At 43.7% G+C, this 288,358-nt stretch overlaps 11 protein-coding genes and 2 pseudogenes across 13 annotated transcripts in view; 11 read left to right on the top strand and 2 right to left on the bottom strand.

The window, feature by feature from the left end:
• The first annotated feature begins 31,529 nt into the window (after positions 1 to 31,529).
• Positions 31,530 to 77,357, top strand: LOC124011602 (copper-transporting ATPase 1-like). Its single transcript, XM_046325053.1, is given in 21 exon segments — positions 31,530 to 31,565; positions 31,802 to 32,328; positions 34,528 to 35,282; positions 35,645 to 35,818; positions 43,147 to 43,310; positions 44,574 to 44,735; positions 44,906 to 44,982; positions 45,495 to 45,717; positions 51,574 to 51,807; positions 52,306 to 52,397; positions 52,608 to 52,735; positions 53,284 to 53,438; positions 53,680 to 53,814; positions 54,492 to 54,686; positions 54,918 to 55,100; positions 56,720 to 56,933; positions 58,135 to 58,281; positions 59,990 to 60,132; positions 61,042 to 61,245; positions 66,473 to 66,693; positions 77,084 to 77,357. Coding segments are annotated over 21 exon segments (4,443 nt in total).
• Positions 77,358 to 92,978: 15,621 nt separating this feature from the next.
• LOC124011520 (sideroflexin-1) lies at positions 92,979 to 117,949 on the bottom strand. The gene is made up of 11 exons (XM_046324963.1): positions 117,821 to 117,949; positions 111,154 to 111,323; positions 110,076 to 110,246; positions 105,564 to 105,662; positions 101,051 to 101,126; positions 100,584 to 100,669; positions 98,911 to 99,038; positions 98,649 to 98,698; positions 97,056 to 97,105; positions 94,211 to 94,258; positions 92,979 to 94,067 (listed from the first exon to the last, which is right to left on the bottom strand). The coding sequence occupies exons 2-11, from the start codon at positions 111,315 to 111,317 to the stop codon at positions 93,971 to 93,973; spliced, it is 969 nt and encodes a 322-aa protein (XP_046180919.1). The 5' UTR covers positions 111,318 to 111,323; positions 117,821 to 117,949; the 3' UTR covers positions 92,979 to 93,970.
• A 3,094-nt stretch (positions 117,950 to 121,043) lies between these two features.
• Positions 121,044 to 129,127, bottom strand: LOC124010911 (serine/threonine-protein phosphatase 2A catalytic subunit alpha isoform-like). Of its 2 annotated transcripts, XM_046323704.1 has the most exons (7): positions 128,662 to 129,114; positions 127,324 to 127,533; positions 125,819 to 125,992; positions 124,512 to 124,601; positions 123,430 to 123,591; positions 122,214 to 122,332; positions 121,044 to 121,958 (listed from the first exon to the last, which is right to left on the bottom strand). In XM_046323704.1, the coding sequence occupies exons 1-7, from the start codon at positions 128,761 to 128,763 to the stop codon at positions 121,886 to 121,888; spliced, it is 930 nt and encodes a 309-aa protein (XP_046179660.1). In that variant the 5' UTR covers positions 128,764 to 129,114; the 3' UTR covers positions 121,044 to 121,885. The 2 variants fall into 2 exon arrangements, with proteins under 2 accessions (XP_046179660.1, XP_046179661.1); XM_046323705.1 differs by lacking the exons at positions 121,044 to 121,958; positions 122,214 to 122,332 and adding an exon at positions 122,836 to 123,032 and having other exon boundaries at positions 128,662 to 129,127.
• Positions 129,128 to 130,126: 999 nt separating this feature from the next.
• On the top strand, positions 130,127 to 134,176 carry LOC124011601 (annotated as a pseudogene).
• A 7,714-nt stretch (positions 134,177 to 141,890) lies between these two features.
• LOC124010812 (UPF0461 protein C5orf24 homolog) lies at positions 141,891 to 144,242 on the top strand. Its single transcript, XM_046323492.1, has 2 exons — positions 141,891 to 142,187; positions 142,598 to 144,242. The coding sequence occupies exon 2, from the start codon at positions 142,601 to 142,603 to the stop codon at positions 143,321 to 143,323; it is 723 nt and encodes a 240-aa protein (XP_046179448.1). The 5' UTR covers positions 141,891 to 142,187; positions 142,598 to 142,600; the 3' UTR covers positions 143,324 to 144,242.
• A 6,075-nt stretch (positions 144,243 to 150,317) lies between these two features.
• Positions 150,318 to 197,607, top strand: LOC124011600 (histone-lysine N-methyltransferase, H3 lysine-36 specific-like). Its single transcript, XM_046325052.1, has 20 exons — positions 150,318 to 150,467; positions 150,719 to 151,311; positions 151,507 to 152,750; positions 152,845 to 153,367; positions 153,409 to 153,809; positions 154,007 to 154,161; positions 156,881 to 157,075; positions 157,234 to 157,356; positions 157,542 to 157,665; positions 158,101 to 158,301; positions 163,747 to 163,926; positions 164,190 to 164,346; positions 177,626 to 177,831; positions 177,992 to 178,104; positions 179,813 to 180,082; positions 180,376 to 180,634; positions 181,224 to 181,330; positions 189,040 to 189,250; positions 190,789 to 191,465; positions 197,473 to 197,607. Exons 1-20 carry the CDS (start codon positions 150,318 to 150,320, stop codon positions 197,605 to 197,607), a joined length of 6,024 nt encoding a protein of 2,007 aa, XP_046181008.1.
• A 3,808-nt stretch (positions 197,608 to 201,415) lies between these two features.
• Positions 201,416 to 203,168, top strand: LOC124011599 (annotated as a pseudogene).
• A 1,577-nt stretch (positions 203,169 to 204,745) lies between these two features.
• On the top strand, positions 204,746 to 207,596 carry LOC124010916 (complement C1q tumor necrosis factor-related protein 2-like). Its single transcript, XM_046323716.1, has 3 exons — positions 204,746 to 204,957; positions 205,637 to 205,912; positions 206,357 to 207,596. The coding sequence occupies exons 1-3, from the start codon at positions 204,924 to 204,926 to the stop codon at positions 207,004 to 207,006; spliced, it is 960 nt and encodes a 319-aa protein (XP_046179672.1). The 5' UTR covers positions 204,746 to 204,923; the 3' UTR covers positions 207,007 to 207,596.
• Positions 207,597 to 207,744: 148 nt separating this feature from the next.
• On the top strand, positions 207,745 to 237,008 carry LOC124010917 (cyclin-J-like). The gene is made up of 7 exons (XM_046323717.1): positions 207,745 to 208,067; positions 209,517 to 209,625; positions 216,290 to 216,500; positions 231,509 to 231,808; positions 232,427 to 232,586; positions 233,065 to 233,369; positions 233,462 to 237,008. Exons 2-7 carry the CDS (start codon positions 209,548 to 209,550, stop codon positions 233,668 to 233,670), a joined length of 1,263 nt encoding a protein of 420 aa, XP_046179673.1. The 5' UTR covers positions 207,745 to 208,067; positions 209,517 to 209,547; the 3' UTR covers positions 233,671 to 237,008.
• Positions 237,009 to 243,512: 6,504 nt separating this feature from the next.
• Positions 243,513 to 261,567, top strand: lman2 (lectin, mannose-binding 2). Of its 2 annotated transcripts, none has more exons than XM_046322980.1 (8): positions 243,513 to 243,720; positions 257,774 to 257,892; positions 258,078 to 258,195; positions 258,511 to 258,590; positions 258,867 to 259,028; positions 259,318 to 259,432; positions 260,087 to 260,206; positions 260,385 to 261,567. In XM_046322980.1, exons 1-8 carry the CDS (start codon positions 243,555 to 243,557, stop codon positions 260,543 to 260,545), a joined length of 1,041 nt encoding a protein of 346 aa, XP_046178936.1. In that variant the 5' UTR covers positions 243,513 to 243,554; the 3' UTR covers positions 260,546 to 261,567. The 2 variants fall into 2 exon arrangements, with proteins under 2 accessions (XP_046178936.1, XP_046178935.1); XM_046322979.1 differs by lacking the exon at positions 258,511 to 258,590 and adding an exon at positions 258,377 to 258,459 and having other exon boundaries at positions 243,514 to 243,720.
• A 293-nt stretch (positions 261,568 to 261,860) lies between these two features.
• On the top strand, positions 261,861 to 265,973 carry LOC124010495 (transmembrane emp24 domain-containing protein 9). The gene is made up of 5 exons (XM_046322982.1): positions 261,861 to 262,045; positions 262,688 to 262,788; positions 262,944 to 263,069; positions 263,252 to 263,398; positions 263,922 to 265,973. Exons 1-5 carry the CDS (start codon positions 261,913 to 261,915, stop codon positions 264,069 to 264,071), a joined length of 657 nt encoding a protein of 218 aa, XP_046178938.1. The 5' UTR covers positions 261,861 to 261,912; the 3' UTR covers positions 264,072 to 265,973.
• Positions 265,974 to 266,119: 146 nt separating this feature from the next.
• Positions 266,120 to 272,881, top strand: LOC124010494 (beta-1,4-galactosyltransferase 7-like). Its single transcript, XM_046322981.1, has 6 exons — positions 266,120 to 266,929; positions 267,745 to 268,077; positions 268,323 to 268,548; positions 271,106 to 271,189; positions 271,428 to 271,532; positions 271,676 to 272,881. Exons 1-6 carry the CDS (start codon positions 266,877 to 266,879, stop codon positions 271,829 to 271,831), a joined length of 957 nt encoding a protein of 318 aa, XP_046178937.1. The 5' UTR covers positions 266,120 to 266,876; the 3' UTR covers positions 271,832 to 272,881.
• A 10,078-nt stretch (positions 272,882 to 282,959) lies between these two features.
• The window catches only part of LOC124011489 (homeobox protein EMX1-like), a 17,529-nt gene continuing 12,130 nt past the window's right edge, over positions 282,960 to 288,358 (top strand). The window contains exon 1 of the mRNA XM_046324919.1: positions 282,960 to 283,677. Coding sequence (XP_046180875.1) covers positions 283,335 to 283,677 — 343 coding nt within the window. The 5' untranslated portion in view covers positions 282,960 to 283,334. The remainder of the gene's footprint in view (positions 283,678 to 288,358) is intronic.

The raw sequence follows: 288,358 nt of genomic DNA, 5'->3' as shown, positions 1-288,358 counted from the left end.
AGCCCTATGGAACCCTATTCCCTATATAGTGCACTACTTTAGACCAGAGCCCTATGGAACCCTCTTCTCTTTATAGTGCACTACTTTAGACCAGAGCCCTATGGAACCCTATTCCCTATATAGTGCACTACTTTAGACCAGAGCCCTATGGAACCCTATTCCCTATATAGTGCACTACTTTAGACCAGAGCCCTATGGAACCCTATTCCCTATATAGTGCACTACTTTAGACCAGAGCCCTATGGAACCCTCTTCTCTTTATAGTGCACTACTTTAGACCAGAGCCCTATGGCACCCTATTCCCTATATAGTGCACTACTTTTGGCACCCTATGGTCCCTGGTCAAAAGTAGTGGACTATATATGGAATAGGGAGCCATTTGGGACACACCCAGACCTAGACACCTGAGAGTAATTTGCTCAATGGACAGACACTCCAAAACCCATCCCATCACCTCTCGCTCTGTGGCCACAGACACACCGTACCATAACTCACGTGTCCCTGTCCAACTCCCAAGCTACCCATCATGACATAGTTGGTACACTGCAGATGGTGCATCATGTAGTGGCGTTTTCAGTTCACAGACATCGGTCCAAATGGCACCCTACTATTTTTGACCAGGGCCCTAGCTGGTCAGAAGTAGTGGACTGTGCATTAGGGTAACATTAGGAACACCGTTCATGTGTCTAGAATTTAGAACATTTAGAACACAGTTCATGTGTCTAGAATTTAGAACATTTAGAACACAGTTCATGTGTCTAGAATTTAGAACATTTAGAACACAGTTCATGTGTCTAGAATTTAGAACATGTGGAACACAGTTCATGTGTCTAGAATTTAGAACATGTGGAACACAGTTCATGTGTCTAGAATTTAGAACATTAGGAACACAGTTCATGTGTCTAGAATTTAGAACATGTGGAACACAGTTCATGTGTCTAGAATTTAGAACATGTGGAACACAGTTCATGTGTCTAGAATTTAGAACATGTGGAACACAGTTCATGTGTCTAGAATTTAGAACATGTGGAACACAGTTCATGTGTCTAGAATTTAGAACATGTGGAACACAGTTCATGTGTCTAGAATTTAGAACATGTGGAACACAGTTCATGTGTCTAGAATTTAGAACATGTGGAACACAGTTCATGTGTCTAGAATTTAGAACATGTGGAACACAGTTCATGTGTCTAGAATTTAGAACATGTGGAACACAGTTCATGTGTCTAGAATTTAGAACATGTGGAACACAGTTCATGTGTCTAGAATTTAGAACATTAGGAACACAGTTCATGTGTCTAGAATTTAGAACATGTGGAACACAGTTCATGTGTCTAGAATTTAGAACATGTGGAACACAGTTCATGTGTCTAGAATTTAGAACATGTGGAACACAGTTCATGTGTCTAGAATTTAGAACATGTGGAACACAGTTCATGTGTCTAGAATTTAGAACATGTGGAACACAGTTCATGTGTCTAGAATTTAGAACATGTGGAACACAGTTCATGTGTCTAGAATTTAGAACATGTGGAACACAGTTCATGTGTCTAGAATTTAGAACATGTGGAACACAGTTCATGTGTCTAGAATTTAGAACATGCGGAACACAGTTCATGTGCCTAGAATTTAGAACATATGGAACAGTACTGTATAAAGGTGTCAGGATGAGAACACCAAATCGTAATAAGTCTGGCCTGTCTGAAATTCAATGTCAATTCATCTATATAGATTATTTGATAATATTACAAAAATAAACCCACATATATACACAGGTCGAATAAATATGACATTTTTACATTTGAGATTTGTACATGGGATGTGATCACCCGTACATGTATAAATCAAAGAAAGAGAAACGTCATGGGAAGGAACATATAAATGATCAAGTTCATGTTCAGCATTTGTGTAATTCAAGTGGCTTCTGGTGAAAAGGTCTAGCTGTTATTCCGTTGGTCAAATTAATTATATTGTCTGTTTATATAACGTCCTGTCCTTCTCTACTGCTTCCTTCTTAGAACGGCTCTGCTCTCTAGTGGCTGATGTGGGAACTGCAATAAGATTATTTGAGAATTGGGACAATGTCACGGATGTTTCATCTCATGTTTGCTGATGGGGGTGTTACAATATGATACATAGCCCACAAACAACACACACCATGATTCAGTCATTAACAGTGTGGTGCATGGAGGCCGTTGCCATGGTAAAACTGACAATCGTGAAATCTCTGATCTGAGTGTAATTTGATGCCATAGGTCTACTACTGTAGCCTTTGTGTGGAATAGCTCAAATGTCTTATAATTACAATTAAACTGTCAACCTTACAGTTCTCACTGCAAGAATTACAGGACCCATAGTAAATGGAAAATATTTAATTTATTTTTCATAAAATCTTGAAAAGGTGATGTCCCCAGGAAATACAATATGAGTGAAACTAGGCCACATACACATATAGTATTGTATGGTTTCGCCAAACCATCACGTTCCTTTATAATCTCACATAAAACACAGCTGCACAGGAGTTCCACATCCTGTTGTTGTTTTACATTTTCACGAAGAATCAACAGCTGCTAGGCCTCTAGGATCCCTTTCTAGTCAACGCGTGGCACACCTTACCATTAGATACATTTGGTAATACAGTCATCATATTATACACCTGGATATTAGACAACTGTTGATGAAGCCTTCCCTTTTAATCAGACAAATATAAAACATATTTTAATATTTGCAAATATTATGATACTATTTGAGCCAGCAATATGTAGACGCACAAAGTAACTCAGTCCACAATGAACGTATAAAAACAGATGTATTTTGCTTGAATCAGAGCAATGAATTCCTAATAAACATGTTATAAAAAAGCATGACTCATTTGTAATCATCCCCTCCTCCAGATCATTAGCAGGTGGTCTGGCCTCATCCCCTCCTCCAGATCATTAGCAGGTGGTCTGGCCTCATCCCCTCCTCCAGATCATTAGCAGGTGGTCTGGCCTCATCCCCTCCTCCAGATCATTAGCAGGTGGTCTGGCCTCATCCCCTCCTCCAGATCATTAGCAGGTGGTCTGGCCTCATCCCCCTCCTCCAGATCATTACCAGGTGGTCTGGCCTCATCCCCTCCTCCAGATCATTAGCAGGTGGTCTGGCCTCATCCCCTCCTCCAGATCATTACCAGGTGGTCTGGCCTCATCCCCTCCTCCAGATCATTACCTGGTGGTCTGGCCTCATCCCCTCCTCCAGATCATTACCAGGTGGTCTGGCCTCATCCCCTCCTCCAGATCATTAGCAGGTGGTGTGGCCTCATCCCCTCCTCCAGATCATTACCAGGTGGTCTGGCCTCATCCCCTCCTCCAGATCATTACCTGGTGGTCTGGCCTCATCCCCTCCTCCAGATCATTACCAGGTGGTCTGGCCTCATCCCCTCCTCCAGATCATTACCAGGTGGTCTGGCCTCATCCCCTCCTCCAGATCATTACCAGGTGGTCTGGCCTCATCCCCTCCTCCAGATCATTACCAGGTGGTCTGGCCACACTAGAGAGGTGATAAAGCAGAGACTGGAGAACACCACTCTGTGTTGTGACACTGACCTACATACAGTAGTATTCCTGAAACCCAGACTGCAGGACATAACTGTCACGATCATCGTAGTGAGGAGACCAAAGCGCAGCGTGATGTGAATACATCTTATTTTAATGAATGAAGAACACACAGAACACTTAAACAAAAACAACGTGACGTTATGACACCGAGTGCAGACACAGGCAACTACACATAGACAATAACCCACGAAAAAGCCAAAGAAGATGACTGCCTAAATATGGTTCCCAATCAGAGACAACGATAAACACCTGCCTCTAATTGAGAACCAATCTAGGCAACCATAGACATATATAAACACCTAGATGATCAATAACCCCATAAACCTACAAAACCCCTAGACAGTACAAAAACACATACATCACCCATGTCACACCCTGACCTAACCAAAACAATAAAGAAAACAAAGAATACTCAGGTCAGGTCATGACAATAACACCTAACAGGAAGAGGTTCGGTTATACACTGTTAGATGAATTTAAAATATCTTAACAACACAGCTGTATTAATGAGAACTGGGGTAATATTGAAGGGGACTTTTCTAGACATTTTCCAGAAACAAACCGGAAGAACACAATAACTGGAAAGTAACACTTAGAAGGAACAACTTATCATTCCTTTTCCCTTTCCTATCATTGCTCCTGGAATGATGACACAAAGTTACAGGTCATTTCCCGACTGAGCCGACATATGCAGTGGTTACAGTGAATACAGTCTACGTTAAAAAACAATTTTTCTTATAGTGCTCAGCAATCCTGAACAGCTCCTCATCCAATAGCTGCAGCCCGTTGGCACAGACCACCAGCTCCTCTAGATGAGTAAAGTGCAGGACGATGTGACCCAACATCGCTGTGAAGTTAAATTTACTGGGGTTTGGGATAAATTATATGAGCTACAATGCCAGAAGATATCACTTGAAACCATTTTATCAGGAAGCACATATTTTTTATTTAATTATTTATCCGTTGTTTTACCAGGTAAATTGACTGAGAACGCGTTCTAATTTACAGCAACGACCTGGGAAGAGGAGGGGGATGAATGAGCCAATTGTAAACTGGGGATTATTAGGTGACCATGATGGTTTGAGAGCCAGATTAGGAATTTAGCCAGGACACCAGTGTTAACACCCCTACTCTTACAATAAGTGCCATGGGATCTTTAATGACCTCAGAGAGCCAGGACACCCGTTTAACGTCCCATCCGAAAGACAGCACCCTACACAGGGCAGTGTCTGCCCTGGGGCAATGGGATTTTTTTTAGACCAGAGGAAAGAGTGCCTCCTACTGGCCTTCCAACACCACTTCAAGCAGCATCTGGTCTCCCATCCAGGAAATGACCAAGACCAACCCTGCTTAGCTTCAGAAGCAAGCCAGCGTGGTATGCTGCTGGATTGTCGACGATGTGCCTTTTAAGGGCAATGTTACCACATTCGCAAAGAACAAATTCATGGTAAACACTGCATATGTTGGCTTATATATAAAAAAAGTTTTCCAAAGTGGTAAAACAAATAACATCTAATGGCAAAAGGTTAATTTTTAATCTCTATCAAATCATTTCTGGGGAACAATTAAGTACTTTAAGGTGATTGTTTTCAGTTAAAATGATTAAAAAAAGAACAGCCTGGTCTCAGAGCAAAACATATTATATTTAACAATAATCTTTGCCACTCCTATTAGTGTGCTATGTTACTTTACATTACGCAACATTAATTTGCCCTACGTAAATCTGTGACACAATTAGTATTATATGTTAAGTTTGGTGTGACAGTAGGATACTTAAGGCATAAACGATAGGAGGGTATTAGGCTGGAGTGGATGGCTGGGTGTAAAATGCAAACATTTAGCAACCCAAAGGTTCCGTGTTCAAATCTCATCACAGACTTTAGCATTTTGGCTAATTAACAACTTTGCAATTACTTCCTACAGTTGAGCTACCTTGTCACTACTTAGCATGCTAACTAACCCTTCCCCTAACCTTAACCTTAACCCGTTAACCCCTATGATCCCTCGGCTATGCATGCCTCTCCCTACTGTCAATATGCCTTGTCATTTGCTGCTTTGGTTAGTAATTATTGCCTTATTTCAATGTAGAGCCTCTAGCCCTGCTCAATACGCCTTAGTTAACCCTTTAGTTCCACCCCCCACACATGCGGTGACCTCACCTGGTTTAAATGATGTTTCTAGAGACAATATCTCTTTCATCGTCACTCAGTGCATAGGTTTACCTCCACTGTATTCACATCCTACCATACCCTTGTCAGTACACTATGCCTTGAATATATTCTACCGTGCCCAGAAACCTGCTCCTTTTACTCTCTGTTCCGAACGTACTAGACGACCAGTTCTTATAGCCTTTAGCCGCACCCTTATCCTACTCCTCCTCTGTTCCTCTGGTGATGTAGAGGTTAATCCAGTCCCTGCAGCGCCTGGCTCCACTCCCATTCCCCAGGCGCTATCATTTGTTGATTTCTGTAACCGTAAAAGCCTTGGTTTCATGCATTTTAACATTAGAAGCCTCCTCCCCAAGTTTGTTTTATTCACTGCCTTAGCACACTCTGCCAACCCGGATGTCCTAGCCGTGTCTGAATCCTGGCTTAGGTAGACCACCAAAAACCCTGAAATTTCCATCCCCAGCTATAACATTTTCCAACAAGTTAGAACTGCCAAAGTTGGCGGAGTTGCAATCTACTGCAGAGATAGCCTGCAGAGTTCTGTCTTACTATCCAGGTCTGTGCCCAAATAATTTGAGCTTCTACTTAAAAAAATCCACCTTTCCAGAAACAAGTCTCTCACCGTTGCCACTTGCTATAGACCAGCTTCTGCCCCCCGCTGTGCCTTGGACACCATATGTGTATTGATTGCCCCCCATCTATCTTCAGAGCTCGTACTGTTAGGTGATCTAAACTGGGACATGCTTCACACCCCGGCCATCTTACAATCTAAGCTTGATGCCCTCAATCTCACACAAATTGTCAATGAACCTACCAGGTACAACCCCAAATCCATAAACACAGGCACCCTCCTAGATATCATCCTAACCAACCTTCCCTCCAAATACACCTCTGCACTCTTCAACCAGGATCTCAGTGATCACTGCCTCGTTGCCTGCCTCAGTAATGGGTCTGCGGTCAAACGACCACCCCTCATCACTGTCAAATGCTCCCTAAAACACTTTAGCGAGCAGGCCTTTCTAATTGACCTGGCCCGGGTATCCTGGAAGGATATTGACCTCATTCCATCAGTCGAGGATGCCTGGTTTCCTCACCATCTTAAATAAGCATGCCCCATTCAAAACATGTAGCACCAGGAACAGATATAGCCTTTGGTTAACTCCAGACCTGACTGCCCTTGACCAGCACAAAAACATCGTACTGCATTAGCATCGAATAGCCCCCGCGATATGCAACTTTTCAGGGAAGTTAGGAACCAATATACACAGACAGTTAGGAAAGCAAAGGCTAGCTTTTTCAAACAGAAATTTGTACCCTGTAGCACAAACTCCAAAAAGTTCTGGGAAACTGTAAAGTCCATGGAGAATAAGAGCACCTCCTTCCAGTTGTCCACTGCACTGAGACTAGGAAACAGATAAATCCGTGTTAATCAAGGATTTCAATAATCATTTTTCTACAGCTGGCCATGCTTTCCACCTGGCTACCCCTGAACCCGGTCAACAGTCCTACACCCCCCACAGCAACTTGCCCAAGCCTCCCCCATTTATCTTTCACCCAAATCAGGATAGCTGATGTTCTGAAAGAGCTGCAAAATCTGGTCCCCTACAAATCAGCCGTGCTAGACAATCTGGACCCTCTCTTTCTAAAATTTTCAGCCGAAGATGTTGCAACCCCTATTATTAGACTGTTCAACCTCTCTTTCGTATCATCTGAGATCCCCAAAGATTGGAACGCTGCCGCGGTCATCCCCCTCTTCAAAGGGGGAGACACTTTAGACCCAAACTGCTACAGACCTATATCTATCCTTCCCAGCCTTTCTAAGATCTTCGAAGGCCAAGTTAACAAACAGATCACCGACCATTTCGAATCCCACCGTACCTTCTCCGCTATGCAATCTGGTTTCCGAGCTGGTCATGGGTGCACCTCAGCCACGCTCAAGGTCCTAAATGATATCATAACCGCCATCAATAAGAGACAATACTGTACAGCTGTATTCATTCACCTGGCCAAGGCGTCCGACTATCAATCACCACATTCTTATCGGCAGACTCAACAGCCTTCTTAGTTCAGTGTGTCCGGACCTCTGGCAGTCTCTATGGGGGTGCCACAGGGTTCAATCCTCAGGCCGACTCTTTTCTCTGTATACATCAATGATGTCGCTCTTGCTGCTAGTGATTCTCTGATCCACCACTATGCAGATGACACCATTCTGTATACTTCTGGCCCTTCTTTGGACACTGTGTTAACTAGCCTCCAGACGAGCTTCAATGCTTCAACCGATCGCTGCCCACACCTGCCCGCCCGTCCAGCATCACTACTCTGGACGGTTCTGACTTAGAATATGTGGACAACTACAAATACATAGGTGTCTGGTTAGACACTAAACTCTCCTTCCAGACTCACATTAAGCATCTCCAATCCAAAATTAAATCTAGAATCGGCTTCCTATTTCGCAACAAAGCATCCTTCACTCACGCTGCCAAACATTCCCTCGTAAATCTAACTATCCTACCGATCCTTGACTTCGGCGATGTCATTTACAAAATAGCCTCCAACACTCTACTCAGCAAATTGGATGCAGTCTATCACAGTGCCATCCGTTTTGTCACCAAAGTTCCATATATTACCCACCACTGTGACCTGTATGCTCTCGTTGGATGGCCCTTGCTTCATATTCGTCGCCAAACCCACAGACACCAGGTCATCTATAAATCTTTGTTTTGTAAAGCCCCGCCTTATCTCAGCTCACTGGTCACCATAGCAGCACGCACTCCAGCAGGTATATTTCACTGGTCACCCCCAAAGCTAATTCCTCCTCTGACAGCCTCTCCTTCCAGTTCTCTGCTGCCAATGACTGGAACAAACTGCAAAAATCACTGAAGCTGGAGACTCATATCTCCCTCACTAGCTTTAAGCACCAGCTGTCAATACAGCTAACAGATCACTGCACCTGTACATAGCCCATCTGTAAATAGCCCATCCAGCTACCTCATCCCTATACTGTTATTTATTTTACTTATTTTGCTCCTTTGCACCCCAGTATCTCTACTTACACACTCATCTTCTGCCCATCTATCACTCCAGTGTTTAATTGCTATATTGTAATTATTTCGCCACTATGGCCTATTTATTGCCTTACCTCCGTTAACCTACCTCATTTGCACACGCTGTATATATACTTTTTCTATTCTATTATTGACTGTATGTTTGTTTTTTCCATGTGTAACTCTGTGTTGTTGTTTTTGTCGCACTGCTTTGCTTTATCTTGGCCAGGTCGCAGTTGTAAATGAGAACTTGTTCTCAACTAGCATACCTGGTTAAATATAGGTGAAATAAAATAAATCAAACCTAACTCCTAACCTTAACCATAACTTTAACCTTGAACTTAACCCCCTAATCTAACATAATACATCATTCTAAAGCAGTTGAATGTAATATTTTATACTTAACGGGTTAAAGCAAACTGGTGCGATCAAGAGGTCGGATACTATACATCCTACAATTCAGATTATACTGTACAACCACGATTATATTGGTAGACCAATGTAATGTAACCTAACGTAAAGTAACATAACGTAACATAGTAAATGGAGTGGCATTATTTTTGTAAAATATCATATTTATTGCTCTGAGACCAGGTTGCAAAGAAAGAAAAAAAATTTTTTTAGCAAAGAGCAATTTCTCAAGCAGAATTTTGCTAGGACTTTCTGGGAGTGGTTTGAGTGGGGAGTGTTACTGGCAGAGAGGTTTGGAATTTTCGTTCTTATTGGTCTATTAACTAATTTACCCCATGGTGATGTCACCATGGAAGGCCAAAACTCCTCCCACCAAAACAGGCAGACATTTTCAAACAGCTCTTACAGATCTTAAAGGGCATTATCATAATTTTCATTTGACACCATTATTCCAACCTTATAGTTTTGAAACATATCTAAAAAATAAAGCACAGGAAATCTAGTGTTTTACTGCACTGGGCCTTTAAAGACAAGATAACGTGCTAAAAGAAATAGCATCTAATGAGTAAAGACAATACAAAGTTACTAGACAAAAACATTATACACATCACCTTTAATCATGGTCCTGCCAAAGTACAGGTGTGTGACTGGAGTCTCTTCTCTGAAGAAGGGCTTGAACTCAACGTCATTAAACAGGAAGAAGCACATAATGATGTTGACCTGAGGGGACCTTTTATTTATCTTTTTCAGAAGTGGGGTTACAGGTACAAAAACCATCAAATAAATAAATGCATAAAAAGATAACCTCTGACCCATCCCCCCCTCAGTCCCCATCAACCCACCCACCTACCCACCCACATCCTCCCTCCCCACCCAGAAACCATGCTATATCAGTAGTTGGGTTTTACAAGGGACTCCATAGCCAGCATAGCTGACCTAAATTGTAAATATAGAAAGAAGAAGTTGCCTGGTAATGTGTATGTATCTATTAAATCTTGGAATGTTCTCAAGCCATTGCTGTCCATGATATCAGGAAGGGGTAACGGTATGGATACCACATTTAGACCATTGGCGGGAGGCAAAGGACCACTCTTCAGACTCCAAGGCGTTATCGTGAAATATTGTAGTGTGTGGGCATGCCATTTTGATTTACCAGTTACATTGTTTTTCAATTTTTGCGCTGAATAGACATTGTGTGAGCAATAATAGGATGAAAGAGTAGTTTACATTGTTTAAGGGATATATCAGTGGAGACCACCTCTTCCAGGGCAATAAGAGACACCATATTACATTGGTTAAGGGATATATCAGTGGAGACCACCTCTTCCTGGGCAGTAGGAGTAGCCCTTTTTGTGTATGTCACCACAACCATACAGAAGAATGTCATCTGTGATCACACTCATTTTAGTCCCTGTAGTGCTTCACACTGTCTGCCCTGGTATTCTTCAGCTGCTGGCTTGATTCCAAACGGCATTCTCAGCCATCTATATCTAAAAACAGGTGTCCAGAAGGTTGTTAGATAGCTGCCCACTTCATCAAGTTTGACTTGCCAATATCCATATTTGGCATTGAGTACTGAGAATACCTCTGCATTTGATTTCTCTGGTAGCCAGGTGGCATCACTCCTGCTCCTGCTCTTCCCCCCTGGTGCTCAAGGGCGCCAAGCTCCCCAGCATTGCGCACTCCTTCCACCATCATTACGCACTCCTTCCACCATCATTACGCACTCCTTCCACCATCATTACGCACTCCTTCTACCATCATTACGCACTCCTGCCTTCTCCCTGTCACGCGCATCAGTGATTATTGGACTCACATGGACTCAATTTCCTCTGTCATTACCTTCCCTATATATGTCTGGATCCTCACTCTGTTCCCTTTCTTCAGCATTAATTGTTGTTTGTCTTTGTGCTGACACTGTTCCTGTCCTGTTACCTGTCTGTTCCTCATTAAATGTTCAACTCCCGTACCAGCTTCTCATCTCTGGCGTCGGTCCTTACAGCATCTGGAAGTGTGATCTCAGTAAGGCTTCGTTGAGTGCACTGGGCTCCATGCATATTGGTAGTTAATCAGGTTTTTCAATGACAACCATGCTGTTAATCCAGGGTGTAGGCTCTGTGACTTTCGTGATAATGTCTGCATTGTAAATATATGGCCTTTGTGATCCTTTCCCTTTAGGTATCCATCTTGGTAGCTGCTGCACCGGCCGGGCTGCATTGTCTACTTCTAGGTGTGGCTCTCCAGGAAGGCAGCTAAGCCCATCCAACATGTCCTTGTACTTGGAGATGATCTCCTCAGTTGTCATGACGACCTCGGTGGATGTGGTGCTTCGGGTGTTGACAGTGATGAAACACATGGTTGTGGTTCACATGACCTGACATTTGATAAGAAACTTTTTTTCATCATGGTCTGTTTTGAGATTGCATTCTCCTGTTTTGTCTTTATCAGTGTGACGTCACATAGCTTGAGTGGAGCTTCGCTGGGTAGGAGAACTGGATTGCCGTCTTACGTGACTTGCTGTAGGTCCCCATAGCTTGTGACATTCACTGTTGATCCTGTGTCTAGTTGACATTTAATTGTATGGCTGGGTCATGTGTAAAAGGCTCATCACTGATTGGAGCTAGCTTAATTAAGGTTAAAAAAAAAATTGTCTTGCTTTCCAAAGAATTAACCTGCGAGACGTATCACATTGCCTCTGTTGTCACGCCTTGGTCTTAGTATTTTGTGTTTTCTTTATATATTTGGTCAGGCCAGGGTGTGACATGGGTTATTGTGGTGTGTTTTTTGTCTTGGGGTTTTGTGGGGTGACTAGTCTATGGCTGCCTGAGGCGGTTCTCAATCAGAGTCAGGTGATTTATCGTTGTCTCTGATTGGGAACCATATTTAGGCAGCCATATTCTGTGAGTTTTTTCGTGGGTGATTGTTCCTGTCTCTGTGTTAGTTATTCACCAGACAGGCTGTATAGGTTTTCACGTTCCGTTTGTTGTTTTGTAATATTTATAGTTATTTCATGTATCGCTATTCTTCATTAAAGAACATGAGGAACCACCACGCTGCATTTTGGTCCGCTTCTCCTTCAACAGACGAACGTCGTTACAGTTGTTTGGTCATTTGACTCATTATCTTCCTCTGCTAGATTGAGTTGAGGTGCTGGTTTACAAACTCTGGCAAAGTGGTTTTGTTTGCCACATGCTTTACAGGTGACACCATATTTTTATGTATTATTTCTTACATTGTTAGCCATTAAAATCTTAAGTGTTGTTACATACTGCCGGGAAGAACTATTGGATACCAGAGCGAAGTTGTCACGGCTGTCTTAGTCCTCCTCATCTGACGAGGAGAAGCGAGAAGGATCGGAGGACCAATACGCAGCGTGGTAAGTGTTCGTCATTTTAATTGAAAAAACAAAACAACAAAATGACAACCGTGAAGCTAATAAACAATAGTGCTGACACAAACACTACACATAGACAATCACCCACAACCCACAATGACAAAACAGGCTACCTAGATATGGTTCCCAATCAGAGACAACGACTAACACCTGCCTCTGATTGAGAAATATATCAGGCCAAACACAGAAACAGACCAACTAGACATCCAACATAGAATGCCCACTCAGATCACACCCTGACCAAACAAAACCTAAAAACATACAAAGCAATACACTGGATCACTGCTACTCTAACTTCCGCGATGCATACAACGCCATCCCCCGCCTGGTCTGACCAAATGGAATCAACGCTTCAAGATTGTTTTGATCAAGTGAACTGGGAAATGTTCTGGGCAGCCTCAGAGAATAATATTGATTTATATGCTGATTCAGTGAGTGAGTTTATAAATCCATTGGAGATGTTGTACCCACTATTACAACCTACCCTAACCAGAAACTGTGGATAGATTGCGGCGTTCGGGCATAACTAAAAGCACAAACCATTGCATTCAACCATGAAAAGATGACTGGGAATATGGCTGAAAATAAACAGTGTAGTTATTCTCTCTGCAAGGCAATCAAACAAGAGAAATGTCGATATAGGGACAAAGTGGAGTCGCAATGTGACCAGCCATGTCACGGACACTGACGTCTTGCTTCCAGACAAACTACACACCTTCTTTGCCCGCTTTGAGGATAATACAGTGCCACCGACGCGGCCCGCTACCATGTACTGCTGGGCCCCCCTCTCCTACTCTGTGGCCGACGTAAATAAGACATTTAAACACATTAACCCTCGCAAGGCTGCCGGCCTAGACAGTATCCCTGGCCGAGTCCTCAGAGCATGCGCAGACCAGCTGGCTGGTGTATTTACGGACATATTCAATTTCTCCCTATCCCAGTCTGCTGTTCCCACATGCTTCAAGATGGCCACCTTGTTCCTGTACCCAAGAAGATACAGATAACTGAACTAAATGACTACCGCCCCGTAGCACTCACTTCTGTCATCATGAAGTCATTTGAGAGGCTAGTTAAGGATAATATCACCTTCACCTTACCTGTCACCTTAGACCCACTTCTATTTGCATACCGCCGCAATAGGTCCACAGACGATGCAATCGCCATCACACTGCACACTGCCCTATCCAATCTGGACAAGAGGAATACCTATGTGAGAATGCTGTTCATTGACTACGGCTCAGCATTCAACACCATAGTACCCTGCGAGCTCATCATTAAGCTTGAGGCCTTCGGTCTCAACCCCGCCTTGTGCAACTGGGTCCTGGACTTTCTGACTGGCCGCCTCCAGGTGGTGAAGGTACGAAGCAACATCTCCACTTCGCTGATCCTCAACACTGGGGCCCCACAAGCCCCCTCCTGTACTTCCTGTTCACCCATGACTGTGTGGCCACGCACGCCTCCAACTCAATCAAGTTTTCAGATGACACAAGAGTAGTGGGCTTGATTACAAACAATGACGAGACAGCATACAGGGAGGAGGTGAGGGCACTCGGAGTGTGTTGCTGGGAAAACAACCTCTCACTCAATGTCCTCAAAACAAAGGAGATGATCATGGACTTCAGGAAACAGCAGAGGGAGCATGGTAAGTCATGCCTAACTTGGAAAATAATAGAATGGAATAGAAATAAAAAAAACATGTCCAAGCCTAATCGACACAATGTCATTTGCTTTTTGTTCAGCTGTGAACAACAGGCTACAAAATATGAACTATGCTAAAGTTATTACCGGTACCGAGTCAATGTGGAGGCTATATACAGGGGTTACCGGTACCGAGTCAATGTGGAGGCTATATACAGGGGTTACCGGTACCGAGTCAATGTGGAGGCTATATACAGGGGTTATCGGTACCGAGTCAATGTGGAGGCTATATACAGGGGTTACCGGTACCGAGTCAATGTGGAGGCTATATACAGGGGTTATCGGTACCAAGTCAATGTGGAGGCTATATACAGGGGTTACCGGTACCAAGTCAATGTGGAGGCTATATACAGGGGTTACCGGTACAGAGTCAATGTGGAGGCTATATACAGGGGGTACCGGTACAGAGTCAATGTGGAGGCTATATACAGGGGTTACCGGTACAGAGTCAATGTGGAGGCTATATACAGGGGCACCGGTACAGAGTCAAGTGGAGGCAAGGGGTTACCGGTACAGAGAGGCTATATACAAGGGGTACCGGTACAGAGTCAATGTGGAGGCTATATACAGGGGTTACCGGTACCAAGTCAATGTGGAAGCTATATACAGGGGTTACCGGTACAGAGTCAATGTGGAGGCTATATACAGGGGTTACCGGTACCAAGTCAATGTGCGGGGTTACAGGTTAGTTGATGTAATTTGTACCTGGGTGATTCTGCAACTTCGGGCACTTTGGCCCGGCAAGCTTTCAGAAATAAAAATGTATTGAAACACCATTTTACCAGTATTATAATGGTGTTTGATTTGTCTAGAAATAATGTCTGATAATGGCTGTGATTGTCCTATTTAGGAATTTATATATTTTCGTCATTTTTCTCAAACAGCAATAGACGAATGTAATTTCCATCACATCATTAAATCAATCAATGAAATTATAAATAATATAATCATTTACCAAAAAATATGGTTGTGGTGGAAATTACATCTATTTCCACTCAAACCACCATGTCTGCTCACCAGCATCAAAGTCAGATGTTTTAGGCTATTTTGTTTGGCAAAGGGAGCACTCTGTGCACATTCACTCTGTCTTCGGGTTCTGACAGTACAGAGACTCACTAACTTACTCAGTGTTGCTGCAGCTGATCACTTTGTGATGCTGTAGTTTGTCCACCGTGAACTGGAGGTTGGCATGGGTTTGCAGAGACGTGTGTCCCTATCCTGGACTGTTGGCTTGACAACCCAAAAAGGACGTGTTTTAAAGAACTCATAGTAGGACGTTTTTTAATCTCTGATTATTCCCTCTTAAAATCCTGATAAAGGTTCTGAATTGTGCCGTTCAAGCTTTGTCTTCTTGTTCCTCGTTACTGTCCTTTTCCCCTGTTATTCTACTGTTGTCGTCACGGTCATAGAATCTAGTGATGTTCTCTTCTGTGGCTGGGCTAATTATGTTACACTGCTTTTTTCCTGGAGTATTGAAGACTAGTTGTCCTGTTTTAATTTGCCCTCAGTGCTTTTGCTGAAAATCCCAATTCTCTGTTTGCACCTTTGACCAGGCCATAAAGTAATTTAAAACATGATTAAATAAGCCTGTATAAAAAGTACAAAGTAATTACATAACTGTGGTGGAAATGACAAAAATCCATTAAGTTTGTGATGGAAATGACTGTGATGGAAATTATGCATATTTTTTTAAATAAAATCCCCAAAATTGAGCCTGAGGACATAGAAGTTCTTGTAGTTGCAGAATTACCCACCTGTAGGTAGGGGTGAAGTGACTAGGCATAGATAATAAACAGAGAGGAGCAGCAGTGTACAAAATAAATTGAGGGGAGGGGGGTGTCAATGTAAATAGTCCAGTGGCCATTTGATTAATTGTTCAGCAGTCTTATTGCTTGGGGGTAGAAGCTGTTAAGGAGCCTTTTGGTCTTAGACTTGGCGCTCTGTTATCTCTTGCAGAGAAAACGCTTGGGAGACTGTATGTACATTTTATGCGCTTTGCTCTAACACGCCTATTATATAGGTCCTAGATGGCAGGAAGCTTGGCCCCAGTGATGTACTGGGCCATATGTACTACCCTCTGTAGCGCCTTACGATCAGATGCCGAGCAGTTGCTATACCAGGTGGTGATGCAACCGGTCAGGATGCTCTCGATGGTGCAGATTTTGAACGTTTTGAGGATCTGAGGACCCATGCCAAATATTTTCAGTCTCCTGAGGGGGAATAGGTTTTGTCGTGCCCTCTTCACAACTGTCTTGGTGATGTGGACTTTAATGTTAGAAATGCCAATCCCAAAAATATAATTAAGCTACGTTATGCAAAGCTAATCAAAGGACTTTCATGCCATGGCTAGCTAACCTAGAGGAGTCCTATGATGTAACTTGTCTGAGGTCGATGTAGCTCGTCCTGAGAGCCCTAGATGTGTCCAAATTGTGTGTACAGTGACCCACCTGTCTCAGAGAAGCACGGGATTGAACTTCTCAGTTGCCCCCTTTAGTGTGGAAATTGTGATCGAATCAACGTATTATTAGCCATTTTCAATGTAACATACCGAAAGAAACCAAACTGTGCAAGACTTAGTATGCAAAACTAACTATGCAAGAGATTTTGTTGTAGCTAGAATGCATCGGAGTAGGATTCTATTGCATTGACAGGCAGGACTCAGGCCTGTACTGTAAACAGACCAGTGCACCATAACCAATCAGAGCTATGGTAGGCCAATATGTAAATAAACCATTGCCATATATGGATCTGTGCCATACACTTTGAACTGGACTGTTTACACAGCATGAGCGGTCGTCAGTAGATGCACTTGTTTTGAGATCAAAGCCAGTGTGTGTACATGTTCATATCTTTTGAGTTATTAACCCAGTTACAGATCATGTGTAGTCAACAATGGGGGGAGTGATTGCTTCCTACAAGATGTGTGCATTTCTGGACATCTTTGAAAAACAAGTCAGTGTAGGAGTTTTTTTTATGTCTTAAAGGGGCAGTGTTGTATTTTGAGACGGGCTTGAATAAGCTAAGTAGTCAATAGGCAGAGGGTAGCATAATTTGTCTGATTCTCTGTAATAATGGTATGGGAATAATGATGCATTTTATTTTGTAAAGTGGTTTCTTCCATCAAACAACACAACATTTCCAGTCGCCTCCTTGTCTGAAGGACAAGTAAATAAACAGGTTAATGTCAAGCCATGTGTGTTTTTTCAGATGTCTGATGGAATGTAGGCCTTCATTGAACACCACACATTGGCTGATACTGTAGACTGAGTGATATAACAGCTAATTCCATGTTAAAATGTTATGGGAGACATTCTCTCCATAGTTTTTTTTATGGCAGGCCACTCTGGTATGCCTACATTATTGTCAAATAGCCATAGTATCAATCAATCAATCACATTTTTTAATAAAAACCCTTCTTACAACAGCTGATGTCACAGTGCTGTACAGAAACCCAGAACCCCAAACGGCAAGCAATGCAGGTGCAGAAGCACGGTGGCTAGGAAAAAACTCACTAGAAAGGCCAGAACCTAGGAAGAAACCTAGAGAGGAACCAGGCTCTGAGGGGTGGCCAGTCCTCTTCTGGCTGTGCCGGGTGGAGATTATAGCAGAACATGGCGAAGATGTTCAAATGTTCATAGATGACCAGCAGGGTCAAATAATAATAATAATCACAGTGGTTGTCGAGGGTGCAATAGGTCAGCACCTCAGGAGTAAATGTAAGTTGGCTTTTCATAGCCGATCATTAAGAGTATCTCTATTGCTCCTGCTGTCTCTAGAGAGTTGAAAACAGCAGGTCTGGGACAGGTAGCACGTCCGATGAACAAGTCAGGGTTCCATAGCCGCAGGCAAAACAGTTGAAACTGTAGCAGCAGCAATGCCAGGTGGACTGGGGACAGCAAGGAGTCATCATGCCAGGTAGTCCTGAGGCCTGGTCCTAGGGCTCAGGTCCTCTGAGAAAGAAAGAGAAAATTAGAGAGAGCATATTTAAATTCACACAGGACACAGGATAAGACAGAAGAACTACTCCAGATATCACAGACTGACCCTAGCCCCCCAACACAAACTAGCAGCATAAATATTGGAGGCTGAGACAGGAGTGGTTGGGAGACACTGTGGCCCCGTCCGACGACAGGGCCAAGATACCTCCGGACAGGGCCAAGAAGGCACGATTTAACCCCACTCACTTTGCCAAAGCACAGCCCTCACACCACTAGAGGGATATCTTCAACCACCAACTTACCATCCTGAGACAAGGCCGAGTATAGCCCACAAAGATCTCCACCACAGCACAACCCAGAAAAGCGTGCCCAGAGTAAACTGCCTGTTACTCAGGCCCAGAAACTAGAATATGCATAGTAGATTAGTAGATTTGGATAGGAAACACTCAAGTTTCCAAAACTGTTAAAATAATGTTTGAGTATAACAGAACTTATATGGCAGGTGAAAACCTGAGAAAAATCCAACCCGGACATGGGAATTCTGAGGTTTGTAGTTTTCAAGTGAATGCCTATCAAATAAATATCCAGTGTCTGTGGGGTCAGATTGCACTTCCCAAGGCTTCCATTAGATGTCAACAGTCTTTAGTTGGTCTACACGGACATGTTCTGACCTGGTTTAGGTCTTATCTGTCGGAAAGATATCAGTTGGTCTCTGTGAATGGTTTGTCCTCTGACAAATCAACTGTACATTTCGGTGTTCCTCAAGGTTCTGTTTTAGGACCACTATTGTTTTCACTATATATTTTACCTCTTGGGGATGTTATTCGAAAACATAATGTAAACTTTCACTGCTATGCGGATGACACACAGCTGTACATTTCAATGAAACATGGTGAAGCCCCAAAATGTTATGCAGGTGAAGGAGGACCCAAACGCGACTTAACAGAAACAGAGTTTATTAATGCTCAAAACCGAATAACTGAAATCCTCTAGATAGTAGAGGGGAAAACAACTGGAGAAGCGGCCACAGACTGCAGGTCGCCGGGTAGGCGCAGGCCGTAGTCAACTGAGACACCTGCTCACACGCAGCGTCTGAAGAAGGCACAAAACACGACAGGACAGGGTGATACACAATCACGGCAAAAACACGACAGGACAGGGCGAAACGCAATTACAGCATGGAATACAAAACAAGGAACCGACGGCACAGGAACGGAACACAAAGGAATAAATAGGGACTCTAATCAGGGGAAAGGATCGGGAACAGGTGTGGGAAGACTAAATGATGATTAGGGGAATAGGAACAGCTGGGAGCAGGAACGGAACGATAGAGAGAAGAGAGAGCGAGAGAGTGAGAGAGGGAGGGGAGAGAGAGGGCTAGAAGGAGGGAAAGAACCAAATAAGACCAGCAGAGGGAAACGAATAGAATGGGAAGCACAGGGACAAGACAAGATAATAAATGACAAACATGACAGTACCCCCCACTCACCGAGCGCCTCCTGGCGCTCTCGAGGAGGAACACTGGCGGCAACGGAGGAAATCATAGATCAAACGGTCCAGCACGTCCCGAGAAAGAACCCAACTCCTCTCCTCAGGACCGTAACGAAAAACGATAAAAAGGGAAACTAGGGTACTACTCTAAAAAAAAAAATGAGAACTAGGGACAGACTGAGACACAGCAAGGGCAGGGACAAGAACAGGAGAGATGCGATGGCAGGGAACAGACTGAGACCCAGCAAGACCAGGAGCAGAAGCAGAAAAAAATTACCAGACTTCTTCTGCGCGCAGTCTGAACACGCAGCCACGAAACGGCGCGTGTCACGCTCCTGAGTCGGCCACCAAAAGCGCTGGCGAATAGACGCAAGAGTGCCTCGAACACCGGGATGACCAGCTAACTTGGCAGAGTGAGCCCACTGAAGAACAGCCAGACGAGTGGAAACAGGAACGAAAAGGAGGTTACTAGGACAAGCGCGCGGCGACGCAGTGTGCGTGAGTGCTTGCTTAACCTGTCTTTCAATTCCCCAGACTGTCAACCCGACAACACGCCCATAAGGAAGAATCCCTCGGGATCAGTAGAAGCCACAGAAGAACTAAACAGACGGGATAAGGCATCAGGCTTGGTGTTCTTGCTACCCGGACGGTAAGAAATCACAAACTCGAAACGAGCGAAAAACAACGCCCAACGAGCTTGACGGGCATTAAGTCGTTTGGCAGAACGGATGTACTCAAGGTTCTTATGGTCTGTCCAAACGACAAAAGGAACGGTCGCCCTCCAACCACTGTCGCCATTCGCCTAGGGCTAAGCGGATGGCGAGCAGTTCACGGTTACCCACATCATAGTTGCGCTCAGATGGCGACAGGCGATGAGAAAAATAAGCGCACGGATGAACCTTATCGTCAGACTGGAAGCGCTGGGATAGAATGGCTCCCACGCCTACCTCTGAAGCGCCAACCTCGACAATGAATTGTCTAGTGACGTCAGGAGTAACGAGGATAGGAGCGGACGTAAAACGTTCTTTTAGAAGATCAAAAGCTCCCTGGGCGGAACCGGACCACTTAAAACACGTCTTGACAGAAGTAAGAGCTGTGAGAGGGGCAGCAACTTGACCGAAATTACGAATGAAACGCCGATAGAAATTAGCGAAACCTAAAAAGCGCTGCAACTCGACACGTGACCTTGGAACGGGCCAATCACTGACAGCTTGGACCTTAGCGGAATCCATCTGAATGCCTTCAGCGGAAATAACGGAACCGAGAAAAGTAACGGAGGAGACATGAAAAGAGCACTTCTCAGCCTTTACGTAGAGACAATTCTCTAAAAGGCGCTGTAGAACACGTCGAACGTGCTGAACATGAATCTCGAGTGACGGAGAAAAAATCAGGATATCGTCAAGATAGACAAAAACAAAAATGTTCAGCATGTCTCTCAGAACATCATTAACTAATGCCTGAAAAACAGCTGGCGCATTGGCGAGACCGAACGGCAGAACCCGGTACTCAAAATGCCCTAACGGAGTGTTAAACGCCGTTTTCCACTCGTCCCCCTCTCTGATGCGCACGAGATGGTAAGCGTTACGAAGGTCCAACTTAGTAAAGCACCTGGCTCCCTGCAGAATCTCGAAGGCTGATGACATAAGGGGAAGCGGATAACGATTCTTAACCGTTATGTCATTCAGCCCTCGATAATCCACGCAGGGGCGCAGAGTACCGTCCTTCTTCTTAACAAAAAGAACCCCGCCCCGGCCGGAGAAGAAGAAGGCACTATGGTACCGGCGTCAAGAGACACAGACAAATAATCCTCGAGAGCCTTACGTTCGGGAGCCGACAGAGAGTATAGTCTACCTCGAGGAGGCGTGGTCCCTGGAAGGAGATCAATACTACAATCATACGACCGGTGAGGAGGAAGGGAGTTGGCTCGGGACCGACTGAAGACCGTGCGCAGATCATGATATTCCTCCGGCACTCCTGTCAAATCGCCAGGTTCCTCCTGAGAAGTAGGGAGAGAAGAAACGGGAGGGATGGCAGACATTAAACACTTCACATGACAAGAAACGTTCCAGGATAGGATAGAATTACTAGACCAATTAATAGAAGGATTATGACATACTAGCCAGGGATGACCCAAAACAACAGGTGTAAACGGTGAACGGAAAATCAAAAAAGAAATAGTCTCACTGTGGTTACCAGATACTGTGAGAGTTAAAGGTAGTGTCTCAAATTTGATACTGGGAAGATGACTACCATCTAAGGCAAACATGGGCGTAGGCTTGTCTAACGGTCTGAAAGGAATGTTATGTTTCCGAACCCATGCTTCGTCCAGGTTGAAACAACCCTCAGCCCCAGAGTCAATCAAGGCACTGCATGTAGCACCCGAACCGGTCCAGCGTAGATGGACCGACATAGTAGTACAAGATCTAGATGAAGGGACCTGAGTAGTAGCGCTCACCAGTAGCCCTCCGCTTACTGATGGGCTCTGGCCTCTTACTGGACATGAATTAACAAAATGTCCAGCAACTCCGCAATAGAGGCACAGGCGGTTGGTGATCCTCCGTTCCCTCTCCTTAGTCGAGATGCGAATCCCTCCCAGCTGCATGGGCTCAGTCTCAAAGCCAGAGGAGGGAGATGGTTGCGATGCGGAGCAGGGAAACACCGTTGATGCGAGCTCTCTTCCACGAGCCCGGTGACGAAGATCTACCCGTCGTTCTATGCGGATGGCGAGAGCAATCAAAGAGTCCACATCTGAAGGAACCTCCCGGGAGAGAATCTCATCCTTAACCACTGCGTGAGTCCCTCCAGAAAACGAGCGAGCAGCGCCGGCTCGTTCCACTCACTAGAGGCAGCAAGAGTGCGAAACTCAATGGAATAATCCGTTATGGACCGTTCACCTTGGCATAAGGAAGCCAGGGCCCTAGAAGCCTCCCCACCAAAAACTGAACGGTCAAAAACCCGAATCATCTCCTCTTTAAAGTTCTGGAAATCGTTAGAGCAAACAGCCCTTGCCTCCCAGATAGCTGTGCCCCATTCTCGAGCCCGGCCAGTGAGGAGTGAGATGACGTAAGCAACCCGAGCTCTCTCTCTAGAGTATGTGTTGGGTTGGAGAGAGAACACAATCTCACACTGCGTGAGAAAGGAGCGGCACTCAGTGGGCTGCCCGGAGTAGCAAGGTGGGTTATTAACCCTAGGTTCTGGAGGCTCGGCAGGCCAGGAAGTAACAGGTGGCACGAGACGTAGACTCTGGAACTGTCCAGAGAGGTCGGAAACCTGAGCAGCCAGGTTTTCCACGGCCTGGCGAGCAGCGGACAATTCCTGCTCGTGTCTGCCGAGCATGGCTCCTTGGATCTCGACGGCAGTGTAACGAGCGTCAGAAGTCGCTGGGTCCATTCTTTGATCGGTTCCTTCTGTTATGCAGGTGAAGGAGGACCCAAACGCGACTTAACAGAAACAGAGTTTATTAATGCTCAAAACCGAATAACTGAAATCCTCTAGATAGTAGAGGGGAAAACAACTGGAGAAGCGGCCATCGGGTAGGCGCAGGCCGTAGTCAACTGAGACACCTGCTCACACGCAGCGTCTGAAGAAGGCACAAAACACGACAGGACAGGGTGATACACAATCACGGCAAAAACACGACAGGACAGGGCGAAACGCAATTACAGCATGGAATACAAAACAAGGAACCGACGGCACAGGAACGGAACACAAAGGAATAAATAGGGACTCTAATCAGGGGAAAGGATCGGGAACAGGTGTGGGAAGACTAAATGATGATTAGGGGAATAGGAACAGCTGGGAGCAGGAACGGAACGATAGAGAGAAGAGAGAGCGAGAGAGTGAGAGAGGGAGGGGGAGAGAGAGGGCTAGAAGGAGGGAAAGAACCAAATAAGACCAGCAGAGGGAAACGAATAGAATGGGAAGCACAGGGACAAGACAAGATAATAAATGACAAACATGACACAAAATTGCCCTCGCTAGAAGCATGTGTTTCAGACATAAGGAAGTGGATGGCTGCAAACTTTCTACTATTAAACTCGGACAAAACAGAAATGCTTGTTCTAGGTCCCAAGAAACAAAGAGATCTTCTGTTGAATCTGACAATTAATCTTAATGGTTGTACAGTCGTCTCAAATAAAACTGTGAAGGACCTCGGCGTTACTCTGGACCCTGATCTCTCTTTTGAAGAACATATCAAGACCATTTCGAGGACAGCTTTTTTCCATCTACGTAACATTGCAAAAATCAGAAACTTTCTGTCCAAAAATGATGCAGAAAAATTAATCCATGCTTTTGTCACTTCTAGGTTAGACTACTGCAATGCTCTATTTTCCGGCTACCCGGATAAAGCACTAAATAAACTTCAGTTAGTGCTAAATACGGCTGCTAGAATCCTGACTAGAACCAAAAAATTTGATCATATTACTCCAGTGCTAGCCTCTCTACACTGGCTTCCTGTCAAAGCAAGGGCTGATTTCAAGGTTTTACTGCTAACCTACAAAGCATTACATGGGCTTGCTCCTACCTACCTCTCTGATTTGGTCCTGCCGTACATACCTACACGTACGCTACGGTCACAAGACGCAGGCCTCCTAATTGTCCCTAGAATTTCTAAGCAAACAGCTGGAGGCAGGGCTTTCTCCTATAGAGCTCCATTTTTATGGAACGGTCTGCCTACCCATGTCAGAGACGCAAACTCGGTCTCAACCTTTAAGTCTTTACTGAAGACTCATCTCTTCAGTGGGTCATATGATTGAGTGTAGTCTGGCCCAGGAGTGGGAAGGTGAACGGAAAGGCTCTGGAGCAACGAACCGCCCTTGCTGTCTCTGCCTGGCCGGTTCCCCTCTTTTCACTGGGATTCTTTGCCTCTAACCCTGTTACGGGGGCTGAGTCACTGGCTTGCTGGGGCTCTCTCGTGCCGTCCCTGGGGGGTGCGTCACCTGGGTGGGTTGATTCACTGTTGTGGTCGGCCTGTCTGGGTCCCCCCTTGGGTTGTACCGTGTCGGAGATCTTTGTGGGCTATACTCGGCCTTGTCTCAGGATGGTAAGTTGGTGGTTGAAGATTTCCCTCTAGTGGTGTGGGGGCTGTGCTTTGGCAAAGTGGGTGGGGTTATATCCTTCCTGTTTGGCCCTGTCCGGGGTGTCCTCGGATGGGGCCACAGTGTCTCCTGACCCCTCCTGTCTCAGCCTCCAGTATTTATGCTGCAGTAGTTTATGTGTCGGGGGCTAGGGTCAGTTTGTTTATCTGGAGTACTTCTCCTGTCCTATTCAGGTGTCCTGTGTGAATCTAAGTGTGCGTTCTCTAATTCTCTCCTTCTCTCTTTCTTTCTCTCTCTCGGAGGACCTGAGCCCTAGGACCATGCCCCAGGACTACCTGACATGATGACTCCTTGCTGTCCCCAGTCCACCTGGCCATGCTGCTGCTCCAGTTTCAACTGGCCTGGGCCCTAGGACCATGTCCCAGGACTACCTGACATGAGGACTCCTTGCTGACCCCAGTCCACCTGGCCATGCTCCTGCTCCAGTTTCAACTGTTCTGCCTTACTATTATTCAACCATGCTGGTCATTTATGAACATTTGAACATCTTGGCCACGTTCTGTTATAATCTCCACCCGGCACAGCCAGAAGAGGACTGGACCCCCCACATATGCTCTCTCTAATTCTCTCTTTCTTTCTCTCTCTCGGAGGACCTGAGCCCTAGGACCGTGCCCCAGGACTACCTGACATGATGGCTCCTTGCTGTCCCCAGTCCACCTGACTGTGCTGCTGCTCCAGTTTCAACTGTTCTGCCTTATTGTTATTTGACCATGCTGGTCATTTATGAACATTTGAACATCTTGGTCATGTTCTGTTATAATCTCTACCCGGCACAGCCAGAAGAGGACTGGCCACCCCACATAGCCCGGTTCCTCTCTAGGTTTCTTCCTAGGTTTTGGCCTTTCTAGGGAGTTTTTCCTAGCCACCGTGCTTTTACACCTGCATTGTTTGCTGTTTGGGGTTTTAGGCTGGGTTTCTGTACAGCACTTTGAGATATCAGCTGATGTACGAAGGGCTATATAAATAAATTTGATTTGATTTGATTTGATTTGATTTAGAAGTTGTTTCAGGCTTCTATTGTGGAAGTGGAGAGAATAAGAGCACTCAAAGAAAGTGGCTCAGCTGAAAGCCATGAGTTGTTTATCGCACGTGGCCGTGCACGCGACGTTCGTTCCCTTTCCTTTCTAATGAAAACGGTATTGTCCGGTTGTTTATTATTGAATATTTATGATAACACCCTAAGGATTGATTAGGAACATTGTTTGACATGTTTCTATGAACTTTAATGGAACTTTTTTGACTTTTCGTCTGCATGTTGTACCCGCGCTTTGTGCATTTGGATTACTGGACTAAACACGTGAACAAAAAGGAGGTATTTGGACATAAAGATTAACTTTATCGAACAAAACTAACATATTTATTGTCAAACATGGAGACCTGGGAGTGCCATCAGATGAAGATCATCAAAGGTAAGTGATTAATTTTAATGCTATTTCTGACTTTTGTGACACCTCTCCTTGGCTGGAAAATGGCTGTATGGTTTTCTGTGCCTAGGCGCTGACCTAACATAATCGCATGGTGTGCTTTCACCATAAAGCCTTTTTGAAATCGGACACAGCGGCTGGATTAACAAGAGGTTTATCTTTAATCCTATGTATAACACTTGTATCTTTCAACAATGTTTATGATGAGTATTTCTGTAATTAGATGTGGCTCTCTACAATTTCACCGGATATTTGTTTGAGACAATGCATTTCTGAACATAACCCACCAATTTCAAATTAGGTTTTTGGACATAAAGATTAACTTTATCGAACAAAACAAACATTTATTGTGTAACACGGAGTCATTACATTTACATTTAAGTCATTTAGCAGATGCTCTTATCCAGAGCGACTTACAAATTGGTAGTCAAAGGTTAGTGATTCATTTTAACGCTATTTCTGACTTTTGTGATACCTCTCCTTGGCTGGAAAATGTCTGTGTGGTTTTAGTGGCTAGGCGCTGTCCTAACATAATCGCATGGTGTGCTTTCGCCGTAAAGCCTTTTTGAAATCGGACACTGGTTGGATTAACAAGACGTTTATCTTTAAAATGGTTTATAATACTTGTATGTTTGAGGAATTTTAATTATGAGATTTCTGTTTGAATTTGGCGCCCTGCAATTTCACTGGCTGTAGGCCAGGTGTTCCGCTAGTGGAACCCCCTTCCCAGAAAGGTTAAAGCAGGTACAGCCTCAGTGTTCATAGTCAACTCGTGCCAGAAGTTGCACATCATTTTCACCTAGTTCATGTTTGTGCTCAGCAGTGCTGAAATTTGCTCAGTGATGAAAAACATTAGCAGGAACATTGCTTGTAGTTGTTTTTTGCAACATTAGTATTTACAGAGCCTTCAGAAAGTATTCATACCCCATGACTTATCCCACATTTTGTTGTTACAGCCTGAATTGAAAATAGATTAAACATTTTTTGGTGAAAGGCACACACCCGTTTTATATAAGGTCCCACAGTTGACAGTACATGTCAAAGCCAAAACCAAGCCATGAGGTCGAAGGAATTGTCCGTAGAGACAGGATTATGTAGAGGCACAGATCTCGAGAAGGGTACCAAAACATTTTTGCAGCATTGAAGGCCCCCAAAAACACAGTGGCCTCCATTTTTAAATGGAAGAAGTTGCCACCGTACACAACCCAAGGACATACCAGACACAGAACAGGCCTGGAGCAGAACAGGGTCAGCCTTGCCCTTGAAGCAGTTAGGTGGAAAAGTGCCTTACTCGCCGAGGCAGTAGGGGATAGAGCCTGACAGGCAGTAGGGGATAGAGCCTGACCGGCAGTAGGGAATAGAGCCTGACCGGCAGTAGGGGATAGAGCCTGACCGGCAGTAGGGGATAGAGCCTGACAGGCAGTAGGGGATAGAGCCTGACAGGCAGTAGGGGATAGAGCCTGACAGGCAGTAGGGGATAGAGCCTGAAACCAAGGCAGTAGGGGATAGAGCCTGAATCCAAGGCAGTAGGGGATGGAGCCTGAATCCAAGGCAGTAGGGGATGGAGCCTGAATCCAAGGCAGTAGGGGATGGAGCCTGAAACCAAGGCAGTAGGGGATGGAGCCTGAAACCAAGGCAGTAGGGGATGGAGCCTGAAACCAAGGCAGTAGGGGATGGAGCCTGAAACCAAGGCATTAGGCGATGGAGCCTGAAACCAAGGCAGTAGGGGATGGAGCCTGAAACCAAGGCAGTAGGGGATGGAGCCTGAAACCAAGGCAGTAGGGGATAGAGCCTGAAACCAAGGCAGTAGGGGATGGAGCCTGACACCAAGGCAGTAGGGGATGGAGCCTGACACCAAGGCAGTAGGGGATGGAGCCTGAGACCAAGGCAGTAGGGGATGGAGCCTGAGACCAAGGCAGTAGGGGATGGAGCCTGAGACCAAGGCAGTAGGGGATGTAGCCTGAGACCAAGGCAGTAGGGGATGGAGCCTGAGACCAAGGCAGTAGGGGATGGAGCCTGAAACCAAGGCAGTAGGGAGAGTGAGCGCCTGACATGCAGTCAGGAGGGTGGGCGCCTGAAAATAAAAGTTGTCTGCTCTTTCGACCAATCGATTGGTCATATTGTTCAAACGCATATTTTTTAATGTGGAGACGCATCCCATGTGTCTAAATCAAATCAACTCTTTGCACTGAGTTGGTCTGGTGCTTTAAGGGCTCTGTGTGATTAAATAATTAATGCACTGAGTTGGTCTGGTGCTTTAAGGGCTCTGTGTGATTAAATAATTAAGACACAAATTACTAGAGGGAGTACGACCGCAATTGATTTGATTGTGCAGAGCCAGGCTCAGAATTGCTGTGTAAAAAAAAATACTTCCATTGACTGTGTGACTGGCGCCCATTGTCTCTGTCCTCCCTGCTGCGGCGACCACCACAGAACATCAGCAGTGTTTATCGCGCTGTCCGTGTTGCTGAAGCCGCAACATAATTAAAGCCAAACTCTGAACATCGTAACACATGTGAAAGCAAAATGAAGGCAGAGGACGTGACAAATATACGCAAAATGGGGGAATGTTTACTGGTTGCTCAGGCGGTAAAGGGGAAGTCCGATGTGTGGAATAAATTTGACTAGTAGTGGAAAATACTGGAGATAAAAAAGGTAAGGATCCACCACCCCATGCGTATTATGTACCAAACAGGTGCTGTTAGATTACAATATATATTACCTGACCATTTGGAGCAATGTAAGCAACACTAAATAAATGATAAGCCTACCCAGAGAGTCTGTCATGTTTTTTTGGTAAATACTTTATTACAGCAAAGACTATAAACAGTCACATTCATTTGTGAATGCAATTTATGAAATTGACATTATTATGATCATCATTATAATAATAAGTAATAATAACAATAATAATAATAATAACAACAACAACAATGAGATCACAAAAAGGAGGGTTATTATTAATATATATTTTTCTGACCATTTGGAACAGTGTAAACGACACTAAATAAATTATAAACGACACTAAATAAATTGTAAACAACACAAAATAAATTATAAACAACTCTAAATAAACTGTAAACAACACTAAATAAATTGTAAACAACACTAAATAAAAATTGGGTGATTCCCACTAATGTAGGCTATTAAACAAACACTCAAACAGGCAACAGAAACAGGATCTGTCTTCTGTAGATATATATATGGATGATTTATAAAGCCAGGCACATTCAACAGTTAGGCTATTGATTATAGACCTAATTAAGTTGTTTTCCTCTCCTCACTTTTCTTAGACAATTTTAAGACAAGGGCTGTTTTCTGGTCCTCTAACTCTGCTGCTGTCTCCGCCACATTGTCCTCAATACCGATAAGGCTTATTAACTTAGTTATTATTCACATAGCAACATGGTCTAGGAAAAGGTGCCAATTCAACAGCCCACTGATGTGTTTCAGAACCGCGGACAGAGACCACTATCCAACGTGGGAGAAAACACATTGGGTATAATATAGGTGATATTAGTGTTGCGTCGTTGTTCTTACCTAATATAACCATATAAATGTTCAGTAGCACATGTCTTAGACGTATGGACTGTGCCACCCCCACGGCCTCCGTAATGGATCAGTCCAATCAGACAGGTGTGGGGGGGGGGTTATTTTTTGCTACTACTCGACTAAAGAAATCTTGGTTGACCAACAGCCCATCGACTAAACAATGGACAAGTCCACTAAATGGGGTCAACCCGAATGTAATATTTACTGCACACACACACACACACACACACACACACACACACACACACACACACACACACACACACACACACACACACACACACACACACACACACACACACACACCTAGGAAAACATAGATCTCTGGCACGTGTACACACACACACACACACACACACACACACACACACACACACACACACACACACACACACACACACACACACACACACACACACACACACACACACACACACACACTCCTAGGAAAACATAGATCTCTGGCACGTGTACACACACACACACACACACACACATACACACACACACACCTAGGAAAACATAGACATACACACATACACACATACACACACACACACACACCTAGGAAAACATAGATCTCTGGCACGTGTACACACACACACACACATACACACATACACACACACACACACACTCCTAGGAAAACATAGATCTCTGGCACGTGTACACACACACACACACACACACACACATACACACATACACACATACACACACACCTAGGAAAACATAGATCTCTGGCACGTGTACACACACACACACACACACACACACACACACACTCCTAGGAAAACATAGATCTCACACGTGTACACACACACACACACACACACACACACACACACACACACACACACACACTCCTAGGAAAACATAGATCTCTGGCACGTGTACACACACACACACACACACACACACACACACACACACACACACACACACACACACACTCCTAGGAAAACATAGATCTCTGGCACGTGTACACACACTTCCCTGCTGTGTTTTTAACTCGTAGTTCAGTCAGGGATGAATGGTCAGGTGATGGAGTCAGTTAATCACACGTTTCCCTGTGAGTGTGTGTCTGTGTGAGCGTGTGTGTGTGTGAGCGTGTGTCTGTGTGAGCGTGTGTCTGTGTGAGTGTGTGTCTGTGTGAGTGTGTGTCTGTGTGAGTGTGTGTCTGTGTGAGTGTGTGTCTGTGTGAGCGTGTGTCTGTGTGAGTGTCTGTGTGTGTGTGTGTCTGTGTGTCTGTGTGATTGTGTGTCTGTGTTTGTGTGAGTGTGACCTGACCATGAAAAACAGCCCCTGGTTGGAGGTTATAACCTGGGGTCTGGAGTTTGGCTTTATCCATTGTGTTTCACGAGGATTATCTTCTGCTAACTTCCAGACAGTTATCGACCCACAATGACCAATGACATGTTATGAATCTCAGAATCATGCTAATTTTAAGGCCTCCCGAGTGGCGCAGTGGTCTAAGACACTGCATCGCAGTGCTAGCTGTGCCACTATAGATTCTGGGTTTGAGTCCAGGCTCTGTCGCAGCCGGCCACGATCAGGAAACCCATGGGGCGGCACACAATTGGCCCAGTGGACCAGGCGCATTGCATGCTGACACGGTCGCAGGGTGCACGGTGTTTCCTCCGACACGTTGGTGCGGGTTAAGTGGGCATTGTGTCAAGAAGCAGTGCGGCTTGGTTGGGTTGTGTTTAGGAGGATGCACGGCTCTCAACCTTCGACCTCTGCCGAGTCCGTACAGGAGTTGCAGCGATGTAACTACCAATTGGATACCACGAAATTGGAGAGGAAAAATAAAGAATAGTGCTGATTTACACAGTAACCGTGACATGACAATTTTATGGCTGCGATATAATTCTGTTTAGTTTCAAGGCCTTGTTTTAGAAACTGATTGTACATTGGAATTACACTGTCACTTCTGTTGACTATTGTTCATTATTCAGTTTGTTTGACGTACATATTTCCTGGTAGGTGTCTATGGAGCTGAAGAATGCCAGCATCATCTTCAACCACAGCCTCCACACCCCAGAGGATCTGGCGGAGGCCATCGAGGACATGGGGTTTGACTCCATCCTCTCAGACACTACCACAGCCTCCGAGGTCCCCACAGACACACAGCTGATCCCCACCCCAGCCCTTCTCACCCCTGAGGCCCAACAGGAGGCTCTGGCCAGGCTAGCTCAGCTCCAGGGGGTCCTGGAGGTCCAGGAGAACAAGGACCAGAGGGGGGTGTTCATTACCTTCATCCCTGCCCTGATCAGTGCACTGCAGCTGGGGGAGGTGGTTAGTAGCTTGGCCTCCTTCCTGGAGGCCCCTACAGAGGAAACCCTAGTCTCAGTCCCAGTCTCTGTCCCAGCCCTGGTTCCAGGTTCAGCCCCTGTCCCAGACCCGGCCACATTCTCACAGGTGAAGATGCGTATCGAGGGCACGGTCTGTCTGTCCTGCACCACCGCCATCGAAGGAAAGATTGGCAAACTGAAAGGAGTTGAGAAAATTAAAGCTGACTTAGTTACCTTGTATTAAGTAGTAGTCATTATCATTGCTGACCTAGTGTAGTGCTGACCTGGTTACAGGTCCAATTCAACAGTCTTTATATCAATATCAAATCATTTCTGGGTAACAATTAAGTACCCTACTGTGATTCATTTTGTTTCTTTTAAATTGAAAAGAAACAAAAATAACTTCTTAGCAAAGAGTAATTTCTCAATCATGAATTTGCTAGGACTGTCTGTGAGTGGTCTGAGTAAGGAGGGGAAAACTGAAAGGTTTTGGAACTCTTTGGTTTAACTAGTTTACCACCTGGGGATGTCACCAGACAGGCCAAAATGTCATCCCATCAAAACGGGCAGAAATTTCAGGTGGTCTTTTCAAACAGCTCTTTTCACAATTTCACAGTATTATTCCAACCTCATACAGTTCAAGTCGAAAGTTTACATACACTTAAAACTAGTTTTTCAACCACTCCATGAATGTCTTGTTAACAAACTATAGTTATGGCAAGTCTGTTAGGACATCTACTTTGTGCATGACACAAGTCATCTTTCCAACAATTGTTTACAGACAGATTATTTCACTTATTCACTGTATCACAATTCCAGTGGGTCAGAAGTTTACATGCACTAAGTTGACTGTTCCTTTAAATAGTGTGGAAAATTCCAGAAAATGATGTCGTGGCTTTAGAAGCTTCTGATAGGCTAATTGGTATCATTTGAGTCAATTGGAGGTGTACCTGTGGATGTATTTCAAGGCTGCTTTCAAACTCAGTGCCTCTTTGCTTGACATCATGGGAAAATCCAAATAAATCAGCCAAGACCTCAGAAAACAAATTGTAGACCTCCACAAGTCTGGTTCATCCTTGGGAGCAATTTCCAAACGCCTGAAGGTACCCACCCCGTTCATCTGTACAAACAATAGTACGCAAGTATAAATACCGTGGGACCACGCAGCCGTCATACCCCTCAGAAAGGAGATGCGTTCCGTCTCCAAGAGATGAACGTACTTTGGTGCGAAAAGTCAATTCAATCCCAGAATAAGAGCAAAGGAGCTGTGAAGATGCTGGAGGAAACAGGTACAAAAGTATCTATATCCACAGTAAAACAAGTCCTATATCGACATAACCTGAAAGGCCACTCAGCAAGGAAGAAGCCTCTGCTCCAAAACTGCCATAAAAAAGCCAGACTACGGTTTGCAACTGCACATGGGGACAAAGATTGTACTTTTTGGAGAAATGTCCTCTGGTCTGATGAAACAAAAATAGAACTGTTTGGACATAATGACCATCGTTATGTTTGGAGGGGAAAGGGGGAGGCGATGAACACCATCCCAACCGTGAAACGCGTCGGTGGCAGCATCATGTTGTGGGGGTGCTTTGCTGCAGGAGGGACTGGTGCACTTCACAAAATACGTGGCATCATGAGGAAGAAAAAGTATGTGGATATATTGAAGCAACATTTCAAGACATCAGTCGGGAAGTTAAAGCTTGGTCGCAAATGGGTCTTCCAAATGCACAATGACCCCAAGTATACTTCCAAATTTGTGGCAAAATGGCTTAAGGACAACAAAGGTATTGGAGTGGCCATCACAAAGCCCTGACCTCAATCCTATAGAAGATTTGTGGGCAGAACTGAAAAGGCGTTTGCGAGCAAGGAGGCCTACAAACCTGACTCAGTTACACCAGCTCTGTTAGGAGAAATGGGCCAAAATTCACCCAACTTATTATGGAAAGCTTGTGGAAGGCTACCCAAAACGTTTGACCCAAGTTAAACAATTTAATAGTAATGCTACCAAAAACGAATTGAAATAAATCTGAAATAAATCATTCTCTACTATTATTCTGACATTTCACATTCTTAAAATAAAGTGGCGATCCTAACCGACCTAAGACAAGGAATTTGTACTTGGAGTAAATGTCAGGAATTGTGAAAAATGTAGTTTAAATGTATTTGGCTAAGGTGTATGTAAACTTCCGACTGTATAAAACACAGGAAAAACATCCACTGGACCTTTTACTGACCTGGCGTTCTATAGCAATAAATTAATATGGGAGGTTGTTGTAGTCTAGTATTCTCACTTAACATTAACTTGTAGTCAGAAATAATCTTGAAACATCTCAGAATCTCCTGTTAGTCTGTACTCCCCACTCTGTGATACTAGGATTGTTGGAGATTAGAAATGTTTCCCCTGTGTGTTCTACACCCAGTGGTTCTAGACTCCCAGGAGGCCACGGTTCTCTACCTGCCATACCTCATCACCATCGACGACATCATCACCCAGATCGCCAAGACCGGCTACAAGGCCACGCCCAAGTCCAAGTCCCGCCCCCTGCAGCTGTCCGTCAGCGAGATGGAGCGGTTGCTAAGCGCTGCCTCATCACCCACAGAGCCGGTGGATACTTCCACCGAGGATTCTGAGGTGTCCACAGACTCAGCCCAGACTACCCTCAGGGTGACAGGCATGCACTGCCGCTCCTGTGTGGTAAACATCCAGGATAACATCTCCAAGCTGGCTGGGGTGACCTCCATAGAGGTATTGTTGGAGAGCGAGAGCGCCTCCATTCTCTATGACCCAGGGAGGGTGACTGTGTCTGGGCTACAGCAAGCCATTGAGGCCCTGCCACCGGGGATGTTTAAAACCCAACCCTGGAGCTCTACCTCTGGAGGTGTTAGCCCTACATCCACCACACCACCACCACCGTCCCAGGCCGGCCTCTCCTCCACCCAGCCCTGCTACAGCCAGCCTCTGATGACCACGGCCCTAATCCATATCGAGGGGATGACCTGTGGGTTCTGTGTTCAGTCCATCGAGGGGAGGCTGTCTCAGAGGAAGGGGGTGCGGTCAGCCAAGGTGTCGCTGGCCAATCACAGAGGGGCGTTTGACTACGACCCTCTCCTCACCCAACCAGAAGAGCTCAGGGAGGCCATAGAGGACATGGGATTTGATGCCTTCCTGCCTGGTGAGTTGATGGGCGGTTTGTATTATTTTATTCTCCTAACTAGGGTTTCAACATTCAGTAAACATTCCATACATTCCCAGGTTTTTCAGAGATCCTGGTTGGAGGATTCCCTCCCTCCTGATTCTAGGAATCCTACAACAGGAATTTCTGTCTTAGGTGAAGTTTCCGGAGTTTAGTAACACGACCCCATATAATATCTCTAGCTGTGAAACAAAACAAATTACTCTGTCTCTGTTTGTAATAATATCTCTGTTTGTAACTCATGGAAACTTCCCAGAACAGTCGTTGGATAACTGCCATAGAAAGCAGAATGAGAAATTGAAATGTTTATGAAACTCATTGTTGCTATGTTGTCCTTTTAGAAAGCAACTCCCTGTTGACCGTCCCAGTTATCCGTCCCCCCTCGTCCTGCTCCCTGTCCCCTTAGGGTGTTAAGGAGCACCCGGACACCCTCGCTAAATGCTTCATCCAGATTGGTGGAATGACCTGTGCGTCCTGTGTGGCCAACATCGAGAGGAACCTGAAGAATGAACACGGTGAGAGGAGATGTGAAAATCAGGGTTATGTTCATTAGGGCATGCCATTTTTTGCAACATTTTACTCCCTGTTTTATTTGGTAATAAACACAACTTAGCTACTGATGGGAACTATGGTGTAGTTGTATTAGGGTCACTCATTCTTTACAGCAGCTATCTGTCTTTCTGGGACAGTATAGTGTCATAAACCGTTGTAAACTGTGTCATATTAAGATTTACGATGGCTGTTTTTAAGTAAAATACTGTAGGAGGAATGTGGAACGTATTTAGGATGTTATGAAGACTGAACTTTTACCTGGTCATAAAACCCATTTTTTAAAGGCATTCCCAACTTGTACAGTTGAAGACGGAAGTGTACACACACTTCATTAAAACTCGTTTTTCAACCACTCCACAAATTTCTTGTAAACAAACTATAGTTTTGGCAAGTCGGTTAGGACATCTACTTTGTGCATGACACAAGTAATCTTTCCAACAATTGTTTACAGACAGATTATTTCACTTATTCACTGTATCACAATTCCAGTGGGTCAGAAGTTTACATGCACTAAGTTGACTGTTCCTTTAAATAGTGTGGAAAATTCCAGAAAATGATGTCATGGCTTTAGAAGATTCTGATAGGCTAATTGACATTATTTGAGTACCTGTTGATGAATTTCAAGGCCTACCTTCAAACTCAATGCCTCTTTGCTTGACATCATGGGACAATAAAAATAAATCATCCAAGACTTCAGAAAATAATTGTAGACCTTCACAAGTCTGGTTCATCCTTGGGAGCAATTTCCAAATTCCTGAAGGTGCCACGTTCATCTGTACAAACAATAGTACGCAAGTATAAACATCATGGGACCTCGCAGCCGTCATACCGCTCAGGAAGGAGACGCGTTGTGTCTCCTAGAGATGAACGTACTTTGGTGCGAAAAGTCAAATCAATCCCAGAATAAGAGCAAAGGACCTTGTGAAGATGCTGGAGAAAACAGGTACCAAAGTATCATTTACACAGTAAAACGAGTCCTATATCGACATAACCTGAAAGTCCGCTCAGCAAGGAAGAAGCCACTGCTCCAAAACCAGCATAAAAAAAGACAGACTACGGTTTGCAACAGCACATGGGGACAAAGATTATACTCCTTGGAGAAATGTCCTCTGGTCTGATGAAACAATAATAAAACTGTTTGGCCATAATGACCATTGTTATGTTTGGAGGAAAAGGGGGAGGCTTGCAACCCGAAGAACACCATCCCAAAAGTGAAGAGTGGTGGTGCTTTGCTGCAGGAGGGACTGGTGCACTTCACACAATAGATGGCATCATGAGGGAGGAAAATTATGTGCATATATTGAAGCAACATCTCAAGACATCAGTTAGTTAAAGGAAGTTAAAGCTTGGTCGCAAATGGGTCTTCCAAATGGACAATGACCCTAAGCATACTTACAAAGTTGTGGCAAAATGGCTTAAGGACAACAAAGTCAAGGTATTGGAGTGGCCATCTCAATGCCCTGACCTCTATCCCAATAGAATATTTGTGGGCAGATCTGAAAAGGCGTGTGCGAGCACACACTTTTTGTGGGAACTTATAGTGGGAAGCTTGTGGAAGGATACCCGAAACATTTGACCTAAGCTAAACAATGTTAAAGCAATGCTACCAAATACTAATTGAGTGTATGTAAACTTCTGACCCACTAGGAATGTGATGAAAGAAATAAAAGCTGAAATAAATAATTCTCTACTATTATTCTGACATTTCACATTCTTAAAATAAAGTGGTGATCCTAACTGACCTAAGACAGGGAATTTTTACTAGGATTAAATGTCAGGAATTGTGAAAAACTGAGTTTAAATGTATTTGGCTAAGGTGTATGTAAACTTCCTGTCATGCAGGTGAATGAGGACCCAAAAGCGACTTGGCGAAAACAGAGTATTTAATCCAGTAATAAACTTTACAAAACAAAAAGCATAATACTACTCGTAAAGACGAGAACAGACTGGAGACTTGATCGAGAACTGCAGGTTGCCTCGGGAAGGCACTTGAACCTAGCAGACTCAGACACCTGCTCACCACGCAGCATCTGAGGGAAACACGACACGACAGGGTAAAACATAGACACAGCACGGTGAATTATAGATGAGGATCCGACAGGGCAGGTACGGAAAACAAGGAGAGAAATAGGGACTCTAATCAGGGAAAAGGATCGGGAACAGGTGTGGGAAGACTAAATGATGATTAGGGGAATAGGAACAGCTGGGAGCAGGAACGGAACAATAGAGAGAAGAGAGAGCGAGAGAGTGAGAGAGGGAGGGGAGAGAGAGGGATAGAAAGAGGGAAAGAACCTAATAAGACCAGCAGAGGGAAACGAATAGAAGGGGAAGCACAGGGACAAGACATGATAATTAATGACAAAACATGACAGTACCCCCCACTCACCGAGCGCCTCCTGGCGCACTCGAGGAGGAATCCTGGCGGCAACGGAGGAAATCATCAATGAGTGAACGGTCCAGCACGTCCCGAGACGGAACCCAACTCCTCTCCTCAGGACCGTAACCCTCCCAATCCACTAAGTATTGGTGACCCCGTCCCGAGAACGCATGTCCATGATCTTATGTACCTTGTAAATAGGTGCGCTCTCGACAAGGACGGGAGGGGGGAGGGAAGACGAACGGGGGTGCGAAGAAAGGGCTTGACACAGGAGACATGGAAGACAGGATGGACGCGACGAAGATGTCGCGGAAGAAGCAGTCGCACAGCGACAGGATTGACGACCTGGGAGACACGGAACGGACCAATGAACCGCGGAGTCAACTTACGAGAAGCTGTCGTAAGAGGAAGGTTGCGAGTGGAAAGCCACACTCTCTGGCCGCAACAATACCTTGGACTCTTAATCCTGCGTTTATTGGCGGCTCTCACAGTCTGTGCCCTGTAGCGGCAAAGTGCAGACCTCACCCTCCTCCAGGTGCGCTCACAACGTTGGACAAACGCTTGAGCGGAGGGAACGCTGGACTCGGCAAGCTGGGATGAGAACAGAGGAGGCTGGTAACCCAGACTACTCTGAAACGGAGATAACCCGGTAGCAGACGAAGGAAGCGAGTTGTGAGCATATTCTGCCCAGGGGAGCTGTTCTGCCCAAGACGCAGGGTTTCTGAAAGAAAGGCTGCGTAGTATGCGACCAATCGTCTGATTGGCCCTCTCTGCTTGACCGTTAGACTGGGGATGAAACCCGGAAGAGAGACTGACGGACGCACCAATCAAACGACAGAACTCCCTCCAAAACTGTGACGTGAATTGCGGGCCTCTGTCTGAAACGGCGTCTAACGGGAGGCCATGAATTCTGAACACATTCTCGATAATGATTTGTGCCGTCTCCTTAGCGGAAGGAAGTTTAGCGAGGGGAATGAAATGTGCCGCCTTAGAGAACCTATCGACAACCGTAAGAATCACAGTCTTCCCCGCAGACAAAGGCAGACCGGTAATGAAGTCTAGGGCGATGTGAGACCATGGTCGAGAAGGAATGGGGAGCGGTCTGAGACGACCGGCAGGAGGAGAGTTACCCGACTTAGTCTGCGCGCAGTCCGAACAAGCAGCCACGAAACGGCGCGTGTCACGCTCCTGAGTCGGCCACCAAAAGCGCTGGCGAATAGACGCAAGAGTGCCTCGAACACCGGGATGACCAGCTAACTTGGCAGAGTGAGCCCACTGAAGAACAGCCAGACGAGTGGAAACAGGAACGAAAAGGAGGTTACTAGGACAAGCGCGCGGCGACGCAGTGTGCGTGAGTGCTTGCTTAACCTGTCTTTCAATTCCCCAGACTGTCAACCCGACAACACGCCCATAAGGAAGAATCCCCTCGGGATCAGTAGAAGCCACAGAAGAACTAAACAGACGGGATAAGGCATCAGGCTTGGTGTTCTTGCTACCCGGACGGTAAGAAATCACAAACTCGAAACGAGCGAAAAACAACGCCCAACGAGCTTGACGGGCATTAAGTCGTTTGGCAGAACGGATGTACTCAAGGTTCTTATGGTCTGTCCAAACGACAAAAGGAACGGTCGCCCCCTCCAACCACTGTCGCCATTCGCCTAGGGCTAAGCGGATGGCGAGCAGTTCACGGTTACCCACATCATAGTTGCGCTCAGATGGCGACAGGCGATGAGAAAAATAAGCGCAAGGATGAACCTTATCGTCAGACTGGAAGCGCTGGGATAGAATGGCTCCCACGCCTACCTCTGAAGCGTCAACCTCGACAATGAATTGTCTAGTGACGTCAGGAGTAACGAGGATAGGAGCGGACGTAAAACGTTCTTTTAGAAGATGAAAAGCTCCCTGGGCGGAACCGGACCACTTAAAACACGTCTTGACAGAAGTAAGAGCTGTGAGAGGGGCAGCAACTTGACCGAAATTACGAATGAAACGCCGATAGAAATTAGCGAAACCTAAAAAGCGCTGCAACTCGACACGTGACCTTGGAACGGGCCAATCACTGACAGCTTGGACCTTAGCGGAATCCATCTGAATGCCTTCAGCGGAAATAACGGAACCGAGAAAAGTAACGGAGGAGACATGAAAAGAACACTTCTCAGCCTTTACGTAGAGACAATTCTCTAAAAGGCGCTGTAGAACACGTCGAACGTGCTGAACATGAATCTCGAGTGACGGTGAAAAAATCAGGATATCGTCAAGATAGACAAAAACAAAGATGTTCAGCATGTCTCTCAGAACATCATTAACTAATGCCTGAAAAACAGCTGGCGCATTGGCGAGACCAAACGGCAGAACCCGGTACTCAAAATGCCCTAACGGAGTGTTAAACGCCGTTTTCCACTCGTCCCCCTCTCTGATGCGCACGAGATGGTAAGCGTTACGAAGGTCCAACTTAGTAAAGCACCTGGCTCCCTGCAGAATCTCGAAGGCTGATGACATAAGGGGAAGCGGATAACGATTCTTAACCGTTATGTCATTCAGCCCTCGATAATCCACGCAGGGGCGCAGAGTACCGTCCTTCTTCTTAACAAAAAGAACCCCGCCCCGGCCGGAGAGGAAGAAGGCACTATGGTACCGGCGTCAAGAGACACAGATAAATAATCCTCGAGAGCCTTACGTTCGGGAGCCGACAGAGAGTATAGTCTACCCCGAGGAGGAGTGGTCCCCGGAAGGAGATCAATACTACAATCATACGACCGGTGAGGAGGAAGGGAGTTGGCTCGGGACCGACTGAAGACCGTGCGCAGATCATGATATTCCTCCGGCACTCCTGTCAAATCGCCAGGTTCCTCCTGAGAAGTGGGGACAGAAGAAATGGGGGGATGGCAGACATTAAGCACTTCACATGACAAGATACGTTCCAGGATAGGATAGAATTACAAGACCAATTAATAGAAGGATTATGACATACTAGCCAGGGATGACCCAAAACAACAGGTGTGAAAGGTGAACGAAAAATCAAAAAAGAAATAGTCTCACTGTGGTTACCAGATACTGTGAGAGTTAAAGGTAGTGTCTCAAATCTGATACTGGGAAGATGACTACCATCTAAGGCAAACATGGGCGTAGGCTTGTCTAACTGTCTGAAAGGAATGTTATGTTTCCGAACCCATGCTTCGTCCATGAAACAACCCTCAGCCCCAGAGTCAATCAAGGCACTGCATGTAGCACCCGAACCGGTCCAGCGTAGATGGACCGACATAGTAGTACAGGATCTAGATGAAGAGACCTGAGTAGTAGCGCTCACCAGTAGCCCTCCGCTTACTGATGGGCTCTGGCCTCTTACTGGACATGAATTAACAAAATGTCCATCAAATCCGCAATAGAGGCACAGGCGGTTGGTGATCCTCCGTTCCCTCTCCTTAGTCGAGATGCGAATCCCTCCCAGCTGCATGGGCTCAGTCTCAGAGCCAGAGGAGGGAGATGGTTGCGATGCGGAGCAGGGAAACACCGTTGATGCGAGCTCTCTTCCACGAGCCTGGTGACGAAGATCTACCCGTCGTTCTATGCGGATGGCGAGAGCAATCAAAGAGTCCACACTGGAAGGAACCTCCCGAGAGAGAATCTCATCTTTGACCACTGTGTGGAGTCCCTCCAGAAAACGAGCGAGCAGCGCCGGCTCGTTCCAGTCACTAGAGGCAGCAAGAGTACGAAACTCTATAGAGTAATCCGTTATGGATCGATCACCTTGGCATAGGGAAGCCAGGGCCCTAGAAGCCTCCCCACCAAAAACTGAACGGTCAAAAACCCGAATCATCTCCTCTTTAAAGTTCTGGTAATTGTTAGAACAATCAGCCCTTGCCTCCCAGATAGCTGTGCCCCACTCTCGGGCCCGGCCAGTAAGGAGTGAAATGACGTAAGCAACCCGAGCTCTCTCTCTAGAGTATGTGTTGGGTTGGAGAGAGAACACAATCTCACACTGGGTGAGAAAGGAGCGGCACTCAGTGGGCTGCCCGGAGTAGCAAGGTGGGTTATTAACCCTAGGTTCTGGAGGCTCGGCAGGCCAGGAAGTAACAGGTGGCACGAGACGAAGACTCTGGAACTGTCCAGAGAGGTCGGAAACCTGAGCGGCCAGGTTCTCCACGGCATGGCGAGCAGCAGACAATTCCTGCTCGTGTCTGCCGAGCATGGCTCCTTGGATCTCGACGGCAGTGTTACGAGCGTCTGTAGTCGCTGGGTCCATTCCTTGGTCGGATCCTTCTGTCATGCAGGTGAATGAGGACCCAAAAGCGACTTGGCGAAAACAGAGTATTTAATCCAGTAATAAACTTTACAAAACAAAAAGCATAATACTACTCGTAAAGACGAGAACAGACTGGAGACTTGATCGAGAACTGCAGGTTGCCTCGGGAAGGCACTTGAACCTAGCAGACTCAGACACCTGCTCACCACGCAGCATCTGAGGGAAACACGACACGACAGGGCAAAACATAGACACAGCACGGTGAATTATAGATGAGGATCCGACAGGGCAGGTACGGAAAACAAGGAGAGAAATAGGGACTCTAATCAGGGAAAAGGATCGGGAACAGGTGTGGGAAGACTAAATGATGATTAGGGGAATAGGAACAGCTGGGAGCAGGAACGGAACGATAGAGAGAAGAGAGAGCGAGAGAGTGAGAGAGGGAGGGGGAGAGAGAGGGATAGAAAGAGGGAAAGAACCTAATAAGACCAGCAGAGGGAAACGAATAGAAGGGGAAGCACAGGGACAAGACATGATAATTAATGACAAAACATGACACTTCCGACTTCAACTACTGTATATTAACTGTTATATCAAACCCATGTATCAGTTTGGTAGGATAGTGAATAAAATGTAACGTGTCTAACGTTGTCCTGCGTTGCTCTGTGCAGGTATCTACTCTGTGCTGGTGGCCCTGATGGCTAGTAAGGCTGAGGTCCGTTATAACCCTGAGGTGATGGACCCTCTGAAGATAGCAGAGTATGTCAGAGAGTTGGGCTTCACTGCTTCTGTCATGGAGGACTATGAGGGTTCTGATGGAAGCCTGGAACTTGTGGTAAGTGTTCTGATTCTAATCAACACACATAATGGTGTCATCTTCTGTTTGGTGTTCTGATTCTAATCAACACACATAATGGTGTCATCTTCTGTTTGGTGTTCTGATTCTAATCAACACACATAATGGTGTCATCTTCTGTTTGGTGTTCTGATTCTAATCAACACACATAATGGTGTCATCTTCTGTTTGATGTTCTGATTCTAATCAACACACATAATGGTGTCATCTTCTGTTTGGTGTTCTGATTCTAATCAACACACATAATGGTGTCATCTTCTGTTTGGTGTTCTGATTCTAATCAACACACATAATGGTGTCATCTTCTGTTTGGTGTTCTGATTCTAATCAACACACATAATGGTGTCATCTTCTGTTTGATGTTCTGATTCTAATCAACACACATAATGGTGTCATCTTCTGTTTGATGTTCTGATTCTAATCAACACACATAATGGTGTCATCTTCTGTTTGGTGTTCTGATTCTAATCAACACACATAATGGTGTCATCTTCTGTTTGGTGTTCTGATTCTAATCAACACACATAATGGTGTCATCTTCTGTTTGGTGTTCTGGATGAATCTCACAATCATGATGTTTATAAGGCTGGTGATATTTCCACTGGCATAAGCACTGCTTCTTTTAACTATTCCATAATCAAAGATCTCTTTATGTCTACACCATCCTAACTGCTCCTCATCAAATCTAATTGTATTGGTCGCATACTTTTATTTATTTAATTTAACGAGGCAAGTCAGTTAAAGAACAAATTCTTATTTGCAATGATGGCCTACCCCGGACGAGGCTGGGCCAATTGTGCGCCACCCTGTGGGACTCCCAATCACGGCCGGTTGTGATACAGCCTGGAATGGAATCAGGGTCTGTAGTGACGCCTGTGGCACTGAGATACAGTGCCATTGACCGCTGTGCCACTCTTTAGCCCTGTTTACACATGTTTAGTGAAATGCTTGTGTTCCAGGCTCTAATAATTCACAACAATACACACAAATCTAAAAGTAAAATAATGGAATTAGGAAATGTATAAATATTAGGACGAACAATGTCAGAGTGGAATTGACTAAAACACAGTAGAATAGAATACGCTATATACATATGAGATGAGTAAAGCAGTATGTAAACATTATTAAAGTGGCCAGTGATTCCATGTCTATGTATATGGGGCAGCAGCCTGTGAGGTGTAGGGTCGTCTTTTCCTCTAAATCGTGTATCAACAGTACACTCTCCTCTCCACCTCTCTCCAGGTCAGGGGAATGACGTGTGCCTCCTGCGTTCACAAAATAGAGTCCAGCCTGATGGAAGAGAATGGTATCGTCCACGCCTCCGTTGCCCTGGCAACCAACAAAGCCCACATCAAGTACGACCCGGAGGTGACGGGACCGAGAGACGTCATCAAACTCATAGAGGTACTTCATTCTGTTTTTAAATCATTCATTTATTTGTTTGTCCGTTCGTTTGTTCATCCCAACTGGGTCATCCAACACCCTCTCCTCTGCCCCAGGTTGTTGCTTTAAATGAAGTATGGGATATCAGTTTGCCTAGTTAAATTTGTTCATTCATTTTGTCTGTTCATCAGAACCTGGGCTTCGAGGCATCTCTGGTGAAGAGGGATCACACAGGCAGTCACTTGGACCACAGCAGAGAGATCACACAGTAATGGAAGGGAATGGGAGGTGTGGGATAATGGGCTGTTTAGCTTTTTACTCACTGGTTATTTAGACATCTCTTCTTCTCCATTTCTTCATCTCTTCTCTTTTTTCTTCATCTCTTCTCTTCATCTCTTCTTTTCCTCTTTATCTCTTCTTCTCTTCACTTAACACATATGGACCCAGAACTTAATGGAGCAGCTGACCAATTACACAATACTTTAGTTCTGGGTTAACCGAGATGACTCTTTATCTCTGTCTGTGTCTGACTAACTGTCTGTCTGTCTCCATCTCCGTACCTCATTCTCCAATTACGCAAAACTTTAGTTCTGGTTTAACCGAGATGACTCTTTATCTCTGTCTGTGTCTGACTGTCTGTCTGTCTCCATCTCCGTACCTCATTCTCCAATTACGCAAAACTTTAGTTCTGGGTTAACCGAGATTACTCTGTCTGTGTCTGTGTGTCTGACTTACTGTCTGTCTGTCTGTCTCCATTTCCCTACCTCTCTCTTCTCCCAGATGGAGGAAGTCGTTCCTGGTCAGCCTGTTCTTCTGCGTCCCAATCGTGGGGATGAGGATCTACATGTTCATAGTAGATCACCAGATCAGCACGTCTCACCAGCACAACGCCACCGCACAGGACCGGGAACACTACCACACCACCATGTTCCTGGAGAGACAGCTGCTCCCAGGCCTCTCCATCATGAACCTGATCTCATTCCTCTTCTGTGTCCCTGTACAGGTAGGAGAGATGGACTGAGGGAGGGAGAGAGATGGACTGAGAGAGGGAGAGAGATGGACTGAGAGAGGGAGAGAGATGGACTGAGAGAGGGAGAGAGATGGACTGAGAGAGGGAGAGAGACGGACTGAGAGAGGGAGAGAGACGGACTGAGAGAGGGAGAGAGACGGACTGAGAGAGGGAGAGATAAATAGACAGAGGGAGAGATACATAGACAGAGGGAAAGATACATAGACAGAGGGAGAGATAAATAGACAGAGGGAGAGATAAATAGACAGAGGGAGAGATAAATAGACAGAGGGAGAGATAAATAGACAGAGGGAGAGATAAATAGACAGAGGGAGAGATAAATAGACAGAGGGAGAGATAAATAGACAGAGGGAGAGATAAATAGACAGAGGGAGAGATAAATAGACAGAGGGAGAGATAAATAGACAGAGGGAGAGATAAATAGACAGAGGGAGAGATAAATAGACAGAGGGAGAGATAAATAGACAGAGGGAGAGATAAATAGACAGAGGGAGAGATAAATAGACAGAGGGAGAGATACATAGACAGAGGGAGAGATAAATAGACAGAGGGAGAGATAAATAGACAGAGGGAGAGATACATAGTCAGAGGGAGAGATACATAGACAGAGGGAGAGATAAATAGACAGAGGGAGAGATAAATAGACAGAGGGAGAGATACATAGTCAGAGGGAGAGATAAATAGACAGAGGGAGAGATACATAGACAGAGGGAGAGATACATAGACAGAGGGAGAGATAAATAGACAGAGGGAGAGATAAATAGACAGAGGGAGAGATACATAGACAGAGGGAGAGATACATAGTCAGAGGGAGAGATACATAGACAGAGGGAGAGATACATAGACAGAGGGAGAGATACATAGACAGAGGGAGAGATACATAGTCAGAGAGGGCAATATAGAGGGAGAGAGACACTGTATTATATAACAAAAGTATGTGGACACCCCTTCAAATGAGTGGATTCTGCTATTTCAGCCACATCCGTTGCTGACAGGTGTATAAAATCGAGCACACAGCCATGCAATCTCCATAGGCAAACATTGGCAGTAGGATGCCACCTTTCCAACAAGTCAGTTTGTCAAATATTTGCCCTGCTAGAGCTGCCCGGGTCAACTGTAAGTGCTGTTATTGTGAAGTGGAAACATCTAGGAGCAACAACGGCTCAGCTGTGAAGTGGTAGGCCACACAAGCTCACAGAACGGGACCACCAAGTGCTGTATCACGTAGCACGTAAAAAATGGTCTGTACTCAGTTGCAACACTCACTACCGAGTTCCAAACTGCCTCTGGAAGCAACATCAGCACAAGAACTGATCGTCGGGAGCTTCATGAAATGGGTTTCCATGGCCAAGCAGCTGCACACAAGCTTAAGATCACCATGTGCAATGCCAAGCGTCGGCTGCAGTGTGTGTGTATATATACAGTGGGGAGAACAAGTATTTGATACACTGCCTACCTTCAAACTCAGTGCCTCTTTGCTTGACGTCATGGGAAAATCAAAATAAATCAGCCAAGACCTCAGAAAACAAATTGTAGACCTACACAAGTCTGGTTCATCCTTGGGAGCAATTCCCAAACGCCTGAAGGTACCAGGTTCATCTGTACAAACAATAAGACGAAAATATAAACATCATTGACCACGCAGTCGTCATACCGCTCAGGGAGGAGACACGTTCTGTCTTCTAGAGATGAACGTACTTTGGTGCGAAAAGTGCAAATCAATCCCAGAACCGCAGCAAAGCACCTTGTGAAGATGCTGGAGGAAACAGGTACAAAAGTATCTATATCCACAGTAAAACGAGTCCTATATCGACATAGCTTGAAAGGCCGCTCAGCTTAAAAGGCCTCTTGCTCAGATTCACTTTCGTCCTCCTCATCTCCATCTCCCATCCTGACCACCTGCCCTTCCTCTCTGGTCAGGGCCTCCGCACCAGGCAAAGGTACCATGGTGCTTTTGACCACAACCCTTTTTCCTTTTCCGCTCTTACACTTCCCCACTATACCCTCCTCATCCACTGGCGTAACCTGACTAGACCCAGCCTCATCTACACCACCATCCATAACCTGGCTAGACCCAGCCTCATCTACACCACCATCCATAACCTGACTAGACCCAGCCTCATCTACACCACCATCCATAACCTGACTAGACCCAGCCTCATCTACACCACCATCCATAACCTGACTAGACCCAGCCTCATCTACACCACCATCTATAACCTGACTAGACCCAGCCTCATCTACACCACCATCCATAACCTGACTAGACCCAGCCTCATCTACACCACCATCTATAACCTGACTAGACCCAGCCTCATCTACACCACCATCCATAACCTGACTAGACCCAGCCTCATCTACACCACCATCCATAACCTGACTAGACCCAGCCTCATCTACACCACCATCCATAACCTGACTAGACCCAGCCTCATCTACACCACCATCCATAACCTGACTAGACCCAGCCTCAGCTACACCACTATCCATAACATGACTAGACCCCGCCTCAGCTACACTACCATCCATAACATGACCAGACCCAGTCTCATCTACACCACCATCTCTTGCATGACTAGACACAGCCTCATCTACACCACCATCCCCGGCATGACTAGGCCCAGCCTCAGTTACACCACCATCCCTGGCATGACTAGGCCAAGCCTCAGCTACACCACCATCCCTGGCATGACTAGGCCCAGCCTCAGCTACACCACCATCCCTGGCATGACTAGGCCCAGCCTCAGCTACACAACCATCCCTGGCATGACTAGGCCCAGCCTCGGCTACACCACCATCCCTGGCATGACTAGGCCCAGCCTCGGCTACACCACCATCCCTGACATGACTAGGCCCAGCCTCAGCTACACCACCATCCCTGACATGACTAGGCCCAGCCTCAGCTACACCACCATCCCTGACATGACTAGGCCCAGCCTCAGCTACACCACCATCCCTGACATGACTAGGCCCAGCCTCAGCTACACCACCATCCCTGGCATGACTAGGCCCAGTCTCTGCTATCTGCATCTCATTGCCCCCTGCACGGTGACCTCGATTTCCCCCACTGGCGCTTGTGCCCTCACCTTGTCTACGGCCCCACACTCAAAACAATGTAGGCTATCTGCCCCTCACCATGCCTCACTTTAAAATGCACATTTAGCTGTTGCTCATTGTTATTCAGAAACATAAACACTTGCCTCAGGAACGAAACAACGTACTTAACGACAGCTGCCTGAAAGCCTGCTGACACGAAAACCACTAGCAAACTTACCAAAACGACTCAGCTCTTTCCTCAGTACAGGAAAACCGCTAGCAAACTTACCAAAACGACTCAGCTCTTTCCTCAGTACACGAAAACCGCTAGCAAACTTACCAAAACGACTCAGCTCTTTCCTCAGTACACGAAAACCGCTAGCAAACTTACCAAAACGACTCAGCTCTTTCCTCAGTACACGAAAACCGCTAGCAAACTTACCAAAACGACTCAGCTCTTTCCTCAGTACACGATAACCGCTAGCAGACTTACCAAAACGACTCAGCTCTTTCCTCAGTACACGAAAACCGCTAGCAAACTTACCAAAACGACTCGGCTCTTTCCTGATTTGATCCTCCGTAATAAACGGAGGCAAATTTGCAACTACCACCCTTGTCAAAGGGGTAGAAAGAGGTGGGAAAAAAACGTTACAAATATTCCACTAGCAATTAGCCCACCAACCAAATTCCCTATTTTCATGAACACAACCAGAGCTTTGTTCATTCTGGATGCAGAATGTCTACATTCAGCTCCTACCTGTTCACTGACCACGAGCAGGACCTCCTCCACTTTAACTCCATTCTCAGGAACACACCTGAATCCATGCCGTATCGACAGCGCTAGGCTGAGAAGCCATCGCGCACACCACACCTTCCAAACCCCAGGAAACTAACTCTGTACTCCTCCACCCTAACTTTGAAAAAGCCTGTGGATACCGCTAAAACAAATAGTGCATTCACCCTCCACCATAGAAAATACAATTGAAAGAAAAGACCAAGGACAGAATAAAGAAAGTTAGGAGAGAGAGAGAATTGATTACACCCCCCCCCCCCTCAATCTGCATACAATACCCCATAATGACAAAGCAAAATCAGGTTTTTAGAAATGTTTGCAAATTTATTTTTAAAAATTAAAACCTTATGCTGCTACAAGCTTGGTACACCTGTATTTGGGGAGTTTCTCCCATTCTTCTCTACAGATCCTTTCAAGCTCTGTCAGGTTGGATGGGGAGCGTCACTGCACAGCTATTTTCAGGTCTCCCCAGAGATGTTGGATCGGGTTCAAGTCTGGGCTCTGGCTGGGCCACTCGAGGACATTCAGAGACTTGTGTTCAATTTGATTTGATTCGAAAACAAAAGAAAATGACATAACAATAACGAGGCTATATACAGAAGGTTACCAATACCGAGTCAATGTGCGGGGTACAGGTTCGTCGAGGTAATTTGTAAAGTGACTATGCATAGTCTTGACTGTGTGTTTAGGGTCATTGTCTTCACCTTCCAGGTGAACCTTTGCCCCAGTCTGAGGTCCTGAGTGCTCTAGAGCAGGTTTTCATCAAGGTTCTCTCGGTACTTTTCTTTGTTAATTTTTGCCTCAATCCTGACTAGTCTCCCAGTCCCTGCCTCTGAAAAACATCCCCACAGCGTGATGATGCCACCACCATGCTTCACCGTAGGGATGGTATTGGCCAGGTGATGAGCGGTGCCTAGTTTCCTCTAGACGTGACACTTGGCATTCAGGACAAAGAGTTCAATCTTGGTTTCATCAGACCAGAGAATCTTGTTTCTCATGGTCTGAGAATCCTTTAGGTGCCTTTTACCAAACTTCATGTGGGCTGTCATGTGCCTTTTACTGAGTAGTTGCTTCCGTCTGGCCACTACCATAAAGGCCTGATTGGTGGAGTGCTGCAGAGTGATCATTGGGTCCTTGGTCACCTCCCTGACAAAGGCCCTTCTCTCCTGATTGCTCAGTTTGGCTGGGCGGCCAGCTCTAGGTGGAGTCTTGGTGGCGCCAAAGTTCTTCCATTTAAGAATGATGGAGGCCACTGTGTTCTTGGGACCTTCAATACTGCAGAAATATTTTGGTACCCTTCTCCAGATCTGTACCTCAACACAATCCTGTCTCGGAGCTCTACGGACAATTCCTTCGACCTCATGGCTTGGTTTTTGCTCTGACATGCACTGTAAACTGTTGGACCTTATATAGACAGGTGTGTGCCTTTCCAAATCATGTCCAATCAATTGAATTTAACACTGGTGGACTCCAAGTTGAAGAAACATCTCAAGGATGTTGTTGCTCTGTCTGTATGCTATGTCTTGCTTGTCCTATGTTGCTCTGTGTGCATGCTATGTCTTGCTTGTCCTATGTTGCTCTGTGTGCATGCTACGTCTTGCTTGTCCTATGTTGCTCTGTGTGCATGCTATGTCTTGCTTGTCCTTGTTGCTCTGTGTGCATGCTATGTCTTGCTTGTCCTATGTTGCTCTGTGTGCATGCTACGTCTTTCTTGTCCTATGTTGCTCTGTGTGCATGCTATGTCTTGCTTGTCCTATGTTGCTCTGCGTGTGCTGACTGGTCAATGATAGTCTGTATTGTAATAGTTTTTAATAACCTGCCCAGGGACCAGGGCTGAAAATTAGCCAGCTGGCTAAAACCGGCACTTCTACTGAAACGTTGATTAATTACTGTCCGTGTAAAAATAGATAATTATCACCATTTGTGAAACAAGTGTGGAAGCCATTTTCAAATCAAACCTGAAACTAATATTTTTCCTACTCTAACGTTCCTCTCTTTAGTTTATTGGTGGGCGTAACTTCTACACCCATGCCTACAAGGCCCTGCAACACAAAACAACCAACATGGACGTGCTCGTCATGCTGGCCACCTCCGTAGCCTTCACCTACTCCGTGGTCATCCTCATGGTTGCCATGACAGAGAGGGCCAAGGTCAACCCCATCACCTTCTTTGACACGCCCCCCTTGCTCTTTGTCTTCATCTCGCTGGGGCGCTGGCTGGAGCAAATCGCCAAGGTACTGGACCGGTATATCTTCTAGAATATATGCTTCTATGTCTTTATAGTGACATAACAGTTGTACTGGACCTCTATCTTCTAGAATATATGCTTCTACGTCTTTATAGTAACATAACAGTTGTACTGGACCTCTATATCTTCTAGAATATATGCTTCTATGTCTTTATAGTAACATAACAGTTGTACTGGACCTCTATATCTTCTAGAATATATGCTTCTACGTCTTTATAGTAACATAACAGTTGTACTGGACCTCTATATCTTCTATAATATATGCTTCTATGTCTTTATAGTAACATAACAGTTGTACTGGACCTCTATATATTCTAGAATATATGCTTCTACGTCTTTATAGTAACGTACAGTTGTAGCTATAAAGCATGGTGTTATTTCTGTGGCTGGAGTACGTCTCTTTAATGCAAAGTTATCCGTCTGTGTCATAGCTAAAGTTTTCTTTAATATAGCTATTGCAACCTGCTCTGTCTCTCTCCTCCAGGGTAAGACGTCAGAGGCTCTGTCCAAGCTGATGTCCCTCCAGGCCAGCGAGGCCACAGTGGTCACTCTCAACACAGACATGTCTGTACTCAGGTACTTCACTCAAGATCTCCTGTTTCTAGACCTGGAATTGGATAAGGCAGATATTTGTTACTGTTTCAAGTGTTTTTAAGTTTAATTTAAATGTTTAATCAGAACGGAGCCCAGGCTGACATTGAACAGCAAACCCTTTGAGACTTGGATATGGCATATAACCAGTGTATTGTAAACCTGCCTACATGCGGGTCTCTCTGTCCGTGTCAGTGAGGAGCAGGTAGATGTAGAGCTGGTCCAGAGAGGAGACGTGGTCAGGGTGGTTCCTGGAGGGAAGTTCCCCGTAGATGGGAGGGTCATCGAGGGATACAGTATGGCTGACGAGTCTCTCATCACAGGTGGGTTACAGTGGAGGATCAACTCTGACCATACTGGAGAAGATGCTTCTGAAGCTTCCTTTCCTCATTTCCTTAACACTACTGTGAAATGACTGTTTCTTCATGCACGCTTACTATTTCTCTGTGAAACTGTATTATTTATGTTGTGTTCCTTGCTAATGTCTCATCTCTGATGTGTTTTGTGTTCCTTGCTAATGTCTCCTCTCTGATGTGTTTTGTGTTCCTTGCTAATGTCTCATCTCTGATGTGTTTTGTGTTCCTTGCTAATGTCTCCTCTCTGATGTGTTTTGTGTTCCTTGCTAATGTCTCCTCTCTGATGTGTTTTGTGTTCCTTGCTAATGTCTCATCTCTGATGTGTTTTGTGTTCCTTGCTAATGTCTCCTCTCTGATGTGTTTTGTGTTCCTGGCTAATGTCTCCTCTCTGATGTGTTTTGTGTTCCTTGCTAATGTCTCCTCTCTGATGTGTTTTGTGTTCCTTGCTAATGTCTCATCTCTGATGTGTTTTGTGTTCCTGGCAAATGTCTCCTCTCTGACGTGTTTTGTCTCAGGTGAGGCCATGCCAGTGACTAAGAAGCCAGGCAGCTCAGTGATAGCTGGCTCTATCAACCAGAACGGCTCTCTGCTCACCAGTGCTTCACACGTAGGCCTGGACACAACCCTGTCTCAGATAGTTAAACTACTGGAGGAGGCACAGACATCTAAGGTGAGGGTGGTGGTAATATGTTAGTTTTGTGTAAATGGTTTCCTGGAGTTTTAGTTTGATAAGATATGTAGGTATTTGTCAATATGTGATGTTTACAGAACTGACCCTGGGCAACCCATGATGGAGGATTCTCCTCAGAATTTTTTAAAAACTGGTTTTGAGCTGGAAGAGCTTTACCTCTGTGACCTCTGACCTGTGCTTTAACATTTGACCTCTGTCACCTCTGACCTCTCCGCTGCAGGCTCCCATACAGCAGTTTGCGGATAAGATCAGTGGCTACTTTGTCCCGTTCATCGTTGGAGTCTCTCTCCTCACTCTGTTCGCCTGGATCCTCATTGGCTTTGTCGACTTTCCACTGGTGGAGAAATACTTCCCTGTGAGTAGCCTTTACTATACAGATATCTATGAGTAGCCTTTACTATACAGATATCTATGAGTAGCCTTTACTATACAGATATCTATGAGTAGCCTTTACTATACAGATATCTATGAGTAGCCTTTACTATACAGATATCTATGAGTAGCCTTTACTATACAGATAGCCTTTACTATACAGATATCTATGAGTAGCCTTTACTATACAGATATCTATGAGTAGCCTTTACTATACAGATATCTATGTAAAGCCTTTACTATACAGATATCTATGAGTAGCCTTTACTATACAGATATCTATGAGTAGCCTTTACTATACAGATATCTATGAGTAGCCTTTACTATACAGATATCTATGTAAAGCCTTTACTATACAGATATCTATGTAAAGCCTTTACTATACTGATATCTATGTAAAGACTTTACAGAGGGTGTATTTTGCTAAATCATTCCACCTAAATCAGGTATTTACACAATTTTACTTTAAATCCTGTCTCCTCTTCGTGAGGGCAGTATGGGAAAGGCCTAGAGGGGAATCTGCTGTCACCTGTCCACTTCCTGTTTAAACCGTTGAGGCTGATCAAAGGGAGGAAGCAGGGAGAGGAAATCAACATTAGACTATTGAAATGTAACCCAGACTGGTCCCCTGTTTCACTGTCTCTCTGTCTCCCTCTACAGGGCTATGATAAGAGCATCTCAAAGGCAGAAGCTGTGATCAAGTTTGCCTTCCAGACCTCCATCACAGTGTTGTGTATCGCCTGCCCCTGCTCTCTGGGCTTGGCAACCCCGACAGCTGTGATGGTGGGCACGGGGGTGGGCGCTCAGAACGGTATCCTCATCAAGGGAGGGGAACCACTAGAGATGGCACGCAAGGTGAGGGGAGAAGATGCTACCAATCAGACCATAGTCGATCACTAATAATATCACGTTGATAGTAAAAATCATTAGTTCGGTTTGACATGTTGTTCCTTGTGTTTGTAATCAGAATCTATTTAACTGTGACTGTTGCAGTAACTGAGTGTAAGGTTGTAAATGATCTGAGATTCACGTTATAAACACTTCCCTTATTCCTACCTTGTTACAAAAAAATGGTGTATTTTCCAGATCCAGACAGTGGTGTTTGATAAGACGGGTACCATCACCTACGGAGCACCTAAAGTCATCCAGGTGAAGATTGTAGTGGAGGGGAACAGGATGCCTCGCTCCCGTCTGCTGGCCATCGTAGGGACTGCAGAGAACAACAGTGAACACCCGCTGGGAGCTGCCATTACCAAGTACTGTAAACAGGTGAGTCTGTTACCAAGTACTGTAAACGGGTGAGTCTGATGTCATCACCAAGTACTGTAAACAGGTGGGTCTGATGTCATCACCGAGTACTGTAAACAGGTGGGTCTGATGTCATCACCAAGTACTGTAAACAGGTGGGTCTGATGTCATCACCGAGTACTGTAAACATGTGAGTCTGATGTCATCACCAAGTACTGTAAACAGGTGGGTCTGATGTCATCACCAAGTACTGTAAACAGGTGGGTCTGATGTCATCACCAAGTACTGTAAACAGGTGGGTCTGATGTCATCACCAAGTACTGTAAACAGGTGGGTCTGATGTCATCACCAAGTACTGTAAACAGGTGGGTCTGATGTCATCACCAAGTACTGTAAACAGGTGGGTCTGATGCCATCACCAAGTACTGTAAACATGTGGGTCTGATGTCATCACCAAGTACTGTAAACAGGTGGGTCTGATGTCATCACCAAGTACTGTAAACAGGTGGGTCTGATGTCATCACCAAGTACTGTAAACAGGTGGGTCTGATGTCATCACCAAGTACTGTAAACAGGTGGGTCTGATGTCATCACCAAGTACTGTAAACAGGTGGGTCTGATGTCATCACCAAGTACTGTAAACAGGTGGGTCTGATGTCATCATCAAGTACTGTAAACAGGTGGGTCTGATGTCATCACCGAGTACTGTAAACAGGTGGGTCTGATGTCATCACTGAGTACTGTAAACAGGTGGGTCTGATGTCATCACCAAGTACTGTAAACAGGTGGGTCTGATGTCATCACCAAGTACTGTAAACAGGTGGGTCTGATACCATCACCGAGTACTGTAAACAGGTGGGTCTGATGTCATCACCAAGTACTGTAAACAGGTGGGTCTGATGTCATCACCAAGTACTGTAAACAGGTGGGTCTGATGCCATCACCAAGTACTGTAAACATGTGGGTCTGATGTCATCACCAAGTACTGTAAACATGTGAGTCTGATGCCATCACCAAGTACTGTAAACATGTGGGTCTGATGTCATCACCAAGTACTGTAAACAGGTGGGTCTGATGTCATCACCAAGTACTGTAAACATGTGAGTCTGATGCCATCACCAAGTACTGTAAACATGTGGGTCTGATGTCATCACCAAGTACTGTAAACAGGTGGGTCTGATGTCATCACCAAGTACTGTAAACAGGTGGGTCTGATGTCATCACCAAGTACTGTAAACAGGTGGGTCTGATGTCATCACCAAGTACTGTAAACAGGTGGGTCTGATGTCATCACCAAGTACTGTAAACATGTGGGTCTGATGTCATCACCAAGTACTGTAAACATGTGAGTCTGATGCCATCACCAAGTACTGTAAACATGTGGGTCTGATGTCATCACCAAGTACTGTAAACAGGTGGGTCTGATGTCATCACCAAGTACTGTAAACAGGTGGGTCTGATGTCATCACCAAGTACTGTAAACAGGTGGGTCTGATGTCATCACCAAGTACTGTAAACATGTGAGTCCACCTGAACCTCTGAGAGGTAGGAGACAGTTTGTGAGTTGATCATTCCATGTGTCTGGAAGACCTCCCAAAATATTTGAAGTGTACTAATCTGTCTCTCTGTCTCTGTATTAGGAGCTGGGTACAGAGTCCCTTGGTGTGTGTGCTGAGTTCCAGGCTGTACCAGGCTGTGGTATACGATGCCAGGTCAGTAACACTGAGACCCTGCTGAGACAACATCAGGAGGAAGGTGAAGACAACAACCAGGAAAACAGTATTCTGGTCCAGATCAGGGACTGCAGAACCAGGCCAGGATCACACCCCCTCATCATGGACGCGCAGCCTCTCTGTATGTACTGGGATATGTAGTCTAAAATAGGACCGCTATTTAAAAATGTTTTTTTTAGGTGGAATAAGTACACAACCCTGAGTTACCCCTTATTGTCAATTACTATTCAACACAAGGCCTAAAGATTCCCCTGTGTTTCCACTGCATTGATGAAATGCATGCTATACATTCTGCCTACATTCTAGGCTACATTCTAGGCTACATTCTAGTCTAACCCCTATTCCCCTTTCTGTTCCTATATAGCCCTGATGCAGACAGCATCCTACGTGGTGTTGATAGAGAGCCAGTAACCTCTCTGTGTGTTCCTCTATAGCCCTGATGCAGACAGCATCCTACGTGGTGTTGATAGAGAGCCAGTAACCTCTCTGTGTGTTCCTCTATAGCCCTGATGCAGACAGCATCCTACGTGGTGTTGATAGAGAGCCAGTAACCTCTCTGTGTGTTCCTCTATAGCCCTGATGCAGACAGCATCCTACGTGGTGTTGATAGAGAGCCAGTAACCTCTCTGTGTGTTCCTCTATAGCCCTGATGCAGACAGCATCCTACCTGGTGTTGATAGAGAGCCAGTAACCTCTCTGTGTGTTCCTCTATAGCCCTGATGCAGACAGCATCCTCGTGGTGTTCTGGGAGTGTTCTCTGTGTGTTCCTATATAGCCCTGATGCAGACAGCATCCTACGTGGTGTTGATAGAGAGCCAGTAACCTCTCTGTGTGTTCCTTTATAGCCCTGGTGCAGACAGCATCCTACGTGGTGTTGATAGAGAGCCAGTAACCTCTCTGTGTGTTCCTCTATAGCCCTGATGCAGACAGCATCCTACGTGGTGTTGATAGAGAGCCAGTAACCTTTCTGTGTGTTCCTCTATAGCCCTGATGCAGACAGATGTTGATAGAGCCAGTAACCTCTCTGTGTGTTCCTCTATAGCCCTGATGCAGACAGCATCCTACGTGGTGTTGATAGAGAGCCAGTAACCTTTCTGTGTGTTCCTCTATAGCCCTGATGCAGACAGCATCCAACGTGGTGTTGATAGAGAGCCAGTAACCTCTCTGTGTGTTCCTCTATAGCCCTGATGCAGACAGCATCCTACGTGGTGTTGTTAGAGAGCCAGTAACCTCTCTGTGTGTTCCTATATAGCCCTGGTGCAGACAGCATCCTACGTGGTGTTGATAGAGAGCCAGTAACCTCTCTGTGTGTTCATCTATAGCCCTGGTGCAGACAGCATCCTACCTGGTGTTGATGGGGAACAGGGAGTGGATGAGGAGGAACGGACTGCAGATCAGACCTGATGTTGACGAGACCATGACTGAACATGAACGCAGAGGACGCACTGCTGTACTGGTGGCTGTCGACAGTGAGTTGATCAGAAATACAGTGTAGACATTGTTAATGTTGTAATTAAAAATCAGCTCTTTCCAGCTACAATAGTAATGGAATATCTACATAGGTGTACAGAGGCCCATTATCAGAAACCATCACTCCTGTGTTCCAATGGCACGTTGTGTTAGCTAATCCAAGTTTATCATTTTAAAAGGCTAATTTATCATTAGAAAACACTTTTGCAAATATTTCTGCACAGCTGAAAACTGTTGTTCTGATTAAAGAAGCAATAATACTGGCCTTCTTTAGACTAGTTGAGTATCTGGAGCATCAGCATTTGTGGGTTTGATTACAGGCTCAAATGTCCAGAAACAAAATAACTTTCTTCTGAAACTCAGTCTATTCTTGTTCTGAGAAATGATGGCTATTCCATGCGAGAAATTGCCAAGAAACTAAAGATCTCGTACAACGCTGTGTATTACTCCCTTCTCAGTACAGCAAACTGGCTCTAACCAGAATAGAAAGAGGAGTGGGAGGCCCCAGTGCACAACTGAGCAAGAGGACAAGTACATTAGTGTCTTGTTTGAGAAACAGACGCCTCACAAGTCCTCAACTGGCAGCTTCATTAAATAGTACCCGCAAAACACCAGTCTCAACGTCAACAGTGAAGAAGCGACTCCGGGATGCTGGCCTTCTAAGCAGAGTTCCTCTGTCCAGTGTCTGTGTTCTTTTGCCCATCTTAATCTTTTCTTTGGCCAGTCTGAGATATGGCTTTTTCTTTGCAACTCTGCCTAGAAGGCCAGCATCCCAGAGTTGCCTCTTCACCGCTGATGTTGAGACTGGTGTTTTGCGGGTACTTTTTAATGAAGCTGCCAGTTGAGGACTTGTGAGGCGTTTGTTTCTCAAACCAGACGCTCTAATGTACTTGTCCTTTTGCTCAGTTGTGCACCGGGGCCTCCTCTTTCTATTCCAGTTAGATATCTACACCTATGTAGATATTCCATAAAAAATCTGCTGTTTCCAGCTACAATAGTCATTTACAACATTAACAATGTCTACACTGTATTTCTGATCAATTTGATGTTATTTTAATGGACAAAAAATGTGCTTCTTTCAAAAACAAGGACATTTCTAACTGACCACAAACTTTTGAACGGTAGTGTATTGCTTCATTTTAGATTATGGTATGGAGGATATTGGAACGTAGCCTTAGGAGTTTCCAACCATTTAATCCATTGTGTTGCTGAATCTATAACCACCCTTTGTCTATAACCATTGTCTATCTGTCTATAACCACCCTCTCTCTGTCTCACCTACCTCCCTCTCCATCTCCCGTTGTTTCTCTCTCCCTGTCTCTCTCTCTCTCTCTCTCTCTCTCTCTCTCTTCCTTGTCTCTCTCTCTCTCCCTGTCTCTCTCTCTCTTCCTTGTCTCTCTCTCTCTCCCTGTCTCTCTCTCTCTTCCTTGTCTCTCTCTCTCTTCCTTGTCTCTCTCTCTCTTCCTTGTCTCTCTCTCTCTCCTCCCTTGTTTGTCTCTCTCTCTCTCTCTCTCTCTCCTCCCTTGTTTGTCTCTCTCTCTATATCTCTCTCTCTCTCTATCTCTCCCTGTCTCTCCCTGTCTCTCTCTCTCCCTGTCTCTCTCTCTCTTCCTTGTCTCTCTCTCTCTTCCTTGTCTCTCTCTCTCTTCCTTGTCTCTCTCTCTCTTCCTTGTCTCTCTCTCTCTCTCTCTCTCTCTCTCTGTGTAGGTCTGCTATGTGCCATGATAGCTATAGCAGACACAGTGAAGCCAGAGGCAGGTTTAGCGGTTCACACCCTGCAGGCCATGGGTCTGGAGGTGATTCTGATGACTGGAGACAACAGCAAGACAGCACGGGCCATCGCTGCTCAGGTAGGGGACAGGACTGGCTTGGCTTGGGATTTTTATGAATGTATGCACTAAACCAGAACATTCATTACAGATGAAAAGGAATGTTGTTTTTTAAGTCACTCTGGATAAGGGCATCTGCTAAAGAACCCAAATGTAGTTTTATTGTAGGTTGTGAACTGTCATTTAGCTGTCTCTCTGTCCCCTCCAGGTGGGCATCAGGAAGGTGTAAATGTAGGTTGTGAACTGTCATTTAGCTGTCTCTCTGTCCCCTCCAGGTGGGCATCAGGAAGGTGTAAATGTAGTTTTATTGTAGGTTGTGAACTGTCATTTAGCTGTCTCTCTGTCTCCTCCAGGTGGGCATCAGGAAGGTGTAAATGTAGTTTTATTGTAGGTTGTGAACTGTCATTTAGCTGTCTCTCTGTCTCCTCCAGGTGGGCATCAGGAAGGTGTAAATGTAGGTTGTGAACTGTCATTTAGCTGTCATTTCTGTCCTCTGTCCCCTCCAGGTGGGCATCAGGAAGGTGTAAATGTAGGTTGTGAACTGTCATTTAGCTGTCTCTCTGTCCCCTCCAGGTGGGCATCAGGGAGGTGTAAATGTAGTTTTATTGTAGGTTGTGAACTGTCATTTAGCTGTCTCTCTGTCTCCTCCAGGTGGGCATCAGGAAGGTGTAAATGTAGTTTTATTGTAGGTTGTGAACTGTCATTTAGCTGTCTCTCTGTCCCCTCCAGGTGGGCATCAGGAAGGTGTAAATGTAGGTTGTGAACTGTCATTTAGCTGTCTCTCTGTCCCCTCCAGGTGGGCATCAGGAAGGTGTAAATGTAGGTTGTGAACTGTCATTTAGCTGTCTCTCTGTCCCCTCCAGGTGGGCATCAGGAAGGTGTAAATGTAGGTTGTGAACTGTCATTTAGCTGTCTCTCTGTCCCCTCCAGGTGGGCATCAGGAAGGTGTTTGCGGAGGTGCTGCCGTCCCACAAGGTGGCCATGGTAGAGCAGCTGCAGCAGGCAGGGAAGAGGGTGGCCATGGTGGGTGACAGGGTCAACGACTCGCCCGCTCTGGCCATGGCAGACGTTGGCATCGCCATAGGAACCGGCTCTGACGTGGCCATAGAGGCAACTGACGTGGTGCTGATCAGGGTGAGGAGAAGAGGGCAAGACTGGGTTTATGGATGGATGTTTACCTGTCTGTCTGATAATCTCTACATGTTAATATATCTGTCTGTCTCAGGGTTTCCGTTGTCTGGTAATAGCTGGCTTTTGGCCCAAAACATGAAATAAAAAATGAATAGCTGATGAATAAAATATTAATTGCCCGGGACGAGAGAAAAAACAAAATCCCATTTCAAAATGATGCTTTTTAGCCATTGATGGAAACACATTTGACCTGGCATGCTTATTGGTCTTTTGGTTCATTTGCATAATTTAGTTGAATTCAATTGGAGCTTCGCTAGTCATTGTATATCATATTCATCACAGCATGATGATCGGAAATCTGTCAGAGTGAGAGCTGCTGCTACAACTTCTCAAACAGCCCGTTCGTTGATGCTGGAGTGAAACATGCTTTTCATTAAGTGCACAACAATTCTAAATGCAAATGTGTGTTAAAACCTCTTTATTTATCACCTGGTAAATGAAGCTCGCTTGCCATTAAAGTGTATAGACAACGGTAGGCAGGCGGCAGTATACATTTTGAAAAATACTTAATTGTTTGAAACCTGAATGTTTTACTTCTTATTATGCGGTATGTCTTACCTTGGTTCAAAGTAGCCAAAATCCTACCATATACGTCATGGAGGCAATTATTTTATAAAGATTTCCATAGGCTATTGAAGCCAGTAGCATTTTTCTCTCGTGTTCTATTGGTTTTCAAATCAACTTTCTTTCGATGTCCAGTAGCCAAAGGCACAATCCTAGTCATATTAGCAACCCATGCTAGTCGTTGCATCTCCCTTCTTTCTAGGTTTCTTAGTCACATGAAACCGCTCCCGTGTAGTGTCTTTTTTGACAACAGTGTTTTTCTGCTAATTGCATTATGGAATGCACATTCGCGTGTAGCCTACTGCCTTGTGTGCATTGCTGTGCTTATAATGTGAAGAAATAATAGTTGATTAACATTTTAATAACATAAACGTTCTGATCTGTTGCATCAGACTCGTTGATTTTTAACGTTTTCTTTTTCAAATGTATCCTAAGGCCTACTGGTTGTATGAATTTGGGATCTATCTTCCCCCAACTGTCCCAGAGACAGTTTGGAATAGGATATTTCTTTCTAGCACAGATGACAAGGTGACCAACAGAACATTTCCACTTTTCTACTATGGGGGATAGTAGATTGACAGGCTAGTGATTTAGCTGTTTGTTACTCGTCTTGAAGGCTGAGGACAGTTGTTCTAACATCTTTAAAGCGCACATCAGAATTCAGCAAGAAGGACGCATCCTGTTAGAATTCAGCAAGAAAGACGCATCCTGTTAGAATTCAGTAAGAAGGACGCATCCTGTCAGAATTCAGTAAGAAGGACACATCCTGTCATAATTCAGCAAGAAGGACGCATCCTGTTGGAATTCAGCAAGAAGGACACATCCTGTTAGAATTCAGTAAGAAGGACGCATCCTGTCATAATTCAGCAAGAAGGACGCATCCTGTTGAAATTCAGTAAGAAGGACGCATCCTGTCAGAATTCAGTAAGAAGGACGCATCCTGTCAGAATTCAGTAAGAAGGACTCATCCTGTCGGAATTCAGTAAGAAGGACGCATCCTGTCAGAATTCAGTAAGAAGGACGCATCCTGTCGGAATTCAGTAAGAAGGACGCATCCTGTTGGAATTCAGTAAGAAGGACGCATCCTGTTGGAATTCAGTAAGAAGGACGCATCCTGTTGGAATTCAGTAAGAAGGACGCATCCTGAATTTGGAATCCTGTCGGAATTCAGTAAGAAGGACGCATCCTGTTGGAATTCAGTAAGAAGGACGCATCCTGTTGGAATTCAGTAAGAAGGACGCATCCTGTCGGAATTCAGTAAGAAGGACGCATCCTGTCGGAATTCAGTAAGAAGGACGCATCCTGTCGGAATTCAGTAAGAAGGACGCATCCTGTCGGAATTCAGTAAGGACGCATCCTGTTAGAATTCAGTAAGGACGCATCCTGTTAGAATTCAGTAAGAAGGATTCATCCTGTTAGAATTCAGTAAGAAGGACGCATCCTGTGTGGAATTCAGTAAGAAGAACGCACCTTGTTGGATCCTCAAATACAATCCTAAAATTGTTCTGTTAAAATGAATTACCATCATGTAAATGTGATTTCTGTCATTCTGAACACCGTGGGGTGGATGCCCTAATCAGGTTAATTATTCTGAGCACCGTGGGGTGGATGGCCTAATCAGGTTAATTATTCTGAGCACCGTGGGGTGGATGGCCTAATCAGGTTAATTATTCTGAACACCGTGGGGTGGATGGCCTAATCAGGTTAATTATTCTGAACACCGTGGGGTGGATGGCCTAATCAGGTTAATTATTCTGAACACCGTGGGGTGGATGGGCTAATCAGGTTAATTATTCTGAACACCGTGGGGTGGATGGCCTAATCAGGTTAATTATTCTGAACACCGTGGGGTGGATGGCCTAATCAGGTTAATTATTCTGAACACCGTGGGGTGGATGCCCTAATCAGGTTAATTATTCTGAACACCGTGGGGTGGATGCCCTAATCAGGTTAATTATTCTGAGCACCGTGGGGTGGATCCAACAGGTCCTAGACATGCTCAATGGGATTAAGAATCGGGCTCTTCGCTGGCCATGGCAGAACACTGACATTCCTGTCTTGCAGGAAGTCATGTACAGAACGAACAGTATGGCTGGTGGCATTGTCATGCTGGAGGGTCATGTCAGGGTGAGCCTGCAGGAAGGGTACCACATGAGGGAGGAGGATGTCTTCCCTGTAACGCACAGCGTTGAGATTGCCTGCAAACTCAGTCTGATGATGCTGTGACACACCGCCCCAGACAATGACGGACCCTCCACCTCCAAATCGATCCCGCTCCAGAATACAGGCCTCTGTTTTGCGTTCCTGGTGTAACTCGGGCAGTTGTTGTTGCCATCCTGTACCTGTCCCGCAGGTGTGACGTTCGGATGTACCGATCCTGTGCAGGTGTTGTTACATTTACATTACATTTAAGTCATTTAGCAGACGCTCTTATCCAGAGCGACTTACAAATGGGGTGGTGCATTCACCTTATGACATCCAGTGGAACAGCCACTTTACAATAGTGCATCTAAATATTTTAAGGGGGGTGAGAAGGATTACTTTATCCTATCCTAGGTATTCCTTAAAGAGGTGGGGTTTCAGGTGTCTCCGGAAGGTGGTGATTGACTCCGCTGTCCTGGCGTCATGAGGGAGTTTGTTCCACCATTGGGGAGCCAGAGCATTCTGAACAGTTTTGACTGGGCTGAGCAGGGAACTGTACTTCCTCAGTGGTAGGGAGGCGAGCAGGCCAGAGGTGGATGAACGCAGTGCCCTTATTTGGGTGTAGGGCCTGATCAGAGCCTGGAGGTACTGAGGTGCCGTTCCCCTCACAGCTCCGTAGGCAAGCACCATGGTCTTGTAGCGGATCGAGCTTCATTACTGGAAGCCAGTGGAGAGAGCGGAGGAGCTGGGGTGACGTGAGAGAACTTGGGAAGGTTGAACACTAGACGGGCTGCGGCGTTCTGGATGAGTTGTAGGGGTTTAATGGCACAGGCAGGGAGCCCAGCCAACAGCGAGTTGCAATAATCCAGACGGGAGATGACAAGTGCCTTCCTCCCGGGGAAGGACTGCCCGTTCCATGATCTCGCCATCACGGTTGACAACTCCATTGTGTCCTCCTCCCAAAGCGCTAAGAACCTTGGCGTGATCCTGGACAACACCCTGTCGTTCTCAACCAACATCAAGGCGGTGGCCCGTTCCTGTAGGTTCATGCTCTACAACATCCGCAGAGTACGACCCTGCCTCACACAGGAAGCGGCGCAGGTCCTAATCCAGGCACTTGTCATCTCCCGTCTGGATTACTGCAACTCGCTGTTGGCTGGGCTCCCTGCCTGTGCCATTAAACCCCTTCAACTCATCCAGAACGCCGCAGCCCGTCTGGTGTTCAACCTTCCCAAGTTCTCTCACGTCACCCCGCTCCTCCGTTCTCTCCACTGGCTTCCAGTTGAAGCTCGCATCCGCTACAAGACCATGGTGCTTGCCTACGGAGCTGTGAGGGGAACGGCACCTCAGTACCTCCAGGCTCTGATCAGGCCCTACACCCAAACAAGGGCACTGCTTCATCCACCTCTGGCCTGCTCGCCTCCCTACCACTGAGGAAGTACAGCTCCCGCTCAGCCCAGTCAAAACTGTTCGCTGCTCTGGCCCCCCAATGGTGGAACAAACTCCCTCACCACGCCAGGACAGCGGAGTCAATCACCACCTTCCGGAGACACCTGAAACCCCACCTCTTTAAGGAATACCTAGGATAGGATAAGTAATCCCTCTCACCCCCCCCCTTTAAGATTTAGATGCACTATTGTAAAGTGACTGTTCCACTGGATGTCATAAGGTGAATGCACCAATTTGTAAGTCGCTCTGGATAAGAGCGTCTGCTAAATGACTTAAATGTAAATGTAAATGCATGTTCATTAATTGTTTATGGTTCAGTGAACAAGCATGGGAAACGGTGTTTAAACCCTTTACAATGAAGGTCTGTGAAGTTAGTTGAATTTTTACACATTTTCTTTGAAAGACAGGGCTCTGAAAAAGGGACGTTTCTTTTTTTGCTGAGTTTATGTCCGCTAATCTCTACATGTTAATGTCTGTCTGCCTCCCTGTCGTCTGTCTGCCTCCCTGTCGTCTGTCTGCCTCCCTGTCTGCCTCCCTGTCTGCCTCTCTGTCTGCCTCTCTGTCTGCCTCTGTCTGCCTCTCCCTCCCTGTCCTCTGTCTGCCTCCAAAATGAGTTTTTATGAATTGCAAGATGTTATAGTAATATAGAAATGGTAAAGCTCACTATCACATACTAAGTTTTCATCTCCCCCATCTATATCTCTCTCTTTCTCGCTCTCGCTCTTTCTCTCTCTCTCTCTCTCTCTCTCTCTCTCTCTCTCTCTCTCTCTCTCTCTCTCTCTCTCTCTCTCTCTCTCTCTCTCTCTCCCATCTCTCTTCTCCCCCATCACACTCTCTCTCTCTTTTCCCCTGTCTCTCTACCCCAATCACTCTCTCTACCTCTCCCTCCCCATCTCTCTTTCTCTCTCTCCCTCTCTCTCCCCATCTCTCTTTCTCCCCCATCACACTCTCTCTCTCTTTTCCCCTGTCTCTCTACCCCAATCACTCTCTCTACCTCTCTCTCCACTGTCCACAGAATGACCTGCTGGATGTGGTGGGGAGTATTGACCTGTCCAAGAAGACCGTCAAGAGAATCAGGATCAACTTTGTGTTTGCTCTGGTCTATAACCTGGTGGGGATCCCTATCGCTGCTGGGGTGTTCATGCCTGTTGGTCTAGTTCTCCAGCCGTGGATGGGTTCTGCTGCCATGGCCCTCTCCTCTGTCTCTGTGGTGCTGTCCTCTCTACTACTCAAATGGTGAGTTACCAGACCAGGTGCCAGTTTACCATCAAGCTGTGTGTGTGTGTGTGGTGGGTGGGGGGGGGATGGTTACTTGCAGTTACTCTAAATTTCAGAACTGAACTACAACTTGCAGTGTCTTAGTGTGTTATGGTTTCTGTTTCTGTGTGTATCTAACTCTCCTATCTCTGTATGTAGATACACTAACTCTCCTCTCTCTGTCTGTTTGTAGTTACACTAACTCTCCTCTCTCTGTCTGTTTGTAGTTACACTAACTCTCCTCTCTCTGTTTGTAGTTACACTAACTCTCCTCTCTCTGTCTGTTTGTAGTTACACTAACTCTCCTCTCTCTGTTTGTAGTTACACTAACTCTCCTCTCTGTTTGTAGTTACACTAACTCTCCTCTCTGTTTGTAGTTACACTAACTCTTCTCTCTGTTTGTAGTTACACTAACTCTCCTCTCTCTGTTTGTAGTTACACTAACTCTCCTCTCTCTGTCTGTTTGTAGTTACACTAACTCTCCTCTCTCTGTCTGTTTGTAGTTACACTAACTCTCCTCTCTCTGTCTGTTTGTAGTTACACTAACTCTCCTCTCTCTGTCTGTTTGTAGTTACACTAACTCTCCTCTCTCTGTCTGTTTGTAGTTACACTAACTCTCCTCTCTCTGTCTGTTTGTAGTTACACTAACTCTCCTCTCTCTGTCTGTTTGTAGTTACACTAACTCTCCTCTCTCTGTCTGTTTGTAGTTACACTAACTCTCCTCTCTCTGTTTGTAGTTACACTAACTCTCCTCTCTCTGTCTGTTTGTAGTTACACTAACTCTCCTCTCTCTGTTTGTAGTTACACTAACTCTCCTCTCTGTTTGTAGTTACACTAACTCTTCTCTCTGTTTGTAGTTACACTAACTCTCCTCTCTCTGTTTGTAGTTACACTAACTCTCCTCTCTGTCTGTTTGTAGTTACACTAACTCTCCTCTCTCTGTCTGTTTGTAGTTACACTAACTCTCCTCTCTCTGTCTGTTTGTAGTTACACTAACTCTCCTCTCTCTGTCTGTTTGTAGTTACACTAACTCTCCTCTCTCTGTCTGTTTGTAGTTACACTAACTCTCCTCTCTCTCTCTGTTTGTAGTTACACTAACTCTCCTCTCTCTGTTTGTAGTTACACTAACTCTCCTCTCTGTTTGTAGTTACACTAACTCTCCTCTCTCTGTTTGTAGTTACACTAACTCTCCTCTCTGTTTGTAGTTACACTAACTCTCCTCTCTGTTTGTAGTTACACTAACTCTCCTCTCTGTTTGTAGTTACACTAACTCTCCTCTCTCTGTTTGTAGTTACACTAACTCTCCTCTCTCTGTCTGTTTGTAGTTACACTAACTCTCCTCTCTGTTTGTAGTTACACTAACTCTCCTCTCTCTGTCTGTTTGTAGTTACACTAACTCTCCTCTCTCTGTCTGTTTGTAGTTACACTAACTCTCCTCTCTCTGTTTGTAGTTACACTAACTCTCCTCTCTGTTTGTAGTTACACTAACTCTCCTCTCTCTGTTTGTAGTTACACTAACTCTCCTCTCTCTGTTTGTAGTTACACTAACTCTCCTCTCTGTTTGTAGTTACACTAACTCTCCTCTCTGTTTGTAGTTACACTAACTCTCCTCTCTGTTTGTAGTTACACTAACTCTCCTCTCTGTTTGTAGTTACACTAACTCTCCTCTCTGTATGTAGTTACACTAACTCTCCTCTCTCTGTCTGTTTGTAGTTACACTAACTCTCCTCTCTGTTTGTAGTTACACTAACTCTCCTCTCTGTTTGTAGTTACACTAACTCTCCTCTCTGTTTGTAGTTACACTAACTCTCCTCTCTCTGTTTGTAGTTACACTAACTCTCCTTTCTGTTTGTAGTTACACTAACTCTCCTCTCTCTGTTTGTAGTTACACTAACTCTCCTCTCTCTGTTTGTAGTTACACTAACTCTCCTCTCTCTGTTTGTAGTTACACTAACTCTCCTCTCTCTGTTTGTAGTTACACTAACTCTCCTCTCTGTTTGTAGTTACACTAACTCTCCTCTCTGTTTGTAGTTACACTAACTCTCCTCTCTGTTTGTAGTTACACTAACTCTCCTCTCTGTTTGTAGTTACACTAACTCTTCTCTCTGTTTGTAGTTACACTAACTCTCTCCTCTCTGTTTGTAGTTACACTAACTCTCCCCTCTCTGTTTGTAGTTACACTAACTCTCCTCTCTCTGTTTGTAGTTACACTAACTCTCCTCTCTCTGTTTGTAGTTACACTAACTCTCCTCTCTGTTTGTAGTTACACTAACTCTCCTCTCTGTTTGTAGTTACACTAACTCTCCTCTCTCTGTTTGTAGTTACACTAACTCTCCTCTCTCTGTTTGTAGTTACACTAACTCTCCTCTCTGTTTGTAGTTACACTAACTCTCCTCTCTCTGTCTGTTTGTAGTTACACTAACTCTCCTCTCTCTCTCTGTTTGTAGTTACACTAACTCTCCTCTCTCTGTTTGTAGTTACACTAACTCTCCTCTCTGTTTGTAGTTACACTAACTCTCCTCTCTCTGTTTGTAGTTACACTAACTCTCCTCTCTGTTTGTAGTTACACTAACTCTCCTCTCTGTTTGTAGTTACACTAACTCTCCTCTCTGTTTGTAGTTACACTAACTCTCCTCTCTGTTTGTAGTTACACTAACTCTTCTCTCTGTTTGTAGTTACACTAACTCTCTCTCTGTCTGTTTGTAGTTACACTAACTCTCCTCTCTGTCTGTTTGTAGTTACACTAACTCTCCTCTCTCTGTCTGTTTGTAGTTACACTAACTCTCTCTCTCTGTCTGTTTGTAGTTACACTAACTCTCCTCTCTCTGTCTGTTTGTAGTTACACTAACTCTCCTCTCTCTGTCTGTTTGTAGTTACACTAACTCTCTCTCTCTCTGTTTGTAGTTACACTAACTCTCCTCTCTGTTTGTAGTTACACTAACTCTCCTCTCTGTTTGTAGTTACACTAACTCTCCTCTCTCTGTTTGTAGTTACACTAACTCTCCTCTCTGTTTGTAGTTACACTAACTCTCTCTCTGTTTGTAGTTACACTAACTCTCCTCTCTGTTTGTAGTTACACTAACTCTCCTCTCTCTGTTTGTAGTTACACTAACTCTCTCTCTCTGTCTGTTTGTAGTTACACTAACTCTCTCTCTCTGTCTGTTTGTAGTTACACTAACTCTCCTCTCTGTCTGTTTGTAGTTACACTAACTCTCCTCTCTGTTTGTAGTTACACTCTCTCTCTCTCTGTTTGTAGTTACACTAACTCTCTCTCTCTGTTTGTAGTTACACTAACTCTCCTCTCTCTGTTTGTAGTTACACTAACTCTACACTAACTCTCTCTGTTTGTAGTTACACTAACTCTCCTCTCTGTTTGTAGTTACACTAACTCTCCTCTCTGTTTGTAGTTACACTAACTCTCCTCTCTGTTTGTAGTTACACTAACTCTCCTCTCTGTTTGTAGTTACACTAACTCTCCTCTCTGTTTGTAGTTACACTAACTCTCCTCTCTGTTTGTAGTTACACTAACTCTCCTCTCTGTTTGTAGTTACACTAACTCTCCTCTCTGTTTGTAGTTACACTAACTCTCTCTCTCTGTTTGTAGTTACACTAACTCTCCTCTCTCTGTTTGTAGTTACACTAAACTCTCTCTGTTTGTAGTTACACTAACTCTCCTCTCTCTGTTTGTAGTTACACTAACTCTCCTCTCTCTGTTTGTAGTTACACTAACTCTCCTCTCTGTTTGTAGTTACACTAACTCTCCTCTCTGTTTGTAGTTACACTAACTCTCCTCTCTGTTTGTAGTTACACTAACTCTCCTCTCTGTTTGTAGTTACACTAACTCTCCTCTCTGTTTGTAGTTACACTAACTCTCCTCTCTGTTTGTAGTTACACTAACTCTCCTCTCTCTGTTTGTAGTTACACTAACTCTCCTCTCTCTGTTTGTAGTTACACTAACTCTCCTCTCTCTGTTTGTAGTTACACTAACTCTCCTCTCTGTTTGTAGTTACACTAACTCTCCTCTCTGTTTGTAGTTACACTAACTCTCCTCTCTCTGTTTGTAGTTACACTAACTCTCCTCTCTCTGTTTGTAGTTACACTAACTCTCCTCTCTGTTTGTAGTTACACTAACTCTCCTCTCTCTGTCTGTTTGTAGTTACACTAACTCTCCTCTCTCTCTCTGTTTGTAGTTACACTAACTCTCCTCTCTCTGTTTGTAGTTACACTAACTCTCCTCTCTGTTTGTAGTTACACTAACTCTCCTCTCTCTGTTTGTAGTTACACTAACTCTCCTCTCTGTTTGTAGTTACACTAACTCTCCTCTCTGTTTGTAGTTACACTAACTCTCCTCTCTGTTTGTAGTTACACTAACTCTCCTCTCTCTGTTTGTAGTTACACTAACTCTCCTCTCTCTGTCTGTTTGTAGTTACACTAACTCTCCTCTCTGTTTGTAGTTACACTAACTCTCCTCTCTCTGTCTGTTTGTAGTTACACTAACTCTCCTCTCTCTGTCTGTTTGTAGTTACACTAACTCTCCTCTCTGTTTGTAGTTACACTAACTCTCCTCTCTGTTTGTAGTTACACTAACTCTCCTCTCTGTTTGTAGTTACACTAACTCTCCTCTCTGTTTGTAGTTACACTAACTCTCCTCTCTGTATGTAGTTACACTAACTCTCCTCTCTCTGTCTGTTTGTAGTTACACTAACTCTCCTCTCTGTTTGTAGTTACACTAACTCTCCTCTCTGTTTGTAGTTACACTAACTCTCCTCTCTGTTTGTAGTTACACTAACTCTCCTCTCTCTGTTTGTAGTTACACTAACTCTCCTTTCTGTTTGTAGTTACACTAACTCTCCTCTCTCTGTTTGTAGTTACACTAACTCTCCTCTCTCTGTTTGTAGTTACACTAACTCTCCTCTCTCTGTTTGTAGTTACACTAACTCTCCTCTCTCTGTTTGTAGTTACACTAACTCTCCTCTCTGTTTGTAGTTACACTAACTCTCCTCTCTGTTTGTAGTTACACTAACTCTCCTCTCTGTTTGTAGTTACACTAACTCTCCTCTCTGTTTGTAGTTACACTAACTCTCCTCTCTGTTTGTAGTTACACTAACTCTCCTCTCTGTTTGTAGTTACACTAACTCTCCTCTCTCTGTTTGTAGTTACACTAACTCTCCTCTCTCTGTTTGTAGTTACACTAACTCTCCTCTCTCTGTTTGTAGTTACACTAACTCTCCTCTCTGTTTGTAGTTACACTAACTCTCCTCTCTGTTTGTAGTTACACTAACTCTCCTCTCTCTGTTTGTAGTTACACTAACTCTCCTCTCTCTGTTTGTAGTTACACTAACTCTCCTCTCTGTTTGTAGTTACACTAACTCTCCTCTCTGTTTGTAGTTACACTAACTCTCCTCTCTGTTTGTAGTTACACTAACTCTCCTCTCTCTGTCTGTTTGTAGTTACACTAACTCTCCTATCTCTGTATGTAGATACACTAACTCTCCTCTCTCTGTCTGTTTGTAGTTACACTAACTCTCCTCTCTCTGTCTGTTTGTAGTTACACTAACTCTCCTCTCTCTGTTTGTAGTTACACTAACTCTCCTCTCTCTGTCTGTTTGTAGTTACACTAACTCTCCTCTCTCTGTTTGTAGTTACACTAACTCTCCTCTCTGTTTGTAGTTACACTAACTCTCCTCTCTGTTTGTAGTTACACTAACTCTTCTCTCTGTTTGTAGTTACACTAACTCTCCTCTCTCTGTTTGTAGTTACACTAACTCTCCTCTCTCTGTCTGTTTGTAGTTACACTAACTCTCCTCTCTCTGTCTGTTTGTAGTTACACTAACTCTCCTCTCTCTGTCTGTTTGTAGTTACACTAACTCTCCTCTCTCTGTCTGTTTGTAGTTACACTAACTCTCCTATCTCTGTATGTAGATACACTAACTCTCCTCTCTCTGTCTGTTTGTAGTTACACTAACTCTCCTCTCTCTGTCTGTTTGTAGTTACACTAACTCTCCTCTCTCTGTTTGTAGTTACACTAACTCTCCTCTCTCTGTCTGTTTGTAGTTACACTAACTCTCCTCTCTCTGTTTGTAGTTACACTAACTCTCCTCTCTGTTTGTAGTTACACTAACTCTCCTCTCTGTTTGTAGTTACACTAACTCTTCTCTCTGTTTGTAGTTACACTAACTCTCCTCTCTCTGTTTGTAGTTACACTAACTCTCCTCTCTCTGTCTGTTTGTAGTTACACTAACTCTCCTCTCTCTGTCTGTTTGTAGTTACACTAACTCTCCTCTCTCTGTCTGTTTGTAGTTACACTAACTCTCCTCTCTCTGTCTGTTTGTAGTTACACTAACTCTCCTCTCTCTCTCTGTTTGTAGTTACACTAACTCTCCTCTCTCTGTTTGTAGTTACACTAACTCTGCTCTCTCTGTTTGTAGTTACACTGTCTGTTTGTAGTTACACTAACTCTCCTCTCTGTTTGTAGTTACACTAACTCTCTAACTCTCTGTTTGTAGTTACACTAACTCTCCTCTCTGTTTGTAGTTACACTAACTCTCCTCTCTCTGTTTGTAGTTACACTAACTCTCCTCTCTCTGTTTGTAGTTACACTAACTCTCCTCTCTCTGTTTGTAGTTACACTAACTCTCCTTTCTGTTTGTAGTTACACTAACTCTCCTCTCTGTCTGTTTGTAGTTACACTAACTCTCCTCTCTCTGTTTGTAGTTACACTAACTCTCCTCTCTCTGTTTGTAGTTACACTAACTCTCCTCTCTCTGTTTGTAGTTACACTAACTCTCTCTCTCTCTGTTTGTAGTTACACTAACTCTGTTTGTAGTTACACTAACTCTCTCTCTGTTTGTAGTTACACTAACTCCTCCTCTCTGTTTGTAGTTACACTAACTCTCCTCTCTCTCTGTTTGTAGTTACACTAACTCTCTCTCTCTGTCTGTTTGTAGTTACACTAACTCTCCTCTCTGTTTGTAGTTACACTAACTAACTCTCTGTTTGTAGTTACACTAACTCTCCTCTCTGTTTGTAGTTACACTAACTCTGTTTGTAGTTCTCTCTCTGTCTGTTTGTAGTTACACTAACTCTCTCTCTCTACACTAACTCTCCTCTCTGTTTGTAGTTACACTAACTCTCCTCTCTCTGTTTGTAGTTACACTAACTCTCCTCTCTCTGTTTGTAGTTACACTAACTCTCCTCTCTCTGTTTGTAGTTACACTAACTCTCCTCTCTCTGTTTGTAGTTACACTAACTCTCCTCTCTCTGTTTGTAGTTACACTAACTCTCCTCTCTGTTTGTAGTTACACTAACTCTCCTCTCTGTTTGTAGTTACACTAACTCTCTCTCTCTGTTTGTAGTTACACTAACTCTCCTCTCTGTTTGTAGTTCCTAACTCTCTGTCTGTTTGTAGTTACACTAACTCTCTCTCTCTCTGTTTGTAGTTACACTAACTCTCCTCTCTCTGTTTGTAGTTACACTAACTCTCTCTCTCTGTTTGTAGTTACACTAACTCTCACTAACTCTCTGTCTGTTTGTAGTTACACTAACTCTCCTCTCTCTGTCTGTTTGTAGTTACACTAACTCTCTCTCTCTGTTTGTAGTTACACTAACTCTTCTCTCTCTGTTTGTAGTTACACTAACTCTCTGTTTGTAGTTCTCTCTGTCTGTTTGTAGTTACACTAACTCTTCTCTCTGTTTATAGTTACACTAACTCTCCTCTCTCTGTCTGTTTGTAGTTACACTAACTCTCCTCTCTCTGTTTGTAGTTACACTAACTCTCTCTCTCTGTTTGTAGTTACACTAACTCTCTCTGTTTGTAGTTACACTCTCTGTCTGTTTGTAGTTACACTAACTCTCCTCTCTCTGTTTGTAGTTACACTAACTCTCTCTCTCTCTGTCTGTTTGTAGTTACACTAACTCTCCTCTCTCTGTTTGTAGTTACACTAACTCTCCTCTCTCTGTCTGTTTGTAGTTACACTAACTCTCCTCTCTCTGTTTGTAGTTACACTAACTCTCCTCTCTCTGTCTGTTTGTAGTTACACTAACTCTCCTCTCTCTGTTTGTAGTTACACTAACTCTTCTCTCTCTGTTTGTAGTTACACTAACTCTCCTCTCTCTGTCTGTTTGTAGTTACACTAACTCTCCTCTCTCTGTTTGTAGTTACACTAACTCTCCTCTCTCTGTCTGTTTGTAGTTACACTAACTCTCTCTCTCTGTCTGTTTGTAGTTACACTAACTCTCCTCTCTGTTTGTAGTTACACTAACTCTCCTCTCTGTTTGTAGTTACACTAAATCAAATCAAATCAAATTGTATTTGTCACATACACATGGTTAGCAGATGTTAAATGCGAGTGTAGCGAAATGCTTGTGCTTCTAGTTCCAACAATGCAGTGATAACCAACAAGTAATCTAACTAACAATTCCAAAACTACTCTCTTATACACAGTGTAAGGGGATAAGGAACATGTACATAAGGATATATGAATGAGTGATGGTACAGAGCAGCATACAGTAGATGGTATCGAGTACAGTATATACATATGAGATGAGTGTGTAGGCAAAGTAAACAAAGTGGCATAGTTAAAGTGGCTAGTGATACATGTGTTACATAAGGATGCAGTCGATGATGTAGAGTACAGTATATACATATGCATATGAGATGAATAATGTAGGGTAAGTAACATTATATAAGGTAGCATGGTTTAAAGTGGCTAGTGATATATTTACATCATTTCCCATCAATTCACATTATTAAAATGGCTGGAGTTGGGTCAGTGTCAATGACAGTGTGTTGGCAGCAGCCACTCAATGTTAGTGGTGGCTGTTTAACAGTCTGATGGCCTTGAGATAGAAGCTGTTTTTCAGTCTCTCGGTCCCAGCTTTGATGCACCTGTACTGACCTCGCCTTCTGGATGATAGTGGGGTGAACAGGCAGTGGTTAGGGTGGTTGATGTCCTTGATGATCTTTATGGCCTTCCTGTAACAACGGGTGGTGTAGGTGTCCTGGAGGGCAGGTAGTTTGCCCCCGGTGATGCGTTGTGCAGTCCTCACTACCCTCTGGAGAGCCTTACGGTTGAGGGCGGAGCAGTTGCCGTACCAGGCGGTGATACAGCCCGCCAGGATGCTCTCGATTGTGCATCTGTAGAAGTTTGTGAGTGCTTTTGGTGACAAGCCAAATTTCTTCAGCCTCCTGAGGTTGAATAGGCGCTGCTGCGCCTTCTTCACGACGCTGTCAGTGTGAGTGGACCAATTCAGTTTGTCTGTGATGTGTATGCCGAGGAACTTAAAACTAGCTACCCTCTCCACTACTGTTCCATCGATGTGGATAGGGGGGTGTTCCCTCTGCTGTTTCCTGAAGTCCACAATCATCTCCTTTGTTTTGTTGACGTTGAGTGTGAGGTTATTTTCCTGACACCACACTCCGAGGGCCCTCACCTCCTCCCTGTAGGCCGTCTCGTCGTTGTTGGTAATCAAGCCTACCACTGTTGTGTCGTCCGCAAACTTGATGATTGAGTTGGAGGCGTGCGTGGCCACGCAGTCGTGGGTGAACAGGGAGTACAGGAGAGGGCTCAGAACGCACCCTTGTGGGGCCCCCGTGTTGAGGATCAGCGGGGAGGAGATGTTGTTGCCTACCCTCACCACCTGGGGGCGGCCCGTCAGGAAGTCAGTACCCAGTTGCACAGGGCGGGGTCGAGACCCAGGGTCTCGAGCTTGATGACGAGCTTGGAGGGTACTATGGTGTTGAATGCCGAGCTGTAGTCGATGAACAGCATTCTCACATAGGTATTCCTCTTGTCCAGGTGGGTTAGGGCAGTGTGCAGTGTGGTTGAGATTGCATCGTCTGTGGACCTATTTGGGAGGTAAGCAAATTGGAGTGGGTCTAGGTGACAGGTAGGGTGGAGGTGATATGGTCCTTGACTAGTCTCTCAAAGCACTTCATGATGACGGAAGTGAGTGCTACGGGGCGGTAGTCGTTTAGCTCAGTTACCTTAGCTTTCTTGGGAACAGGAACAATGGTGGCCCTCTTGAAGCATGTGGGAACAGCAGACTGGTATAGGGATTGATTGAATATGTCCGTAAACACACCGGCCAGCTGGTCTGCGCATGCTCTGAGGGCGCGGCTGGGGATGCCGTCTGGGCCTGCAGCCTTGCGAGGGTTAACACGTTTAAATGTCTTACTCACCTCGGCTGCAGTGAAGGAGCATGTTTCCGTTGACCAGTGGCACATGTTTCTCTGTTTTGCAGGCTGTCGTGTCACTCTCCTCTCTGTTTGGCACTGTATTGTCCCACTAACTCTCCTCTCTCTGTTTGTAGTTACACTAACTCTCCTCTCTGTTTGTAGTTACACTAACTCTCCTCCCTCTGTTTGTAGTTACACTAAGCCCAGTGCTGAGCTACTGGAGTCTTGTTTGGGCAGTCAAAAGAGACACGCTGCAAGCCTATCAGATGTCAGCGTCCACATCGGCATGGGAGATTTGCGCCGCCCCTCCCCCAAGTTGAGGCTATTTGACCGTGTCGTCAACTTCTTCTGCGCATGCATCAACTCCCTCCAATCAAAGCACTCCCTCAACTGCATGGCCCTCAGCGACTCCGACAAATACTCATTACTGGTGGGGGAGGCCCACTGCGAGGAGGAGTTTGTCTGAGGCTAGGTTCGTCTGTGCTAACTTAAGCTTGGTTTAGCCATGGTTTAGCTAAGCTATGTTAATTTTCCCATCCAGCTATACAGGTTCCCCCTGGGCAGTATCTATTGACTTGAAAAAGCCTTTCTGTTTCCCCTCACCCTCTGTCAGACTGACAGTGCACTCTAATGGATGCTTGGGGGGACTTCATGCCAAAATGTCTTTTGTCAACGGCTACAGGGTGAAGGGATCTTACACTAGGGTTTATAGGATCTCTGGCTCTCTTTGTTCAGGGGTTTGAGACAATGCAGGTGTCAGCTGCTAGAAAGATGTGCTGTCTTTTTTTCTATGTGTTTATAATATGAAGGTTTGCAGAGACTATCTTTGACATCTGTCCAAAGACACTCTAAAATGGTGCCCGATCTTAAAATGTACTTAATATGAGTGCCTTTTTCCTTCTGAGGGATCAGAAGTATAATAATTATGCTGTTGTATATTATGATTATATAAGAGTGTTTATGTTAGCCTTGTTTAAAAAACGTAAAAACAATTATCACAGTACTTATTTGTACTTTGTCATATATTTTCCTTGGAAAACAAAGGAATGTTGTTGAGCACATACCGATGTCATCTAAATGTTTCCATCGTAAACATTGGTTTCTCAAATCAGGAAATATATACTGTATGTGAGCAATCATTTTAAGAATGTACAGTATGAAGTATAAACTCTAAGGATCTCTTTCTACAGAACACTTATGGAACCATGTGTACCAGTAAACGTTACTCCAAGTGCCAATTGTAGACTCTCACTCTCAAAGTCCAACACATTTCAAAGATAATGCTGCACTGAGCAGGAGGACCAGGGTTTTTTTGTACTGAATGTGTACGGTGATGAGGACACTGATTGGTAGATTACGATGCTGAAGTGGTCCAAATCCTGCCTGTAAAATCACTGACAGTCTGCTATTACCAGTGCTGATCTAGCAGTGGTGTCAAGTACTTAAGTAAAAAATACTTGAAAGTACTACTGAAGTAGTTATTTGGGTGGGTATCTGTACTTTACTATTTATATTTTGGACAACTCTTACTTCACTTCATTCCTAAAGAAAATATTGTACTTTTTACTCCATATATTTTCCCCTGACAACCCGAAGTACACATTACATTTTGAATACTTGAATACCGAAAACATGTTAGATTCACACACTTATCAAGACAACACGTGGTCATGTCTCTGAACTGGCAGACTTACTAAAACAAGTGTGATCTTTTGTAAATAATGTCTGAGTGTTGTCCGGATAGCCAGGGGCACACTCCATTTTAAAAACAAGAATATGGGGCTGTCCTCTTCGCTTCATATAAGGAATTTGAAATTATAAATACTTTTACTTTTGATGCTTAAGTATATTTTAGCAAGTAAATGTACTTTTGATATGCTTTTACACTTTTACTCAAGGATTTTACTGGGTGACTTTTACTTGAGTAACTTTCTACTAAGGTATCTTTACTTTTACTTGAGTAACTTTCTACTAAGGTATCTTTACTTTTACTTGAGTAACTTTCTACTAAGGTATCTTTACTTTTACTTGAGTAACTTTCTACTAAGGTATCTTTACTTTTACTTGAGTAACTTTCTACTAAGGTATCTTTACTTTTACTACAGTATGACAATTGGATCCTTTTTCCACCACTGTGATCTCGGGTCAGCCCTGCCCCCCCCCACTCTGACTCTGAGACTTGTGTAGTTGTTTGACAAGTATGCTTTACCACAGTCATGTATTGACTGAGTTTCTCATAGAACGGCAACGAAGAAGAATCGGAATTCGGAATCTCAGTTGAACTCCGTAATTGGCTTAGCAACAACTGGGTTTCAGAGGGAACCAGGAAGACTTGGGTCAGTAACAACTGGGTTTCAGAGGGAACCAGGAAGACTTGGCTCAGTAACAACTGGGTTTCAGAGGGAACCAGGAAGACTTGGCTTAGCAACAACTGGGTGTCAGAGGGAACCAGGAAGACTTGGCTCAGTAACAACTGGGTTTCAGAGGGCACCAGGAAGACTTGGCTCAGTAACAACTGGGTTTCAGAGGGAACCAGGAAGACTTGGCTTAGCAACAACTGGGTTTCAGAGGGAACCAGGAAGACTTGGCTCAGTAACAACTGGGTTTCAGAGGGAACCAGGAAGACTTGGGTCAGTAACAACTGGGTTTCAGAGGGAACCAGGAAGACTTGGCTCAGTAACAACTGGGTTTCAGAGGGAACCAGGAAGACTTGGCTCAGTAACAACTGGGTTTCAGAGGGAACCAGGAAGACTTGCTAGAGACACTATGAAACACCCAATGTGAAGCTAGCAGGACTAGAAGGATAGTAGCTTGTAAGTCCTCTTCATTAAGATTGTGGTCATGTTTGATCATGCTTGTTAGTTGAACTAGCAGTGGCTTGTCATGTGTTTCATCTGAGTTGCTGCACTTTCACTGTGAATATTGTGAATGATGTAATCATGATACACAATGTAGATACATACTGGTTCCTCCACATAAGATGCCAGTTTCATTGTGCTCTTATATGCACTCCATAGTGTCAGTCAGCACCAGCATCTAGCCATCCGGGAGGGAGGGGGTTGTGTTAGCCATCCAGGAGGGGGTTGTGTGTGTGTGTGTGGAAGCCATCCGGGAGGGAGGGTTGTGTGTGGAAGCCATCCGGGAGGGAGGGTTGTGTGTGGAAGCCATCCGGGAGGGAGGGTTGTGTGTGGAAGCCATCTGGGAGGGGGGGTTGTGTGTGGAAGCCACCCGGGAGGGAGGGTTGTGGGTGGAAGCCATCCGGGAGGGAGGGTTGTGGGTGGAAGCCACCCGGGAGGGGGTTGTGTGTGGAAGCCATCCAGGAGGGGGTTGTGTGTGTGTGTGGAAGCCATCCGGGAGGGAGGGTTGTGTGTGGAAGCCATCCAGGAGGGGGTTGTGTGTGGAAGCCATCCAGGAGGGGGTTGTGTGTGTGTGTGGAAGCCATCCGGGAGGGTTGTGTGTGGAAGCCATCCGGGAGGGGGTTGTGTGTGGAAGCCATCCGGGGGGGTGTGGAAGCCATCCTGGAGGGAGGGTTGTGTGTGGAAGCCATCCGGGAGGGAGGGTTGTGGGTGGAAGCCACCCGGGAGGGGGTTGTGTGTGGAAGCCATCCAGGAGGGGGTTGTGTGTGTGTGTGGAAGCCATCCGGGAGGGGGGGTTGTGTGTGGAAGCCATCCGGGAGGGGGGGTTGTGTGTGGAAGCCATCCGGGAGGGAGGGTTGTGTGTGGAAGCCATCCGGGAGGGAGGGTTGTGTGTGGAAGCCATCCAGGAGGTGGGTGTGTTGAAGGCATTAGCGATTGTATTTCTATAAATTGTATAATTCTTCCTGGAATAAACTGCTTTGACATTGTTCTTCTGTTTTATTATTTTTGGTTGAGAAACACCGGATCATTTTGGCACATCAAACCCAGTTGATTAGCTTTTTAAATTGGTTAAAACATTCTTATAGCAGTAAAAATCCACTGTGGTGGAAAAAGGCCTCTGCTGTGTCCAACCTTGACCAGTAGATGGCTGTAGGCAAGCAGTGGTTCTGCCTGTCTGGGTTTGAATGAGAGCAAAGATTAAAGCTGAGGAAAATGTTATATTTATAGACTGTTTCATATTTGATTATTTTGTTACATGGAGACGGAATTAGCCATGTGACCTGACCAGGGGAAAAGCCAGTAAAGGCTCCAGTCCTGCCCTCCAGGATGCACAATGCATCACCGGGGGCAAACTACCTGCCCTCCAGGACATCTACAACACCTGATGTCACAGGAGGGACAAGAAGATCATCAAGAACCTCAGCCACCCGAGCCACTGCCTGTTGACCCCGCTACCATCCAGAAGGGGAGGTCAGTACAGGTGCATCAAAGCTGGGACCGAGAGACTGACAAACAGCTTCTATCTCCAGGCCATTAGACTGTTAAACAGTCCCCACTAGCCGGCCTCCACACAGTACCCTGCCCTGAACCTTAGGCACCGTTACTAGCCGGCTTCAACCCGGTACTCAACCCGGCACCTTAGCGACATTGAACACTGGTCACTTTAATAATGTTTACATACTGTTTTACCCCCTTCATATGAACACTGATTGTAAAAAACATTATGAACACCTGCTCTTTCCATGACATACTGACCAGGTGAATCCAGGTGAAAGATATGATCCTTTACTGATGTCCCCTGTTAAATCCACTTCAATCAGTGTAGATGAAAGGGAGGATACTGGTTAAAGAAGGATTTTTAAGCTTTGAAACAATTGACACATGGATTGTGTATGTCTGCCATTCAGAGGGTGACTGGGCAAGACAAAAGATTGAAGTGCCTTTGAACGGGGTATGGTAGTAGGTGCCAGGCGCACCGGTTTGTGCCAAGAACTGAAATGCTGCTGGGTTTTTCACGCTCAACAGTTTCCTGTGTGTATCAAGAATGGTCCACCACTCAAAGAACATCCAGCCAACTTGACACAACTGTGGGAAGCATTGGAGTCAACATGGGCCAGCATCCCTGTGGGAAGCATTGGAGTCAACATGGGCCAGCATCCCTGTGGGAAGCATTGGAGTCAACATGGGCCAGCATCCCTGTGGGAAGCATTGGAGTCAACATGGGCCAGCATCCCTGTGGGAAGCATTGGAGTCAACATGGGCCAACATCCCTGTGGGAAGCATTGGAGTCAACATGGGCCAGCATCCCTGTGGAACGCTTGACACATTGTAGAGTTCATGCCCCAATGAATTGAGGCTAGTTCTGACGTCAAAGAGAGAGGGGGGGGGGTGCAACTCAATAATAGGAAGGTGCTCTTAATGTTTTCTACACTCAGTGAATATTCTGTATAATAAACTGGGTGGTTCGAGCCCTAAATGCTGATTGGCTTACAGCCGTAATATACGACAAAACATGTATTTTTTATGTTCTAATTACATTGGTAACCAGTTTATAATATCAATCAGGCACCTCGGGGGTTTGTGGTATAAGGCCAATATATACTCTGCATTGTGCCTAAGAACAGCCCTTAGCCGTGGTATATTGGTCATATACCACAACCCCTCGGGCCTTATTGCTTAATTCTAGTCAAGGTTCATCCTATGTAACTACTGCAGTACACAACTCTTCTGTTCATGTACTGTTTATACTGTCTGTGCACACCATTTATAAAGATATTTCTTCATTTCGTGTTTATTTTATTTGTTGTACTCTTGTGTGTATTGTTATTGTGTTGATAGATATTAATGTATGGATGACGTGTGTAATGTTGTGTTGCTAGATAGATATTAACGTAAGGATGACGTGTGTATGGTTGTGTTGCTAGATATTAATGTATGGATGACGTGTGTATGGTTGTGTTGCTAGATATTAACGTAAGGATGACGTGTGTAATGTTGTGTTGCTAGATATTAATGTATGGATGACGTGTGTAATGTTGTGTTGCTAGATATTAATGTATGGATGACGTGTGTAATGTTGTGTTGCTAGATATTAATGTATGGATGACGTGTGTAATGTTGTGTTGCTAGATATTAACGTATGGATGACGTGTGTAGTGTTGTGTTGCTAGATATTAATGTATGGATGACGTGTGTAATGTTGTGTTGCTAGATAGATATTAATGTATGGATGACGTGTGTAGTGTTGTGTTGCTAGATATTAATGTATGGATGACGTGTGTAATGTTGTGTTGCTAGATATTAACGTATGGATGACGTGTGTCATGTTGTGTTGCTAGATATTAATGTATGGATGACGTGTGTAATGTTGTGTTGCTAGATATTAATGTATGGATGACGTGTGTAATGTTGTGTTGCTAGATAGATATTAACGTAAGGATGACGTGTGTAATGTTGTGTTGATAGATATTAACGTAAGGATGACGTGTGTATGGTTGTGTTGCTAGATATTAATGTATGGATGACGTGTGTATGGTTGTGTTGCTAGATATTAATGTATGGATGACGTGTGTATGGTTGTGTTGCTAGATATTAATGTATGGATGACGTGTGTAGTGTTGTGTTGCTAGATATTAATGTATGGATGACGTGTGTAATGGTGTTGCTAGATATTAATGTATGGATGACGTGTGTAATGGTGTTGCTAGATATTAATGTATGGATGACGTGTGTAATGGTGTTGATAGATATTAACGTATGGATAACGTGTGTAATGGTGTTGCTAGATATTAATGTATGGATGACGTGTGTAATGGTGTTGCTAGATATTAATGTATGGATGACGTGTGTAATGTTGTGTTGCTAGATATTAACGTAAGGATGACGTGTGTAATGTTGTGTTGCTAGATATTAATGTATGGATGACGTGTGTAATGGTGTGTTGCTAGATATTAATGTATGGATGACGTGTGTAATGGTGTGTTGATAGATAGATATTAATGTATGGATGACGTGTGTAATGGTGTTGCTAGATATTAATGTATGGATGACGTGTGTAATGTTGTGTTGCTAGATATTAACGTAAGGATGACGTGTGTAATGTTGTGTTGATAGATATTAACGTAAGGATGACGTGTGTAATGTTGTGTTGCTAGATATTAATGTATGGATGACGTGTGTAATGGTGTGTTGATAGATAGATATTAATGTATGGATGACGTGTGTAATGGTGTTGCTAGATATTAATGTATGGATGACGTGTGTAATGGTGTGTTGATAGATAGATATTAATGTATGGATGACGTGTGTAATGGTGTTGCTAGATATTAATGTATGGATGACGTGTGTAATGTTGTGTTGCTAGATATTAACGTAAGGATGACGTGTGTAATGTTGTGTTGATAGATATTAACGTAAGGATGACGTGTGTAATGTTGTGTTGCTAGATATTAATGTATGGATGACGTGTGTAATGGTGTGTTGCTAGATATTAATGTATGGATGACGTGTGTAATGGTGTGTTGATAGATAGATATTAATGTATGGATGACGTGTGTAATGGTGTTGCTAGATATGAATGTATGGATGACGTGTGTAATGGTGTGTTGATAGATAGATATTAATGTATGGATGACGTGTGTAATGGTGTTGCTAGATATTAATGTATGGATGACGTGTGTAATGTTGTGTTGCTAGATATTAACGTAAGGATGACGTGTGTAATGTTGTGTTGATAGATATTAACGTAAGGATGACGTGTGTAATGTTGTGTTGCTAGATATTAATGTATGGATGACGTGTGTAATGTTGTGTTGATAGATATTAACGTATGGATGACGTGTGTAATGTTGTGTTGCTAGATATTAATGTATGGATGACGTGTGTAATGTTGTGTTGCTAGATATTAACGTAAGGATGACGTGTGTAATGGTGTTGCTAGATATTAATGTATGGATGACGTGTGTAATGTTGTGTTGCTAGATATTAACGTAAGGATGACGTGTGTAATGTTGTGTTGATAGATATTAACGTAAGGATGACGTGTGTAATGTTGTGTTGCTAGATATTAATGTATGGATGACGTGTGTAATGGTGTGTTGCTAGATATTAATGTATGGATGACGTGTGTAATGGTGTGTTGATAGATAGATATTAATGTATGGATGACGTGTGTAATGGTGTTGCTAGATATTAATGTATGGATGACGTGTGTAATGGTGTGTTGATAGATAGATATTAATGTATGGATGACGTGTGTAATGGTGTTGCTAGATATTAATGTATGGATGACGTGTGTAATGTTGTGTTGCTAGATATTAACGTAAGGATGACGTGTGTAATGTTGTGTTGCTAGATATTAACGTAAGGATGACGTGTGTAATGGTGTTGCTAGATATTAACGTATGGATGACGTGTGTAATGTTGTGTTGCTAGATATTAACGTAAGGATGACGTGTGTAATGTTGTGTTGATAGATATTAACGTAAGGATGACGTGTGTAATGTTGTGTTGCTAGATATTAATGTATGGATGACGTGTGTAATGGTGTGTTGCTAGATATTAATGTATGGATGACGTGTGTAATGGTGTGTTGATAGATAGATATTAATGTATGGATGACGTGTGTAATGGTGTTGCTAGATATTAATGTATGGATGACGTGTGTAATGGTGTGTTGATAGATAGATATTAATGTATGGATGACGTGTGTAATGGTGTTGCTAGATATTAATGTATGGATGACGTGTGTAATGTTGTGTTGCTAGATATTAACGTAAGGATGACGTGTGTAATGTTGTGTTGATAGATATTAACGTAAGGATGACGTGTGTAATGTTGTGTTGCTAGATATTAATGTATGGATGACGTGTGTAATGGTGTGTTGCTAGATATTAATGTATGGATGACGTGTGTAATGGTGTGTTGATAGATAGATATTAATGTATGGATGACGTGTGTAATGGTGTTGCTAGATATTAATGTATGGATGATGTGTGTAATGGTGTGTTGATAGATAGATATTAATGTATGGATGACGTGTGTAATGGTGTTGCTAGATATTAATGTATGGATGACGTGTGTAATGTTGTGTTGCTAGATATTAACGTAAGGATGCGTGTGTAATGTTGTGTTGATAGATATTAACGTAAGGATGACGTGTGTAATGTTGTGTTGCTAGATATTAATGTATGGATGACGTGTGTAATGTTGTGTTGATAGATATTAACGTATGGATGACGTGTGTAATGTTGTGTTGCTAGATATTAATGTATGGATGACGTGTGTAATGTTGTGTTGCTAGATATTAACGTAAGGATGACGTGTGTAATGTTGTGTTGATAGATATTAACGTAAGGATGACGTGTGTAATGTTGTGTTGCTAGATATTAATGTATGGATGACGTGTGTAATGTTGTGTTGATAGATATTAATGTATGGATGACGTGTGTAATGTTGTGTTGCTAGATATTAATGTATGGATGACGTGTGTAATGTTGTGTTGATAGATATTAATGTATGGATGACGTGTGTAATGGTGTTGATAGATATTAATGTATGGATGACGTGTGTAATGTTGTGTTGATAGATATTAATGTATGGATGACGTGTGTAATGTTGTGTTGCTAGATATTAATGTATGGATGACGTGTGTAATGGTGTTGATAGATATTAATGTATGGATGACGTGTGTAATGTTGTGTTGATAGATATTAATGTATGGATGACGTGTGTAATGTTGTGTTGCTAGATATTAACGTATGGATGACGTGTGTAATGTTGTGTTGCTAGATATTAACGTATGGATGACGTGTGTAATGTTGTGTTGCTAGATATTAACGTATGGATGACGTGTGTAATGGTGTTGCTAGATATTAATGTATGGATGACGTGTGTAATGGTGTTGATAGATATTAATGTATGGATGACGTGTGTAATGGTGTTGATAGATATTAACGTATGGATGACGTGTGTAATGGTGTTGATAGATATTAATGTATGGATGACGTGTGTAATGGTGTTGATAGATATTAATGTATGGATGACGTGTGTAATGGTGTGTTGCTAGATATTAATGTATGGATGACGTGTGTAATGGTGTGTTGATAGATAGATATTAATGTATGGATGCGTGTGTAATGGTGTTGCTAGATATTAATGTATGGATGGCGTGTGTAATGGTGTGTTGATAGATAGATATTAATGTATGGATGGCGTGTGTAATGGTGTTGCTAGATATTAATGTATGGATGACGTGTGTAATGTTGTGTTGCTAGATATTAACGTAAGGATAGCGTGTGTAATGTTGTGTTGATAGATATTAACGTAAGGATGACGTGTGTAATGTTGTGTTGCTAGATATTAATGTATGGATGCGTGTGTAATGGTGTGTTGCTAGATATTAATGTATGGATGCGTGTGTAATGGTGTGTTGATAGATAGATATTAATGTATGGATGACGTGTGTAATGGTGTTGCTAGATATTAATGTATGGATGACGTGTGTAATGGTGTGTTGATAGATAGATATTAATGTATGGATGACGTGTGTAATGGTGTTGCTAGATATTAATGTATGGATGACGTGTGTAATGTTGTGTTGCTAGATATTAACGTAAGGATGACGTGTGTAATGTTGTGTTGCTAGATATTAACGTAAGGATGACGTGTGTAATGGTGTTGCTAGATATTAATGTATGGATGACGTGTGTAATGTTGTGTTGCTAGATATTAACGTAAGGATGACGTGTGTAATGTTGTGTTGATAGATATTAATGTATGGATGACGTGTGTAATGTTGTGTTGATAGATATTAATGTATGGATGACGTGTCTAATGTTGTGTTGCTAGATATTAATGTATGGATGACGTGTGTAATGGTGTTGATAGATATTAATGTATGGATGACGTGTGTAATGTTGTGTTGCTAGATATTAATGTATGGATGACGTGTGTAATGTTGTGTTGATAGATATTAATGTATGGATGACGTGTGTAATGTTGTGTTGCCCGATATTAATGTATGGATGACGTGTGTAATGTTGTGTTGCTAGATATTAATGTATGGATGACGTGTGTAATGGTGTTGATAGGTATTAATGTATGGATGACGTGTGTAATGGTGTTGATAGATATTAATGTATGGATGACGTGTGTAATGGTGTTGATAGATATTAACGTATGGATGACGTGTGTAATGGTGTTGATAGATATTAATGTATGGATGACGTGTGTAATGGTGTTGATAGATATTAACGTATGGATGACGTGTGTAATGGTGTTGCTAGATATTAATGTATGGATGACGTGTGTAATGGTGTTGATAGATATTAATGTATGGATGACGTGTGTAATGTTGTGTTGCTAGATATTAATGTATGGATGACGTGTGTAATGGTGTTGATAGATATTAATGTATGGATGACGTGTGTAATGTGGTGTTGATAGATATTAACGTATGGATGACGTGTGTAATGGTGTTGATAGATATTAATGTAAGGATGACGTGTGTAATGGTGTTGATAGATAGATATTAATGTATGGATGACGTGTGTAATGGTGTTGATAGATATTAACGTATGGATGACGTGTGTAATGGTGTTGATAGATGTTACTGCACTGTTTTTTATTCATTTAATTGTATTTCATCTTTATTTAACTGGTCGGCCAGTTTACAACTGCGACCTGGCCAAGATAAAGCAAAGCAGTGCGACACAAACACCAGCACAGAGTTACACATAAATAAACTTACAGTCAATAACACAAAAGAAATAAAAAAAGAGTCTATATAAGGTGTGTGCAAATGGTGTGAGGAGGTAAGGCAATAAATCGGCCGTAGTAAAAGTGTTGAAGATAGCAAAATGCTTATGTTTCTGCACCTGCGATAAAATCTGCAAATCTGTACGCGACCAATTGTCTTTGCTTTATTAATAAAAAACACAGCACAACCCTTTTGAGATTTTTATTTTTTATTTTATTTCATCCAGTTAGGTCTAGACATTTACATCCCAAATTTAATCGCAAAAAAAAAAACAATGAACTACTATTAACAGTATTTCATCATACCCTTTCTTAAAAATACCCATTTCATTTATATTACAGTAAACTGTCATGACTTATTCCTTTCCAGAGGATTTGTATCACTTTGGCTCGATTGACATTCAAGCAGATTGATTTGGCAGATAGATAAATAACAATGAATAGCCTTCAGTTTAATATTTGTATTTTGTAATAATTAAGGTTTGTTCGGGCAGGTTCGTTTGGCATTTCTTGGGGTTTAATACATCAAGTTAAAGACTAAGGAAAAGAGACACTCGTGTACATTGTCCACTGGTTGAAAAATATTCCGTTATTATAATCCATTGTGCTTATCTCTCGCTAATTGTTGCTTTTTAAAGTTACATTGAATCTATTTGATTAATGAATGTGCTTAAATAAATGTATCGGACTTTAAGTTTGAAATACTGAGAAATAGAAACGTGCAGTGTGTCAGATCAACCATCAATCAGCATATTGTGCTTTTTCATCTTGTATTTTCCCAAACATCTTGTATTTTCCCAAACATCTTGTATTTTCCCAAACATCTTGTATTTTCCCAAACATCTTGTATTTTCCCAAACATCTTGTATTTTCCCAAACATAGCATTCAACGTTTTACATATGAGGAAACACCAAACAACGAACAGATGCTGAGACCGTAGAGAGCAGCACACTAACGTCATTTACACTTGAGCAGCGTTTTAATGTGATCTCGGTGGGAACGTCAGAGAAATGACCTTAAAAGGTGCATTGTCAGTCCAATGCCACTGGCTCTATAACACGGCTTAGATTGAATCACGGCCTAGATTAAGTCGCTCTGGATAAGAGCGTCTGCTAAATGACTTAAATGTAAATGTAGATCGGCTGATGCTACGTTCAACTACTGAAATACACAGAAACATTATCCATCGCTTCCTATCATCTGTAAGAACAACTTCTATAGCAGGATTCTCTCTGAAAAGACATATATAGAACCATATTAAGTCAATACTGGTAGATATTTTTCCATACTTAAAACATTTAAAAACACCTTACAAAAAAACACAATGTAATGAACCAAGGACGATACTTTTATCAACCAAACGGAATGTTCACAATAATTATTTTAAAACATTTTTTTCAAAAAATTATATACTTCTATTTTATTTTCGGACAAACTCTGGAATAAACAGCATTGAAACGATCAATTTCTCTATTGTTTCAGTGTATACATCACTTTATTTTTCACAAGGTACTGCTATTATCCAGAGTTGGTTTTGTCTGACAGTACTGCCACCAGTAGGCTTTTGCTTCGCTGATATGTCTGTAGTCCAGAGTTTAACATCATGTGCATTTGAGTGAATCTTCCAGCAGACCACAAGGTCACTATTCCTTAAATTTCACTGTCATATATAGATTTTTTAAATTAGGGATTGACAAATATGCACAAGACTGTGCTTGTGTCGAGCCTGAGAGATGGTTTAGCTAGCCTGAGACAGGAGCACAGTAAAACATGTCATCAGCTCTTTGGCACATCGTTCAGCAAGGTCTGTGGGAGCCTCGTGACCGGGTTGCATTCAGGACCGCACGGTTTTGCTCTTTAACAAAGCACTCCCACCCCCCCACATATCAAACTGTAGACAGTATTTGTAGAACATAAGATTTTGTCATCGTTTTTGAAACACAGCTGCTGTGGATGCCACCCTGAATGTAGCCCTGAAGTGACTATACAGACAGACTAGTTGACTCGGCCTGAAACATACCTGTAACCAACCATATGCCGCACTATCACACTGATGAAGAGTGGTTTGTTCATGCATGGTTTGGGAAGCAGAATAAATAGTCTGGAATAAACATCAATTATATGACGATATTGCATCAAAAGCACCAGTAATATATGGAACAACGGTCATTGTAAACCATTGTAAGATCTCACATTGTTAGAAGGAGTAAACCCTGGTCATGGAGCCAATATAGAGTTCCATCCCAAAGAGCACCCTATTATTCCCCACGTAGTGCACTACTTTTGGCACCCTATTATTCCCTACGCAGTGCACTACTTTTGGCACCCTATTATTCCCTACGCAGTGCACTACTTTTGGCACCCTATTATTCCCTACGCAGTGCACTACTTTTGGCACCCTATTATTCCCTACGTAGTGCACTACTTTTGGCACCCTATTATTCCCTACGTAGTGCACTACTTTTGGCACCCTATAATTCCCTACGTAGTGCACTAGCTTTGGCACCCTATAATTCCCTATGTAGTGCACTACTTTTGGCACCCTATAATTCCCTACGTAGTGCACTACTTTTGGCACCCTATTATTCCCTACGCAGTGCACTACTTTTGGCACCCTATTATTCCCTACGTAGTGCACTACTTTTGGCACCCTATTATTCCCCACGTAGTGCACTACTTTTGGCACCCTATTATTCCCCACGTAGTGCACTACTTTTGGCACCCTATTATTCCCTACGTAGTGCACTACTTTTGGCACCCTATAATTCCCTACGTAGTGCACTACTTTTGGCACCCTATTATTCCCTACGTAGTGCACTACTTTTGGCACCCTATAATTCCCTACGTAGTGCACTACTTTTGGCACCCTATAATTCCCTACGTAGTGCACTACTTTTGGCACCCTATAATTCCCTACGTAGTGCACTACTTTTGGCACCCTATTATTCCCTACGTAGTGCACTACTTTTGGCACCCTATTATTCCCCACGTAGTGCACTACTTTTGGCACCCTATTATTCCCTACGTAGTGCACTACTTTTGGCACCCTATAATTCCCTACGTAGTGCACTACTTTTGGCACCCTATAATTCCCTACGTAGTGCACTACTTTTGGCACCCTATAATTCCCTACGTAGTGCACTACTTTTGGCACCCTATTATTCCCTACGTAGTGCACTACTTTTGGCACCCTATAATTCCCTACGTAGTGCACTAGCTTTGGCACCCTATAATTCCCTACGTAGTGCACTACTTTTGGCACCCTATAATTCCCTACGTAGTGCACTAGCTTTGGCACCCTATAATTCCCTATGTAGTGCACTAGCTTTGGCACCCTATAATTCCCTACGTAGTGCACTACTTTTGGCACCCTATAATTCCCTACGTAGTGCACTAGCTTTGGCACCCTATAATTCCCTACGTAGTGCACTAGTTTTGGCACCCTATAATTCCCTACGTAGTGCACTAGCTTTGGCACCCTATAATTCCCTATGTAGTGCACTAGCTTTGGCACCCTATAATTCCCTACGTAGTGCACTAGCTTTGGCACCCTATAATTCCCTATGTAGTGCACTACTTTTGGCACCCTATAATTCCCTATGTAGTGCACTACTTTTGGCACCCTATTATTCCCCACGTAGTGCACTACTTTTGGCACCCTATTATTCCCTACGTAGTGCACTACTTTTGGCACCCTATAATTCCCTACGTAGTGCACTACTTTTGGCACCCTATAATTCCCTACGTAGTGCACTACTTTTGGCACCCTATAATTCCCTACGTAGTGCACTACTTTTGGCACCCTATTATTCCCTACGTAGTGCACTACTTTTGGCACCCTATAATTCCCTACGTAGTGCACTAGCTTTGGCACCCTATAATTCCCTACGTAGTGCACTACTTTTGGCACCCTATAATTCCCTACGTTGTGCACTAGCTTTGGCACCCTATAATTCCCTATGTAGTGCACTAGCTTTGGCACCCTATAATTCCCTACGTAGTGCACTACTTTTGGCACCCTATAATTCCCTACGTAGTGCACTAGCTTTGGCACCCTATAATTCCCTACGTAGTGCACTAGCTTTGGCACCCTATAATTCCCTACGTAGTGCACTAGCTTTGGCACCCTATAATTCCCTATGTAGTGCACTAGCTTTGGCACCCTATTATTCCCTACGTAGTGCACTACTTTTGGCACCCTATAATTCCCTATGTAGTGCACTAGCTTTGGCACCCTATAATTCCCTACGTAGTGCACTAGCTTTGGCACCCTATAATTCCCTATGTAGTGCACTACTTTTGGCACCCTATAATTCCCTATGTAGTGCACTACTTTTGGCACCCTATAATTCCCTATGTAGTGCACTACTTTTGCCACCCTATTATTCCCTATGTAGTGCACTACTTTTGGCACCCTATAATTCCCTATGTAGTGCACTACTTTTGGCACCCTATAATTCCCTATGTAGTGCACTACTTTTGGCACCCTATTATTCCCTATGTAGTGCACTACTTTTGGCACCCTATAATTCCCTATGTAGTGCACTACTTTTGGCCAGAGCATTTATAGGAATCGGATGCCATTTGGGACGCACACCTGGCAAAGTTCACTCATTTGGCAAATATGAATTCATTCAAATGAACTGTACGTCATATTGTTATCCTCTGAAATGACACTAATATATTACTAGAGGTTGTGTATTGTTGAGAGGTCTCACAAAACATTGTTGAGATTTGGCAAATACTTGAACTGAATTTTGGAGTATCATAGTTAGATTAAGACTGACTAATACTGATTACTGCTATTGTTACTAATACAGGAATACAGACCCTGTTATTTTTCCTGGTTCTCCACTGAACACAAACAACTGTTTTTAAAATGAAAATGTTTTGGCAGCTAAATACAATTGACACCCCCCAAAAAAAAAAATCGGACTAAAAACTGTGTGGGAATACAAACAAATGTCTATCTTAGAAGCCTCTCCTCTTACTGTTCACAGACCCACTGTAAACCACCATCATCACAGCTCCACAATGAGAGACAATATATTTCACAACATAACAGCAACAAGGCAAACATCTCAAAAAGACTGAAGGAGACAGAGGGGAGGAGGGAGAGAGAAGATGGAGAAAGAAGACGGAGAGAGGGAGACAGAGGGGAGGAGGGAGAGAGAAGAGGGAGAGAGCAGTGAGAAGAGAGAAGACAGAGAGAGAAGAAAGAGAGAGGGATAGAGAAGAAAGAGAGAAGAGAGAGAGGGAAGGAGGGAGAGGAGATAGACGGCACGAGAGAGAGGGGGGAGGGAGACGGAGAAGGGAGAGAACCAAGGCATTCTGTCTGAGGAGCAGAGGACAGAAAAGAGGAGAGGATGAGAAGCAGAAGTGAACTTTGGCACACAGAATGAGGAGGGTTGTGGTGTCTGCTAGTAGAGCTGCTCTGAGGAACGCTACTGTTGGGCTGGACACTCATAGTCCTTTATTGAAGTAGACCCTCTCCACACCGGGGTGGCTCACACGGATCTTCTCCTGAAGCTCTGGCTCCAATCGGCTTACTGACATAGAGCTGGAGGAGAGAGAGGGACAAGAGAGATGCGAGAGCGAGCGATGGCCAGAAAGAAAAAGAGAGATGGGGAGACAATACAAAGTTATGCACCATTCCTGATCAACACAGCTGATCAACACAGCTAGCAATGATAATTCACTTACCTCTTCTGGGGGAACAGTGCACAGCACAGCGGAGTGGCAAACACCAGGCTGAAAGACAAGCAACACATAATGGTCAGCAACACATAAGGGTCAGCAACGCATAAGGGTCAGCAACACATAAGGGTCATCAACACATAAGGGTCATCAACACATAAGGGTCATCAACACATAAGGGTTAGCAACACATAAGGGTCATCAACACATAAGGGTTAGCAACACATAAGGGTCATCAACACATAAGGGTTATCAACACATAAGGATCAGCAACGCATAAGGGTCAGCAACACATAAGGGTCATCAACACATAAGGGTTAGCAACACATAAGGGTCATCAACACATAAGGGTTAGCAACACATAAGGGTCATCAACACATAAGGGTCATCAACACATAAGGGTCATCAACGCATAAGGGTCATCAACACATAAGGGTCAGCAACACATAAGGGTCAGCAACACAGGGGTCAGCAACACATAAGGGTCAGCAACACATAAGGGTCATCAACACATAAGGGTCATCAACACATAAGGGTCATCAACACATAAGGGTCAGCAACACAGGGGTCAGCAACACATAAGGGTTAGCAACACATAAGGGTCATCAACACATAAGGGTCAGCAACACAGGGGTCAGCAACACAAGGGTTAGCAACACATAAGGGTCAGCAACGCATAAGGGTCGGCAACCGGGTCAGCAACACATAAGGGTCAGCAACGCATAAGGGTCAGCAACGCATAAGGGTCAGCAACGCATAAGGGTCAGCAACGCATAAGGGTCAGCAACACATAAGGGTCAGCAACACATAAGGGTCGGCAACCGGGTCAGCAACGCATAAGGGTCAGCAACACATAAGGGTCAGCAACACATACGTAGAATGTATGCACACATGACTGTAAGTCGCTTTGGATAAAAGCGTCTGCTAAATGGCATATATATTATTATTATATATTACATAAGGGTCAGCAACACATAAGGGTCAGGAACAGGGTCAGCAACACATAAGGGTCAGGAACAGGGTCAGCAACACATAAGGGTCAGCAACACATAAGGGTCAGCAACGCATAAGGGTCAGGAACAGGGTCAGCAACACATAAGGGTCAGCAACACATAAGGGTCAGCAACACATAAGGGTCAGCAACACATAAGGGTCAGCAACGCATAAGGGTCAGTAACACATAAGGGTCAGCAACACATAAGGGTCAGCAACATATCTACTATATAGAGCTAGACAGTAGATTAGATACCACAGCTATAATTCCTGGCCCTTTCCCAAGACACAATGTTGATTCAAAACAGCTGTTGTGATATCTAAATGACACTGTACTTATGTTTATGTGATAGTTATATCACGGGTGCTTCACAGTGTTTACAGTATATGTTACGGGTTCTTCACAGTGTTTACAGTATATGTTACGGGTTCTTCACAGTGTTTACAGTATATGTTACGGGTTCTTCACAGTGTTTACAGTATATGTTACGGGTTCTTCACAGTGTTTACAGTATATGTTACGGGTTCTTCACAGTGTTTACAGTATATGTTACGGGTTCTTCACAGCGTTTACAGTATATGTTACGGGTTCTTCACAGCGTTTACAGTATATGTTACGGGTTCTTCACAGTGTTTACAGTATATGTTACGGGTTCTTCACAGAGTTTACAGTATATGTTACGGGTTCTTCACAGCGTTTACAGTATATGTTACGGGTTCTTCAGTGTTTACAGTATATGTTACGGGTTCTTCACAGCGTTTACAGTATATGTTACGGGTTCTTCACAGTGTTTACAGTATATGTTACGGGTTCTTCACAGTGTTTACATTATATGTTACGGGTTCTTCACAGTGTTTACAGTATATGTTACGGGTTCTTCACAGCGTTTACAGCGTTTACAGTATATGTTACGGGTTCTTCACAGCGTTTACAGTATATGTTACGGGTTCTTCACAGTGTTTACAGTATATGTTACGGGTTCTTCACAGCGTTTACAGTATATGTTACGGGTTCTTCACAGGGTTTACAGTATATGTTACGGGTTCTTCACAGCGTTTACAGTATATGCTTTTACACCTGCATTGTTTGCTGTTTGGGGTTTTAGGCTGGGTTTCTGTACAGCACTTTGAGATATCAGCTGATGTACGAAGGGCTATATAAATAAATTTGATTGATGATTGATTTGATTATATGTTACGGGTTCTTCACAGCGTTTACAGTATATGTTACGGGTTCTTCACAGTGTTTACAGTATATGTTACGGGTTCTTCACAGCGTTTACAGTATATGTTACGGGTTCTTCACAGCGTTTACAGTATATGTTACGGGTTCTTCACAGCGTTTACAGTATATGTTACGGGTTCTTCACAGCGTTTACAGTATATGTTACGGGTTCTTCACAGCATTTACAGTATATGTTACGGGTTCTTCACAGTGTTTGCAGTATATGTTACGGGTTCTTCACAGCGTTTACAGTATATGTTACGGGTTCTTCACAGTGTTTACAGTATATGTTACGGGTTCTTCACAGTGTTTACAGTATATGTTACGGGTTCTTCACAGCGTTTACAGTATATGTTACGGGTTCTTCACAGCGTTTACAGTATATGTTACGGGTTCTTCACAGCGTTTACAGTATATGTTACGGGTTCTTCACAGTGTTTTTTCATCAGCAGTCCAAAAGCGGTTTATCAAGAGTTCAAATGGCAGTTTATCAAAAGTCCAAATTGCGGTTTATCAACAGTCCAAATGGTGGTTTATCAGCAGTCCAAATTGCGGTTTATCATCAAGTCAAAATGGTGGTTTATCATCAAGTCAAAATGGTGGTTTATTAACAGTCCATTGCTGGCAACTTACCAGAATCCCACCAAGACCACTTGAATAGGTGCACTCATCCACGGGAACTTCTGAAAAGACCAGAAAACAATGAGGATACATTCCACCCCTCTGAAATGGCTTCCTCTGCTCTGTCCTATTTCCTCACACTGACTGATCACTGAAAGGGCTGGAGTGCAATAGGCAATATGCCTGAGGGCTATAGTTTAGTAGGCACTATTTTGTTTCTACCTATATCCAGTTAGTTTTAATCAGGATGAGGAAATAGAGCATTTGGACTTAGCCTGCTGACCGTGTCTAGAAGACTGCTACGGAGGGCTAGGGTTAGGGATAGGGTTAGGGTTAGGGCTAGGGTTAGGGTTAGGGCTAGGGTTAGGGTTAGGGCTAGGGTTAGGGTTAGGGCTAGGGTTTGGGCTAGGGTTAGGGTTAGGGCTAGGGTTAGGGCTAGGGTTAGGGTTAGGGCTAGGGTTAGGGTTAGGGCAAGGGCTAGGGCTAGGGTTTGGGCTAGGGTTAGGGTTTGGGCTAGGGTTTGGGCTAGGGTTAGGGTTAGGGCTAGGGTTAGGGTTAGGGCTAGGGTTAGGGTTAGGCTCACACAACACAGCGACAGGCCATTATATATACACTGTCTCTAGTATAGCTACTTATCAAAAGGCTGACTGCCGTCACAGATACGGGAGAGTAGGTAAATATGTGATCACGGATACGAGAGAGTAGGTAAATATGTGATCACGGATACGAGAGAGTAGGTAAATATGTGATCACGGATACGAGAGAGTAGGTAAATAAGTGATCACGGATACGAGAGAGTAGGTAAATATGTGATCACGGATACGAGAGAGTAGGTAAATATGTGATCACGGATACGAGAGAGTAGGTAAATATGTGATCACGGATACGAGAGAGTAGGTAAATATGTGATCACGGATACGAGAGAGTAGGTAAATATGTGATCACGGATACGAGAGAGTAGGCAAATATGTGATCACGGAACAAAGTAGGTAAATATGTGATCACGGATACAAGGTGTTAGGTAAAAATGTGATCAGCGGAAAAACAAAAGAGTAAGCAAATATGTGATCACGGATAAGAGTTTAGGTAAATATGTGATCACGGATACAAAGATGATCTTTAGGTAAATATGTGATCACGGATACGAGAGAGTAGGTAAATATGTGATCACGGATACAGAGAGAGTAGGTAAATATGTGATCACGGATACGAGGAGAGTAGGTAAATATGTGATCACGGACCACCGGGAGATAGGTAAATATGTGATCACGGATACGAGAGAGTTAGGTAAATATGTGATCACGGATAGGTAGAAGAGTAGGTAAATATGTGATCACGGATACTGTTGAAAGAGTAGGTAAATATGTGATCACGGATACGAAGACCCTTTAGGTAAATATGTGATCACGGATACGAGAGAGTAGGTAAATATGTGATCACGGATACGAGAGAGTAGGTAAATATGTGATCACGGATACGAGAGAGTAGGTAAATATGTGATCACGGATACGAGAGAGTAGGTAAATATGTGATCACGGATACGAGAGAGTAGGTAAATATGTGATCGTACATGAACAAACTAAATGTTAATGATGTGAATAATACCTTCAGGAAGGCTTTCTTTTCCAAGGTGTTCATTAAAAATGGAGGGATAGCTGAAAAACAAAATAGTAAGATAAAATGTTAATCCTTTATAAATGTTTATTCATACATCATAATCAACCTATACAAACATGATCTTTCACCTGACAACATGGTGGATTTCAAGCTTTTATCATGTCCAGTGTAACATATGGAGTTGCCAGGTTGGAGTCACAGATTGCATGGGTTGCCAGATTGGTTCTAAAGCCTATTGTGTAAGACGTACCCATTCCAGGAGAGGCCATGAGGATTCTAGACACCACCACCTGGGAGATAGCCTGCTTAGCGGCGGTCGTTGACTCTCCTAACCGGTTATCGTTCTCGTCGGTTATCGGAATGCCGTGTTTCAGTTCCCTGGACAAAAGGTAGAAGAAGAAAAGGAAACATCTATTAAACTATTATCTTTCTGTTGAAAGACCTTATAGAAACTGGCATTGATGATGAAGACCCTTTCTGTTGATGATGAAGACCCTTTCTGTTGATGATAAAGAACCTTTCTGTTGAAAGACCTTATAGGAACTGGCATTGATGATAAAGACCCTTTCTGTTGATGATGAAGACCCTTTCTGTTGATGATGAAGACCCTTTCTGTTGATGATGAAGACCCTTTCTGTTGAAAGACCTTATAGGAACTGGCATTGATGATAAAGACCCTTTCTGTTGATGATGAAGACCCTTTCTGTTGATGATGAAGACCCTTTCTGTTGAAAGACCTTATAGAAACTGGCATTGATGATGAAGACCCTTTCTGTTGAAAGACCTTATAGAAACTGGCATTGATGATGAAGACCCTTTCTGTTGATGATAAAGACCCTTTCTGTTGATGATGAAGACCCTTTCTGTTGATGATAAAGACCCTTTCTGTTGATGATGAAGACCCTTTCTGTTGATGATGAAGACCCTTTCTGTTGAAAGACCTTATAGAAACTGGCATTGATGATGAAGACCCTTTCTGTTGATGATAAAGGCCCTTTCTGTTGAAAGACCTTATAGAAACTGGCATTGATGATGAAGACCCTTTCTGTTGAAAGACCTTATAGAAACTGGCATTGATGATAAAGACCCTTTCTGTTGATGATAAAGACCCTTTCTGTTGATGATAAAGACCCTTTCTGTTGAAAGACCTTATAGGAACTGGCATTGATGATGAAGACCCTTTCTGTTGATGATAAAGACCCTTTCTGTTGATGATAAAGATCCTTTCTGTTGATGATAAAGACCCTTTCTGTTGAAAGACCTTATAGGAACTGGCATTGATGATAAAGACCCTTTCTGTTGATGATGAAGACCCTTTCTGTTGATGATGAAGACCCTTTCTGTTGATGATGAAGACCCTTTCTGTTGAAATACCTTATAGAAACTGGCATTGATGATGAAGACCCTTTCTGTTGATGATAAAGAACCTTTCTGTTGAAAGACCTTATAGAAACTGGCATTGATGATGAAGACCCTTTCTGTTGATGATAAAGAACCTTTCTGTTGAAAGACCTTATAGAAACTGGCATTGATGATGAAGACCCTTTCTGTTGATGATAAAGACCCTTTCTGTTGATGATAAAGATCCTTTCTGTTGATGATAAAGACCCTTTCTGTTGATGATGAAGACCCTTTCTGTTGATGATAAAGATCCTTTCTGTTCATGATAAAGACCCTTTCTGTTGAAAGACCTTGTCCAAGTTGTGGAATGAAAAATGTAAATACGCGGTGAGTGATATATGCTATAAAAAAAATACAAAATAAAAAGGAGAGAATTGAGCATTGTAGTAATCTAAACAACATTTCAAACATTTAACACTACATATTAGTAGAGCATTGAGAAGAAAAACACTTAAAATGCTGAATGCATATTTGCAAAGACATATTTTCAAACAGAAGGTGGTACAGGCTAGTTGGTCTTACCGTTGCCTCATGAGAGGGATGTTGATGCAGTTCGCAGCAGCAACAGCAGCGAAGGGAACTAACCTTCCTACGAGGGGAGATATGTGCTGGACAACAAAGGTTGGAGTTAAATAGACAGACAGGAGTTGAACTGATCTATACATTCTAATATTTTTCCAAAGCTTTAAAAGCTCTTTGTGTATGTCATGGTGGTTATGATGAGTGACATTTGTTTCCACAATGGGAATACTGTATGAAATACACAACGTTTTCTCTCTCTTTCAACACATTGACTAACCAGCAAAGCAGGCAGCAGGCAAAATATGTAGATTACTTCTATTCGTGGTTACTAGTCACTTCTATTCACTATTTTGGACGTGAAAACTACTCATGATATGACTTGTGAGTAGTTATGTTTGATAACACTCCCTTGCGACGTGGTTGATGGTAAATGAATGAATGAGAACAGGGTTTCAGTGGGTTAATACCTTTGTTAGTGCATTTAGTCCTAGAGCCGTGGCTACTGCCCCTGTGGTAGCAGATACATAGGCTGTGCCAAGCTGACTGCAAACGAGAGACGCATTCAGAAATTCACATAGTCATATTATCCAAACCACAAAATATTACAGGGTTAATAGGTATCAGAAACACACACAAGACAAAAAAACTACCAGAGCAACATCAGCTAAAAAAATTATATAGAACAAGGTTGTTCAACTGGCGGCCAGATTCGGCCCGTTTATTCATTTAGACCGGCCCTTTGATCAATTCTGATCATTAACAAAAGATCGGAAAATAAATCCCCGTCAGAATCCGACATTCCGGGTCAAAATGACAAGAACTATGGTGGTTGTCTATAGTGTGGTTGTCTATAGTGTGGTTGTCTATAGTGTGGTTGTCTATAGTGTGGTTGTCTATAGTGTGGTTTCTATCACTATGGTGGTTGTCTATAGTGTGGTTGTCTATAGTGTGGTTTCTATCACTATGGTGGTTGTCTATAGTGTGGTTTCTATCACTACGGTGGTTGTCTATAGTGTGGTTGTCTATAGTGTGGTTTCTATCACTATGGTGGTTGTCTATAGTGTGGTTGTCTATAGTGTGGTTTCTATCACTATGGTGGTTGTCTATAGTGTGGTTTCTATCACTACGGTGGTTGTCTATAGTGTGGTTTCTATCACTATGGTGGTTGTCTATAGTGTGGTTGTCTATAGTGTGGTTTCTATCACTACGGTGGTTGTCTATAGTGTGGTTGTCTATAGTGTGGTTTCTATCACTATGGTGGTTGTCTATAGTGTGGTTGTCTATAGTGTGGTTTCTATCACTATGGTGGTTGTCTATAGTGTGGTTTCTATCACTACGGTGGTTGTCTATAGTGTGGTTGTCTATAGTGTGGTTGTCTATAGTGTGGTTTCTATCACTATGGTGGTTGTCTATAGTGTGGTTGTCTATAGTGTGGTTTCTATCACTACGGTGGTTGTCTATAGTGTGGTTGTCTATAGTGTGGTTTCTATCACTATGGTGGTTGTCTATAGTGTGGTTGTCTATAGTGTGGTTTCTATCACTACGGTGGTTGTCTATAGTGTGGTTGTCTATAGTGTGGTTTCTATCACTACGGTGGTTGTCTATAGTGTGGTTGTCTATAGTGTGGTTGTCTATTGTGTGGTTTCTATCACTACGGTGGTTGTCTATAGTGTGGTTTCTATCACTACGGTGGTTGTCTATAGTGTGGTTGTCTATAGTATGGTTGTCTGTAGTATGGTTTCTATCACTATGGTGGTTGTCTATAATGTGGTTGTCTATAGTGTGGTTGTCTATAGTGTGGTTGTCTATAGTGTGGTTTCTATCACTATGGTGGTTGTCTATAGTGTGGTTTCTATCACTATGGTGGTTGTCTATAGTATGGTTTCTATCACTACGGTGGTTGTCTATAATGTGGTTGTCTATAGTGTGGTTTCTATCACTATGGTGGTTTTCTATAGTGTGGTTGTCTATAGTGTGGTTTCTATCACTATGGTGGTTGTCTATAGTGTGGTTTCTTAGACTACGGTGGTTGTCTATAATGTGGTTTCTATCACTACGGTGGATGTCTATAGTGTGGTTGTCTATAGTGTGGTTGTCTATAGTGTGGTTTCTATAGTATGGTTGTCTGTAGTGTGGTTGTCTATAGTGTGGTTTCTATAGTATGGTTGTCTATTGTGTGGTTTCTATCACTATGGTGGTTGTCTATAGTGTGGTTTCTATCACTACGGTGGTTGTCTATAGTGTGGTTGTCTATAGTGTGGTTTCTATCACTATGGTGGTTGTCTATAGTGTGGTTGTCTATAGTGTGGTTTCTATCACTACGGTGGATGTCTATAGTGTGGTTGTCTATAGTGTGGTTGTCTATAGTGTGGTTTCTATAGTATGGTTGTCTGTAGTGTGGTTGTCTATAGTGTGGTTTCTATAGTATGGTTGTCTATTGTGTGGTTTCTATCACTATGGTGGTTGTCTATAGTGTGGTTTCTATCACTACGGTGGTTGTCTATAGTGTGGTTGTCTATAGTGTGGTTTCTATCACTATGGTGGTTGTCTATAGTGTGGTTGTCTATAGTGTGGTTTCTATCACTATGGTGGTTGTCTATAGTGTGGTTGTCTATTGTGTGGTTTCTATCACTATGGTGGTTGTCTATAGTGTGGTTTCTATCACTACGGTGGTTGTCTATAGTGTGGTTGTCTATAGTGTGGTTTCTATCACTATGGTGGTTGTCTATAGTGTGGTTTCTATAGTGTGGTTTCTATCACTACGGTGGTTGTCTATAGTATGGTTGTCTATAGTGTGGTTGTCTATAGTGTGGTTGTCTATAGTATGGTTGTCTATAGTGTGGTTGTCTATAGTGTGGTTGTCTATTGTGTGGTTTCTATCACTATGGTGGTTGTCTATTGTGTGGTTTCTATCACTACGGTGGTTGTCTATAGTGTGGTTGTCTATAGTGTGGTTTCTATCACTACGGTGGTTGTCTATAGTGTGGTTTCTATCACTACGGTGGTTGTCTATAATGTGGTTGTCTATAGTGTGGTTTCTATCACTACGGTGGTTGTCTATTGTGTGGTTTCTATCACTACGGTGGTTGTCTATAATGTGGTTGTCTATAGTGTGGTTTCTATCACTACGGTGGTTGTCTATTGTGTGGTTTCTATCACTACGGTGGTTGTCTATAGTATGGTTTCTATCACTACGGTGGTTGTCTATAATGTGGTTGTCTATAGTGTGGTTTCTATCACTACGGTGGTTGTCTATTGTGTGGTTTCTATCACTACGTGGTTGTCTATAATGTGGTTGTCTATAGTGTGGTTTCTATCACTACGGTGGTTGTCTATTGTGTGGTTTCTATCACTAGGGGGGTTGTCTATAGTGTGGTTTCTATCACTACGGTGGTTGTCTATAGTGTGGTTGTCTATAGTGTGGTTTCTATCACTATGGTGTTTGTCTATAGTGTGGTTGTCTATAGTGTGGTTTCTATCACTATGGTGGTTGTCTATAGTGTGGTTTCTATCACTACGGTGGTTGTCTATAGTGTGGTTGTCTATAGTGTGGTTGTCTATAGTGTGGTTTCTATCACTATGGTGGTTGTCTATAGTGTGGTTGTCTATAGTGTGGTTTCTATCACTATGGTGGTTGTCTATAGTGTGGTTTCTATCACTAGGGGGGTTGTCTATAGTGTGGTTGTCTATAGTGTGGTTGTCTATTGTGTGGTTGTCTATTGTGTGGTTTCTATCACTACGGTGGTTGTCTATAATGTGGTTGTCTATAGTGTGGTTTCTATCACTATGGTGGTTGTCTATAGTGTGGTTTCTATCACTAGGGGGGTTGTCTATAGTGTGGTTTCTATCACTACGGTGGTTGTCTATTGTGTGGTTTCTATCACTACGGTGGTTGTCTATAGTGTGGTTTCTATCACTACGGTGGTTGTCTATAGTGTGGTTGTCTATAGTGTGGTTTCTATCACTACGGTGGTTGTCTATAGTGTGGTTTCTATCACTACGGTGGTTGTCTCTAGTGTGGTTTCTATCACTATGGTGGTTGTCTATTGTGTGGTTTCTATCACTATGGTGGTTGTCTATAGTGTGGTTGTCTATAGTGTGGTTTCTATCACTATGGTGGTTGTCTATAGTATGGTTGTCTATAGTGTGGTTTCTATCACTACGGTGGTTGTCTATAGTGTGGTTTCTATAGTGTGGTTTCTATCACTACGGTGGTTGTCTATAGTGTGGTTGTCTATAGTGTGGTTTCTATCACTATGGTGGTTGTCTATAGTGTGGTTGTCTATAGTGTGGTTTCTATAGTGTGGTTGTCTATAGTATGGTTTCTATCACTATGGTGGTTGTCTATAGTGTGGTTTCTATCACTACGGTGGATGTCTGTAGTGTGGTTTCTATCACTATGGTGGTTGTCTATTGTGTGGTTTCTATCACTACGGTGGTTGTCTATAGTGTGGTTTCTATCACTACGGTGGTTGTCTATAGTGTGGTTTCTATCACTACGGTGGTTGTCTATAGTGTGGTTGTCTATAGTGTGGTTTCTATCACTATGGTGGTTGTCTATAGTGTGGTTTCTATCACTATGGTGGTTGTCTATAGTGTGGTTGTCTATAGTGTGGTTTCTATCACTACGGTGGTTGTCTATAGTGTGGTTGTCTATAGTGTGGTTGTCTATAGTGTGGTTGTCTATAGTGTGGTTTCTATAGTGTGGTTGTCTATAGTGTGGTTGTCTATAGTGTGGTTGTCTATAGTGTGGTTGTCTATAGTGTGGTTGTCTATAGTGTGGTTTCTATGACATTTCATTTTAAGACAAGTAATTTATTGGTGTGTGTTTGGCTCTTTCATATATATATATATTTACACACAGAAGAATAATTACACATGGAAAATGTCTGGCTGCAATCAAACTTTACACATCTGGCCCCTGTAAGAATATAAAAGTAGTTTAATATCCCTGATATAGAAACTATAAAACCAACTTACTTGACTGAGAGAGGAGCATCTCCACTCCTATTGGTGTAGTTGACTATTGCATTGAAGGACTGATTGATCCACTGCCATAAGACTACAGCTGGAGTTGTCCTGAGGAGAGAGAGAGACTTCAATTAGACTACAGCTAGAGTTGTCCTGAGGAGAGAGAGAGAGTGTCATGCAGGTGAAAGAGGACTCAAAAGCGACTTAACAGAAACAGAGTTTATTCAAGTCCAAACAGAAATTTACAAATCCTGAATTTAACAGGAAATGTCCAAACAGGGAATAACAGAAATCCTCTAGTCAGGGGAATAACAGGAGAAGGGCCACAGAATGTCTGGCCAGGCCGTAGCTGACAGAGACACCTGCTCACACGCAGCATCTGATGAAGGCAAAAACACGACAGGACAGGGTTTAATATACACAATCACAGCACGGTGAATTCTAAACAAGGAACCGACAGGACAGGAACGGAACACAAAGGAAGAAATAGGGACTCTAATCAGGGGAAAGGATCGGGAACAGGTGTGGGAAGACTAAATGATGATTAGGGGAATAGGAACAGCTGGGAGCAGGAACGGAACGATAGAGAGAAGAGAGAGCGAGAGAGTGAGAGAGGGAGGGGGAGAGAGAGGGATAGAAAGAGGGAAAGAACCTAATAAGACCAGCAGAGGGAAACGAATAGAATGGGGAGCACAGGGACAAGACATGATAATAAATGACAAACATGACAGAGAGAGACTTCAATTAGACTACAGCTGGAGCTGTCCTGAGGAGAGAGAGAGAGACTTCAATTAGACTACAGCTGGAGTTGTCCTGAGGAGAGAGAGAGAGAGAGAGACTTCAATTAGACTACAGCTGGACTTGCCCTGAGGAGAGAGAGAGACTTCAATTAGACTACAGCTGGAGTTGTCCTGAGGAGAGAGAGAGACTTCAATTAGACTACAGCTGGAGTTGTCCTGAGGAGAGAGAAAGAGAGACTTCAATTAGACTACAGCTGGAGTTGTCCTCAGGGGGGGGGGAATACAGACATTGTCATCCTACAAGAAACATGGTATAGAGGAGATGAACCCACTGGTTGCCCTCTAGGTTACAGAGAGCTGGTAGTCCCATCCACCAAACTACCAGGTGTGAAACAGGGTAGAGACTCAGGTGGTATGCTAATTTGGCATAGAGCAGACCTAACCCACTCTAATATATTAGTCAAAACAAGAACATTTTACATCTGCTAGAAATGAATAAGGAAATGATCTCAGATAAAAATGTAGAGGTGACATCATTCCCTCCTTTAAAATATGCCATCCTAGACACAACTCTGACAACATAACCAACAAAAATGGGTCACCACTCCTGCAGCCCTGTCGCACGCTGGGTCTGTACATAGTCAATGGTAGGCTTCGAGGAGACTCCTATGGTACCTACACCTACAGCTCATTCCTTGGCAGTAGTACTGGGCTCCCGAGTGGTGCAGCGGTCTAAGGCACTGCATCTCAGTGCTTGAGGCGTCACTACAGACACCCTGGTTTGATTCAAGGCTGTATCACAACCGGCCTTGATTGGGAGTCCCATTGGGCGGCGCACAATTGGCCCAGAGTCGTCCAGCTTTGGCTGGTGTAGGCCGTCATTGTAAATAAGAATTTGGTCTTAACTGACTTGCCTAGTTAAATAAAGATTAAAAAACATTTTTTTAAATAAAAAATACTGTAGATTACTTCATCGCTAACCTCAACCCAGAGTCTCTTACAGAGTTCACAGTCAGTCCACTGACACCCCTATCAGATCACAGCAAAATCACTTCCCTATCAAATCTAAAAATATCAAGCAGACAACCTAAGAAAATTAACAATAATAACAAATGGTTTGATGAAGAATGCAAAAACCTAAGAAAGAAATTGAGAAATCTATCCAATCAAAAACAGAGACCCAGAAAACCTGAGTCTACGCCTTCACTATGGTGAATCACTAAAACAATACAGAAATACACTAAGGAAAAGAAGGAACAGCATGTCAGAAATGAGCTCAATGTAACTGAAGAATCCATAGAAGAATCAAACCACTTCTGGGAAAATAGGAAAACTCTAAACAAACAGGAAGAGTTATCTATTCAAATGGAGATGTATGGATAAACCACTTCTCCAATCTTTTTGGCCCTATAACAAAGATCAAACAGCAACAACATACACATAATGAATTACAAATCTTATAATTGGCTATAAAAGACTACCAGAACCCACTGGATTCTCCAATTACATTGAATGAACTACAGGACCAAATAAAAACCATCCAACCCAAAAAGGCCTGTGGTGTTGAATAAAATTATAAAATATACAGACCACAAATTCCAATTGGCTATACTTATACTCTTTAGCATCATCCTTAGCTCTGGCATCTTCCCTAGACTTGTACATTTCCTCAGTGAAAACAATGTACTGCGTCAAATTGTCAAATTGACATTTTACCAAATTACCGTACGACAGACCATGTGTTCACCCTACATACCTTTAATTGACAAACAAACAAACCAAAACAAAGGCAAAGTCTTCTCATGCTTTGCTGACTCAATTTGGCATGGGGTTCTGCTATACAAATTGATGGAAAGTGGGGAAAAAAACATACAACATTATATAAAAGCAACAGGTAACTTCCACAAAGCTGTGAACAATCTCAGACAAGGCAAGAAGGGCCTTCTATGCAATCAAAAGGAACATAAAATTTGACATACCAATCAGGATCTGGCTAAAAATACTTGAATCAGTTAGAGCCCATTGCCCTTTATGGTTGTGAGGTCTGGGGACCGCTCACCAACCAAGAATTCACAAAATGGGACAAACACCAAATTGAGACTCTGCATGCAGAATTCTGCAAGAAATAACCTCTGTGTAGAACGTAAAACACCAAACAATGCATGCAGAGCAGAATTAGGCCGATACCTGCTAGTTATCAAAATCCAGAAAAGAGCTGTTAAATTCTACAACCTTCTAAAAGGAAGCGATTCCCAAACCTTCCATCACCTACAGAGAGATGAACCTGAAGAAGAGTCCCCTAAGCAAGATGGTCCTGGGTCTCTGTTCACAAACAAAACCAACAGAACCCCAGGACAGGAACACAATTAGACCCAACCAAATCATGACAAAACTAAATTATAATTACTTGACACATTGGAAAGAATTAACAAGAAAACAGAATGCTATTTGACTAGAATGCTACTTGGCCCTAAACAGAGAGTACACAGTGCCAGAATACCTGACCACTGTGACTGACCAAAAATTAAGGAAAGACTATGTACAGACTTATTGAGCATAGCCTTGCTATTGAGAAAGACTGCCTTAGGAAGACCTGGCTCTCAAGAGAAGACAGGCTATGTGCACACTTCCCACAAATGAGGTGGAAACTGAGCTGCACTTCCTAACCTCCTGCCAAATGTATGACCATATTAGAGACACATATTTCCCTCAGATTACACAGATCCACAAAGAATTCAAAAACCAATCCAAATTTGATAAACTCCCATATCTACTGGGTGAAATATCACAGTGTGCCATCACAGCAGCAAGATTTGTGACCTGTTGCCACAAGAAAAGGGCAACCAGTGAAGAACAAACACCATTGTAAATACAACCTATATTTATGTTTATTTATTTTCCCTTTTATACTTGAACTATTTGCACGTTGTTACAACACTGTATATGGTAATTGAAGTGTCTTGTTATAACACTGTCATTCTAATAGGACAGCCGTATAACACTGTCATTCTAATAGGACAGTCGTGTAACACTGTCATTCTAATAGGACAGTCGTATAACACTGTCATTCTAATAGGACAGTCGTGTAACACTGTCATTCTAATAGGACAGTCGTGTAACACTGCCATTTTAATAGGACAGTCGCGTAACACTGTCATTCTAATAGGACAGTCACGTAACACTGTCATTCTAATAGGACAGTCATATAACACTGTTATTTTAATAGGACAGTCGTATAACACTGTCATTCTAATAGGACAGTCGTGTAACACTGCCATTCTAATAGGACAGTCGTGTAACACTGCCATTCTAATAGGACAGTCGTGTAACACTGCCATTTTAATAGGACAGTCGCGTAACACTGTCATTCTAATAGGACAGTCACGTAACACTGTCATTCTAATAGGACAGTCGTATAACACTGTCATTCTAATAGGACAGTCGTATAACACTGTCATTCTAATAGGACAGTTGTGTAACACTGTCATTCTAATAGGACAGTTGTGTAACACTGTCATTCTAATAGGACAGTCACGTAACACTGTCATTCTAATAGGACAGTCGTATAACACTGTCATTCTAATAGGACAGTCGCGTAACACTGTCATTCTAATAGGACAGTCACGTAACACTGTCATTCTAATAGGACAGCCGTATAACACTGTCATTCTAATAGGACAGTCGCGTAACACTGTCATTCTAATAGGACAGTCGTATAACACTGTCATTCTAATAGGACAGTTGTGTAACACTATAATTTTAATAGAACACTGCTGCTCACTTGTAGAAGGTCATCATACAGCCAGTGATGGTCATGTTCATGGGGACCTGGGCCGACATGCGGCCAATCAGGATCATCTTCTCTCCGGTGTCTGGGTGGAAGGCTGAGTCAAAGATATACTTGGCTCGCCATAGCTCGTCCTCTGTCAGCCCGGGGGACATCACACCTTGCCTGGGAGAGAAAAGGGGGGGTGATTCAAAGACAAATAGCAAGTGATTAGCTGAGCCTGTTTACTTAGTAGCAACACAAGTTTTAAAAAACCCTGTTCGTTGCACACAACCTGTATTTGATAAACATTGTCCCAAATGTAACAGTGTAGAAGCCTTCAATCTCTTACCAAGCAACATTGCTCTGTGTATTCAATGTTGCATCATAGAATGCAACCATGTGTTGTCTTTCTGGTTCATCAATAGTTAATTAAGGGTAAACTGATCCTAGATCTATGCCAATATGCCAGAAGTCAATTATATCAGTTGCTCTCAGCTCTGTTGAAGGTTGTTTCCAAACAGCAAAATCAGGAGGAACCAGATCTCAGGAGAAACCAGAACCCAGGAGAACTATAGAAAACCAAAAGGAACCAAAACCAACGAGAACTAGGCACAACCAGGATGAACCAGAACCAACAAGAACTAGGGACAACTAGGGAGAACCAGAACCAAATACAACTAGGGAGAACCAGGAAGAACCAGAACCAAGGACAACTAGGGAGAACCAGGAGGAACCAGGACCAAGGACAACTAAGGAGAACCAAAAAGAACCAGAACCAATGTGAACTAGGGAGAACCAGAACCAATGTGAACTAGGGAGAACCAGAACCAAGGACAACTAAGGTGAACCAGGAGGAACCAGAACCAATGTGAACCAGGATGAACCGGAACCAATGTGAACCAGGAGGAACAGGAACCAATGACAACTAAGGAGAACAAAGAGGAACCAGAACCTATGTTAACTAAGGAGAACAAAGAGGAACCAGAACCTATGTTAACTAGGGAGAACCAGGAGGAACCAGAACCAAGGTGAATGAAGGAGAATCAGAAAAAAAACAGAACCAAGAAGAAACAGGCTCAGAATACACTACCGGTAGTCACTGATGACTTTGTGTGCATTCTCTAGTTGTTCGTTGGTGAGCAGGACGTTGCGGGGGTCTGTAACGGTGAAGAAGTGTTTGGCCCGGCCCATAAACGTCCCTTGGTCCCATCGAGGCTCCTTGATGTTTATGGAGGTGGAGATTTCTGTCGTCATGGTTATCTGAAAGAACACAACAACATTGTAAGAGCAAAGATCATTTATTTTGTCCATCCTGTAAAACATTCACAACACAGACAAGTTTTATTGTCCCAGATGATTTATCTATTAGCTCTCGACTAAAATTCATCAATTAGCCTAGCTACTGTCAGAGGAGGTGAAATTCATAAATTAGCCTAGCTACTGTCAGAGGAGGTGAAATTCATCAATTAGCCTAGCTACTGTCAGAGGAGGTGAAATTCATAAATTAGCCTAGCTACTGTCAGAGGAGGTGAAATTCATAAATTAGCCTAGCTACTGTCAGAGGAGGTGAAATTCATAAATTAGCCTAGCTACTGTCAGAGGAGGTGAAATTCATAAATTAGCCTAGCTACTGTCAGAGGAGGTGAAATTCATAAATTAGCCTAGCTACTGTCAGAGGAGGTGAAATTCATCAATTAGCCTAGCTACTGTCAGAGGAGGTGAAATTCATCAATTAGCCTAGCTACTGTCAGAGGAGGTGAAATTCATCAATTAGCCTAGCTACTGTCAGAGGAGGTGAAATTCATCAATTAGCCTAGTTACTGTCAGAGGAGGTGAAATTCATCAATTAGCCTAGCTACTGTCAGAGGAGGTGAAATTCATCAATTAGCCTAGCTACTGTCAGAGGAGGTGAAATTCATCAATTAGCCTAGCTACTGTCAGAGGAGGTGAAATTCATCAATTAGCCTAGCTACTGTCAGAGGAGGTGAAATTCATCAATTAGCCTAGCTACTGTCAGAGGAGGTGAAATTCATCAATTAGCCTAGCTACTGTCAGAGGAGGTGAAATTCATCAATTAGCCTAGCTACTGTCAGAGGAGGTGAAATTCATCAATTAGCCTAGCTACTGTCAGAGGAGGTGAAATTCATAACATCCTCCTGAATAAAAGCTTTGGAAAAACTGTAATAAGGTGTCCCGATGTTAAGTTTCTTCCCACAAGATTAGTTTCCACAAGATTAGTTCCCACAAGATTAGTTCCCACAAAGTGTGGCACTCACAGGAACAGTTCTAAACAGCATTAAGTCAATGTCATCTGGGTCCCCAGTCCTAGACTTACAGACAAGGGGAAAAATGCAACACAAATCACAAAAAGCTAAACAAAAGGGCTTGACTATTGTATTACCTGGGAGCAAACTAACCCTGAAACAGCATTCCAGTTATTCTGTTTCATTCTGAGACTAGAGGAAAAACTGTTTTTTAGACATTTTTGCAAAAACAAAAAAAGGGAAAAGGGCTCTGTATATCACTTACACATCAGCCAGAAATCACTCACTGTATATCACTTACACATCAGCCAGAAATCACTCACTGTATATCACTTACACATCAGCCAGAAATCACTGACTGTATATTACTTACAGATCAGCCAGAAATCACTGACTGTATATCACTTACACATCAGCCAGAAATCACTCACTGTATATCACTTACACATCAGCCAGAAATCACTCACTGTATATCACTTACACATCAGCCAGAAATCACTCACTGTATATCACTTACACATCAGCCAGAAATCACTCACTGTATATCACTTACACATCAGCCAGAAATCACTCCTTTCTAGGTAACGTCTCTTATGTTACCACAAAATCATGTCACAATTGCTGCCCCTTGAGAGGAATGAAAAACCCAGAACACACTGTGATAAATTCTTCTTGAGATTAATTTAACAGGACAACTGATCCAGTAGAATGTTGCTATGGAAACAGGCCTGGATGACCTGACACGGGTTTTGAAGAGCTAAATTGTACTGAACCTCATAACCCCCCCCCCCCCCCAACCCCCAGTGACCAGGGTCGAGGCGTCTCTTCAAAAGCCCCAAACCCACCACCCTACCCTCCTACCCCTTTCTCTCGCTCTCTCTATGGGGTCAAAGAATGGATGAATTGTGTGTTAACAGCCTAGACATGGGCACGAAGATAGGCTATCGCTCATCTTCATTCTAATTTAATTAGGCCTAATCAACATAGGCTATATTTATATGGGCATGTCAATAAAACAGTTTAGTCTAATTGAAACTACATTATGCTGTGTTGGAATAATCTCTCATAACTCTGGATAAGAGCGTCTGCTAAATGACTTAAATGTAAATGTAAACAAGGCACCTTGTCTAGCAGCCAGTATGGCTACATGTAGTGTGACAGAACTTCTGCACTTTGCCATGCTACTGCATTTTTTCCCTTTCATATCAAATGGACGTAATGTTGTTGTTTTTTTAAATCACAGAGAGGTGAAATAATCACGACATTCCCAAGATACAATGTAACCCAGTCTGGACTAGATTATATTAACCTGCTGTTACAATGTAACCCAGTCTGAACTAGATTATATTAACCAGTTGTTACAATGTAACCCAGTCTGGACTAGATTATATTAACCCGTTGTTACAATGTAACCCAGTCTGGACTAGATTATATTAACCAGTTGTTACAATGTAACCCAGTCTGGACTAGATTATATTAACCTGTTGTTACAATGTAACCCAGTCTGGACTAGATTATATTAACCCGTTGTTACAATGTAACCCAGTCTGAACTAGATTATATTAACCAGTTGTTACAATGTAACCCAGTCTGAACTAGATTATATTAACCAGTTGTTACAATGTAACCCAGTCTGAACTAGATTATATTAACCAGTTGTTACAATGTAACCCAGTCTGGACTAGATTATATTAACCAGTTGTTACAATGTAACCCAGTCTGAACTAGATTATATTAACCAGTTGTTACAATGTAACCCAGTCTGAACTAGATTATATTAACCTGCTGTTACAATGTAACCCAGTCTGAACTAGATTATATTAACCTGCTGTTACAATGTAACCCAGTCTGAACTAGATTATATTAACCAGTTGTTACAATGTAACCCAGTCTGGACTAGATTATATTAACCTGTTGTTACAATGTAACCCAGTCTGAACTAGATTATATTAACCCGTTGTTACAATGTAACCCAGTCTGGACTAGATTATATTAACCAGTTGTTACAATGTAACCCAGTCTGGACTAGATTATATTAACCAGTTGTTACAATGTAACCCAGTCTGGACTAGATTATATTAACCCGTTGTTACAATGTAACCCAGTCAGTCTGGACTAGATTATATTAACCTGCTGTTACAATGTAACCCAGTCTGAACTAGATTATATTAACCCGTTGTTACAATGTAACCCAGTCTGGACTAGATTATATTAACCTGTTGTTACAATGTAACCCAGTCTGAACTAGATTATATTAACCTGTTGTTACAATGTAACCCAGTCTGAACTAGATTATATTAACCAGTTGTTACAATGTAACCCAGTCTGAACTAGATTATATTAACCCGTTGTTACAATGTAACCCAGTCTGGACTAGATTATATTAACCTGTTGTTACAATGTAACCCAGTCTGAACTAGATTATATTAACCAGTTGTTACAATGTAACCCAGTCTGAACTAGATTATATTAACCCGTTGTTACAATGTAACCCAGTCTGGACTAGATTATATTAACCTGTTGTTACAATGTAACCCAGTCTGAACTAGATTATATTAACCAGTTGTTACAATGTAACCCAGTCAGTCTGGACTAGATTATATTAAACTGTTGTTACAATGTAACCCAGTCTGGACTAGATTATATTAACCTGTTGTTACAATGTAACCCAGTCTGAACTAGATTATATTAACCCGTTGTTACAATGTAACCCAGTCAGTCTGGACTAGATTATATTAAACTGCTGTTACAATGTAACCCAGTCTGGACTAGATTATATTAACCAGTTGTTACAATGTAACCCAGTCTGGACTAGATTATATTAACCAGTTGTTACAATGTAACCCAGTCTGAACTAGATTATATTAACCTGTTGTTACAATGTAACCCAGTCTGGACTAGATTATATTAACCCGTTGTTACAATGTAACCCAGTCAGTCTGAACTAGATTATATTAACCCGTTGTTACAATGTAACCCAGTCTGGACTAGATTATATTAACCTGCTGTTACAATGTAACCCAGTCTGAACTAGATTATATTAACCCGTTGTTACAATGTAACCCAGTCTGGACTAGATTATATTAACCAGTTGTTACAATGTAACCCAGTCTGGACTAGATTATATTAACCAGTTGTTACAATGTAACCCAGTCTGGACTAGATTATATTAACCTGTTGTTACAATGTAACCCAGTCTGGACTAGATTATATTAACCCGTTGTTACAATGTAACCCAGTCTGAACTAGATTATATTAACCCGTTGTTACAATGTAACCCAGTCTGGACTAGATTATATTAACCCGTTGTTACAATGTAACCCAGTCTGGACTAGATTATATTAACCCGTTGTTACAATGTAACCCAGTCTGGACTAGATTATATTAACCCGTTGTTACAATGTAACCCAGTCTGGACTAGATTATATTAACCCGTTGTTACAATGTAACCCAGTCTGGACTAGATTATATTAACCCGTTGTTACAATGTAACCCAGTCTGAACTAGATTATATTAACCTGCTGTTACAATGTAACCCAGTCTAAACTAGATTATATTAACCAGTTGTTACAATGTAACCCAGTCTGGACTAGATTATATTAACCTGCTGTTACAATGTAACAGTCTGGACTAGATTATATTCTGTTGTTACAATGTAACCCAGTCTGGATAGATTATATTAACCTGTTGTTACAATGTAACCCAGTCTGGACTAGATTATATTAACCTGTTGTTACAATGTAACCCAGTAACTAGATTATATTAACCCGTTGTTACAATGTAACCCAGTCTGAACTAGATTATATTAACCTGTTGTTACAATGTAACCCAGTCTGGACTAGATTATATTAACCTGTTGTTACAATGTAACCCAGTCTGAACTAGATTATATTAACCCGTTGTTACAATGTAACCCAGTCTGGACTAGATTATATTAACCTGTTGTTACAATGTAACCCAGTCTGGACTAGATTATATTAACCAGTTGTTACAATGTAACCCAGTCTGAACTAGATTATATTAACCAGTTGTTACAATGTAACCCAGTCTGGACTAGATTATATTAACCCGTTGTTACAATGTAAAGTCTGGACTAGATTATATTAACCGTTGTTACAATGTCTGGACTAGATTATATTAACCCGTTGTTACAATGTAACCCAGTCTGACTAGATTATATTAACCAGTTGTTACAATGTAACCCAGTCTGGACCCGTTGTTACAATGTAACCCAGTCTGAACTAGATTATATTAACCAGTTGTTACAATGTAACCCAGTCTGGACTAGATTATATTAACCAGTTGTTACAATGTAACCCAGTCTGGACTAGATTATATTAACCCGTTGTTACAATGTAACCCAGTCTGAACTAGATTATATTAACCAGTTGTTACAATGTAACCCAGTCTGAACTAGATTATATTAACCTGCTGTTACAATGTATCAGGTGTTGTATCCATCCAGTTCAAGCTTGCTGCAGATGTAACGGGGACATTTTGAAACGCATGTCTCTGTCTGTAACCCGTTACACACACACACACACACACACACACACACACACACACACACACACACACACACACACACACACACGCACACATCAGTCTGTTGCAAATATGACTTGTAGGTCACTTACAAACAACAAGAGTTGTTATAAATCTAACTTCTTCTGACAAAATGTCAACCAGTCAGACTTCCTGTGGGTCAAATCCTATGCAACAATAGGCTGAAGGTCTAATACAAAGGCAGTGTTGATTTGATCATATTTGTTATGCCTCTACAAAATCTGAACTCTGACAAGGGGCGGTTTCTCTTAACGCCCGCTACGTTAGGTGGCTTCTGATCGAAAGACCTCTCTTCCAGCCCCACGTTTTAACCAAATCACTGGCCTCCATGGCTACATGTTAACCTATATTAACTACATTGTAACGTTTTTCTTATGCTACAATGGTTGTTCCAAAAGCATAGCCACACAGCTGCATAACACTGTGCAAGAACCGGCCAGCTCTGGTTTGAGAGAGGCTCAGTGAAATATAGCCTACGATAATTCTCACCATTTTGTCAGATGAACCGACCGTGCAAATGGATCCGGGCGAACAATACTACAATTGGCTGGATCGGTTAAACTGATCAACCGAAGCAGACCAGCTTGATCCGAAGCTAACCACTGCATGTAGACCGTTACATCTGGATACCAAGCCAACGTCCAACACCGTGCAAACGCCTAAAGAAATGTAATATCTCCGCTAATAGCCTATTATTCAAAACATATGTTTCAGCCCAGCTGTGCGTGCCTGTTTCAACTACAGCCCTAGCGTTCTGCCTGCCACATCCTCAGATTCAGTCATCTAGTTGCCCACTAGGCAGGCAGGCAGTAGGACTATCCCTCCGTTCCCTGTTAACCATCCAACCCAGATGCACGACTCTAGAAGAAGTGGTATCAAATTCCAACATGTGGAAACGTGTGTTTTAAAGGGTATCCAGCCACTTACTAAGCTCCGGTACTCGTCTGCCACGATCACAGCAGTCTTCTGCCAGAGACGTCCCTGAACAGTGAGCTCGTTCAACGAAGCTAATTTGACAAGTATGCATCGGCTACTCAGCACCAATAGATGCACAGCAGCGGGCACGGAGTTCCTTTCACAATAAAATCCCAACATTAAATACATGCAAATAAGCAGACCAAAATAATATAAATATCTAGATTTTTACGGGAGTCCAAATCATAGAAATATAATATATTCTTTATCTAGCCCCAAACATTTTCATGGACAGGTTTATCATATATTAAAAGTCAATGGCAGCTAATTACATTCCTTCCTCAGACAAGGACTTTTATTAGTAAATGATTTTTTTAGGTGACGTCTGTCTGCTACTCCCCTGCCAGTCATGTGAAATCCATAGATTAGGGCCTAAATCATTTATTTAAATTGACTGTTTTCCTTAAATAAACTGTAACTCGCCAAAATCTTTGAAATTGTTGCATTTATACTTTTGTTCAGTATAATTGATGACAATAATACAATATCCTTATACGGCCCATAACGGTCTGATACCGTATGCTAGAGTGCATGGTAGTTTATATAACTTGGTTTGTAAGCCCTAGCGTTCTGCCTGCCACATCCTCAGATTCAGGGGGGGGGTAATGTTCAACTTCAAGGGCAGCGGAAGGAAAGCTGGTTTTCCAATAGTCAGCTCTTTTAACTCATAGCTAATGGATTGTGCAGTTGTAAATCAGTTGTAGTCTGCTGTACACTGGGCCTTCGATTTTACAAAATACAAATGAAGTGGAACCATAGAGAAACATGAACTAACATTATCAATCATATGTAAAAAAAAAATGCCCTCTAATAAACATATCCACATTGTAATGTATCCACCCGATCTTTACAGCCATTCAATCTCCTGGAGATTGGACTATAGTGTGAAGGTAGTGCAACAAAAAAAAACAGTTCAAGAATTTAAGGACTTTACTGCCATCTAGTGGTCCGTTTTGGGAGTACACGTGACTCATTCTCACTCAGAAGTAGAACAAAGCATCAGCTGGTTAGTCATTTGTAATCGAGCCTCAGAGTGGAGGTGTCACGATACCCATAAACCTAGCGGCCAAACAAGGAAATTGGAATTTTAGAAACACTTAAAATAAGGGCTATGTTGGCTTATCCTGGCGTCCCGTTTTGATAACCGTATAAATCTCTCTCGGACAAGGTGACTTTTATCAGTATATTCGGCTGTGCTCTCAGATTCGAAAATGCTATTTAGCATGAAAGTAGACATCATGCAAGACTACAAATCCCTGCACATCATCTCTAGCTGACATATTTGTTAACAGGTATTGTGCCAATTTAAAACTTACACATGACAGTTCAGAATTGTCCATTTAAGGAAATGTAGCCAATTTATTAATGACTAAATTTAGCTAACATTAGAATCCAGAGATTATTGCCTTTGCCTCGATTCCCAGTCTCATCCAGATCATCATGGTATTTGTACTTCTTTATGATAGCCACATTAGCGTTTCATTTGTTGGGGGGTGAATACAGGCGAAAATATTGATATTTGTTGATAAGTCACCTTGGCCTATAGAGATTTACAGTTATCAAAACAGCCTACATTTAACGCAGCCCTTATTTGAGGTGATTCTAAAATCCCCTATGGGAAAAATGAATGGTGAAAAAACAATTGGAACCATTTCCTTGTTTGAATGCTAGGTGTGATGTGTATTATGACTCGTACTCTATGGAAGTGACATTACATGCTGACCAGACCTCACGTGCATGTTGATTTTGTCCACCTCACGTGCATGTTGATTTTGTCCACCTCACGTGCATGTTGATTTTGTCCACCTCACGTGCATGTTGATTTTGTCCACCCACACCAGACACGATCAGGACATGCAGGTTGAAATATCAAAACCAACTCTGAACCAACTATATTAATTTGAGGACAGGTCAAAAAGCAGTAAACATTTGATTTATTAATACACAGATAAAAGGGTCAACTGAGTTTGTTTCTAGTAATCTCTCCTCCTTCAGGGTTCTTCATTGGACTTTATATGGCGGTTGGCAACCAACTTTAAGATGCATTACCACCACCAACTGGACTGTGGACAACCGAGATCCCAGTTGTCTTGAAAGCACAATTATACAAATTAGTGCAACATTTATGGAACATCGCAGGGCAGACAATTTTGCATGGCAGAATCTGGGTCCTGTTCAAATACACAACATGTATTCTCTTCCCCTGCATTCCTAGGGACTCCTAAGTGGCATGGTGGTTTAGGACACTGCATCTCAGTGCAAGAGGCGTCATTGCCGAACCTGGTTCATACTGCAGGCTGTATCACATCCGGCCGTGATTGTGAGTCCAATAGGGCGGCGCACAAATTGGCCCAGCGTCGTCTGGGTTTGGCCGGAGTAGGCCAGCATTGTAAATGATCATTTGTTCTCAACTGACCTGCCTAGTTAAATTTAAAAAACTAGGGATCAAGGGACAACTTCTGAGAGTCGAAGGTCACATTTTCAGCCATGCAGAAACCACACAGGACAAAGCAAAGGAGCAACTTCAATCTTTATTGTATAGCAGAGACGTATCTATACTAAACCAAAAATATAAAGGCAACATGCAACAATTTTAAAGATTTTGCTGAGTTACAGTTCATAAGGAAATCAGTCAATTTAAATAATTAATTAGGCCCTAATCTATGGATTTCACGACTGTTCAGGGATGCAGCCATGATTGGGCCTGCGAGGGCATAGGTCCACCCACTTGGGAGCCAGGCTCCACCTATCAGGATGTTTTCCCCACAAAAGGGATTTATTACAGACAGAAATACTCCTCAGCACCCCTCCCTCTGACAATCCCGCAGGTGAAGAAGCCGGATGTGGAGGTCCTGGACTGGCGTGGTTACAAGGCCGGTTGGAGGTCCTGGACTGGCGTGGTTACAAGGCCGGTTGGACGTACTGCCAAATTCTCTGAGGCAGTTTACGGCAGAGAAGTGGACATTCCTGCATTCATCATGCCAATTGCACACTCAATCAAAACTTGAGACATCTGTGGCATTGTGTTATGACATAACTGTGGCCTTTCGTCCCCAGCACAAAGTGCATCTGTAATGATCATGCTGTTTAATATGCCACACCTGTCAGGTGGATGGTTTATCTTGACCATGGACAAAATGTGCACAGCATTTTTGAGAAAAAGTTTGTGCATATGGAACATTTCTGGGATGTTTTATTTCAGCTCATGAAACACGGGACCAGCACTTTACATGTTGCGTTTATATTTTTGTTCAGTGTATAACAAGGGATATAATTTTGTACAGGTATTCCTAACTGAAATAGATGTCAGTCACAGTGACAGGTGAGTGACAGAAACACTATTTTCTGGGGGTGAAATATAAAACAGAATGCTGTAGTTTGTCAGTGTCATGTGATAAAAAATTAAATACAAAAGTGCAAACAAAGAATTAAATTCCACCCAACCCTGAAAACAGTGATTTAAATTCACACACAAAAAAGCCATTGAATTTCTGTTTGAAATAATGTCAATATATCATGTTTACCACAAACATCCAGTTGGAGGCCATGCCGAGTTTAGTTCTGGCAAACCATTCTATATCTTAATTACGCTCCTAACACAAGGGTTACATTTAAGCATTAATCTCAGCAGATGCATTCATTCAAAGCAGATATTTTACCTGACAAAAACCAGCAGGTACTGTGAGACTGGCTCCTTCCAAAATGGCACCCTTTTAACTATATATATACTGTAGTCTTTATAATGAAGAATCCTTTTCAGAGACATAAATACAACATGCAGAGAGAGAGTAGGAAGTGGACTGTGGTGGGTGTAGGCTGTGTGGTCTTCTTTAAAGTTGAATCAGAACCCCCCCCCCCCCTCACCATTTTTGCATTGTGAAATTATGGCACACTTTTTGGTCCATGGATGCTGAATTTGTCACAATTCTATACCGATGGTCGGTTGCTCCCTTTTCCCCCACCTTCTCCTTCACGTTGACTAAGAAGATTCTACAGCTTTACACGCATTGCGATCTTTTACAGGAAGTAGTCAGGAGTACGGCGGGTCACATGGGGCTCTCCTCTGCGAGGGGCGGGGTCAAACTGAAGGCTGCACCGGAAACAAAGACAGTCACATTTATATCTGATATGACACCTTGGAGCCATTTTAGATCTAAATTAGGGGGTTGGTTCTATTTCAAGACAAGGAAGCTTCCTAAGTCCTTTATATACTCATCACAATTTCTAATGTTTGGAGTTTTACAATAAAGCTACAAGTAAAAGCATTTTTAAAGTGGGATTTTATTCTGAAGTGAATTCGTACATTTCTTTTTTTAAGTAAACGCATTTTGAAGTGAATACTTACAAGGAGTACTTGAGTGTGTCATCCAGCTCCATGATGGCGGCCTGGTTTCCACAGCGATAGCAGTAATTGGGTGCACTGAAGATAGTCACTACGTTACGGTCATGGCACCAGTTATAACCCTGTCAAAAACAAACTCAGTAAACCAGAGGTACATCATGGCACCAGTTATAACCCTGTCAAAAACAAACTCAGTAAACCAGAGGTACATCACGGCACCAGTTATAACCCTGTCAAAAACAAACTCAGTAAACCAGAGGTACATCACAGCACCAGTTATAACCCTGTCAAAAACAAACTCAGTAAACCAGAGGTACATCACAGCACCAGTTATAACCCTGTCAAAAACAAACTCAGTAAACCAGAGGTACATCACGGCACCAGTTATAACCCTGTCAAAAACAAACTCAGTAAACCAGAGGTACATCACGGCACCAGTTATAACCCTGTCAAAAACAAACTCAGTAAACCAGAGGTACATCACGGCACCAGTTATAACCCTGTCAAAAACAAACTCAGTAAACCAGAGGTACATCAGCACCAGTTATAACCCTGTCAAAAACAAACTCAGTAAACCAGAGGTACATCACGGCACCAGTTATAACCCTGTCAAAAACAAACTCAGTAAACCAGAGGTACATCACGGCACCAGTTATAACCCTGTCAAAAACAAACTCAGTAAACCAGAGGTACATCATGGCACCAGTTATAACCCTGTCAAAAACAAACTCAGTAAACCAGAGGTACATCATGGCACCAGTTATAACCCTGTCAAAAACAAACTCAGTAAACCAGAGGTACATCATGGCACCAGTTATAACCCTGTCAAAAACAAACACTCAGTTAATCTAGGAACAAGACACAAAGTGCAAGTCTTGCGAAACTAACATTACATCATGCAAACAGGACAAAGTAAACATGTTGGTTAAAAAAAAAAATATATATATATATATATAATTCGCAGTATTTAAAAAAAGGATAGACATCTTAGGACAAGGCTAGTCAAAACAGTTGTGTGGATCTTTGTGGACGCACGGCTTGATAAATGACCTTGCACTGAAGGGATTGGGTACATAGTCACATTTCATTATGAAAAACAGGAGAATACCAGCACACTGGTTTGTCTGTTTAAACGTAGCAGTGACTCTGACCACGGCCCATCCTCATCAGGCTAACTGGTGTACATCAAGTCCTTAGAGGATGAAACATGCCAGTGTACCTCCATGACCAGCTGGTGAGCTCTGGAGACCAGGGTGAGTCCGTTAGCATGGTTGAAGGTCTCCGAGATGTCCTGTCCAAAGGTGTAGCCGGCACCGCGGGGAGAGATGCCCCAGCCGCCACGGTCATCGGGGTCTGACCACAGCAGGTCACACATCGGACCCTGGGGGAGGGAGACGGTGGCCATGTTAGTAAGGTCAACAACATTACATTATGTGAATAAGGTGGCCATATTGGCGAGGTCAGGCTACAACACTTGGAGCGTCACTGCAAGAATGTGATGTCATCGAAGGCGTTTTGTGTGTGCATATTACAACTGAGATGAGTAGTGACTCATGGGATGGTTTACAGACTAACCCTCTGACATATAATGGGATGGCTTACAGACTCCAGTGGATCAATACCCACACTAGCATACTGTGACACGCTAAACAACTGGAGACGCTTCACTCAACATGGATCTTCTGGCCAGAGGCAAAAGCCCTCACACAGAAGTGAGCAAGGTGGAGAGCATGGTGGATGCCCCTGTGCTCCCAAGGGGAGGTTTATGTCAAATGAGTCAATACTATGAAACAAAATATTTGACATGTATTCTAACTAGCATGGTAGTATGAGGATTGGACGTCGTTTCTAGGAACATATTGGACATGTTCACAACATAATGGACATGTATTCTAACTAGCATGGTAGTATGAGGATTGGATGTCATTTCTAGGAACATATTGGACATGTTCACAACATATTTGACATGTATTCTAACTAGCATGGTAGTATGAGGATTGGACGTCGTTTCTAGGAACATATTGGACATGTTCACAACATATTGGGCATGTATTCTAACTAGCATGGTAGTATGAGGATTGGACATCGTTTCTAGGAACATATTGGACATGTATTCTAACTAGCATGGTAGTATGAGGATAGGATGTCATTTCTAGGAACATATTGGACATGTTCACAACATATTGGACATGTTCACAACATATTGGACATCATTTCTAGGAACATAATGGACATGCATTCTAACTAGCATGGTAGTATGAGGATTGGACGTCGTTTCTAGGAACGTGGAAGTGAGCTGACCTCATGAGGAACTTCCTGTAAGCGATCCAACGCTCTGATGTGTTCCAGTGTGTCTATAGAGGGGGACAGTCCACCGTGGAGACAGAAGATCTGCAGAGGAACAACAAGTCAGGACATTTCCAACTAAAACATGGTGTAATTGGTAGAACAAAGCAATCATTTAGGTTTACATTTCCATCTAACATCTCGGCCAGGTCGCAGTTGTAAATGAGAACTCGTTCTCAACTAGCCTACCTGTTTAAATAAAAGGTGAAATAAATCATTAAATACTAAATAAATTGTGTTACTGTTAAAAACTAAATCAGTAACAGACGCACGTGAACATTGTGCCGGGTTGAAAATGTTAAAATCAATTACTTTTAAGACCTGTACTGTACATGGCTGCTAAATTGTATGGTTATGTAATAACAAAGTGGGAAAGAGTCCACTGCCACTACCTCGCTTTTCAATTGAGGAGCAAACTGAAGGAGGAGATTCAGCTACACGTGGGAGGACAACAGAATTCAACTAAAAAAAACATTGTATTTTTTATTTAAACAACGTATTTATTGCAAAAAGTAGAACCGACACATTTCGGCTTCTGGCCTTCCGTCATGGTTTTGATGAAGGTCAAAAGTCGAAAAGGCGTTGGTTCTACTTTTCGCAAAAAAGAAGCTTTAAAAAAAAATGTTTTAAAATTATTTTGTCCTCCCAAGTGTTGCTGAATCTCCTCTCTCATTCATAACAGTGATACTAATAACATAGGAGTTTTATATAGCACTCTTCAAGGACCCAAAACAAAGACACTTGTGTAATACTTCTCCTAATAAGTAAATATGTGATACATTAAAGCTGCAACATAACTTCTTGGGCGACCCGACCCAAATTAACAAAGAAACGTGAGTTATAGATCTCATTGAAACCAAATCTAAGAAGTGGTAGATCTGTTCTATGTGCTCAATTTCTACGCTTCCTGTTCTTAAGTTTCACTTTAGTGTCTTTTACTACTGAACTGCCGGGATTGGGAGCCCCATAGGGCGGCGCACAATTGGCCCAGCGTCGTCCGGGTTTGGCCGTCATTGTAAATAAAAATTAAATAAGAATAAAGGTGAAATACATGTTTATCTTTGTTTGTACACCAGCATCAAACAGCTGAAAATAAAATATTTTGTGTTATGTAAAATATATTTCACAGTGGTTTAGATGGTACAATGACACGACTGCTGGTTTTGGCAAATAAAATTAAGGCAAAAAATACTATAATTTTAGCAACCAGGAAATGACAGAGCTATTTCTGCATAATGCACCTGTAACCACTAATATCTCACCTGGTTATCTACCAGGGCAGTGAGGGGCAGGTAGTCAAATAAGTCTGTGAAGTACTTCCAGACGTTGGCGTTTCCGTATTTCCTTAAACACTCGTCGTAGAAGCCGTACACCTGGGTGATCTGTCTGCTCTCGTGGTTCCCTCGGAGGATGGTGATTCGCTCACGGTACCTCACCTGAAAAACCACAATTATTAACACCTCTCTGGATGGATGGGACAACAAATGCATAACACTCATTACATTCACAGCGACTGCACATTCTGTTTTAGAATCAACCAGAGATGTTTTAAGGTTGATAATGACATTTACAGTAGCAGCAATAAATCTTTTCCTGTGTTATATCAGTAGGCTGTCCTGTCCTCCATGTAAACCTACTGACCTCCTCTACCCGTTTGAGTTTAACCTTGTTGCTGGTTTTTCCCCCATGCACAAAATAAAATAATTAAGCAATATCAGAGAGGAATCGGCCAAAGCTACTTCAGAGTACACTAACACAGGGATGGGTAGCTTGCAGCCTACGAGCATTTTGTTAGCCCGCGGGGATCAACCCCCCCCCAATTAAATGTAAATACGCTATTTTTTTAGGACCTCAGTCGGGGTCAACTTGCTGTTGAGAATTACAAATGGGAGAATACAAGTGCAATTTCGAAATATGGCTGTGCATCAGCAGTTTCTCTCTAGTTAGGGCAGTCACTCAATTAACCCATGTCAGCTAAAAATGTTTAGATCGGTAAGTTAGCCTAGCCAGCTATCTAAACTTGCAATAATCACGGTAGAATTACCGACGGCTAACATTGATTTTGTTGGTCACTATCACTCAGATATATCGAAAACGGCAAACATTTCTGTCCACCCTATGGCAAAATGTGTAGATTTGCAGGAAGTTAGCTGCAAAACTGCTAATGATTCTCTCTGCCTCATGGCATACTGAATAGAATTGCATGAAATGAATTATAAAATTGCTAAATCTTCTCTCCACCCCATGGCAAAATGTGTAGAATTTCAGCAAACGTAATTTAAAACGGCAACATTTTCCCTACACGTATAGTGTAGAATTGCAGGAAATGTCTCTCCATTGTCAAGAGGGGAGCCACGGAAAAGTTTTGCATGTGTGGCTATGGATGTGGGTATATGCAGACCTGCTAACCACTGCTTGCTACCCAAACGCTATGTCCACGGATGAGAGTTTTCCTCTGCAATGGGTCAGAGTACCTCTACAACGATTGGTCCCAGAAACCGATGGGTTGGGCCAGAACACAAGTGGGTAAAGTGGAGGTTTGAAAATATATCATTGGTTTTGTGACTCTGATTGGTTAGAGATGATCCAATCGCTGATTACTTAGTTTTATACAACACTTCTCATTTTGACCTCACCACAAGCGATTTTAATTATGGCAGCGAAATAATTCAGTTTGAGTGGTCAGGCAAGGCCACTGCGGCCCCTCGTGATGAAATTAGATGTTTTTTTTTTGCACATCCCTGCTCTAAAACATTTGGCTGTTTACCTTGAGAGATACCAGGAGGCTGACTGTCTCTACAGAGTAGTAGCCCCTGTCCACATAGTCTCCCATGAAGAGGTAGTTGGTGTCTGGAGACTTCCCTCCAATTTTAAACAGCTCCACCAAGTCATGGAACTGTCCATGGACATCTCCGCACACGGTGACTGGACATCTCACCTCCTGCACATTAGACTCCTTCGTCAGGATCTCTTTGGCCTGGAAAGGAGATTTAGTTAGAGGATGGGTGAAATCTGGGATACGGAGCGAGAGTTCGGATTTTATTTATTGTTTAAGTATTTAACCTCTACGGAGTCTGTGATTCCCCCCCCCCTCGGGACGGTTGAGCTAACGTGTGATAATGTGATTAGCATGAGGTTGTAAGTAACGTGAACATTTCCCAGGACATAGACATATCCACATGGGCAGAAAGCTTAAATTCTTGTTCATCTAAATTGCACTTTCCAATTTACAGTAACTATCACAGTGAAATAATACCATGCCATTTTTTTTAGGAAGAATGCACAGTTACAAACTTGAAAATGTATCAATAAACCAATATGGCACATTTGGGCAGAATTGATTCACCATTTTGAAGAGAAATGCAATGGTTCATTGGATCAGTATAAAATTAGGCACATACACTGCTCCCATCTAGTGGCCAAAATGTAAATTGCACCAGAACTGGAATAAATACATTGTGGCTTTTCTCTTGCATTTGAAAAGATGGAACAAAAACACATGTTTTTTCTTTGCATTATCTTTTACCAGATCTAATGTTATATTCTCCTATATTATTCTCACATTCCCACAAACTTCAAAGTGTTTCCTTTCAAATGGTATCAAGAATATGCATATCATTGCTTCAAGGTCCTGAGCTACAGGCAGTTAGATTTGTGTATGTCATTTTAGGACGAAAATGAAAAATCAGAGTCCGATCCTTAGCTTTAGTAGCTGATACCCAAGCGGCACACTTTGGAATTAAACTGCAACGAGCCAGAGCGAAATGTAAGAACAGCAAGAATAGCAAACTGACATTTCCAAAAACATTCATAAAAAATATCATCAATGCTCCTTAAATCCTGCAAGTAAACTACGGCACTGCCAATGTATGTCTGACAACTCCAAAGTGAATGCAATGGCAATATGCAGCCCCGCCGCCATTTTCAGAATAATGTAGCTTGCCTGAGCATACAACAGTCGGTGGAGAAATTTACCGTACTCGAACCAATGATCAAATTAAAACAGTTGTTTAACAGTTAGCTAATGCTCGCTGTCTAACATAGCCGGCAAACTAGCTTAGCTAAGGGCTTGCAAGATCACACACATTAAATAGGCTAAAATTACCTTCTCGCAAAGGGCTTTCACTTGGTTTTCCGAGAGCTGCTTGCATTCGCCGAGTTGCTCAATCCACCCATCCAATTCCTTAGTGAATGACTTGTCGTCCATGTCTGGTTATATTTCAGCTAGCTAGTTAGGTTGAAAACCTATTGAAAACTAGTTTAGCTAATGCGTTCTCGTCATTCGCACTCGTTTTGCTTTCGTCGAAAATGAATGCACGATAGGTTACCGACTCTGTTTTAAATTGGTTCAAACCATCGGCACTAGCTAACTACTTGTTAAAAATAAGCGATGCATGTACCTCAAGCTTATGTTAATATGAAAAAGCTAAAGAAATGTGTGGTGCAGTTGCAGAAAACTGGCTCTGTATGAAATTCCGTGGACCCAACCCAGCTTCTTTCCCGAGCGACAATCAATGAGGGAGTTCTATTACACTGATCCGGGCAACGTTAACGGGAGGAGCGCCCATCTCAAATCGAACTGTAATATGCGCCGCTTTGTCATGTTGCCAGAATCGTCCAGAAACATTTATTTATATTTTCCATAAAATAAATGTTTGAATTTTCAAACTAGGATTGTAAAGCTTTTTTATCGCCTTTGCATGTGGAAACAGAATCCTACTCATCACATTTATTTAACTAGGCAAGTTAGTTAATACTTATTTTACAATGACGGCCTTCACCGCCTAACCCGAACGACGCTGGGCAAATAGTGCGCCGCTCTATGGTATTCCCGTTCACGACCGGCTGTGACACACCCCGGGATCGAACCAGAGTCTGCATTGACTCCCCACTGAGATGCAGTGCCTTAGACCGCTGCGCCACTCGGGCGAGTAACTAATTTCGTTACTTTTGTTTTGAGCCGACTTCTCAGTCGGCCAGAGCTGGGCACCTACCTGGCTCACGTTCGTGAGGCAACACAGTTCTAAAACTATGCATTCACTTTTCACCCAATTCAAATTTCTCCCATCGGAGTAACCCAAGTCAGATAAACGAACCACCCTGGTCTTGCTGCGTTTACTTGGCCGATGGACTTCACTGGCCCCCTTAATATCGGCTTTTCTGCCACCGTGTGGTTACGAATGGGAACTAAATTGTGCTCTCGGTATCAAAATAATAAACCTATCAAAATAAATCCCATGAATATTGTGGAAAATAGTGTAAATAGATATACTGCTAATCAAATGCTTAGGACTACTGTGCATTCACAGTGAATAAATACAATGGACTGGCTGGATTCAAGAACAACTATACAGAATTTGAGGCGGCTCATCAGGTTTATGACACACGCATGCGCATTGAGTTTCATCCCAGACAGCAGTAGGAGATCATGGTTTGTGCAATAATGAATCCTTGGGACATCCCAAGGATGTTAGCTTATTGAAGTTGACATTTAAAATGGTTAAGTTGAGGTTTAAGGTAAGTGTATGGGTTAAGGTTTAACCATGAGAAAATGGCAGCAACATTGAGGCATGGATGACATCAGGTAAGACATGAAGTATTTAATGTATTTTCTGTTGTAAAATAACATAGTAACTGAACCTCTTCACCTAAACCCTAGGTACACAGGCACCTAAACCCTAGGTACACAGGCACCTAAACCCTAGGTACACAGGCACCTAAAACCTAGGTACACAGGCACCTAAACCCTAGGTACACAGGCACCTAAAACCTAGGTACACAGGCACCTAAACCCTAGGTACACAGGCACCTAAACCCTAGGTACACAGGCACCTAAACCCTAGGTACACAGGCACCTAAACCCTAGGTACACAGGCACCTAAACCCTAGGTACACAGGCACCTAAACCCTAGGTACACAGGCACCTAAACCCTTGGTACACAGGCACCTAAACCCTAGGTACACAGGCACCTAAACCCTAGGTACACAGGCACCTAAACCCTAGGTACACAGGCATCTAAACCCTAGGTACACAGGCACCTAAACCCTAGGTACATCGCGTCCACTATTACTTGTGTTTTGACCAGTCATTGGTTTTGACAGACGCAGTACAAAAATGAATTGATGATGAAGCTTGATGGTAAGTCACTTTGAAAATATAGTTTACTAACCTATCAATGACTTCAAACTGTAAGAAGTTAAGCTACCCTTAAGAAAACATATAGTTTACTAACCTATCAATTACTTCAAACTGTAAGAAGTTAAGCTACCCTTAAGAAAACATATAGTTTACTAACCTATCAATTACTTCAAACTGTAAGAAGTTAAGCTACCCTTAAGAAAACATATAGTTTACTGCAATAAGTTACTTTGAAAAAGTAGTTCACTGCATCCAGACAACTAAGTAAAAAGTGATCATATCTAAATCGAAAATGTAATTTACATTTACATTTAAGTCATTTAGCAGACTTGACTACAAATTGCAAGAACATATCGCTTAGGAGTCGGATGTTTACACAATGTGTATTTTAGCCTGTTTAAAAACGACAACGATGTCTGATGCCAGTGTTGTTCCCGAAAATCCCCCCCTGACAGAAATCTCCCCTCTACATTTCACTGATCTTAGAAGCAGAAAGCCTTGCTGAAATGAAACGCAGCCTAACGTGATTATTGACAGCTGCCTTGAAAAACACAAATAAAACATGCTTTCTGCTTCTAAGATCAGTAAAATGTAGACTAAACTGACAACGGAGTGAAGAGCAGAAATCTCAACTACCAAGCAAGTCGCAGCAATGAAGAATTGAGTGACCAGAAACCAGCGTTCGAAGGGGTGTGAGAATTCTGGCAGTGGGGAGATTTTCAGCACAACACCAGAAAAAAATTAATCTTGCCAACTTCACCCATATTTGATTTGATTTGAGCAAAAAAAAGTAGTGTGTAGTTCCAGTAGTTAGCTACACCATTACATTGCAAAAAAAAGTCATTAACTACTGAAAACACTACCAAGATTTGAATTTGGTTCAACTACCACCAAGCTACTACAAAATGTAGTTAAATTACTAGTTAAACTACTTGTAGTTCACTACTCGCCCACACTGGTAACAACCAACACTTCTACAGTTACTGGGTTTCCACACCTAGTTTCTCACTTGCTGTCACTGGAAGCTAAATCAACGGCAGTTTTATCCAAGCAATGCTCTCTCTCTCTGCTCGCAGGTCCGTCAGCACTTCGCTGACCAGGTAGGTTTCTGGTCACGGTAAGCAAAGCAGGACATACAAGCTACTGGAAGGGCTCAACATTCCACAACAACTATGCAATGACGACTGACGACTTGAGAACGATATTATCAAACACAGGCGTCTATAGTCTAAAGATGTAGTCGGCACAGTCAAAAATAGGCAAAATATCTCAATATAATCCTGAAACTTCTAATGGGTGCAATGATTTACCTTCTCTGCAGCCTGTTTATCCCTCCCATCCAGGTGTATGGAGTTGAGGGTCGCTACGCCTATGCTCTCTTCTCAGCAGCCAGCCAGCAGGGCAGACCGGAGCAAGTGGAGAAGGAGCTGATCACAGTGTTTGTAAGTCAGTCCCATTCATTTCCAATACACACACACACACACACACACACACACACACACACACACACACACACACACACACACACACACACACACACACACACACACACACACACACACACACACACACACACACACACACACACACACACACACACACACACACACACACACACACACACACACGGGAACCCCTGACTGTCATCTGTCCCATGAACCTGGATGCCTTTCTCTTTCAGACGACCCGGTTTCAGACCTGGTATCCAGCTACTGCCCCATAGCTATACTAAACAGGCTTTATTTCTGTTTCTCCAGGTCCTAGTCAAGGACCCCAAGCTATCTGGCATCATGGTGAATCCCCATGTTAAACGCAGTATCAAAGAGCACACCTTCACTGATGTCATGACCATCATCATCAACGTCCTCAGTGGGTAGCCAGCCTTATGTCACCTGTCTCGACATACGGGTGAAAGAAAGATGGTGTTACAAAAGTTGTGTGTAATAACCGCGTAATGTGTAATAGTTGTCTTGTGTGTTGTTTATGTGCCTGTGTCTGAGGCCCTGATGTAGCCCTGACATTAATTGCCCTAAGTAGTGTTGTGGAAATTCTACACAGGGACACTCAAAGTCAATCTTAAATGAATCATTGTTTATTAACAGCAAGCTGGAGAGGTTCCAACCAACTCAATGCACCATGTACACATGTCGATCAGGAGCTCCACTGGGTCAGTCCCGTTAGTTCTCTTATATACAGACAAGTTATATTTGCATGATTTAGCTCATTCATCATTCATAATTAATGAATCACTAACATTTGGTTCATGCATGTGACAGACCAATACCTCATGAGGCTTCTTCTCTCCAAGTTGAGACCTTGAAACTGAGATATCCTTTCGTTCTGGGCGTACTGCCAAATTGCAGATACTGATAGTGAGGATTCGTTCAATCAGTCACTTGCATGAACACAAAAATAGGTTATTAGATAAGCACAAACATAAAATGTTCCATCACAGGAGATAACTACATTTGTATTGAATTGAATATCTTTACTTTCATTCCTCAGATGTTATGGCTGATAACGACCGTCTGATGCTGACCTCTGACATCATCTTAGCCTTCAGCAAGATGATGAGTGCTCGTGGAGAGGTCCTCTGTACTGTCACCACCACACAGGTAGGAGCTGACACACACACACACACACACACACACACACACACACACACACACACACACACACACACACACACACACACACACACACACACACACACACACACACACACACACACACACACACACACACACACACACACACACACACACATTCCATCATTACACATATGTAATCTAATCCCAGATCAGCCAACTCAAGATGTACATTAATCCACACTAAAAATGTAATTGTCATGTTGTTTACATTTACAGAATGTAATAATTTGCAGATGAATTATTTTCATGTATTTGACATCTTCCTAATCCTGTATATCTTTCACAGCCTCTGGATGCTGCCAACCTCAAAGACCTGAGAGTTGCTCTGAATGGCTTCCTGGCCAGAGATGCTCAAACTGGAGACTAAGGTAGGAACTAGGAACTCCCAGAGGAGGCTACTGAATAGCTAATACTGAATAGACATAACAAGCCACAGTGGATGAAAGAATAATGGAATCAGTGTCCACCTACAGAATCAGAAATGTTGACATTTTAGGCTTACGTTTCCATTACCCCTGATTAAAATCCTCACTATAAAGTCTGCTAAATTAAGAGATGAATATAGTGATTATGAGCTGGTTTGTACATGCTGCTACATGTCTGAATGTCTTTTCTGTTCTCTCTCTGCCCAGTCGGACCCCTCCATCCTGGGTGGAATGACAGTCAGCATCAGGGACAAGTATGTGTACAAGTCTACTGAGACTAAGATCAGTAGGGAGACCTAAGAATTGGCATGGCTTGCGTCCCAAATGGCACCCTATTCCCTATGTAGTGCACTATGTTTGCCCAGGGCCCTATGTAGGGCAGGTAGCCTAGCGGTTAAGGGTGTTGGGCCAATAACGGAAAGGTCTCTGGTTCGAATCCCTGAGCCGAATAGGTGATCAATACAAAACAAATACCTTATTTACATAAGTATTCAGACCCTTTGTTATGAGACTCAATTGAGATCAGGTGCACTCTTTTTCCATTGATCATCCTTGAGATGTTTCTATAACTTGATTGGAGTCCAACTGTGGTAAATTCAATTGATTGGAAATTATTTGGAAAGGCTATATAAGGTCCCACAGTTGACAGTGCATGTAAGAGCAAAAACCAAGCCATGAGGTCGAAGGATTGTCTGTACAGCTCCGAGACAGGATTGTGTCGAGGCACAGATCTGGGGAAGGGTACCAAAAAATATCTGCAGCATTGAAGGTCCCCAAGAACACAGTGGCCTCCATCATTCTTAAATGGAAGAACTTTGGAACCACCAAGAGTCTTCCTAGAGCTGGCTGCCTGGCCAAACTGAGCAATCAGGGGAGAAGGGCCTTGGTCAGGGAGCTGACCAAGGACCCAATGGTCACTCTGATAGACCTCCAGAGTTCCTCTGTGGAGATCAATCAATCAAATGTATTTATAGAGCCCTTCTTACATCAGCTGATGTCACAAAGTGCTGTACAGAAACCCAGCCTAAAACCCCAAACAGCAACCAATGCAGGTGTAGAAGCATGGGAGAACCTCCCAGAAGAAAAACAATTTCTGCAGCACTCCACCAATCAGGCCTTTATGGTAGTGGCCAGACAGTAGCCACTCCTCAGAAAAAGGCAGCATGTGTGAAGCATGGTGGTGGCAGCATCATGCTGTGGGGCTGTTTTTCAGCGACAGGGACTGGGAGACTAGTCAGGCTCGAGGGAAAGATAAACGGAGCACAGAGAGATCCTTGATGACACCTGATCCAGAGCACTCAGGACCTCATACTGGGGCGAAGGTTCACCTTCCAACAGGACAATGACCCTAAGCACATAGCCAGGACAACGCAGGAGTGGCTTTGGGACAAGTCTTTGAATGTCCTTGAGTGGCCCAGCCAGAGCCCGGACTTGAACCCGATCGAACATCTCTGGAGAGACCTGAAAATAGCTGTGCAGCAACACTCCCCATGCAACCTGGCAGAGCTTGAGAGGATCTGCGGAGAAGAATGGGAGAAACTCCCCAAATATAGGTGTGCCAAGCTTGTACCGTCATACCCAAGAAGACTTGAGGCTGTAATCGCTGCCAAAGTTGCTTCAACAAAGTACTGAGTAAGTGGTCTGAATACTTATGGAAATGTGATATTTCCATTTTTTATCTTTAAAACAGTTGCAAAACTTTCTAAAAACCTGTTTTTGCTTTGTCATTATGGGGTATTGTGATGTCATTATGGGGTATTGTGATGTCACTATGGGGTATTGTGATGTCATTATTGGGTGTTGTGTGTAAATTGAAGAGGGGAAAAAAACAATTGAATCAATTTCAGAGTAAGTCTGTAACGTAACAAAATGTGGGAAAAGTCAAGGGGTCTGAATACTTTCCAAATGCACTGTATATTATTCCTTGCCACCTTTGATCTTAACAGTACAATTGATTACATTAAAGCCAGTCTTTCTGTTGTCGTGTTCATATTAAATATGATGTATTATAAACATCGCTGCATTTGTTTGCTTGTTTTGTGTTGATTTGCAAAGCCAGAGAGTGAGGCAAGTTGAATTGTAGCCTCGCAAAGCCAGAGCGGTCGCATACAAATGTTTAGCGACGTTATTGTGAAATGCTTGTGTTCCTAGCTCCAACAGTGCAGTAATATCTAACACACACATTTAAAAGTAAAATAATGGAATTAAGAAATTTTAAAAAATTTAGAAGAGCAATGTCGGAGTCCAGATATCCAAAAGTTATTTCCGTTTGTATGTAATAATGCTAAGAACATTCTAACGTGAGAAATAACGTAAAAAAATATAAATACTTCAAAGTTGCTTAGGAGCCTGAAACAAGGCAGCCATGTCTATCAGCACCTTCTTGACTTCTTGTATTTTTGTATTTTATTTAACTAGGCAAGACAGTTAAGAACAAATTCTTATTTACAATGACGGCCTACCAAAAGGAAACAAGAGGCCTCCTACAGGGGCTGGGATTAAAAATAAAATATAGGTCAAAACACACATCATGACAAGACAGACACCTCAACACTGCATAAAGAGAGAACTAAGACAACAACAAAAGCATGGCAGCAAAACATGACAACGACATGGCAGCAGCACAACATGGTAGCAGCACAACATGGTAGCAGCACAAAACATGGTACAAACATGATTGGGCACAGACAACAGCACAAAGGGCAAGAAGGTAGAGACAACAATACATCACGCAAAGCAGCCACAACTGTCAGTAAGAGTGTCCATGACTGAGTCTTTGAATGAAGAGATGGTGATACGGAGTCCAGTTTGAGTGTTTGTTGCAGCTCGTACCATTCGCCGCGAGCTGCAGCGAACTGAAAAGTAGAGTGACTCAGGGATGTGTGTGCTTTGGGGACCTTTAACAGAATGTGAATGGCAGAACGGATGTTGTATGTGGAGGATGAGGGCTGCAGTAGGTATCTCAGATAAGGGGAAGTGAGGCCTAAGAGGGTTTTATAAATAAGTATCAACCAATGAGTCTTGCGATAAGTATACAGAGATGACCAGTTCACAGAAGAGTATAGAGTGCAGTGATTTGTCCTATAAGGAACATTGCTGGCAAATCTGATGGCCGAAGGATAAAGAACTTCTAGCCGCTCGAGAGCAACCTTACCTGCCAATCTATAAATTACATCTCTGTAATCTAGCATGGGTAGAATGGTCTTCTGAATCAGGGTTAGTTTGGCAGCTGGGGTGAAAGAGGTGCGATTACGATAGAAGAAACCAAGTATAGATTTAACTTTAGCCTGCAGATTTGATATGTGCTGAGAGAAGGACAGTGTACCGTCTAGCCAAGTACTTGTATGAGGTGACTACCTCAAGCTCTGAACCCTCAAAGGTAGTAATCACACTGGTGGGGAGAGTGACATTCTTCTTACCAAACCACATGACCATTCTTTTGGAGGTTGTCATGGCAATTTCCTGTATTACCAAATGAGGAGAGTTATAACCCACCAGTCAGAATTATACTTAAACTTCACCTTTTTTATTTATTTTTAATTTTACCACTTTTTCTCCCCAATTTTGTGGTATCCAATTGTTGTAGTAGCTACTATCCTGTCTCATCGCTACAACTCGGAGAGACGAAGGTTGAAAGTCATGCGTCCTCCGATACACAACCCAACCAAGCCGCACTGCTTCTTAACACAGTGCGCATCCAACCCGGAAGCCAGCCGCACCAATGCGCCGGAGGAAACACTGTGCACCTGGCCACCTTGGCTAGCGCACACTGCGCCCAGCCCGCCACAGGAGTCGCTGGTGCGCGATGAGACAAGGACACCCCTACCGACCAAGCCCTCCCTAACCCGGGCGACGCTAGGCCAATTGTGCGTCGACCCACGGACCTCCCGGTCGCGGCCGGTTACGACAGAGCCTGGGCGCGAACCCAGGGACTCTGATGGCACAGCTGGCGCTGCAGTACAGCGCCCTTAACCACTGCGCCACCCGGGAGGCCCAAACTTCACCTTTAATAATAATTAAGCTTTGCATTTGACTTTCAACAATTCACTATCTCTAATGAATAGTTGAAAGTGTAAACATAATGGCATCTGAGATCTATTATAGCAAAGATCTCAACTTACATGACGAACCACAGATCTCAGGAACTCTTCACAAAGGGCCTTTTACTTGAGAAAGGAGTATCCCTTAGCCAGATTGCATTCACTATAAATTATTGCTCAGTTTGGTCTCTAAAACGAGGTTCTAATCTGGTTCCTGGTACTTCATAGTACCAAAACATTACCTCATCCAAGGCATAACTCAATTGTCAATTCTATATACTCCTATCTCAAGTAAACCCCCTCTTCTCCCCACTCCTGGACAAGCTCACTGAGGGGAGTGACTTGCGCACAGACATTGTGGAGCCAAGAGATAATTGGTTGCTCCTTAATCACGCCATCCCTTCACATGGTTTAACAGATACACAATAATGACAAATATCTCACATAAGCATTATTATGTAAATAAAACATCTTATTTATCTATGTTACCCAACTCATTCTGATTCATCCTCCACAAGGTGCTCAGAACAAGGTTAAGGGTAGAGAAAGCTTGTAGGACACTAAGAAAGCTTTGTTGTAGAGCATTTAACACAAAATCCAGGGAGGAGCCAGCTGAGTATAAGACTGTATCATCTGCATAAAAATAGATCAGAGAGCTTCCTACTGTCTGCATAGAATTGGATTAGCAAGCTTCCTACTGCCTGAGCTATACTGTTGAGCATGGGGCCTAGGATCGAGCCTTGGGGTACTCCCTTGGTGACAGGCAGTCACTGAGATAGCAGATGTTCTGACTTTATACACTGCACTCTTTGAGAGAGGTAGTTAGCAAACCAGGCCAAAGACCCCTCAGAGACACCAATACTCCTTAGCCGGCCCTCAAGAATGGAATGATCTACCGTGTCAAAAACTTTGGCCAAGTTATTAAAAATAGCAGCATAACATTGCCTAGAATCAATGGCAATGTGACATCATTTAGGACCAGAAACCAGATTGCATACCAGAGAGAATACTATAGACATCAAGAAAGCCAATCAGTTGATTACTGACACGTTTTCCCAACACTTTTGATAAACAGGACAAAATAGAAATAGGCCTATAACAGTTAGGATCAGCTTGATCTCCCCCTTTAACGAAAGGACCCACTGTGGCTGCCTTCCAACCAAAGGGGAACTTCCCCAGAGAGGAGAGACAGGTTAAAAAGGTCAGATATAGGCTTGGCGATGATAGTGGCCGCAACCTTAAGGAAGAAAGGGTCTAAACTATCTGACCCAGATGTTTTTTTGGGGTCAAGTTTCAGGAGCTCCTTTAGCACCTCGGACAGGTGACCACCAGCATGGAGATACTTTGTAACTGGGCAGGGCAGGGGAAAAGAGGGAGAAGCATTGGGGCTAGTCGCATTAGAAGGGGTGGGAGATGAGGAAATGTTGGATGGGCAATGAGGCATGGCGGAGTCAAATAGGAATCCTGACTTAATGAAGTAGTGATTAAAGAGTTCAGCCATGTGCTTCTTGTCAGTAACAACCACATCAACATTAAGGGACATTGGCAGCTGTGAAGAGGAGGGTTTATTCTCCAGGTCTTTAACCATTTTCCAGAACTTCTTTGTGTTAGACTCACAGAGAGAGAACTGCTAACTTTAACTGACTTTGGCCTTCTGGATAGCCTGAGTATTTTTCATTTGTCTGAACGAGAGCCAGTATGCATGTGCCGAGCCTTTCGCCAAATGCAATTCTTGAGGTGGTGTAACTCTGCTAGATCACGATCGAATCAGGGGCTGAACCTGTTTTTAATGATCCCTTTCTTTATGGGTGCGTGTTTGCTAACGATACCACTGAAAATATCAAAAAATAAGGACAGAGGGGATCAAGATGATTCTATAACATTTTACAGAGGCCAGTTCATGAAGGAAGGCTTGCTCATTGACGTTTTTAGCAAGCGTCTATGACCAATCAGAACAGGTCGTTTTACTGAGCAGCCATTACGAACACAGACTGTAAAACAGTGATCACTAATGTCATTACAGAAAACACCAGACTGATACCTATCAGGATTATTTGTGAGGAATAACATCAAGAAGAGTAGCCTTTTCTGGGTGTTTGGAGTCATACCTTGTGGGAATGGTAATAATCTGAGAAAGATTTAGGGAGTCCCATTGTTTTAGGACTTGGTCAGGTGGTTTAAGCATGTCCCAGTTTAGGTCACCTAGCAGGACAAATTCAGACTTAGTGTAAGGGGCCAGGAGAGAGTTTTAGGGCAGGTAGGGTACAGGCCAGTGCTGATGGAGGACGATAACACCTAGTGACAGTCAACAGAGAGTTTAGGGCAGGTAGGGTACAGGCCAGTGCTGATGGAGGTAGCACCCAGAAACAGCCAACAAAGAGCTATTTGAAAGTTTAATGCTTAGAACCAGCAAATCAAAATTGTTTGATGGGGGGCAGACTAGGTGGAGACAACCGAACACTGAAGGTGATCCTTGGTAAAGATTGCCACTCCACCACCTTTGGAAGACCTGTCTCACTGAAGGTGATCCTTGGTAAAGATTGCCACACCACCACCTTTGGAAGATCTGTCTTAGTTGAAAAGGTTATAACCAGAAAGGTTAACATCAGTGTTCAAAACACTCACCTGAACCACGTCTTAGTAATTACATTTTTTATTTAACCTTTATTTAACTAGGCAAGTCAGTTAAGAACACATTGTTTTTTACAATGACGGCCTAGGAACAGTGGGTTCGCTGCCTTGTTCAGGGGCAGAACAGCTTGGGTATTCAATCTGCCAACCTTTCGGTTACTGGCCCGAAATTTGACCTGTGAACCCACACTTTCAATTGATCAATTTTAGGTAATAAACTTCTAGTGTTAACGTGCAGAAAACCCAGGCTTTTACGAGAGCAGAAATCAGTGCAGTAGACATCAGTGCACAAGTCAGAATTGGGGTTAGCAACAGTAGATGGGCCAGGGTGTACATGCACATTTCCAGATATCATCAGCAGTAATACAATCAGGGCACGGCAGAGGACAGGGAGATCTCTACAGTGCTGATTTATTTATGACATTTGAATGTGCATCAGATGACAACAAGATCATATTGTACAGCAATTTCATCCGGTAACATGAATACAAAGCCGGCGAGAGTTGGTTAGAATAGGATGGGGAAGACTGTGTAACCAATAGAGAGTCAGAGTCCCGAGAGTGGGAACAAACATAGTCTGTTCCACGGTTGGGTAAACAAGCAAGTTCATAGTCAACAAAGCACGCAGGAGTCATGAGACAAATAGAATGAAGCACAAGAAAAATATATATAATGACTTGGGGCTAGACATTGTAAGTTCAAAGGGTCACCTACCCCAACAAGATATCTTGACAGGGTAGCACTCTATGAGTCCAGTAGGCTGTAAAAGTCTGAGATAAATTCAACAAAAAGTAGTTCTATACTAGTTTATTATAGTGTTTCTGAGTAAGCTTACATAATAAACATCACAAGTTAATTAGCCTTCGTTAAAATTATGATCAGTCCAAATGTATGATACTTCGCAGGAAAAACGTATCTGTATCTGAGTTCTGTAAATTGGATTGCTTTCCCACTAACGTCAGGTCCATTTTAGTTAGATTACACGGTTTAGTAGATTAAGCAAGTTTTAATCCTGTACTTTAATCATTGTTATGCTACCACCTACTGAATGTACAGTGTTCATAAACCTCTGTTTCTAAAGGGTTCCACTAGGTACCACAGCCACAAAGTCAAACTGCCATTATGGTAAAAATTCATGAAAACACAAATTAGCTTTTTGGTCTTAATATAAGGTTGGGGTTAGGCATAAAGTTAGCAATGTGGTTAATGTTAAGCAATGTGGTTAACATTTTAAGAAGATAAATTGTAGAAATAGGCGGGGTTATGGCTGTGGCTGTGGCTGTGGTAACTCGTGACGACCGTTGCTTAAACATCTGCGTCCATTTCCTGGACACAATGTCCACGATTTCAAAACCAGGATTACGAACGAAATGCACAATATTCTATATTTTTGATCGCATTATGGCAGGATTACATGTTTTTTTGTATTATTATTATTATTATTGTGAATGCCTTTATAGGGCTACGTTTCCTTGAAGTCCCTGTGCGCATGCGCTTTGATCCCCTCCTGTTTAAAAAAAAAATCAGACGAAAATGGCTACCTTTCTCAGTTAAACCTCTGTCCTAGAAGATTAAATAAAGATGAAATACCCAGCGCATAATGTAAACCAGGATAAAGTCAATAGCCATGGAATATAGGGCTTAGAATGCATCCGTTTGTATCATGATGTTGTGGCGGTCAAGATTGGAAAATCTATCCGTTTCATATTTAACCCATTGCATTCCATGATCCGCCTACAAATTAGGTTTGTGATTTTCTCGTTTTTATGTTCTCAAAATGTACTTGCAAATGCAGCAGTTTTATTTGTGTATTGCATTGTAGTAGCGCTCATTGCCTCATTATACAGCTGTTGTATTTTTGGGTTTGTAAACGCATAATAGCGAGACACTACTGTATGTTACATATTGCATTAGCACCGGATATGGTTTTGTAACACAATAGCCTGTTCGAATTGAACAAGATGTTAGCAAATATAATAGATACTTTATAACATATTTATCACATGGTGTTGTGATGTGCATCACCAAATTAGCTTTTTATTTAGTTTGTGTGCGCGTGCGTGCGTGTATGTGTGTGTTTATGTGCATGCACGCAATTCTGTGTCACACATACCAATGCTGAACCTGCTTCCCTTTCATGTGTACCCCTCAACAGAAAATGATGCACCAAGTCACTAGCAGCAGCAATGACTATTGCATGAGTGGCCTTGCAGAGGAATGTCAACACCCAACAAGCCACTTTGACTTATGTAGCTCGCAATCCAACAAATTCTACCCTTCGCCCCCACCCCCTACTCTACAGCTGCCTCGCCCTAACCTACCCACTCTTCCACAAGGCATGCACAAACCCATGCCGTGTCAAATGCAACAAGAGACCCAGAATGAGTTCCACCCTCAGACAGTGAGGATCCGAGGGCCCAGTGAGGCTCCAACTGGGACAGAGAGCTCCAAGAAAAAGAAAGGCAGCGTTGTCAAATCCGGCCGTAGAGGGAGACCCTCGGGGACCACGAAGTCAGCCGGTTACCGGACAAGCACTGGGCGTCCGTTGGGGACCACGAAAGCTGCGGGGTTCAAGACCAGTCCCGGCAGGCCTCTGGGTACGACCAAAGCGGCTGGCTACAAGGTTAGCCCTGGCAGGCCTCCTGGTAGCATCAAGAATCTGGCTCGGCTCAAGAAACTGGAGTACGGGAGCTGTGATGGTACCAAGAAACTAGACTTCAGTAACTGCGTCGGCGGAGCCAAGAAACTGGACTATGCCAGCTGTGATGGTACCAAGAAATTGGACTATGCCAGCTGCGAAGTGGCACCTTTCCCTTACACCCTGATGCAGAAACGAGGCTTGCGTGAGCCTACTGGCAAAATGCAGGAAACTAACGAGTAGTTATGCCTGCGTCTCGTATCTATTGCCTAGAACTCATATTTGAGTGCTTGTCCTAAAGGATATTGATGACCAGAAGGGACTCGTGTAGCCAAAATATGGGTTGACTTTTGCATAGGTCTGTCACTGGCTACCTATGAATGGCTCCTCCTCGCTTCATTGTACTCTGCTGATATCGTCACCATTTAATCTGTCCCTATCCAAAGACTGAAATCGCTCTCTTTTTTCCCCAATACGTTTATCTTATTTTACAGAGATTGCATGATGAGACATATAATACAATCAATATACTTCAGCTAAACAGGAATGAGAGAAATATCCTACTATTCGTCATAATCTTTTCAAATGCTAGCTGTCTGGAGAAGGGTTGTTGTTTTGTTCAAATGTTTAAATATCTGATCTGTTTTCTTCATCTGTTTATGTTATGCTCTGATATAATGTGCTTTATTATTAGTGGTCTATTTGTCCTTCTGATGTTTTCCACATTGTAAAATGCATCGGGAGTAGAAAACAGCACAAAACAAACTAGCAAAACGTGAATCTTAAGCTTCTCCCAGAGTGCATGTGGCTGTGTTTGTCTTTTTGTGTTGTCTGGTATGACATGTATTTCATTTGTGTTTATATGCAGCATTGTGAGACTGGATTCAATGCGGTATAACATTGTTATAACACAGTTTCTGTCTTTTCGTTTGAACTGTGCATCTGAAAACCTCTCATAATACTTATTTGACGACATAGCAATGGTTATTTCTAACACTTTGTAAATATGAATAGTTTTTGTCTTCTCAATGTACTGTATTATTCTTTGTTCTTACACGGTAACTTATCACCTGAAAATGCTACGTGGTGGAGTATGTGTAACGACATTGTAATGTATGTATGAGCCCCCCCCCCAAATAATGAAATGGTCATTACAAAATGATCATATTGTCTTGACTGATATTTTAAGGGTGTATAGTGTTTTGACAATAGCATAGACAATTGTGTTTGTAAAGTGCAGACAAAGACCTATGTACATCTTATCATATCATGGGGTCCAGGGCCCACTATGGGTCAGTGGACCCCACCTTTATAAAACACTGATTGCATGTCCAACTATTCTTCAAGATAAATATAAGGAATTCTGTTTTAATCCTGACATTCACATCCTATAATGTTTCTAAGGAGATATATGTACATAAACATGGGTATAGTGTATTACATGGGCCTAGAATTACATATGGCCTGTATTGTGAATCTCATAGTCCTGAGAAACCAATATTGAATGAGGAGAAAAGAACAAGACATTTCATATAATTTCAATATAAAAACATTGGGCCACGTTGAAAAAAAAATCCAATCTAATTTTCTTATTGTCTGGGCCTCTGACATTGCATGTGCCTTTTCTTCGCTCTACGGTCTCCAGAGTGACGGCTTCGCAAGGTTACAAATCGGCAGATTGGTCATCAATGAAGAGAAGCTTGCCTATCAGGTAATATGATTAATTAGAATTGGCTATAAAATAATGTCTGTAGCCTATTTGACAACTGTCATTTCGATGTAGCAGTTGTGTGCATTGTGCAAAGCGAGTTTATTACAGTTGCGGTAGGCCACCACTGCAAGTATGGCGAGCCTTTTGTGTGGCAACTATGCAAAAGGCGCATTCTCCTTATAAACTGTTGTTGTTATTTCAATGCGAATTTATTGCAGGATACGTGGGGAAAACTGATAGGCATTTAGCCTAAATAACAATATTCTATTACATTGCACCTCATTGACAGCATGATGTCAAAGGGTTCGACTCCATTTGGAGCTTTGCCCCCACCATTGACATGTTTTTGACGCGCCATGACCTATTTTCTCTGCTGTCAGGCAATATGGCGCATAGTCTATTTTAAAACTTTGACCAGGCCTCATCCGTGTGCGCTGTTTTCCGGTCGAGCACATTCGAACTATTGATCCGCATTCGTTGTGGCCACAGATTCGTCTCTATCTTTCTGCTATCCAAAATGGAGGAAACAAGTTACGCCTTTGTTGGGATAAGGAAACCAACGGCGCAATGGTTGATCAGTGAGGCATACCTTCCCCTCACATAACCCCATAATAAATAGTATTATATTATCTAGCCGAGGGTTTCGTGTATGTTGGCTAAAACACAAAGGGGATATAGTAGCCTACATCATAGCCCCCGCTTTTATTTGAGATGGTGCACCTGGACTTGTCTGCGTGACTGTAGAGTAGTGTGATCTAGTGACTGATAGGGTGAGAGTGCCACGGCCCGATGTGCTGTGAGCTGTGATCCGCGGCTCCGCGGCCGGGGGGTTGGGTGGCTGTGCGGATTGGTTGCTCAGCTCTGCTCGCCAACACAGCCAGTTAGTCGAGCAGGGTTTGTTTTAACATAACCAGAGGCACAATTCGACAGCCCGCAAAACAACCATGTAGTAAATATGAAATTGTAATTGCTAGGGACCAAGGTGATATAGGCTACACTGACTTTTGATGCACTAAAATGGAAGGCTAATTATATTTTGTCCATTGATGACTCTGTTTTGTTAAGGCTGATGAGATAGTACAGGAGGTGAAGGGGAGAGAATGAGAGATGTGGGTCTTTCTTGGCCTACTACTACCGCTGCTACTGCTGGGATTGTGCAGATCCGCTTTCACAAATCGAAAAAAACATACGCTTCATGCCCCAATCTGAAATACCCGCAGTTGGCGTTATTGTGACCGACCTCCAAATGGTAAGATTCTTGCGTTTTTAAAAAAATCAGACGATGTTTTTAAACGTTTTGAACCGCCCTTTGTGAGTTCGAATGGGAGCTTCCTATATCGGTTTATAGGCTCTGTGTAGGCAATTTGTGTGAACCATTCTGTATGATGTCTTTGACTGTATTGACTCCCCTACAGTCAGGCAGGCTGTCAGCGTGAGCAATTTTGCACACTTCTATATTTTTGTGTGTGTTTGCGATCGTTCTATTTTGATAACAAAAACAGAACGAGTAGATATGATTCGATTTTGTGAATGGGGCAGAGCACACCGGTCGCTCGCTGTGTTTTCCTGATCGTTTTGTCTTCTCTGCTGTCACTACGGACGGCCTTCAGAGGGAAAGCCATGCAATGCCGTCTTATCAGTGTAGGCTATGCGGTGCATGGCGGTAGTCTTTATTTCTGTTATTGTCGCGTGGAATTTGAGTTGTTATTTAAAGACAGGCAGTATGTTTATGTAAATTCTTGCGTTTTTTCACACTTGTTTTGTAACATTGTAGCAATTTCAAACAGTGAATGAGCCTGAACCATATGAATTGACCACACTGTAGCTGGATAAGAAAAACCTGGTTGTTTACTAGAAGACTTACCTTTTGTAACATTCGACCACCCTAATGTGCATTTCCTTTTACTACGACAGGAAGGAGCCATGACAACATGAATCGGTCATACAGACGGGCTGTAAGGGGCTGCTCAGGCTCAGCATCAGCCACAGTGTACAGCTCAGGCCAGCCAGAGTTGAGGCCCCCCAATGGCCTCTCAGTTTCTGCCACTTCCTATGGAAACCAGTGTAACAGCAGCACCAAGCATGGTTCAACAGACCAACTGTCGGCGGCCATGCAACTGTCAACCTCCGCCCTCAAACAGGCACCTAGCTACGTGTATAACCAGGCAGAGAAGGAGAGGCCCAACTGCTACAGTCCTCTGCTGAGGCTCCAGGACCTCTCCACTATGGTACACAGACCTGGGTCTGATCTGGGAACCGGGCCCCAGCCTAAGGATCTCGACGCCAGGAAGCATTTACACTCTCACAGCCCAGTGGGAGTCTCTAGTTTTGGGGCTCGCCTGGTCCGACTGCCCCCCTCTACTGGAAACGAGGAGACAGAACCCTCTGAGGATTCCATGCGGGATCAGAACGGTTTCTCTCCTGTTAGTTCTGATAGTTTGGAACGCTGCTCCCCCATCCCCAATGGATACCTGCATTTTGAGTCCACCTTGTTTGACAGTGGGGACAGGGACGATGAGGAGGATGAGGAGGAAGAGTTGGTACCTTTTCAACAACACTCTTCTAAGTCCGCCAGAGACAGAACGGTCACAGACCCTAACACCACCTCTGGTTCAGGGGTAGGCCATAACGGCACATACAAACCCTCTGTTCTCAACCTGATGTCTAAGAGTCTGTCTGAACTGGACCCTACTCTGAGCCCCAGTGCACTGCCTGACATGTCCATGGGGGATGGCTGGAGTATGGACCAGGACTCTGACAGTGACAGTGTGATGACAGGAGACACACATGACCATGGTCTCATCTCACCTGTTGGAACCAACTCTAATGTGAGTTTCCTCTCTTACTGATAATAATAACAATAATAATAATAACCTTTGGGGCAGATGCATCCTGGGTAGCTCTCAAAATATGTCTTATCTGATGTTATCTACAGTTCTGTAAATACTGTGTAATCTCCTGGAACAGTATTTGTCAAGGAGACAATCAAGGAGCTAATTATCAAAATCCAGAAAAGAGACACTAAATTCTGCAACCACTTAATAGGAAGCGATTCCCAAACCTTCCATAACAAAGCCATCACTTACAGAGAGATTAACCTGGAGAAGAGTCCCCTAAGCAAGCTGGTCCAGGGCTCTGTTCACAAACACAAACAGACCCCACAGAGCCCCAGGACAGCAACACAATTAGTGTTGCTGTCCTAATGAGAAAAACAAAAGATAATTACTTGACACATTGGAAAGAATTAACAAAAAAACATAGTAAACTAGAATGCTATTTGGTCCTGTGACTGACCCAAACTTAAGGAAAGCTTTGACTATGTACAGACTCAGTGTGCATAGCCTTGCTATTGAGAAAGGCTGCCGTAGGCAGACATGGCTCTCAGGAGAAGACAGGCTATGTGCTCACTACCCACAAAATGAGGTGGAAACTGAGCTGCACTTCCTAACCTCCTGCCAAATGTATGACCATATTAGAGACACATATTTCCCTCAGATTTCACAGTCCCACAAAGAATTCAAAAACAAACCCAATTTTGATAAACTCCCATATGTACTGGGTGAAATACCACAGTGTGACATCACAGCAGCCAGATGTGTGACCTGTTGCCACGAGAAAAGGGCAACCAGTGAAAAACAAACACCATTGTAAATACAACCTATATTTACGTTTATTTATTTTATCGTTTAGATTTTGTATACACTATATGCTGATCGACCATGTTTCACATTTTGGATTTTAGATTGAAAAAGGTTTTGAACTGTCAGAGGGATGATCCTATACGTGTAGTAACGTCTTTGTTTTTGTTCAGCCCAACAGCCCAAAGAAGAAGCCCCTCCCAGTAGTGCAGTACTTGGAGGGAGATCTGGTCTGGGCCAAGTTTAACCGCCGCCCCTGGTGGCCCTGTAGAGTTACCATAGATCCTCTGGAGGGGATACACACACGCATGAAAGGTGGGAAGTTGTATTATTGGTGTTGGATCTAAACTTATCACAAGGTTGTCAGCGCAGAAAGCATTGATTTAAAAGTGAGAAGGAAGGGAACCTCTCCTCTGGGTTCTGTGGGGGAAGGAAGGGAAGTTCTGTAGGGGGAGGAAGGGAAGCTCTCCTCTGGGTTCTGTGGGGGGAGGAAGGGAACCTCTCCTCTGGGTTCTGTGGGGGAGGAAGGGAACCTCCTCTGGGTTCTGTGGGGGAAGGAAGGGAAGTTCTGTAGAGGGAGGAAGGGAAGCTCTCCTCTGGGTTCTGTGGGGGAGGAAGGGAACCTCTCCTCTGGGTTCTGTGGGGGAGGAAGGGAACCTCTCCTCTGGGTTCTGTGGGGGAAGGAAGGGAACCTCTCCTCTGGGTTCTGTGGGGGAAGGAAGGGAACCTCTCCTCTGGGTTCTGTGGGGGGAGGAAGGGAACCTCTCCTGGGTTCTGTGGGGAAAGGAAGGGAACATCTCCTCTGGGTTCTGTGGGGGAGGAAGGGAACCTCTCCTCTGGGTTCTGTGGGGGAGGAAGGGAACCTCTCCTCTGGGTTCTGTGGGGGAAGGAAGGGAATCTCTCCTCTGGGTTCTGTGGGGGAAGGAAGGGAACCTCTCCTCTGGGTTCTGTGGGGGAAGGAAGGGAAGCTCTCTGGGCTCTGTGGGGGAAAGAAGGGCTCTCCTCTGGGTTCTGTGGGGGAAAGAAGGGCTCTCCTCTGGGTTCTGTGGGGGAAAGAAGGGCTCTCCTCTGGGTTCTGTGGGGGAAAGAAGGGCTCTCCTCTGGGTTCTGTGGGGGAAAGAAGGGCTCTCCTCTGGGTTCTGTGGGGAAAGAAGGGCTCTCCTCTGGGTTCTGTGGGGGAAGGAAGGGCTCTCCTCTGGGTTCTGTGGGGGAAGGCTCTCCTCTGGGTTCTGGAAGCTCCTCTGGGCTCTGTGGGGGAAAGAAGGGAACCTCTCCTCTGGGTTCTGTGGGGGAAAGAAGGGAAGCTCCTCTGGGTTCTGTGGGGGAAAGAAGGGCTCTCCTCTGGGTTCTGTGGGGGATATAACAGCAAGAGAGAACCACCTTGATCTTATACATGTTGTTGATTTTCACTCCAAAGTGGACGTAGTTTGTGGTATATAGCATGAGGGGTCATCCTCAGACAGTTATCTATAAACTACTTCAACGCAATGTATCAGCCTGACAGCTTACTTCATCTTTGTGTAATGGCCAACAGTTAGAATATTATGAGCCCTGTTCTTTTGATCTAGTTAATATCATAATTTACCATTCATAATATATATATATATCAATGTTGAAACAAGTTGTCTTTGTGTAATGGCCAACAGTTAGAATATTATGAGCCCTGTTCTTTTGATCTAGTTAATATCATAATTTACCATTCATAATATATATATCAATGTTAAAACAAGTTGTCTTTGTGTAATGGCCAACAGTTAGAATATTATGAGCCCTGCTCTTTTGATCTAGTTAATATCATAATTTACCATTCATAATATATATATCAATGTTGAAACAAGTTGTCTTTGTGTTTTCTGCTGTTCCAGTCCCCAGTCGTCGTCCTTGTCGTATGTATTACGTGGAGACTCTGGGGGAGATGGCAGACCATGCCTGGGTACCTGGGAAAGTTACCTACCCCTTCACAGGAGGAGAGCAGTTCACAGACCTGCCTGTGCTGAGACGGAGAGGGAAACAGAGGGAAAAGGACTACAAATACACAGTAACTAACTACAGACAACTGTCAACTTCTGTTGGTTTTAATTTAGATCGCATTGTGTGTTGCTGTTTAGTAGTGATATGTTTCAAGTCCCAAATCACTTTTGTTGTTGTAAAGGTACAGAATAGTTTCGTTGCGTGTCTCACAAAACATATTTGGAAGATTGTACTCTAATACTGTCTATTCCACAAACTGTATACTTTAGACAGTTTTCCGCTTTTCTCCTGATGGCTTTTATCATCTCTCCCCTGTAGATACCCAAGCGTCTGTTTGAGTCGTGGAAAGTCGGTGTGCTGGAAGCTGAGTTTCTCCTACCTGACCTGCTGAAGAATACTGCTGTCTCTTCTTCCATGCCCTCTAACAGTGAAGAGCGGGTGTCCTTTCCACTGCCTGATGAAAAACCATCCGAGGCCCCCTCTTGTTCCTCCTCTATGCTCACTGCACCCCCCTCCCTCAGCCCTCCCCCCAACAGAAACAAACATCCCCCTGCTGCCGACCTGGCCGAAGCGAACGACAGTAGCAGCAAAAATAAACCCTGCCAGAAGAAGAAGAGGAGGAAGGGTTTGGCGGAGATCTTTGGTCATATAGGTGGAAATCCCACAGAGTCACTAAGCATCCTAGACTTGGCCAACCAAATGCCTGCTGCCACAGCTGATCCACTGAAAGAAGAAGATCCCAAGGACTCTCCATACGCAGACCTGGATTCTGTACCAACCATTGTGCGTCCCAAACGGTCTGAGAAACCTGCTAAAGAAGACACAGAGAAACCGTCTGAACCCTCACAAGAGGAGGCAGAGAAAGGGGGCAAGAAGGAACGGGCTACTCCTCCTGAAAAGACCAAAGACAGGCATGTGGTCATGGTGGTTCCTAGGCATGTAGTTCCTATATCCTCATCCCCAAATATTTTAGTAAACAAATCCCTTTTCAAATACAGAACTACAAAAAACACAAATGTTTTACAGTCAAAACAGAAGTTGGGCAGCTCTTCTGAACTGAAGAATATAAATGCTCTTGATAAGCCCTCTCTGCAACTCCCTGTCAGCAGACGTCTGATGACCAGGGCCCTGAAAGCAGAGGAAGAGACAGATCTCAAACAGACTCTGCTGGCCTCAAGCCAAAACTTGACAAACGATAGGCTTAATGCACATTCTTCTGACGACGATGATGATGATTTGAGCGATATTGTTCAGATCAGAACAGAGTCGTCTACTAGCAGGGATTCTTCACCAGACAAAACCAGATCCTCTGCTAGCTCTCCTAAAAAACAGCCTGAGTCTGATTGGAAGCACCTCCACAACGGCTCGTGGAAAAACTCAGAAGATATGACTCCAGGGTCCAGTAAGCCTGTCATACCCTCTATTAAGGTCAAGGAAGAGAACATTGTCTCAGACATATCCTCCTGTTCTTCCTCCACCTCCTCTCTCTCTCCCATGGACACTTTCCAGGATGTCAAGGAGCTGTCATTCAAATCCCTAGTGAAGGAGGAGAGAGACTCTGGGGAATCTAACACTAATTTTAAACCTGAGCCTAATTACAAGTTCAGTACTTTCCTGATGCTCCTGAAGGACATGCATGATACCAGGGAGAAAGAGGGCAAACCCCTGACCATGCCTCCCTCGCAAGCCCTCATCCAGGAGGAACCCATGGTCATAGCCACTGTCCAAGCACCAGCCGACACCCTGAACGCTGCTGCTGGCGGGGACTGGACACCAACGGGGACCAAAATCCAAAACGGCCAGCATGCGAGCTCGCCAACACCCAAGAGCACACCGGCCAAACCCAAGTCCAAAACTAAACCCATCATGAAAAACGACACATACAAACTTGAAGGGAAAACGGTGCTGGCTCAGATGGTGGCGAACGCGGTGGAGAAGCAGCAGCGGAGGAAGCCGAGGCCTCCAGCCAAACTCCGGGCCACCATCGCTGGTCTCTCTACCGAGTTGGCCGACCTAGCCTGGGGGAGGGAATTTGTCTCTGGGAACGCTGACCTGGCCGAGCCTGGCCTCAGCCCCCCTCGTCTTCCTCCTGTCCCCTCCGCCGTTGACTCCTCATCCTACCTCGACAAGAGCCCGGGTACCAATGTGGCCCCTAAGAAGCGCTGGCAGACGTTTGCTCAGCAGGGGCCGGTGAAGCCTGGGAAGGATCCAGGGGATCCGGGTGGGGTGGCCTCACCGCAGGGGCTTGCGGAAGTGAATGGGGTCTACAGAGACTGCCAGGGAGGGACACCAGACCCCATCAGCTCCCCTGATCTAAACCTGGGGATGGAGAAGCAAGATGACACATCAGGTAAGACTTGAATAGGTTTCAGTACCAGCAGTGTTTTATGTTAGCTTTTTATTTTTAGAGATTGATTTGATTGATTGATTATTTGTTCCCACAGCACATTCTGAAAGCAAACGGCTGAGGAAACCCAGCAAAAGACTGCTGGAATCCACAGAGGAGGAACAATTCTTCTCCCCGAAGAAAAAAATAAAGAAACCTCTGGAATCTTCCAAAACTCCTCCGAGCCATTCTTCATCCCCAGCCCTGCTAATGTACACCTCTACACCCAACCCCACCCCTCTCCCTACCTCTGGGGAGTCAGCCAGCCCCTCCACTGGCCCTACCTCTGGGGAGCCAGCCAACCCCACCCCTGGCCCTGCCTCTGGGGAGCCAGCCAGCCCCACCCCTGGCCCTACCTCTGGGGAGCCAGCCAGCCCCACCCCTGGCCCTGCCTCTAGGGAGCCAGCCAGCCCCACCCCTGGCCCTGCCTCTGGGGAGCCAGCCAGCCCCACCCCTGGCCCTGCCTCTGGGGAGCCAGCCAGCCCCACTCCTGGCCCTAACTCTGGGGAGCCAGCCAGCCCCACCCCTGGCCCTACCTCTGGGGAGCCAGCCAGCCCCACCCCTGGCCCTGCCTCTGGGGAGCCAGCCAGCCCCACCCCTGGCCCTGCCTCTGGGGAGCCAGCCAGCCCCACCCTGGCCCTACCTCTGGGGAGCCAGCCAGCCCCACCCCTGGCCCTGCCTCTGGGGAGCCAGCCAGCCCCACCCCTGGCCCTGCCTATGGGGAGCCAGCCAGCCCCACCCCTGGCCCTGCCTCTGGGGAGCCAGCCAGCCCCACCCCTGGCCCTGCCTCTGGGGAGCCAGCCAGCCCCACCCCTGGCCCTGCCTCTGGGGAGCCAGCCAGCCCCACCCCTGGCCCTGCCTCTGGGGAGCCAGCCAAAACCCAGACCCTAGCAGGGCTGAAACAGAGTCTGTCTCAAGATGTCCTCCACCGCGTTATAGAATCATTATCCAAACAACCCCCAGCAGTGACCTCTTTCTCTACTGACTCATCATCCGATGGGGCAAACCCTCCTCTGCCCTCTGGTAGGCAGACAGTCAAATGTTTTTTCTCCAAAAACATCTCTCATGGCGATGCTGTCTTATTTAATACAAGAGACAGATATATTATATTGGGGAAAGTAGCTCCGTTGGGGAAAGTAGTTATGATAATGAAAACAAATCCTCCTCATATTTTCAGATACAGTAGATTTGGGGTATTTAAATGTCTGGTCATTCCCCAGACCCAGTATCCCTGGAGAGGAAGAGGCCAAGGAAGCCGTCTCACAAGGTCCTGGAATATACCATAGAGGAAGTGTCAGTCAGTCCTCCAAAGAAGAAGGAGTTTAAGAACCAGAGTGTACAGACAGACGTGAAAACAGAAGTCAGGGACACTCAGGTAAGGCTGAATGAACTAATCAACAGCCATATTAACAGATCTATACTGCTACAGTGCCACTCTGAAACGGGTCTAATTACAGTACTAGTCAAATGTTAGGACACAGCTACTCATTCCAGGGGTTTTCTTTATTTTTACTATTCTCTACATTGTTGAATAATAGTGAAGACATCAAAACTTTGAAATAACACATATGGAATCATGTAGCAACCAAAAAAGTGTTAAACAAATCAAAATATATGTTATATTTGAGGTTCTTCAAAGTAGCCACCCTTTGATGACAGTGTTACACACTCTTGCCATTCTCTGAACCAGCTTCATGAGGTAGTCAACTGGAATGCATTTAAATTAACAGGTGTGTTTTGTTAAAAGTTCATTGTAATTGGAGTTTCTTTCCTTCGAATTGTGTTTGAGCCAATCTGTTGTTACAAGGTAAAGGTGGTATACAGAAGATGGTCCTATTTGGTAAAAGACCAAGTCCATATTCTGTCAAGAACAGCTCAAATAAGCGAAGAGAAACCACAGTCCATCATTACTTTAAGACATGAAGGTCAGTCAATCTGGAAAATTTCATGAACTTTGGCTTCAAGTGCCATCGCAAAAACCATCAAGCGCTATGATGAATCTGTCTCTCATGGGGACCGCCACAGGAAAGAAAGACCCAGAGTTACAGTGCCTTGCAAAAGTATTCATCCCCCTTGGTGTTTGTTCTATTTTGTTGCATTACAACCTGTAATTTAAATGGATTTTCATTTGGATTGTATGTAATGGACATACACAAAATAGTCAAATTTGGTAAAGTGAATGGAAAAAAATACCTTATTTAAAAAATATAATTTAAAAAACGGAAAAGTGGTGTGTTTATTCACCCCCTTTGCTATGAAGCCCCTAAATAAAATCTGGTGCAACCAATTACCTTCAGAAGTCACATAATTAGTGAAATAAAGTCCACCTGTGTGTAATTTTAGTGTCACATGATCTGTCACGTGATCTCAGTATATATACACCTGTTCTGAAAGGCTCCAGAGTCTGCAACACCACAAAGCAAGGGGCACTATGAAGACCAAGGAGCTCTCCAAACAGGTCAGGGACAAAGTTGTGGAAAAGTACAGATCAGGGTTGGGTTCTAAAAAAAAAAAAATCTGAAACTTTGAACATCCCACGGAGAACTATTAAATCTATTATTAAAAAATGGAATGAATATGGTACCACAACAAACCTGACAAGAGAGAGCCGCCCACCAAAACTCACGGACCAGGCAAGTAGGGTATTAATCAGAGGCAACAGAGAGACCAAAGATAACCCCGAAGGAGCTGTAAAGCTCCACAGCGGAGATTGGAGTATCTGTCCATAGGACCACTTTAAGCCGTACACTCCACAGAGCTGGGCTTGAGGAAGAGTGGCCAGGAAAAAAACATTGCTTAAAGACAAAAATAAGCAAACGTGTTTGGTGTTTGCCAAAAGGCATGTGGGAGACTCCCCAAACATATGGAGTAAGACTCTGTTCAGATGAGAATAAAATGTAGCTTTTTGTCCAAGGAAAACGCTATGTCTGGCGCAAACCCACCTCTCATCACCCCGAGAACGCCATGTTTTTCATCGGCAGGGACTGGGAAACTGGTCAGAATTGAAGGAATGATGGAGGGCTCTAAATACAGGGAAATTCTTGAGGGAAACCTGTTTCAGTCTTCCAGAGATGTGAGACTGGGACGGAGGTTCACCTTCCAGCAGGACAATGACCCTAAGCATACTGCTAAAGCAACACTTTAGTGGTTTAAGGGGAAACATTTAAATGTCTTGGAATGGCCTAGTCAAAGCCCAGACCTCAATCCAATTGAGAGTCTGTGGAATGACTTAAAGATTGCAAGACACCAGCGGAACCCATCCAACTTGAAGGCGCTGGAGCAGTTTTGCCTTGATTAATGGGCAAAAAATCCCTGTGGCTAGATGTGCCAAGCTTATAGAGACATACCCCATGAGACTTGCAGCTGTAATTGCTGAAAAAAGTGGCTCTACAAAGTATTGACTTTGGGGGGGTGAATAGTTATGCACGATCAAGTTTTCAGTTTTTTTGTCTTATTTCTTGTTTGTTTCACAATTTTTTTGTATCTTCAATGTGGTAGGCATGTTGTGTAAATCAAATGATACAAACCCCCCAAAAATCTATTTTAATTCCAGGTTGTAAGGCAACAAAATAGGAAAAATACCAAGGGGTGTGAATACTTTCGCAAGCCACTGTACCTCTGCTGCAGAGGATAAGTTCATTCGAGTTAACTGCACCTCAGTAATTTCAGCCCAAATAAATACTTCAAGGAGTTCAAGTTACAGACACATCTCAACATCAACTGTTCAGAGACTGCATGAATCAGGCCTTCATGGTCAAATTGCTGCAACGAAACCACTACTAAAGGACACCAATAATAAGAAGAGACCTGCTTGGGCCAACAAACATGAGCAATGGACATTAGACCGGTGGAAATTTGTCCTTTTGGTCTGATGAGTCCAAATTTGAGATTTTTGCTACTTTGAGGGATCTCAAATATAAAATATATTTAGATTTAACACCTTATTTGGTTACTACATGATGCCATACGTTATTTCATAGTTTTGATGTCTTCACTATTATTCTACAATGTAGAAAATAGTAAAAAATAAAGAAAACCCCTTGAATCAGTAGGTGTGTCCAAACTTTTGACTGGTACTGTAATTTCTATAACAGGTAAAGTCTGTGAAGAAAGAAGGGCCTGTATCCAGTGTGACACCTCCAGAGAGCATGGTTTCTCTGCAGGGCTCCTCTCCTGCCCGGCCCTCTAGCCCTACGGTGCTCCTCACCCCCAAGGAAGAGACCGAGAAGATCAGTCCTGGGGTGGGAGGAGAGAGACACACCAACGGAGAGAGGACACCCAAACCTGAGGTCAGCATAAACTACCTTTTCAACCTGTGTGAAAAGATGACTAGTTTCATGCTATGATGTCAGCATTCACCTGTGGTATAATTGTACCAGTGCTGTAAAACAGGGTGCTAAAACCCCTACAACGTAACCAATATTTTGTGTAATAACACCTCCTCCAGGTGTTCTCTCCTGGTCTGAATGACAGTTTCTCCCTACCCGGTGAAGGGTCCCTGGTCTCCAGCACTAAGAAGAACACAGCAGAGAAAGGAGGAGCTGCGTCCATGAAGGAGAATGTCTGTCAGGTAGGTCAACCAACAACAAGTCACAACCTTTCTATTTTGTAGAGGCAGGAACAGTACAAAATAGCTCTTAAGTTTGATTTCCAGGCTTTCTCACATTAGTTCAGAAATAACTGTTCCTAATAGCCGGGTGATGAATGAGATTTGGGAGTACTGACTAAAAATATGTGTGTGTGTGTGTCTTGCAGGTGTGTGAGAGGACAGGTGAGCTGCTGCTGTGTGAGGGCCAGTGCTGTGGGGCGTTCCACCTGCAGTGTATCGGCCTATTAGAAGCCCCTAGAGGGAAGTTCATCTGTTGTGAATGCACTAAAGGTGAGTCTCTACCTATCCCTGTACACCTGTCTGTCACTTTGCATTTGACTCATTTAGCGGACGCTCTTATCCAAAACAACCTACAGGAGCAATTAGGTTTTAGTGCCTCGCTCAAGGGCACATCGACAGATTTTTCACCTATTCGGCTCTGGGATTTGAACCAGCTACTTTTCGGTTACTGGCCTAACGCTCTTCAACACCACCTGGCACCATTCTAATCTTACAGGAGCCATGTACACCTGGTGCAGCCTCACCTATACACATATTCACCTTGGCTTAACACTGTTACTGAATTCTTACACCTGTACAGTGATACGGCCATGCTCATAGACCATATCTCTGCATCTGACAGAGGTATTCTGTATCAATACCCACAACTGTATGTAAGCTGCTTTGGTGTATCACAAAGCTCAGAGTGTATCTTTTCCATTGCAGGGATCCACACGTGCTTTGTGTGTAAGAAGTCTGGCGACGGTGTGAAGAGGTGCATGGTGCCTGTATGTGGGAAGTTCTACCACAACGAGTGTATCCTGAAACACACACCCACCCAGCCCCAGAATAAAGGGGTTCGCTGCTCCCTCCACGTCTGTCTGTCCTGCCACATCTCCAACCCCCTCAACCCCTGCATTTCCAAAAGTAGGTTCCAGTTCCACTCTGCTTTGATAGAACCAGGGGTAAAGTAGAATTCATTTCTACCCGGTACCTCCTATATGGGCATGCTTGCACCAACATTTGTGCACTATTAACTCAATAGGATCTCTGTGGGCGTAGTCGTAAAGATATGTCATTTCACTTTTAAAATGTATGACCCTTTTATTGTGGCATAAACACAACCATGTTTTCATCTGATTGTCCAACAATCACTTCAAAAGGTCTCCTTTACTAGGCTACACCCACACGTTCACACAACCATGTTTTCATCTGATTGTCCAACAATCACTTTAAAAGGTCTCCTTTACTAGGCTACACCCACACGTTCACACAACCATGTTTTCATCTGATTGTCCAACAATCACTTTAAAAGGTCTCCTTTACTAGGCTACACCCACACGTTCACACAACCATGTTTTCATCTGATTGTCCAACAATCACTTTAAAAGGTCTCCTTTACTAGGCTACACCCACACGTTCACACAACCATGTTTTCATCTGATTGTCCAACAATCACTTCAAAAGGTCTCCTTTACTAGGCTACACCCACACGTTCACACAACCATGTTTTCCACGTTCCGCTCGCAACATTCAGTGTTTCCAGCCTCCAAACTGCCGTGAGTGGAAATGGACATCTGTAACACAAAATATTTGCCGATTGTCATTAGGCCGGAATTTATGTGTGTACTGCTGTCCTCGTGTCTCTGTGTCGGGCCGCTCATTTCTTTGCCTTGGCAAAATGTGAGTGTTCTCGTCGAACCACATCGCGTTTAGGAGCGTAGGCCACCTACCTACCTCCCCGTTTTCTAGCCCATTTGCTCGTTTTTGTATGTCTCTGACACGAGGTAATGATCACGTGGTGTAATAATAGCATACACCCAAACAAGGGCACTGCGTTCATCCACCTCTGGCCTGCTCGCCTCCCTACCACTGAGGAAGTACAGCTCCCGCTCAGCCCAGTCAAAACTGTTCGCTGCTCTGGCCCCCCAATGGTGGAACAAACTCCCTCACGACGCCAGGACAGCGGAGTCAATCACCACCTTCCGGAGACACCTGAAACCCCACCTCTTTAAGGAATACCTAGGATAGGATAAGTAATCCCTCTCACCCCCCCCCCTTTAAGATTTAGATGCACTATTGTATAGTGACTGTTCCACTCGATGTCATAAGGTGAATGCACCAATTTGTAAGTCGCTCTGGATAAGAGCGTCTGCTAAATGACTTAAATGTAATGTAAATGTAATGTAATGTAATGGTAATGTTAATGTAATGTAAATGTAATGTAAATGTAAATGTAAATGTAATGTAATGTAAATAATGAGCCTACAGTTTTCTTGCCATTTTCTTTGATTGTTGTGATGGGTTCATGTTCTACTGGTACGGCGTACCCACTATTTATTTTGCCCTGACGCCGGACCGGACCGCCTTACTTTCACCTCTGGACACAACAAAACATGATAAACAAATGGCAGGCGACCCCACCCACACCCAGAGGCCTTGAAGCCCCCTCCTTCCAAATGGCAGGCGACCCCACCCAAACCCAGAGGCCTTGAAGCCCCCTCCTGCCAAATGGCAGGCGACCCCACCCAAACCCAGAGGCCTTGAAGCCCCCTCCTGCCAAATGGCAGGCGACCCCACCCAAACCCAGAGGCCTTGAAGCCCCCTCCTGCTGCTCAGAGACTGTCATTTTCTACAAGAAATCTGCCTCCAGAAATAAGAGCTTCTCCCAAGTGGGTGTGACACGTACTCCTGTTGCCTGCTGCACTGCTGCTTGGATTCCACCTGGCGATATGTTCATCGTCTGTCCTGGCCTGTTTCCTCCTGTCCTAAACCCCCCCCTACCCTTCCTCTCTCTCCCTGGCCTGTCTCCCTCTCTGTTCACCGTCTGCCCTGGCCTGTCTTCCCCTGTCCTCCCACCCCCCTACCCTTCCTCTCTCTCCCTGGCCTGTCGCCCTGGCCTGTCTCCCTGGCCTGTCCCCCCCCTACCCTTCCTCTCTCCCCCTGTCTGGTACAGGTACCCCCCCCCTACCTTTCCTCTCTCCCGAGCTTTTGCTTACCTCCAGTACACAGGCACTGTTGGGGCTCTGAACTTACAATGGCCCCAAGTTGTCATATATTTGTAAAAAAATATTGTGCTTTTTGCTATTTGGACATTTTCCTCATGAGTCCTGCGTACTTAGTTGACTACAAACTTTCTTTACCAAACCGTGGGACAGACTGTTTGTTCCCACACTCGGGACAATGACATTCTATTGGTTATACAGACATCTGGCCTCCCATCCTATTCTAACCATCTCTCGCTGGCTTTGTATTCATGTTACCTGATGAAATTGCTGTATAATATGATCTTGATGCCATCTGATGCACATTCAGATGTCATGCTTAAACCACCTGACCAAGTCCAAAAGTAATGGGACTCTCTAAATCTTTCTCAGATTATTACCAATCCCCCAAGGTATGACTCCAAACACCCAGAAAAGCCTACACTCCTTTATGTTGTCCTCACAAATAATCCTGATAGGTATCAGTCTGGTGTTTTCTGTAATGACATTAGTAATCCCTGTATGACAGCTTGTGTTCGTAATGGCTGCTCAGTGAAATAACCTGTCCTGATTTGTAGTAGACGCTTGCTAAAAAACTTTAATGAGCAAGCCTTCCTTCATGAACTGGCCTCTGTAAAATGGTATAGAATCAGCTTGATCCCCTCTGTCAAAGATGCTTGGTCCTTCTTTTTTGATATTTTCAGTGGTAATGAGAATTAAAAACAGGTTCAACCCCTGGTTCGACTGATTTTGCAGAGTTACTTCAACTCAACAATTACGTTTGGCGAAAGGCTCGGCACAAACATACTCAGGCTGACTGGCTCTCGTTCAGGCAAATGAGAAATAAGTGCCAAAGTTAGTTACTTTAAGGAGCAGTTCTTTCTCTGTGGGTCTAACCCCAAGATGTTCTGGAAAACGGTTAAAGACCTGGAGAATAAACCCTCCTCACAGCTGCCCATGTCCCTTAATGTTGATGTGGTTGTTACTGACAAGAAGCACATGGCTGAGCTCTTTAATCACCACTTCATTAAGTCAGGATTCCTATTTGACTCAGCCATGCCTCATTGCCTATCCAACATTTCCTCATCTCCCACCCCTTGCTGCCCCTATCATCACTAAGCCTATCTCTGACCTTTTTAACCTGTCTCTCCTCTCTGGGGAAGTTCCCATTGGTTGGAAGGCAGCCACGGTGGGTCCTTTCTTTAAAGGGGGAGATCAAGCTGATCCTAACTGTTACAGGCCTGTTTCTATTTTGCTCTGTTTCTCCAAAGTTTTGGGAAAACGTGTCAATAATCAACTGACTTGCTAACTTGATGTCTGTAGTTTTCTCTCTGGTATGCAATCTGGTTTCCGCTCAGGTTATTGATGTGTCACTGCAACCTAAAAGGTCCTAAATGGTGTCACCATTGCCCTTGATTCTAAGCAATGTTATGCTGCTATTTTTAATAACTTAGCCAAAGTTTATATGGTAGATCATTCCATTCTTGTGGGCCGGCTATGGAGTATTGGTGTCTCTGAGGGGTCTTTGGCCTGGTTTGCTAACTACCTCGAGTGCAGTGTATAAATTCAGAAAATATGCTGTCTCAGTCACTGCCTGTCACCAAGGGAGTACCCCAAGGCTCGATCCTAGGCCCCATGCTCTTCTCAATTTACATCAACAACATAGCTCAGTCAGTAGGAAGCTTGCTCATCCATCTATATGCAGATCTTGGTCTTATACTCAACTGGCCCTTGTGTGAATGTGTTAAATGCTCTACAACAAAGCTTTCTTAGTGTCCAACAAGCTTTCTCTGCCCTTAACCTTGTTCTGGACACCTCCAAAACAAAGGTCATGTGGTTTGGTAAGAAGAATGCCCCTCTCCCCACTGGTGTGATTACTACCTTTTGAGGATTTAGAGCTTCATACAAGTTCTTGGGAGTATGGCTAGACGGTACACTGTCCTTCTCTCAGCACAGAGCAAAGCTGCAGTCCCAAGTTAAATGTAGACCTGGTTTCCTCTTCATAACCGCTCCTCTTTCACCCCAGCTGCCAAACTAACCCTGATTCAGATGACCATCCTACGCATGCTAGATTACAGAGATGTAATTTATAGATTGGCAGGTAAGGTTGCTCTCGAGCGGCTAGATGTTCTTTACCATTCGGCCATCAGATTTTCCACCAATGCTCCTTATAGGACACATCACTGCACTCTATACTCTTCTGTAAACTGGTCGTCTCTGTATACCCGTCGCAAGACCCACAGGTTGATACTTATTTATAAATCCCTCTTAAGCCTCACTCTGAGATATCTACTGTAGCCCTCATCCTCCACATACAACACCCGCTCTGCCAGTCACATTCTGTTAAAGGTCCCCAAAGCACACACGTCCTTGGGTCTCTGTTATTTTCAGTTCGCTGCCGCTAGCGACTGGAACGAGCTGCGAGAAACACTCAAACTGGACAGTTTTTATCTCAATCTCCTCATTCAAAGACTAAATCTGGTCACTCTTACTGACAATTGTTGCTGCTTTGCGTGATGTATTGTTGTCTCTACCTTCTTGTCCTTTGTTCTGTTGTCTGTGCCCAATAATGTTTGTACCATGTTTTGTGCTGCTACCATGTTGTCTTAGATCTCTCTTTATGTAATGTTGCCTCTCTTGTCATGATGTGTTTTGTCCTTTAATTTTTCTACTTTTATTTTGAAATCCCAGGCCTCCGTCCCCATAGGAGACCTTTTGCCTTTTGGTAGGCCTTCACTGGAAATAAGAATGCGTTCTTTACTGACTTGACTAGTTAAATAATTAAATAATTAATTAAATAAAATAAATAAAAACCGTTGTTCAGCCACGGCACATTGAAACATAAAATATTAGTTTTTAATGTTCCCGTTGGTAGGATCGTCTTAATTGTAGATCGTCCAGTTTGTTTTCCAAAGATTGGCCAATAGGAAGGAAGGGAGGGAAGAGGTGGTTTACTTCCTCGTCTGCAATTCTTACCAGGCACCCCGCCCTCCCTCCCTCCCTCTTTTTCCTCCCTCTTTGACGGGGATTTGTGCCTTGTCTTGACAAAGCAGTGTATCCTTAAAGGAAAAACGCTTTGTCCAGTTCTTAGGCGAGTTATCGCTGTTCTGATATCCAGGAGCTCTTTTCAATCATGAGACGGCTAGGGGATACAGTGTTGTGATGTTGACAGTCTCCCGTGGGGAACTGTCATCAAATGTATTGGCAGCAACATTATGTACAAAATGAGTTACAAACAATGCAAACAAAAACTAACACAATAGCACAGTTGGTTAGGAGCCTGTAAAAACGTCAGCCGTCCCCTCCGTCTCCATTATATACAGATCTAACATGGCTGTAGAGATGCTTGGTGTGTTTGTGTGGTTTTTGACCTGTGGTCCTCTTCTAGGTCGTCTGACCCGCTGCGTGCGCTGCCCTGTTGCGTACCACGCAAACGACTACTGCATGGCGGCAGGCAGCATTGTCCTGGCCAACAACAGCTTCCTGTGTCCAAACCACTTCACCCCCCGCAAGAACTACAAGAACCACGAACACATCAACGTCAGCTGGTGCTTCGTCTGCTCAGAAGGTTGGTGACTGGTTGGCTTGCTGTTGGTTGGTTGGGTGTTTTCAGTGTTACATAGTCCATTATGCAAGGGTTGGTGGTATTATTAGAGGTAGAGTAATAATTTGAATAGGAGTGTGGTGGAAATCATATGTGGATGACTTATGCTCCTCACAGAGTAAAAAGGTTGAAGTGAAATGAGGCATTGTGCCTCCCCATCCTGAGGTCATTGGGTAACATCTGGTTGACTTGTTGTCTGAGCTGCACCTCCTCCTTTCTCCCTGCAGGGGGCAGTCTGCTGTGCTGCGAGGCCTGTCCTGCTGCCTTCCATCAAGAGTGTCTGAACATCGAGATGCCCGAGGGGAGCTGGTTCTGCAACGACTGCAAGGCTGGGAAGAAACCACACTTCAAGGACATCCTCTGGGTTAAAGTGGGAAGATTCAGGTAAGAAACACTGTTCTCTAGAAACAAAATCCATGCTTTTGGTCAGAACCAACTGAATGACACTTTTCTCCCGTGTCAACGTATAAAAAAAAATCTTGATCAGTGCCTGAAATCCAGTCATATTGTTATTGATCAGAATCTCTGTGTGTGTAATCCTCATCTACACTGAGTACACCAAACATTAGGAACACTTTCTAATATTGAGCACCGATTGGAGTTCCCAGAGTGTTCTGACAGAACACGGCACACTGATTGGAATTCCAAGAGTGTTCTGACAGAACACGGCACACTGATTGGAATTCCAAGAGTGTTCTGACAGAACACGGCACACTGATTGGAGCTCCCAGAGTGTTCTGACAGAACACGGCACACTGATTGGAGCTCCCAGAGTGTTCTGACAGAACACGGCACACTGATTGGAGCTCCCAGAGTGTTCTGATGGAACACGGCACACTGATTGGAGCTCCCAGAGTGTTCTGACGGAACACGGCACACTGATTGGAGCTCCCAGAGTGTTTTGACGGAACACGGCACACTGATTGGATCTCCCAGAGTGTTCTGACGGAACCCAGCTTGGGCTGTTTTGGTGACCCTATTACCGCCACACCGGCGTTACCGAGTCATGAAGTCAGTCAAATTCCATGTGCCCGTTTAGTCACGGTAATTAGGCTTCTCCAAGCTCTGATGCTGCTGATGGTCATTGGTAGCCTACCAAACTTGCTAAATGCCAGGTACTCCCTCAAATCACTCTAACATCAATGCAAATGTAACCGAAAATATAATCAAACACCAAGAGAGCCAATGAGCTCTATTACTCAACATTTCCATAGGCTATGCAATTGCGTGAGACAACAGAGTGATGGCATCTATTAAAAAGAGGAGAATCCCATCAGCTTTCTATAGGCTAGGCCTACTATATTCTCAACTTTCCTAGTATTAAGCACATTGCTTCTCTTTACATCAGGAGTATAGTCTACCTGGCTGGCATGAAAATGAACCACGGGAGAAACACCCTCAATTCGGTTATTTAAATGCATAGATGACATGTATTTTTCCCCTGCCCCTGTTTCGAGACAGGTGCATATGATAATGGCCCATTCTAGATCAAAATATCTTTCACACATACAGTACCAGTCAAAAGTTTAGACACACCTACTCATTCAAGGGTTTTTCATAATTTGACTTTTTTTTAAAATACATTGTAGAATAATATTGAAGATGTCAAAACTATGAAATAACACATTTGGAATCATGTAGTATAAAAAAAAAAGTGTTCATCAAAATATACTTGAGATTCTTCAAAGTAGCCACCCTTTGCCTTGATGACAGCTTTGCACAATCTTGGCATTCTCTTAATTTTCACCATAAAAATGCACCTTTATAATAAAGCATTACATGCATAATTGCATTTGCTTTCACTTTTGATAATGGTGTTTTCTCGCTATTGAAACATTCGCACTTATCGCCTACTGCTATGTGGATGTTGCTGCGCTTATAATGTGAAGTAGCCTAATTGTTAATCAACATTGCGTAAAAACATTTTTTTTGATGCTAGTGGTTGTATTAATTTGGGATCTATCGCATCCCACAACTGGTCCCAGACTATTTTTGGAATATGTATTTCTCGCACAGCATAGAATAGGTGGACTTTTGTACTATGGGGTATAGTAGATTAACATAGGCTCGTGCTTTTGCTGTTCGTTACGTCACTCATCTTGTTGGCTGCCGGAAAGTAAATGTGAACATGTTCAATATGCACCTCGGAGTTGGATAAGAATGCGCATAGTTGTGTCTTCGATGTGTCGGTCTTCACTTGTAGCCTGTGAGAAAGACCCGATCACCTGATGGAGAGACATGCGAGTGGGAGATGATTTGGAGCGCGCATCACTCAGGGAGAAGGGAATTATAATGATTATATTCAGCCGAAGGGCTCAACGGCCACTAGCCGCAAGAAGCATGGATTTTCTTTCTTTTCTTTAGGGGGCATTACGGCCACATAAAGGGGATGCCGCAGGAAAATTCTAGGCCTGCTGAGAATGTTATCAAGTGCTTGTCAAATTGTGAATGAGAGACTGATGAAGTGTGTACAGTGCATGTCTAGTGCATAAAAGGAGATTACCGTGAATCAATAGTCAGGTAGAATTTTACAGCGGTCATGACTCATGATAGCCGGTGTGGAGGCAACTAGGGTTGTGGCAGTCACAAAGTTTAGTCAGCCGGTGATTGTCAAGCAGATACCTGCCGGTCTCACGGTAATTGACCGTTAGTTAATCGGTCGACCTCTAATGTTATGATTTTTCAACACCGATACCGATTAATCGGACGATTTTAAAAATGTACAATTTTTTAAATAAAAAAAAGACGTTTTTGTAATAATGACAATTACAACAATACTGAATGAACACTTATTTTATCTTAATAGAATACATCAATACAATCAATTTAGCCTCAAATAAATAATGAAACATGTTCAATTTGGTTTAAATAATGCTAAAACAAAGTGTTGGAGAAGAAAGTAAAAGTGCAATATTTGCCATGTAAGAAAGCTAATGTTTCAGTTCCTTGCTCAGAACAGGAGAACATATGAAAGCTGGTGGTTCCTTTTAACATGATTCTTCAATATTCCCAGGTAAGAAGTTTTAGGTTGTAGTTATTATAGGAATTATAGGACTATTTCCCTCTATACCATTTGTATTTCATTAACCTTTGACTATTGGATGTTCTTATAGGCACTTTAGTATTGCAAGTGTAACAGTATAGCTTCCATCCCTCTTCTCGTCGCTACATGGGCTCGAACCAGGAACACATTGACAACAGCCACCCTCAAAGCAGCGTTACTCATGCAGAGCAAGGGAAACAACCACTCCAAGGCTCAGAGCGAGCGAGTGACGTTTGAAACGTCACTTCGGTCACACAAGCCTCATCTTAGGAGTTGATATGTTTGAAGTCATAAACAGCGCAATGCTTGACGCACAATGAAGAGCTGCTGTCAAAACGCACAAAAGTGCTGTTTGAATGAATGTTTACGCGCCTGCTTCTGCCTACCACCGCTCAGTCAGATACTTGTATGCTCAGTCAGATTATATGCAACGCAGGACACGCTAGATAATATCTAGTAATATCATCAACCGTGTGTAGTTAACTAGTGATTATGATTGATTGATTGTTTTTTATAAGAAGTTTAATGCTAGCTAATAACTTACCTTGGCTTACTGCATTCGCGTAACAGGCAGTCTCCTTGTGGAGTGCAACAAGAGGCAGGTCGTTATTGTGTTGGACTCGTTAACTCTAAGGTTGCAAGACTGGATCCCCCGAGCTGACAAGGTCAAAATCTGTCGTTCTGCCCCTGAACGAGGCAGTTAACCCACCCTTCCTATGCAGTCATTGAAAATAAGAATGTGTTCTTATTAAATAAAGGTGTAAAAAAAAATATATTTTTTATCTGCAAAATCGGTATCCAAAAATACGGATTTCCGATTGTTATGAAAACTTGAAATCTGCCCTAATTAATTGACCATTCCGATTAATCGGTCGACCTCTAGTTAACATAAACACATTTAGCATCTCCTGGCTTGCACACACAGCCTACAAGCCACTGGTGCAGACCTTTGGAACATCTACATTGTAAAAAGTCTAATAAATCCATGTAATATAGCCAACATCTTCACAATAAAGCCATTATTTATTTTAGACAGGTCAAATGAAGCATGATATGAAGAAAATGTAGTCTATTTCAGAAGAACAGAATAGCACACTGACTTGTCCTTATGTTACGCCCTGATCTTGCTATGCCAAATGGCTGTGGGCTACACTTGTTGATTTAGCAGGCAATATTTGCTTAGAATTCCGTGACATTATTTTATAGTATTGAAAAAAGCATAATAGAATAGAAAGGATATTTTCTCCAAACCAGTAAGAGGGAGTGTTCACATGCGGCTATTCTGTGTTGAGCAGTTAACACTTCCGGCGCCGACTGAGATGGCCGCCTCGCTTCGCGTTCCTAGGAAACTATGCAGTTTTTTGTTTTTTTACGTGTTATTTCTTACATTAGTACCCCAGGTCATCTTAGGTTTCATTACATACAGTCGAGAAGAACTACTGAATATAAGATCAGCGTCAACTCACCATCAGTACGACCAAGAATATGTTTTCCGCGACGCGGATCCTGTGTTCTGCCTTACAAACAGGACAACGGAATGGATCGCATGCAGCGACCCAAGGAAACGACTCCGAAAAAGAGGGAAACGCGGCGGTGTTCTGGTCAGACTCCGAAAAAGGGCACATCGCGCACCACTTCCCAGTATTCTTCTTGCCAATGTCCAGTCTCTCGACAACAAGGTTGATGAAATCCGAGCAAGGGTGGCATTCCAGAGGGATATCAGAGACTGCAACGTTCTCTGCTTTACGGAGACATGGCTTACTGGGAAAACGCTATCCAGGGCGGTACAGCCAACGGGTTTCTCCATGCATCGCGCCGACAGAAACAAACATCTCTCTGGTAAGAAGAGTGGAGGGGCGTATGCCTCATGACTAACGGGACATGGTGTGATGAAGGAAACATACAGGAACTCAAATCCTTCTGTTCACCTGATTTAGAATTCCTCACAATCAAATGTAGACCGCATTATCTTCCAAGAGAATTCTCTTCGATTATAATCACAGCCGTATATATCCCCCCCAAGCAGACACATCGATGGCTCTGAACGAACTTTATTTAACTCTTTGCAAACTGGAAAACATTTATCCGGAGGCTGCATTCATTGTAGCTGGGGATTTTAACAAAGCCAATCTGAAAACAAGACTCCTAAATTTTATCAGCATATCGATTGCGCAACCAGGGCTGGTAAAACCTTGGATCATTGTTACTCTAACTTCCGCGACGCATATAAGGCCCTGCCCCGCCCCCTTTCGGAAAAGCTGACCACGACTCCATTTTGCTGATCCCTGCCTACAGGCAGAAATTAAAACAAGAGGCTCCCACGCTGAGGTCTGTCCAACGCTGGTCAGACCAAGCTGACTCTACACTCCAAGACTGCTTCCATCACGTGGACTGGGACATGTTTCGTATTGCGTCAGATGGGAATATTGACGAATACGCTGATTCGGTGTGCGAGTTCATTAGAACGTGCGTCGAAGATGTCGTTCCCATAGCAACGATAAAAACATTCCCTAACCAGAAACCGTGGATTGATGGCAGCATTCGCGTGAAACTGAAAGCGCGAACCACTGCTTTTAATCAGGGCAAGGTGTCTGGCAACATGACTGAATACAAACAGTGCAGCTATTCCCTCCGTAAGGCTATCAAACAAGCTAAGCGTCAGTACAGAGACAAAGTGGAATCTCAATTCAATGGCTCAGACACAAGAGGCATGTGGCAGGGTCTACAGTCAATCACGGACTACAAGATGAAATCCAGCCCAGTCACGGACCAGGATGTCTTGCTCCCAGGCAGACTAAATAACTTTTTTGCCCGCTTTGAGGACAATACAGTGCCACTGACACGGCCTGCAACGGAAACATGCAGTCTCTCCTTCACTGCAGCCGAGGTGATTAAGACATTTAAACGTGTTAACCCTCGCAAGGCTGCAGGCCCAGACGGCATCCCCAGCCGCGCCCTCCGAGCATGCGCAGACCAGCTGGCCGGTGTGTTTACGGACATATTCAATCAATCCCTATACCAGTCTGCTGTTCCCACATGCTTCAAGAGGGCCACCATTGTTCCTGTTCCCAAGAAAGCTAAGGTAATTGAGCTAAACGACTCGCCCCGTAGGGTCTCACTTCCGTCATCATGAAGTGCTTTGAGAGACTAGTGAGGACCATATCACCTCCACCCTACCTGACACCTAGACCCACTCCAATTTGCTTACCTGCCCTCCCAGGACAATCTCAACCACACTGTTACAGGAACCCACCTGGACAAGAGGAATACCATGTGAGAATGCTGTTCATCGACTACAGCTCGGCATTCAACACCACCACTGCCTGTACCCTCCAAGCGAGGTCATCAAGCTCGAGACCCTGGGTCTCGAGAGCCCTGTGCAACTGGGTACTGGACTTCTCAAGGCCTCCCCAGGTGGTTAAACAGCCCCCTGATCCTCAACACGGGGGGAGTGGCTCTGAGCCCTCTCCTGTACTCCCTGTTCACACTGACCCAACTCCAGCTCAATTTCAAGTTAATGGGACACAACAGTGGATGGAAATGATGTAAGGGAGGAGGTATCACTAGTGTTTCAGGAAAATGCTACACTTCAACAAAACTAAGGAGATGATTGTGGACCAGGAAACAGCAGATTATTAATCTCATCGATGGAACAGTAGTGGATATACTGTTTTAAGTTCCTCGGCATACACATCACAGACAAACTGAATTGGTCCACTCACACTGACATGTAGGCGCAGCAGCCACTTTCAACCTCAGGAGGCTGAAGTTTACTTTGTCACCAAAAGCACTCACAAACTTCTACAGATGCACTCGAGAGCATCCTGGCGGGCCATCACCGCCTGTACGGCTGCTCCGCCCTCAACCATCAGGGTCTTCAGAGGGTAGTGAGGATCCATCACCGGGGGCAAACTACCTGCCCTCCAGGACACCTACACCACTGTTGTTACAGGAAGGCCATAAAGATCATCAAGGACATCAACCACCCGACCACTGCCTGTTCAGCTATCATCCAGAAGGCGAGGTCAGTACAGGTGCATCAAAGCTGGGACCGAGAGACTGAAAAACAGCTTCTATCTCAAGGCCATCAGACTGTTAAACAGCCACCACTAACACTGAGTGGCTGCCAACACACTGTCATTGACACTGACCCAACTCCAGCCATTTTAATAATTGAATTGATGGGAAATGATGTAAATATATCACTAGCCACTTTAAACAATGCTACCTTATATAATGTTACTTACCCTACATTATTAATCTCATATGCATATGTATATACTGTACTCTACATCATCGACTGCATCCTTATGTAACACATGTATCACTAGCCACTTTAACTATGCCACTTTGTTTACTTTGTCTACACACTCATCTCATATGTATATACTGTACTCGATACCATCTACTGTATGCTGCTCTGTACCATCACTCATTCATATATCCTTATGTACATGTTCCTTATCCCCTTACACTGTGTATAAGACAGTAGTTTTGGAATTGTTAGTTAGATTACTTGTTGGTTATCACTGCATTGTCGGAACTAGAAGCACAAGCATTTCGCTACCCTCGCATTAACATCTGCTAACCATGTGTATGTGACAAATAAAATTTGATTTGATTTGATTTGAAAGTAACAGGTCCTCCTATATGCTTCATTTACAGTTATTTATGCAACTTGTTGCTCTACAAAACGTTGGGCTATATGTTTTGATTTTTAATACAGTCTAAGGCTGCGTGATGAGACTCTCTAATGATGATTTGACAAAGGTTGCATGCAGGCTGTATACACTTCATCAGGTTCTAATGACCTGGTACTCAGGGCTCTATTGTCTCTCCATCAGGTCCTAATGACCTGGTACTCCGGGCTCTATTGTCTCTCCATCAGGTCCTAATGACCTGGTACTCCGGGCTCTATTGTCTCTCCATCAGGTCCTAATGACCTGGTACTCCGGGCTCTATTGTCTCTCCATCAGGTCCTAATGGCCTGCTACTCAGGGCTCTGTTGTCTCTCCATCAGGTCCGAATGGCCTGCTACTCAGGGCTCTATTGTCTCTCCATCAGGTCCTAATGGCCTGCTACTCAGGGCTCTATTGTCTCTCCATCAGGTCCTAATGACCTGCTACTCCGGGCTCTGTTGTCTCTCCATCAGGTCCTAATGGCCTGCTACTCCGGGCTCTATTGTCTCTCCATCAGGTCCTAATGACCTGGTACTCCGGGCGCTATTGTCTCTTCATCAGGTCCTAATGGCCTGGTACTCCGGGCTCTATTGTCTTTAAACAATTAAACAAATTGTAGTAATGACCTTTGAGTGAGGACTGTATTATAATGCATAGTGGGTGGACTGGTTACCTTCTGCTACTCTCTAAAAGTTCTCGTCAGGGAGAGTTCTAGAACATTCTGTTGGTTCATTGATTTTTAAATTTTACCTTTATTTAACTAGGCAAGTCAGTTAAGAACAAATTCTTATTTTCAATGACAGCCTAGGAACAGTGGGTTTAACTGCCTGTTCAGGGGCAGAACGACAGATTTGTACCTTGTCAGTTCGGGGATTTGAACTTAACCTTTCGGTTACTAGTCCAACGCTCTATCCACTAGGCTACCCTGCCGCCCAAATTGATAGTGTAGGGCTGCTAACCCTGGAGTTATAGTGAATCTGCGATTTTTGAATAGCCTATAATCATAGGGCTTTTAATTATTATTTTTTTAATGTTCATAATTAATTGGGTGAAACATGACCTTTCAGAATATCTCTCTCCTTCATTCCTTTCTCCGGCACGCAGAGAGAGGGCCGGTCAACAGCTAAAGGAAATGTTTTGTTGTGAATACATGTCACTGTCGATGTTCCCGAACAGTTTTCACTAGGTTTCCCAAATTAAGCACTGGGTAAATGCAGGTACAGGGTTGGAGAGCCCATGACATACAGAATTTGGGCAGAATATCACCTGTCGTGCAGCGAGAGGCTGCATGCTCCTCAAACAGTGGTTGATGCTTGGAGTGAAATAACCAGAGTCGCCTGAAAAATGAACCAGAGTCGCCTGAAAAACGAACCAGAGGGAAAGCAGCCTCCATTCACTATTGGAGTGCATGTGGATGACATGTCTTTTATCCTCTCCCTTGTTCCTGGCCCATTTTGATAATGAGCCATTGTAAATCAAAACTAATTTGACATATTCGTGAATATATGATCAATTGTTGAGAGAACAGCATGTGCAGCCTGAGGCAAGGAACAGAGAGCAAGCTTTTTTTGTACTTTCTCAAATCATCAATAGCCTTTAGTCATATCATGCAGCCCATATACACTATAGATACAAAAATGTGGACACCCCTTCAAATCAGTGGATTTGGCTTTTCAGCCACACCCGTTGCTGACAGGTGTATAAAGTTGAGCATGCAGCCATGCAATCTCCATAGACAAACATTGGCAGTAGAATAGCCTGTACTGAAGAGCTCAGTGACTTTCAACATGGCACCGTCATAAGATGCCACCTTTCCAACAAGTCAGATTTCTTTCCCTGCTTCTTTCCCTGCTAGAGCTGCCCAGGTCAAATGTGTAAGTGTAATTGTGAAGTGGAAACGTCTAGGAGCAACAACGGCTCAACCACGAAGTGGTAGGCCAAACAAGCTCACAGAACGGGATTGCCGAGTGCTGAAGAGCGTAGCACGTAAAAATAGTCTGTCCTCGGTTGCAACACTCACTACTGAGATTCAACGTGCCTCTAGAAGCAACATCAGCACAAGAACTGTTCGTCGGGATCTTCATGAAATGGGTTTCCATGGCCGAGCAGCCGCACACAAGCCTAAGATCACCATGCTCAATGCCAAGCATCAGCTGGAGTGGTGTAAAGCCATTGGACTCTGGAGCAGTGGAAACACATAATCTGGCAGTCAAATCAAATCAAATTTATTTATATAGCCCTTCGTACATCAGCTGATATCTCAAAGTGCTGTACAGAAACCCAGCCTAAAACTCCAAACAGCAAGCAATGCAGGTGTAAAAGCACGGTGGCTAGGAAAAACTCCCTAGAATGGCCAAAACCTAGGAAGAAACCTAGAGAGGAACCAGGCTATGTGGGGTGGCCAGTCCTCTCCTGGCTGTGCCGGGTGGAGATTATAACAGAACATGGCCAAGATGTTCAAATGTTCATAAATGACCAGCATGGTCAAATAATAATAAGGCAGAACAGTTGAAACTGGAGCAGCAGCACAGTCAGGTGGACTGAGGACAGCAAGGAGTCATCATGTCAGGTAGTCCTGGGGCACGGTCCTAGGGCTCAGGTCCTCTGAGAGAGAGAATTAGAGAGAGCATATGTGGGGTGGCCAGTCCTCTTCTGGCTGTGCCGGGTGGTCCAACGGACAAATACGGGTTTGGCTATACCAGGAGAACGCTACCTGCCCGAGTGCATAGTGCCAACTGTAAAGATTGGTGGAGGAAGAATAATGGGCTCTGGCTGTTTTTCATGCTTCGGGCTAGGCCCCTTAGTTCCAGTGAAGGGAAATCTTAACACTGCAGGATACAATGATATTCTAGACGATTCTGTTCTTCCAACTTTGTGGTAACCATTTGGGCAAGTCCCATTCCTGTTTCAGCATGACACTCACTAATGCTCTTGTGACTGAATGGAAGCAAGTCCCCGCAGCAATGTTCCAACATCTAGTGGAAAGCCTTTCCAGAAGAGTAGAGGCTGTTTTTTTTACCTTTATTTAACTAGGCAAGTCAGTTAAGAACAAATTCTTATTTTCAATGATGGCCTATCAATATTAATGCCCATGATTTTAGAATGAGATGTTTGACAAGCAGGTGTCCACATCCTTTTGGCATGTAGTGTATGTTTTGATTTCTAGGTCCATGCCCAACGTCCGCCATTCTTCCCCTTCTCCCCCTGAACAAGGCAGTTAACCCTGGGCCGTCATTGTAAATACATATTTGTTCTTAACCTCTAGCGACGAGCAATCCCGTATCCGGGAGCGTAATCATAGCCTCAAGCGCATTACCATAACGCAACTTTTCCTATTCATGAAAATCGCAAATGAAATGAAATAAATATATTCAAACACAAGCTTAGCCTTTTGTTAACAACACTGTCATCTCAGATTTTCAAAATATGCGTTACAGCCAACGCTAGACAAGCATTTGTGTAAGTTTATCATGGCATAATGCTATGCTAGCTCTGCTGGCAGCAGGCAACATTTTCACGAAAATAAGAAAAGCAACCAAATTAAATAATTTACCTTTGAACTTTGGATGCTTTCACTCAGGAGACTCCCAGTTAGATAGCAAATGTTCCTTTTTTCCAAAAATATTATTTTTGTAGGCGAAATAGCTCCCGTTTGTTCATCATGCTTGGCTGAGAAATCGACCGGAAAATGCTACCATTACAACGCCAAACGTTTTTCAAAATTAACTCCATAATATCGACAAAAACACGGCAAACCTGGTTTAGGATCCATCCTCCAGGTGTTTTTAACATATGTATTCGATAATATATCCGTCGAGGCAGTTGGTTTCTCATAAGAAGCGATTGGAAAAATGGCTACCTCAGTATTTTACGCAAGGTTTTCTCCGGGAGACACCATGCGACCACTCGCCCTATATGGTCTCTTACAGCCATTCTTCAATTGAAATGCCTAAAAAGACGTCACAATGCTGTAGACACCTTGGGGAAAACGTAAGCTGACTCCGAGCTCCTTCACAGCCATATAAGGAGTCATTGGCATGAGGCGGTTTCAAAAAATGCGGCACTTCCTGATTGGATTTTTATTTGGGTTTCGCTTGTAACATCAGTTCTGTGGCACTCACAGACAATATCTTTGCAGTTTTGGAAACGTCAGCGTTTTCTTTCCAAAGCTGTCAATTATATGCATTAGTCGAGCATCTTTTCGTGACAAAATATCTTGTTTAAAACGGGAACGTTTTTCATCCAAAAATTAAGAGCGCCCCCTATATCCAACTGATTTGCCTAGTTAAATAAATAAAAAAATATTTGTTTGGGGACAGGTCGTAAAGTATTAACCATTTATGGAAATTGAGCTAGCTAGCTTGCTGTTGCTAGCTAATTTGTCCTGGGATATAAACGTTCAGTTGTTATTTTACCTGAAATGCACAAGGTTCTCTACTCCGAACATTAATCCACACACAAAATTGTCGTTTTCTCATTGTTTCTAGTCATCCGAATCGTTTCTAGTCATTTCTCCGGGCTTTTTCTTCTTGGTGATTGGCATCTAACTTTCATAGGATTACCACAACAACAGACCGACCTCAGTTCATCTTTCAATCATCCATGTGGGTATAACCAATGAGGAGATGGCACGTGGGTATCTGCCTCTATAAACCAATGAGGAGATGGGAGAGGCAGGACTTGCACCACATTTAGCGTCACAAATAGAACTGACTTCTATTTTAGCGCCTTGGCAACGCAGACGCTCGTTGGCAACGCAGACGCTCATTGGCGCGAGGGAACAGTGTGGGTGCAGTGATTGAATAACATATATGTGTACATTTATTTTGCAACGTTTGCCCATGTGACGCGTCCGGTATGGTCAGCATGTAAGACATTCTAAGGTTTGTATCACGCACAGCTAAAGTTGCCAAATAACTCTAGTGTATAGGACCTGTTTTCAAATGATGCCTTTTACACTCAACAGAGCTACTTCATACATGCACTCGCTCCGGAATGGAAAAAATATGCTTCGTACTATAAAACCATTCAATATAAAATAATGGAACGGGACTTGTAAGCATATCTTGTCTGCTAAATGAACTAGCCTACAGCATGGCGCATAGCCAAATTACATTCAATAGGCTAACTCATATTCTGTTCTTCTGAAATAACATTTCTTAATTTCATAATGTTTCTTTAGACATGCCTAAAATAAATAATGAATGTATTGTGATGGTGTATATTAAATAGATGTATTAGACTTGAAAAAAAAATTATAATAATTATTTAACCTTTTATTTAAATGTAGATGTTCCAAAGGTGTGCATCAGAGGCTTGGATGCAAGGAGGCCTGGAGATGCTGAATGTGTTAGTTAATTAACGGTAAATTACAGTGAGACCGGACGTCTTTTGCGTGACATTAACCGGCAGACATGATGTCATTACCGCCACAGCCTTTGTAACACCCCCCTCTTTTCCCCTCAGAACAGACTCAATTCGTCGGGGCATGGACTCTACAAGGTGTTGAAAGCGTTGACTCCAATGCTTTCCACAGTTGTGTCAAGTTGGCTGGATGTCCTTTGGGTGGGGGACCATTGTTGATACACACAGGAAATTGTTGAGGGTGAAACCCAGCAGTGTTGCAGTTCTTGACACAAACCAGTGCGCCTGGCACCTACTACCATACCCTGTTCAAAGGCACTTCAATCTTTTGTCTTGCCCATTCCCCTCTGAATGACACACAGACACCATCCATGTCTCAATTGTCTCAAGGCTTATAACAATCCTTCTTTAGCCTGTCCCCTCCCCTTCATCTACACTGATTGAAGTGGACTTAACAGGGGACATCAGTAAAGGATCATAGCTTTCACCTGGATTCACCTGGTCAGTCTGTCATGGAAGGAGCAGGTGTTCCTAATGTTTTGTATACACTATGTAAAATCTCCAATCCTTTGTTCAGGTGGTGGCCTGCGGAGGTGTGTCTTCCTAAGAACATCCCAGAGAAGATTCTCCGTATGAAACATGAGGTGGGGGAGTTCCCCGTTCAGTTCTTTGGTTCTAAGGACTACGCCTGGACCTACCAGGCCCGAGTCTTCCCTTACATGGAGGGAGATGCCAACAACAAGGACAAGATGGGGAAGGGTTGTGACGCCATCTACAAGAAAGGTTAGAAAGAAACCTCCTTTACCTGGTTATAATAGAATATATAACAAACAATAGACTTCATTTTAGGAAGAAATGCCAAAGAGCATTTCCTAAGTCTTAAACTATAGAGATGTTTCCAGGTACCACATAGCTGATAAATCTAACTTCCGTTTCCTTTCAGCTCTGAATGAAACAGCTGAGCGGTTTATAGCGCTTCAGGCTGAGAAGGAGATGAGACAGCTTCAGGAGGACAGGAGGAACGACAAGAAACCTCCTCCCTACAGACACATCAAGGTACTGCCCCTTTAAACCTTCTCCCTACAGACACATCAAGGTACCGCCCCTTTAAACCTCCTCCCTACAGACACATCAAGGTACCGCCCCTTTAAACCTCCTCCCTACAGACACATCAAGGTACTGCCCCTTTAAACCTCCTCCCTACAGACACATCAAGGTACCGCCCCTTTAAACCTTCTCCCTACAGACACATCAAGGTACCGCCCCTTTAAACCTTCTCCCTACAGACACATCAAGGTACTGCCCCTTTAAACCTTCTCCCTACAGACACATCAAGGTACTGCCTCTTTAAACCTTCTCCCTACAGACACATCAAGGTACCGCCCCTTTAAACCTTCTCCCTACAGACACATCAAGGTACCGCCCCTTTAAACCTTCTCCCTACAGACACATCAAGGTACTGCCCCTTTAAACCTTCTCCCTACAGACACATCAAGGTACTGCCTCTTTAAACCTTCTCCCTACAGACTCATCAAGGTACCGCCCCTTTAAACCTTCTCCCTACAGACGCATCAAGGTACCGCCCCTTTAAACCTTCTCCATACAAACACATCAAGGTACTGCCCCTTTAAACCTTCTCCCTACAGACACATCAAGGTACCGCCCCTTTAAACCTCATCTCTACAGACACATCAAGGTACTGCCCCTTTAAACCTTCTCCCTACAGACACATCAAGGTACTGCCCCTTTAAACCTTCTCCCTACAGACACATCAAGGTACCGCCCCTTTAAACATTTACATTACATTTAAGTCATTTAGCAGACGCTCTTATCCAGAGCGACTTACAAATTAAACCTCATCTCTACAGACACATCAAGGTACTGCCCCTTTAAACCTCATCTCTACAGACACATCAAGGTACTGTCCCTTTAAACCTTCTCCCTACAGACACATCAAGGTACTGTCCCTTTAAACCTTCTCCCTACAGACACATCAAGGTACTGCCCCTTTAAACCTTCTCCCTACAGACACATCAAGGTACCGCCCCTTTAAACCTTCTCCCTACAGACACATCAAGGTACTGCCCCTTTAAACCTTCTCCCTACAGACACATCAAGGTACCGCCCCTTTAAACCTTCTCCCTACAGACACATCAAGGTACCGCCCCTTTAAACCTTCTCCCTACAGACACATCAAGTGACCGCCCCTTTAAACCTCATCTCTACAGACACATCAAGGTACCGCCCCTTTAAACTTACTCCCTACAGACACATCAAGGTACCGCCCCTTTAAACCTCCTCCCTACAGACACATCAAGGTACCGCCCCTTTAAACCTTCTCCCTACAGACACATCAAGGTACCGCCCCTTTAAACCTCGTCTCTACAGACACATCAAGGTACCGCCCCTTTAAACCTTCTCCCTACAGACACATCAAGGTACCGCCCCTTTAAACCTTCTCCCTACAGACACATCAAGGTACTGCCCCTTTAAACCTTCTCCCTACAGACACATCAAGGTACCGCCCCTTTAAACCTTCTCCCTACAGACACATCAAGGTACCGCCCCTTTAAACCTCATCTCTACAGACACATCAAGGTACCGCCCCTTTAAACCTTCTCCCTACAGACACATCAAGGTACCGCCCCTTTAAACCTTCTCCCTACAGACACATCAAGGTACCGCCCCTTTAAACCTTCTTCATGCATAATTCACGCAGAAGTTTGAATTGCCTCCGCTTATCTCAAGTGCGTTTTCTTCTCAGGTGAACCGACCAATCGGCAAGGTCCAGATCATCACGGCGGACCTATCGGAGGTGCCTCGCTGTAACTGCAAGGCGTCTGATGAGAACCCGTGTGGCATGGACTCCGAGTGTATCAACCGCATGTTGATGTATGAGTGCCACCCTCAGGTGTGTTTGGCAGGGGAGAGGTGTCTGAACCAGAGTTACACCAAGAGACAGTACACCCAGGTGGAGATCTTCAGAACCTTGTCACGAGGCTGGGGGCTACGGGGCGTCTCCGACATCAAGAAGGTACAGACGAGCATCAAACTACAACACAAAACAGTTCCCCTTGTGTTTCTGTTTTGTCAAGAGAACCTTGTCCCACTACAGTTGTGCATGGCTGCCTACATAATTGGGATAAATAAAGTATTTTCAAGTCAATTCCAAGGCCCTTTATCCCTGATAATCCTTGATGATCTTGTTTTAAGATGTGGACATATAGTAGTATATTTAACCTCCATACTGCTGTGTCTGTGATGTAAAAGGTGTTGTGTATCAGCTGGATTATAACCAGAGTCTGTGCCCTCCTCTCTCTCTCTCAGGGTGCATTTGTGAATGAGTACGTGGGGGAGGTGATAGACGAGGAGGAGTGCAGAGCCAGGATCAAACATGCTCAAGAGAACGACATCTGTAACTTCTACATGCTCACTCTGGACAAGGACCGGATCATAGACGCTGGACCCAAGGGGAACCAGGCGAGGTTCATGAATCACTGCTGCCAGCCCAACTGTGAGACCCAGAAGTGGACGGTAAACGGAGACACCAGGGTGGGGCTCTTTGCCCTGGAGGACATCCCCGAAGGTCAGAGGAAGTACTAACAAACCTACTGGAGCCTGGTTCCATTTCTGTTACTAACTCCTGGAGCCTGGTTCCATTTTTGTTACCAACTCCTGGAGCCTGGTTCCATTTCTGTTACTAACTCCTGGAGCCTGGTTCCATTTCTGTTACTAACTCCTGGAGCCCGGTGCCATTTCTGTTACTAACTCCTGGAGCCTGGTGCCATTTCTGTTACTAACTCCTGGAGCCTGGTTCCATTTCTGTTACTAACTCCTGGAGCCTGGTTCCATTTCTGTTACTAACTCCTGGGGCCCGGTTCCATTTCTGTTACTAACTCCTGGGGCCCGGTTCCATTTCTGTTACTAACTCCTGGGGCCCGGTTCCATTTCTGTTACTAACTCCTGGGGCCCGGTTCCATTTCTGTTACTAACTCCTGGGGCCCGGTTCCATTTCTGTTACTAACTCCTGGGGCCCGGTTCCATTTCCGTTACTAACTCCTGGGGCCCGGTTCCATTTCCATTCCTCAGGCACTAGGGCTTGTGACCAAAAGTATCTTTGTAATGTGTAAAGATACCTGTACAGAACCTGACAGTGTATCTTTATTTGTGTTCAGGTGTGGAGTTGACCTTCAACTACAACCTGGAGTGTCTTGGTAACGGGAAGACGGTGTGTAAATGTGGAGCGCCCAACTGCTCTGGGTTCCTGGGGGTCCGACCAAAGGTAAGGCTCGGAGACGTTTGAAACATTTGGATTTATCTACAGTAAGTGCTTTTAGTTGTTTACTGTGTGATGATGAGTTATACTATTAAAAAGGACAGGCAGACTGGTGAATATAGCAGACTGGTGAATATAGCAGTCTATAGGCAGACTGGGGAATATAGCAGACTGGTGAATATAGCAGTCTATAGGCAGACTGGTGAATATAGCAGACTGGTGAATATAGCAGACTGGGGAATATAGCAGACTGGTGAACATTTACATTACATTTAAGTAATTTAGCAGACGCTCTTATCCAGAGTGACTTACAAATTGGTGCATTCACCTTATGACATCCAGTGGAACAGTCACTTTACAATAGTGCATCTAAATCTTAAAGGGGGGGGTGAGAAGGATTACTTATCCTATCCTAGGTATTCCTTAAAGAGGTGGGGTTTCAGGTGTCTCCGGAAGGTGGTGATTGACTCCGCTGTCCTGGCGTCGTGAGGGAGTTTGTTCCACCATTGGGGGGCCAGAGCAGCGAACAGTTTTGACTGGGCTGAGCGGGAACTGTACTTCCTCAGTGGTAGGGAGGCGAGCAGGCCAGAGGTGGATGAACGCATTGCCCTTGTTTGGGTGTAGGGCCTGATCAGAGCCTGGAGGTACTGAGGTGCCGTTCCCCTCACAGCTCCGTAGGCAAGCACCATGGTCTTGTAGCGGATGCGAGCTTCAACTGGAAGCCAGTGGAGAGAGCGGAGGAGCGGGGTGACGTGAGAGAACTTGGGAAGGTTGAACACCAGACGGGCTGCGGCGTTCTGGATGAGTTGTAGGGGTTTAATGGCACAGGCAGGGAGCCCAGCCAACAGCGAGTTGCAGTAATCCAGACGGGAGATGACAAGTGCCTGGATTAGGACCTGCGCCGCTTCCTGTGTGAGGCAGGGTCGTACTCTGCGGATGTTGTAGAGCATGAACCTACAGGAACGGGCCACCGCCTTGATGTTAGTTGAGAACGACAGGGTGTTGTCCAGGATCACGCCAAGGTTCTTAGCGCTCTGGGAGGAGGACACAATGGAGTTGTCAACCGTGATGGCGAGATCATGGAACGGGCAGTCCTTCCCCGGGAGGAAGAGCAGCTCCGTCTTGCCGAGGTTCAGCTTGAGGTGGTGATCCGTCATCCACACTGATATGTCTGCCAGACATGCAGAGATGCGATTCGCCACCTGGTCATCAGAAGGGGGAAAGGAGAAGATTAATTGTGTGTTGTCTGCATAGCAATGATAGGAGAGACCATGTGAGGTTATGACAGAGCCAAGTGACTTGGTGTATAGCGAGAATAGGAGGGGGCCTAGAACAGAGCCCTGGGGGACACCAGTGGTGAGAGCGTGTGGTGAGGAGACAGATTCTCGCCATGCCACCTGGTAGGAGCGACCTGTCAGGTAGGACGCAATCCAAGCGTGGGCCGCGCCGGAGATGCCCAACTCGGAGAGGGTGGAGAGGAGGATCTGATGGTTCATAGTATCGAAGGCAGCCGATAGGTCTAGAAGGATGAGAGCAGAGGAGAGAGAGTTAGCTTTAGCGGTGCGGAGCGCCTCCGTGATACAGAGAAGAGCAGTCTCAGTTGAATGACTAGTCTTGAAACCTGACTGATTTGGATCAAGAAGGTCATTCTGAGAGAGATAGCGGGAGAGCTGGCCAAGGACGGCACGTTCAAGAGTTTTGGAGAGAAAAGAAAGAAGGGATACTGGTCTGTAGTTGTTGACATCGGAGGGATCGAGTGTAGGTTTTTTCAGAAGGGGTGCAACTCTTGCTCTCTTGAAGACGGAAGGGACGTAGCCAGCGGTCAGGGATGAGTTGATGAGCGAGGTGAGGTAAGGGAGAAGGTCTCCGGAAATGGTCTGGAGAAGAGAGGAGGGGATAGGGTCAAGCGGGCAGGTTGTTGGGCGGCCGGCCGTCACAAGACGCAAGATTTCATCTGGAGAGAGAGGGGAGAAAGAGGTCAGAGCACAGGGTAGGGCAGTGTGAGCAGAACCAGCGGTGTCGTTTGACTTAGCAAACGAGGATCGGATGTCGTCGACCTTCTTTTCAAAATGGTTGACGAAGTCATCTGCAGAGAGGGAGGAGGAGGGGGGGATTCAGGAGGGAGGAGAAGGTGGCAAAGAGCTTCCTAGGGTTAGAGGCAGAAGCTTGGAATTTAGAGTGGTAGAAAGTGGCTTTAGCAGCAGAGACAGAAGAGTAAAATGTAGAGAGGAGGGAGCGAAAGGATGCCAGGTCCGGAGGGAGGCGAGTTCTCCTCCATTTCCGCTCGGCTGCCCGGAGCCCTGTTCTGTGAGCTCGCAATGAGTCGTCGAGCCACGGAGCGGGAGGGGAGGACCGAGCCGGCCTGGAGGATAGGGGGCATAGAGAGTCAAAGGATGCAGAAAGGGAGGAGAGGAGGGTTGAGGAGGCAGAATCAGGAGATAGGTTGGAGAACGTTTGAGCAGAGGGAAGAGATGATAGGATGGAAGAGGAGAGAGTAGCGGGGGAGAGAGAGCGAAGGTTGGGACGGCGCGATACCATCCGAGTAGGGGCATTCTGGGAAGTGTTGGATGAGAGCGAGAGGGAAAAGGATACAAGGTAGTGGTCGGAGACTTGGAGGGGAGTTGCAATGAGGTTAGTGGAAGAACAGCATCTAGTAAAGATGAGGTCGAGCGTATTGCCTGCCTTGTGAGTAGGGGGGGAAGGTGAGAGGGTGAGGTCAAAAGAGGAGAGGAGTGGAAAAAGGAGGCAGAGAGGAATGAGTCAAAGGTAGACGTGGGGAGGTTAAAGTCGCCCAGAACTGTGAGATGTGAGCCGTCCTCAGGAAAGGAGCTTATCAAGGCATCAAGCTCATTGATGAACTCTCCGAGGGAACCTGGAGGGCGATAAATGATAAGGATGTTAAGCTTGAAAGGGCTGGTAACTGTGACAGCATGGAATTCAAAGGAGGCGATAGACAGATGGGTAAGGGGAGAAAGAGAGAATGACCACTTGGGAGAGATGAGGATCCCGGTGCCACCACCCCGCTGACCAGAAGCTCTCGGGGTGTGCGAGAACACGTGGGCGGACGAAGAGAGAGCAGTAGGAGTGGCAGTGTTATCTGTGGTGATCCATGTTTCCATCAGTGCCAAGAAGTCGAGGGACTGGAGGGAGGCATAGGCTGAGATGAACTCTGCCTTGTTGGCCGCAGATCGGCAGTTCCAGAGGCTACCGGAGACCTGGAACTCCACGTGGGTCGTGCGCGCTGGGACCACCAGATTAGGGTGGCCGCGGCCACGCGGTGTGGAGCGTTTGTATGGTCTGAGGAGAGAACAGGGATAGACAGACACATAGTTGACAGGCTACAAAAGAGGCTACGCTAATGCAAAGGAGATTGGAATGACAAGTGGACTACTCGTCTCGAATGTTCAGAAAGTTAAGCTTACGTAGCAAGAATCTTATTGACTAAAATCATTAAAATGATACAGTACTGCTGAAGTAGGCTAGCTGGCAGTGGCTGCGTTGTTGACTTTGTAGGCTAGCTGGCAGTGGCTGCGTTGTTGACACTACACTAATCAGGTCGTTCCGTTGAGTGTAATAGTTTCTACAGTGCTGCTATTCGGGGGCTAGCTGGCTAGCTAGCAGTGTTGTTTATGTTACGTTGCGTTAAAAGAACGACAATAGCTGGCTAGCTAACCTAGAAAGTCGCTCTAGACTACACAATTATCTTTGATACAAAGACGGCTATGTAGCTAGCTACGATCAAACAAATCAAACCGTTGTACTGTAATGAAATGAAGTGAAAATGTGATACTACCTGTGGAGCGAAGCGGAATGCGACCGGGTTGTTGAGTTCTATTCGGAAGACGTTGGCTAGCTGTTGGCTAGCTAGCAGTGTCTCCTACGTTAAGGACGACAAATAGCTGGCTAGCTAACCTCGGTAAATTAAGATAATCACTCTAAGTCTACACACTCTAAACTACACAATTATCTTGGATACGAAGACAGCAAAGACAGCTATGTAGCTAGCTAACACTACACTAATCAAGTCGTTCAGTTGAGTGTAATAGTTTCTACAGTGCTGCTAATCGGTGGACGTTTGCTAGCTGGCTAGCTGCTGGGCAGAGCAGTGAAGACTACGTTAGGACGACGAAATACGATAATTACGCAATTATCTTTGATACAAAGACGGCTATGTAGCTAGCTAAGAAGAAATTGCTAAGATTAAACAAATCAAACCGTTGTACTATAATGAAATGTAATGAAAAAGTTATACTACCTGCGGAGCGAAATGCGGATGCGACCGCTCGCTCCAACCCGGAAGTAGTCTTTATAGCAGACTGGTGAATATAGCAGACTGGGGAATATAGCAGACGGGTGAATATAGCAGTCTATAGGCAGACTGGTGACTATAGCAGACTGGTGAATATAGCAGTCTATAGGCAGACTGGTGACTATAGCAGACTGGTGAATATAGCAGTCTAAAGGCAGACTGGTGAATATAGCAGACTGGTGAATATAGCAGTCTAAAGGTAGACTGGTGAATATAGCAGACTGGTGAATATAGCAGTCTATAGGCAGACTGGTGAATATAGCAGACTGGTGAATATAGCAGTCTAAAGGTAGACTGGTGAATATAGCAGACTGGTGAAATATAGCAGACTGGTGAAATATAGCAGACTGGTGAATATAGCAGACTGGTGAATATAGCAGACTGGTGAATATAGCAGACTGGGGTATATAGCAGACTGGGGTATATAGTAGTCTAAAAGTAGACTGGTGAATATAGCAGACTGGTGAATATAGCAGTCTAAAGGTAGACTGGTGAATATAGCAGACTGGTGAAATATAGCAGACTGGTGAAATATAGCAGACTGGTGAATATAGCAGACTGGGGTATATAGCAGACTGGGGTATATAGTAGTCTAAAAGTAGACTGGTGAATATAGCAGACTGGTGAATATATCAGTCTATAGGCAGACTGGGGAATATAGCAGACTGGGGTATATAGCAGACTGGGGAATATAGCAGTCTATAGGCAGACTGGGGAATATAGCAGACTGGGGGAATATAGCAGACTGGGGGAATATAGCAGACTGGGAGAATATAGCAGACTGGGAGAATATAGCAGACTGGGAGAATATAGCAGACTGGGAGAATATAGCAGACTGGGAGAATATAGCAGACTGGGGGAATATAGCAGACTGGGGGAATATAGCAGACTGGGGTATATAGTAGTTTAAAAGTAGACTGGTGAATATAGCAGACTGGTGAATATAGCAGTCTAAAGGTAGACTGGTGAATATAGCAGACTGGTGAAATATAGCAGACTGGTGAAATATAGCAGACTGGGGGAATATAGCAGACTGGGGGAATATAGCAGACTAGGGGAATATAGCAGACTGGGGGAATATAGCAGACGGGTGAATATAGCAGTCTATAGGCAGACTGGTGAATATAGCAGACTGGTGAATATAGCAGTCTAAAGGTAGACTGGTGAATATAGCAGACTGGTGAATATAGCAGTCTATAGGCAGACTGGTGAATATAGCAGACTGGTGAATATAGCAGTCTAAAGGTAGACTGGTGAATATAGCAGACTGGTGAATATAGCAGTCTAAAGGTAGACTGGGGAATATAGCAGTCTAAAGGTAGACTGGGGAATATAGCAGTCTAAAGGTAGACTGGTGAATATAGCAGTCTAAAGGTAGACTGGGGAATATAGCAGTCTAAAGGTAGACTGGGGAATATAGCAGTCTAAAGGCAGACTGGGGAATATAGCAGTCTAAAGGCAGACTGGGGAATATAGCAGTCTAAAGGCAGACTGGGGAATATAGCAGTCTAAAGGTAGACTGGGGAATATAGCAGTCTAAAGGTAGACTGGGGAATATAGCAGTCTAAAGGTAGACTGGGGAATATAGCAGTCTAAAGGTAGACTGGGGAATATAGCAGTCTAAAGGTAGACTGGGGAATATAGCAGTCTAAAGGTAGACTGGGGAATATAGCAGTCTAAAGGTAGACTGGGGAATATAGCAGTCTAAAGGTAGACTGGGGAATATAGCAGTCTAAAGGTAGACTGGGGAATATAGAATATATCAGTCTAAAGGTAGACTGGGAATATAGCAGTCTAAAGGTAGACTGGGAATATAGCAGTCTAAAGGTAGACTGGGGAATATAGCAGTCTAAAGGTAGACTGGGGAATATAGCAGTCTAAAGGTAGACTGGGGAATATAGCAGTCTAAAGGTAGACTGGGGAATATAGCAGACTGGTGAATATATCAGTCTAAAGGCAGACTGGTGAATATAGCAGTCTAAAGGCAGACTGGTGAATATAGCAGTCTAAAGGCAGACTGGTGAATATAGCAGTCTAAAGGCAGACTGGTGAATATAGCAGTCTAAAGGCAGACTGGGGAATATAGCAGTCTAAAGGCAGACTGGTGAATATAGCAGTCTAAAGGCAGACTGGTGAATATAGCAGTCTAAAGGCAGACTGGGGAATATAGCTGTCTAAAGGTAGACTGGGGAATATAGCAGTCTAAAGGCAGACTGGGGAATATAGCAGTCTAAAGGCAGACTGGGGAATATAGCAGTCTAAAGGTAGACTGGTGAATATAGCAGTCTAAAGGTAGACTGGTGAATATAGCAGTCTAAAGGTAGACTGGTGAATATAGCAGTCTAAAGGTAGACTGGTGAATATAGCAGTCTAAAGGTAGACAGAATATAGCAGTCTAAAGGTAGACTGGTGAATATAGCAGTCTAAAGGTAGACTGGTGAATATAGCAGTCTAAAGGTAGACTGGTGAATATAGCAGTCTAAAGGTAGACTGGTGAATATAGCAGTCTAAAGGTAGACTGGTGAATATAGCAGTCTAAAGGTAGACTGGTGAATATAGCAGTCTAAATGTAGACTGGTGAATATAGCAGACTGGTGAATATAGCAGTCTAAAGGTAGACTGGTGAATATAGCAGACTGGTGAATATAGCAGTCTAAAGGTAGACTGGTGAATATAGCAGTCTAAAGGTAGACTGGGAATATAGCAGTCTAAAGGTAGACTGGGGAATATAGCAGTCTAAAGGTAGACTGGGGAATATAGCAGTCTAAAGGTAGACTGGGGAATATAGCAGTCTAAAGGTAGACTGGGGAATATAGCAGTCTAAAGGTAGACTGGTGAATATAGCAGACTGGTGAATATAGCAGTCTAAAGGTAGACTGGGGAATATAGCAGTCTAAAGGTAGACTGGTGAATATAGCAGTCTAAAGGTAGACTGGTGAATATAGCAGTCTAAAGGTAGACTGGTGAATATAGCAGTCTAAAGGTAGACTGGTGAATATAGCAGTCTAAAGGTAGACTGGTGAATATAGCAGTCTAAAGGTAGACTGGGGAATATAGCAGTCTAAAGGTAGACTGGGGAATATAGCAGTCTAAAGGTAGACTGGGGAATATAGCAGTCTAAAGGTAGACTGGGGAATATAGCAGTCTAAAGGTAGACTGGGGAATATAGCAGTCTAAAGGTAGACTGGTGAATATAGCAGTCTAAAGGTAGACTGGTGAATATAGCAGTCTAAAGGTAGACTGGTGAATATAGCAGTCTAAAGGTAGACTGGTGAATATAGCAGTCTAAAGTTAGACTGGGGAATATAGCAGTCTAAAGTTAGACTGGGGAATATAGCAGTCTAAAGGTGGACTGGGGAATATAGCAGTCTAAATGACCTGTGTGTGCGTGTGTCTTGTCTCCCAGAACCAGCCATCTAAAGCACGGGAAGGAAGGGAACTAAAGGAGGGCAAGAAGAAGGTTCTGGTGAAGAGGAAGCCTCAGCAGGAGGTGACGAAGGAGAGGGAGGACGGGTGTTTCAGCTGTGGGGACGGAGGACAGATCGTGTCCTGTAAGAAGACAGGATGTCCCAAGGTCTACCACGCAGACTGTCTCAACCTGGCCAAGAGACCTGCAGGTGAGTGAAGGGGCAAGAAACCACCTCCCCCATGGAAGCTCTTTGACACAAAATGGCTGTTATATTGCGTGTGATTTTTGTATGGGACTTGCCTAAGAGGTTGTAGTCTGTAGATTTTTGTGTTATTAGAACTCATCGACAAGGGATTTGGACATGGGGACGGGGGACGGGGTGTAACTTCCCACTGGGCACTCCACGTCATTTCAATGTGGATAATTCCGTCATATTAGGTTGTGACGTTGATCAATTAGATTACAACATATATTCACCCACTCAAAAATACAGCCAAAATGTAGTTGAATTTCCAATGTGTTTATCACTATGCGTTCAACCATCTCAGAGCACAACCAGCTTTATATGATTACATAATAATAAATATGTAGTTACAGTGTTCTCAAAAAGTGGCCGTAAATGTTTTACTCTTTTGAAGGTAGAATTTTATATTAGTTTGTAAGATATTCTCTGGTGCTTTCGTATACTTTGTAGTCAGTAGTTTATGAAAGTGCAGCATGTCATCGCTCTCTCGCTTTACTGTGTGTGCGTCTTGCTAGCTGTCACTCAAATGGTGAGGGGCTGGAGCTAATTGGCTGAAACTCAAATTGCTCGGGTGCTGGTCCACGTCAGGGTAAATGTAGGGAATGATTTCAGAAAAAAAATCTTGAGGCTAATTCAGGTAAAACAGTAATTTTGCTAATAGATTATGCATGTATAAACTACACATTGACACATCCAGCTCAAAGCGTGAGGTTTTCAAAATAAATGTTTACTGGTCGCCAAAGCACCGGAGCATGTCTTTAACTAATATTGAATTGTGTTTGGTTGACAATGCAACCAAATATCAACATTTAAAGGACATACATCTACGTTTTGGAAGGTTTTATCTGAGCCGCTGGTTTAATCCCATTCATGATTGAGTTGGAGTCATGAATCCAACTTAGCATCTGTTAACTTGTTGAGAAGTTAATAGGCTATTCATTGTATTTTAAAAGTGATATTGAAATGCGTTGAGTTGTCAACACAACCAAATATCAACGTTTTTGAAGGAGATGTCTCTCTTCTGCTTGGATAGTTCCATCTGTCTGGCCTTAATTATTTCAACTTTTATTTTTTTTTTGAGATGAATTCAACACATCAATTATTCATTTGTAGACCAACAGGAATTAAAGCCAGACTCAGTCGGTGGCACAGATGGAATTATACAAGCAGAAGATGCATCTCCTTTAAATGGTCATATTTGGTTGCTTTGACAACCAAACACAATTCAATATCATTAAATATGAAACCCTAGGCTTATTGTGTTGTCTATTTGTAGTTGATTTAGTACATCGGAGAAGGAAATAAGTCATATTAGTAGTTTTAGCTTTTTTTTTCAATCATCAAATCTGGAGTTTCCTGAAGGACTGTAAGAATCTGTGGTTCAGGAACGTCAAATCAAATGTATTTGTCACATATACATGGTTCGCAGATGTTAAAGCGAGTGTAGTGAAATGCTTGTGTTGAGCTCTATTGTTGCAGTGATTCTGTGTCTGTATTCTAAGGCCGTTGGGAGTGCCCCTGGCACCAGTGTGACGTCTGTGGTCATGAGGCAGCCTCCTTCTGTGAGATGTGTCCCAGCTCCTTCTGCACGCAGCACCGTGAGGGCTTGCTCTTCATCTCTAAGATAGACGGGCGGCTTGCCTGCAACGATCACGACCCCTGTGGACCCGAGCCCCTGGAACCAGGGGAGATCAGGGAGTATGTACCTCCTGGGGACATGCCTCTCACCCACCCTCAGGGTCAGGTCCCACCCAGGCCTGGTTCCACCACTGCTGGTTCTAGCCCCTCCACAGTTGCCCCAGACCTGACCCAGGACTCGCTACTGCCCCCTACAGGGAGCTTGTTCCTCAACACCTCCCAGAACTCCAATACCTCCTCATACGGACCCCCTAGCAGTCCCTACATGTCTGATAGTCAAATACTGCACTTCTCCCTTCCTTCTCCCCCCTCCTCCTACAAGGACGTGAAAGAGGAGGAGGATGGAGAGCTGGAAGACGGACAGGTGGGTGGATTAGAAGAGGATGCAGAGGAGGATGAAGAAGAGGAGGAAGGAGAGGTGATGGAGGTAGTTGAGGAGGAAGATGAGCAGTATGAGGGCAGACTAGGAGAGGAGGAAGGGGGAGATGTGTATGACACCTGGGGGGACTACATGGAGGAGGAGCCAGACGATGAGGGGGGGGTAGAGGGACAGGAGGAGGAGCCAGACGATGAGGGGGGGGTAGAGGGACAGGAGGAGGAGTGGGGGGGGGTGGAAGATGAAGAGAAATGAACTCTGTTTTACATCCCTCCCCCTTGTCTTCCATTCCTTCTTCCATCTATCCATCTCTTACAAAAATACTTTTTCTGCAGCTCATCTCTCTAGTGACATTCTGATGGACTGACAATGAGAGACAGAGAGAGAGATTGTCCTGGTGGTGCCAAGCGAAATACGAAGCTGCCTCTGTGTTCACACTGCATTGCCTTCCTATGCCCAGCATTGCATAGCATAGCACAGTGTGGGATATAAACTGGTGCTAAGGGGCTGGGAGGACTGCTCTGGTCCATCTGTTGATATGTTATTGGTATGTGCTCTGGTCAGTCTCTGGTCCATCTGTTGATATGTTATTGGTATGTGCTCTGGTCAGCCTCTGGTCCATCCGTTGATATGTTATTGGTATGTGCTCTGGTCAGTCTCTGGTCCATCTGTTGATATGTTATTAGTGACTAGTGCTGTTTTTCTTCTCTCAGAGTTTTTTTGCCATTAAAAAAAAAAACATTTTTTTTTACAATTGGAAAACAAAAAAGGATGGGCAGCGTCACTCAGCCACACCCTGACGATACCGGATCTGTTGCGTGTGTGACCATTGCAAAAATAAATGTACAAATTCAATCATTTCATCCACACTGGTTGCGCGCGTCAACTAATGTCTTCGATGCCTAACTCTGAAGTAGAACTTGGTTGCACAATCTCCCGTCTCCTTATTGCTTTACATAAACATACAACCCCACATGTTTGCTTGAAATGAGAAACCTGCGGATATTATTCAAAGATAACTTACTAGGTTTCCCTTTTAATTTGTGGATGATACGCCGGAATGGAGATATATATATATATATATTACACACACACACACACACAATATTTTTGTGTGACCTGGGTCAAAGTTCTCCAAAGGACCTCAGAATGGGAACACGTATGCATGAGAAGGTAAAATAACAACCCACTGGACAAACTAGCTAACAACAGCTATGTAACGTTCATGAATGTTTCCTGTGTATTTTCACCTGTCCCCAAATGAATATAGTTGGATCACAGTTGGTTTTGTTATTTCAACCTGCAAGTCATGATCGCGTCTGGTTCGAGTAGACAAAATCAACACGCCCACGGTGGCGCACGCACGTGCGGTGCCGGTGGAGACATGATTTTTGAGTTAGGAGCTCGACCAGTTATCAAGAATAATGAACGATATGCTCTCTATGATCACTGATTTATAAAACGGCATAAACAACTTCTGGATTGGATATATACCTTTGTTACAAATCAACACAATCGTGAAATCTAAAGTGCATCTCTTGTAAACGGTAAAGAAAAAACACTTTTTGTCCACAGCGAAAGATTACGGTGATAAACTATCAATCCATAATTAAGATCCCAGATTGTCCATTATCTTAAGATGGTTTATGGCTGGACAAACATAAATATTCCAAGAGTTCAGAACATCACTCCTGTTAGTTGTGCGCACATCAATGGCACATCAATGTTTTGACCTCCCTTTATGGCTTCACGTTACTGTTCCATCCACAGAATTAGAACAAATTCTAGTTCTATGATTCCATCACCATAGGTCATTCAAAGATCACATCTGGCAGGAAAATGTGTTGTCTGTTTGGGAGATGATGCGAAAGTTTATATTGTGAGTAAACGTGGATTATGTTTGAGTGCACGCACTTGTCTGCTGTTATAGAAACAAGCGATACTTGTCATGTATTGTCTCATGGCCTAAAGAACAGTGAGTTTTAGAGTTTTATAAAGCAGAGTTTTATACTTCTGAATTGACTGTTGTGTTGCTGTAAACATTTGAACACAAACCCCTTAGTATAGACTGCATCGTCTCGCTGGAAAGCTGGTTGCCTGCATCACTAAAATACATGGTTTATCACCTCTGTTGATTAACTGAAGAGCCAAGCAGAATGTCTCATGTTTTCTGTCATAACTAATGTTGATTCATCAGGCAGCTTTTCCAACAGGATGGTTTATCATCACAATGAAGCTGTGAAGCGTTCTGAAACGTCTCTACGTTCTAGAAAGGTTGTTCCGAGACCTTCAGTTCATACATTTTGTGTAATGTTAATATAATATAATAATAATAATAATAATTACAATAATAATAATGTTCTGCTGTATATGTTCGGCATTCAAACTTTTAGCAGCACACTTCCAACGCACAAAACACACGGGTCCAGTTTGTTTGGTTGCTGGTTATGGTTCAATTCCATGAAATAACAAACCTTCCCATGAGTCTCATCTAATGCTTTTTAAAATGAAATTAGAACATTTTCATGAATTTTACAATTGGTTAAATTGATGTTTTAGAATTAGAATGTCAACATGAGAATCACTGGACAATTGGCCTTACAATCCTGAATATTCAGCCTTTTAAAACAATCAATTGGGTCCAAAACATATCAACTAAATGAGAAATTGATGTACTGAATTCCCAAACAGAAGCACTACCATTTACATGGCTTGCCTAATAATGTGTCAACAAATATTTCTGCCTCACTCTTGACTTGACATCCAGGCAGAGAACTATGTATGTTTTGGTTGGCTAGTTTTGTATGTATCAAACCTATATATTTTCCTTTTTTCTTTTTTTCCCCCTTTTTTTTGTGATGATGATGTTTGCCAACAGGACTACTTTGAAAAGTTCTCTGGCCACTCCTGTTTTTTTTATTATTATTATTTTTTTAAGAGAGATGAAACACAAAAATAGATTTTCTGAAGAAACAGGGGATCTGTTTATTGCTGCCATGTTGAGAAGACTCATGAACTGAATTGTACTCATTTGTGTATAATAAATATTATAAGTAAAGTTTCACAATAGAACATTTTGTTTTTGTCATTATTTTCAGTGACTCACTTATCCTGTCCCTTGTGAAAAAATTTACTTAATCATTTTAAAATAAGTTAATCATTATTAAAAGGACAAATGTGTCATTATAAACTTTCCACTCAGTGGCGAACACTTCCTACAACTATCCTTCTCAGCGCAACGGTTTGGAGAAGTCATATGCAAAGAGTGTGGATATATTTTTGTATTTTTATTTTAACTAGGCAAGTCAGTTAAGAACAAATTCTTATTTACAATGACAGCCTAGGAACAGTGGGTTAACTGCCTGTTCAGGGGCAGAACAACAGATTTGTACCTTGTCAGCTCGGGGATTCGAACTTGCAACCTTTCGGTTACTAGTCCAACGCTCTAACCACTATGCTACCCTGCTATACTGACAAGATACATGTCTCTCTACCTTAACAATGGGAGTTGTTGTCCACAAAGCGACACGACGTGCTGTCTCTTTTTATGAATATTTGATGAGGGTTGTTGACGTCAACCGCCTGTATTCAATGGCGACAGAAGCTATCCTACGAGCCTCATGACATGAATATGCATAGCCACCCAGACAACGCCGATATATAAAGTGGTTTTGATCAAAGTTGCCGGGATGTCACGTTGCCTACTTATAGAAATACACTCGTAAGAACTTAAGCAAACAAAAATGTTATCAAATAAACCTTACGTAGCAAATAATCCATATTTCTTTGTTGTGGACCAAATTCTACCTCCATACAAAAATCCTTGCATGGTGGGCGAAACAACGAAAAAACGGCACCTGATGGAGGGAGACCAATTTTTGCGCCGATTTGGGACTCTCTCTTCCTCTTCCTGTCTGCCTGAGGTTGTAATGAATATGACGTCACTTCCTGGTAGCTAGGTGACTCATCCAGCTATGTGGGTTTAGAGCTTGAGGTAGTCACATCAAACACGTACTTGGGAGTATGGCAAGACTGCATTGTCCTTATCTCAGCACATATCAAAGCTGCAGGCGGAAGTTAAATCTAGACTTGTTTTTTTCTATTTTTATTGACTTGGCCAAAGCTTTTAATACAGTAGACCATTCCATTATTGTGGGCCGGCTAATGAGTATTGGTGTCTCTGAGGGGTCTTTGGCCTGGTTTGCGAACTACCTTTCCCAAACAGTGCAGTGTATAAAGTCAGTAAATCTGCTGTCTCAGTCACAGCCTGTCACCAAGGGAGTACCCCAAGGCCCAATCCTAGGCCCCGCGCCATTCTCAATTTACATCAACAATATACAGTGGGGCAAAAAGGTATTTAGTCAGCCACCAATTGTGCAAGTTATCCCACTTAAAAATATGAGAGAGTCCTGTAATTTGCAAATAAATTCATTAAAAATCCTACAATGTGATTTTCTGGATTTTTTTCTCATTTTGTCTGTCATAGTTGAAGTGTACCTATGATGAAAATTACAGGCCCCTCATCTTTATAAGTGGGAGAACTTGCACAATTGGTGGATGACTAAATACTTTTTTGCCCCACTGTAGCTCAGGCAGTAGGAAGCTCTCTCATCCATTTATATGCAGATGACACAGTCTTATACTCAGCTGCCCCCTCTGCTAATTTTGTGTTAAATGCTCTACAACAAAGCTTTCTTAGTGTCCAACAAGCTTTCTCTACCCTTAGCCTTGTTCTGAACACCTCCTGCGTATCAGAGAAGACATCGCTATGGTGAGTCCAGTCATACATGTTACAGTTTGACGTTTACATACACCCTAGCCAAATACATTTAAACTCAGTTTTTCACAATTCCTGACAATTCATTCTAGTAACAATTCCCTGTGTTAGGTCAGTTAGGATCACCACTTTATTTTAAGAATGTGAAACGTCAGAATAATAGTACAGTGATTTATTTCAGCTTTTATTTCTTTCATCACATTCCCAGTGAGTCAGAAGTTTACATACTCAATTAGTATTTGGTAGCGTTGCCTTTAAATTGTTTAATTTGGGTTAAATGTTTCAGGTAGCCTTCCACAAGCTTCCCACAATAAGTTGGGTGAATTTTGGCCCATTCCTCCTGACAGAGTTGGTGTAACTGAGTCAGGTTTGTAGGCCTTGTTGCTCGCACACGCTTTTTCAGTTCTGCACACATTTTCTGTAAGATTAAGGTCAGGGCTTTGTGATGGCCACTCCAATACCTTGACTTTGTTGTCTTTAAGCCATTGTTCCATAACTTTGGAAGTATGCTTGGGGTCATTGTCCATTTGGAAGACCCATTTGTGACCAAGCTTTAACTTCCTGACTGATGTCTTGAGGTGTTGCTTCAATATATCCAGATAATTTTTCCTCCCTCATGATGCCATCTATTTTGTGAAGTGCACCAGTCCCTCCTGCAGCAAAGCACTCCCACAACATAATGCTGCCACTCCGTGCTTCACGGTTGGGATGGTGTTCTTCGGCTACAAGCTTTCCCCTTTTTCTTCCAAACATAACGATGGTCATTATTTTATTTTCTGAGGTTTTGGCTGATTTTATTTTTATTTTCCCATAATGTCAGGCAAAGAGACACTGAGTTTGAAGGTAGGCCTTGAAATACATCCACAGGTACACCTCCAATTGACTCAAATGATGTCAATTAGCCTATCAGAAGCTTCTAAAGCCATGACATCATTTTCTGGAATTTTCCAAGCTGTTTAAAGGCACAGTCAACTTAGTGTATGTAAACTTCTGACCCACTGGAATTGTGATACAATGAATTATAAGTTAAATAATCTGTCTGTAAACAATTGTTGGAAAAATTACTTGCCATGCACAAAGTAGATGTCCTAACCGACTTGCCAATACTATAGTTCATTAACAAGAAATTTGTGGAGTTAAAAAACAAGTTTTAATGACTCCAACCTAAGTGTATGTAAACTTCCGACTTCAACTGTACCTGAGTATCAGGGACTAAAGTCCAGTCACGCTGAAGGTGTTTTGTGAGCCATGCTACATTAGGCATCTCAATCGGTTTCTCCCGCTCATCACCCATAGAAGACATTTGTAATTCTGACACGTTTCGATGAAGAAGTATTTAACTTATGCATTAGTGTACTTTTGTGACCCGTAGTACTTGAGAAATCTATATCCCAGACTCAGCCTACTACGACCCCCAAGACAGGAGCCATGAGAGAGAACCCAGACTCAGCCTACTACGACCCCCAAGACAGGAGCCATGAGAGATATCCCAGACTCAGCCTACTACGACCCCCAAGACAGGAGCCATGAGAGATATCCCAGACTCAGCCTACTACGACCCCCAAGACAGGAGCCATGAGAGATATCCCAGACTCAGCCTACTACGACCCCCAAGACAGGAGCCATGAGAGATATCCCAGACTCAGCCTACTACGACCCCCAAGACAGGAGCCATGAGAGATATCCCAGACTCAGCCTACTACGACCCCCAAGACAGGAGCCATGAGATATCCCAGACTCAGCCTACTACGACCCCCAAGACAGGAGCCATGAGAGATATCCCAGACTCAGCCTACTACGACCCCCAAGACAGGAGCCATGAGAGAGAACCCAGACTCAGCCTACTACGACCCCCAAGACAGGAGCCATGAGAGATATCCCAGACTCAGCCTACTACGACCCCCAAGACAGGAGCCATGAGAGATATCCCAGACTCAGCCTACTACGACCCCCAAGACAGGAGCCATGAGAGAGAACCCAGACTCAGCCTACTACGACCCCCAAGACAGGAGCCATGAGAGATATCCCAGACTCAGCCTACTACGACCCCCAAGACAGGAGCCATGAGAGATATCCCAGACTCAGCCTACTACGACCCCCAAGACAGGAGCCATGAGAGAGAACCCAGACTCAGCCTACTACGACCCCCAAGACAGGAGCCATGAGAGAGAACCCCCTACCAGAACACTGAAGAGTAGGTTACGGTTCCTTTTACTATTGTGTTGAGCGACTAACCAACACAGGTTATTTTTGGTTTAAAAAAAAATGTTTTAAAGGATTTAACCGAAATTGCTTTAGCTATTTGAATTCCATTTAGTTTTTTTGGAATTAAATAATAAAGTCATCAAATAAAACCAACGTTATATACACAACTGAAATATTTTATTGATGTAAATAAGCTATGGTTAATTAGTGATAAGTAGTAATGGGCAGTCACTACCATCATGGGACTTATATTAATAGTTTTATTCTGTGTTACAGCATTCAACGCACAATACATAGTGCATTTAATGTGAGATATCGAAGGAAAAAAAATGTGATTATTAAAACCGACCTCAACAAGTACTAATCGCTCAGCACTATTTAACTAATGGTCTGTAAACTACATTAGTAAACCCCTATCAGAACACTGACGTGGTGTCTGAAGAGCAGGTTACTGTTCCTTAACAGTCTAACTTCATGTCATGAATCTCCAATTACATATCATGATGCTGATTGGCTTATTTTTAGGCAGTTACGAAACAAGTGTTCTTTTCTTCTCAGGAAGAACAAGTCTGAATATATTATGTCTGTTACCACTGATAACCTGAATGACCCAAGACAGTTTTGGAAGGCTATTAAGTCTATGTCTGGTAACAGTAATGTTAATGAATTATGAGCCCTTCCTGGTTAAATAAAGGTTAAATAAATACATACATATATAACAAATAAACCACATGTTATGATTTTGTCATTTACATGTTCCAAATCACTATATACAGTGGGGCAAAAAAGTATTTAGTCAGCCACCAATTGTGCAAGTTTTCCCACAATACTTATTTTCCACCATAATTTCAAATACATTTATTAAAAATCCTACAATGTGATTTTCAGGATTAAAAAAAACAAATTTTGTCTGTCATAGTTGAAGTGTACCTATGATGACAATTACAGGCCTCATCTTTTTAAGTGGGAGAACTTGCACAATTGGAGGCTGACTAAATTATTTTTTGCCCCACTGTACATGAATGCTGACGTGACAGTGCTTATCTTTTCTTTCGCTGTTTGTGTGTGTGTGTGTGTGTGTGTGTGTGTGTGTGTGTGTGTGTGTGTGTGTGTGTGTGTGTGTGTGTGTGTGTGTGTGTGTGTGTGTGTGTGTGTGTGTGTGTGTGTGTGTGTGTGTGAGAGAACGCCTGTGTTCCTAAATGTTTGCCCTTCTCCATCGTGTTTATTTGTCAGTGAGGGGTTCTCTGGAGACACCATGGCCCAGACACAGTTTCTCTTTCCTGCCCACAACCCAACTGGGGTTTCTTTCTGATTCATATCACAGACTTTCTAAACACAGAGACTCAACATCGCAAGACTTCCGGGAACGCTTGGAAAGCATACTCGGCAGACCAGGGTTTGAGAAATGTAAGATTCTTCCTTAATTGTTAATTTTCTTGCTTTTCAAAGGCACAACCTTGGTTTGAGACAATGTCTTAGTGATAGGGGTGGCAGGGTAGCCTAGTGGTTAGAGCGTTGGACTAGTAACCGGAAGGTTGCAAGTTCAAACCCCCGAGCTGACAAGGTACAAATCTGTCGTTCTGCCCCTGAACAGGCAGTTAACCCACTGTTCCTAGGCCTTCATTGAAAATTGAAAAACTGACTTGCCTAGTTAAATAAAGGTAAAATAAATAAATAAAAATATATCAGGATTTTGGCATTGAAGCCCTTTATCTACTTCCCCAGTCAGATGAACACGTGGATACTATTTTTTATGTCTCTGTGTCCACTATCTAGTTAGTTTTTGAGTGCCAATGCTAACTAGCGTCATGCTAGCTGTTCCCATAGATTTCTAGTTAAGAATTGCAACTTCCACAAGTTCATCTGATATAGCACTTCTTTGCCAAAATCCCAAAGTATCCATTTAAGTATCTGAACATGTTTTTACTCCCAACTCGTGAAAGTGACAAACGGACACGTTTTCATTTTCGTCAATAACACTTTTTTATATCGAAGTAGTGCCTTATTTTGACGGCGCAGTTCAGTGCGACACGACCGTTAGACCTTAGCTAGCTAACGTCACCATGACATCGCCTACAAGTGTGATCTGGGAATTCTATTGGACAACCAGTTTCTACATATCTTCATACTTAACCATCTTTGTTAATTTCTTCTCTCAATATCTCCCAGGAGAATTAGTGGTATATCTGTTGGGGGAAATTATGGTTGAAATGACTAATTATGTATACATTCCAATCAGAACTGACTAGTCCAAATACTATAATGTACTGTACTATATGAATTTTCTCTCTTGCTCCCATAGCCTAGTTATATAATGTAGTCAGGAGTTTAGTAACAATGACGGTCTGTTCCTTTTACAAATGAATGTACTATTTCCAGTTGGGGGAAAGGACTATCTCTAGACTGTCTAGAATGCTGATTTATACTGACTGACCTTGTTTTCAGGCGTGGAGCGAAAGCTCGAGAAACTATAGGGCCTCTAAGAGATAGAACATTTAGAAAACGCTGACGTCATTTTCAGTTTATAACCTGTAGAAAAATGTGTATGTGGTAGTACTCTCTTGTAATAAACGCTGTTACCTGACTTTAAGACTGGTCTCGATCTACTTCATGCATAATTAATGAATTTACAACTCATTAATGAAATAGAAAGAGTGCAAATTTGGTTTTGGCCACAAAACATATAGGAATTTAGAATTCCACTAACAATATCCCAACTTCTCCCCATGTTTTAGGCTCATAAAATGGTATCCATAGAGCTGGCATCCTAATGCCAATGTTCTTCATAGTTAAAATAGGACAGGGATTGTATGGAAGTAAACACACGTCATCTCCTCCACCTCTCCAGTCTCTGTGTGAGAGGCCAATGATAAGGGCTCTGAGGTGCACCTCCAGGCCGACCCCATCAAGCTGGAGCTGCTGCACCAGTCCTTCAAGGTCATGAAGGAGGTTTTCAAGGACAAACAGATGAAGACGATCCTGGATAAGGCACAGAATAAATACACTGCACTCCATCCTCACCAGACTCTTTTTTTGTCATTAGAGACCAAAGATTTCAATTCACATTTTCAATGTAAATAATCTGCATGTAGAAAGTTGTGTAGCCCGTAAAAGTGTCATCAATGTAATAAACATGAACTCAAGTTTCTCATACAGCGGGGTTTGGATTAATTCCACCAATTCAGTTCCCTCGTCCTGTAAAATGTTATTTAATTCCCTTCCAATTCCAGGTCAGTCTATGAATTTAATCTCTCTCAATTTCAGTGTTAGGTAAAATTCCAAGAATTCAATTCCCAATTCAATATTATCCGTAACAATTCCACAAATTCAATTCCCCCTCTGTTCACTCACTGTTTAGACAGCCTAGCCAAACTAGAAATATAGAAATACAAGTTGAAATCATTCAAAACAAATCCTGCAGTCCATTTCATTAATTACTTTAACTGGGAAATGTACAAATATTGCATTTCAATTCCAAAGATTAAATGTTTTTAATATTCAAACCTAAACAGTCCAAACAAGTCCAATTTATATCCCAAATCTATAATTTAAAGATTGAATTATATTTTATTTTCAACAAGGTAGACTATTCACTTCATGACTGAATTAAAGAATTTAATTGGAATTTCAAATTAAATTTGACCCCCCCCAACCCTGTCATACATTAGTTAATGGTATAACTGTTTCATTCTTGTTGGTTGAGGGTCCTGTTGATTAACTGCTATTCCTGTGTGTTATGTTCTGTGTCTCAGTACGGGGGTGAGGAGCAGCTGGACGTCCCTCCCAGAGAGCTGTTGCTGGCCCAGACTGAGGACTACGTGGAGTACAGTCGTCACGGTGCCGTGCTGAAGGGACCGGAGAAGGCCGTAGCACGCTCCAAATACGAAGAGGACTCATCCAGAACCACGCGGTGAGGGCGTCAAGAACCGACTAACCCCGTAGAGATGAGCACAGTCAGAACGGTCTCCGGTTAGACAGGAACCTTTGGAGAGCAGCCCCCTCGTGGAGGAGCACAGTGCTGGTGTTTTACAATAACAATTTGAGTCTAAGAACTTTTCCAAGTCTAAAAAAATATATAGTAAAGGACAGTATTAAAACTGTACAGTAGCATCTATTCAGATAAACATACTTAAACTGGTTTCTTTTTTTCTTTTTTTTGCCTTGCAGTGTATCTGGGGGTCATGCAGGAGAGAAAGCTGCTGGGACTTCAAGTGTTGCCACTCCATGGTCAAAACGAGCTACTGCACCGGAGAGGCTGGCATCAAAACTACTCCCCCTATAGAGCTCCTCAACCTGTGTTCCGTTTGAGGAGGGACTGGAGCAGGAGGAGGAGCTGAAGACTACTAGAGATTCACAGGGAGAAGCTAAAAGAGAAGAAGCAGAAGAAGAGAAGAAGCAGAAGAAGAAGAAGCAGAAGAAGAAGCAGAAGAAGAAAGAAGAAGAAGAAGAAGCAGCAGAAGAAGAAGCAGCAGCAGAAGAAGAAGCAGAAGAAACACGGCTCAGACAGCAGCGAATCTGAGGAGGAGAAGAAGAAACACGGCTCAGACAGCAGCGAATCTGAGGAGGAGAAGAAGAAACAAAAACTGAACCAGGTGAACTTTGACTTGTTTGCATCTGGAGCAGGTAGAGGAGATGATGAAGGTGGATGAGAGGAAGAGGAAGTACAACAGCCTGCAGGAGATCAAGGAGCCCACGGAGGAGGATATGGAGGCCTTCAGGATGAAACGCTCCAGGGAAGACGACCCCATGGCCAACTTCCTGGAGCTGGGACAGTGATAGGGACAACCCCATACTCTATGCTCGCCTCTACCTACAGTATACCCTCCACCCTCTCATCCCAGCCCTGTACCCCCTACCATCTCCTCCCACCCTCTCCTCCCAGCCCCTCCTCCCAGCCCTCTACCCTCTACCATCTCCTCCTCTACCCTCTCCTCCCAGCCCTCTACCCTATACCATCTCCTCCTCTACCCTCTCATCCCAGCCCTGTACCCCCTACCCTCTCCTCTCACCCTCTACCCTCTACCATCTCCTCCTCTACCCTCTCATCCCAGCCCTGTACCCCCTACCCTCTCCTCTCACCCTCTACCCTACCCTCTCCTCTCACCCTCTACCCTCTACCATCTCCTCCTCTACCTTCTCATCCCAGCCCTGTACCCCCTATTGTCTCCTATTAACCTGGAGCCAACCATCTCTCTTCATTTCATGTTTACCCCTCAAGTCTACTATTCCTCATAAGATCATTGGAGTCAGTTTATATTATTAAGTCTATTAATGTGGTACAAATGTTGTTTTCTTTCATATTTGTAAATATAGAATGAACTTTCAAAGGACCGTATATTCAATAAACAGCCTGTCTTCTCTTGGTTATCTCAGACATTTGGTGGAATAAAGACATTTGTTAGAAAACCAAATTGTATTCCCATTTGCTTTGTGAATTATTTTCTCAGTATGCACTGAAAAATAAGGAAGACTCATCATATCACTGAAAGTAAAGGGTGATGTAGAGCTGCATAAAGAAAATAAGTTGGCTAGAGAGAGAGAGAGAGAGAGAGATGGAGAGATAGAGAGAGACAGTAACACTTCTGGCACCTAAGAAGTGCCAAGCACTGCAGACAAATGCTTTCTGTTAGACCCCTTTATTTATTTAATAACTAGGCAAGTCTATTCTTATTTACAACGTTGGCCTACCCCTCCCAAACCCGGATGACGCTGGGCCGATTGCGCACCGCCCTAAAATACCATTTTTTTTGGTATTTACATTTTTTAAAAGTTGAATGTTTTAATTTAACCTTTTTATTTTACTAGGCAAATCAGTTTAGAACACGGGTTTGTGCTTGTCTGATCAGTGAAACCTAAAACAGGACGGGCTCCTCTACATGCATAATCATCCGATTCACGAACCACAACAAATGTCAATGGTCCCCATCTCTCTAGAACTAGAGTTCTACAGTAACTGGTTCTTTGCATGCGCGTTATTGAGAGGGCTCAATCACAACTTTAGCACGTGTTTTAGTTTGTCATGCATGTATTCTGTGAATCATTGCATACAGTGCTTCCATCCTTTTCTTCCAGCTGTGAGTCCTTGATGGGTTTTCTCCGGTTCTTGTCACAGTGCCCGGACACATCTGGTAATCCTAAATAGTGCACTTCTACTTAATTCAACTCACTTTTGTATGGGGCTGCCTTGTATGATGTTTGTTTTAGGATTTCGCCGATTATGGTGATAACCTGTGAAATTGACGGTATACCGCCTATCAAAACATCCCCTAATGCAAGTTGGCCCCTTGGCACAACTGTCAGTTGAAATTTCACATAACTGGTGGGGAAAAAAAGAAGCAAAACCAATATATTCCGTTTTCATCTTAGACTTCGCTTACGTTATTTATTGACATTACTGGGGTTGTCAGAGGGTACGGTTGTTGAGTTTGTTGAAATGAATTACCTCATGGTGAAAGTATTTATTGGCAGAGAGAGAGAGAGAGAGCTATTGCTGCAACGGGGAGGATGTTCATGTTTTGCGTTTGGGGTTCAAATACGCACAGGATTTCTTTACAATACTGTACGTCAAAGATGGTATTTCGACCCGACATTGGAGTATTATGTAGGCGGTAAGGTTGTGCTTCCGTTCTGAACGCATAAAAATGCTGCTATTTGTCAAGTTTATCTCTTCAGTTGGTGAGTAGCCTACATGTTTTCTCTATTATTTCAGCATGTTCCCTAACGATGGCATCATGCGTGAGAGATGTTCCCTAACGATGGCATCGTGTGTGAGAGATGTTCCCTAACGATGGCATCATGCGTGAGAGATGTTCCCTAACGATGGCATCATGTGTGAGAGATGTGCCCTAACGATGGCATCGTGTGTGAGAGATGTGCCCTAACGATGGCATCATGTGTGAGAGATGTTCCCTAACGATGGCATCATGTGTGAGAGATGTTCCCTAACGATGGCATCATGTGTGAGAGATGTTCCCTAACGATGGCATCATGTGTGAGGTCGAGAGAAACTCTCCATTACGCACAACACTTTGTTTTATAGTTGAACGGCAATGATATGCACATTTGATCAAGACACAGCTAACATACTTTGTTGTTTAACTGTATTTTTCAGCAATGTTTACTCAGTGTTTTGATTTGTAGACATAATTTGAATGCACGTCAGTTAACATAGCCTTATCGGCACACTGCCTCGAAAGTGTTTATGAAATCTCAGTTTTAGTCAGCGTACCTCCTCTGGCTGATGACATCGGTGTGTTTGAGCTATAAGCCAGCTGTGTAATGCATCGGTTCTGATGATCTCTACAACAACAACTTTCCAACCAATGATTCCTAAAAGCCTCCCTTATCTTTTCAGCTACTACCATGCTCCAGCTGTCTCTGATGGTGTGTTTACTATCCATCACTGTCACTACCCACCAGTCCCAGTTCCAGACTACACACCCCTTGTACAAGAAGGGCCACAACATCACCATCCATTCCTCCCAGCTGGTGTGTAGTCTACCCGGCCCTCAGGGGCCAGGTGGCAACCCAGGGGGCCCCGGATCTCCAGGGACTATGGGTGCCATGGGTACCCCAGGGAAGGATGGCCTGGATGGGGATGATGGAAAGAAGGGGGAGAGGGGTGACAGAGGTAAGCATGATGGAGAGAGGGGGAGAGGGGTGACAGAGGTAAGCATGATGGAGAGAGGGGGAGAGGGGTGACAGAGGTAAGAAGCATAATGGAAGCATCCAGGTAGTAGCCTGGCCTGGGCCTGAAACCGAGTACTGTAGTACAACTCAAGGCTGAGTTAGTTAGTCCACTGAGCTGAAGCCTACAATATAGGCATTACCTGTTAGCCCACTGAGCTGAAGCCTAGAGGCATTACATTTGGGAGCTAACATGAGTCTTTATGTCTCAGGCAAAGTTTCTGGTCACAGTAACCACTTTACCAATCTTAAAGTCCTTTATTGCTTCCTGTGTTAGCTATAATGTTGTGTTACAATGCAGTACACTGCATTGTGAGCTGTCTGGTGTAAATACTGTATATATCAATGTCAAATAGCCATGACCTGTCTGTCTCTTTCTGATCTTTAGGTGAACAGGGGAGGTCTGGGAACCCAGGTAAACCCGGGGTTAAAGGTCGTGAGGGCGTGGTGGGCAAGCATGGACCCCGAGGGCTGAAGGGTGCGCGTGGGGCCCCAGGTCTGGCCGGGCTAGGGGGCACCAAGGGGGAGACGGGGGATGCAGGTGAGACAGGGGCTCCTGGGGGCTGTAACTGCGGCACCAACTCAGCCCGCTCCGCCTTCTCTGTTGCCATGACCAAGAGTTACCCCAAAGAGCGTCTCCCAATCCGGTTCAAACGTATTCTACTCAACGAAGGGAACCACTACAATGCCACGACTGGGAAGTTTGTCTGCTCAGTCCCTGGAGTCTACTACTTCACTTATGACATCACATTGGCCAATAAGCACTTGGCGATCGGGTTGGTGCACAACGGGCAGTACAAAATCAAGACGTTTGACGCCAACACTGGGAACCACGATGTGGCGTCCGGTTCCACGATTCTCCGGTTAGAGCGTCAGGACCAGGTTTGGCTGCAGATCTTCTACTCTGAACAGAATGGGCTGTTCTATGACCCGTTCTGGACAGATAGTCTGTTTACCGGGTTCCTGATCTATGCAGACCAGGAGTATCTGAACGAAGTGGACAGGAAAGCTAATGAGGATTCATCACCTTCATCCTGATGGGTTGAACTACAATGGCACCAGTTTAGCTTCCTTGCCCAATTGGGTAGAAAATGATGTCTGTCACCATTGCATTGAAATCATAGCTCAGCCTATTTATACTCAGTTTGGGTCAATGATACAATTAACTTTTTTAGAGAACATTTTAATAGGCCTACTGTATTATCTTTGCATATTATTGAAAAAAGCTTTTCCCTATATTGACACCAGGTGGCTCCAGGAGTCGTCTGTTGCCCAGCTAATACTCATTGCTTATTGTTTATGAACAGAATTGCATTGCATGTTATGGCTTATTGGATTGTTAATGGTGGAGGGAAATTAGGGAAAGGATTTTATTTTCACATTCAATAATTTTTGGTGCTGTTTATATTCAGCAATAAGGAGATGTTCCTTCATGCAACTAACCCTCTCTGTCTAAATGACATGATAATGCACTGTTAGTGTGACATGTTATTAAAAATAGTTTATTTTGTGTTATAAATCATATTATAGTAAATTTTACAATGTGCTAAAGGAAAACGTTTTTTTCTTACACACGTACCTAGAGAAAGTTGATAAAGTGATTTGCAATAAAATGTGATTTAATCATCTACGGTACTATCCGTTTTTAAAATGGCAGCTTTTGCTAAGGTGTTCATATCTGGGAGAGACATGTTTAGTTTGATTGAAATCAATTAGAGAAAGAGTTATTGCCGTAGTTATCGCATTTTAGCCACGGGGTTTTTGGACTACATTTCCCATCTCACACTCGGTGTTTCGCGTACGCAGGTTCACGAGCTCCTTACCGACCCCAACAGCAGCTGGGGCAGCCAACCACTTTGTTGAACGGGAACTCGTTAGAAAGAGACGGTCGTGGAAAAATCGTTGGAAAAGTGTAAACAGACTAGAAAACAGCGGAATTAAACTGTTCTGAAACATTGTTACTTTGTCACCTGAAGAACGGAAACCGTCGTCGCTTTTCGCCGGTACCGAGGATAACACACAACTTCCCAAAGAGGAATTCACTCATTCAGGATGTCGGAGTGAAACAAAGAGGTCTGAGGGTATTCCTGTCGGAAAGGGTGAGCGGCACATGCGATCATGGAAATGTCGCGAATTTAAAAGTTGATTAAATGTGTGTGTCATGGATTGAATGCGGTCAATAGTCACGTGCGATCTTTGTCAAGTTTGAGTTAAAGGCCTATAAATTAAAGAGTATTAGAAACGAAAGACCGGTGCACTTTTCTGTTAAAAAAAACCGTCTCGTGGTGTTGACACCGCTGAATGACAGTCAAATGTTCCCATTATCAACGTATTGTTTTCTTTTCTCCTAAGCAGATTTGTGACAAAGTAGCAATTTGTTGTTAGGCCTACAACAAAAAGTTATTTTGTTAACCTAGCACTATAATTCCCATTTCGTTTTATTCCACTGCAGGGGGGCATTTAAATCACACCCACATGCATGGTACTGCACTGCATTCCCCCATAGTCCAATATTGTACTAAAGGAGTCTAACGTTACTCCTTGGTCCAAGTACCTTACATACTCTGTTTAAAGGGCGAATTGGCTCTGACAGCCAAAACAGTTAACACTGCATCTAAACGTAAATCAATTGCGGTACGGTTCTAGAAACATAAATCCCTATACTTCTATATCACATCAAAATAATTTAACAAACGCTAAATACACACTTGGTGTACACGGTTTTTAACACAGTTGCAGCCAACAGTATTTTTCAGTGACACGTTTGTGGCGTCTGCCGTTTACAAACAGGTTTCGGAGATGCAGATAGCTATTTAGCACAGGTAGTCCACTCTGTCTTCCGTAAACAAGCGCTGTAACATGGAAATATGACCGTGTGGGAACCCTAACCCTGTAAAGGTGTGTATCAATTTAAAATATATATATATTTTTTATTTATTATACATTTTTTCAATGTTAAATTAATACACACCTTTTATAGGTGTATATATGAAAAATACGATCCTCATGCTTCCAGAACCGTACAGCAAGCGATGCGTGTTAATGTTCAGACGGAGCGTCACGGCTTTTAACACCCCCCCCTTCCTGCATAATGTAGTGGAACTGAGAGTCATGATCAAGGGCTATGCAGTGCCAGTGACATGTCTAAGCTTACAAAAGAGCAGCCAACTATTTTGAATAGTTTTCCAGAATTTTGCTTTGTAAACATTTCGGAAGGCTATTTGGTGTGTTTTATTTGATCAAATGCTGATCTTTAACTGCAATCGATTTTCAAAGTGATTGCTTAATGAATATCAAAGGCAGCATGTCACCCCGCATAACCCACTCGCCTCTAGAATTTGATTTGCTATTACTTCATAGTGCAAGTTAATCGAAAAGATGAAATGTTTTATTTCTCCTAGAAATCAACACATTTGTTGCTTTGCTGGAGCTTCCTCTCTCTTATGAAATAGATGTTTTAAGAGTTGTGATCAGACACCAACAACCATAACATGCGGCATACAGCCAGGATGTCTCTTGACTTAGCCCACATTGCTGTGTGTCTGCAGGGCTGAACTTCATCCTTGTGGCCTTCTCTGAATGGGAAAGATGGAAAGGGACTTACAATGGTGGAAAGGACAGCTAGCAGGGGATATCCATCAGTCCCTCCGCATCAAGGTAAGACCAGCCAGTCATAGAATCAAAATGAATAGACTATAGAATTTAGAATGAATAGAATTCTGAATTCCGATTCTATGAATCCAGTTCTCTGGGTCTCCTTGGTTCATTCCCTGAGTTCCACTTTCCTCTTATCATCGCCACGTGATAAGAATCTCAACTGCATGTTGAAATAGGTATTATGGGGATGTTGTCAATGCCAGGGAGAAAGTTGAGTTTGGTGGCCTGCAGATCACCTGTGCTTAAATGCAGCTTAACCTAAACAAGACGACAACTAATCTAGGTAGCCTAGCGCTTAAGAGCATTGGGCCCTTAACGTAAAGGTAGCTGGTTCGAAACCATGAGCCGACCGTGTAAACCAAATCTGCCGATGTGCTCTTGAGCAAGGCACTTAACCATAATAGCTCATGCATGTCATTCTGGATAAGAGGTCAAATATATGTTTTCTTGTTCACCTAGTGTTTTATAAAAAATGAAGATCCAAGCCAGAAGTGCCTTGATAGCCACACCTCGATTTATATTTAGCTATATTACACCATACAGTGTAGTTAATGTTGGCAGATATAATTACATGACTGTCATCTATTTGGAAGTCATCTAATTTAGATTACATAGAAGGGCTGAGGCTCATTAATTGGCTGATACAGTAATTAGACAAACCTCCAGCATGATTATATTTTTTACTGTGTGGCCCTTTAATGGCAGCATCTGTCACTGGACTGCAGTATTCTTGTAGGGAGTAAGATTATCACAGCTAATTTGATTCTTATGTAGGAGAGACAATATGGGGGTAGGGTGTTTGTGTGTGTCTACGCGCACGTCATGTGTAGGGGGAGTATTTGGATAGTACATGGCACTGTTGCAGGCAGCTGCCCCCGCTCTGTTACAATCGGGCAGTCTCATTACAAGTCATTCACTTAGCCTACCACTGTCTTTTTTTATTTTCTCGTCTGACTCACTATGGGAAGTCTGTATCCAAGGGGGTATGAAGTCTGTATCCAAGGGGGTATGAAGTCTGTATCCAAGGGGGTATGAAGTCTGTAACCAAGGGGGTATGAAGTCTGTAACCAAGGGGGTATGAAGTCTGTAACCAAGGGGGTATGAAGTCTGTAACCAAGGGGGTATGAAGTCTGTAACCAAGGGGGTATGAAGTCTGTAACCAAGGGGGTATCAAATCAAATCAAATCAAATTTATTTATATAGCCCTTCGTACATCAGCTGATATCTCAAAGTGCTGTACAGAAACCCAGCCTAAAACCCCAAACAGCAAACAATGCAGGTGTAAAAGCACGGTGGCTAGGAAAAACTCCCTAGAAAGGCCAAAACCTAGGAAGAAACCTAGAGAGGAACCGGGCTATGTGGGGTGGCCAGTCCTCTTCTGGCTGTGCCGGGTAGAGATTATAACAGAACATGACCAAGATGTTCAAATGTTCATAAATGACCAGCATGGTCAAATAATAATAAGGCAGAACAGTTGAAACTGGAGCAGCAGCACAGTCAGATGGACTGGGGACAGCAAGGAGCCATCATGTCAGGTAGTCCTGGGGCACGGTCCTAGGGCTCAGGTCCTCCGAGAGAGAGAAAGAAAGAGAGAATTAGAGAGAGCATATGTGGGGTGGCCAGTCCTCTTCTGGCTGTGCCAGGTGGAGATTATAACAGAACGTGGCCAAGATGTTCAAATGTTCATAAATGACCAGCATGGTTGAATAATAGTAAGGCAGAACAGTTGAAACTGGAGCAGGAGCATGGCCAGGTGGACTGGGGACAGCAAGGAGTCCTCATGTCAGGTAGTCCTGGGACATGGTCCTAGGGCCCAGGCCAGTTGAAACTGGAGCAGCAGCATGGCCAGGTGGACTGGGGACAGCAAGGAGTCATCATGTCAGGTAGTCCTGGGGCATGGTTCTAGGGCTCAGGTCCTCCGAGAGGAGAAAGAAAGAGAGAAGGAGAGAATTAGAGAACGCACACTTAGATTTACACAGGACACCGAATAGGACAGGAGAAGTACTCCAGATAAACAAACTGACCCTAGCCCCGACACATAAACTACTGCAGCATAAATACTGGAGGCTGAGACAGGAGGGGTCAGGAGACACTGTGGCCCCATCCGAGGACACCCCGGACGCCAAACAGGAAGGATATAACCCCACCCACTTTGCCAAAGCACAGCCCCCACACCACTAGAGGGAAATCTTCAACCACCAACTTACCATCCTGAGACAAGGCCGAGTATAGCCCACAAAGATCTCCGACACGGTACAACCCAAGGGGTGGGGGGAACCCAGACAGGCCGACCACAACAGTGAATCAACCCACCCAGGTGACGCATCCCCCCCCAGGGACGGCACGAGAGAGCCCCAGCAAGCCAGTGACTCAGCCCCGTAACAGGGTTAGAGGCAGAGAATCCCAGTGGAAAACGGGGAACCGGCCAGGCAGAGACAGCAAGGGCGGTTCGTTGCTCCAGAGCCTTTCCGTTCACCTTCCCACTCCTGGGCCAGACTACACTCAATCATATGACCCACTGAAGAGATGAGTCTTCAGTAAAGACTTAAAGGTTGAGACCGAAGTTTGCGTCTCTGACATGGGTAGGCAGACCGTTCCATAAAAATGGAGCTCTATAGGAGAAAGCCCTGCCTCCAGCTGTTTGCTTAGAAATTCTAGGGACAATTAGGAGGCCTGCGTCTTGTGACCGTAGCGTACGTATAGGTATGTACGGCAGGACCAAATCAGAGAGGTAGGTAGGAGCAAGCCCATGTAATGCTTTGTAGGTTAGCAGTAAAACCTTGAAATCAGCCCTTGCTTTGACAGGAAGCCAGTGTAGAGAGGCTAGCACTGGAGTAATATGATCAAATTTTTTGGTTCTAGTCAGGATTCTAGCAGCCGTATTTAGCACTAACTGAAGTTTATTTAGTGCTTTATCCGGGTAGCCGGAAAATAGAGCATTGCAGTAGTCTAACCTAGAAGTGACAAAAGCATGGATTAATTTTTCTGCATCATTTTTGGACAGAAAGTTTCTGATTTTTGCCGTAGATGGAAAAAGCTGTCCTCGAAATGGTCTTGATATGTTCTTCAAAAGAGAGATCAGGGTCCAGAGTAACGCCGATGGTCCTTCACAGTTTTATTTGAGACGACTGTACAACCATTAAGATTAATTGTCAGATTCAACAGAAGATCTCTTTGTTTCTTGGGACCTAGAACAAGCATCTCTGTTTTGTCCGAGTTTAATAGTAGAAAGTTTGCAGCCATCCACTTCCTTATGTCTGAAACACATGCTTCTAGCGAGGGCAATTTTGGTGCTTCACCATGTTTCATTGAAATGTACAGCTGTGTGTCATCCGCATAGCAGTGAAAGTTTACATTATGTTTTCGAATAACATCCCCAAGAGGTAAAATATATAGTCTGTAACCAAGGGGTATGTAGATTAGGGCCTCCCTTCTGATTTATTCTGACTCCTCCAACCCTTCAACCAATCAGCAGACCAAATAAATAAGCAATTATGCTGATGTAACTTGTCCAGTGTCTTTGAAAGCCAAAACAACACCCCAGACATAAACCCTATTTCTAAATACTTGTAGCCCATCAGCAGGCTAGTCTGCTCCTCTCTGCATCCAGTCCACTGCCTTCCACTGTGGTTCCCCACAATGCCCCTGAACCCCCAGACAGACAGATGGACCAGAGGCAAGGGGGGCGGAGAAGAGAGGAGAACTCAAGGCGGGGGGTGGTTTACGGGGGTTTCTGTGTATGTATGTATTGTCCTTCAGATTCCTTTAGCTGCCGATCACCTTAGTGATCACCATTGTTTCTGTATCACCTACATAGAACTAACTCAACAGATAATTGATGAAACTCACAGATTAAATCTATGTATGCCATAGATTGTGGTCCTCGGTATGTTGGTCATGCTGACAGCCACTATGGCGTCAGTGTCCAGTAAAGATGAGGTTTACGGGTAGTGTTTGTTGTTTGGACAACCCTTAGGGAAGGGAAGTGGACTCTCTGTCTCTGAAGTAGACAACAATAGTAACCTGTATTTTTAGTGTGGGTGGATGTTTTCCGTGTGCCTGTAGCAGCAAACCTCAAACTGGTACAGCACTACGTAAAAAGATGAATCCATCCCTTATTTAAGCTGATATTAAATAAATCCACATTATAAAGCCCTTGTTGTTGTGTTTTTTTTTAGATCAAATATCCATCTGTGTGTGGTATGAAGAAGGAGAAACAAAGCATTTATTGTATAACCAAAGCATCTCAAATTTTCTAAGCCTGTATTAGGATAGAGACAGACTCATAAAGCATTATAAAGGCAGTACATTGCGAGTTGAAGAAGTTTGTTTTTATCGCTCCCCTTGTCAAATGCATCTTTAAGCTGAAAGCTCACGCGACACTCCTCTATTCCCCTATACTACAGTATATGGTTTACTAGGAGGACACTGGGTACGTCCTTGGGGTGTGTTTAAAAATATAAAAAATAGTGCACTATTTTTGACCAGAGTCCTGTAGTTCAATAGTAATGTCTTCTCTTTGAATTTTGTCCTTTTGAAACGCCAGCTGCTAATTGAACATGAATGGGAGATGTGCTAGGGGTTTAACATAACCCCTACTGCTGAACCACCATGCATCCTTACCACCCCCTCCGCTTCTCCACCATGGGGAACCCTGTCTCGAGAGGGACGTTCCGGTTTCACTTCTGTACAACATTATCGGAATCCATGCTCCATGACTGTTTTGATCACGTGGACTGGAATATGGTCCAGGTTGCCTCTGGGGAATAACATCAATAAACATGCCAATTCATTCAAAAAATGTGTAGATTATGTGATACCAAGGGTGTCTTTCAAAATGTACCCAAATCGAAAACTATGGATTGATGGCAGCCTTGTCAGGGAACTGAAGGGGAGAGATGCGGCAAGGTGACCAGGGGACAATGGTGACAATGGTGACCAGGGGACAATGGTGACCAGGGGACAATGGTGACCAGGGGACAATTGTATTGTTAAACGGTACAAATACGACCTACACAGATCGATCAAGATGATGAGACACAAGTATAGAGACAAAGTGGAGGAGCAATTCAGTGGGTTGGATACGAGGTCCATGTGGCAGGGGCTTCTAACGATCACGGATTACAAAAGAAAGCCAGTCACTTTGTGGATACCAACGCCGCCCCACTGGACAAGCTAAACACCTTTTTCTCATACTTCGAACAAAACGACTCTGAGCTGCCGAGGACAAACCCTGAAGACATCGAGGACTACGTGCTTACGGTCTCCATAGAGGACGGATGTCAGTCATTCAAACGTGATCCATGGACAACGCAATTGACGGTGGCACCGTACACTGTCCTCACCCACCTGGACATGAAGAATGCATATCTGATGCTCGGATGCTGTTTATGTATTACAACTCTACCTTAAAGACCATCATGCCCTCTAAGCCCGCCACAAATCTCATGGCCCGGGGACTGATCTCCTCCCTGTGTAACTGGTTCCTGGACTTTCTTACGCCCCCCCCCCCCAGGTGGTAAAGGTTGGCAACATTACCTCTTCCACACTGATCCTCAACACGCTGGACCCACAATGGTGCATCCTCAGTCCCTCCGCTGAATTCCCTGTATACCCATGACTGTGTGACCTCACACAGTTCCGACTCCATCAAGTTCGCTGACGACACGACAGTAGTAGGCCTGATTACCAACGACGACAAGATTGGTCTACGGGGAGGAGGTAGGCACTCTGACAGCGTGGTGCGGGGTAACCAACCTCTTCCTCATCATCAGCAAAACGGAGGAGCTGGTTGTGGACTTTAGGAGGGACCAGGTTGGGCATGCCCCCATCCTCATTCACCGGGGCTACCAAGAAAACAGTCGTAAACTTCACGTTCCTCCACGTACACATCTCTGAGGAGCTGAAATGGTCAAACCACACGGACACCGTGGTGAAGAAGACAGCGACTCTTTAACCTCAGGAGGCTGAAGAAAATCAGCCTGTCCTCTGTGTTCTACAGGAGCACCATAGAGCGCATACTGTCTGGCTGCATCGTGGAGTGCAATGAGAGGCAGGTGATTAGAGCGTTGGACTAGCTAACTGTAAGGTTGCAAGATTGGATCCCCCGAGCTGACAAGGTGTAAATCTGACGTTCTGCCCCTGAACAAGGCAGTTAACCCACCGTTCCTAGGCCCTTTCTGAAAATAAGAATGTGATCTTAACTGACTTGCCTAGTTAAATAAAGGTATAAAAAATATTTATAAATCGGCAAAATCGGTGTCCAAATATACATATTTCCGATTGTTATGAAAACTTGAAACGGGCCCTAATTAATCGGCCATTCCGATTAATCGGTCGACCTCTAGTTAGAACCTATATTAAACTGTTAGAACCTATATTAATGTGTTTGAACCTGTTAGAACGTCTATTAATGTGTTAGAACCCGTATGAATGTGTTAGAACCCGTATGAATGTGTTAGAACCTGTGTTCATGTGTTATAACCTATATTTGTGTTAGAACCCGTATGAATGTGGTAGAACCCATATGAATGTGTTAGAACCCATATTGTGTTGGAACCTATATTAATGTTAGAACCTGTAATTCTCTCTCTCCACCTTGTTTCTCTTCCCTCTACCTTCTCCTCCTCTCCATCCTTTTCTCTCCATCTTCCTCTCCCTCTAGGAATTGAAGCTGCCTGTGTATCGGGCCCACTCCCCTCAGATAGGGATGCGTCGGTACTTTGCAGACCTACTGGCCATACTGTCGAACCGCTACCAGCTGTGTCCTACAGCCAGACACCTGTCTGTCTACTTACTGGACCTGTTCATGGATCACTACGATGTGGCCGTCAAACAGCTCTACGTCATCGCTCTGTCCTGCCTGCTCCTTGCCAGTAAGTACCATGATTCTTTACAGAATAATGCTCTGCTAGTTTCCTTCAGTTGATAGTCCAATCAAATTTTATTGGTCACATACACATATTTAGCAGATGTTATTGCAGGTGACGTGAAATGTTTGTGCGCCAAGCTCCACCAGTGCAGTAGTATCTAACAATACAGACATCTAAAAGTAAAATAATGGAATTAATAAATATATAAATATTAGGACGAACAATGTCGGAGTGGCATTGACTAAAATACAGTAGAATAGAATACTGTATATACATATGAAATGAGTAAAGCAGTATGTAAACATTCTTAGTGACTAGTGATCCATGATCCATTATTAAAGTGGCCAGTGATTCCATGTCTGTATATAGGACAGCAGCCTCTAAGGTGCAGGGTTGAGTAACCGGGTGGTGGCTATTTAAGTCTGATGGCCTTGAGATAGAAGCTGTTTATCAGTCTCTCAGTCCCAGCCTTGATGCACCTGTACTGACCTTGCCTTCTGGATAATAGAGGGATGAACAGGCAGTGGCTCTGGTGGTTGATGTCCTTGATGATCTTCTTGGCCTTCCTGTGACATCAGGTGCTGTAGGTGTCCGAGAGGGAAGGTAGTTTGCCCCCGGTGATGCTTTGGGCAGACTGCACCACCCTTTGGAGATCCCTGTGGTTTTGGGCGGTGCAGTTGCCCTACCAGGCGGTGATACAGCCCGACAAGATGCTCTCAATTGTGCATCTGTAAAAGTTTGTGAGGGTTTTAGGTGACGAGCCAAATTTCTTCAGCCTCCTGAGGTTGAAGAGACTTTATTGTGCGTTCTTCACCACACTGTGTGGGTGGACCGTTTCAGGTTCAGTGACGTGTACGCTGAGGAACTTGAAGCTTTTCACCTTCTCCAAATTGCCTTTGTTAAAATCCCCAGCTACAATAAATGCTGCCTCAAGGATATGTGGTATCCAGTTTGCATAAAGTCCAGTGTGATTCCTTGAGGGCCGTCGTGATATCGGCTTGAGGGGGAATATACACGTCTGTGACTATAACCAAAGAGAATTCTCTTGGGAGGTAATACAGTCGACATTTGATTGTGAGGTATTCTAGGTAGGTTGAACCAAAGGACTTGAAACATACAGTGCCGCCTTTCTTCTTCCCGGAGAGATATTTATTCCTGTCTGCGCGATGTACTGAGCCCAACTGGCTGTATGGACGGGGACAGTATGTTTGGAGAGAGCCATGAGTCCGTGAAACAACGTATGTTACTGTCCCTGATGTCTCTCTGGAAGGAGATCCTCGCGCTGAGCATTGTCTACTTTATTGTCCAGAGATTGAACCTTAGCGGGTAATATCCCCGGAAGTGGAGGATGGTGTTCACACTTCCTGAGTTGGACTAGAAGTCCGCTCAGACTACCTCTTCTCTGCCGGTGGCATCTTGGAGCAGCCTCTGGGATATGTTAAATTGCCCTTGGTGTGTACGGACAAAGGATTAATTTCAGATAAGTCGTAATGCTGGTGAGTGACCGCTGCTCTGATATCCAAAAGATATTTCCTGCTCTGTGTAATAACACACCAAAAACATTCTGGCCTAAAGAAATAACAGACAAAAAAACAAAATACTGCAAAGTTGCTTAGGATCTAGAAGTGGAGCTGCCATGTCTGTCAGCGCCATCTTGTTCTCGCAGCACGTTTCATAAACTGTTGAATAGTTATAAGAAGTTATAATAATGATAATAATATATGCCATTTAGCAGACGCTTTTATCCAAAGCGACTTAGTCATGTGTGCATACATTCTACGTATGGGTGGTCCCGGGGATCGAACCCACTACCCTGGCGTTACAAGCGCCATGCTCTACCAACTGAGCTACAGAAGGACCACACTATGTTCCCATCCAATACCTTCAGTGATAATTTACTCCAGTTTCCAGACGATGGATGGCTGGGACACCCTATATCATTTGTGTTGCTGTGGCTTTTCACATTGTTTAGCTAGAAACCCAGTCTGTCTGTGGCTTGGTGAGGATTAGCCTACACCTGTGTCGGTACGTCTTCATGCACGTAGCTTTGATCCTGCCTTTGATAACACGTCTGGGGGGGTTTTGTCTTTAGTCATTCCTGATGGCACCCGTCTAAATGAATGTCCTACACAGCAAAGCGTATGAAACCCACTAGAGCAGGAATAAAGACATAAAGAACTTGGAACTGGGTTTTTGTCAGATAACTGTTTGTGATCTTGGAGTCAGATTATATACCATGATCTAGGCTTCTACTGCTGTTACTATGTGTAGGAGTAGTTGCTGTAAATGGGTCTGTGTGTGTGTGTGTGTGTGTGTGTGTGTGTGTGTGTGTGTGTGTGTGTGGGTGTATGGTGATTAATGGCTAGTCTGTGACTCTGTACATTAACACAGCTCACAGAGCATCATGGGTAATTACACTAATGATGCCATCAAACTGTGAGTCTGGGACGGGGCCCGCTCACTGGGGAGACGTGTGTGAGGCTTCGGGGAGCTCATAGAGTTTACTGGAAGACTAAATGAAAAGATGAAAATATATCGACCAAAAATCCTGTTAGAGGATTCTCTTACTAGACGAATGAATGGAATCTTTTGATTGCTTCTTTCAGTGAGAGAACAGAGTCGGACTCTAGGGATCAGCTCTGTGTGATTGATGAAGGCTTGAAAGGGCTGTTTGATTCAAGGTTGTCCTGATTGGGTTTGCTGTTTAATCTCCTGAGGTGCTGGAATCTGGCCTAATTAATTAACTCAACTTCTCTGACTGGTTGGTTGTTCAGTACTCCGGTCCTGCTGGGTTTCAGGTCTGATGCCAGCTTTGCTCTGGGCTCGTTCTCTGTGTCCCAAATGCACCCTATTCCCTATGTAATGCACTACTTTTGACCCGGGCCCTGGTCCAAAATAGTGCACTCTATAGGGAATAGGGTTGTTGTTTGGTACATAGTCTTTTGAAAGGAACACATTGTCTTTGTTAAAATTCCACGGTCTTCTGCGTTAGGTTAATTAATCACACTCTCAATTGTACCTCTCAACAGTCAGCACTTAATCCTGTTAGCCTATTGGTAGTATCTCTCCATCTCTATCGCTCTCTGGTCTCTCTCCTCCACCTCTCTCTCTCCCTGTGTTTGAACGATGTGTGTGTTTTCATAGACATTCACAGAAACCAAGGTAAAGAAAATTGTGGTTTTGTATTTGTCCGTGTTCCATTTGCGACAGGAAGGAAACGGAGTGTCCCAACTTCTTCTTCCCAGTCACAACCACAGGGTCAGGAGACCTATTGTATAAAGTCCTTCTGCGTATTTTAACATCCTTTCATCAAAGCCTTTTTCCTAAAGGAATTCTTACCCTTTGAATTGTCGGATCATTTCAATGGCGCTCGTAGAAGTCTAGACACCCCATTGGCCCCAGTCAAAAGTAGTGAACTACTTGGTGTTCACATCAACCAACAAACTGTCAGCCTGATCACCAACAACAATGAGACCGCTTATAGGTGGTGTGGTGCCAGGATAACAACCTCTTCCCTCAATGTGTGCAAGACCAATGAGCTGATCGTGGACTACAGGAAAAGGAGGGCCGAACACGTCCCATTAACATTGACAGGGCTGTAGTGGAGCGGGTCGAGAGTTTCAAATTCCTTGGTGTCCACATCACCAACAAACTATCATGGTCCAAACACATCAAGACACACCTCAGGAGACTGGAGAGGCATGGGTCCCCAGATCCTCAAAGTTCCACAGCTGCACCATCGAGAGCATCCTGACCGGTTGCATCACCACCTGGTATGGCAACTGCTCGGCTGTAAGGCGCTACAGAGGTCAATGCATACATCACTGGGGACAATTTTCCTGCCATCCAGGACCTAGATACCAGGCGGTGCCAGAGGAAGGCCCCATCCAGGACCTAGATACCAGGCGGTGCCAGAGGAAGGCCCCATCCAGGTCCTAGATACCAGGCGGTGCCAGAGGAAGGCCCCATCCAGGTCCTAGATACCAGGCGGTGCCAGAGGAAGGCCCCATCCAGGTCCTAGATACCAGGCGGTGTCAGAGGAAGGCCCCATCCAGGACCTAGATACCAGGCGGTGTCAGAGGAAGGCCCCATCCAGGTCCTAGATACCAGGCGGTGTCAGAGGAAGGCCCCCAAAAAGTTGTCAAAGACTCGAGTCATGGATTGTTCTCTTTTGCCACTGCACGGCAAGCGTTATCGGAGCACAAAGTTTCGGTCCAAAAGACCCCTTAACAGCTTCTACCCCCCCCATGCACAGTGGCCCACTGACTTCCAACATGGCTCTTCCTGGTATCCTTCTCTTCTGTCCCTGAAGTCAGACCACTCTGCCCTGCAGAGCAGCTATTTGTTCTCACTAATAAAATCATACACTTGTGACTTGCTCACACACACACACACACACACACACACACACACACACAATTTAAGGGCTTTATATTGGCATGGGAAACATTGCCAAAGCAAGTGAAATAGTTAAATAAAGATTATACTCACAAAAGTTCAAGTGCGAAAGGGGAAAATAAATAAGCATAAATATGGGTTGTATTTACAAGGGTGTTTGTTCTTCACTGGTTGTCCTCTTCTGTGGCAACAGGTCACACATCTTGCTGCTGTGATGTCACACTGTGGAATTTCACCCAGTAGATATGGGAGTTTATCAAAATTGGATTTGTTTTCGAATTCTTTGTGGGGCTGTGTAATCTGAGGGAAATATGTCTCTCTTTTAATATGGTCATACATTGGGCAGGAGGTTAGGAAGTGCAGCTCAGTTTCCACCTCATTTTGTAGGCAGTGTGCACATAGGCAGACCTGGCTCTCAAGAGAAGACAGGCTAAGGTGGCCATTCTCAATAGCAAGGCTATGCTCACTGAGTCTGCACATAGGCAAAGCTTTGAGTCAGTTACAGTGGTCAGGTATTCTGTCTCTGTTTAGGGTCAAGTAGCATTCTAGTTTGCACTTTTTTGTTGTTAAATTACTTGACACATGGAAATAATTATCTTTTTTGTTTTCTCATGATTTGGTTGGGTTTAATTTGTTTCTGTCCTGGGGCTCTGTGGGGTTTGTTAGTGTTTGTTGATGGCATAGAAGACCCTCTTTGTCTTCTCTCTCAGATCGTTCACAGCTTTGTGGAAGTTACCTGTGGCGCTGAAGTTTAGGCCGAGGTATTTATAGTTTTTTGTGTGCTCTCTGGCAACTGTGTCTATATGGAATTTGTATTTGTGATCCTGGCACCTGGACCTTTTTTCTCTCTCTCTCTGCAGTCAGTGAGTTTGGCTCTATTTATTTCTTCACAGTGTAGTGGCATCTTCATGTAAACACTGTCGCCTGATGAGGTCAGAAGTGGTGTATATCCGATAGATATACAGCACTATGTTCATGCAATCTCAACGAGGTCAGATCATGTTGTATTGTAATACCTCTGTCTGTTCCCTCTCAACGAGGTCAGATCATGTTCTATTGTAATACCTCTGTCTGTTCCCTCTCAACGAGGTCAGCTGGCAGTTGACAGTTCGTTCTAAGCTGTGTATTATTCAGGATGTCTCCCATGATGCTGTCCTGCTACATGGAGCCTAGTAGCTGTAACCGTGTGGCGTGATGCTGTCCTGCTACATGGAGCCTAGTAGCTGTAACCGTGTGGCGTGATGCTGTCCTGCTACATGGAACCTAGTAGCTGTAACCGTGTGGCGTGATGCTGTCCTGCTACATGGAGCCTAGTAGCTGTAACCGTGTGGCGTGATGCTGTCCTGCTACATGGAGCCTATTAGCTGTAACCGTGTGGCGTGATGCTGTCCTGCTACATGGAGCCTAGTAGCTGTAACCGTGTGGCGTGATGCTGTCCTGCTACATGGAGCCTAGTAGCTGTAACCGTGTAGTGTGCTGCTGGTGCATTGGTTAAATGAGTTCAGTGGGTGGGTTTGACTGTTTTCTAATGGTCGTGTGTGTGTGTGTGTGTGTGTGTGTGTGTGTGTGTGTGTGTGTGTGTGTGTGTGTGTGTGTGTGTGTGTGTGTGTGTGTGTCAGCTGTGGATGACCTGCAATAAGTTGCCTGATGGTTTGTGTTACAGAGTAGGGGCTTTAAAAAGAACAGTTACACCCCATCCAACCCACACACATTGCAGCAGGCCTGCCTGGGGGCCCGAGGGTTGGGAGGGTGTGTGTGTGTGGAGGGAGAGAGAGAGCCACCTGCCATATGCTCCCTGAGTCAGGCCCAAACAAAAGCCCGTCAACAGGAGCAGCCGGCCAGCCAGCCCAGGGTGGGGGAGGGGTGCAGAGACATGGGGGTGGAGGTTGTCGTGTGTTTTGTCTGTGAAATTGTGTATTTATGTGACTGGCTGCAAGCGAGGTTGACATGTAGAGGCTTCAGGCTTCTACTTGGTGTCTTATCTGACTAGATCTCCATTCAGGTGGCCTTATCCTCCTCCATAGCCCCACTGCTAGGGATGTTTCAGATGGCCTTATCCTGCACCATAGCCCCACTGCTAGGAGTGTTTCAGATGGCCTTATCCTCCTCCATAGCCCCACTGCTAGGAGTGTTTCAGATGGCCTTATCCTCCTCCATAGCCCCACTGCCAGGAGTGTTTCAGATGGCCTTATCCTCCTCCATAGCCCCACTGCTAGGAGTGTTTCAGATGGCCTTAGCCCCACTGCTAGGAGTGTTTCAGATGGCCTTAGCCCCACTGCTAGGAGTGTTTCAGATGGCCTTATCCTCCTCCATAGCCCCACTGCTAGGAGTGTTTCCTCTGAGTCTTACTCACCTCGACAGGGCCCAGGCAGAGACTGGGCTGGGGCCCCACTGCTAAGTGCACCTCTATGGCCTTATCCTCCTCCATAGCCCCACCTAGGAGTGTTTTCAGATGGCCTTAGCCCCACTGCTTCCACCTCCACCCCTAGGAGGGGGTAGCCCCACTGGGGTGCAGAAACGAGCTGAGCGGTGCTTCAAAGAGATGCCGACCGCTGATGTTTAACAGGGAGGAATTGGAAGGGGGGCATGTTTGAACTGACCCTCTCGATATGTAGATGAACAGGGGACTCGCGCAGTTTCTCCTCCCCTCTCTTTCTGTCTGTCTCTCTGATGCTTGATTGTAATTATGAGATAATTAATCTGTGGTCTGATAATTAAAGGAATTAGGAGTTGACTGTAAAATGGCTGTGATCTACGACAGTGATTTCTTTAATGCTGTTTTTTTCTCCCTTCCCAAAAAATGTAGGCTAGTTTTATTATTCAATGTAATTAGATTTAGATTTAATGTCATTGATGTATTATTTAAGGACTTTGTGTTCAGGTTCTATAGAGGTCTTTTGTTTCTTACACAAATACCAGGCTAGGACTGAAATGTCAAGATGGCATTTTGTTATTGATTAGTGTTTCACTTTGGGGGGGGGGGTCACCATTTTCCCCCACAACCCCTCCCTTCTTCCCTTCTTCCCCTCTCCCTCGCCCCAAAAGTGTTCCAGACCCCTAGGCCTTGGACAGGAGATGAGACGGCAGAGGGCCGAGGATTCTTCCTGGTCACACAAGCGTTAGGCACTTGAGGTCAGAGGTCAGTGTGCGTCTACATTGTGTTAACCGGCAGAGCCTATAGGACGAACACACTCATTGTGGGGGGGGTTTGTGGTGGAGCTGTGACCAATTTCATCTGAATGAAAGACGGGCCGGCAAATTAGAGGGGGGAGATGGAGGGGGAGATGGACTTCAGATACAGCCTGAATTTAAAATGGATTCAATCGCAATTTCTTGTCACTGGCCTACACGCAGTACCCCATAAGTGGATGTTTATCAACATTTTTACTAACTAGTAAATGAAAAGCTGAAATGTCTTGAGTCTATAAGTATTCAACCCCTTTGTTATGTCAAGCCTAAATAAGTTCAGGAGTAAACGTGTGGTTAACAATTTGCATGGATTCACTCTGTGCGCAATAATAGTGTTTCATTAACAAAGAATGTTGTAACACACACACACACACACACACACACACACACACACACACACACACACACACACACACACACACACACACACACACACACACAATTATCTGTAAGGTCCCTCAGTTGAGCAGTGAATTAAGAACACATTCAACCACAAAGACCAGGGAGATTTTTCAATGCCCCACAAAGAAGGGAACCTATTGGTAGATGGGTAAAAATTAAAAAGCAGACCTTGAATATCCCTTTGAGCATGGTGATATTAATTACACTTTGGATCATGTATCAATACACCCAGTCACTACAAAGATACAGGCGTCCTTCCTAACTCAGTTACCGGAGAGGAAGGAAACCACTCAGGGATTTCACCATGAGGCCAATGTTGACTTTACAACAGATACAGAGTTTAATGGTTGTGATAGGAGAACACTGAGTATGGATCAACAACCATGTAGTTACTTCACAATACTAACCTAATTGACAGAGTGAAAAGAAGGAAACCTGTACAGAATAAAGCATATTGTATCCTGTTTGCAACAAAGTACTGAAGTAATACTGCAAAACAAATGGGCAAAGCCATTAGATTTTTGTCCTGAATACAAAGTGTTATGGGTATGCTTGTAGAACTGGGGAGTTTTTCAGAATAAATAAATAAACAGAATGGAGCTAAGCACAGACAAAATCCTAGAGGAAAATCTGGTTCAGTCTGCTTTCCACCAGACACGGGGAGATGAATTCATCTTTCAGCAGGAAAATAACCCAGAACACAAGGCAAAATATACAGTGGAGTTGCTTACCAAGAAGACTGTGAATGTCCCTGAGTGGCCGAGTTACAGTTTTCAATTACATTTACTTGACAATCGTTGGCCAAGACCTGCAAATGATTAATACACTTCAGTGAGCTCGTTTAAGATACTCTACAAGATAATCGATAAGAATTTGAGTCTCATTACCAATTGATTCTGAAAGGCAAAGTGCATTGTAAGTATAGGAATGTTTGTCCACAATAAATGTAAGGTTGTTCTATCTGCGATTCTTGTGTTTTGGTTCTGTTATGGTCCTAAATGACCTTGAAGGATTCTGAAATGAATAATGGGCACATGTTGTCCAATCCAGGTGTGAAACTCTTCAACTTACCCAGAAAGACTCACGGCTGTAATAGTGGCCAAAGGTGTTTCTACCAAGTACTACACGGGTGTGAATACTTATGTAAAATATAAACTTATTTTAACTTTGTAATTATGTGGTATTGTGTGTAGATGGTTGATGAAAACAATGATCTAAAATATATTCTGAATTCAGCCTGTTACAAAACGTGGAATATGTTAAGGGGTATGTATGAATACTTTCTGAAGGCTCTGTACCTATTGGGCTTGAGAAATGGGGTTGGTGGATGTTGAGTAGGTATTTGTAGTTTGATTTATTGATCCAGGCTGTATCACATCCGGCCGTGATTGGGAGTCCCGTAGGGCGGCGCACAATTGGCACAGCGCTGTCCGGGTTTGGCCGGGGTAGGCAGTCATAAAATAAGATTTATTTTCTTCTTAACTGTCTAGTTAAATAAAATAAAAACACTGAGTGTTGAAGTGTGTACTTTTTAGACTGAATCATCTACGTCTAGTTTATAGGGAAGCCGTACTAAAATAGTTTTCCCCCTTCACATGAACTCCTTCAGAAGAGGTGCTTTGTTTTAATGAAGAGTGCAGTGACAGGATGTAGCCGTCATTCATAGAAATCAATAAAGTCTGTCTCAGTGGGTGAGGTAGAGAGGAACACCGTAACGGTGGTCTCTTTCCCTGTCTGTGACTTTAATGAACACCGTAACGGTGGTCTCTTTCCCTGTCTGTGACTTTAATGAACACCGTAACGGTGGTCTCTTTCCCTGTCTGTGACTTTAATGAAGACTGTACCTGTTGTCTCCTCTCTGTGACTTTAGTGAAGAGCATTCTCAGGTTTCTACACCCCTTTAGCAGTAGTCTAATACCCCCCCCAGCAAGTTCTCAGGTTTCTACACTCCTTTAGCCGTCGTCTAATACCCCCAGCAGGTTCTCAGGTCTCTACACTCCTTTAGCAGTAGTCTAATACCCCCAGCAGGTTCTCAGGTCTCTACACTCCTTTAGCAGTAGTCTAATACCCCCCCACAGCAGGTTCTCAGGTCTCTACACTCCTTTAGCAGTAGTCTAATACCCCCCCCCAGCAGGTTCTCAGGTCTCTACACTCCTTTAGCAGTAGTCTAATACCCCCCAGCAGGTTCTCAGGTTTCTACACTCCTTTAGCAGTAGTCTAATACCCCCCCCCAGCAGGTTCTCAGGTCTCTACACTCCTTTAGCAGTAGTCTAATACCCCCCCCCCCAGCAGGTTCTCAGGTCTCTACACTCCTTTAGCAGTAGTCTAATACCCCCCAGCAGGTTCTCAGGTCTCTACACTCCTTTAGCAGTAGTTCTAATACCCCCCCCCCCCAGCAGGTTCTCAGGTTTCTACACTCCTTTAGCAGGTTCTAGGTCTCTACACTCCTTTAGCAGTCCCCCCCAGCAGGTTCTCAGGTTTCTACACTCCTTTAGCAGTAGTCTAATACCCCCCAGCAGGTTCTCAGGTTTCTACACTCCTTTAGCAGTAGTCTAATACCCCCCCCCCCCAGCAGGTTCTCAGGTTTCTACACTCCTTTAGCAGTAGTCTAATACCCCCCCAGCAGGTTCTCAGGTTTCTACACTCCTTTAGCAGTAGTCTAATACCCCCCACAGCAGGTTCTCAGGTTTCTATACTCCTTTAGCAGTAGTCTAATACCCCCCACAGCAGGTTCTCAGGTTTCTACACTCCTTTAGCAGTAGTCTAATATCCCCCCAGCAGCACACCTGGGAAGAGAGAGGACATGACTACATCCTGCTGTTCTTACCTTTCAACCTCTCTCTGGGCGCTCTCTACAGCCTCGGCACACGTCCACAGAGCCGACCCGCAGCCCCAGAGGGAGGTTAGGTTCTGAAGAGGACAGACATACACTTGGCTCAGCAGAGGAAGCACCGACTAGACTCTCTCTCGCTCTTTAGATAGGATCGTTTAGCAACCTACTTTCCAGCCAGGAAGACTGAAGGAACTCACAGCAGAGGAATGCACCCTTTCTTTTTCTCTCACAGCTCGTAGATTAGTCACTGTGTTCATCTTGTTGACATGAAACAGGACAGGTTGTACTTGTAATTAACATAAATGCTAAAAAGCAGCTTGCAGTACTAAATCACCTTTTGTCCCTATGACTTCTACCTCTTTTCAGAAATGTAATTTCAGTTGAAATAGTTTGTTGTATCCCTTGTTAAAACACACACCCAACCAACAGCCAGTGCAAGTGGTAAACCAAAGAGCCATCACAGGGAGGAGACTGACAACACAATGTCCCTACCAGGATGTAAGAGGTGGTTTTGTAGAGATGGGGGGTGTATTCATGGCCATTTTATGACTGTGCCTGTGGACACAGGAGTCCAGCAGACAGACGAGACTACTAGCCTATAGGATATGGTGGTGAATGGGGTGTAGCCTGAGACTGGGTCTAGGCCGGAGTGGGCTGGGCCGGCCCCATGCTAATGCAGCTGGAGTAGCGGGTGGGAGTGAACAGAACAGCACTTATTGTTTCCTGTTCTGGTTATGAGACTCTATTACAGCCTATGTGTTAACTGCCTCCTGAGGTGATTGGCTGCTGGCTGGGCTCTCTACGGCTCTCTCCTACAGGGTTAATGGCAGGCTGCGGCATCAGCAGGAAAAATCACACTTGAAAGAGCCTGTGTGTGTGTGTGTGTGTGTGTGTGTGTGTGTGTGTGTGTGTGTGTGTGTGTGTGTGTGTGTGTGTGTGTGTGTGTGTGTGTGTTATATATATATATTACACACACATTGGTTCAGCTGGTCTTCATTAAGACAACTAAACTAGGCAGGGAATTATAGAGGGGGGTTAATGGGGAAAGAGGGAGAGGAGGGTGGGAATTAGAGGGGGTGGAGGGGGGGGGTGCTGATGTTTTATGTGCTCCTAACCAACTATGCTGAACTGCACTGTTGGTTAAGGTCTTAAGTAAGTAAGCATTTCCCGGTAAGGTCGACAGTTGTTGTATTCGGCGCATGTGATTAATAAAGTTTGATTTGACAGAGGGTGATGCAACATAGTGTGGGAGGCAAGGAAAAACCAAGGAGTAGTGCAGTGGAAGGGGGGGGGGGGGCGTAGCCAGGCAGGCCTGTTCAGATGGTGTGAGGACTAACTACATCAAACCTCCCTTCCCTCCGACTCTCCTGTCTTTGTTTGCCATGACGTTAGTGCTGTGATCCGTGGTATGTTGACAAGGCTTTGTCCCTGGACTGTTAATCCAAGCTGTCGGGTTTTAGGACTTGTATAATACGGTAGTTGTGACGGGCACGTTCCTTTCCAACGCTGTGTCTCAGTGTGTGACATAAGATGTGAATGTAACTCAGTCCGTTTGTTTGTTTTGAACAATGTTCGGTTGTGTGTCTGTACCCAGTACTCTACACATGGGTATTGTACACATTTCCTGAACATACATGTATCTTCTGTAGAGGGTCGGCCTAGTTGTTGACATCGTCTCCCTCATATCAGTTCTCTGTGCCATGAGGGTGCCACGCCCATGTCGGCGCCCAAGAGGTTTATTAGGTGTTTTTAGGGAAAAGTGCCTGAGTACCCGGACTCCTCACCCCTTCTCACCCTCTTTTCTCACCCCTTTTCACCCTCTTTCCTCCCCCCTTCTCACCCTCTTTCCTCCCCCTTCTCACCCTCTTTCCTCCCCCTTCTCACCCTCTTTCCTCCCCCTTCTCACCCTCTTTCCTCCCCCTTCTCACCCTCTTTCCTCCCCCTTCTCACCCTCTTTCCTCCCCCTTCTCACCCTCTTTCCTCCCCCTTCTCACCCTCTTTCCTCCCCCTTCTCACCCTCTTTCCTCCCCCTTCTCACCCTCTTTCCTCCCCACTCCTCACCCTCGTTCCTCCCCCTCACCCTCGTTCCTCCTCACCCTCACCCGTTCCTCCCCACTCCTCACCCTCGTTCCTCCCCACTCCTCACCCTCGTTCCTCCCCACTCCTCACCCTCGTTCCTCCCCACTCCTCACCCTCGTTCCTCCCCACCCTCATTTCCTCCCCACTCCTCACCCTATTTCCTCCCCCTTCTCACCCTATTTCCTCCCCCTTCTCACCCTCGTTCCTCCCCCTTCTCACCCTATTTCCTCCCCCTTCTCACCCTATTTCCTCCCCTTCTCACCCTATTTCCTCCCCCTTCTCACCCTCTTTCCTCACCCCTTCTCACCCTCGTTCCTCACCCTCCTCACCCTCTTTCCGCCCCCCTTCTCACCCTCGTTCCTCCCCCCTCCTCACCCTCGTTCCTTGACTATTGTAGCTGGAAATGTCTGGTTTTTAATGAAATATCTACATAGGCGTACAGAGGCCCATTATCAGAAACCATCACTCCTGTGTTCCAATGGCACGTTGTGTTAGCTAATCCCAGTTTATCATTTGAAAATGCTTATTGATCATTAGAAAACCCTTTTGCAATTATGTTAGCACAGCTGAAAACTGTTGTCCTGATTAAAGAAGCAATAAAACTGGCCTTGTTTAGACTAGTTGAGTATCTGGAGCATCAGCATTGTGGGTTCAATTACAGGCTCAAAATGGCTAGAAACAAAACTTTCTTCTGAAACTATTCCAGAAGTTGCCAAGAAAATGAAGATCTCGTACAACGCTGTGTACTACTCCCTTCACAGAACAGAGCAAACTGGCTCTAACCAGAATGTAGAGTGGGAGACTCCAGTGCACAACTGAGAAAGAGGACAAGTACCTTACTGTCTAGTTTGAGAAACAGACACCTCACAAGTCCTTAACTGGCAGCATCATTAAATAGCACCCACAAAACACCAGTCTCAACGTCAACAGTGAAGAGGCGACTCTGGGATGCTGTCCTTCTAGGCAGAGTTCCTCTGTCCAGTTTCTGTTCATTTGCCCATCTTAATCTTTTATTTTTATTGGCCAGTCTGAGATATGGCTTTTTCTTTGCAACTCTGCCTAGAAGGCCAGCATCCCAGAGTCGCCTCTTCACTGTTGACGTTCAGACTGGTGTTTTGCGGGTACTATTTAATGAAGACTGGCGTTTTCCGGGTAGATGTTGTGTTTTGTGGGTACTATTTAATGAAGACTGGCGTTTTCCGGGTAGATGTTGTGTTTTGCGGGTACTATTTAATGAAGACTGGCGTTTTGCGGGTACTATTTAATGAAGACTGGCGTTTTCCGGGTAGATGTTGTGTTTTGTGGGTACTATTTAATGAAGACTGGCGTTTTCCAGGTAGATGTTGTGTTTTGTGGGTACTATTTAATGAAGACTAGATGTTGTGTTTTGTGGGTACTATTTTTCCGGGTAGATGTTGTGTTTTGTGGGTACTATTTAATGAAGACTGGCGTTTTCCAGGTAGATGTTGTGTTTTCGGGTACTATTTAATGAAGACTGGCGTTTTCCGGGTAGATGTTGTGTTTTGTGGGTACTATTTAATGAAGACTGGCGTTTTCCGGGTAGATGTTGTGTTTTGTGGGTACTATTTAATGAAGACTGGCGTTTTGGGTACTATTTTGAAGACTGGCGTTTCCCGGGTAGAAGACTATTTGGCGTTTTCCAGGTAGATGTTGTGTTTTCGGGTACTATTTAATGAAGACTGGCGTTTTCCGGGTAGATGTTGTGTTTTGTGGGTACTATTTAATGAAGACTGGCGTTTTCCAGGTAGATGTTGTGTTTTCGGGTACTATTTAATGAAGACTGGCGTTTTCCGGGTAGATGTTGTGTTTTGCGGGTACTGTAACGTACTCAGACCCCTTGAAAGGGTCGAGGGGTCTGAGTACTTTCCGAAGGCACCGTATCTCCCTCAGTTACCTCGTACCTCTACACGTCTGGACTGATTATTGTTACTCATTGTGTATTTATTTGTTATTACATGTTTTGTAATAATGCATTGGTGGGAAGGGTTGGTAAGTAAAGCATTTCACGGTTTAGTCTCCACTGAAGCATGTGACAAATACAAAAGGTTTTTGTGTAGGCTACCTTCTAAACTCTCTCTCTGCCCTGTAGGTAAGTTTGAGGAGAGGGAGGACCGGGTACCTAAGTTGGAGCAGCTCAACTCCCTGGGCTTCATGTGTTCTCTGAATCTTGTTCTCAACAAGAGAGACCTCATCAAGATGGAGCTGCTGCTGTTGGAGACATTCAGCTGGAACCTGTGTATGCCCACCCCGGCCCACTTCATAGACTACTACCTCCAGGCCTCGGTGCAGGAGGGAGACCTGTACAACGGCTGGCCTCTCTCCTCCCTCTCCAAGACCAAAACCTTTATGGACAAGTACACACACTACTTCCTGGAGGTGTCACTGCAAGGTGAGGGGTGAGGGGTGAGGGAGGTGATTGGTGAAGGAATGAGTGCACAGTGGGAAAGGTTAAAGTCAGAGAGAGGAGGGATGGAAGGGAGAAAAACAGAGGGGCAGGTATAAAATATATGTAGACTCATGTGCTTGTCACAAACTAACAGTCTGATTGGCTGTGTTCCTCTAGACCTCTACTAACGGTCTGATTGGCTGTGTTCCTCTACTAACGGTCTGATTGGCTGTGTGCCTCTACTAACGGTCTGATTAGTAATGTAATGATGTAATGTCTGTGTTCCTCTAGACCTCTACTAACGGTCTGATTGGCTGTGTTCCTCTACTAACGGTCTGATTGGCTGTGTTCCTCTACTAACGGTCTGATTGGCTGTGTTCCTCTACTAACGGTCTGATTGGCTGTGTTCCTCTACTAACGGTCTGATTGGCTGTGTTCCTCTACTAACGGTCTGATTGGCTGTGTTCCTCCTCTACTAACGGTCTGATTGGCTGTGTTCCTCTACTAACGGTCTGATTGGCTGTGTTCCTCTACTAACGGTCTGATTGGCTGTGTTCCTCTACTAACGGTCTGATTGGCTGTGTTCCTCTACTAACGGTCTGATTGGCTGTGTTCCTCTAGACCATGCGTTCCTGAGTTTCCGGCCATCTCAGGTGGCGGCAGCGTGTGTAGCGGCGTCTCGTATCTGTCTCCAGATTTCTCCAAGCTGGACCACGTCTCTACACCTTCTGACTGGATACACCTGGGACCACCTCACACACTGCATCAAACTCATGCTGCTGTAAGTCTCTCTCTCACACACACACACACCTGGGGCCACCTCACACACTGCATCAAACTCATGCTGCTGTAAGTCTCACACACACACACACACACACACACACACACACACACACACACACACACACACACACACACACACACACACACACACACACACACACACCTGGGGCCACCTCACACACTGCATCAAACTCATGCTGCTGTAAGTCTCTCACACACACACACACCTGGGGCCACCTCACACACACCTGGGGCCACCTCACATTGAGTCTCTCTCATACAGGACAGACACACCTGAGACCAGTTGAATGCTTGTATGCAAAGACCTGATCATATCCATTTGACCGAGCCCATCTCCATGCTAATTCTCTCGTTGCTCGTATAGGTTAACTGTAAACACATGACAATCCACTGTCACTGTCCTCCGATAATAACACAGGTCTTGTGCTACCTCCCCATCTGTCTCTCCTCCACAGTGCCCATGACAACGATGTGAAGGAGGCCAACAAACCCAAATCCACCCCTCTGTTGTCTTGCTCCTCCTCTCTCCAGTCCCACCCTCCTCCCTCCCACCTCTCCCCAGTCCAGAGACCAGCTACCTCCGCCAACCCCCAGCAGCTCCTTTTCCAGCCTGGCCCAGTGGGCTTCCCTCACCTCTCCCAGCACTCCCCCTCCCTGTCCCAGCTCCACGCGCTAGCTGACTCCCAGGCCTTGGGGCCTGCTGTGGTCAACATGTCCCAGGACATCCTCCAAAGCCAAAGGATGGGGCTGCTCACTGGGGGCAACACCATGACCTCCACAGCAGGGACCTTCCCTCCTATCCTAGCCTGACTTCAGGGCTGCAGCCTGGGGGCAACACCATGACCTCCACAGCAGGGACCTTCCCCTCCTATCCTAGCCTGACTTCAGGGCTGCAGCCTGGGGCTCGGGTGGCACCGCTGGCCTTGCAGGGCCCCATCTCCATGCAGGTAGCCTTGGCTGCGGAGCCGCGACACTGCCTCAGCATGGCCTACACCGGAGGGTACCTGGGGGCCGTGGGCCCCCACCACACCTTCACGTCAGCGGGCTGCTTCGACAGGTGACGCCAGGAGACGGAGGAGAGGATGAACAGCAAACCGCCCCGAGCCAGGGACAGGGAGCGCTGCAATCCTCTTCCCTCACTACTTCCTCCTCCTCTCCGTTCCCTGGCAGACCTCCTCTCCATCTCAGTCAGCACGCCTTCCCCCTCCTCTGCCGCACCCCGCCCTGCGCCCCCCACCCTCAGACAGAGACGGAGAGAAAGACGGCTAAAACACAAGCAAAGGTCAAAGGGCACCGATGACCCCGTGGAGGTCATCACACTGACATGACACCTGACGTCACTGACTGACTGTTGAACGCTGTCTTCCGATCCCGCCGCAGGAACGTGATTCCAAGGCAGAAGCATTAAACCCCATGGTAGAATGGTCACCGTATGTCCCTGGTTAAGATGCTGTTATCACTGTGAACCAGAGGCTATGCAGCATGATTCCTCCTCAGTGCCTCCTGGGTTTTGACCAGAGTGATGTCTGTCTGTCTGTCTGTGAATTCAGCTGAAGATGAAGTGCTGCTGAATCTCTGTCACTCTAATCCAAAAAAAGATCAACTCAACTGAAGACGAGTAATTGGCCAGTAAAGTGACATATTGAGCTGCTGACTTGAGAACAGTGGTATGAAGTGTTATAAGTAGAACTACCAGTGAGTTGAAGAGGCTGTGTGTCACTTGCTATGTCGGCTTTATATCACTCTTATGCCAGTGAATAAAGGGATTATGTCACTCGTGACTAAGTGCTCCAGGGGCATTCTCAGAATTCCTACCCAAAATCCTCTCTGGCTGGGGAGGGGAGACCACAGAGTTCATTGTTCCGTCACAGCAGGGGAAATCCATAGTTAACATAGCTGTCATGTTTTGTCTTTCTCTTCTTTCATCCTTTCTCCCTCCTTGTCACCTCTCCTTACAGCCTTTAGTCTCCCTTCCTCCCTCCTTGTCACCTCTCCTTGCAGCCTTTAGTCTCCCTTCCTCCCTCCTTGTCAACTCTCCTTACAGCCTTTAGTCTCCCTTCCTCTCTCCTTGTCACCTCTCCTTACAGCCTTTAGTCTCCCTTCCTCCCTCCTTGTCACTTCTTACTTTTTGCAAAGTCTTGTCTTGTGGTGGAGCTCGCCTCATATCTGGATCTTTGTTTCCAGAAGGGGGGGGGGTGTGTTCCAACCACCGAGGGTTAAAGAGTGAAGCTTTGTTTTCCACGTCCTTCCACTCAGACTTCAAGTGGAAGTGAACTGACATGGAATGCTCATGGTTAAGGAGACTTGGAAACATAGAAATAGAATGATTGGCATTCTAATTCTATGCTTAGAACTTTGTTGAAGTAGATAATGACATTCTGCTGCCTTCTATTAGAAGTGATGGTTCTGTGTGAGCTGAAGACTTGTTTCCATGAACCACAGCGTATATCAGGGACTTGATTTCACGGATTACTTGAATACGATGCCATTGAAACGCCGTAGCTTTTATTTATATGGACACATTTATTCCTTGTTGCTTTATTTTCTATTCTTTGGTGAAGTCAGTTTAGTTTTAGTTTTTAGTTGTTTTTTTTATACCAGCGTGTAATGTGTTTTTCTGTGCCCTTGTATAACTGTATATTCAGGCTCAGGTTAGGCTGTGAATATACAATCAGCCGTCTCCTTATTGCTGAGGTTACCCAATCAGCTGTCTTCTTACTGTGTCCTATTGAGTGTGCTTTAAGTAGATACTAGCATGGCACCCAGGAGAGTTTCTCACTTATCTACCTCTCTGAGGAAGAGGACCTGAATTTTTAAATAACATACTAAGATATATAAACAAACACCAAATTTGCATCCTGGTAGAATCTGTGACCTTCCAGACGATGAAGCACACAGCCCATCTGCAGCTTGTCATTACTAATAGCTTCCCACATTCCCAGCACTGCATTTCCCCATACTTCTACTTCCTGTTGGAACGTAAACACATCCAGATTCCCCTTCTGGGTCACAGGGGGTCTCGCTGGTTACCGTGGCGATGGCCAAAAAAATCTAAATCAGGGGCTCACTCAGAAGAGAGTTAGTTGGAACGTTACAGAATGTTTAGATAGAAATGTGCTGTTTAGATCAGCTATGGGTATCTGTTGTGTAGAGCAGGGAATAGTGGAAGCTCTATAAATCACATTTCTATCTGCAACGATGTAAACTTCTGGTCCTTTTCTCTGTCCGTATGCTATTGAATGTGTATGTTTTTACTATGGTTGTACCTTGTCCCCAGCAGTTTTCACACTTGAACTATGCTGATACTACTAAGGCTGTGTTCTGGTTCTCAGAACATGTTCTATATAGGTTTTTCTGTTCTGATTCTCAATGTTCTAGGCTTAGATATCAGAGATGTATTTAATTGAACGCTGTGTGAAGCTTGCTTAAACAAGTTATCTGTCAAGCATCTGAAATGTGTCTAAACCTTTTTTTTAGCATGAACATACCTTACTGTAGTCTAGATAGTAATTTTACTAGAAATGGAATGAAGGGCTTACTAGAGTATGTTACTAGCAACCAAATGTATCTTTCTGTCTGATCTCTTCTGAACTATGTCAATCTACCCAGACTCATTCACTGTACGGTCATCACTACTTTTTATTTTACATTCCTATTATTTTAAGTGTATTTTATTTACTCCTGATCTGTGTTTAATAAAGATGGATGCAGTCGGTGTGGAGTAGTGGGTCATATTCATTAGGCACCAAACGGAAGAAAACGGACAAACAGGGAGGGACTATATGAACTTGTCCCAAAAAGAAAGTTTTTTTTTTTATGTTTGCAAAACGTTTTGCTACGGTGTGACCTAATGAATACGACCCTGTTTTAGATTAAAAAAATAACTCACTAAAAAGCTACTTCTCACTGAGGTCTCAAGATGCAATATGTTTTTGTTGTTGGTAGAACCATAGCATTAGAATGATTCCTTCTATTTCTACGGATAGAAGTCTTCTCTCACAGCCGTCACTGTCTTGAGTATAGCCCTCACTACTGGTTCATCTTTTTCTAACTTAATTCCTTGACATTATTGTGTGATTTGACTCGACGTTGATCCTTGCTGCCAGAAAGCCGAGAGCTCTGAACACTGTTGCACATTGCAGCCTTGATTGGTGTACTGTACGTGTTGCTATAGCGATACTGTGCATGTTTCTATGTCCACAGAACTGTGCTGAGAAACACACACACACACACACACACACAACCACACTACTTGTCCAATGAAATGACACCAGAAATGTCCCACGTCTATTTTTGTAAAGCTGTTTTTTGTAGTCTTTGTTGAAGTGACACAGAGAAGTTTCTTTTTTTATCCGATGAGCCATTGAAATAAACAACAACAAAAATAACTAAATATCTTTACTCCGTCTGCGTGTTCTTTTGTTTGATATTTGATTATCGTTTACAAGTTATTGTATGGTATTACTGAGACTATGCTGTTTCACAATGGCACCCTATTGGCTAAATGGCTGGTCAAAAGGAGTGCGCTATATAGGGTATTTGTATTTATTGTGGATCCCCATTAGCTGCTACCAAAGCTACTCTTTGTGGGGTCCAGCAAAATTAAGGCAGTTTATACAATTTTAAAACATTACAATACATTCACACGTTTCACAACAAACTGTGTGCCCTCAGGCCCCTACACCACCGCCTATCTACAGTATAAAATCCATGTGTATGTATAGTGCGTATGTTATCGTGTGTGTGCATGTGTCTGCCAATGCTTGTTGGGTGTTTTTTATCTTCTGTTATTTCTATCTAATTTTATTGCTTGTGTCAGTTTCTTGATGTGGAATAGAGTTTCATCTCGTCAGCAGCATTCCACCCTGCATACCACTGCTGGCTTGCTTCTGAAGCTAAGCAGGGTTGGTCCTGGTCAGGCACTCTTTCCTCTGGTCTAAAAAAATAGACATATTCCAATGCCCCAGAGCAGTGATTGGGGACACTGCCCTGTGTAGGGTGCCGTCTTTCGGATGGGATGTTAAACGGGTGTCCTGACTCTCTGAGGTCAGTAAAGATCCCATGACACTTATTGTAAGAGTAGGGGTGTTCACCCCGGTGCCCTGGCTAAATTCTCAATCTGGCCCTCAAACCATCACGGTCTCCTAAGTTTACAATTGGTTCATTCCTCCTCCACTCCCCTGTAACTATTCCCCAGGTCGTTGCTGCAAATGAGAACATGTTCTCAGTCAACTTACCTGGTAAAATAACAGATAAATAAAAATGGCTCTATGTAGTACCAGTGTGCCTCCCATAGTCTGTTCTGATTTTGGGGACTGTGAAGAGACGTCTTGTGGGGTATGCATGAGCTGTGTGCCAGTAGTTTAGACAGACAGCTCGGTGCATTCAACATGTCAATACCTCTCATAAATACAAGTAGTGATAAAGTCCATCTCTCCTCCACTTTGAGCCAGGAGAGATTGACATGCATCTTATTATGTTTGCTCTCTGTGTACATCCAAGGGCCAGCTGTGCTGCCCTGTTCTGAGCCAGCCGTGCTGCCCTGTTCTGAGCCAGCCGTGCTGCCCTGTTCTGAGCCAGCCGTGCTGCCCTGTTCTGAGCCAGCCGTGCTGTCCTGTTCTGAGCCAGCCGTGCTGCCCTGTTCTGAGCCCGCCGTGCTGCCCTGTTCTGAGCCCGCCGTGCTGCCATGTTCTGAGCCCGCCGTGCTGCCCTGTTCTGAGCCCACCGTGCTGCCCTGTTCTGAGCCCGCCGTGCTGCCCTGTTCTGAGACAATTGCAATTATCATTCGGTGAGCACAAATATCTTACATGTCCAATCATGTCAGGCCATTGACATGTTTCACGGATCAGGGAAAACGTTCAACAACTGTACATTTTCACATTATTCAAACAGGATCTTGGGCCGAGCCGACTGAAAACCCGAGGGGGAGGAATATGAAAAGTGTCCCAAGGACATTTCTCTACAAATCAAACTCTTCTTCTCTTCAGCCCTCACACTCCACCCACTCGTCTCCTTCAGAGTGGTCTGTGTTCTACGACATTCTGTCATAGAGGCCCATTCATCAACTCACTATCAATGACTCGTGTGTGTGTGTGTGTGTGTGTGTAGTGAATATGAACGCACATTTAGCACACACTGTTGTCACACAGTGACACACATCACAGTCTGATTAAATCCTTCCAAAATAATTGTGCAAAGTAGAATTGCAGACATATACTACAGCTTCCCACTGGATCACTAGATTATCATTGGAGGATAATGTAGTGAGATCAAGTAGTAGGATTCACCACAGCCCATCTGTAGAGACCAGTGCAGTGGGGGTGGGATCACATGTAAAATAAAACAATCAAAATGACCACCATGGCTCCTTCAGTTACCCCAGCCTTCCGTAGTGCTGTTGGAGGATATGGTAGTCAGTTCATATAGCCCCTCTGTAGGGAGTGCAGTGGGAGGTATGGTGGGGTGGGGTGGGATGTATGGTGTGGTGGGGTGCAGTGGGAGGTATGGTGGGGTGGGAGTGGGGGGTGTGGTGGGGTGGGGTGCAGTGGGAGGTATGGTGGGGTCCAGTGGGAGGTATGGTGGGGTCCAGTGGGAGGTATGGTGGGGTGCAGTGGGAGGTATGGTGGGGGGTGCAGTGGGAGGTATGGTGGGGTGCAGTGGGAGGTATGGTGGGGTGCAGTGGGAGGTATGGTGGGGTCCAGTGGGAGGTATGGTGGGGTCCAGTGGGAGGTATGGTGGGGTGCAGTGGGAGGTATGGTGGGGTCCAGTGGGAGGTATGGTGGGGTCCAGTGGGAGGTATGGTGGGGTGCAGTGGGAGGTATGGTGGGGTGGGGGGAGTGGGAGGTATGGTGGGGGGTGGGGGTGGGGGAGGGGTGGGGGCAGTGGGAGGTATGGTGGGGTGCAGTGGGAGGTATGGTGGGGTCCTGTGGGAGGTATGGTGGGGTGGGGTGCAGTGGGAGGTATAGTGGGGTGCAGTGGGAGGTATGGTGGGGTGCAGTGGGAGGTATGGTGGGGTGCAGTGGGAGGTATGGTGGGGTGGGGTGCAGTGGGAGGTATGGTGGGGTGCAGTGGGAGGTATGGTGGGGTGCAGTGGGAGGTATGGTGGGGTCCAGTGGGAGGTATGGTGGGGTGCAGTGGGAGGTATGGTGGGGTTGGTGTTAGAGCCAGAGGTGGGCCATACTTTCCAGGCTTTGTTTGTGGAGCTAAAATGGAGGGTGGTCGGCTTCCTTTTAATTTGTCTGTTGAAGGAGGGGAGGGGTGTGAGTGTCTGCGTTCACATAGGCTGCTGAGGAATGAATTTACTGGGCCTACTTCAAGACAAGCTGGCCAGGATCAGATTAATGCATTGGCCCAGGGATTACATTTATTTAGAAAGTTAAACCATAAATGTCTATTTATGTCTATAGTAGACAACTAGGCCTGTATTCCATTAGAATTCATTCTGCACTGTAGGCCTGGACAAATGACAAACGACTTGATATAAATCCCCTCCAACACCGACTATTAACATTAATGTAAAAAGTTTTGTGGATCATTCTGTGACTGCCCAGTTGATAAAAACCAGCAATTTCAGTAGAGTGGCCAAACCACTCATTTTTAAATGTATTCTGTTACAGTTTTTTAAAGTTTTTTTTTAACCTTTATTTAACCAGGCAAGTCAGTTAAGAACAAATTCTTATTTTCAATGACGGCCTGGGAACAGTGGGTTAACTGCCTGTTCAGGGGCAGAAGCTCGGGGATTCGAACTTGCAACCTTTCGGTTACTAGTCTAACGCTCTAACCACTAGGCTACCCTGCTGCCAGTAACTGTGAATAGTTACTGTTTAGGCCTAACCGGTGCAAAGTTGTGTAATCATTGTAATATATTTTGGAGATGACCCAGAATTCAGTAACGTAATGTCATTACTTTTATACCCAGACGTCTTGAGACATTGTCGTTGTTGAAGATGTAGTAAAACACATTTCTAAGAAGACATTCAATTCAATACTATGGGACATGTCTCAAGACATTGGTTATTTAGACAGCACCTAACAACCATTGTATGTATATATTTTATGTATATATATTATTAAACAACAATAATACTAAATATTCAAGAAACATAATAAATATACAATGATTGAGAGAGAAGGAGAGAGAGAGAGAGACCTGAAGCCTGAGAAGGGAGAATATCTCTCTGGTTGGACAGCCTCGTGTCGTCGCGTTCAGTGTCCAGGCCACTCTTTTACATTTGAATTCAAAAGCATAATGAGAAAAGGCAAACAAAACATAATTAAAATATTTGTGAGGATCAACTCTGGTCTGCACTCATTTTCCTGTTCATAATGTTTGGAATTTAGGAATGTTCAACGTATCAAATTGACAGAACATTCTTTAGTCACCTGACAGAACATTCTTTAGTCACCTGACAGAACATTCTTTAGTCACCTGACAGAACATTCTTTAGTCACCTGACAGAACATTCTTTAGTCACCTGACAGAACATTCTTTAGTCACCTGACAGAACAATCTTTAGTCACCTGACAGTAGATGCCAGTCTCAAAACGATAGTCTGTCAAACCTGGAGGATTTACAATCAGATTTTCAACTTGTTGTGAGCAAGCAAAGCATTTGAATGGATAATGTATGTTAGTCCACAATAATATTTTGTCAATATTAAGAAATATGTTGTTGACATCTTGTTTAAGCACTGCCATAATCTGTTCAATAATCTGTACATTCTGTGAATCAATCAATCAATCCAATTTAAAAAAAAGCTGATGTCACACAGTGCTGTACAGAAACCCATCTTAAAACCCCAAACAACAAGCAATGCAGATGTAGAAGCATGGTGGCTAGGAAAAACTCTCTAGAAAGGCCGGAACCTTGGAAGAAACCTAGAGAGGAACCAGGCTCTGAGGGGTGACCAGTCCTCTTCTGGCTGTGCCAGGTGGAGATTATAACAGAACACGGCCAAGATGTTCAAACGTTCATAGATGACCAGCAGGATCAGATAATAATAATCACAGTGGTTGTAGAGGGTGCAACAGGTCAGCACCTCAGGAGTAAATGTCAGTTGTCTTTTCATAGCCGATCATTCAGAGTTAGAGACAGCAGGTGTGGTAGACAGAGAGTCCAAAACAGCAGGTCCGGGACAAGGTGGCACGTCCAGTAAACAGATCAGGGTTCCATAGCCGCAGGCAGAAAAGTTTAAACTGGAGCAGCAGCATGACCAGGTGGACTGGGGACAACAAGGAGTCATCAGGCCTGGTAGTCCTGAGGCATGGTCCTAGGGCTCAGGTCCTCCGAGAGAAGAAAGAGAGAGAGAGAGAGAGAGAGAGAATTACAGGGAGCATACTTAAATTCACACAATGTCTATCTATTCTATAATCTGTACATTCTGTGAATGTCTATCTATTCTATAATCTGTACACTCTGTGAATGTCTATCTATTCTATAATCCTACATTTACATATCACATCTATTGAGAAATAATCTCATAGTTAAATGTGCTATTTATATTTCACTGTTCTTATGTCCTTGAACATCAGAGGTTTGCTGCAAGTGTTGATTAGGTTTTCTGTAAGTAAATATGTTCAACTGTTTTAAACGGTTGTTTTCTCAAGTTTGTCCTAGAAATGAGTAAGTGATTGCCAAATCATTATAAGACAAAGTAAGTAAACACCTGAACCATTTAAATACTATTCATAGACTCTTGAAACGCCTTATTATTTCTAAGATGTCTTCTATATTCAAGACATCTTGAGACCGTCTACAGATACATCTTAAAGATGTCTTGACTTTTAAAGACATGTCTTAAAATGTCTTAAGTAGTCTCAAGACATGTCTTAAAATGTCTTAAAATGTCTTAAGTAGTCTCAAGACGTCTTAAAATGTCTTAAATAGTCTCAAGACATGTCTTAAAATGTCTTAAGTAGTCTCAAGACATGTCTTAAAATGTCTTAAAATGTCTTAAGTAGTCTCAAGACGTCTTAAAATGTCTTAAGTAGTCTCAAGACATGTCTTAAAATGTCTTAAATAGTCTCAAGACATGTCTTAAAATGTCTTAAGTAGTCTCAAGACATGTCTTAAAATGTCTTAAATAGTCTCAAGACATGTCTTAAAATGTCTTAAGTAGTCTCAAGACGTGTCTTAAAATGTCTTAAGTAGTCTCAAGACATGGTGATGGCTGGGTTTGTTCAGTTACTTTTGGATTACTTTCCACTGAAGAGGCATTAGAAGTGATCAAAGGGATCCATAAAACGGATTTGGTGTGTCATCAGAGTGCTTTATTTGACTTGTGATCAGATTTGTTCAGGTGGCTCAAACTTAAACTTGCGTGTTTTATCAATATTGAACTGAATGTCACTGAGAAAACAGAAAGGTGTTAGGATGTATTTTTTGTAAACATCCTTTCTGAATTTAAAAGTAATCCAATACGTATTTTTTTTTGTAACTGTAATTGATTACATGTAGTCAGTTACTACCCAACCTTGGGCGAGACCTTGTGGTGGGCCGACACAGCAGGAAGTCAGGAACGCTTCAAAGAATCATAAACTGATGTAATGTCACCATCTAGTGGAGAAAGAGAGAAACCTAAGTGGCGCCATTTGCAAAGTTGTGAACATTTGCATACTTTGAACGTTTCAACTATAGACGAGCCCCTGATTGTTCGTTTTCGTTGGCTTTAACTATGTGCTCGTCTATGATTGGCAATAGTACGTTTTTTAGCAACTATTACAATGTTCCATACAACGTTGAAAGCAATAATCAAACAAAAAATTTTTTTTTGAACTTTGAAAGGTAACAAATGAAAATATAATTCCCACATAGAAGGTAATTTCAACAAAAGCAACAAAACAAAAAAATAGGACACGGTCAAAGTTCTTGAGAAGTAACATAGGAACGGTTCTAGTGGGGGTTGCTGTTTCCTACCCGGATCAGGAACATGATTATCCAGGATCCATGGTGTCTTTCATAGGCCGAGTGAGCAAAATGAGAGGTTTTTGTACATTTATCAGCAGGTCACTGCTTTTCCTATTCCTTCACTTTACTCTAGTGCAATGCGATATAACAGACGGCAATGCAGAGCACCTAAAGCGGGAGCATTCGCTCATGAAACCGTACCAGGGTAAGTATGCTAACGGCATGTGAAATCGACAGCTAAGTTAGCTAGCTGTTATCTTGTTAGAAACGTTAGCTGCTAAGGGCCAGTCGTAACTACACTGAACAAAAATATAAACGCATCATGTAAAGTGTTGGTTTCACGAACTTAAATAAAATAACCCATAAATAATCCACACGCACAAAAAGCTTATTTATAAATATATATATATATATATATATATATATATTGCACACATTTGTTTACATCCCAGTTAATTTGTATTTTTTCTTGGCCAAGATAATCCATCCACTTGACAGGTGTGACATATCAATAAACTGGTTAAACAGCATGGCCATTACACCGATGCACCTTTGTGCTGGGGACAGGAAAGGGTCCCTCAAATTGGCAGTTTTGTCACAAAACACAATGCCACAGACGTCTCAAGGGAGTGTAATTTTCACGTTGCATGAGGCAAATGGTAGTCACACCAGACACTGACTGGTTTTCTGATTCACGCCCCTACTTTATTTTTTTTAAAGGTATTTGTGACCAACAGACACATCTGTATTCCTATCATCTGAAATCCATAGATTAGGGCCTAATGAATTTATTTCAATATACTGGTTTTCTTATATGAACTGTAACTCAGTAAAATAGTGTGCAACTGCAGCCTGCAATTCGGGGCGTACCTGTATCTGCAGGAACGCACCCCTCGATAATATAATAATATATAATAATAATTATAATAATTATAATAATATATGCCATTTAGCAGACGCTTTTATCCAAAGCGACTTACAGTCATGTGTGCATACATTCTACGTATGGGTGGTCCCGGGGATCGAACCCACTACCCTGGCGTTACAAGCGCCATGCTCTACCAACTGAGCTACAGAAGGACCTCGAGCATCCCATTGGTTCCTTCATGAACACTAACTAACTAACCCAAGATAGACAACAGCCTGTTGTTTGTTTTCAATTTGAGCAAATGAATCACAGTGAAGAGCTTGCGAGAGCCTAATGGCATGTTAGCACAGCTAAGCTAGCACAGTGTCTTTCGCACACCGTCGTTAACAGTTCCTGACAGGCTGGGGGCGAAGGACACTACCGTTGTTTACTAGTTATAGCTAGCTACCATGGTTGCCCCTGCCTCTTCTTCTGTTTCAAATCAAATGCGCCAAATATGACCGGTGTAGATCTTACTGTGAAATGCTTACTTACAAGCCCTTAACCAACAATGCAGTTTTAATAGGAGAAAACTTACTACACAAACAAAAGTCAAAAAGGTAACGCAATAAAATAACAAGGAAGCTATGTGCAGGGGGTACCGGTACCGAGTCAATGTGCAGGTTAGTCGAGGTAATTGAGGTAATATGTACATGTAGGTAGGGGTAAAGTGACTGCATGGATAATAAACGGTGAGTAGCTGTAATAGTCTGTGTAGCCATTTCATTAATTGTTCAGCAGTCTTATGGCTTGGGGGTAGATGCTGTTAACCTCTTTTGGCGCATGAACTGCTAGCGGGACAGCTATGACAACATCCGGTGAAATTGCAGAGTGTAAAATACAAGAAAATCGTAATATTAATTTAAACATTCATGAAAATACGAGTGTCATACATAATTTAAAAGCTTGACTTCTTGTTAATTCAACCGCGTTGTCAGATTTCAAAAAGGCTTTACGGTGAAAGCATACCATGCGATTATCTGAGGACAGTGCAACCAACACAGGCATCACAAAATCACAAATAGCGATTAAATAAATCACTTACCTTTGAAGATCTTCCTGTGTTTGTAATCCCAAGGGTCCCAGCTACACAATGAATGGTCGTTTTGTTTGATAAAGTCCTTTATATGCAAAAAAGTCAGTTTAGTTGATGCCAATGATCTCTGTAATCCACTCGTTCAACATGCTTACAAACAAATCCAAAAAGTTACCGGTAAAGTACGTCCAAATAAGTCAAACGATGTTTCTAATTAATCCTCAGGTACTCTAATATCTAAATAAACTATAATATTTAAGACCGGGAATAGTATGTTCAATAGGGAAGATAAATAACGAAGAGCGCGCACCTTATTCATGAGCCAACAAGACTATTTTTCTAAAGAAGAAGAGTTCTTCCAACTACTTGCTAATTTTACAAAAAACAAGCCTGAAACCCTTTCTAAAGACTGTTGACATCTAGTGGAAGCCATAGGACCCAGATTGCAGTTCCCATCTATGTATGACTTGGCCTTACGGTCAGATGCCGAGCAGTTTCTATACCAGGCGGTGATGCAACCGGTCAGGATGCTCTCGATGGTGCAGCTGGAGAACGTTTTGAGGATCTGTGGACCCATGCCAAATCTTCTCAGTCTCCTGAGGGGGAATAGGTGTTGTTGTGGCCTCTTCTCTACTGTCTTGGTGTGTTTGGACTAGAGGTTGACCGATTTATGATTTTTCAACACCGATACCGATTATTGGAGGACCAAAAAGACGATACTGATTAATCGGCCGATTTAAAATAAAGTAAACGTATTTGTAATAATGACAATTACAACAATAACATCAATAAAATCAATTTAGCCTCAAGTAGATAATGATACATGTTACATTTGGTTTAAATAATGCAAAAACAAGTGTTGGAGAAGAACATAAAAGTGCAATATGTGCTATGTAAGAAAGCTAACGTTTCAGTTGCTTGCTCAGAACATGAGAACATATGAAAGCTGGTGGTTCCTTTTAACATGAGTCTTCAATATTCCCAGGTAAGAAGTTTTAGGTTGTCGTTATTATAGGACTATTTCCCTCTATACCATTTGTATTTCATTAACCTTTGACTATTGGATGTTCTTATGGGTACTTTAGTATTGCCAGTGTAACAGTATAGCTTCTGTCCCTCTCCTCGCTTCTCCCTGGGCTCAAACCAGAAACACAACGACAACAGCCACCACATCGAAGCGGTGTTACCCATGCAGAGCAAGGGAAACAACCACCCCAAGGCTCAGAGCGAGTGAAGTTTGAAACGCTATTATCGCGCGCTAACTAGCCAGTCATTTCACTTCGGTCACACCAGCCTCATCTCAGGAATTGATAGGTTTGAAGTCATAAACAGCGCAATGCTTGACGCACAACGAGCTGCTGAAAAAAAGCACGAAAGTGCTGTTTGAATGAATGTTTATGCGCCTGCTTCTGCCTACCACCACTCAGTCAGATACTTAAGATACTTGTATACTTGTATGCTCAGTCAGATTATATGCAATGCAGGACACGCTAGATAATATCTAGTAATATCATCAACCATGTGTAGTTAACTAGTGATTATGATTTTTTTATTTTTTATAAGATAAGTTTAATGCTAGCTAGCAACTTACCTTGGCTTACTGCATTTGCGTAACAGGCAGTCTCCTTGTGGAGTGCAACGAGAGAGAGACAGGTCGTTATTGCGTTGGACTAGTTAACTGTAAGGTTGCAAGATTGGATCCCCCGAGCTGACAAGGTGAAACTCTGTCTTTCTGCCCCTGAACAAGGCAGTTAACCACCGCTCCTAGGCCGTCATTGAAAATAAGAATGTGTTCTTAACTGACTTGCCTAGTTAAATAAAGACAAAGGTGTGGTAAAAAAAAATCGGTGCCCAAAAATACAGATTTCCGATTGTTATGAAAACTTGAAAGCAGCCCTAATTAATCGGCCATTCCGATTAATCGGTTGACCTCTAGTTTGGACCATGATAGATCATTGGTGATGTGGACACCAAGGAACTTAAAACAAAAAAACTCTCAACCTGCTCCACTTCTGCCCCGTCAATGTTAAATGGGGGCCTGTTTGGCTCTTCTTTTCTTGTAGTCAATGATCAGCTCCTTTTGTCTTGCTCACATTGAGGGAGAGGAATTGGGTCAAATTGATTCAAGTTTACCTGCTTTAAAGTCCCCGGCCACTAGGAGCGCCGCTTCTGGATAAGCATTTTCTTGTTTGCTTATGGCCTTATACACCTCGTTGAGTGCGGTCTTAGTCCCAGCATCGGTTTGTGGTGGTAAGTAGACGGCTACGAAAAATATAGACAGTGTGGTCTACAGCTTATCATGAGGTACTAAGGCGAGCAAAACCAGCTGTTTTTGACAAATAGACATTTGTTTTACTGGAATCAGCTGTTCTGTCTTGCCGATAGGAAAACCAGCCAATTGACTCGGTGAAACATAAGATGTTACAGTTTTTATTAATATCCCATTGGTAGGATAGTCTCAATCGGAGCTCATCCTGTTTATTCTCCAGTGATTGCACTTTGGCCAATAGGACGGATGGTAGAGGCAGGTTACCCACTTGCCAACAAATTCTCACAAGGCACCTTGATCTGCTGCCCCTGTATCTCCATCTTCTCTTCATGCGAATGACATGGATTTGGTCCGGGAGCAGCTGTATATCCTTCGCGTCAGACTCATTAAAGAAGATAATCTTAGTCCAGTTCAAGGTGAGTAATCGCTGTTTTGATATCCAGAAGTGCTTTTCGGCCATAAGAGATGGTAGTAGAAACATAGAAACACAAAATAGCACAATTGGTTAGGAGCCCGTAAAACTGCAGCCATCCCCTCCGGTGCCATTATATTGGGTCTGTGTTTTTTTTTCGGGGGTTACCAACATTACGGTGCATTACTCCATCTAGCCTACTGTATTGGAGCACCCCTGCCTCCCTCCTGGATTAAACATGGACCAATAGAAGAACACTAGGTTTAAGAGCAATTAAGCAATTAAGGTCACAGTTATGAAAACTTAGGGCACTAAAGAGGCCTTTCTACTGACTCTGAAAAAACACCACGAGAAAGATGCCCAGGGTCCCTGCTCATCTACATGAACGTGCCTTAGGCATGCTGCAAGGAGTCATAAAGGACTGCAGAAGTGGTCAGGGCAATAAATTGCAATATCCGTACTGTGAGACGCCTAAGACAGCGCTACAGGGAGACAGGATCGTCCTCGCAGTGGCAGACAACACCTGCACAGGATCAGTACATCCAAACATCACATCTGTGGGACAGGTACAGGATTGCAACAACAACTGCCCGAGTTACACCGGGAACGCACAATCCCTACATCAGCACTCAGACGGTCCGCAATAGGCTGAGAGGCTGGACTAAGGGCTTTTAGGTCTGTTGTAAGGCAAGTCCACACCAGACATCACCGGCAACAACGTCGCATATGGGCACAAACCCACTCGCTGGACCAGACAGGACTGGCAAAAAGTGCCCTTCACTGACGAGTCACGGTTTTGTCTCATCAGGGGTGATGGTCGGATTTGCATTTATCGTTGAAGGAATGAGCGTTACACCGAGGCCTGTACTCTGGAGCGGGATCGATTTGGAGGTGGAGGGTCCGACATGGTCTGGGGCGGTGTGTCACAGCATCATCGGACTGAGCTTGTCATTGCAGGCAATTTCAACGCTGTGCGTTACAGGGAAGACATCCTCCTCCCTCATGTGGAACCCTTCCTGCAGGCTCATCCTGACATGACCCTCCATCATGACAATGCCAACAGCCATACTGCTAGTTCTCTGCGTGATATCCTGCAAGACAGGAATGTCAGTGTTCTGCCATGGCCAGCGAAGAGCCCGGATCTCAATCCCATTGAGCACAGTCTGGGACCTGTTGGATCGGGTGGGGGCTAGGGCCATTCCCCCAGAAATGTCTGGGAGCTTGCAGGTGCCTTGGTGGAAGAGTGGGGTAACATCTCAAAGCAAGAACTGGCAAATCTGGTGCGGTCCATGAGGAGGAGATGCACTGCAGTACTTAATGCAGCAGATGGTCACACCAGATACTGACTGTTACTTTTGATTTTGCCCCCCCCCCCCTTTGTTCAGGGACACATTATTCCATTTCTGTTAGTCATATGTCTGTGGAACTTGTTCAGTTTATGTCTGTTGTTGAATCTTATGTTCATACAAATATTTACACGTGAAGTTTGCTGAAAATAAACGCAGTTGACGAGTGAGCGGACGTTTCTTTTGTTGCTGAGTTTACAAAAATAGTGGATTTGGCTATTTCAGCCAGGGTGTATAAAATCGACCACACAGCCATGCGATCTCCATAGACAAACATTGGCAGTAGAATGGCCTTACTGAAGAGCTCAGTGACTTTCAACGTGGCACTGTCATAGGATGCCACCTTTCCAAAAAGTCTGTTCGTCAAATCTCTGCTTTGCTAGAGCTTCCCCGGTCAACTGTAAGTGCTGTTATTTTGAAGTGAAAATGTCTAAAAGCAACAACAACTCAGCCGCGAAGTGTGTCCTCGGTTGCAACACTCACTACAGAGTTCCAAACGGCCTCTGGAAGCAACGTCAGCACAAGAACTGTTCGTCGGGAGCTTCATGAAATGGGTTTTCATGGCCGAGCAGCCGCACACAAGCCTTAGGTCATCATGAGCAATACCAAGCGTCGGCTGGAGTGGTGTACAGCTTGCCGCCATTGGACTCTGTAGCAGTGGAAATGCGTTCTCTGGAGTGATGAATCATGTTTCACCATCTGGCAGTCTGACGGACGAATCTGGGTTTGGCTGATGCCAGGAGAATGCTACATGCCCCAATGCATAGTGCCAACTGTATAGTTTTGTGGAGGAGTGATGGTCTGGGGCTGTTTTTCATGTTTCGGGCTAGGCCCCTTAGTTCCAGTGAAGGGAGATGTTAATGCTACAGCATACAATGATATTCTAGACAATTGAGGGCTTGCACCTTTGTGGCAACACTTTGGGGAAAGTCCCTTTTCCTGATTTCAGCATGACACTGTCCCCGTGCACAATGTGACGTCCATGCCGAAATGGTTTGTCGTTCGGTTTGGAAGACCTTGACTGGCCTGCACAGAGCCCTAACCTCAACCCCATCAAACACCTTTGGGATGAATCGCTGACTTTGAGCCAGGCCTAATTGCCTAAGATCTGTGTCTGACCTCACTAATGGTCTTTTGGCTGAATGGAAGCAAGTCCCCGTAGGAATGTTCCAACATCTAGTAGAAAGCCTTCCCCGAAGAGCGGAGGCTGTTAATAGCAGCAAAGGGGGGACCAACTCCATATTAATGCACATGATTTTGGAATGAGATGTTCGACGAGCAGGTATCCGCACACTTTTGGTCATGTAGTGCATAAAGAGGGGTTATTCTCTGCAAGTCTCCCTTTCTGTTGTTATGCCAATTGTCTAAATCTGTTGTGGTTGTAATGCAAATTTAAGTCAAGTTCAGCAGATACTTCAGCTAGCTAGCTAACGTTAGCTAGCTACTTTATTTTGTCTAGTTGGAACTCCTGCAAGTCCTAACTACATTTGTTTATTGTTTTGGAAGGTGTGGCGTAGCTTTGAGGTGGACAGAGTCTGAAATACCTTATTTACATAGGTATTCAGACCCTTTGCTATGAGACTCAATTGAGCTCAGGTGCATCCTGAGAAAGGCACACACCTGTCTATATAATGTCCCACAGTTGACAGTGCATGTCAGAGCAAAAACAAAGCCATGAGGTCGAAGGAATTGTCCTTCGAGCTCAGAGACATGATTGTGTCGAGGCACAGATCTGGGGAAAAGTGCCAAAAAGATGTCTGCAGTATTGAAGGACCCCAAGAACACCGTGGCCTCCATCATTCTTAAATGGAAGACGTTTGGAGCCATCAGGACTTCCTAGAGCTGGCTGCCCAGCTAAACTGACCAATCGGGGCAGAAGGGCCTTAGTCACGGTGGTGTCTTAGAACCCAATGGTCACTCTCTGACAAAGCCCCAGAGTTCCTCTGTGGAGATAGGAGAACCTTCCAGAAGGACAGCAGACTACCAAATCAGGCCTTTATGGTGGAGTGGCCAGACTCTTCGGTAAAAATGCACAAGCCATCCCGTTTGGAGTTTGCCAAAATGTATTAAAAGGACTTTCAGACCACGAGGAAAAAGATTCTCTGGTCTGATGAAACCAAGATGGAACTCTTTGGCCTGAATGCCAAGTATCACGTCTGGAGGAAACCTGGCACCATCCCTATGGTGAAGCATGGTGGTGGCAGCATTATGCTGTGGGGATGTTTTTCAGCGGCAGGGACTGGGAGACCCTTCAGGATCAAGGGAAAGATGAACTGAGCAAAGTACAGAGCGATCCTTGATGAAAAGATGCTCAGGACCTCAGACTGGGGTGACGGTTCACCTTCCAACAGAACAACGATCCTAAGTGCACAGCCAAGACAATGCAGTAGTGGCTTTGGGACAAGTCTCAATGTCCTCGAGTGGCCCAGCCAGAGCCCGGACTTGAATCCGATCAAACATTTCTGGAGTGACCTGAAAATAGCTGTGCAGCGACGCTCCCCATCCAAACTGACAGTGCTTGAGAGGATCTGCAGAGAAGAATGGGAAAATGTCCCCAAATACAGGTGTGCCTTGGCACAAATACAGGGGAAACTCACCGCAGGGGAAACTCACTTACATACTCTTTATTCGTATGTATTTTTTTGCCCCCCCCCCCCCCCCTTCAAGGGACAAAGGCAACTTTGTATCATTTTTGTTTTTTGTTTTACAGATATTTAGTGACATGCATTATTCATATACTTGACATACATTTTATACACAGTATTACATGATAGGAATACAGTTTGACACACAGTGTCCCAACTCTGTGGTTACTAAAGATCCTATGGGGTGGTGCTTATATTGACATATCACTACATGTGTATGTCAAACTGTATTTGCTATCATGTAATACAGTATATAAAAGTACCATGTACACTACCGTTCAAAGGTGTGTGGTCACTTAGAAATGTCCTTGTTTTTTAATAAGGAAAAGCATTTTTTTTTGTCCATTTTAAGATAACATCAAATTAATCAGAAATACAGTGTAGACATTGTTAATGTTATAAATGACTATTGTAGCTGGAAACAGCTCATTTTTAATGGAATATCTACATAGGCGTACAGAGGCCCATTATCAGCAACCATCACTCCTGTGTTCCAATGGAACGTGGTGTTAGCTAATCCAAGTTTATAATTTAAAAAGGCTAATTGATCATTAGAAAACCCCTTTGCAATTAAGTTAGCGCAGCTGAAAACTGTTGTTCTGAATTAAATAAGCATTCAAACTGGCCTTTAGACTAGTTGAGTATCTGGAGCATCATCATTTGTGGGGTTCGATCACAGGCTCAAAATGGCCAGAAACAAAGACCTTTCTTCTGAAACTCATCAGTCTGTTCTTGTTCTGAGAAATTAAGGCTATTCCATGTGAGAAATTGCCAAGAAACTGAAGTTCGCCTACTTCCGCCGCCGACAGAGATGGCCGCCTCGCTTCACGTTCCTAGGAAACTATGCAGTATTTAGGTTTTTTACGTGTTATTTCTTACGTTGGTACCCCAGGTAATCTTAGGTTTTATTACATACAGTCGGGAGGAACTACTGGATATAAGAGCAACGTCAACTCCCCATCATTACGACCAGGAATACGACTTTCCCGAAGCAAATTCTCTGTTTTGCCCACCAACCAGGACAATGGATCGGATCCCAGCCGGCGAACCAAAACAACGACGCCGTAAAAGGGGCAGACGAAGCGGTCTTCTGGTCAGGCTCAGGAGACGGGCACATTGCGCACCGCTCCCAAGCATACTACTCGCCAACGTCCAGTCTATTGACAACAAGGTTAATGAAATCCGAGCAAGGGTAGCATTCCAGAGAGACATAAGAGACTGTAACGTTCTTTGCTTCACGGAAACATGGCTCACTCGAGACATGCTATCGGAGTCGGTACAGTCAGCTGGTTTCTTCACGCATCGCGCCATCAGAAACAAGCATCTTTCTGGTAAGAAAAGGGGCAGGGGGGTATGCCTTATGATTAACGAGACGTAGTGTGATCATAACAACATACAGGAACTCAAGTCCTTCTGTTCACCGCATTATCTACCAAGAGAATTCTCTTCAATTATAATCACAGACTCGTATATCCCCCCCCCCCCCCAAGCAGACACATCGATGGCCCTGAACGAGCTTTATTTGACTATGTAAACTGGAAACCACATATCCTGAGGCTGCATTCATTGAATTTTAACAAGGCTAATCTTGAAAACAAAACAAGACTCCCAAAATTCTATCAGCATATCGATTGTGCAACCAGGGCTGGTAACTCTGGATCATTGTTATTCTAACTTCCTTGACGCATATGAGGCCCTCCCCCGCCCTCCTTTCGGAAAAGCTGACCATGACTCCATTTTGTTGCTCCCTGCCTATAGAAAAAGACTAAAACAGGAAGCTCCCGCGCTCAGGTCTGTTCAACGCTGGTTCAACCAATCTGATTCCATGCTTTAAGATTGCTTCGATCACATGGATTGGGACATGTTCCGCATTGCGTCAAACAACAACATTGACGAATATGCTGATTCGGTGAGCGAGTTTATTAGCAAGTGCTTCGGCGATGTCGTACCCACAGCAACTATTAAAACATTCCCAAACCAGAAACCCTGGATTGATGGCAGCAGTTGCACGAGCCTGAAAGCGCGAACCACTGCTTTTAACCAGGGCAAGGTGACTGGAAACATGACCGAATACAAACAGCGTAGCTATTCCCTCCGCCAGGCAATCAAACAAGCTAAGCGTCGGCTTGGAGACAAAGTAGAGTCTCAATTCAACGGCTCAGACACAAGGCATGTGGCAGGGTCTACAGTCAATCACGGATTACAAAAAGAAAACCAGCCCCGTCGCGGACCAGGATGTCTTGCTCCCAGACAGACTAAACAACTTCTTTGCTCGCTTTGAGGACAATACAGTGCCACTGACACGGCCCGCTACCAAAACCTATGGTCTCTCCTTCACTGCAGCCGACGTGAGTGAAACACTTAAACGTGTTAACCCTCGCAAGGCTGCAGGCCCAGACGGCATCCCCAGCCGCGTCCTCAGAGCATGCGCAGACCAGCTGGCTGGAGTGTTTACGGACATATTCAATCAATCCTTATCCCAGTCTGCTGTTCTCACATGCTACAAGAGGGCCACCATTGTTCCTGTTCCCAAGAAAGCTAAGGTAACTGAGCTAAACGACTACCGCCCTGTAGCACTCACTTCCGTCATCATTAAGTGCTTTGAGAGACTAGTCAAGGACCATATCACCTCCACCCTGCCTGACACCCTAGACCCACTCCAATTTGCTTTACCGCCCCAATAGGTCCACAGACGAAGCAATCGCAACCACACTACCCTAACCCATCTGGACAAGAGGAATGCCTATGTGAGAATGCTGTTCATCGACTACAGTTCAGCATTTAACACCATAGTACCCTCCAAACTCGTCATCAAGCTCAAGACCCTGGGTCTCGACCCTTCCCTGTGCAACTGGGTACTGGACTTCCTGACGGGCCGCCCCTAGGTGGTGAGGGTTGGGAAACATCTCAACCCCACTGATCCTCAACACTGGGGCCCCACAAGGGTGCGTTCTGAGCCCTCTCCTGTTCTCCCTGTTCACCCACGACTGCGTGGCCGTGCACGCCTCCAACTCAATCATCAAGTTTGCGGACGACACTACAGTGGTAGGCTTGATTACCAACAACGACGAGACGGCCTACAGAGAGGAGGTGAGGGCCCTCGAAGTGTGGTGTCAGGAAAATAACCTCACACTCAACGTCAACAAAAGTGAAGTGATTGTGGACTTCAGGAAACAGCAGAGGGAGAACCCCCCTATCCACATCGATGGGATAGTAGTGGAGAGGGTAGTAAGTTAAGTTCCTTGGCGTACACATCACGGACAAACTGAATTGGTCCACCCATACAGACAGCGTGGTGAAGAAGGCGCAGCAGCGCCTCAATTCAGCTTGTCACCAAAAGCACTCGCAAACTTCTACAGATGCACAATCGAGAGCATCCTATCGGGCTGTATCACCGCCTGGTACGGCAACTGCTCCACCTACAACCGTAAGGCTCTCCAGAGGGTAGTGAGGTCTGCACAATGCATCACCGGGGGCAAACTACCTGCCCTCCAGGACACCTACACCACCTGATGTCACAGGAAGGCCATAAAGATCATCAAGGACAACATCCACCCGAGCCACTGCCTGTTCACCCCGCTATCATCCAGAAGGCGAGGTCAGTACAGGTGCATCAAAGCAGAGACCGAGAGACTGAAAAATAGCTTCTATCTCAAGGCCATCAGACTGTTAAACAGCCACCACTAACATTGAGTGGCTGCTGCCAACATACTGACTCAACTCCAGCCACTGAGGACTCCTTGCTGTCCCCAGTCCACCTGGCCATGCTCCTGCTCCAGTTTCAACTGTTCTGCCTTACTATTATTCAACCATGCTGGTCATTTATGAACATTTGAACATCTTGGCCACGTTCTGTTATAATCTCCACCCGGCACAGCCAGAAGAGGACTGGCCACCCCACATATGCTCTCTCTAATTCTCTCTTTCTTTCTCTCTCTCGGAGGACCTGAGCCCTAGGACCGTGCCCCAGGACTACCTGACATGATGGCTCCTTGCTGTCCCCAGTCCACCTGACTGTGCTGCTGCTCCAGTTTCAACTGTTCTGCCTTATTATTATTTGACCATGCTGGTCATTTATGAACATTTGAACATCTTGGTCATGTTCTGTTATAATCTCTACCCGGCACAGCCAGAAGAGGACTGGCCACCCCACATAGCCCGGTTCCTCTCTAGGTTTCTTCCTAGGTTTTGGCCTTTCTAGGGAGTTTTTCCTAGCCACCGTGCTTTTACACCTGCATTGTTTGCTGTTTGGGGTTTTAGGCTGGGTTTCTGTACAGCACTTTGAGATATCAGCTGATGTACGAAGGGCTATATAAATAAATTTGATTTGATTTGAATAATGGAAAAATTGATGTAAAAAATGTATCACTAGCCACTTTAACTTCTTGGTGACAGGGTGGCATTATTGAGTAGCTTGGATGAATAAGGTGCCCAGAGTAAACTGCCTGCTACTCTGTCCCAGATGCTAATATATGCATATTAGTAGTATTGGTTAGAAACACTCTAGTTTCTAAAACTGTTTGAATCATGTCTGTGAGTATAACGGAACTTATTTGGCAGGCGAAACCCCGAGGACAAACCATGTAGATTTTTTTTAGGTCACTCTCTTTTCAATGGGTTTTCATTGGAAATCCATATTTTTAAGGGACCTTCTTGCAGTTCCTACCGCTTCCTGGATGTCAACAGTCTTTAGAAATTGGTAGAGGTTTTTCCTTTGTGCAATGAAGACGAAACACTGTTCAGAACGAGGTTAGAGTGAAGAGGACTCTTTTGTTCGAGGCGCGTGACCTGAAAGCTACAGTTTGTTTTCCTCCTGTATTGAACACAGATCATCCAGTCTTCAATTTTATTGATTATTTATTATTTATTTATTTAGAGATATTTTGTAGTCATGTTGCGCAAGTTGGAACCTGTGTTTTTCTGGATCAAACGCGCCAAATAAATTGACATTTTGGATATATATCGACGGAATTAATCGAACAAAAGGACCATTTGTGATGTTTATGGGACATTGGAGTGCCAACAAAAGAAGCTCGTCATAAGTAAGGCATGAATTATATCTTTATTTCTGCGTTTTGTGTCGCACCTGGAAGGTTGAAATATGCTTGTCAGTGTTTGTTTACTATGGTGCTATCCTCAGATAATAGCACCGTTTGCTTTCGCCAAAAAACTGTGATAAAGCAGGTTAAAACTGTGATGAAGCAGGTTAAAACTGGATATTTTGCATTTGTGGATATTTTGCATTCTTTTGATGTGATATGAAAGTAAAGGGCCTTTATGTTTCTAGAACCGTATTGCTATCGAGAATCGATTCACATTTAGATGGAGTATTTGGCTGCTAGAGCAGGTGGTCTACCTCTGAAAGTAACATACGGTCCTTGGACTTTGAGGAGCAACGACAGGCTCCTTAAAAGTACAGCTTTCGCTAGGCTTGGGGTAGCCGACTCAACTATTTTTAGTCAGCTGGGCTAAGAGTTATTCTTATTCATGACTACAATTCCATTGCGTTACATTGCCCCCCTTGAGTACTTGAGAGCTGGCCTAGGGGTGGCAATGAGTCATTGATGCACAATGGAATTATTCACGTTCTTCTCTCATGTGTCCCTGAAATGCTGCTTGACTCTTCATCAACATGTTGTACAGGTGTTGGAAGCAGCCCGTCCAGTCAGTGGGACTTCTGGGGGAGCACGCTAGTCACCAGCTCGTATGTGCGCCTGACACCTGATGAGAGAAGTAGACAGGGATCCATATGGAACACAGTGGTGAGTAAGGAACTAGCTTCTATGAAATGTATTCTGTTAGGCATTACAGACAGACAGATACACAAACAATAGTCCACTCCCAAATCCATTATAGCTTGATTGGAGAATATCTACATTTTGAACTGAATAGGTCCAATTGATGGTTGAATTGATGATCCAATGTAATTTTTCCTTTAACTGTGCAGCCTGTTTATCTGAAAGACTGGGAGATGCACGTGCAGTACAAGATCCACGGGTCGGGGAAGAAGAATCTCCATGGTGACGGCATCGCCATCTGGTACACGAAGGAGAGACTTCATCCAGGTAATGTATCATCTTGCCAAAATAACATCTTTGTCATCAACCACTTCCTCATTCCATTACAAAGCTTTGGCAATCAAATTAGTAGACATTGTGATGTGGCAGCACTGGGTTGCATTTGCCGTAAGCACTTCATGTCTCAGTCATGTGCTCATCATATCTCGCCTCTTTGCCTTCCATTCAGGCCCAGTCTTTGGAAACCAAGATCATTTTGTTGGCCTGGCTTTATTTGTGGATACCTTCCGCAATGATCTCCATGGGATGGATGTAAGTGCAGCGATTTGGCTTGTTGACTTGACGTGATTCTTCCCTTTGCAGGGTCTGTGTTTGGCAGCAATGCTAAGTTCCACGGCCTCGCCCTTTTTATAGACACGTACCATAACGATGAGGCAGCTGACGTGAGTTGATGCAGCTACATTTATCATTATTGTCCTGCGTTTCATGTCATTGTGATGGATGGATTTTAATGTGAAGTATTTTCTTTTGAGTTTCTTTGTTATTTTGTCATGAATTTATTTTTTATTTTTTGCTTTCTGAGAAGGACTTTTTTTGTAACGCAATGAACGTGTGTGGTAACTGATTCAGGATTCGGATCAAATAATTGATTGACGATGTCTATAACGAACATTTTTACCCAGTTTTCTGTTCTTACATCCCTTGTTTCCCCACACTAGCGTTCCTTCCCTTACATCTATGCCATTGTGAATAATGGTTCTCTGCCCTATGACCATGGGAATGATGGACGTAACTCTGAACTGGGAGGCTGCTCTTCTGAGATCAGGAACAAAGACCATGACACCTATCTGGCCATCCGTTATTCCAAGGGTAGACTCACGGTAGGAATCCCTTTTTTAAATAAATTATATAAATGACTCTAGTTCAGACATCTTTGGATCGGTTTCCTAAACATAGATGAGGCTGAACCTCATCCTGTATTGAAAGGCATGCTTAATGGAGATGGCTCCTTGAAGAATTCTCTTTGGTCCAGGACTATGTTTAGTCTTTGTCTGGGAAACTGGATTCTTGTGTTATGAAATTGGTGAATTTCAATGTTATGGACTACCTGTTATGTGTTCGACATGTTGCAGTTCTATTCAAATAATGGCACCATTCTGATCTCTACAGGTGATGATTGACATTGATGATAAGAATGAATGGAAAGAGTGCATTGACATCGGGGGTGTCCGCCTCCCCACGGGGTACTACTTTGGGGCTTCTGCTGCTACAGGAGATCTCTCTGGTAGGTTGGGTCAGTCAGGGTGTAGAGACAGATTCTATAGGGGATCTCTGGTAGGTTGGGTCAGTCAGGGTGTAGAGACAGATTCTATAGGGGATCTCTGGTAGGTTGGGTCAGTCAGGGTGTAGAGACAGATTCTCGCTACAGGGGATCTCTGGTAGGTTGGGTCAGGGTGTAGAGACGGATTCTATAGGGGATCTCTGGTAGGTTGGGTCAGGGTGTAGAGACTGATTCTATAGGGGATCTCTGGTAGGTTGGGTCAGGGTGTAGAGACGGATTCTATAGGGGATCTCTGGTAGGTTGGGTCAGGTTGTAGAGACTGATTCTATAGGGGATCTCTGGTAGGTTGGGTCAGGGTGTAGAGACGGATTCTATAGGGGATCTCTGGTAGGTTGGGTCAGGGTGTAGAGACGGATTCTTTCAAGATGTAAATCTAAATAAATGTAGGTTTCTAGAACACAAAGGTAAGAACTGCACCCTGAGAAAGATAAAGACTGACCTTGATTCAGTTATTTCTTTATTTATTTTATTTCACTGTGCAGAAGAGTACACACAGATTGAAACCAATGACTTGTTTGTCGTTTCATAGTCCGGCTTTGTCAGTTGTACATCTGAAGTCTATTTGGGATTTATGCTAACACATTTCTCATGTTACAGATAACCATGACATCATCTCTATGAAGATGTACCAGCTGATGGTGGAACATTCACCTGATGAGGACAGTCTGGACTGGACCAAGATTGAGCCAAGCGTCAGCCTGCTGAAGTCCCCCAAAGGTAGGTAGATTTATTTGATAAAGAAAACCCATTTCCGTTCTAATCTAATAGACAATAAAGCTTGTATTCTATTTGACCACAGTCAGATATTTGTCATCTTACTGTAGATAATGTATGGTAGGGTGAGTAGGCTTGTTAGAGTTAACCGTGATCATTCTTTCATTTTTCTCTTTCACAGACAACATTGATGATCCTACTGGTAACTTCCGAAGCACGCCTCTTACTGGCTGGAAGGTCTTCCTGCTTCTGCTATGTGCTCTACTGGGAATTGTAGTTTGTGGTGTTGTAGGGGCTGTTGTATTTCAGAAGCGCCAGGAAAGAAACAGGAGATTTTACTGAGAGGAAAAATACATTTCTGTATGTGAGAGGTATTTGTGAAATTGACTGTTGCAAAGAATGTGTTGTTGAATCTCTATTCTAAGTTAATTTTCTAAAGATTGTACAAATGTTTATATCTGCTGAAGCGCTGTGATGAGTCACTTATGGTATCGTTCCAATTTTTGTGAAATAACCATGACTAATGGTTGCTACCATGTGTCTGAGTGACCTTTGACTTTTTGATGGAGGCAGTTAAGCGTTTTTGTTTTTATTTACCCTTTCCTCTCTAATTTTTTGCTTTCACAGTGCAGGGGATAATTGCTGTTGAATTATTGTTTATTTGGCTCTATCTGTAAAACTGATTAGTTAAATAACAACTTTCAAAAGTGATTATTTTCACAATGTTCAGTATAAGATTTATTTTCACTTCATTTAGCTTTTTGTACTGTTGGATTCTAATTGGGCTAGTTTAGATGGGTGAATGGGATTTTATTTACTTTTTAAACTCTGACTGCTCTTGACTGTTGGTTCAATGTGATTGTTGCACTTCTGATGCTGATATGCTAAGGCTTCCTTATCTGGCCTTTGCCATTTTCTCTCTCCATGTGTGAAGTTTACTTTGCTGACTTAAACAATATTATTGGGAGAACAACTCCCCCAACTACCATATCCACACCGTCACATGGCCTATATGAGGAATAATTTGGCTACTAATAATGCAACGATCGATTTATACAGACAAGTTACATTTTAGGTTTTGGCGTTATTATACCATGTGGGTGTTTTGAAGGATTTCAACGTTCTCATTTCTGGTGAGGCCTACTGGAGCCTTTACAAATCACTACTGTGAGATTGCACCACCTTTCTCATCTTGCATTATTAAATTGATGGGAGTTGTATGTTTGAAAACCTGCTTATACACCGATTATTTGAGTAGGAATATCTGTAATGGGGATTTGAATGATTCAAACTGAACAAGGCCATTGTTGAGTTTATCCTGTAAGACTCAATAAAAACTGGTCTCCCCAAATGAGTAAACTGCACGTTCTAATGTGGAGTCTAATGCTTCCATATCGTTTGGTATGTGACAGACAGTACACACGTTTGCCCTGGACTTCTTCAAGCAAAAGCTTTACTACTGATTCAACTTATTCATGTCTAAATTGAAGACCACGATCAGTGAATTATTTGCATTTTGTTAGTTTTGGGTTGAAACAAACCCCTGCACAGTGCATACCGGAAGAACATTAGAACTACAACAACCACAAGTCTAACTCGAGTGTTGATTGGACGATGGTAAGCGATAGTTTACGTGGCATTGATGTCTGCGCAGACTCGAATCACAACATCCGTCCTCTGTAACCGGCTGGAAGAAGGTGGCAGTCAAAATGCGGTCTTGTGTGTTGTCAGTTTTGCTTTTGAACGTTTATTACACATTTGTTTCCTCGCTGTACTTTCACATCGGGGAGACTGAGAAGAAATGCTTCATAGAGGAAATTCCGGATGAAACGATGATCATCGGTCAGTGTCTTGTGGCCATTGGGATTGCTATGCTATTTAGCCTTGGGAAGTCAGCTAACAGCTAGCGAGCTAGTTTGTTTGCTAATTCGTCAAACTAGCTTCCGAATTCGAGTTAACATTTAGCCAGCAATCTAGTTAGTTATCTAGCCAGCCAACATTAAACTGTAGAGGGGGCAGTGAACTTACTTTTCAGTTGGCAGACTTTGCTAGCTTGCTACTCATATTCACGAGCAGGATAACCAGCTAGCTAACGTTAGCTATTCAAATAAAGTTCATTGGTTGCGTAATTACACATATTTCTAGAAGTTATCGCGTGTAGAGCGAAAATCGTATGTTTCTAGCTACAACGATACAGTAATACCTAACAAAAACAAGCAGACACCTGTCGTTGATGTCCTCCCCTAGCTAGAACTGTAATATTGGAAATAGTTTATCATGCTTTTGATAATTTAATAAATAAACAATGGAACTACATATTTTACTGTCTTACCATCCATATACTGTTTAACACACTGTAGGTCTTGCCCAGAATCAACCCCTGGCCCTAACAGTTTACTTCCTAACTAGGCACTTGTAAGGATTGGACCGTAGAAGCAATCATTGGCTGGCATGTGTAAACAATTGTATTTTCTCTTTTTTTAGGAAACTATCGTACACAATTGTACGACAAGCAGAAAGAAGAGTACCTACCTGCCACACAGGGTCTGGGGATGTTTGTTGAGGTGAAAGACCCCGATGAGAAGGTAGGATACTACACTTTGCAACTAGTCATTCACTTCATATGGTATTCTCTGAGAGAGAGACTTGTGAGAACAATCATGACCCAAACTGCATTGAATTGAATAGTGATGATACTGAAAAAGTAGTTCTTTCTGTGTGCTTCCTGTCTGGGCTCTAGGTGATCCTGTCTCGTCAGTACGGCTCAGAGGGAAGATTCACCTTCACCTCTCACACCCCAGGAGAACATCGGATCTGCCTTCACTCCAACTCTTCCAAGTTTGCCCTCTTCGCTGGAGGAATGCTTGTCAGTACATTAGTGTGACAAATGTGGGGGAAGGCTATTGCACCCACAAAATGCATATGAATTGTGGGTCAATAAGAACAGTTAATGGCAGGATGCAGGGGGTGTAACAGTAGAGGGTAAAAAAGTAAATACCCACATTGATTCTCCTCTGAATTGCTGTGAACCACCCTTTTTTTCTTCAGAGAGTTCACCTGGACATCCAAGTGGGAGAGCACACCAATAACTATGCAGAGATTGCAGCCAAAGACAAGCTGACAGAGCTGCAGCTGAGAGTGAGACAGCTGGTGGAGCAGGTGGACCAGATCCAGAAGGAGCAGAACTATCAGAGGGTGAGTACATCAGCTGTCCTGCTGAGTAAAGCCCAGGACACGCCGGTAGTGTTTACCAGCCGAGACTATTTAGCACCTCTGAACAGAGTGCCAGCTATATTCGCTAATCAGGTCTAGATGTAGAAAAATGCTAAAATAATGTCAGACACGTACTGGCGGTTGGTCCCTAAAACACACCGAGCGGAATGAAAGCGAGACGATCAACAGACCGCCATTTGGTGCGACGTTTTCTCCTTCAAATATAATGAAATGTCTGTTCAAGGCAAACTTAAGACATTTGCTAAATTGCAAATAGACCTCTAGCCCCAATACTCTAGCCACTCCTGTAAATCTGAGGGGATTGGATATTTATAAGCATGTGAGTAACACCTTACTATATTCTTCTGAATGGCTAGGTTGAAATATCACCATATTGCTTCCACTTATCCAATCCTGTCAGATCTACTAGTGAGTAGATTCAGCAAATTAATTGCCTTGGCTCGTGTGCTACTATTTGTATTTATAATTGCTCTGTCTTTTTCAGTACCGCGAGGAGCGCTTCAGGCAGACCAGTGAGAGCACCAACCAGAGGGTTCTGTGGTGGTCCATCGTTCAGACATTGATCCTTGTGGCCATTGGCTTCTGGCAGATGAGACACCTCAAAAGTTTCTTTGAGGCCAAGAAATTAGTGTAAACATGCACTCTCATATTGTCGTTTCTGAGTCTGGATTGGGGATCAAATCAGTAAATTCAGGAAGTTAACTTACACACTATTCTTGAATTGAAAATTCCCCCATTGATTTCTGAGGCATTTTTCATGAATCAATTCAATTTGAAAGAACTTCCTGAATTGATATGTGTATTGAACACAACCCTGGTCTAAATGCAGTACTTAAACATTAGTGAGAAGAATGTGTGATATCTCCCAGAAGTATGTGTACAGATGGGTGAGGTTACCGTTCTATCAGTGAAAACCCAGTTACTTTTTATTTTGAAGGGGCTCTGCTTTTGGGATTTTTAAGACCCTTTTGTGACTTTGATATTCCCTGTTTCTGTAAGAACACTGTCTGCAATTGTTTTTTATTTATGATCCTCTACTGTATGCTCTATGTTTTACATTTGGCTGGGGGGGAAAAAATGATATTGTACTATCGATATCAAACATGATTTTGTACTATTGATGATATCAAACATTGGACTGATAATATCAAACATTGTTAAAACAGCTAATGTATTTTTTCACCTCATAACCCCCCCCCCCCCCCCGACATCCCATAAGATATTTCTGTAGCACTGTTTGTGACTAGAATGCCTGTCAGTCATATTCCAGGCTGCATCTCTTCTCTCAGCATAACAGGTGTGTTTTCAAACTGATTAGACATTGTTCTCACTCTACATGCATTGTAATGGGGTTTTTGTTACTGGCTGAGAGAGAGAGCACCTGTTTTGGTTTAGAGTCCTACAACAGAAATGGTGACTTGATTTCTGAAACTTATTTTTGGTCATCGGTGCATACTGATCATAACGTTTTTATTTAGCGTCAAATGAATGTACGTTTCAACCCCCCGATATATTTAGTTGTTGGTCGTGGTCTGTGTGTTTAAAAACAAAGACATCTAGAATATGCAGAATTTTTAAATTGAAGATCTTGAAACTTGGGAACATTCTCTTGTTAACCGGTATCCGTTTTCTCAAAGCACCTCTGAGTAGATCTGCTGATCTAGTATCTGTTATCCCTTGTTATTCATTTTGATTTAAAAGGAGAAACTGATCCTAGATCAGCACTTGTACTCTAATGCTTTCTGAATATGGGCGCTGTCTGTTTTATTTCTGAAGTTGGAAAGTGAGATAAGGGACATAAAGTTTTGGTTAAAGGTTGGTGCCAGAGTGTCTGATAATATGGTAGTTTCATGGAAAACTTTGACATGTTAGTTATACATTTGCTGAATTACGAAAGCAGTTCACACCGTTTTTCCCAAACTTGCTGAATACACTGCCAAATATGTTCCCTTATCACAATATGGTGATAAGGCTGGCTTGATGGTGGTCAAGTGAACATTGGTTGTTTTTTCATCTGTGCTGCATATCTAAGTGAACCTAGAGAGGTTTTGGTTTGTCCATTTCCTTTCTGCAAATACTCAGGTAGAGTTTTGAAGACACTGATTTAATTCAATTTGATTAAATAAAGAATTGTTGTCCAGGTTAACAGGTTTGCTCCAGTTCTCATCATGTACAAGGAGTTGATTTGTGTGTAAACATCCATTGTACACTTGAAAAGTACTTAGCCAGAAAGCAGTCATTGCTTCTTGTCACAAAACAATTTGACCTACACTGGATCTTTTTTTGCAGAAAATATTTTGTTCAATTAATCCGTTTTTTGTTTGTCCTTAATAATTCCCCAAACTGTTCCTTGTTGAATTAGTGCATCATTGGTGTTTTTTTTGCATTTATATGGTTAAATACAGTATCAGAGATTTCGAGTATGATTTGAATCAGTTGGTACTGGTTTGTTTTGGTTGGGGGGGATTTTAATTTTAGATTATGTAAATGTCAAAACTTGATTAAATTGCACTAAAAAATAAAGTTGTCACCAATGGCTAGCCGTCCTGAATGATTGTTTTCCACCGACACTTTGCCCAACAAAAAGATTAGGTCAGTGGTGTGTCCATCCATAGGGAATGCGTTCTATAGTTCCGCAAATGCATAGGAACGTTGTCTTTATAACGTGTTTCCCCCGGAGCAATATCATAGGCGGACCTTATAAATTCAGGTGTTGATATTTTCTTGTGTAGAAGCTCTTTAGCGAAATAACTAATTATTTCAATGTAACTTTCGTATGGTAGTGTGTGAAATACAGTTCATTATTGAAACAAATTATATTTGTATAGTTTGTTGCTAGACTTTTTTGTTTCCCGAAATCCACGTGTCTCACCACAGAACAATATTTGGTCTCATTGTGCAGTAGGACATGGATAGGAACAACATTTCCTTGCTCTGCTATGTTGCAACGTGTACACCCGGGGCGTCGTCATTACGCCGTTTCTGTTGTAAAACGTTTCTTAAACAGAATGAAACGAGGCGGGACCAACCTTAATTTGTCCAATAGAAACTCTCGTTTTAGTTGCTAAACGTTCTGCAACTGTTTGGACTAATGATTACACCCCTGCTAGGTAGCTATCAGCGAGCAGCAATGTTGCTCTGTTATTAGCCAGCGTCAAGCCAAAGCTTTGCCAATGTAATAAGAACATTGGCACGGCATTTCACTTTCATTAACCAAAGGCGTAATGTGATATTTCGAGGAAGAATATGACAAGAACACCAGTTGGACAGCCAAATAATCCGACTGCAAAGGAGAGAGCCAGGAATAATGAAGAGGTTCTATTGTAGAATCACGACGACATTCTCTGTTTCATGAGGAGCTACTGTCAGAATCTGGGGAATAGCATAACTGGATTTTTATGTGAAATCTTGAAGCTTGTTGTCATTTGCAACCTCGAAAATGATGTATTCATCAAGAAGGAAACCAGTCCTCTATTTCAAAGAAGACCGAAGGTAAAACATAACGGTAGCCCTGATGTTCACAATGACCCTATCCTAGGATTAGTCTAGATGAGTGAACCGATATTAGCAAGCTAGTAAATGTTTCATTTTTATCTACTAGCTTGTTAATCATACCAATGCACTAATAACGTTACTGTAGGTACACTAAAAACGAAATCTATGGCTATTACATTGGTACACTAGCCTATTTCTTTAAAAACGAATGCAGCTGGTGTAAATGGATTGCATTCAGATGTTTAAGATGGTTGAAATATTTCTTAGTATTGTTCAACCTCAAAGAAATGAGACACTAAAAGTACCTCATCCAGAGGAGTGTTGACTACAATAGAAGAGTGTTATCAGTGATTTGATGAGGACAATAGAAGAAGAGTGATATCAGTGAGTAGATGAGGACAATAGAAGAAGAGTGATATCAGTGAGTAGATGAGGACAATAGAAGAAGAGTGATATCAGTGAGTAGATGAGGACAACAGAAGAAGAGTGATATCAGTGAGTAGATGAGGACAATAGAAGTGTGTTGCTCTCAGATTTTGTTGTGTGAAATAATGTTGGTCGGTTGATTTTTAGTTAGATTTCTGGTAAAATTGCGTGATAGTATTTTAAACCAGCCATTCCTTACAATCTAGACGTAGCCATTGCATACAGTGTGTGTGGGTTTGGTTGTGCAAGCGTTTAGTGTACAATACTTATGCCTAGCTGAGTTAACGCTACTAAACCTCTCACTTGGTCAGTTTGTGGTTCAGGTGTGTAACATACCATAGATTGACTGCACTACAATGCTGAATGAGACTTGCTATTACTTTCAGATTCTGGTCTGGTAAATGCACAGTCTACAAACTATTTGGTCTGTGTGTGGTGCTGGTACTGGTCTCCCTCCTATGGCTCCAACTCAGCTGTACAGGAGACATGAGCCGGGTTGTAGTGGATGACGGACGCATCCCCCATCAGCCTTGTCCGCTGGAGAGACAGGCATCCGCTGCGGACGACCCTTCCTGGGGTCCTCACAAGCTGGCCCTCCTGATACCTTTCAGGGAGAGGTTTGAGGAACTGCTGGTGTTTGTCCCCTTCATGCACACCTTCTTGAACAACAAGAAAATACTGCATAAGATCTTTGTAATTAACCAGATGGATCACTATCGGTAAGTGATGGAAGACGTTATGTTGCCTCATTAGTCAATAGGCCTACAACAGAAGTGCTGTTTCTGTCTAATCTGAAGGCCACAATATATTTTCTATTCTATTTTAGTCCGGTGGTTGTTGATGAATTCTGATTGGCACAGGGGAACTATAGTCTGGATGTGTGCCTCTTTGATTTGCACCTTACCAATGAAATATTGACTCCTCCTGGTAGTAAATAATGAGTTCCACCCATATCTCACCGCAGGTTCAACAGAGCCTCCCTCATTAACGTTGGTTACACGGAGAGTGGTAACGACACTGATTACATTGCCATGCATGATGTGGACTTGTTACCTCTGAATGAAGCTCTGGACTATGGTTTCCCAGAGGAGGGCCCGTTCCACGTGGCCTCACCAGAGCTGCACCCGCTGTATCACTACAAGACATACGTGGGAGGAATCCTGCTGCTCACCAAACAGCATTATCACATGGTAGGTTAGCCTGTTGTTTGTTAATCAGTCATTATCACATGGTAGGTTAGCTTGTTGTTTGTTAATCAGTCATAATCACATGGTAGGTTAGCCCATTGTTAAGATAATCATTCATTATCAGTAATAATAGACAGCACTTCAGAGCTCTAGTACATTCAATTCATTATTTACCCATACACATATTCTAATAAAATTATATTCATCACATGCACCAAATACAACAGGTGTAGACTTTACAGTGAAAAGCTTATGGACCTTTCCCAACAATGCAGAGTTTAAAATAGTAACACATGAGAAATAAAATAAAATACACAAGAATAGAGCTATATACAGGAAGTACCAGTACCAGATCAATGTGGAGTTATATACAGGGAGTAGCAGTACCAGATCAGTGTGGAGCTATATACAGGAAGTACCAGTACCAGATCAATGTGGAGTTATATACTGGAAGTACCAGTACGAGATCAATGTGGAGCTATATACAGGAAGTACCAGTACCATATCAGTGTGGAGCTATATACAGAAAGTACCAGTACCAGATCAGTGTGGAGCTATATACAGGAAGTACCAATACTAGATCAATGTGGAGTTATATACAGGAAGTACCAGTACCAGATCAGTGTGGAGCTATATACAGGAAGTACCAGTACCAGATAAATGTGCAGGGTATTTGAGGTAGATATGTACATGAAGGCAGGGTAAAGTGACTAGACATCAGGATAGATAATAAGGTATTTGAGGTAGATATGTACATGAAGGCAGGGTAAAGTGACAAGACATCAGGATAGATAATAAGGTATTTGAGGTACATATGTACATGAAGGCAGGGTAAAGTGACTAGTCATCAGGATAGATAATAAGGTATTTGAGGTAGATATGTACATGAAGGCAGGGTAAAGTGACTCGTCATCAAATACCTTATTATTATCTATCCTGATGACGAGTCACTTTACCCTGCCTTCATGTACATAATCAACTTCAAATACCTTATTATTATCTATCCTGATGACGAGTCACTTTACCCTGCCTTCATGTACATATCTACCTCAAATACCTTATTATTATCTATCCTGATGACTAAAGTCACTTTACCCTGCCTTCATGTACATATCTACCTCAAATACCTTATTATTATCCTGAGGATAGATAATAATAATAAGGTATGTGAGGTAGATATGTACATGAAGGCAGGGTAAAGTGACTAGTCATCAGGATAGATAATAAGGTATTTGAGGTTGATATGTACATGAAGGCAGGGTAAAGTGACGAGGTATCAGGATAGATAATAATAAGGTATTTGAGGTAGATATGTACATGAAGGCAGGGTAAAGTGACTCGTCATCAGGATAGATAATAATAAGGTATTTGAGGTAGATATGTACATGAAGGCAGGGTAAAGTGACTCGTCATAAGGATAGATAATAATAAGGTATTTGAAGTTGATTATGTACATGAAGGCAGGGTAAAGTGACTCGTCATCAGGATAGATAATAATAAGGTATTTGAGGTAGATATGTACATGAAGGCAGGGTAAAGTGACTAGTCATCAGGATAGATAATAAGGTATTTGAGGTAGATATGTACATGAAGGCAGGGTAAAGTGACTCGTCATCAGGATAGATAATAAGGTATTTCAGGTAGATATGTACATGAAGGCAGGGTAAAGTGACTCGTCATCAGGATAGATAAGGTATTTGAGGTAGATATGTACATGAAGGCAGGGTAAAGTGACTCGTCATCAGGATATATAATAATAGGGTATTTGAAGTTGATATGTACATGAAGGCAGGGTAAAGTGACTCGTCATCAGTATAGATAATAAAAAGGTATTTGAGGTTGATATGTACATGAAGGCAGGGTAAAGTGACTAGTCATCAGGATAGATAATAATAAGGTATTTGAGGTAGATATGTACATGAAGGCAGGGTAAAGTGACTAGTCATCAGGATAGATAATAATAAGGTATTTGAGGTAGATATGTACATGAAGGCAGGGTAAAGTGACTCGTCATCAGGATAGATAATAAAAAGGTATTTGAGGTTGATATGTACATGAAGGCAGGGTAAAGTGACTCGTCATCAGGATAGATAATAATAAGGTATTTGAGGTAGATATGTACATGAAGGCAGGGTAAAGTGACTCGTCATCAGGATAGATAATAATAAGGTATTTGAGGTTGATATGTACATGAAGGCAGGGTAAAGTGACTAGACATCAGGATAGATAATAAGGTATTAGAGGTTGATATGTACATGAAGGCAGGGTAAAGTGACTCGTCATCAGGATAGATAATAAAAAGGTATTTGAGGTAGATATGTACATGAAGGCAGGGTAAAGTGACTCGTCATCAGGATAGATAATAAAAAGGTATTAGAGGTAGATATGTACATGAATGCAGGGTAAAGTGACTCGTCATCAGGATAGATAATAAAAAGGTATTAGAGGTAGATATGTACATGAATGCAGGGTAAAGTGACTCGTCATCAGGATAGATAATAAGGATTGTACAGGGTGGTGGTGTGTTGTTTTAGCTGTGTCGTGTTCTGTGTTCCTGAAGTGCAACGGCATGTCCAACCGGTTCTGGGGATGGGGGAGAGAAGACGATGAATTCTACAGGAGACTCAGAACTGCTGGATTACAGGTAAACCAGGACTGTCCTTTATGTGTCACAAAGAGACAGAGATCGCTGGCTAATCCTTAAAATTACTCCAAAAGAATGACAAGCCAATGACTGATAAGCATCAGTATCTGACTCCTCTACCTACACATTAGGAAAACTACAGAGTACGTTTGCATGTAGACCAGTAAAAAAAAAAACTGTTGCCACGTCTCTAAATACAAGGAATAATATAATCAATCTGTCATTTTCTGTTTGCCAGCTCTTCAGGCCCAGTGGGATAAAAACAGGGTATAAAACCTTTCGCCACATCCATGACCCTGCCTGGAGGAAGAGAGACCAGAAGAGAGTGGCTGCACAGAAACAGGTGGAGATGCATTCACTGGGAACCTCCTACCGTGTTGTATTGCTATGTGTTGCATTCTCAGATAGACGGATACTGAATTGATCTCTTTGGTTGTATTTATAATCACACTACTGACATTGTTTTTCTCTCCTCGTTTTTGGAAGGAACAATTCAAGGTTGACCCTGAGGGCGGGTTGACTAACTTGCAGTACAAGGTGGAGTCGAGACAGGAGCTGACTATTAGTGGAGCCCCTGTCACTGTCCTCAACATCAAACTGGAGTGTGACACAGACAAGACTCCCTGGTGTCTGCTGAACTAATAGGACCCCAATGATAGACCCATGCTGCCTCTCACCTGGGTTATGTTCGTTATCCACCAAACGGAATAAAACAGGGAGGGACTACCTGAGCTTCTCCAATAAGAAACACTTGTTTTTGTGTGCCCTAATGAATGTGATCCTGGTGCTACAGAGGAGTGATGTTTCCGCTAATTGAAGTGTCAGGAAGACATGGATAAAAATGTAGATTATTATTTTTATTTTTTTCTCAAAAAACCGCATCAGAAGACATGGCCGACCCAGAGAAGAGGCTTTGGCCTTTGACCCCAGCAAACGCCTTCCCTTATTGGAGAGTTGGAATGTATTTATATTGAACTAGCTATATGATGTCATCCTTTAGAACTGTATGTCTAACTTGCATTCAGAACTGTGAGTGACTGGATCTGTGAGTGACTGGATCCGTCAGTGACTGGATCTGTGAGTGACTGGATCTGTGAGTGACTGGATCTGTGAGTGACTGGATCTGTCAGTGACTGGATCTGTGAGTGACTGGATCCGTCAGTGACTGGATCCGTGAGTGACTGGATCTGTGAGTGACTGGATCTGTGAGTGACTGGATCCGTCAGTGACTGGATCCGTCAGTGACTGGATCCGTGAGTGACTTGATCTGTGAGTGACTGGATCTGTGAGTGACTGGATCTGTGAATAACTGGATCTGTGAGTGACTGGATCCGCGATTGACTGGATCCGCGATTGACTGGATCCGCGATTGACTGGATCCGCGAGTGACTGGATCCGTCAGTGACTGGATCCGTGAGTGGCTGGATCCGTCAGTGACTGGTTCTGTGAGTGACTGGATCTCATGCAGGCCTAACTTCAGGGGCTTTGAACTACAGACACTTTGCCAATATTGACGATACATGAAAGGAAAGGTGTACTGAAATAATAAGCAATGGCCTTTCTATCTGTTTGTTTGTTTGTTTGTTTATTTATTTTTACCCTTATTTTACTTGGTAAGTTGACTGAGAACACATTCTCATTTACAGCAATGACCTGGGGAATAGTTACAGGAGGGGGGATGAATGAGCCAATTGGAAGCTGGGGATGATTAGGTGACCATGATGGTATGAGGGCCAGAATGGGAATTTAGCCAGGACACCGGGGTTAACACCCCTCTTGTGATAAGTGTCATGGGATCTTTAGTGACCACAGAGAGTCAGAACACACGTTTAATGTCCCATCTGAAAGACGGCACCTTACACAGAGCGATGTCCCCAATCACTGCCCTGGGGGCATTGGGATATTTATTTAGACCAGAGGAAAGGGGTGCCTCCTACTGGCCCTCCAACACCACTTCCAGCAGCATCTGGGCTGGACCAACACTGCTGAGCTTCAGAGGCCAGCCAGCAATAGGATGTATAGATGGTTTGCTGCTGGGTGTGATCCAGATAGACCAACACTGCTGGGTGTGATCCAGATGGACCATTTGCACTTTTCAGGAGTCCCTCTGTCTTTCAGCTGAAGTCTGCAATAATGTCTGGCTTAATATATTATCATCAGAGTTACTATGATGGGATTTTCTTTCCGACATTGTAATGCACCGGATCGGCATGCCATTTCCATGATCCGTAGCGTTGTATTCTCATCCGGTATCCATTGTAACCCGCCACGTGCTCAACTGGTAGTGAGTTGACTGTCAGGGTGCCATTTTGACTTTTTTGGTGATGGTAAAACAGTTAAGGTTTACAGCCGTGCTTTAGAAGGTCATCAGAGACCGACTAGGTATTTTGGGGTAAATGAAGGTGTGTTTACCACAGTTTGGCCATATACCATACTGCTGTAATGTATTTGTACAATACTCAGTATGTAAATGAAGTTATGACTCAAAAACATGGGGAAAGCATGCATTGTCTTTTTTTTCCCCTCATTTATAAAGTTCTTCATTGTACATAATATGAATGAACACATCTGTATTGTATTTTCAATACTTAACATCATCTATTTGATCTGTTTGAAGTTCTGTCTGACAGAAGACCGTTGTACCTGAGCTTTGTTCTGTTGACATCCCTCACTATAATTGGATACAGCACATGTCGCAGTTTATCTACTCAATAAATGCATATTAGGGATAGTTAACTGATGGTACTCTCTGATTTGAGAGTGTAAATTAAGGTGTGTTAGTAGCCTGTCATTCCAGGTGTGACTTTAATCTTACTGATCCTGTAAACAGACAGTAACTAGTACTTGCACACGCTGTTGAAGTCAACCCTGCATTGTCTCCCTGGTTATAGACCAGCCTAATTTTGAATCCACTAGAAATGTAAAAACAGATACTTGTACCACTACCAAGAAGTCTACAATATACTGTGTCTGTAATGTAGCATATGACATAAGTTTATAAAAATCGGGCATTACATGTTATGCATTTAAAGTCTGCTCAAGACTGTAGAAGTTAGGCCTATTTCTGCTTCATGACTATTTTTTATTTAACCTTTATTTAACTAGGCAAGTCAGTTAAGAACTAATTCTTATTTACAATTACGGTCTACCAAACGACAAAAAACCTCCTGCGGGAACAGGGGCTGGGATTAAAAATTTTAAATTAAAATATAGGACAAAACACAGAACATCAGAACAAGAGAGACACCACAACATTATATAAAGAGAGACCTAAGACGACAACATAGCATGGCAGCAACACATGACAACACTCAATAATGATGACCTTTGTGGTGATTTGTCACTTCAGCCCCGCATGCAAAGCCCCTGTCTGAAGTCTTTGTCAGGTTATAATTGATCCATCGGCTCTTGGTTGACCAGAACACCGCCCCATGACGACAGCTTTACACTAATCTCCTCAAAGTAGTTTTTGACTCGATGGGACACCACCTTTCAGGCCCTATCTTTTGAGGCGGGGTATAAAGTCCTCGCCTGGAGAAGGAGCCACATTGAGCCACACTCATCGGCGCAGCATGACGAGAGGAAGCCTGAGCGCGAGTTCCTTCAACGGGACATCTTCTTTCTCCTTACCATCATATTTTCCTATTTGTGGTGGAGTAACGGACATCTCGTCATCGTTACCAAACAAGGTTCTATTAACGACAAAGACAAATAAAGCGTGCTCCTTCAGTGTTGAAGTTATCCTTTCCGTGGGTCCTTCCTGGGAAGCAGCTGCACAACAAGCCATGAACAACCAGCAACCAGGCGGAGGCGCAAGGCACCATCCGGCGATGCTGACTTGGTCGCATATTGGAGACACAAATTCACTTCACACAGTTTACTACCAGCATCAAAGTGGTTATAATCAAGGTCTGTATAACGGTGAGATCAATTTATGTCCTCAATGTTTCCCATTTGGATTGTTTTGGCCCAAGGGATATTAGCCCACATGATAGGTCTCGTATTGCATTGTCTTGTAAAACTGATGATCTGACTCTTCTTAATTACAAATGGAAAAGGGAATAGGTGTCATTGTGATAATGCAGGCCATGTTGGATAATGTGTAAGGAAGAATATTGTTTGTAAATGTTTGTTTTCTCTGCAGGGCAACCGGGTAGGCTTTCCAGGGGAACCTTCGTGCGGAGATCTGGCAGGAGAATCCGTACCATCTACACCGACGACCAGCTGACCAAACTAGAAGAAGTGTTCAGTAAGCAGCGGTACATGACCGGGAATGAGAAGATGCTTCTGGCCTCAGCGCTGAGACTGACCCAGACACCCAGGTGGTGAGGGTAGGCAACAACATCTCCTCCCCGCTGATCCTCAACACGGGGGCCCCACAAGGGTGCGTTCTGAGCCCTCTCCTGTACTCCCTGTTCACCCACGACTGCGTGGCCACGCACGCCTCCAACTCAATCATCAAGTTTGCGGACGACACAACAGTGGTAGGCTTGATTACCAACAACGACGAGACGGCCTACAGGGAGGAGGTGAGGGCCCTCGGAGTGTGGTGTCAGGAAAATAACCTCACACTCAACGTCAACAAAACTAAGGAGATGATTGTGGACTTCAGGAAACAGCAGAGGGAACACCCCCCTATCCACATCGATGGAACAGTAGTGGAGAGGGTAGCTAGTTTTAAGTTCCTCGGCATACACATCACAGACAAACTGAATTGGTCCACTCACACTGACAGCGTCGTGAAGAAGGTGCAGCAGCGCCTATTCAACCTCAGGAGGCTGAAGAAATTCGGCTTGTCACCAAAAGCACTCACAAACTTCTACAGATGCACAATCGAGAGCATCCTGGCGGGCTGTATCACCGCCTGGTACGGCAACTGCTCCGCCCTCAACCGTAAGGCTCTCCAGAGGGTAGTGAGGACTGCACAACGCATCACCGGGGGCAAACTACCTGCCCTCCAGGACACCTACACCACCCGTTGTTACAGGAAGGCCATAAAGATCATCAAGGACATCAACCACCCGAACCACTGCCTGTTCACCCCGCTATCATCCAGAAGGCGAGGTCAGTACAGGTGCATCAAAGCTGGGACCGAGAGACTGAAAAACAGCTTCTATCTCAAGGCCATCAGACTGTTAAACAGCCACCACTAACACTGAGTGGCTGCTGCCAACACACTGTCATTGACACTGACCCAACTCCAGCCATTTTAATAATGGGAATTGATGGGAAATGATGTAAATATATCACTAGCCACTTTAAACAATGCTACCTTATATAATGTTACTTACCCTACATTATTCATCTCATATGCATATGTATATACTGTACTCTACATCATCGACTGCATCCTTATGTAACACATGTGTCACTAGCCACTTTAACTATGCCACTTTGTTTACTTTGTCTACACACTCATCTCATATGTATATACTGTACTCGATACCATCTACTGTATGCTGCTCTGTACCATCACTCATTCATATATCCTTATGTACATGTTCCTTATCCCCTTACACTGTGTATAAGACAGTAGTTTTGGAATTGTTAGTTAGATTACTTGTTGGTTATCACTGCATTGTCGGAACTAGAAGCACAAGCATTTCGCTACACTCGCATTAACATCTGCTAACCATGTGTATGTGACAAATACAATTTGATTTGATTTGATTTGAGACACAGGTCAAAGTCTGGTTCCAGAACAGGAGAACGCGGTGGAGGAAGGCCCATGGGGACATTGCCGGTGTACCGGAGAGCCACGCTCACGGTGAAACACCGAGCAAGGAGACGGATGAGTTGATTTCCGTGGACAATGACGAGTCATGGGTGTATTTTTGATTTAAAGTTATATTACTAAATGCCTTGAGGCCATCACACACATTCACGGTGATTCTTGAATTATTGTCAAACAAGAGAGACTTTTACCACTGTGTGGCCACTGTGTGGCCTGGCATGGGATGCTTCAGCTCGTCAATCATTTTTGTAATGTATTTTATATTCCTCTTTCACAACATCTCTTATGTGATTTAGTTTTTTTCCATCTCTTCCTTTTCACACAGACTTTTTTTATTGTGTTTCTTTTCAGTTTATGTTGTGCATTTATCCATGTACTGAACCCAGGATATAGGCCTTGCTTTCTGTACTGAACCCAGGATATAGGCCTAGCTTTCTATACTGAACCCAGGATATAGGCCTACTGAACCCAGGATATTAGCTTTCTGTACTGAACCCAGGATATAGGCCTAGCCTTCTGTACTGAACCCAGGATATAGGCCTAGCTGAACCCAGGATATAGGCCTAGCCTTCTGTACTGAACCCAGGATATAGGCCTAGCCTTCTGTACTGAACCCAGGATATAGGCCTAGCTTTCTGTACTGAACCCAGGATATAGGCCTAGCTTTCTGTACTGAACCCAGGATATAGGCCTAGCAGGATTTCTATACAGCCCTCTGTACTGAACCCAGGATATGCCCTCTGTACTGAACCCAGGATATAGGCCTAGTACTGTAACAGGATAACCCAGGATATAGGCCTAGCTTTCTGTACTGAACCCAGGATATAGGCCTAGCCTTCTGTACTGAACCCAGGATATAGGCCTAGCCCTCTGTACTGAACCCAGGATATAGGCCTAGCCCTCTGTACTGAACCCAGGATATAGGCCTAGCTTTCTGTACTGAACCCAGGATATAGGCCTAGCTTTCTGTACTGAACCCAGGATATAGGCCAAGCCCTCTGTACTGAACCCAGGATATAGGCCTAGCCCTCTGTACTGAACCCAGGATATAGGCCAAGCCCTCTGTACTGAACCCAGGATATAGGCCAAGCCCTCTGTCCTGAACCCAGGATATAGGCCTAGCCCTCTGTACTGAACCCAGGATATAGGCCTAGCCCTCTGTACTGAACCCAGGATATAGGCCTAGCCCTCTGTACTGAACCCAGGATATAGGCCTAGCCCTCTGTACTGAACCCAGGATATAGGCCTGTACTGAACCCAGGATATAGGCCTAGCCCTCTGTACTGAACCCAGGATATAGGCCTAGCAGGATATAGGCCTAGCCCTCTGTGAACTGAACCCAGGATATAGCCCTCTGTACTGAACCCAGGATATAGCCTTAGCCCTCTGTACTGAACCCAGGATATAGGAGCTTTCTGTACTGAACCCAGGATATAGGCCTAGCCCTTTCTGTACTGAACCCAGGATATAGGCCTAGCCCTCTGTACTGAACCCAGGATATAGGCCTAGAACCCAGGATATAGGCTTTCTGTACTGAACCCAGGATATAGGCCTGTAGATATAGGCCTAGACCTCTGTACTGAGGCCTAGCCCTCTGTACTGAACCCAGGATATAGGCCTAGCCCTCTGTACTGAACCCAGGATATAGGCCTAGCCCTCTGTACTGAACCCAGGATATAGGCCAAGCCCTCTGTACTGAACCCAGGATATAGGCCTAGCCCTCTGTACTGAACCCAGGATATAGGCCTAGCCCTCTGTACTGAACCCAGGATATAGGCCTAGCTTTCTGTACTGAACCCAGGATATAGGCCTAGCCCTCTGTACTGAACCCAGGATATAGGCCAAGCCCTCTGTACTGAACCCAGGATATAGGCCTAGCCTCCTACTTCTATACTGCTGTTTTTTTCTGTTCTACTGATTACTGTCTTATATGTTAGTTTTTACTGATATTTTTTAGCTACTTGATATGCAATTCGCTTGTATTTTTGTCTAATAAATCTTTGGTCTACAGATGAGAAATGGTGTACAATAATTTCCATATAGAAAATGCTGTGTCCATAACAGAAAGTGTGGATTTATTAAAGAACAAACTGCAAACAGCTATAAGTAAATATATAATATAAATCGCTAAATTCTAATATACTTGAATGACAATAGTGTGATGGACACAAGACTGCAGGTATAGCCCCGAACTGAGTGACTAATGCATTATGGGCCACTACAGTCTGTTAATTCGTTTTCCATGAGTAAAGAAGTCGCTCCAGGCATACTGGCCCTCAGTTAACCAGGTATTATGTTCCTAGAAGCCAGGTGTGTGGAGGTAAAAGCTTAAAGTCAGACCCAAAACTGACATTCTTCTCCCTAATTGACCTTTATGGACTCGAGCTGACAGAGACAGGAAATGTTTGTGCGCCAGAGTAAATAAATGAGACCGCACTGAGAGAGAGAGACAGCAATTATAGTCGCGCAAAACGTCCCCCAATTTGAGCCTAAATATGCTTCAAGGTTAAATTGCAATTAGGTAGTAGATGGAAGTTTTCATTATGTAGATATTACAAAATAATACACGTGAAATTAATCAATATTATATACTTAACTATAATAAAGTTATAGTAATTGGGGTACATTTTAAAAATCACATTGTTTAATTGAATTAAAACACATTTTTGCAAATAGGTAATTATGAAAAATATAAGGCCTTGTATTTTTTAAATTAAAATATATATCATCCATTCTTTCCCAGATCTCATTTGAACGTAACATCAATGTTATCTTAAAAAGCCACTAGAGCGCGCCATCAACATGGGCATTGACCAAATCAATCGAGCTCCCCCAGATAACCAATTAATTCACTTGACATCATTCATTTACCACCAAATTAAATGTAAATTCAAATAAATGATTAAGCCAGCAGAGGATATGACAAAACTAGGTCTGACAACTTTGCCTTTGACAGCTGTACTTAACTAAGGCTATACTGTAAGTATTTGAATGAATAAAGTTATGAGTAAAATACTGAATTAATATCATAAACGAAGATGCATATTCAAGGGAACTGTTTCCATTCCTCATTCGATGTACTGAAACTATACATGTAATTTGTAATGACCTGACGTGTCGATGAATGTTCAATTCAACAGAGTTCTGTCCTTTGTAACTTACTATATAGAATAACGTAAATGGCAGGCATTTCCTATAACACATCCTATTTCTGTTCCTTTCTGAATAGAGTAACCTCATTCCTTGTAAAAGGGACTTAACTCCAGTTAGCTGATTCAAGGCAGACCATGTAGGGGGACAATAATCACATTTTAACTCGGCTTTACTCCCCTGCGTGCCTACAAAAACTCCAACTGCTTAATCCCTCTTTTCAGACCAGCAAAATCTATCATTAATTGCCAGAGGCAAAATTAATAGTTGTTAATGGCCGTCTGAATCAAAGGCTCCGGGGCTAGATCTGCCAGTTAAACCTATTAATTCTATACAGGGGGACTGGGCGGTATGGGATCGGTATAGGGGACAAGAGGGGTGGAGACAACTCCTTTGGGTCTCACTGGGCTCTTTGGCCCTTGGTGGTTCACATCAGCTTCCACAGGAGCAGATCATGAAAGATGGAAGCTGGGGGCTTTTGTGGTTCGTCCCTGATTATTTCTCCCCTGAAAGGACTGACATCTGTCCTGGGTTCCTGGGACTGGCTGAGTCTCTGATCTACTGGTACCCCCCCACCCCCGCCCTCTTCTCCCTCAACAACATCTAAGATGGTAACTACCAAAAGAGGGAGGGAAGGCACCCTGGACATAACATAAAGAAGCAATATTTCCAGACCTTTGACCTTAGTAAAAAAAATACCTCTTTAGTTGACCTATTCTCAAAATGAGTTTCATTTTGCAGACCTATAGGTCTATTCTATAAAGGACTTTCATTTTGCAGGCATATGTACAGTGCATTAGGAAAGTATTCAGACCCCTTGACTTTTTCCACATTTTTTTACATTACATCCTTATTCTAAAATGTATTAAATTACAAAGCAAAACACATCTGTATTTGGGGAGTTTCTGCCATTCTTCTCTGCAGATCCTCTCAATCTCTGTCAGGTTGGATGGGGAGCATCGCTGCACAGCTATTTTCAGGTCTCTCCAGAGATGTTCGATCGGGTTCAGGTCCGGGCTCTGGCTGAGCCACTCCAGGACATTCAGAGACTTGTCCTGAAGCCACTCCTGTGTTGTCTTGGCTGTGTGCTTACAGTTGTTGTCCTGTTGGAAGGTGAACCTTTGCCCCAGTCTGAGGTCCTGAGCGCTCTGGAGCAGGTTTTCATCAAGGATCTCTCTGTACTTTGCTTCGTTTCGTTCATCTTTCCCTCGATCCTGACTAGTCTCCCAGTCCTTGCCACTGAAAAAAAAATCTCCACAGCATGATGCTGCAACCACCAAGCTTCACCGTAGGGATGGTGCCAGGTTTCCTCCAGACGTGAAACTTGGCACTTGGCAAAGAGTTCAATCTTGGTTTCATCAGACCAGAGCATCTTGTTTCTCATGGTCTGAGAGTGTTTAGGTGCCTTTTGGAAAACTCCAAGCGGGCTGTCATGGGCCTTTTACTGAGGAGTGGCTTCCGTCTGGCCCCTCTAACATAAAGGCCTGATTGGTGGAGTGCTGCAAAGATCGTTGTCCTTCTGGAAGGTTCTCCCATCTCCACAGAGGAACTCTGTGAACTCTCTGTCAGAGTGACCATAGGGTTCTTGGTCACCTCCCTGACCAAGGCCCTTCTCCCCCTATTGCTCAGTTTGGCCAGGCGGCTCTAGGAAGAGTCTTGGTGGTTCCAAACTTCTTCCATTTAAGACTGATGGAGGTCACTGTGTTCTTGGGGACCTTCAATGCTGTAGAAATTTGTTGGTACCCTTGCCCAGATCTGTGCCTTGACACAATCCTATCTCGGAGCTCAACAGACAATTCCTTCGACTTCATGGCTTGGTTTTTGCTCTGACATGCACTGTCAACCGTGGGAACTTATATAGACAGGTGTGTGCCTTTGCAAATCATGTCCAATCAATTGAATTTACAGCAGGTGCCACTCCAATCAAGTTGTAGAAACATCTCAAGGATGATCAATGGAAAGAGGATGCACCTGAACTCCATTTTGAGTGTCATAGCAAAGGGTCTAAATACTTATTTAAATAAGGTATTTCTAAAAAAAATAAACTATTTTTGCTTTGTCGTTATGGGGTATTGTGATGTCATTATGGGGTATTGTGATGTCACTATGGGGTATTGTGATGTCATTATGGGGTATTGATGAGGATTATTTTTTCATCCATTTTATAATAACAAAATGTGTAAAAGAGAAAGGGTCTCAATACTTTCCCGAATTAACTTTACAATAATTTTTAACTTTAAAAGACTTTCAGTCCACAGTGATTCTGGATACCTTGATAAATGAAAACAAATCATAGTAAACCCCAGAGATATTTTGTAGTTAATCCCTAGAATTATCATGTTTAAATTGTTAGAAGTGGCTTTAAAGGTTTGGACTAGTCTGATCTAATTGATCAATTAACCTACAGGTGCCACTGTCAGCTATGGGCTAAAGAATACATTACCAGAATCATTTTGTGTGAAAACCTTTTGTATTGTTTTCTATTAGGAGGCTAATTTCCTAGATTTTAGGGACCATTTGGGGGATGACGAGACGACATAGGGCATAATAAACTTGTTATAAGTAAGTTATACTTACTAAATCTTTAATTAACAAGAAAATCCTTCAAATTATGTTTCTTCTGATTTAATATAATATCACTTTGCAACATTGAAAAAAACGCATATCGATAGGCTACTAGTCACAAGTAATTTAAATAAAGCAGAAGCCACTCATTTAGATTTACAAAATGGCTGTTATGCTAGGTTTACACGGTCCTATCTGCGCATGCCCACCACACCTATGTCAGCGACAGTTGAGGGCAGGTATTGAGTCTGACGAGTGACAGGCTCTTTGTCAAAGGCTTAGCCTACTGATCCTGGCTCCTAATGCAGCACAGTCCAACATTTATTTCCAGGAGTGATGAGACTGAGACAAGAGCCAGTCTGTCATAAACACAATCACAGATGAATGAATCTGACGCTGCAGTGGTATCTAGAACCGAAACTTGATTTTTGTCAGATGGTTAAAGCAGAGAAATCCGGTCGATAACCTACTGAAGACAAGGTTCGGAGAAAGTGAACCGGATCTACAGGAAACCCGCTTCCAGAGGTCCACGGATATAGGCAGCACGATTTGCACGCGTGAGGGACTGCGAGTTATGGATTTCCCGGGAACTGTTCTACTACTACTGTTGTGAGGTTTTCTTCTGCATCACCTGTTCCATAACTGTGCCATTGAATATATTATTAGAAATATATCAACTATAGCCTATTCTTGATCATGTACCAACATAGTAAGAAGTGTTTTACCATCGAATCCCTTGTTGGGAAAGACGTGAACTCTTCGACTAACGGGGACGAACCGATCAGACCTACAGCGCTGAGGTTCATGGAATCAATTCACCCGGCGCCCTTTGGGAGTTGTTTCCAGAACTCCGGCAGGACTTTATACAGCAGTCCAGACATGATGTTCCCTGACCCGGGCACACACACAGGGAACTCCGGTCTGCCCCTGCATCCCCTCCAGCTTCCATCGCAGCCTTTCTTCAACCCGCATCAGAGAGACACGTTGAATTTCTACCCGTGGGTTCTTCGAAACAGATATCTCGGTCACAGGTTCCAAGGTAAGCGGAACAAATTCTTAAATTGAATGAATATTACCAAAGTTATTTTCAATAATATCATATGTTTGGGCATATCCTTGCATGATTGATAAAGAAACACGAACTAAATTACAACGACTGTACGCATCAGAAATGAGAACTCAGTCGAGTTGACTGATGGAAGAACTGTCCTTGTTGATCCGGGAACATTCAACATGTTGTTAGGGATGGTATTTTAGTCAGGATACAAATAATGTATTAAAAGGGTAAAGCAACAAAAACAGGACCAAAGCAAATGATTAAAACTACTGAAATTTGTTTGGAAATGAAAACGTTTCAAAATCCAACTATAGCTGTTACTATTTATATTTTAAGTCTTTTTGCTTTTTAAAAGTTATGTCTATGCGTTATTCGTACATTTCAGAGATGGGATGCATTAAATGAAACGTAAAAACATTGCACCCAGGATTTGCGCCCGCCCGTAGCTTAAAACAACTTTTTGTTTAAACCTATAACATTTCAGTAGTTTAATTTTGGAACGTTAACATGTTTTAATTCAAGTAGACTATATTGTTTATTTTTATTCATTTAAAATGCACATCAAAATCATTGCAATTTCTTATTATGTATCTTCCCAAAAAGTTGTTAGGAGATCAATAGTCTAATACATTTACATTTACATTTAAGTCATTTAGCGGTGAATAATAATACCAGGGTCAATTCATTGTGATTTAAATGTGTTAAATGTTTAATGTTATATTGTAAATGCTCTATGCAATTATACAAATAAAATCATATAAAATAAGAACAATATTTATCTAACAACTAGGCCTTTCATTATTTTTTCTTTCCCTTTTGCCTCCCCATTCGTTTTAGGTTTTGCATTATTCAGAAAGTTAATTATAAGCAGTGATGTAAAAAGTAACCAATTGTCATATTTGAGTAAAAGTATAGATACCTTAACAGAAAATGACTCAAGTAAAAGTCACCCAGTAAAATACGACTTGAGTAAAAGTCTAAAAGTATTTTGTTTTAAATATATTAAATATGCTTGAGGTATCAAAAGTAAATGTAATTGATAAAATATGCTTAAGTATCAAAATCAAAAGTATAGATCATTTCACATACCTTCTATTAAGCAAACTAGACGGAACGATTTTCTTGGTTTTTAAATGTACGGATAGCCAGGGGGCACACTCCAACACTCCAACACTCAGACATCATTTACAAACGAAGCATCTGTGTTTAGTGAGTCCGCCAGATCAGAGGCAGTAGGGATGACCAGGGATGTTCTCTTGATACGTCTGTGAATTAGGCCGTTTTCCTGTCCTGCAAAGCATTCGAAATGTAACGAGTACTTCTGGGTGTCAGAGAAAATATTTTGAGTAAAATGTACATCATTTTCTTTTGGGATGTAGTGAAGTGAATGTAAAAGTAGGCAAAAATATAAATAGTAAAGTACAGATACCTCTCCCTAAAAATACTTAAATGGTACTTTTTCTTAAGTACTTTACACCACTGATTATAAGGATTTTTGTTTCTCAAATAATTAGTTATATTGAACTAATAATTATGTAATATGAAAGTTATTTTAATGAAAAATAACAAAAGACAGGAATATTGTAATATTATTAGTTTATAATAATATTATAGTATTATTACAAATAAAAACAGCAATCATAAACAATAAACAAATAATAACAATAATAATAATACTATTTAATTAAATTAATTTGAAATTAAATCTATTTAATTAAATTAATGTTCTACTTTAGATTTAAAGGCTGCCCATTTCTGATAAGACAATAACTATTTGAAAATGGACCAGCTTTAGCAACCAAACAAAGTCATGAGAGAAATTGAATATTGGAAAATCTCAATATTCACTGACCAAAACCTTAAATCTTCTCATTCAAGCTATTTGCAGTACATATATGCAATACATGGTGAACGACAGCATAACTGATGCTAGGTGGTCCTCAAAAAACAAAGCAATTTGTTAAACCAGACAGATCAATAACTTTCAACGCTCATCTCGTTAACTCAGTGGACAGCAGTGGTTAGCCACATCAGGTGTACTCTCAGGTATGTTACACTCTGACCAGTCAGCCCAGGGCCGTATTCACTGTGTCTCAGAGTATTAGTGCTGATCTAGGATCAGCCTTTTAGATCATTAATGAATAAGATTATGAGGACAAGGGGGGGGGGGATCTGATCCTAGATCAGCACTCCTCCTCTTTACCAGGTAAACTTCAGGGTGTACCTCAGTCAGGTAATCAGTGGGAGTCAGAGGTTGTTGTCACTGTTGCTCAGATCAGGATCTCAGATAAAGTGTCTTTGTTTACGGACACAGCAGATCCACTCACTGATGGTGTCCAATAACCATGAAAACCAGTGTTTAGACAAGGCTAACTACAGACCGGAGGAGTGAGAGGAGAGGAATAGCAATCATGACTGTCACTTACTGTTAGAGATGGATGGATGGATGGATGGATGGATGGATGGATGGATGGATGGATGGATGGATGGATGGATGGGAGATTGATTTTCTTTATTTACTCCCCCACTTCCCGAGAGGTTGAGAGAGAGAGAGAGAGAGAGAGAGAGGTTGACAGAGAGAGAGAGGTTGACAGAGAGAGAGAGAGGTTGACAGAGAGAGAGAGGTTGACAGAGAGAGAGAGAGGTTGACAGAGAGAGAGAGAGGTTGGCAGAGAGAGAGAGAGGTTGACAGAGAGAGAGAGAGAGAGAGAGGTTGAGAGAGAGAGAGGTTGACAGAGAGAGATAGAGAGGTTGAGAGAGAGAGAGAGGTTGAGAGAGAGAGAGAGAGAGAGAGAGATTGACAGAGAGATAGAGAGGTTGAGAGAGAGAGAGAGGTTGAGAGAGAGAGAGAGAGAGATTGACAGAGAGATAGAGAGGTTGAGAGAGAGGTTGAGAGAGAGGTTGAGAGAGGTTGAGAGAGAGGTTGAGAGAGAGGTTGAGAGATAGGTTGAGAGAGGTTGAGAGAGAGAGATTGAGAGAGAGATAGAGAGGTTGACAGAGAGAGAGAGAGGTTGAGAGAGAGAGATAGAGAGGTTGACAGAGAGAGAGGTTGAGAGAGAGAGAGATAGAGAGGTTGACAGAGAGAGGTTGAGAGAGAGATAGAGAGGTTGAGAGAGAGATAGAGAGGTTGACAGAGAGAGAGAGAGGTTGAGAGAGAGATAGAGAGGTTGACAGAGAGAGATTGAGAGAGAGAGATAGAGAGGTTGACAGAGAGAGAGAGAGAGGTTGAGAGAGAGGTTGACAGAGAGAGGTTGAGAGAGGTTGAGAGAGAGACATCATTAAAACACTGTATATATACATAATATAACATTTAAAATGTCTTTATTCTTTTGGAACTTTTATAAGTGTATTGTTTACAGTTAATTGCTTTTGAATTGAGAGAGAGAGAGCTAGAGAGAGAGAGAGAGAGAGAGAGAGAGAGAGAGAGAGAGAGAGAGAGAGAGAGAGAGAGAGAGAGAGAGAGAGAGAGAGGTTGAGAAAGGTTGAGAGAGAGAGGTTGACAGAGAGGGAGAGGGAAGTTGAGAGAGAGAGGTTGAGAGAGGTTGAGAGAAGTTGAGAGAGGTTGAGCGAGAGAGAGAGAGAGGTTGAGAGAAGTTGAGAGAGAGAGAGAGGTTGAGAGAAGTTGAGGGAGAGATGTTGAGAGAGAGAGATAGAGAGGTTGGGAGAGAGAGATGGAGGGAGGGAGAGGGAGAGAGAGAGAGAGAGAGAGAGAGAGGGAGAGAGGGAGGTTGAGAGAGAGAGGTTGAGAGAGATTGAGATAGAGAGACAGAGAGAGAGAGAGAGTGAGAGAGAGAGAGAGAGAGAAAGAGAGAGATGTTGAGAGAAGTTGAGAGAAAGGTTGAGAGAGAGAGAGAGATAGGTTGAGAGAAGTTGAGAGAGAGAGAGGTTGAGATAGAGACAGATAGAGGGAGGGAGAGATGTTGAGAGAGAGAGAGGTTGAGAGAAGTTGAGAGAGCGAGAGAGAGGTTGAGAGAAATTGAGAGACAGAGGTTGGGAGAGAGAGAGAGAGAGGTTGGGAGAGAGAGAGGTTGGGAGAGAGAGAGCTTGAGAGACGTTGAGAGAGAGATGTTGAGAGAAAGAGAGGTGTTGAGATAGAGACAGGGAGAGAGAGAGAGAGAGAGAGAGAGAGAGAGAGAGAGAGAGAGAGAGAGAGAGAGAGAGAGAGAGAGAGAGAGAGAGAGAGAGAGAGAGAGAGAGAGAGAGAGAGAGAGAGAGAGGTTGAGAACAGCACAATATAAACAGGATCTTAGGTCCTACACATGTGAGCACTTATTTATATTGGGGTGCATTTCGGTGTATAGCCTTTGGGGAACATTTCAGTGTGTAGCCTTTGGGGTGCATTTCTGTATGTAGCCATTGGGGTGCATTTTAGTGTGTAGCCTTTGGGGTGCATTTTAGTGTGTAGCCGTTGGGGTACATTTCAGTATGTAGCCTTTGGGGAACATTTCAGTGTGTAGCCTTTGGGGTGCATTTCAGTATGTAGCCGTTGGGGTGCATTTCAGTGTGTAGCCTTTGGGGCGCATTCCAGTGTGTAGCCTTTGGGGTGCATTTCAGTGTGTAGCCTTTGGGGTGCATTTCATTGTGTAGCCTTTGGGGAACATTTCAGTGTCTAGCCTTTGGGGTGCATTTCAGTGTGTAGCCGTTGGGGTACATTTCAGTATGT

The sequence above is a fragment of the Oncorhynchus gorbuscha genome, linkage group LG23 (genome assembly GCF_021184085.1).
Source record: "Oncorhynchus gorbuscha isolate QuinsamMale2020 ecotype Even-year linkage group LG23, OgorEven_v1.0, whole genome shotgun sequence".
Taxonomy (NCBI): Eukaryota; Metazoa; Chordata; class Actinopteri; order Salmoniformes; family Salmonidae; genus Oncorhynchus; species Oncorhynchus gorbuscha.
This window is presented reverse-complemented; position numbering and strand designations above follow the sequence as displayed.

What these genes read in the sequence shown, in the direction of transcription:
- LOC124010812 (XM_046323492.1), top strand. Translation starts at nt 142,601, where the DNA reads ATGATGCACCAAGTCACTAGCAGCAGCAATGACTATTGCATGAGTGGC.
- lman2 (XM_046322979.1), top strand. Translation starts at nt 243,555, where the DNA reads ATGGTGTCTTTCATAGGCCGAGTGAGCAAAATGAGAGGTTTTTGTACA. An exon ending in GATCCATATGGAACACAGTG is followed by an intron (nt 257,893 to 258,077) that starts GTGAGTAAGGAA and finishes TTAACTGTGCAG; the next exon opens with CCTGTTTATCTGAAAGACTG. An exon ending in TGCTACAGGAGATCTCTCTG is followed by an intron (nt 259,433 to 260,086) that starts GTAGGTTGGGTC and finishes CTCATGTTACAG; the next exon opens with ATAACCATGACATCATCTCT.
- LOC124010911 (XM_046323704.1), bottom strand. Translation starts at nt 128,763, where the DNA reads ATGGACGACAAGTCATTCACTAAGGAATTGGATGGGTGGATTGAGCAA. An exon ending in TACAGGAAGTTCCTCATGAG is followed by an intron (nt 123,592 to 124,511) that starts GTCAGCTCACTT and finishes TCCCTCCCCCAG; the next exon opens with GGTCCGATGTGTGACCTGCT. An exon ending in GACACACTCAAGTACTCCTT is followed by an intron (nt 121,959 to 122,213) that starts GTAAGTATTCAC and finishes TTTCCGGTGCAG; the next exon opens with CCTTCAGTTTGACCCCGCCC.
- LOC124011600 (XM_046325052.1), top strand. Translation starts at nt 150,318, where the DNA reads ATGTATTACGTGGAGACTCTGGGGGAGATGGCAGACCATGCCTGGGTA. An exon ending in TGAAGGAGAATGTCTGTCAG is followed by an intron (nt 157,357 to 157,541) that starts GTAGGTCAACCA and finishes TGTGTCTTGCAG; the next exon opens with GTGTGTGAGAGGACAGGTGA. An exon ending in GCGTCTCCGACATCAAGAAG is followed by an intron (nt 180,083 to 180,375) that starts GTACAGACGAGC and finishes TCTCTCTCTCAG; the next exon opens with GGTGCATTTGTGAATGAGTA.
- LOC124010494 (XM_046322981.1), top strand. Translation starts at nt 266,877, where the DNA reads ATGATGTATTCATCAAGAAGGAAACCAGTCCTCTATTTCAAAGAAGAC. An exon ending in AACCAGATGGATCACTATCG is followed by an intron (nt 268,078 to 268,322) that starts GTAAGTGATGGA and finishes ATCTCACCGCAG; the next exon opens with GTTCAACAGAGCCTCCCTCA. An exon ending in GAGTGGCTGCACAGAAACAG is followed by an intron (nt 271,533 to 271,675) that starts GTGGAGATGCAT and finishes CGTTTTTGGAAG; the next exon opens with GAACAATTCAAGGTTGACCC.
- LOC124010495 (XM_046322982.1), top strand. Translation starts at nt 261,913, where the DNA reads ATGCGGTCTTGTGTGTTGTCAGTTTTGCTTTTGAACGTTTATTACACA. An exon ending in TCTTCGCTGGAGGAATGCTT is followed by an intron (nt 263,070 to 263,251) that starts GTCAGTACATTA and finishes TTTTTTCTTCAG; the next exon opens with AGAGTTCACCTGGACATCCA. An exon ending in AGGAGCAGAACTATCAGAGG is followed by an intron (nt 263,399 to 263,921) that starts GTGAGTACATCA and finishes TGTCTTTTTCAG; the next exon opens with TACCGCGAGGAGCGCTTCAG.
- LOC124011520 (XM_046324963.1), bottom strand. Translation starts at nt 111,317, where the DNA reads ATGACGACAGAAATCTCCACCTCCATAAACATCAAGGAGCCTCGATGG. An exon ending in AAAGTCATCAGTGACTACCG is followed by an intron (nt 110,247 to 111,153) that starts GTAGTGTATTCT and finishes TTTCTCTCCCAG; the next exon opens with GCAAGGTGTGATGTCCCCCG. An exon ending in AAAAGAAAGCCTTCCTGAAG is followed by an intron (nt 97,106 to 98,648) that starts GTATTATTCACA and finishes TGGTCTTTTCAG; the next exon opens with AAGTTCCCGTGGATGAGTGC.
- LOC124010916 (XM_046323716.1), top strand. Translation starts at nt 204,924, where the DNA reads ATGCTGCTATTTGTCAAGTTTATCTCTTCAGTTG. An exon ending in CAAGTTTATCTCTTCAGTTG is followed by an intron (nt 204,958 to 205,636) that starts GTGAGTAGCCTA and finishes TTATCTTTTCAG; the next exon opens with CTACTACCATGCTCCAGCTG. An exon ending in GGGGGAGAGGGGTGACAGAG is followed by an intron (nt 205,913 to 206,356) that starts GTAAGCATGATG and finishes TCTGATCTTTAG; the next exon opens with GTGAACAGGGGAGGTCTGGG.
- LOC124010917 (XM_046323717.1), top strand. Translation starts at nt 209,548, where the DNA reads ATGGGAAAGATGGAAAGGGACTTACAATGGTGGAAAGGACAGCTAGCA. An exon ending in TGCATCAAACTCATGCTGCT is followed by an intron (nt 232,587 to 233,064) that starts GTAAGTCTCTCT and finishes TCTCCTCCACAG; the next exon opens with TGCCCATGACAACGATGTGA. An exon ending in GATGGGGCTGCTCACTGGGG is followed by an intron (nt 233,370 to 233,461) that starts GCAACACCATGA and finishes TGACCTCCACAG; the next exon opens with CAGGGACCTTCCCCTCCTAT.